Source organism: Erpetoichthys calabaricus, chromosome 8, assembly GCF_900747795.2.
Source record: "Erpetoichthys calabaricus chromosome 8, fErpCal1.3, whole genome shotgun sequence".
Lineage (NCBI taxonomy): Eukaryota > Metazoa > Chordata > Cladistia > Polypteriformes > Polypteridae > Erpetoichthys > Erpetoichthys calabaricus.
In genome coordinates this window covers 169,614,051-169,902,408 of record NC_041401.2, presented here as the reverse complement: position 1 = coordinate 169,902,408, position 288,358 = coordinate 169,614,051, and the positions used below count along the sequence as shown (strand labels likewise).

Here is a 288,358-nt window from a genome sequence, read left to right as displayed (position 1 = left end):
GGCCACTCAAGTTCCTTCATGTCTTTATGGACCTCACTTTGTCAACAGGGGCACAGTCATGCTGGCACAGAACATGAGTCTTCCACAAACTGTTGCCAGAAAGTTGGAAATGCACATTTGTCCAAGATGTCTTTGTATGCTGCAGCATTAACAGTACCCAAGGGGCCTCTCCCAAACCCTGATAAACAGCCCCAGACCAATCACTCCTCCACCAAACGTTACAGTAGTCACTACACAGTCGTGAATGAAGTGTTCATCAAATTCAGATTTGGCAATCAAACATCCAGATAGTGTAGTGCGATTCATCACACCAAAGAACACTTCTCCTCTGCTTCAGAGTCCAATGGTTTTTCACTTTACACCAGCCCAGCAGATGCCTGATTGTCTGCAGCCATGGACGCCCATTTCATGAAACACTTGATGCACAGTTCTTGGGCAGTCTGGAATTCTGTTGTGAGTGAGACCACAGAGGATGGGCGATTTTTACACTCTATGCACTTCAGCACTGAACGGCCCCCCCGCATTGTGAGTTTATGTTGCCTACCACTTCATAGCTGAGCTGTTGTTGCTCCTCAACTTCACACTCACAGCACTTACAGTTGGCAGGTTCAGATCTAGCAGAGCAGAAATTTCACATTCTGACCTGAAGGTCAGCGCCACATTTAAAGTCACTGAGCTCTTCAGTATGACCCAATGTCTGTCAATGGAGATTGCATGGTGTTGTGCTTGAATTTATGAACAATCAGAGACCTGAACTGAATAATTTGGAGGGTTGTCATATAGTGTAGAAGTCTTTTTTCTCCAAGTGTTAGTCATAAAACCATATTTAATTTGGACGATTTCCTCCCACATCCTGTTAGGTTGATTGGGTGCTCTTTAATGGTCAGGCATCCTCTTCAGAGCAAATTTTCTACCTTGCATAAAATTCTTTTTTGACCTGAGCCAAGCAAGTTCAGAAAATGGACGGATGGGTGCATATGCCTGTGAACAATCCTGCAAACGTGTAATAGAGGTAGCACCCAAACAAACGAACTGATTGAGCTCAAATTCAGATCTTTTTTTATTAGCTGAGCATTGCCAGGGGGTGATGTTTTTCTCTGATGGAATTTTCAGATTGTTTTCTTTTCCTCCCCCCCCCCCCCCCCCCCCCCCCCCCCCCCCACCACCACATCCCCATTAATAATTAATGTCTTAAAATAACATAACCGGCTTAATCCAGTTTAGGGTTGAATCAACTTGGCAGCACTGATTACAGGTCAAGCATCTTCTCTCTGAATGTGACCTCAGTGCAATTGCAACACTTTGGCCACTAGAGGGCGCCTCCCCAACCAATGTGAGTGATGTCATTGTTGTTTTACTCTTCTGTACGTTTAGCTTTTTGTCTGTCTTCACAGCCGAGTATTGGCAGGTTCTCTTAATATTAATCTGTCAGCCGAGTACTTCATCTCCTCCAGGCGACCAGTACAGTTTCCTAACTGTATATAACTGAAGCTGAAGCTCCAGCTCTGTTTTCTTTGCCCATGAGACAATGAGTGCAGAAAATAGCTCTGTAGGTTATCATCATTTTTTTTCTGGGTTTCCAGGTTGAAGAAGTGCCGACCAGTCTAGTAAACCTAGTTTTAGCAGAAGCAATGGAACTTTTATTTGCATTGAGAATTGGAATATTCAAACTTACTGAGTCAGTCTTTAACACACCTGTGTCCAATATCAGGCCCCTGTGTCCAATATCAGGCCCTGAACTAACCAAAACACTTTCAGTTTCCAACTTGTGGAAACTTTTCACTACCGGCATCAGTCTCCCTCATTAGGAAACCATTCAGCTTTCATCTCTCTTCTATAAACTTGCCTCTTCAGCTCTTCCCAAAGCTCTTCAGGTTGTCCATCAGCTGTCAGAAGACCACTGACTCTGCCCTTCATGTTCACGGCATGATCAAAAAGATCAGTATGGAGGTCACATTGGTGTTTGCCATTCTTCTTCTTCTTCTTGCTTTATATCCAGTGTCACATGTGTGCATCTTTGGATCTCCTCATGGGCTCTGTCAAGGTATTTAATGACCCACTGGACCACTTTGGCGGTGCTGCACCCGGCTCCACCCCTTGGAACAAAGTCACTGGACTCCTGGAAGGAGGGATCATTTTGCGAGAAGGAACTGCTGCTATTCGGACCTCTCAATGGCTGACTGTTAATCATTTTCTTTAGCCCAAAGTTAGGACAAAGCATTGCCAGGACGCGCATTATTTTCATATTTGCTTTCATATTAAACGGCTGGCACCTCAAATCATCCTGAGGTCTTCTGTCTTACTTGTTCCCGGGCACACCAGATATGAACAACTAGTGAAACATAAGGACATTCGGTCCTAAAATAAAGGTGGTTCATTCAGGTGGTTCACATCATGATCTCACTGGTGATGCAACATTCCTAAGTGTCTGTCTGTCGGCATGCATTACTCTCTTGTTCTCATTCAAGCATTCTTTATTCTAGATTTTGTCTTGCATGTCTATGAATCTTCATGTCTACCTGCTGCTCATTTGCTCTGCTCTGTGTTAAGTGCCTTTTGTGATGTGCTTGACACTCAGCAGATGTTGCTGCTCTTCTTTTTATTTCTACCTATTACAGAGCTTTCATCATGTTTAGTGATCAATAAACACAATACTTACACTTGATAATGAATTCCGAAACATGTATGCAGCATGTCCTGAATTAGTTTCAATAGATGGGCTTGCAGTAACTGTGTTTTTATTACAATGAACCTGAAAAGTTGTCACTTAATTGCCTTCTGCGATTTGCTTCAAGCTCAGCAGATGTCAAAAGGCTCCTTTTTCTTTCTGCTTTGCTTTCTCTGTAAGAAGCACATGACTGATGATCACTTTGCCGCTGTTGCTGACACTTTAAATGTTTTGGACTTCCAGAACATACCAGGTCATAAGCATTCAATTAAGACCCAGATCAAGATTCTAGCCCCAGTAGATTGAGCGTAATTGCATTAAAGATAGACAGACAATAGCATCCATATTAATAAAATGACAAGTGCCTGTTTGTCTGACCAGTCACTACTGTATATCTCTGTCAGACGGTGCATCAAACATAAGTGTAGTAATAAAATGCATTGCGCTTGTCATTCTATCATATGTCCATCCATCCATTATCCAACCCACTATATCCCAATGACAGGGTCATGGGGGTCCGCAGGAGCCAATCCCAGCCAATAAAGGGCACAAGGCAGGAAACAAACCCAGGGCTACCAGCCCACTGCAGATTCTAAAATATGTGGCATCACAAATATTTGTAGTAATAAAATGCATTACATTTGTCATTCCAACAGATGGTGCATCACAAACATTAACACTGCTTTAACAAATCCCATACGAAAATGGAATATAACAGAGACATGTGCATTACATCTGTCATTCCAATGGATGGCACATCACAAACATTTCAAGTAATTTGGTTAGGTTAGGTTAGACTTCATTATCCCACAGGGAAATTTATTTCCAGCAGGAAAGTACAAAAAAAAAGAATAGATTGTCAACACAGATCCAATAGATAAACAAAGACACAACATTTGTCAACCAATGTTATTGCATAAATGCATTTTATTACTACAGATGTTTGTGATGCACCATCTGTTGGAATGACAAACGCAGTGCATTTTATTACTACATGTATTACAAAATACATTCTATCAGATGGAGCACTGCAAACATTAACACTGGGTCTACGTCGATTAGTTAGACCGGTAGCACATGTTTTTTATATACAGTGAACCCTCGTTTATCACGGTTAATCCGTTCCAGACTCTACCGTGATAAATGAATTTTCGCGAAGTAGGATTCTTTATTTATAAATTGAATATTTTCGCAGTTAGAATATAGAAAACCTGTTTACGACCTTCTAAATACATTTTTTAACATTATTAGAGCTCTCTAGACATGAAATAACACCCTTTAGTCACCATTACACTCGTATTACCCAATATATTAGATAAAATAAGAGAAAATAAGACATATTAGACGTTACAATTATCATATTATTATTATTGTACTGTACATTTAATTACACACACACACACACACACACACACACACACACACAGTTATTACACACAACCACTAACCTATGAAGGCATGGCCTCAGTAGGAGAGTCTTCAGGTGGTGCAGTATCTTCATCAGGTGCGTCGTTGTCTTCTTCCACTGAATGAGTACTAGGAGTAGGCAGTGGGTGTCTGGGTGCGCGGCTGAAGAACATCTTGATAGGCAGTTTCTGGTGCTGTCTTTTCATATGCGTGAGGAGGCTTTTGTAGGGTATTGCCATCTTTGATCATATCCAAGAGTTTCACCTTGTCCTGGATGGTAAGTATCTTCCTCCGGCGCTTAATTTTATTGTCAGAAGGCGTAGAGAAAGCACGTTTAGGAGCCATGGTGGGGCTTAGATAAAAGTTCTCAGAAAGCGCATGCATAGTGATGTAAGCGTGTATGAGAAAAAAATCGCGATAGAGTGAAGCCGCGAAAGTCGAAGCGTGATATAGCGAGGGATCACTGTATATTGAAAAGTAAATGTCCTGCTCCACTTTCAGCACCTAGTCTTCTTTCAACAGAAATACTCAAATGTCTCCTCTTAAAAATATAAAATACAGTCAGTTTGACTGTCATGGTGAAAGTCTATAATATATTGACAACAAAAACAACAAATGCAAGTTATGACTGTGAAAGCTGCTCTATTATAGGGGTAAGGCAAATTAACTTTTGCAGATATCTCAATTCAAACTCTAAGATGTTTTAAAATGAATTTCATATATCTGTATGGTATAGATATGTCAAGGTGTCTTTAAATGTGTTTTCAGATATCCTAACTGCTCTGTAAGGTACCTTAAAATTAGTTGTCATGCCTTCTGAGATATCTTAAGTACATTTTGTAATATTTTACATTGAACATTTCGAGAGGGGGCACAGCAGTAGCGCTGCTGCCTCACAGTAAGGAGACCTAGGTTTGTGTCTTGGGTCCTCCTTGCATGGTGCTTGAATATTCTTCCCATGTCTGGATGGATTTTCTCCGGGTGATCCAGTTTCCTCCCACAGTCCAAAGCCATGAAGTTTAGGTGGACTGGCCCAAGTGTGTGGTTGATGTGTGTGTGTGTGTGTGTGTGTGTGTGTGTGTGTGTTTGTGTGTGTATTTTCAGCCTGCAATGGACTGGCGCCCCGTCCAGGGTTTGTTCCTGCCTTGCACCCTATACTGGCTTGGATAGGCTCCAGCATCCCCCTACAGCCCTGTTCAGGACTAACCGGGTTAGAAACTGACTGACTGACTGACTGACATTTTGAGATATTTTAAGTGACATTCAAGATATCTAAAAATATCTCCCTGTAAAGTCACGTGTGTTTTAGATGGGACTTCCTGTCTATTTTAATTTAATGGAAAGCACTTTATTAATTCCTGAAGTACAAATGTTAGCAAGATGAGAGCAAAGGGTTCAATGGAAAAGTTAAGACTTACATGGACCAAGGTCAAAACAAGACAGCCAGAAACCCTGAACGTCAAAACATAAAAAATCAAGAAAAGCTAGAAGGAAAAATAATCCAAAGCCCAACTCCTGAAGGCCTACAAATCATTTTCTTCTTTAGCTGAAGAACACCACAAAGTTTGTTGGTTGTTGTTTTTTAAATCCACAATCTTGAACACTGAATGCAGTGTGCTGCAATTGCCTGTTATGTGTTTGATTGTTATTTTTGAATTGATATTTTTGATATGTTTGTGGGAATTCTGTAATGTTTTGTAATTAGGTGTTGTCTGTTAATGTTCCATGTGCTTGGTGGGTGGAACCCCAGGAGGCGGGGCCACCCTGGCATCACTACACCTATTTAAGGCAGAGCGGAGAAGCCCCCGGAGTAGAAGAACATTGCATTTCTGGAGGATTCTTGAAAGTGCTGCTATTTTCACATATTTTTTGTTCCGATTCACTGGACTTGTTTTGCTTTAGTCACTGGGTTTTATTTGCGGATTGTGGATTTAGACTTGTTTGCACTTGGAACTCCTCTTGCTTAGTTTTGCTCTTTTGAGATTATTTTGTATTTTATTTTTTCTATTTTTGTTAATATATTTTTTATTTAAAAAGATTCTTTGCTCTTTTGTGCACAAGTCAGGGGTTTTTGGTCACTCTCCTCCTTTGGGGCCTACAAGACTGGAAGCCAGCAGTGTGGAGCTGCTGGATTTGGATTGAGTCTCCTCAGACAGACTAGTGAAGTATCTGACCATTTTTATGGTCCTTTTAGGATGTGTCAGACCATTTTCACCATGTTTGAGACTCCACATCATAACAGTCAGAAGATGATGTCACTATGATACAACTTGAGGAGATCATGTGGTAGCAATGGAGACCCCTGGGAAAAACCAAACTCTCAAAATTGCACTGAGCAAACTAAAAATATATAATGTGAACAAATGTCATTTACACCAAAATGAAACTTGAAGCACACAATAGGAACAGGATTGACTTCCAAAATTCCACAAAATCGAAAAATAAATGCTAATTTGAACAAAACATTCAAACTTATACATTCATTGCAGCTGCTGGTAAGTAAGGCAGAATCAAGCACGGGTCAAATGTGTACCAAAGGGAATCTCTCAGTCCACAAAAGGTTCATTTTAAAAATGTTCAGTGAAAATTCTAAGCAAACAATCCACACAAGAATAGAGATGAGTTGTTACACACTTAGAATAAAAGGCAAAAAAAAGGAAAAATGTTTCTTCTTGTTAAACTTCAATTGTTTCTATACTTAAGGATGAGTTCTTTCTCTATAATTCAGTTCACATTCAGTACGTTCTAAACATACGGCTCTGCACCTACAACTGAGCACATTAAGGCACACTTTGAAAGTGTGTGCCCTCCATACCTTATACACAGCAAGGCAAGTCACTAACTGAGACTAATCTATGGTCAGAGGGACAAGAAATAGTTAGAATATACCAAATCAATTCAGATTGTGGGGGTTATAAGGACCTCCCATATGCTATGCACTAATTTATAGGCAAACATTTAATATAACTAAGAAAACACTTCAATTCAGCTTAACATGACCTAAATAACTGCCAAGTGGCTCTTACATTCATAATGCTTAGATATCCTAAAATTAATTTTAGATATCCTGAATTGCAGAAAAAATATTTTAAGATGACATTTTAAAAAGTATTTGACATATCTAAAAGACGTATTTAGATTTTTCATTCTTTTCCCGAGTTTGAGATATGTTAATATGCATTTCAGCATTTTTATATTGTTTTAAGATATGTCAGATACACTTTAAAATGTCCTAAGCCAGGGCATTGTTTCAAGAAACCTGAAAATCAGGTACCATCCATCCCTCCATTATCAAACCCGCTATATCACTAACTACAGGGTCAAGGGGGTCTGCTGGAGCCAATCCCAGCCAACACAGGGCGCAAGGCAGGAAATAAGCCACGGGCAGGGTGCCAGAAGACAACACCACAACACCAAGCACACACCAGGGACAATTTAGGATCGCCAATGCACCTAACCTGCATGTCTTTGGACTGTGGGAGGAAACACGCGCAGACACGGGGAGAACATGCAAACTCCACACAGGGAGGACCCGGGAAGTGAACCCAGGTCTCCTTACTGCGAGGCAGCAGCCCCACCACTGTGGCACCATGCCGCCCTAAAATCAGGTACCTTGCAAACCCAATCAAACAGAATAACAGGTTTCAGCGGTGCTAATGCAATTAATGAAGGTTTCTCTAATAACCAATTAGCATTTAATTACTGTAGGATTAAATGAGGGGGGAGTTGATCGTTAGGGCACTGAATGGACGCCTGTTGAAAATGGGGGCTTGTAGCCATATGTGAATAATAAATTAAAAATTAGCTATTTAAAGCAGTAACCTTTAGCAACACTAGCCATGTCTTGGCTGTATTTTTAAATTAATCTAACAGTATCTTGATTATAGAAAGGTGTTAACTTCTATCAAAACATGAATATTTCTTGGAGTGTCCAGACTTTTGACCGGTGCAGAGAGACCAGTACAGAGAGAGAGAGAGCAACTGCAGTGTCAGGAGGCCTCACCCCCTAGGCTCAACACATAAAGGACAACAAATATAACAATTTAACTAAATAGATCTACATTAAAAATACTTCAATGCACAAACTACATATTTAAAAATAATAAAACATAAAAAGGGGAAGGCAAAAAACATATTTGGAATCACAAATATCAAATAAATGCACAAACAACAATACAATCAAGAAAAAAAAGAGAAGGACACTATGGCCAGGGATGAGACCCTGGCAGCACTTTAACAAATATTTCCATTCCCCATTTATGTTATTGCTAGTTGACTTCTTCTCATTGATTGCTCATATATTTTATTCACTGATCCTCTCCATATTTCTGTGATATTGGCAGCTGATTTCCTTTAATTAGTTCTTTACATCCTCACCATTCTGCCACAGACAGGGTTGACAGAATTCTTTTAAATAAGGCACCAGAAGAAGAGAAGTGAGTCAAGGGACAGGCAAAGATTTTCAACCGGCAAGTCAGATAAAGCTCATCATCGAGGCAAAAATCAAACCCCAAAATCAAAGTCGGATGAACATGGTGCTCAGATCATATTGCTATGAACACTAACTACAGACACACACGCTAATCTTCTTGTAAACTTGGATGAATAGGAAGTGCATGTCGTGACCTTTACACCTACAGGGTGATGATGTCACTGACTGAACACTTCCGGGTCGAGCACATAGCAACACAGCAACAACCACTCCACAAAATGGTGACATCCACCACAAACAAAATAGTGCAAATGCAAATAATGAAAAAAATAATTCAATTAGCTTAAATAAATCTTTTTTTTTTTAAATGAGCAATCTGAAATCCTCACATTCAAATACGTAATAAGAGAATCCAAAAGTTTATAAGAACGTGCTGGGAAATGACAAAAATGACCAAATCATAATACCCACTGTTTTCAGTTCCCGGTAGATCTCTTGATGCTAATAGATTTCATCTCACTAAATATTCATATTGGCACGGTTCCCCATTTCCAGTAAATCCCTTCCATAACTGTTATTATTAGTAGATTTGTTTTTATTAAGTATTCACATCACAACCATTTCCCATCCCTGAATGCTTTTATTTCCTATCTTTATAGAGATGCCAGTAGATTTCCTCTCACTAAATATGAACACTTCCACTATTTTCAATTTTCAGTCGGTTGTGTATATACACTTCTTCTTCTTCTTCTTTCAGCTGCTCCCGTTTGGGGTTGCCACAGCGGATCATCTTCTTCCATATCTTCCTGTCCTCGTCATCTTACTCTGTTACCCCCATCACCTGCATGTCCTCTCTCACCACATCCATAAACCTTCTGTTAGGCCTTCCTCTTTTCCTCTTCCCTGGCAGCTCTACCATTAACATCCTTCTCCCAATATACCCAGCAGCTCTCCTCTGCACGTGTCCAAACCAACGCAATCTCACCTCTCTGGCTTTGTCTCCCAACCGTCCAACTTGAGCTGACCCTCTAATGTCCTCATTTCTAATCCTGTCCATCCTTATCACACCCAGTGCAAATCTTTAACTCTGCTACCTGAGTGTATTTACTGTACACTCACTGAGCAAATTATTTGGAATACCTGTGCACCTCCATGAGTGTGAAGCGGCTGGGATGGGAATAAACACCTCCAAATCCGAGACCATGGTCCTCAGCTGGAAAAGGGTGGAGTGCCCTCTTAGGGTTGGTAGCGATATCCTGCCCCAAGTGGAGGAGTTCAAGTATCTCGGGGTCTTGTTCACGAGTGAGGGAAGAATGGAGCGTGAGATCGACAGGCGGATCGGTGCGGCATCCGCAGTAATGCAGGCTCTGCATCGGTCTGTCGTGGTGAAAAAGGAGCTGAGCCACAAGGCAAAGCTCTCAATTTACCAGTCGATCTATGTTCCTACCCTCACCTATGGTCATGAGCTATGGGTAGTGACTAAAAGAACAAGATTGCGAATACAAGCAGCTGAAATGAGTTTCCTCTGCAGGGTGTCTGGGCTTTCCCTTAAAGATAGGGTGAGAAGCTCAGTCATCCGGGAGGAGCTCAGAGTAGAGCCGCTGCTCCTCCGCATCGAGAGGAGTCAGATGAGGTGGCTCGGACATCTGATCAGGATGCCTCCTGGGCGCCTCCCTGGTGAGGTGTTCCGGACACGTCTAACCGGGAGGAGGCCTCGGGGAAGACCCAGGACACACTGGAGGGACTATGTCTCTCGGCTGGCCTGGGAGCGCCTTGGGATTCTCCCGGAAGAGCTAGAAGAAGTGGCCGGGGAGAGGGAAGTCTGGGCATCTCTGCTCAAGCTGCTGCCCCCGCGACCCGACCTTGGATAAGCGGAAGAGGATGGATGGATGCATGGATGGGTACCTGTGCACCTGCTTATCCATGCAGTTCTCTAATCAGCCAATCGTGTAGCAGCACAATGCATAAAATCCTGCAGATACAGGGCAGCAGCTTCAGTTGATGTTCACTTGGGGAAAAAATCTGATCTTAGTGATTTGTATTGTGTGGATGGAAACGTCATATTGAATAGAAATGTCAGAGGAGAATGGCCAATCTGATCTGAGTTGACAGAAAGGCTATAGTAAATCAGATAAGCACTCTGTACAACCGTGGTGAGAAGAAAAGCATCTCAGACTGCACCCCACACCAGACCTTAAGGCTTCAATAGCAGAAAACCACGTCAGATCCCATGCTTGTCTGCCAAGATCAGAAAACTGAGGCAGCTCTGGGCACAGGTTCATCAAAACTGGACAGCTGAAAACTGGAAAAAAACACAGCCTGGTCTGGTGGATCTCGATTTCTGCTGATGGCACACAAATGGCAGGGTCAAAATTTGACACCAACAGCCTAAATCCAAGCTCCCAACCTGCCTTGTGTCAACCGTCCAGGCTGGTGGTAGAGATGCAATAGTGTGGGGAATGTTTCCTTGGCACACTTTGGGCCTGTTAATGCAAATCAATCATCCCTTGAAGGGCACGACCTATCTGAGTACTGCTCCTGATCACATGCATCCCTCCACGATTTATCCACTTCTAATGGCAACTTCCAGCATGCCACAAAGCAAACGTTATCTCAAACTGGTTTCAAGAACATGACAGTGAGTTCATTGTTCTTAAGTGACCTTCTCAGTCGCCAGATCTCAATCTGCTAGAACACCTTTTGATGTGGTAGAACGGGAGATTCAAAGTATGAATGTCCAGCTGACAAGCCTGCAGAAATTGTGCAATGCCATCACGTCAACATGGACCAGAATCTCAAAGGAATGTTTCCAACACGCCATGAAGGCTGTTTTAAGAGCAGAAGGAGCAGAAATAGAAATAGAGGTCCTAAGAATTTGCTCATTGAGTGTATATTTATGAAATTGACAGTAGATCCCCTCTCACTAATTATGAATATCACCAGATATCCCAGTCACCACTAGATCCACTTCATTTGTCTTCCTTATTGCTAGTAGATGTCGCTTCATTAAACATGCACACTCAGTTCCTTCCATATATCGTTTTTATAAATAAATATCCACGTCCAGCCCTGTTTCCCATTCCCAGTCAATCCTCTTTCCAGGTTATTCCCAGTAGATCTCCCCTCACATATTATGAACATCTCCACTGTTTCCAATTCCCAGTCGATCGCCTCCATGTATTTATGTTATTGCCAGTTGACTTCCTCTCATGAATTATTCAGGACAGCACTATTTTCAGTTCTGGTGGATCCCCTCCATATTTTCTCTTGCTAACAGATTTCATCCCATGTAATTCTCTAAATTTCTGTCCATTCCCAGTACATTTCCTCTCCCTAATTGTTAACACCTCCATTGATCACCTCCATATATTGAGGTTACTGCCGGTTGCTTTCTTCTCATTAATTTGTCACGTCGGCACTGCTTCTCATTCCATCTCCTTATTTCTTTTATCGTTAGTAGAAGGCCTCAACGTTTGCGTCACTGCTTGTCATTTCCAGCAGCAGATCCTGTCTCAGCACTGCTTACCCTACCTCTATAAGCGCCCCCCCCCCCACATTATTTTGGGTCACCCTCTTAGCAGGTCTCTCATTCAGCTCATTTCCTCTTTCCCGTCTTGCTGTTCTCCTTCAGAGAGTCTGCAGATTTCACCCACCTCACCTCACTCACTTAATTCAGCACAAGGCAGTCGATTTTCGCACTCTCATTATCCCTCCTCGCTCAAATTATTTTCACATTTCTTTTCATAAGCTGGTCCCTGGCCCCCAATTAGCCTTCCCCCGGTGCTGTTTGAAGACATGATGATGGACAGTCAGTCTCTACAGCGCTGGATTCAAAGCCAAATGACGTTAACGGTGGCAATAATGAAGCCAACGAGGCATGTTTGTTACCCTTGGCCTCTCTTTCGTTCTGTACATCCTTCTGTTCTCTGTCCCAAAAGATGTCCTACTTCCATTTTTTTTTTTTTTGCAGTGGATCTCCTATCATTTCATATTTTAAACTACCCCCCCCCCCCCCCCCCCCCCCCCCACCACCAATATCCTCTGCTATGTCACTGACATGCTATCAGTTAACTTACTTGAGCCGATCTCCTGGCTGACACGCTTCACCCATTATAAAAAGCAATGCATTGGACACCGGGGTGGATTGGGGGGGCACCTTGCTGACCTGCAGCTTTCGCTTTTCTTTTCTTATCGTGGCTCATGCTTGATCGACTTATTTGAAAAGTACGTGTTGTAGAGACCGAGGGCTTGGCCAGCTTCGGGTTTCACTATCACTGTCTCTTTTTGTTCTGCTTCCTCAATGCTAAGGAGAAATGCGATCCTTGTTCCATCTTGACATGACCATGTACACCCCCCCACCTCCCTGCCCTCCCTAAATCTCCCACCCCACAAGTGTTTCAAACTCAGAGCTTTTCAGTTCATCTGATGAGGGCTCCCCTTAAAAGTATTAGGCAGTAGCTTTATAAACCTAACGGACAAAAATAGTAAGGGGGTCTTGGCTAGTCTGGGGATACCCATATGCTTTCCTTGCCAGCTCCTCATACGACAGCTACTGACCATGAACCCCTAATATGGACAGTTTGTATTACAGAAGCCTGTCTCTTATGTGACATCTCTTTTGTTTCTACTTGAAAAAATCTTTTCCCAACTGAAAAAGTTCAATAAGAAAAATGACACGTATGCCCATCTTTGAGCACCATCTACACATTCACCTACCATCTTGTCTGGGGCACCCAATGCTAATCTGGGTGCCCAATGACCTCTCCCTCTGACCTTTGGGTTTTGACCCAGACTGCATGGGCACATTAGCCACCCCTGCTGAATGTAACCCTTACCTTGTCCTGGCGAGGCCCTCGTATCAGGCTGCTCCTCTCGGTAGGGGCAGTGCTGCCCGGGGGTTCATCGATCTGCAAGCTCATCTTGGGACTTGTGGCCAGCCAGTCGTCTGTTTCTGCTTGCTCTGTGCTTCACTGCCCTCTCAGCCGCAGTCTTAGCTGGATGTAAATGTATCAGGTTGAAGGGGAGGGTGTATGGGTTAAGATAATCGCTTCTTCCCGCAGTGTCCGGCTCTTATGGCACTTTGTGAGGCTCCTCAACTGGACACACGTCTGGGTCTGATTATATATCAAGATCATGCTGGATATCCTTAGGAGGCTCCATATCAGATACATCTTGACTGATGTGATTGCCATGCTGCTTTTATTAGGACAGAGGAAAATAAGCACTGCAGTGAGGGGATGTTGCTCCTATTGTCACCAGTAGGGGGCTCCCCGAGCCCCAAACCACAAACCCAACAATGCCCAACACAGTTATGGGTTCAAATAATGGATCAAGCACTTTTTACAACCAACAATGACATTTTTTCCTCTCCTCTCGCCTCCAGTTGAGTGTTTCCTGACTTTAACTCCCCAAGGTAAGGCAGCAGGCTCCTTTTATACTGGCTTCTGGGGACCGGTCATGACTTGTGTGGTAGCAGTTGAGAACCAGGGTAGTCCTCCTCTGACAGCGCCCTCTTGGGGCACCCTGGGACCCCGACAGGATTGCAATTCCAGACTTCAGTTCCCCTTGAACCCCTGTGGGTGTCCAAGCTTGGACATCTCCAGTGAACCACTGCCACCTGACATATGGATAATGCAACTGCTCCTGGCTCCTGGCTTGTGCTCTTCCATCTTCAGGCACCTTCCATCTTGGCAAGAATTCATGCCATCGTCCAGCTGGGATGCCCATCTGTCTCTCGTGGCACTCACACCATCCTAATATGTTTTAGTAATGTACACCATAGTGACTAACTATTGGGACTAACTAAATATGAAAAGAAATAGCAGAGGGGTTAATGATGCTGGTTCACTTATCTACAGAAATCAACTGGTCAATCAACTTGCTAAAGAAATGAACTGGGAGACATCAGAGTCTCCCATGTCTCTTCTGGCAAACTCTGGCCAAAATTTTGGGCGTGTTTTTTTTTTTTTGTCACTTATCTACAGAAATGAACTGATCATTGGAGCTACAGGGACAATTCCTGGTGGGCTACCGTCTCTGTGGGTCAGGTGACAGAGAGACAAAATGAGAGAGACGTGTCATGATTGGCCCTCATGGCATTCTCATGGGGGCGGCATGGTGGCGCAGTGGTAGCGCTGCTGCCTCGCAGGTAGGAGACTGGGTCCTTCCAGTGTGGAGTTTGCATGTTCTCCCCGTGTCTGCGTGGGTTTCCTCCGGGTGCTCCGGTTCCCTCCCACAGTTCAAAGACGTGCCGGTTAGGTGTACAGTATTGGCGATTCTGAATTGGCCCTAGTGTGTCCTTTCCTTGGTGTGTGTGTGTGTGTGTGTATGTGTGTGTGTGTGCGTGTGTGTGTGCGTGTGTGTATGTGTGTGTGTGTGTGTGTCCTGCGGTGGGTTGGCGCCCTGCCCGGGATTGGTTCCTGCCTTACGCCCTATGTTGGCTGGGATTGGCTCCAGCAGACCCCCATGACCCTGTGTTCGGACTCAGCGGGTTGGAAAATGGATGGATGGATGGCATTCTCATGTCCACTATGTGATCTTAGTGACCCCCATCACCCTACCTAACTGCCTAACCGAAGCCAAGAAGAGAGAAGTACAAGACACAGTTGAGAAGAGAAGCGGAAAGTGGGCAGGGCTTGAAAATAAGAGGAAGAACAAAGTAAATCAGTCCAGTAGGGGGCAGCAGTGTGTATGAAAAGTAGCAATTTATGAGTGTGGGACTGCAGCGGGGTCAGAGTGTAGAAGTGGTCGGCACTTTACTGTGACCACTTAACAATGACACGTAATGACACTTGTCATCAATGACACGTAATCCAAGGCAGTTCAGCAAAGTGCTCAGATTATTAGATGTTTTAAATGGTTTATTTAGAGGCAGCCACAGAGGTGAAGGGTGAGTTGAAACTTTAGTACCAGGATGTTAACACCCAGTGTTATATTATAAGTAACAAACTCGTTTGATTTTATTTCCACTGCTTTAATGTACCCTGCAACTGAAACTGTTTCATGTTTTATTCTACAAGTATGAGAACTTTCCAACACGTTTGGAGTGGAGTTAACATTAGCTAGCAAGCAGTGACATCTGGACGCTGGCTCAGCCACTCCAGGATATTAGGATTGCTGTTTTGAAGCCATTCCTGTGTAAGGTTGGCTATATGGAGAAGATATGTTGTCTTGCAGGCACACAAATCTACTCCTCAGGTCGCAGGCTTTTGCAGACTGCATCAGGTCTCCATCTTGAATTTGCAAGCCTTCCAGGGCTGGTTGAAGAGAAGCATCCCCAACAGCAAAATGCTGCCACCACCATTCTTCTCAGAGGGGATGAAGTGTTTTTGATAATGTGCAGTATTCAAACGTGGTGTTTAATCCAATTGTCAGAGTGCTCAATTTTTCTTTCATCAGCTGACTTCAGAGTTCCCCGTGTCCGTTCTGGCCATCTCTAGCCAAAATATCATGTTTGGTTTTTTTTCTCTTTGCAGCTTTTCTACAGAAATGAACTAGCCATTGGAACAATTCCTGGTGGGCTATTGTCTCTGCTGGTCATGCTGTCAGGTGACAGAGAGACAGAAAGAGAGAGACTTGCCACGAGTGATCTCATGGTACCTTTATGTCCACTATGTGATCCTATTGACCCCCATCACCCTACCTATCTGCCTAACTGAAGCAAAGAAGAGAGAAGTGCGAGGCACAGTTGAGAAGAGAGACGGGGAAGTGGGTGGGGTTGAAAAATAAGAGGAAGAACAAAGTAAATCTCTCCAGTAGGGGGCAGCAGTGTGTAAGAAAAGTAGCAATTGAAACTCCAGACCACTGTTTACCATTTAATTAATTATTTGATTTCTAAACCAATTGGCTGTACCAGAGTCATAATAAAGGGGGTAAATACATATGTGATCAAATATTTTATGTTTTATATTTGTAATTAATTTAGATCACTTTGTAGAGATCTCTTTTCACTTTAGCATTAAAGAGTCTTTTTTGTGTTCATCATTCTCAAAAAAGCCAAATTAAAGCTCCTGTGATCCAATGTTGTATAAGAATAAATTGTGAAGACCCCTAAGGGGGTGCTATGTAAGTGTGTGTAACAGTGGGTCCTACAATGGGCTGGCACTCTGTTCAAGTTTGGTTCACTATGCTTCTCTTATAGGCTTCAGCCCCAATCCAGAACTAGACTAAGTGGGCATGAGAGAATGGTCTTTTAGCACCTAGCTGTTCAAACACTGGTGACCTGAGGAAGAAGGTGACAGACATCATTAAGTAACAACTCAGTGAGGAGTCGAGGTGATGAGAATAATGATGACGGTGAGCAGACTGAAATTTCAGGCATGGCGGTGATCACCCTTCATAAGAGGTCACATAGGTTGGGGTGGCACAGGAGGCTATGGTCAGTATGGTAAACATTAAGTTTGTGATGACGCATGTTAGGGGTCTGTGGCAGCGTGCAAGTTTTAGTTAAATAGAGTGTGCCCAGGCTGCAGGCAAGCATAGGTGCATGTGGTATCGTGAACAAGCAGGCCTGGGGTGTTAATGGAGAGACTGCATTCGGGTGCAGATCAGCCAGTTTTTCCAATAGTGCTCTGGGGTCTTCAATTAAACCATCTGTGCCCCAGGGAAGATAAAAAGGAGCCTGAATAGGTAGAACGGGGAGAACGAGAAAAGAAAACTGAAAGTACAAAGAACGAAAAAATCAAGAGTGCTAGCCAGCACGGTGGTGGGAAAGCAATGTCCCCATGAGGGAGTGAGGAGAACAGTGCTCAAGGGATGGATCATCCCCCACTGAGCATCATGAAGGAGCAGGGGACAACAAGGATCTGAGATATGCCATAAGAGTGTAAGGAAGACGGAGGTCTGGCTCTAAGTGTACTGACAAACAGTGAAGGAGAGCTGGAGAAAGAGCAACCATAGCTGCTTGCATCTCCGCCAACTGAGAAGACCCGAAGGGGTGAGCAGTGCAGATGAAGGAGAAAGACGGGCTGGGCTCCATCATCCAGTCCCATGGGTTATCTTATCAGTACTATGCGGATGATACACAGCCATACCTGTCGTTCCCTCCTGAGGACAACATGGTATCAGCTAGCGCCTCTGCTTATCCTACTGATGTCTCCACCTGGATGAAGGACCACCATCTACAGCCGAATCTGGTAAAAACTGAGCTTCTTGTGATCCCAGCCAGCCAGTCTGCTCGTCTTCCCATCTCTATACAGTTTGGATCACGTTGCTAATACCTGCCAATTCAGTATGCAGCCTTGGGGTGGTGAAGAGAAGAGAAGTTGCAAAATCAACTGGAATGTTCAAGCAAATTTAGAAAAAAAAACATCTAAATCCGTGAAGTAGTTCTCTCATGAAAAGGGAACAGACAGACAGACAGATGTTGGTCCTCACAGGTGGCGCAGTGGTAGTGCTGCTGCTTTCCAGTAAGGAGACTGTGGAAGATTGTGGGTTCGCTTCCCAGTTCCTCCCTGTGTGGATAGTGCTTTGAGTACTGAGAAAAGCGCTATATAAATGTAATGAATTATTATTTATATACACTGAGATGAACACTATATGTAATAAAAGTCACTTCACACCACCTCCTATTGTGTTATGTGTTCTCATTGCCCAGTCCTTCCTTGGTCGGGACTATCGATACCCCAGGTTCAACAGTGTGATGCCAGCTACAGCCAAACTGGACATAACATTGCGTAGTGTCCAGTGGGGTCAAAATGAGGACAGAAAAGCAGACAAGGGTACTGACTAAGAAGAAGGCTGAGAGCGTGAGTGACAAAAACAGTGAACAAAGATAACAAACCCCATGAAATCGAGGAAAAAAAGACTACAGTGATGGACAGAGTGCTGTATGAAAGATCCTGTGGTACATGTAATGGATGTGAACACATCCTGCAGGAACAGATAAACTTAACCCCCAGCAGGGGGCAGTGAGGTGCTGCTTTGTAGTCCGTCCTGAGTAGAAAAGCTAAGAGGAAGTGGCAGTCATACAGTAGACCAGCCCATCAGCATGCAGCTCAGACTCATCTAGGATTCAACCCTTAGCTAATGGCCTGTTGGGTCGATATGTACAAATTCCCTGACGACATGGAGGGCACATTCCATCCCAGAGTTCTGTTGTTTACAGTCTCAATGAAGATGTCCATGCTGTGAATTGGAGAGGATGTGTATAGATGTGTGTGTTTGAAAATGCCCCACGACAGACTAGTGCTTTCTCCAGGGCTGATTCCTGCCTTGTACCCCAAGTTACCCAGCAAAAACAGAGTGATCAGGAAAGAAGAAGACAAGTGAAGGAGGCCATTGAGAGACATGTGAGAACCCTGAAGGAGTTAAAAACTACAGTAAACAAAATTGTTGAGACTCTACTGACAAAAACAGTTACTTCACCAGTTGTAGCTTTATGAGAGAGTGGCCAAGAGAAAGGCACTGGTTTATAATAAACAGAGATGACATCTCAGATAGAGTTGGCCAGAAGGCTCATGAGGGACTCAGAAGTCAGCTGGATGAACATTCCTGTCCATCAGGCTAAATGCCACGTTTAAACATTGAATTATCCAAAACACACCGTCCCCACTGTGCAGCATGATGGTGGCAGAATCATGCTGGGGAGGGATGCAGGTCCTGGAAAGCTTATGAAGGGAAAATGAATGCAGGAAAATACACAGAAATCCTACAGGAAAATCTGATGCTGTCTGCTCCACATTTTGTCGTTGATTGGTCACTGGATTATATTTAGTTTTGACACGATTAAAACATCGGCTCAAATTGAGATGTAATACACACGGAGCTGCCGCTAACGGAAATGCAATACGTCTGCTTTGCTTTTAGTTATGACATGCAATCTATGGACACAAATTAAAATGCAATGCACTTTTGTATTGGTGTAGCTGCGTTTACCCAAAATTATTAAAATTCTGCAGCTCCAGCTTGTAAATGGGATTCGTCAAAAGCCTGACGCATCGAAATGATTCCACAGACAAAATATATTTGTTTTAAAAAGTTTTAGTTAAAATTCCAAGCAAAACAGTTCACACAAACAAGTTAAAACAATAATAAGAAACGTTCTTGTTTAAGAGAAATTCTGTTCAAAGCTTATAAATCATTTTATATTTCCAATTATTACAAATCTCTTTTAAATGTTTTTGAACCATTTAAGAATGATCAGAAAACTGTGTGCCTATCCCATTTCTGTGTTAAAAATGGGTCTTTTAAGTCCCTGTGCACTGGCACCTATTCTAAACAATAACTGACTCAATTATCACACTGCATCTTAGTTATAGCAAGAAAGTTCTATCTCATACTAACTTACAGGGGGGAGAAGACTGTAACGGTCGTCTGGAACATGTGTGCGTCACTGTCAGTTTGTACCTTTTCCCATTCCTGTTATTAGTGGAATGGCTTAATTTGTAAGGCCGGTCAATTGTACAGGGGGAGGGGACCACCTGGCTTGGAGGGCCAACAGATTGTACGGGGAGGAGCCAACAGACTGTATGGGGAGGAGCCAACGGTATGTAAATGGGTGGCGGGAAAAATGAGAGGAGAAGTGCAGAGCCAAGAGAGAAGTGGACAGCATCACAGGAAAAGGCAAGAGGGAAAGGATTGACATGGAAAATGTCAGGTGAACCCGGGGTTATTTCATGACGAATTAATTCTACTTTCTGGTGAAAGGTATTCGGGAGAGGATCTGACGGGCCAGCACAAGTAACTGTTAATCTGTACGTTTCCCGGAATAGGAGGTATGGTTGGCGCCTCATTCCCCACTGCAGACTGAGCTTGACATTCTGTACAAATAATATTTAAAGAACTACGAATACGTTATTTTTTTTTCTTCCTCACATTTCTGCATTAGTAGCTTATGTGTTTAAGTGTTTTGTGCCGTGATTTGTGTTGGGTGGGAAGCGCTGCAATGTGATATTATATATTTAGGGTTTTTTTTGTTACAGTAAGTGTGTGTATCCAATAATCATTTTTTACTTAACCCTGTTTTCACTGGTGTGTCTCTATACTTGGGGTGGTGTAGTAGGAAAGTAGTGTTGGTTACTCATGCCCCGGATTATTTATTTTCTTTTTCCTTTGCTGCTGCTCTAGGAGGGCAGCGCATATTATAATCATGCTGGTTCTAAGAGTGGTACAAGACTATTCCACTGTCTACGACTATGAAAGAAATTTATATTCTATTCAAATTAAGCAAACACTAATATGAGTTTAACTCAAAGCTTTAACTTTCTAAGATTGGCTCTTACAATTGCATTTCAATCTGACATGAAACTTGCATGTCATAGTGAAAAGCAATCAATCATTTGGTTGATATGTTTGTAATTATGATCCGATAAAACCACGTCAAAATAGAATGTCGCCCTTGCACAAGTATTCCACTTCAATGTAGTGAACACGTTGGATTGCATTTGGCATGAATATTCTCCCATACTTAAGATGTTGATTAGCACATACATGTAAGAATTTCACTCTATTCTGCATACGTTATAATGAGCCTAGTAACCTGAAAACCTGCAACAATGATCTGTGCCCTAAATGGTGCCCCTTTTGCTGAACTGTGTGATGCTGTCTTTGTGATGTTCTTTGCTGTGTCTATGCATAAAGCTGCTTGTGCCACCTCATTGCCTTTTGCTTTCTGGTTACCCCGTGGTTTTGTGTTAAGTATATCCATCTTAGTCTTTTTTGTGGTCAAGTGTGTTATATTTTAAATAATTAATTTATTTTATGGTATTTTTTGTGATATTGGGTTGGATTGGCAAGGCACAGCATGTGGTAAAGTGGTGAACCGGGCACATCACAGGGACCCTGTGATCAATCAAGGTTGCCACCACTTTATCTTGCCATCTCTAGTTCTGGTCACCATTATTGGCATCCATGACATTTAAGTACAAAACGTAGAATATCTCCTGGGCAAAAATCAGGAGTGGGCTCCTTTCGACTTTCTCGGATGATGAGATAGAGGAAAAGGTCATCAGAACCACTTCCAATTGTGCAATATTTCTCAAATATCATATCTCTTTGTTTCTCATCATAACTAATTGATAATAGATAGATAGATAGATAGATAGATAGATAGATAGATAGATAGATAGATAGATAGATAGATAGATAGATAGATAGATAGATAGATAGATAGATAGATAGATAGATAGATAGATAGATACTTTATTAATCCCAAAGGGAAATTCACATACTCCAGCAGCAGCATACTGATACAAAAAAAAAATAAAATTAAAGAGTAATAAAAATGCAGGTAAAAATAGACAATAACTTAATGTTAACGTTTACCCCCCCCCCCCCACGGGTGGAATTGAAGAGTCGCATAGTTTGGGGGAGAAACAATCTCCTCAGTCTGTCAGTGGAGCAAGACAGTGACAGCAGTCTGTAATATAGATACACAATCATTTATATCGATTTAAAATCAAACTTTATATTAAAATGATATTTTCACACTTAGCGAGGTCGAAAATGGTGATGGAATTTTTTCATGATTTACATATGCGTTATCTAGATTATGTGCAAAGTAAAAAGAGTTATAGTCACCTAAAAACAAGGAAAAAGTGTTAGTTTTATATAATATTTGTTGCATTAAATTGCTATAAGGGTGGCACTGTGGCACAGTGGTAGCGCTGCTGCCTCGCAGTAAGGAGACTTGGGTTTGTTTCCCGGGTCCTCCCTGCGTGGAGTTTGCATATTCTCCCCGTGTTTTTGTGAGTTTCCTCCGGGTGCTCCAGTTTCCTCCCACAGTCCAAAGACATGCAGGTTAGGTGCATTGGCGATGCTAAATTGTGCTTGGTGTGTGTGTGTGTCCCCTGCGGTGGGCTGGCACCCTGCCCGGGGTTTGTTCCTGCATTGTGCTGGCTGGGATTGGCTCCAGCAGACCCCCGTGACCCTGTGTTAGGATATAGCAGGTTGAATAATGGATGGATGGATGGATAAATTGATATAGGTAAAACTGCATTTAGTTACATTTAATTATGATAATAATGGTGGAAATAAAAAAAAAATCATAAAATTAAATGTATTACCAGGAACACGATGACCGGGACCAGGAATCGGGACGTAGCAGGTTATTGTTCCCATTACATCTTTACATTGTGAAGGACAGCCGGGTCCCATGCCCGGCAGGGACGCCCCTGCTGCATCTGTTCTGGGGGAGCCACCATGGGCAGCTCAATACCTCCCCCGGGACGCTTGGTGGCAGTCTCCCTGGCAGACAGTGATCCCCCAGCCTAGCGCATGGCTCCATGGGAGATGGAGTCCTCCACAGCCTGGTTGGGGGCTCGGATGGCCGCTAGGGGGGACTGGGTGGTCTCGTGGCCTGGAACCCCTATAGATTTTATTTTTTTCTCCAGCCGTCTGGAGTTTTTTTTTGTTTTTTCTGTCCACCCTGGCCATCAGACCTTACTCCTTTCTATGTTAACTAATGTTGTCTATTTTTAATTTTGTATTTGCCTTTTATTTTTCTTTTCTTCATTATGTAAAGCACTTTGAGCTACTTTTTGTATGAAAATGTGCTATATAAATAAATGTTGTTGTTGTTGTTGTTGCATGGAGTCTGCAGCCCGGCTGGTCGAATCTTCAGCCACACCCGGAAGGGTAATTAGGACCAGGTAATCAAACACCTGGAACGCTTCCGGGTGGGGTATAAAAAGGGCCAGCCACCACCACTCAGGAAGCCAGGGTCGGGAGGAGGAGGACTACGCTTGTGGAGGAGTGGTGGGAGAAGAGAAAGAATTGTTGGTGTGTGGAGAAGAGTGCTTGTGGGACTGTGTATTGCCTGTGGGTCATGGGGAAGACGAGCGCCCACGGGTGAAGAAGAAAATAAAAAGTCCTTTTGTTTTATACGTGCCTCTGTGTCCTTCTGTACCGGATCAGGTGCCTATATAGTGCCTTTTCTACAACATTTACATGGCATGTTGAATGTTTACAAGTTATTGTTAAAGTGATGATGTATAAATTAAAATAAAATGAATAATAGTTGTTGAAAGAATATACGTTATATTGAATACAGTTTTTAATATCATGTACACATTTATATTTCCATGAAACAAAAAATTTGGATGGTTGTTTAAATGAAATACCACTTCCAGTTGAGTAATTTTTCTCAAATTTCATATCTGTTTGCTTTTTATCATTATAAATATCTATACAAAATTTGAATCATCTATTTGTAATTATAACCATAGTTTACTTGAAAATTTGTGAAAGTTTTCATTTAAAGTACCACTACAGGTTGGCGGAATTGGCCCAAAAGCTGATAGGATTCCTAATTTTTGACATAAAGCAGGTGTACAAAATCTCATTGACTGAGGACAAAGCATTTTCGAGTTATCGTGTTTACACACACACAGGCACACAGACAGACATCATTTCCAAAATGGTATTTTTGGATTAAGGAAGGTCTAAAATGTCAAAATCTCAAGGTTGAATTTTTTCACGATTCCTATACTTTCTCTATACTATGTATACGAGAAAATAAAAATGAATCTAGTAAAACAGCTATGGTCTATAGACACCGTCACACACGTGCACACGGGAGATGGTTTATGGGCTCAAATAGTGGGATTTCTTGGTCGGACCAAGGGTTGGCACTGTCATCTGATCCTCTCTGCAGACCAAGCAAAGACTGTGCCTCTCAATGATGTCACCTCGGCCCACCCATTAATGACATCACTTCCGGCACCCTCTAATGACATCACCTCCAGTAATCAGAACTCACCTATTGAAGATATCACTTCCTGTTCTGGCCTCCCTGATCCCATCTCTTCTTGTTTCATCCATATACATATCTCACTCTGTTAGTTTAGTTCTGTTACGAACGCCGTTTCTTGTTTGTTCTGCAGTTTTTCAGTTTATGGGGTGGCCATCTCCAAATCTTTTTACATCTACTGACTCATCCTTTTTACAGCAAACGATGAAACAACAATTTTAATAAACAATAAGAGGAAAAAAATAGAAGAACTGAAAGATTACCAGGTCACTGGCATTGGCAGGCTTTAAATCACTGTGAAAAAAATGTTTGTAAAAAATTGGAAATTAGACTCACCTGCGATAAATTTTCAGTGCTCATATAACTTGAATTAGCCAATGAATGATGACTTTAATGCTTAAAAAGCCTTGTTTCTTTTTCACAATGGTGAAGAGAAAGGCGCTCAAACACAAGGCTGCTAAAGGGTATAAGATCATCTCCAAAGACCTTGGTGTCTTTGTTTCAATAGTGTGCAACATCATTAAGAAGTTTGCCAAGCATGGAACTGTCAAAAACTTCCCTGATTATAGAGAAAAGAGAAAAATTGATGACAAAAGTCTTTGAAGGTCGGTGTGAACTGTGGAAAAAAAAACACAGGGACATCTGGAAAAATCGATTGTCCGGAGAAGGAAAAGGTGAGCGCTACCATGAGTCCTGTGTCATTGTGCCAACAGTGAAGCATCCTGAGACAATCCATGTGTGGGGTTGCTTCTCAGCCACTCTCACTTCTGCCCAAGAACACGGTCATAAATAAAGAATGGCATCAAAACATCCTCCAAGAGCAACTTCTCCTAACAATTCAGGTGCAGTTTGGTGATGATCTGCATATTTTCCAGCATGATGGAGCACCATTTCACAAGGCAAAAGTGACAATGAAGTGACTCAGAGATCATAACATTGAAAGTTTGGACCCGTGGCAAGGAAACTCCTCAGATCTTGATCTGATTGAGAACCTGTGGTCAATCCTCAAAAAGCGGGTGGACAAGCAGAAGCCCACAAATTGTGACCAACACCAAGCACTAAAAAGGCAAGAATGGATCAGCATCAGCAGGGTTTGGCCCAGAAGCTGATATCCAGCATGCCAGAGCGAATTGCCGAAGTTATGATGAAGATGGGTCAACACTGTAAATATTGACTCTTCACATAAATTTGATATATTTGCCAATAAAAGCCTTTGAAACACATATTTTGTTTATAATTGTTCTTCAGTATACCATAGAAACATGTAAAGAAATAAATCTGAAAAGAGTGAAGCAGTAAAGTTTGCCAACACAACATCTGTGACCCTGACAAAACTTTTGGCCACTACTATACAGCGGTTGCCAGTCTGGCAGATTTAAATCCACCTCTATGTCTTGTGCCAGAGTGAGATCTGGACTTGTTTCTTCTCTGACTCTAAATGGGCATGGATGAATCACATGCGATGTGCTAAACAATTTGTACGCATAATAAAATAATAAAAAGAAGAAAGATCAAGCTTAACAAGTAGAGTGCAGCCTGATGATGAAGGTACAAGACTGCCAGTTCAGTCCCCACTTCAGACTCGCTTTGTTTCCTTTAGCAAGTTGCCTAGTCTGCCAGATGATTTGGTTGAACATTGCACATCTGATTTGTAAGTCACTTTGGACAAAGTGTCTACTAAATAAAGCGCCCAATAAAAAGTCATTGCTGGACACAACACAGTTATTATAGTAAGTGAACACTAAGGGAGGTTACCCTTGTTTTCTCTGGCACTGTAGCAAATGCAGTATATCATTTTTCTGGATTTATTTGCCAATTGCTTTTGATCATACCCAGCTGGTGGAGAATGTCAGGATGAGAATTGTGTTGCTTTGTTTAGTTAAATGCTGCCAGTTTGGTTCCTGGATCAAGGCTTTGGTGCCAGTCTGATTCCTCCTTGACTCCCTGATGTGTGCAGCGGGTGTGCATGCACTGGGGAGCAAATGTGCTGTTTTGCTCTCCTGCGTCGCTGGATGTCAAGCAAGCCAGGAGACTGATTTGGCCATGAATCTTTGATAAAGCGTGACATTAATAATTCATCCTGTATTGTATCAGGACAAAACACAGTGTAAACATCCATCCAGCCGAGAGTTATTCAAGACGAAGGGATGCAGAGAACAGATGAGCAGCTCCTGGCCTCCCAGATCACATAGCAGAATGTCATTTGCCAGTCCAGGCCTTGGAGCTGGTGCAAGACTGGGCCACTCACTGGGGGCTGGGTAGCAGGGGGCTACTTATCAGAATTACTAATGAGAAGTTGAATAATAAAATGAATAATAAATCCAGAGAGACATGGGGTTACGGTAATCTGTCTAAATGGCTCATCTGGGAAGCAAAGATGCCATTGCGTCGCACAGAGGGAGAAGAGCCGAGTACAATGCATGAAGTGTGGCGGGATGATGATGATCAATTAGTCGGTTTTCATGTTGCATGGTAGAGTTTGTATTCCCCTGGGTAGTGGATGGAGGGATCTTTGACAGCAGAGGTGGCCCAGACATTCATGCTTTTGCTTTACAGTGTCTAGGGTCCAGGTTTGAGTGCTTTAGTCCTTTCATAATCTGAGTTGAGTTTTCATGTTCTTCTCATGGCCACATGTTTTTATCTGGGTACTGTTGTTCATCCCACACATTCAAAAGATGTGCTGGCCAGGTTATTTGGCAACTCTAAAAATGGCTCATTGGGAGTGAGTTTGGTGTAAAGTTAATTCATGTGTCCAAATCCTCAGCAGGATAATTGTACTCTGATGTTGTTCTGGGTATGTTTCCACATTTTATTATCATAAAAATTAATTGAATTAATAACTTCTGTTTTTTTTGTGTGTGTAATCACCTTGATCCTGTCAAACTGATCATCACGTGATGTTTCACATTCAAGTATGCTTCCTAGCTGCTGAGTACCAGTGGATGATGTATCAGATGCATGGGCTTGTCTGTTATTACTTTCTCGTATACAAAGTATAGGGAAAGTATTGTAATCGTCCAAAAATTTAATTTTGAGATTTTGATGAATCTCGACCTTTTAGACCTCCCTGAGTCTGATTTACTTTCTTGTACAGAAAGTATTGTAATCGTCCAAAAATTTGACTTCGAGATTTTGATGAATCTCGACGTTTTAGACCTCCCCGAGTCCATTTTACTTTCTCATAGGGAAAGTATTGTAATCGTCCAAAAATTTGATTTTGAGATTTTGATGAATCTCAACATTTTAGACCTCCCCGAGTCCAAAAATACCATTTTTGGAATTACGTCTTATGTGTGTGTGTGTGTGTGTGTGTGTGTGTGTAAACACGATAACTTCAGTACGCTTTCACTTACAGTGCATCCAGAAAGTATTCACAGCGCATCACTTTTTCCACCTTTTATTATGTTACAGCCTTATTCCAAAATGGATTAAATTCATTTTTTTTCCTTAGAATTCTACACACAACACCCCATAATGACAACATGAAAAAAGTTTACTTGAGGTTTTTGCAAATTTATTAAAAATAAAAAACTGAGAAATCACATGTACATAAGTATTCACAGCCTTTGCTCAATACTTTGTCGATGCACCTTTGGCAGCAATTACAGCCTCAAGTCTTGTTGAATATGATGCCACAAGCTTGGCACACCTATCCTTGGCCAGTTTCGCCCATTCCTCTTTGCAGCACCTCTCAAGCTCCATCAGGTTGGATGGGAAGCGTCGGTGCACAGCCATTTTAAGAACTCTCCAGAGATGTTCAATCATATTCAAGTCTGGGCTCTGGCTGGGCCACTCAAGGACATTCACAGAGTTGTCCTGAAGCCACTCCTTTGATATCTTGGCTGTGTGCTTAGGGTCGTTGCCCTGCTGAAAGATGAACCGTCACCCCAGTCTGAGGTCAAGAGCGCTCTGGAGCAGGTTTTCACCCAAGATGTCTCTGTACATTACTGCAGTCATCTTTCCCTTTATCCTGACTAGTCCCCCAGTTCCTGCCGCTGAAAAACATCCCCACAGCATGATGCTGCCACCACTATACTTCACTGTAGGGATGGTGCCAGGTTTCCTCCAAACGTGACACCTGGCATTCACACCAAAGAGTTCAATCTTTGTCTCGTCAGACCAGAGAATTTTCTTTCTCATGGTCTGAGAGTCCTTCAGGTGCCTTTTGGCAAACTCCAGGTGGGCTGCCATGTGCCTTTTACTAAGGAGTGGCTTCCGTCTGGCCACTCTACCATACGGGCCTGATTGGTGGATTGCTGCAGAGATGGTTGTCCTTCTGGAAGGTTCTCCTGTCTCCACAGAGGACCTCTGGAGCTCTGACAGAGTGACCATCGAGTTCTTGGACACCTCCCTGACTAAGGCCCTTCTCCCCCGATCGCTCAGTTTAGATGGCCAGCCAGCTCTAGGAAGAGTCCTGGTGGTTTCGAACTTCTTCCACTTATGGATGATGGAGGCCATTGTGCTCATTGGGACCTTCAAAGCAGCAGAAATTTTTCTGTAACCTTCCCCAGATATGTGCCTCGAGACAATCCTGTCTCGGAGGTCTACAGACAATTCTTTTGACTTCATGCTTGGTTTGTGCTCTGACATGAACTGTCAACTGTGGGACCTTATATAGACAGGTGTGTGCCTTTCCAAATCATGTCCAATCAATTGAATTTACCACAGGTGGACTCCAATTAAGCTGCAGAAACATCTGAAGGATGATCAGGGGAAACAGGATGCACCTGAGCTCAATTTCGAGTTTCACGGCAAAGGCTGTGAATACTTATGTACATGTGCTTTCTCAATTTTTTTATTTTTAATAAATTTGCAAAAACCTCAAGTAAACTTTTTTCACGTTGTCATTATGGGGTGTTGTGTGTAGAATTCTGAGGAAAACAATGAATTTAATCCATTTTGGAATAAGGCTGTAACATAACAAAATGTGGAAAAAGTGATGCGCTGTTAAAAATTTTCCGGATGCACTGTAGGTCAACCAAATTTTGCATTCAAGCATTAGGTACAAAACATAGATTTCTATGAACTTTTGGGTTATTTCCATTAACTGGAAGTGGTACTTTTATCTTTTATTCAAGCAGCTGCAGAGTCCGATTTATTCCACTTCACTTTTATAATAACTGTTCAATATAAATTTGATTGAGTGCACCCATCATGATAATAACGTCCTGCACTGCAGCCTGGCAACCACATAAAACACACAAAATGGTAGTGCCCATATCCAAAACAAAATGGCATCTCAGGAGGACGTATTCTGTTTTAAATGTTATTATAAGCACATTCAAGACAAAAATAAATGTAACAACTAAATTCTTTGACATCCAAAACCAACAAAATGATGTGTTCATAATTATTGAAGGTCAAGAAAAGAACTATAAAAATCGGGAGTGGTCTCCCATAGACTTTCTCGTATACTCAGATATGTGGATGGATATTTGAGGAATAAACTACAAGACAATGATTATATTTTTATATTACATACATTAAAGAACCATCAACAACAAATCAATCAAATTAATAATATATTGAACAGTTACTATAAAAGTAAAGTTGAATAAATCGGACTCTGCGGCTGCATGAATAAAAGGTAAAGTACCACTTCCGGTTAATGGAAAATAGTCCAAAAGTTGATAGAAATCTACATTTTGTACCTGATACTTGCATGCAAAATTTGTTTGACCTAAGTGAAAGCGTACTCAGGTTATCATGTTTACACACACACACACACACACACACACACACACACAGACATAATTCCAAAAATTGTATTTATGGATTCAAGGAGATCTAAAACGTTGAGATTCATCAAAATCTGGAAATGGAATTTTTGAAGGATTCCAATGGTTTCCCTATACTTCATATATGAGAAAGTCAGGGAGGTCTAACATGTTGAGATTCATCAAAAACTCGACATCGAATTTTTGGATGATTACAATAATCTCTCTATACTTCATATACGAGAAAGTAAAAATGAAAAACAAAAGCCAAGTCACCTTTGTCGTTTGGGAAAGAACTTTTTTAATTACAGTCTCATGCTGCCTTTTAGGCTCTGATTTTTAATATCACATTTTGATTTCTGGTTTTATTTATTTATTTATTTACTTAGCACTTTAAAAGCAACATCAAGGCTGACCAAAGTGCTGTACAATAAAAACAAAAAAAAAACAAATAAAAACAATATTAGGTATCTAATAGTTTTCCCACACAAACTGAACAGAATAGGAGAGGATGACACATTAATAAATGGTGTTGTCTTTATTAATCTAACAAACAACCCAGAAATTCTGCGGAATGCTGCACAACAACACAATTCTCATCACTCCTGCTCACAATTGAAGATAATGAGATAAATGATTTGTGCGTGTTTTATACCCTACAGATAAAAAGCAAAAGACCACATAATGAACTGTGACGTGTCCCTGTCACCTGCTATGATCTGTCACATCCTAACTCACACCAGCTACCCATTCACTCCTGTCTAAATATGAAGCACTGCTAAGCCCTTCAGCAGAGCCAGGGCATATGAAATTTTCCAAAGTAAGAGCTGTAGTTGAGCAGCATCTCGGTCAAGAACACTTTAGGGATTTTTTAGTGGTTTTTAATCCTTTAATCACCATATATAATTTCTTGTATTAGGAATTTGTCATTTTTCACATACCCCAACTTATTTGCCAGTGACACACACAGAGTTTTTAGGGGTCAGAGCGCAGGATCAGCTATTTGTTCAGCATCCTGGAGCAATGGCAGGTTAAGGGCCTTCCTCAAGGGCCCAACAGAGTAACATTCCTTCTGTCACTGCCGGGATTCGAACCGGCAATCAGCCCAAAAATGTAAGAGCAGGCAAGATATAGACAGGTAGAAAGCAAAGAAGACCACCTCACACCTTACCCCTCTCTTGCCCATACTAACACTATAAAGCATTTGTGTTGCAGTGTGGTGGGCAGCTCATTAGACCTAACATTAGATACATGACCACCATAAACGAAATGTAAAAAATAGTAGCCTTTTATTAGCTGATGAAACTGTCCCTTTAGGTTAGCGGGATGCTTTACTAATTCTGTTTAAAAGAAGCAGGGGATGGAAAGACAACCATTTTGAAGGGTAGACCACACCAGTCATCGCTATAGGAGAGACCACTGCACTGCAAGTGGATCATAGCAAGAGCAAGTGGGGGCTGGGTATCAAATTTATGGCAGCAATTACAGTCACGTCAAGGCGTTTCTAGCTGATAAAGGGGTAGTGGCAGCAGAAAGACATTTTTGGATGTCAATGTGCTCATAAAGTGTGATGGATCTCTAGCCTCGGGGCCCCTTAAAGCACTTTGTATCCCCCCCCCATTGTAATGGGATATCATTAAAAGCCAAGTGAAAAGGGACATTCTGTTAAAAACAGACACCTCGCATCCATACCCTCAGTGGCCACATAAATCAGCCAGCAGAGCAGGGCAGGCTGCTGTAAGATAGGTGTGATGGTCAGCCCTGGGGATGCAGACAATGAGCAATGACCATTAACAGCCATACTGCCTTGAAGTCACAAATATGGGGTACCTACAGTAATCCCTTAACTGGTATTGTTTAAAAATCAAAGCCAACAGACTTCCTCAGAGTTCCAAAAATATGTGAGTGAGTGCAGAATGCTTGACTTTGGCCACCTATACATGCCATGAGGACATTATGTTAAAAACTGACAAGTAGTGGTGTGCATGAATGGTGCTCACAAGTAACAATGCTGAAGACCATGTGAGCAGAAATGAAGAATTGCCTAACTTCTAATAGTGACTGGCACCAAGTCTTAAAGGTTTATTTGTTTGCCACTGCAAATGCCATACCTGTCCTGAATGGTACCTCAAGATGCCCTTGAAGTTACCCTTCAATTCAATTCAATTCAAATTGTATCTACACTTTTGCCAAAAATTTGGGACACCCCTTCAGATCATTGAATTCAGGTGTTCCAATCACGTCCATGGCCATAGGTACAGTATGTAAAATCAAGCACCTAGGCATGCAGACTGCTTCTACTAACATTTGTGAGCTCTCAGTGAATTCAAACATGGTACCGTGATTGGATGCCAACTGTGCATTCGTGAAATTTCCTCGCTACTAAATATTTCTCAGTCAACTGTTAGTCGTATTATAACAAAATGGAAGCAATTGGGAACATCAGTAACTCAACCATGAAGTGGTAGCCCATGTGAAATCACAGAGCGGGGACAGCAAATGGTGAGGTGCACAGTGTGCTGAAGTCACCAACTTTCTGCAGAGTCAATAGCTACAGACCTTCAAAAGCTCAAGAACAATGCGTCGAGAGCTTCATGGAATGGGTTTCCATGGCCGAGCAGCTGCATCCAAGCCTTACATCATCAAGTGCGATGCAAAGTATCGGATGCAGTGGTGTAAAGCACACCGCCACTAGACTCCAGAGCAGTGGAGACGTGTCTTCTGGAGGGACCAATCATGCAATCCGATGGATGAGTCTGAAATTTCTCATCAATTTCTCAATTTCACAAATCTTATTGAAGAATAAGTGCGCCATATTTCAATAAAATCGGTCCACTGTGAGCTAAGTTATGCTATGCAGACAGGCACACATGGCAATCTCAGCAGATGTGAATGCACCTAAAAAAAGGATCTTATGGTTAATTTAAAGTTTGTGTAGCTGAGCCAGCCAAAGCAGCCATTCCAGTCTTTAGGAAATAATGTAGACATCTTGTACAGCCTTGACTTTGGAGACCAGCATTTGAAACTTCAGTCATGTGACACCAATCTTAAGCTGGGGTAGCATTAGGTGACTTTGGGATTGTTCACAAACACAGGCCACGTACAGTTTAAGTAAGTTTAAATTGAGAATTGTAAGGACTCGGTCATTAGGTAAGAGGTTTGTGGTCAAGGTGTGGAGGCAGAAGAAAGACACACTTCCTTGGAAGATTTACAAGAGGTCAGACACCTGGCAGATACTCGAAGGGTACAGCTGGCGGCAGGGAACTCAGCAATTTATGATTTACTGCTCAACTTAAGAAGTCGCTAGTTTGAAAGGGGCTAAACAGATATGAACTGGATGAGGTGTGTAGAAGGAGGTCAATGTGATGCCGCAAGCAAATCGGCTGGCGGGGCGAGGAAATAAATTTGTACCTGGCTGCTGAGGTGTCACCCATTGCACGGCTGCGCTCGGGTCCTAATTTGGGATCCTGAGGTGGTTTGTCATGTGGTGGGTGTGGCAACATGCTGTATCAGTGCAGGCTCCTAAACTCTCTCTAACTCTGGTATGGTTTAAAGGAGAGACTGAGAACAGCTGAGGATTGGGTGCTGTTCCATCCCCCATACACTAGTGGGCTGTGGAACTTGTATGGTAGCCCAGTCAGGACACCCACAGGGGTGCTTGGTTGCACCTCTGTTGGGATACCTGGGTATCAATAGAGGGTGCTTTCAGGGGAGGACCCCCCCTACTTTATCTAAGTGCTTCCTCGAAAAGACAGCGTGACACCAGAAGCATTCCTGGTCCGAATTAATAGGAGTCTGCTGCCTCACATTGGAGAGTCAGACAACACCCAACGAAGGTAGAAAACGAGGAAGAATTGCTTTAATTGGTCTTGTTATTATGGCTGATGGCTGGACAGGATTGTGAAGAGTTACTTTGTAAGAATAAATGTCTTATTTATTTGTAAAAACGTGTTGCATTACTGTGTCTTGGGTTTGGGGTTCAGTGGCGCCCACTTGTGGTTACAGGTGTTAGTCCTTCAAAAATAGTGGGTCCCATAATTCATATCCATATTATCCATATTACTAACCGAGAATGCTAAACCGGATGATGGACGCAGGCACATCCGGCAATGGGCCGTAGCTGCAAAAAGACGTACTGCGCAGGCGCAAAAAGAGTCCGCAAGAGTCGGCTGAGGAGCCGAGAAAGGCGGACAAAAGAGGGCGAGAGAGGCGGATGAGGAGAAAGGCGGACAAAAGAGGGCGAGAGAGGCGGATGAGGGGCCGCGAGAGGCGGACAAGACCACAGAAAACAGAAGTGAGCACATACAAAAAGGAGTCACAGAAATGAGGCGCAACAAGCACCTAAAAAAGGAAAAGGCACATAAAAAAGTAGTCAAACGCGGGGAAAGCACGAAACACATTGCACACGAAACTAAACACACCAAAAAAAAAGAACAGACAAGCGCACAACAGCAAAGCACAACCACCCCCCCCCCCCCACCCCCCCCACCCTACAGGCACGGGACGGGACAGGACGGGACACACACCAAGAGGGGGATTCAACAAGCCCATGGAAGACAAAAAAAAAGAACACAAAACCGCCCCACAGACCCTACAAGCAAGGGACGGGACACACACAAAGAGGGGGATTCAAACAAGACACAGGAACACAAAAAGAAAGAAAACGCTCGCGCAACAACAATCCCCCCCACACATCCATAAGAAGTGACACCCAAAGCCACATATTCTAAAGTGAACGTCGACACCTTCACACTAGGCAGCATAGGTGGATGTCCTTTCAATAAAGCACTATTAACCGTTCAACTGCAGAAAAGGATACATATTAACAGTGAGTGCGATCCTCCTTATTACTTATCCATATTTCGCATGCTAAGAAAGAAACAAGTCATGAATACACGGTCACGGGTACAAAACAATTCGGAAAGGATAACGGGAACAAACACACGAACACGAAAGAAACAAGAAAATAGACGGCGGCGCATAAAGCGCGCTTAAAAATGTCTCGGATCAAAAAACGCAAAGCACAAGTGACACCGTTACAGAGACGTGCCCAAATGGACAGACACAATGAACGTTGACGCATTCAGCGCGCGTGTCAAAGTGCTGCATTGAAAGAAGCACGATTTCAAACCGAAAGAGCTCGCGTATCACACATACAAAAAAGGGAGCGAAGAGACAGAATAAATGAACGGAGACGTGAACAACGCGCAAATGAACTGACAGAAAAAAAAAAAAGCAAGACGCGAAAAGCACCAAGCTCAAATGACCGACATACAAAAACGGACAAGGCTCGATACAAACAATGCACGGCGTAGACTGAAACGGACTTTGCGCAAAGCGGAGGCGAATAAAAAAAAAGAAAAAAATAGCACGTCACAAATAATGGACATGCAACAAAAAGGCAATCAAACGCAAAAAGCGAAACATGCCTGTCGCGAACATCAACGCCACACACCTGTTAAACGCTTACGCAAAATGACTGAAAACGCCTTCAATAAGGAATCCACTATTGAGGAAAATTCATTGGGATTAATGAATGTCATTTGCAATCATTGTCATTCACTTAACTTCACAGAAGAAACAACTGGCAATACAAGTAATGAATTTACACGTTGTTGTCAAAAAGGTCACATTAGACTACCTCCTTTACATTCATATCCTGAATATCTAAAGAAGCTTCTAACTAACGATGTGCCTGAAAGTAAAAACTTTATGAACTGCATTAGATCCTACAATAGTTCATTTGCTTTTCCATCAACCGGAGTACATATCAGGCCACCAAAAGGCAATGGCCCATACTGCTTTCGCATATGTGGACAAATATTGCATCGCATTGGAACAGTGCACCCTGAAACAAATCAACAACGCAAATATGCACAAATCTACATCCTAGATCCAGATGAGGCAATCTATCAACGCATGAACCTTCCTGAAAACAAACAATGCACAGAGCTTATAATGAGAAATGTCTCTCATGTCATAAACAATCACCCATTAGCTAAGTCTATAAAAATGCTACATGAAGTTTAAAAGGAGGCAAATACAAAAGCAAATGCAGAAGGTATAGCGGCAACTACATTTGCTTTGGTCTTGATAAAGGACAAAGAACAAGATCCAAGACGATACAATCTGCCCGTCGTTAATGAAGTGGCAATTGTCTTTCAAAGTAAACATGGTGAGCCTCCATTTCACAGAGATATTGTTCTACATTTACGTCCTGATGAAAACAACACACCTACATTCCAACGCATAGACATTTGCTTTCCGCTTCTTGATACTTTATTTGATATTTCTATGCGCATCATCCAAAGCTGCACACTATTCTATATCTAATTCATACATCTCACTCTTTGTCATGTCCCAACGCCAGGGGTTGGCGAGCGAAGCGAGCAGGGGGCGGAGCCCCCTAGTAACAGAATAAATGCAATGTTTATGTCAAGCATTCTAGTGATGAAAACTGCTTTAAAATGTTTGACTGATTGCATAGGAGGCCCCAAGCATGTGCAAATGGCTGATAATGAGAGATTCTGTCATTCTGTTTGCAGAGTGTAAACATTCCTATAGATTTGTACCCTAACTTTCAAACAATGTGCTTAGGTGATGCTGCTCACCTTTTAATGTGATATAATGGACTAAGATTAGTTAATGTATTAAGTGAGCACAAATGAAAGGATTGAATTAGAGGCCCCTTTAGAATTAAACAATTGCTTTTCAGAGATCACAAGCATTCCAGTAACTCTTTTATAATGAATATGTTAAGTGTTTTGCATAATGTCATTAATTCCAAAGGCGCTATATTAGAGGGGTCCCACAACCTGTAGGATATAAATATGATTTTCAGTTGTATTGTACTCTTAATCTCATGGTGTTCATCCTGAAAGGGACAACCTAAAGACCAAGCTGGCGTAAAAACAGAAGCATTAGGACCAGGTGCCCACCAGACACTACAACAGGGCCTGTAACATGCAATCCAGTGATAGTGTAAAGATTTCTGGGGTGGTGTTCATCATAAAATGTGCCTTACAAAGGCTGTAGGACTGAGGCGATGGGGACTTCCCTCATTATCAGGGGATTTCTACAGTTTTGGTAGTACCATTGCTCTATAGCTCCAGGGTCCTAGGTATAAGTCCGTGTGAAGTTAACATGGTCTCCCCAGTTTTTGTGGGATTTTCTCTGGTTACTCCAGTTTTGTTCCCACATTTTAAGGGGAGAGACTTTAGCAATTGGCATCTTTAGTCAGTGCAGGTGCATGAGTGAGCATGTTCTGTGTTGGAGTGCCATCATGTCCTTGGAGCTGATGCTTTTGGAATAGACTGCAGTCCTTGGTAGCATTAATTGGCTATGTCATTGGATGGATATATAGGTACATTCTGGTAATTTTATTCACAATATAGAATATTATCTCTCTATTATAAAAGGAAATCTTGAGACAAGACTATTCCCAAGAGATTTTGTCAAGTCCAACCATTTACGGTTAACGGCCCACGCCCACAGTCCACTCACCTCTCATTTGTGTGAATGTTTTTGTCAGACACAGTTCCTGCGCTCCCAGCTCTTATAAATTTTTATGCTTTCCTCATTTAAAGTCAACATTGGCATGATACACATGCAGAGCAGGTTAGAGATTATGAAAGTACTAAAATTCGAAAGTCTCAAAAAACTGATAGTAAAGATCGCATTAGCGCTAACAAATGGAAATTATTACTCAGTGAAATAACGGAACATCGAAAAGAGATTGAATATATGGACATAGGTGATATGACAGAAGTATGTACAGCAGATATCGTTCAGCTTTAAAGTTTAAGTCAGAGACTTGTAGATCGTCTAATTCGTGATGCCATCAGGGAAAAGTAGTGTTTCTTCCCAATGAGGAGACATATCCACGAGAAATAAAAGATTTGTTGTTTGGTGAAAGTGAAATACACAAACACTATAGGCAAAATATCCGAATCTACAATAATCTGTTCGTGAACGCAACATTCAATGCTCAAAACGTAGATTTACACGATTCAGAACCATACACTATGAGAATCTGTGGTCCCTCAACAATTAAAGCTACTACAAGTTTAATTTCGAACAAAACACAATTTGGTGAGGTTTATATTTATGATCACGGAGAAGCAATGCAACAGAAACTTGAAAGAGTTAAACGATCGGATTTATTAGAAATTCTACAGCAATAATGGATACAAATTCATACGTCCAAAAGTATTGCTCTTTACACGAAATGTATCTGCAAAACACGGACAAAGAAGTTTTCTTGGATTTCTATAGGAATCCGAAACATCAGAGTCGCATTTATAATAAGCCAACATGTGATGAATTGTCAGCGATAATAGTTACGAAAGACGGAGATATCAAGGACAGAAGTTTAAAAAGTATCCATCCATCCATTATCCATCCATCCATTATCCAACCCGCTATATCCTAACTACAGTGTCACAGGGTTTCGCTGGACCCAATCCCAGCCAACACAGAGTGCAAGGTAGGAAACAAACCCTGGGCAGGGCGCCAGCCCACCGCAGATTTTAAAAAGTATTTGCGTGTTAATTTCAAAGTCAAACAGAATGAAAACTGAAGTACTTCTGGGCTGATTAAAGAACTGGGATTCTCCATCTGACCCAGAAGTGCTGGCAAGTCACGTGGGAAGAAGAACAGAAGCACTTCTTGGTCAACAACTATATAAAGGACTGCTTAAGACCCAGCAGGTGAGCCAGAGTCAGAAGGCAGAGGACAGAGCTTGCAGGAGAGGAGTGGAGGTGGCAGAAAAGAAAGAGAGAAGAAAAGAAAGGCCTAAGCTATATTGTGGGTTTGTGCATTGTGTGCTGGAAAAGGCAGCAAAGAAAATAAACATGTGTGTTTTTGGGACTTCTAAGTCTGTCTGTGTCGAGGCTGATCTTCCACAACACTTATATGCATTGCAGTGTTAATGGCAAGTGTTCAGAAGTGGGATTTTCCTGGTGATCCTAAAGGCCCCAAATTTGCCAGTTTTACGTATCTCAGAGTCTTTGGGTCTACTGTTTTTATTCATTTAAACATTTAAGTAATGATGCTCATTAAATGTGCTGAGCACAGATTCACCAATTGAATTTTCAAATAGAAATGAAGTGGGTTTGAAGGCTGCAGGAATTTTAATGTATGGCAATGTGGTTTGGAGGTGACGTTCAAACCGAAAGGAGAAAATTCAAAAATTGGATTGACTGAACTTGTCATTGAATGGACAATCTTGCTAACAATTCACTTTATAAGGTGCAATAATTTCACTGCCCTGGTGGAGTGCTTTAGGTTGATGTTTACCATGAAAGGCACTATATAAAGGCAGAGAGCTACATTAAATGGTGCTATCTTAATTTCTCTTGTGCTTACACGCATGAGTGTGTCTAGATCTAGCGCCAAGGATGGCAAGAAACTTAACTGTCTGAGAAACTACAGAACAACTGTTTATTACAAATAAACCAACAGCCTCCCTCTTTACCTCCTACTACCACCAGTGATGAATAAGTCAAGAGACAGTTTAAGCAGGATGTTCTTGGCTCTCTGTGGCATCCCCAAAGTAGACATTTGATGTGATCATTTTCTGTAGCTGCGGAGGAAGCTTCACAGACGTACCAGCAGGAAAGTGACTTTATGGGCTGACCACCAAGGAGCTTCAAAGGAACTTCAAAGGCCAACTGACAGGAAGTTGGTAAAGGGCTGCACAAGCTGAGAACCCCTCCAGTCTGAAGGACAAGTTAACAGAATGAAAGCTGAGAGTCTAGAAGGTGGGGAATTCTTAACCTCACATATACGCTTTGTCCCAATTTATTCTCAAATCTGAGAAGCACTAACCTACAATGAAATGGGACACTACGTGGTGGAATGAGTCACAGCCGGGGGGGTCTTACTGTAGCTTCCAAGATGGATATACTCTGTGTCATGGTGCAGTGGCAGAATGGGTGCAACTAAATTTTAATCAATTGTTATCAGCTATCTACCAATTTTATTTGGTGCATTTGCATATAATGTGGAAACCACTTACTGCGATAGCCACGTCTGCCTGTCTGTCCACACAAAACAACATGGCTCCCAGTTTATTGACTTTGTTGACGTCTGGCTCACATATTCTTCTAAAAAATTTACTGCAACAATTCAATCTCCATTGAGAAATCTTGAATGCGCCATGCTAGGGAATCTACAAACTTGTCTGTCTTAAAACAGAGAAACATTCTATGCAACTATGAATTTGTTTACTGTTTTCAAATTACCTTCCAAAAAGTTACTTCAACTTGTATTTGTATGTTTTTAAATATTTTTTCTTTTACTCATTTGACATTCACTCCTGACGGCAATACAGTAAAACACCTGGAGTCATGTGCTCTGAAGCAAATACACCTCGGGGCAGGACACGTGATAGGGCGGGGTTAGATGGGGGCGGAGTTGAATGACTGTGTATTACCATATAAGAAAGGTGTGACATTAGATGTATATTTATTCATTCAATTTGCCAGTAATGATATTCTTCACTCATACAATACCTAAGTAATGCTATTATTTATTTATTCATCACTGTCAGTTACCGAACCAGAATTCAGTGGTAGGTCTCGTTATATGCTAACAGTTTGTTTTTGCATTTGTGCCATCCCATGATGATCCTAGCAAGGTCCTTGCTAGGGTCGTCCTCAATACGCTCCGTGATCAATTGCTCACCAACCAGTGACTGGAGCAGTCTGGTTTTACGCTTAAGAAGTCTACTATCAACAGCATCCTGGCACTCAGCAGAGTTTCTTTGCAGCCTTTGTCAATTTTCATAAAGCATTCGGTTTAGTTGATCAAGCCGCTCTGTGGGACATCATAGACTTTGCAGGATCCCCTCAAGGTTGCTGGATATCATGGTTGACCTGTACACTGGTACTGTGAGTGCTGTGCAGAGTGGAGGCTACTCTGTATTTTTCCCAGTTGATTCTAGGGTTTGTCAGGGGTGTGTTCTGCTCCTACTCTATTCAGTGCTTGCATAGACTGGAAATTGGGCAGGGTTGTGGGGTACAGCGGCTGTGGGGCATCTGTTGGTGAAGAAAGGTTCACTAATCTTGACTTTGGTAATAATGGTGTGATCTTCGTGGAGTGAATGGAGGCTCTGATCGGGGCTCTCGAGAAACTGAGTGAGGAGTGTCTGGGCTTGGGAGTGTCCTGGATAAAAACCAACATCCAGGTCTTTATTGACTTCTTGGGCACAACCATCAGTACTGTGTCTGTCTGCGGAGAGAGTGTCAACCTTGTCAATAGATTTACTTACCTCAGCAGTGACATTCATGTCTCTGGTGACTTTTCCTATGAAGTCAGTAGATGGATTGGGAGAGCATGGGGGGTCATGAGATCACTGAAAGAGGAGTGTGGCGCTCCTGATATCTGTACAAAACAACGAAGGTCCAAGTCTTTAGAATCCTGGTGCTTCCTGTCTTGCTATATTATTTGTGAGACAGGAACGCTACCCAGTGACCTGAGACCAACACTGGACTCTTTCAGTGCTGTGTCTCTTCAGAGAATCCTTGGGTACCACTGGTATGAATTTGTGTTGAATGAGCAGTTGCTCACTGAGTCCCGAATGAGGCACATTACCTGCATTGTAAGGAAGCGTCAGTTACGGCACTACAGCCATGTGGTGTGATTCCCAGAGGGTGATCTGGCTCACAGGATCTTCATCGTGGAGGACCCGAGTGGCTGGACACATGACTGCGGCAGATAGAGGGTCATTTCTGGAGGTTGGGACTGGACCACGTGTCTGAATGGGGGGTTGCCAACCAGGATCCCAAGCAGGTTTCGTCGTGTGGTGGGTGCAGCAACAAGCTGTACCAGTGCATGCTCCCCAACCTGACCTGACCTGACTGTCATCCCATGCTCATATCTGAAGCTACACAGCATCTTATGGGAACATCAGGGATAGCAGCTCACTCCTCCTGCTCCTTCTAATCAAAGCAGGTAGATGACATGATGTTCACATCCATAAAAGTAAAAAAATAAAAGCAACTTAACTTATGTAAAAATGTATGACAGATGTCTCACGGCACTTATGCTACAGTAACAGAATGCATAATCAGTATTTCCATTACACTTAAATTAACCACATGACTGCATTATCTAAAAATTTTAATGATTCAATTTTTCCCTGACACTAATTTATCAGCAAAGAGCCACAATGATCCTCTGTCTCTCATGTTCAGCCAGCAATTTTACTGTGAGACTTCAGCACAGATTTTAAATCCGTATCAGGTGCTTCTTTGAAAAAAATTTATATTAAAGAAGATTGAACTACAATTAGCCACAGACCCTCCACCACCAACAACTAACAAAAACTTTACATCACTTGAGTTGGAACTGCTGTCTATGAAAGCAATTTCAGCCACATGCTACTGTAAAATGGTATTAAGACATACTGTGTGTACAGTACATGTAATTACATTCTGTTACAACTGTTATTTTTGAATATGACTTGCTGTTACAAGAAAACATAATAAATAAAATATAAAATCCTTCAATGTAATGACAAGAAAAGTAAAGCATGCTCCAAACCAACTAACAAAGTCTCTGAATGCACCTGAATGTTACGCCACGTGCACATTTATTTACATTATTAATCAGCTAAATCGAGTTTTCACATTTGCATGGGACTGGAGCCTATCGTACCGAATGCAAAGCAACACCCAGCTCTAGATACAATGCCTGTTATTACATAATTATTTAAACTAATAATGACAAAACTCTGCGGTGGGTTGGCACCCTGCCCAGGATTGTTTCCTGCCTTGTGCCCTGTGTTGGCTGGGATTGGCTCCAGCAGACCCCCGTGACCCTGTGTTCGGATTCAGCGGGTTGGAAAATGGATGGATGGATGACAAAACTGAAACACATATTTAAAAGGATTTTTTACATTTACATTTATTTGCTTACCAGATGCTTTAATCCAAAGCAACTTACAAACAAGGTCAACATTCTCAAGTAAGCATCAGTCTGTGTGACTATTTGGAAAAAAATGTGTTACAGGGCAAAGTTTACAAAATTGTTTACCATAAGTGAAGAGCTTCAAGAAGATTCCAATTCCTGTGTGTCTATGCTTGGAGTGTGTTCACCAAAGCTAAAATAATGCATGCTGGGCCGCAAAAGAAAATCTTTACTGTGTACTGTCAAACATGCCCATCTGAGGATCACCATCCAAGCTCTTCACAGGGCTGAGAGGGTGCACTGCCACTAACTGTCTTGTCATTTTCTTCCTCTGCAGTCTTGATAAATCTCTCCGTGAGGGCAACTGACCCTGACCCTTCGGCTCCTGGAGCTTCAAAGAGATGATGAAGGAAACATTATGGAGAAGACCTGACGAGAGGAGCTCCAAGTAAGAGGACACACTTGGCTATGAGGCACTTCCTTGCTATGGAGTGGTGGCTCTGAGGCTAGGGAGCTTCACCAGCAATCGAAAGTTGTCAGTTCAAAACCCATAAACCCCAGAAACGATTCCACTCTGTTGGGCCCTTCAGCAAGGCCCTTAACCTGCAATTGCTTCATCCTGGGCATGATGTGAACCTGCATCCAGCCCTGCGAGCAGGTCCTCCATCTTATAAGGAAAAACCCAGGGGTTGATGTCAGGATTGACACTCCAGCCACTGTGTAAAACCTCACACTGTTCCACTCCATTCAAACAGCATGGTGCTGAGGTGTCACCCATTGCATGGCTGTGCTCAGGTCCTAGTGTGCTGGGTGTGGCAACGTGCCGTATCAGTGCATACTCCCAACCTCCTCCTTCTCACTCCATTAAATGTTATTAATAAGTGGGGAGAGCCATGTTAGTGCCCCAAAATATTCTGGTTTCGTTGAGCCTTCCTTACTCGGGTGACCACAGTACTCATTGAAAAAGCCCACATTTATCAAATAAATGTTTGGTGGTTGGTTATGTCAGGAAGTGGGAACACAACTGAAGAAATGATACGGAATCAGGGATAAGGAGTACTTCAGATAAGCTGATTTGCGTTTTCTAACAACTAAAATAAAGTTATGTATTTTAATACATACTTGTTTACCATGGTGCCACAGAGCAACAATGTATTGCATATTGGTCGTACATGCAAATAAAATTTTCACTGTACTCTTTACAATATACCCTACTACTTCTATGAGTCTTTGAATAGGACTCTGCAATTTAAGGAACTGGGGGCTAAGTCAGGATGAGTAAAGATGTGAAATCAACAGGTAATACCAAATTAGGAGAGATAGCAATAACAAGGTGGACAGCCCCCGGCAAGCTTCGGACTGGACAGATTCTTGGAAAATAGTGCTTGAAAATTCAACACGTTAGCAAAGGGACATTAATTATACCTACAAGATGAGCCGTGCTGACCTGTAAAGGGTTTATGACACCACATTGTCATCCTCCAGGCAATTCAGAAGAAGTAGTTAAAAAGGCTCAATAAATTGTGAGGCTACATCGTAAAAACCTTTTGAATACAAGTCAATGGACGTCTGGCTCAGACTCTATAATATGCCAGTAAGACCACATCTGGAGTGCTGTTTGCAATCTATCTGCCATATTACAAAAAAGATTTAAGAGCAGCAGAGGCTTTGCAGCAAGGAGCAACTAAGTGCATCCCCAAACTGAAGGACACGTCTTACTGTGACAGGCTCAGGGGGTTAAACCTTGGTAGTTTTGTACAGAGAAGGAAATATGGGGTCCTAATCCAGGTCTTCAGGTTCCTCAAAATAGTCAGTAAAGTCAACCAAGCAGAATTAGATTAGATTAGACAAACTTTTCTAATTCACAGTGTAAATTTAGATACATACAGCAGCAGAAGCATAAAAAACAAAGATACAGACTTAAAGGAACAAGAACACAATCAATCAATACATACAGTAGATAAATTAAATGCATATTGTGCATATATTTTCAAATGAATTTAATGAGTTAACTGGAAAGAAGCATTGGATTGCCTGATAGCAATAGGCAGAAAAGACCCCCCGAGGCGCTTCCTAGCACCCCATGATGGAATGAGCTTGTGGCTAAAAGTGCTCCAGGAGGGGATAGAGGGGACTTTTCATGATGGCATCCAACTTTGCCACCATTCTCTTTTCCACATCAACTTCTAGTGCTTCCAGAGTAAGCCCTGTGATACAACTGTGAGGGAAGTTTCTTCTGGCATTATGTGTGTTTTGAACAGAAGGTTCTTCCCCAGGAGACTGTACTGTAGAACAGTACACTGGCCATTATGGACTGGTAGAACATTTCCAATAGCCGGTTTCATACATCAAAAGACTGGAGTCTCCTTAGGAAGTACAGTCAAATCTGGCCCTTCTTGAATGGAACCACTATCCAGATATGATCAAATTTGGGTCGTGGGGGCCAAAGTCTATCTCAGTACCATCATGTGCAAAGCAAGAACCAACCCTGGATGGGGCTCCTGCATAAAAGGAATTGTCAATGGACTTCTATCCATTGGAACTTCTCTACAGCAGGTAACCGCATGGCCTTTTTGGACTTATAAAAGAGGGCTGGGAGGAGGAGACATCCCTTTCCTGTAATATCTCTAAACTCTGAACCCTAGTAAAAGAGCAAATGGATACAAGTCTGGCTATACAACTGTAGCGCAAGCCAAATGAGTTCCATTTGGGGAACAGGGTCATGGTTCTGATACCAATTTCCTACTCTAAGCTACTTACATACTGGCAGGATCCACATGAAGTCCAGGAACAAAAAGGATTGGCAGGTTACCTGGTCTCCTAACCAAACAGACACCCATGAGAGCACATGTACCATGTTACTCTCCTTAAGTCATGCCACATGCCAAAGGGTGATATCCCTCTGTGGTCCTCAGAGAAGGTGCTCTTCACAGATGTTGGAAACCTTAACTAGAGGGAGACCCTTAGCCCATGGTGGAAAAGCAAGCTGGGTGAAGCCATCACCTCTGTCCTAGGAGTGGTGGATTCCAAACCAGGATGCACGGCACTAATCGCGCATGACGTCGTCATTGGGGGTTGCAGTTATATCGCCTTCTGGAGCCAAAGAAGGAAGCGGTGGAATTGGAGATAAACCATATCATAGAGCTGGGGGTCATCAAAGAAAGCCACAATCCCTGGTCTAGCGCTATTGTAATGATCCACAAATCCAAAGGAAGCTGGCACTTTTGCAATGACTTCTGTCAACTTAACTAGGTCTCCTGATTCAATGCCTACTTCATGCCGTGGGTGGATGACTTCATAGAGTGAGTGGGAAGCACCTGGTACTTGTGCACCCTCATCATAACAAAAGGCTACAGACAAATCCCCTGACTGACTCTGCAAAGGAAAAGACAATGTTTAGCACCTATAGTGGAGACAGGAACATCCTGCCCCTTGGGCTGCACAGGGCACAAGCGACTTTCCAGCATCTGCTGGACAGACTGCTCAGGCCCGGCAATGCCTCGAGTGCTGCCAACATTGATGACATGGTCATTTATTCCAGCACCTGAGAGGAGCACCTGAGAGGGACATCTGCAAAGCCAGTCTGAGGAAGAAATGCTACTTTGGATTGACCAAGACCCAATATTTGGGATATGTGGTAGGCAGACAGTGAGTCAAACCCCAGTGTTCCAAGGTTGCAGCCATTCGTGGCAACTCTCCCAGGCTCATAAGCTCTTAGGCTGGTCCGCCTGCCAATCGTCAAGCAGTTGTGGTGCTATAAATCAGGACGGCCGCCAGAGGTGGCATCTCACTTGAACCATGCCTTTGACAGTGAAGGAGTCCCTGTGCAATTCACTTAACCGCTTGTTAAAGACACAACTTTGGGTTACTGCAGCTGGCACTTTTGTTGTAACTTACTGCACCTCTTATTTTTTTTCTTTTGTTCATTATAAGAGGTTCACCCGGTTGGTGTCCCAACTCACACTTCATGGATTCACTTGGTCTGTTCGCTCAGTTACACTGTACAATTTTGACTATTTTAATTTTAGGTAATTGTGGGTTTCATTTAGTGTCAGTTGTTTCATGCTGCTGTTGAGACTGAATCTGTAATTGAGACCGCAGATTTGAAAATGGTGGATAAGCGATATTCTACATTTCCTCCTGAGGTGAATGAGCCAGAAAGACTATGGGATTATTAATTTATTCATTTGCCAAACCCACTTATTTCAAAACAGGAGTAACATCATATATAAGGCAGGAATTAACCCCCAACATCATGAAAATCCATCACAAGGCAGGCAGACACAAGCATCAACACTCTCAACAGTTCAGGGCCACCAATTACACTAAACTGCACATAGTTAAGATGTAATTGAAAACTGAGGTTCCCAGGAAAACCATTAACCCAGGAGAAGTGGATTTGTGAATTTCCCATTGGGATTAATAAAGTATCTATCTATCTATCTATCTATCTATCTATCTATCTATCTATCTATCTATCTATCTATCTATCTATCTATCTATCTATCTATCTATCTATCTATCTATCTATCTATCTATCTATCTATCTATCTATCTATCTATCTAAGTTGCTGCCCCACACTGAAAGTTGCTAGCACCTAAAAAAATTCTTTATGTTACGCAGATTATACAAGTTCTATGCACACCATACTTGTAGAGCTACAAGTCACTGAACAAACTGGAATCAGTAGCCGAAGTCATTGAGCTTACACAACACATTTCTAACTCAAGGACAGATGCCAATGCCATTCTTAATACGTAAATGACCCTAAGAGAGCCAAACCCATAGTTATCAGTGGACCTTGGGGAAATCATGTCTATCCAACCAATCTGGTAGGGCCATCCATTAACAATTTTTAAATGAGAAAAAAACACTGTTTTGCATAAAAGCAATGAATATACCTGGTAATTCAGAAAGAATTAAATAGGATTTTTTTTGATTGACAGGCACCCTTCTAGCAAGTATGATTACATTTCATACTCAAATTAGTTAGTTGGTGCCAGCATTACCTTAGGCAGGCCTTTTGCATATATCTAAAATCATTAAGATAGATCATTGAGAATTACAAAGCAGTATGAATATTAGAAAATGGCTGAAATCAAACACCCTTTAATTAGAGACAATGACTGAGAAGGACTCAGCCTCTTAATCTGATATTGTAGTTAAAAATGCCACATAGAAGGCATGGTGTTTTACATTGCTCATAATGTACTGTATTGTCTGCCTTGGCAATACTCTATTAAGTGTGTAGCATTTGATTATTCCTGTAATATCCATGGTCTGGACATGACAGAGACATGTTGCTTAGTTATCCATGGATTATAAGAAGGTGTTGAGGAACCTGAAGAAGAAGTGTGGGAAGGACAGCATGGTTAGGGAGGACTTTTCTGTAAGCACTTCTTGGCTGGTAAAATCTCTGGGCCTGGGTGAGTCTTGGGAAGGATCCTGGCATTGCATATGCTCACAGAGTTGAAGTAATTGGAGCAGATGGTGTTGTTACTTACTTCAGATAAGTGTTGTGAAGTGGACCCAACACGGTGAATGTGCAGGCACTGGACAAGGCAGCTGGGTTTGCATGTGTTGTGAAATCCTGACACAAACGAAGCACCAAAATGGAGCAGGTCTCCAACAACTCACAGAAAAGACCAGACCAACCCTGAAACAGATCTGGCCCCAGTCTAACCCTTACCCAAATGGCAGACTATCATACCCAGTATTGGGCAAAGGCTCCTGAATAATTAAAGTCTCAAAATGTTTACAAAAATGGAGAAAAGGAAAACTATAAAAAGCTCTGATCCAAATAAAACAAAGCTTATATTTTCATTTTTTTAAAAGAATTAAGAATATAACAAGTAAAAGCAAGGCAGCAACAAAAAAGGAAAAAAAAAATAGGTTTTGCCTAGACGCCAATCAGAAACAGTAACTTATGGTGAATGCAGAGGTCAAAAGCCAGATAATCCAAAAACAGAAGCATAAAAATCAAAAACCAGGAATCATCATCAAAATGACAATACCAAACAGCTTGGGTTTAAATACTCTGCGGGACAGCACCCCAGCTGCTTAATTAGGAGGCCCCACCTCTGTAGGCTCCACATACTGGCAGCAGGGCAGATAGCATAAAGCACTACATACATAACTGAAATGAATAAACACCATATCAATAAAAATCATGTCACTTAAATACAAAGACAAAACAGAACCAAAAATGGAATTAATAAAATAATCTGAAAAATACAATTAATATTAACGAAATAAGAAATAAACATTAGCCAAGGAAACAACCCCAGCTATACCATAACAGTGTAGAGCCACATGGAAGGAATGATTGAGACTCTACTTCAATAGCACCAGACTGAATAGCATGTCAGCATCACTCCCTTTCATTTATTTAAAATTCTTTTTAACAGAATCTTGGGAACCAAGCATGAAATTCATTCAGTTTTACATTCAGAATGAGTAGAATTACAAATGCCTGGCTTAAGATTAGGCTTGGGCAATGGGTATGCAAAAAGCGTACAACAAAACACAGTATCAGCCTCCCGGTGATCTACAACCCATCATTAAACCTAATCAAAGTAAAGGGTCAGAAACAGAGGAAGACTTAAACTGTGGTGCCTCAGCCTGAAGCCTAGAGAAGGAAGATTTGTGGAAATTGTGAGTAACTAAGACTCAAAGAACTCCTGCCTAGCTGCCTCCTGCAATGTTGAGAAGAAGACTAGAGATGTAAAAGGTCATATGCTTCTTGAGAGTCTCCTATTCCTTAATAAGAATGTCTCCAAAACTGTTAACTTTGTTGGAAAAATAGGAAAAATGGAAGCAATGCCATAGCGTTACAACACATGTTCACCTGGCACACACTGAAAAGCCAAGCAGATGGGTTGTTCCGAACTGTCCAAAATATGGTATGTCTTTTGTTGTAAATATTGTAGGATGTTCCAGTAAGGACAAAAGATGAACGTCCATTAATTGTTGACCCACTTACTCTGCCCATGGTTAGAATAAGGCAGGAACGAGCCCAGGATGGAATTGCAGTCCATAGTGGGACAAACTTGTACAAACACCTACACCCACACTCATATTACATCCACACTTCTATTTATTTCTAAAAACTGGGGTTTTAAATCTAAACAATCTCTGACCACACTAGTATTTTCACATCATTTACAAAAGTATGTCTGTCCACACTAGTATTTTCACATCATTTACAAAAGTATCTCTGTCCACACTAAAATAATCCGAAATGCATATGAAATTAAATGTTCACCTACACTGTACATATGCAGACTAACAGAAGAATCCTTGGAAATGCTGCAGAACATGGGATATACAGTATCTCAAAACTGTAGTGACTGGTAAATTATTTGCCTTCTGTGCATGAATGCAGCTGTCAAACTGCACAAATGCAATTTAGATACACACAGGTAAGCAGAACAACAAGCGCCATGAAAAGCAACTCATCTATGCCCACTATGGTGGAATATGGCTTTCTTCCATAAAGTGTGACCAATCAGGAAATGAGACGTGGTAACGAGAAGGATCCAGTCAGGGAAAGGCCACAAAATAAGCACAAACAAATCAGGGCATGATTAGATCCTCTGTATTCAAAAGTCTATGTTTTCACCTGTCAAATTGTAACGCCAAGCCGGCATTTTCAGAAGTATATGACTCTGGAGAGCTTTTTCAAAAGTCTTTTTATTTGGGGATTAAAAATGCTGGGGTAGTGTGGACGAAAGGTGAAAACGAAGACTAATGTCTGTGTTTGTAAATGGCATAGCCTCATTCACATGGGGCCATTTGAGAGTTGCCAATAAACCTATCATACATACAGTATCTTTGGAATGTGGGAGGCATACCAGAATATCTGTTGGGGAATCCACACAGACACAGGGAGAACATGCACAGGTGACATTCAAACAGGACATGGTGCCACCTAAAAGTGACCATTAAGAGTTAAAAGTAAAATCTTAGTAATGGGTTAATTAAACAAAACAATCACCAGAATTAGCGGACCAGATTATTTTGTAATGCGAGAGAACTTGCAACTAAATGTATGGCAGCTAAAGGAATTTCTACCTGCGTCAGTAATCTGCAGATGATTTATTTAAGAATGTGAAGCACAACTGGCATTTTTTCATAAAATCTAAAGATGGAGTATGATTTAACATTGCTATGTTTTCTATTTTTAAGAACTGGGACAGTTGGACCTGACTATAATATCCGTGGGGTATCTTGTGTACCTACCCTGGCTTTAAAGTTCTTTTTACGCCTATTTCATTTGGACCAGTTTTTTCGAACTCTGGTGTGATTTTCCTAAAAGCCCGGTCAATTTTACTAGTTGTGAACATACCAATCACATTCTGGTGTGGACCAAAACAACTGTACCAACATCCTTTGGAAAGGGAGGTCTTGGTGCTGTACCAGGCGATCCCCGGATCGGCTTAAATGAGGTATGAATGTGATCTGACACCACATGAAATATTGTGCATTATGGGTAAAATTATGCATGCTGTGGTAGTCAAGCTGTCTACTGTCGGTAGGGAATCTCACTCACAGCATAATGAGTTGAGGGTTAACATGGAGCATTAAAAACAATAAAAAGGCAACAATAAATATATACATTGGTACAATTTTAACATAATTTGCAAAAAACAAATCACACAATTAACCAATCATTCAGAAAAAGCCTAGTACAGTACCTGATTCTGGCTCACATGCGTGTGAGCAGTCAGAAGCTAAACAAAAGGAAAATAGAAAAGCTGTAAATTCACTTGTGATTGGGTCTAGTGAAATGCATACAGAGGTGGTAAGAAACGAATAGCAGTGCCCTTTGAACCCAACGATCAAACACCGTAATCTGATGTGCACAGGTGGGGCATGTTTCCAATGTGATCGCTTTTCAGGCGCGATATTGATAAAGATTCACACCAATTTTGGCATATGTAGTTACTGTTAGTCAAAGATACCATAATGAACATTATTAACAATTATTTACAGGAGTTAAGACAGTAGACATGTAAATTAAGTTGAGGTTACGTTAATATGGTGGCTGCTGCAGAGTAAGCACACAACGTCATACAGATAAATGAAATTCACCTGATAATTCTACTGTTATAAAGCTGAAGCACATCAGTGTAGCCTGCCTTCTTTTGTACACTTGGCTATTTGAAATGTGGGCTGTTCATACCACACATAGCAGTACATCATTTTCAAGTAGTTTTCCAGTTGTTTGATAGCTGTTTTGCTCATAGAGCTGTGGTTGGCAAATTAAGCAAATAATTGCAGACAATGTGGCAGTGAGCAAACACAATTGTATTCAGTCCTCCACGATAATTTTTCTCGGGAAGAAAAATGTTACTGCCCAATGAAAGAAATGTCCATGACACACTCATGCAGGGCCGTCTTAACATCATTATAGGCCCCCGGGCAAAGCAGTGCACTGAGGCCCCTACCTACACAACCACTCAGCAAGTCATAACATACATAGATTAGCATGGGACAACTATGCTCGTGACAACTGCCTAGCATGCCCATGCATTAAGATGGTCCTGCACCCATGGGATGTTAATGGATATGTGTAAGGCCACATCGCATCTGGAGACGTTTCCTGAGATTTTCAGTCTTCATTTACATAATCTTAACAAGTCAGAGGTAATTGGCAAGGCACTCTCCACGAAACAGTCATCTAATGTGGCATGCCCAGTGACTCAGTCCAGGTAGTCTGAGACTTGCACGGATGAAATCAAACAAGTTTGATTTTGTCTTCAGTCATGGGGTGGACTCTGTGTGCATGAGAGCTGGCAACCAATGAAGTTGGTTGGGAAGTACAATGCACATAATACAGCTATAAGGGATGCAAAACACTGGGGTTTTGGACCTTGCGAACAGAAGAGAAGCTTGTCTGTCTGATGTTTTATGTTTTACATACTACAACAGAATGGAAAAAAGAAAAAAAGGGCCAAGATTGCAGTTGAACTCACCATAACTGTTAAACCTTTGTACAGGACTAGCACCATCAGGCAGCATATTATTGGCAGTAAGAAAAAGGGACAACTAAGCCTGTGCTGGAAGGTTGGCATGCAGTCGCTAAATATGACACGGGAAGCAATTTTCAGTCATATAAGTTGACATGGAAGCAACTGCAGTTGACATACCCCACAACTAGAAGTCATGTAATGTGTTTGAGTTTGTTTGAAATTTGCTGTGTGAAATGCAACCAAACTAACTGGAAATTACAAGAAAGTAACAAATCATCCCCTGATTCGGAACAGAGCAAATGGACTATGAGTGCGAAAAAGCCTTAACAGGGGCCCTCCAAATAATAGTGTGAGTTTCTCCAAATATGGCCACAATATTATTGTTTCCTTTATCTTATTTCATCTGTGTGCTAAGTTACCTTTTCACAGCACTTTAAAACTCAAATAATGTCACAACACATATGTGTATCCATGCTCATTTTCCCCAAATCAAGCCAGTAAAACTATTTAGCATTTGAATAGTTGTACTAATTAGGTCTGGCAATGACTTTTACAGACTCAGGTCATACCACGCTAAAATGGATTCTCTGCATTACATTAGGCCTAATGGAAGCCAATTACGTACCCCTTTGCTTCATTTTCTATTCTCTAGTGTTTGACCGTGCTCTATGAATGAGAAAGACACATGTAGCACATAAAGAAACTCACAGTCTGATCCATGGCACCATGTCAAATGGCACAAACAGTAATAAGGGTTAGTCCTGTGGTTTCTTTGTTCATACCTGATGAAGATATTCTAGTAGCCCAGAAGAGTCAGAGAGCTAATGCATTCCGGTCATGATGAAGGGTCTGGAGAAGGTGCTGACAAAAGCTAATCTGACTCTCAGGGCAAATAGCCGCACCATAAAGTTAATAACATTGAAGGGGGGTGGGGGGCTTTTATGTACTGTATGGTCTGTTGGCCATTGTCAGCCTCTTCCTCATGCACAGCTGCATTCTTGCACAGCCTGCACACTAACTGGGAGTTTTTAGGAAATGTCGCTTTGAATTAAGGGAAGTGATATCAATCAGGGGGCTATTGACCCTCTTTGCCCATATGAGCATTGTGTACTAGCAGCTCTTCCAGTCAGCTGTTTGCATAAAAGCTGCAGGGTAACTCAATTACAGTATTTTGTCAGAGGAATGCACTGACTTGGGCAGCTTTTAACCCTCTCCCTCCCAGTTTATCACTGGGTTCCTCATTAGCTCTGCTTTGAGGAGAATTTTGCTGAGCAGCCAAGTTGGAATCCTACAAGACTGAGGAGGGGTTAGATCAAACTTGTCCCCTTCACTCCGGGGGCCTCCTCTTAAAAGCATCCAGCACTTCAAACAGCTATGCCAACAGTCGACGTTTCCTCCATAGTCCCCTGTAAGGACGTTACAGTCACCCCCTGCATGCGGCTAGGAGCCGAATCAATGCGATGCCATTCAAAAGTGGTCACTATGAATTTGTGCCAAGCCGCAGCTTAATTGGAAACAGGTTGAAAATGCTAAGGTGCTAGTGTTACTTTCTTTGGAGAAGGTGTGTCCGTTTTGGCCGAGCACAGAGACGGACAGTGTCTAACTTCCTCTTCGTCCTCTTTCTTGTTGCAAGGGTACGCACCGGGGCGGAAGCTGCCCGTCTGTCTCCTAAATATTAGCCACCCGAGGCCTGAGCCGCTTTACGTCAAATCTCCGGCAAGGGTTAAAACCCCTTCGCGTTGCCATGGAGACCGGCGCGAGCCTGCTGTACAACTGACCTAAGAGAGCGGAGCCACGGGGAGGAGGCGTAGCCCAGTTGGTTTGCCGCCTTATCATTGGTCGCTCTTGTGTCCCGTGACTGCTGCAGGAATGCTAATTCATGACAGCGCTGTTCTGCCTTCCGAGCCGCAGAAATGGTGTAGCGCATCCGGAAAGAGGTGAACAAGCGAAGCCTAGGAGGGAGTCGAGGCCTAGCAGAAGGTAGGCATCGCGTCCGGAGAGCTGGTAGTAGGCGAGTGTGGGTCATGCATCTGCTGCTGCGACACCAGCTTGAGGCGTAAAGGGTGTTTAGGTGAGAGACTGACGAATTCTTTGTGTGTCGCTGTTCGGATTTGTGTGTGTGTGTGTGTGTGTGTGTGTGTGTGTGTGTGTGTGTGTGTCTGTCTTTGTGTATCTGGGTGTCAAACTGTATTGTGAGTCTATTCGTATATCTCAAAGAGAATTCATCTGTGCACGTGTACATGCTCGAATGCACTTGCAGAGTATACGTCGGTGTAGTGGTGTGCATGTGTGTACTCGTGTGAAGCGGTGTCACTCAAGGTGTGCCATCTGGAGCCTTTGTGTGTTAGTGTGCCGCTTGACATGTGTCAGTTACTAGATGCTTTGGTAGGTGTGTGTATGTATGTCATTTCAGACGTGTACATGTACGAGCCTTTGTGTGTCTGCGTGCCATCTGGAATGTGTTTATATACGTGTGTGCCACCGAGGGGGAATGTATGTCCCTAAATGTGGTCAAGGCTACTGCTTGGCTGTTTCTGACAGGCATAGTAAGTTTTTTTTTTTTAATTCTCAATTTTGTATTGCTCTTTTCACAGAAAAGTGCGGTAGAAAGGAGTTGTCAAAGGCAGCACAGGTCACATCCTAAATGACATGACAATGATCCTGAATGTTTCCATGTGCACATCAGTGTATGTGCAGACTGTATGGCAGTATGTGTACTTATATGCATTGTAAATGATTTAACGTTCTTGGTTTGTGTTCCAGTATTGACAAAAGTGTACATCTTCATTAAGGTGTGAGTACACCTGGTTTAGTGTTATGTTAAGTGTACCTTGCTGTGGATTTTTGTGTCTACTGCAGTGTACCTACATGCATGAGCATGTGCCTGTGTAATTGTATTTGTCAGTATCTTTGTAAGGCAGGGTCAACTGGACTGAATCTGCTCAAAGACAAGTTTGTGTGATGGGTGTGTATTTTGTCTTTGTGTGTGTGTTTTATTTATTTACATGCATTTGTGTTAATTTGGAGTGTGTGGATATGCAAAGTCAGCTAGATTATATCTGTATGTTACTATGCAGATATTTACAGATATTTGTCTATGGGTTCATTTGTGCACATGTTCACATTTTATTATAGATTATGTAGCCTTTCACCTTCTGTAAAAAGTTAATAAAATAAAATAAATCGGGTAAAACTAGTACTGTGCGAATCAACATGTCGGCAAAATTCTGATATTTGCATGAATCGGATGGGACTAAAATTACAGAGGTCCTCCAGCATATTTACATGTTTTTTGTAGTAAAAATGTCTGTCCACTTCCCTGCAAACCTACCTGCTTTTCAGTTAGTTGAAAAACTAAAGTCATTTTCTACCATAGTTGCTTTCATAGTGTATAATAAGTTATGGAGAGCCTGTTTACCTTGGTCATTGGTCGGCTGTTGCACAGTAGTCTCAGCCTTCTAGGTGATGTGTTCTGACCCTGCTCACCTTTGTTCCATGATCACTGTAATGATTTACCCTGGCCAAGTAACCATGACTCTTAGAGGGACTCTTTGGTTGAAGTAGTGAGGTGAAGATGGTGGGTTCAAAGCCCATTATCTCTTGAGAGGATGTTGGGCAGAAGCCTCTAAGAAGCTTGAAGGTCTCTGTGCAGTATGTGTTTGAGAGAAGGTCTAGGTACTGGCTCCACGTAGCACCACCCATGGCTGGTCGTCGGTTCTTTAGCTTGGAAGCGCACATGAGGTCATTTGTCTCAGAACATAACTTATGGGTGTAACAGTGTCTTTCGGATACTTTTAAAAACTTCCAGGTTTACATTTGAACAATAGGACTTGGTAGTTTGTTCCAGATTTATGCAACCCTTTTTGTGGGGGGCCTCCTTCCTATGTTATTCCATCTTGAATTCACTGTTCTTTCATTTATACCAGTGATGTTAAGTAAAGGCGGTTGTTTCTTGCAGAGATTGTCAGATTGGCAATGCCTATTGTTTACTTCATTAGTGGTTTTTTGACAAATGGCATCTTGGTCTTGGAGACATTTTCTGCCAAATGTGAATAGGCTATCATTTGATTTCTGGGAGGGAATGGTGCAGACCAAATTTGATGTTTTGCTCTTTGGTCACTCAAACATGTGGACATACTGTAAGCTTGTGATCAGTCGGGCATTGTAACTGCATGGTATTCTGTGCCCCACTCCCAAATCACAATGTATTATTCATCATAAAGATTGAACTATGCATCCCACAACATTCCTGTACTGCCATGTTTGGAGAGAGGACACAAAGAATGAAAAGCTATTTTCCTGATGTGTAATGTGACTTTTGGAAAGTAAAAGGCCATTTTTAGAGAATGGGAGGAGAGAAAAGAAGGTGCACAGATAAAAAGAAATGAAAGAGTAAAAGGCCAGCTAAATGGCAAGCTGGGTTAAAGTGCCATTGTGCAAAGGGGTGTGATGTAGAGCTTGACAGCCTCTTGTGATGGCTTCGTTTAGGAATAATACACAGCGCTTTAATCCAACATTAGAGTGTGATTTGCATAAGGCTCTCCCTGCGGGGGTCTCTAAAGCCCCCCACCACCACCACCCACTGCTGCCAGCCCCCACCCATAAAACACAGCTAGGCTCACAAAGCTTTTTTCTGTCTGTCTACAAGCTAACAGACTTTCACAGTTCTCATTTTTAAGCTTTGTCGTGTGCATGCTTATTTTGTACAGAAGTGTGAAGGCAACTCTTTTTTTAGTTGCCAGTCAGCTTGGCTACTTGTGTATAAAGCTGGCAGCCCAAGATGTTGTCAAAGAAGACATTCTAACCTGCCAAGTGCTGCTGCCTTTTGTCATTTTCATTAAGAAAATAAAAACTGAAAGCCTTATTTTAACAAAAAAAAACAAAAAACATTTCTGCACCTTCTAACCCCACTTATTCAATGCAGGACTGTGGGGAGCTGGGGTCTGCCCTGAGAGTGCAAGGGAGGAACAAACTGGACAGAGCATCATTGTACACTAACATTTACTCATACAGGGGCAATTTAGGGTTACTAATCAGTCCAGCACACAAATGTTTGGGATGAAGGAGGAAAAAATGGAGTACCCAGAAAAAGACTATGCAAACATAGAGAGAACGTGTGAAATACCCAAAGGCAGTTATTTGACTGAAATACGAATTTAGGACTCATTCGCTTTGTGGCAGTAGTGCTAGCTACTGTGCCACCGTGATGCTTCTGTTTATACATCAAGGTATTTCATTGAACTCTTCACATTAGGATTATTAATCACTTCATTTGCTTTATGTAGTGACAGTGTGAGCGCCTGACACTTGTTTTTGCAGTAGGGATTGATATGAAAGTGACATAATCAGTAGTATTTCTATATAGTGCCTGACACATTCAGCACTTGAATTGCATCTAGTCAGATTTAATGAGTTTTGTAGCAGAGCCAGTTTGAATTTTAGATTTACTTTTCCCCGCAACCTCTATTGTAGATTGGGCTTTATTTTGAGTGGTACACCTCACTGTGAGCTCTTTCAAATTGGGATTTATTTGTTTATTCATCCTTTATATAGCTAGGATATTGGATTCTAAAATGGCATATGTGATGTTCACCTCTTCCACACCTTGTGATCCAGAGAAAAGCACTTTACCCATGTAACGGTGTGACTCTTAGCAGCACCAGACTATCAAAGAGATGGTTATTTATTTATTTATTTGGTGGAGATTCCAGGGACACACCCAGCATTGACCCGACCCGCACACACTCACAAGCAGAGACAAAAAAAGCAACCGGTAATACAACAATTAAAGAATATATTAAACACTAATAAATTAAATATAACTACATGCTAAATAATCCCACCCCAGTCCCTTTACAGCGATGTACAATAAACATGAAAACAAACCACAACAATAAACACTCACTATAAAGTCCATGGAAAACGGCAACTGATGAAATGCAATGATGGAGGCAGATAGTCCTACTGGTATTTCCTGATGAAATGAAGACAGGTGAATGGGATCAGGAGCACTCCTTTCTTCACAAGATGACAACAAATCCTCGGAAAGTCCTGGGGGTATTTTCCGTACGTCGCTTAAATCATCGGAGATCAGATGCCTCATCTTGGATGAGTTAATGCCAGTAAAACTCATCCGGGATAAGTCGGTTTTTCAAACGCAGCCGTGTAGTAGATTAGTCTAGCTGGATCTAATCATCCGAGATGAATGCGCACGCCCATGCTGATTGAAAAGCCCATATATATTGAGTCAAGAAAACATGATCAGCAAGTCTTTGATAGGCTGTAACAAAATGACGAAAGAACAGGTGTTTTTTTTTTTTCCACACAAGCGGAGCAAGACCTTTCATTCGAAGGACATGAAGAAGTTCAAGATTTAATATGCACAAGGGGTAACACTGCAAAAGCAGCCCAAACCAGAAAAGATGGCTGGCAAAAAGTGGCCGACAAATTAAATGCGTGTGCATTGTACTTACTGAAAACAGTGTTTCATTTCCTATGTGTCAGATTAATTATTATTTAATATGTCATAATTCCAGATCAAACGTGAGCACAAGGAGAACACGAGAACAGGTTAAAGTGAAGTACAAGAACATACTTCAAACTGGTAAATATTGGTATATAACTATTTAAAGAATTGATGACATAAAGAAAAATATATAATGTAAAGAACATTAATTTTAAAGCTAATAAGAAGGCAGACAAGCAAAAAACAGGTGGAGGTCCAGACCTAACCCCTGCAAAAGAGTTGGCTCTCCAGCAAAATGCCCATTGCCCTGTTTCTGAGGGCATTCCACGGGGAAGCTCCTCCTCAGAACCAGTGGCAGGATGCAGTGGTCACTTCATTTCAGGTAAAGGATGGTTATTGCATATATTTGTCCTCAATGTGTGCCATAGGTATGTTCCATATAGCCATCTTTTTTTGTTGGGTCAGTTGCAGGGAATGTCATATCCCTAGAACCTGTGTCTGACCAACAAGATATTGACAAAGGTCAAATATTTGATGAAGACACTGTGTCTGATTATTCATCAGGAGGAGAGGTACATTTTCCAAATAATGTTTGATCCAATCACATTTGGAAATCCTGGGTAATGAGAATGTTAGGCTGATTGTGAGATTCTTTATGGAACTGTGGGTGTTTTTACCTGTGTATTACCTACCTGCAATGGCATAAAACGCCTCTTTTGTCTGCACACGCAGGTGTCCAGGAAACACAATGAAAACCCGAAGGAAATCTTTCAGAGCCAAACGGACTTTACGAATTGCCTGGCAAACTGCACTTTTAGATAGATTTTCCGCATCGCCTACAGTATATAAAAAAAGTGCCGCTTGCAAAAACCCTCAAAACAATGCATACTGTCTGTGTGGTTGTGAGAGCCCGACTTCACCGAGTTTGACTTTGAATATAAGGTCCTAATAAATTTTTGAGGTACAATATTCCCCCTCGGCTAAAGCGGTATCTTTCGAAAAGAATTTCTTCCGGGAGCAATAAAGGATCTTGCCGATCACGCAAAACCCTCTCTATATGAAATTCTCGTCTTATAATTCGTGCACCAATATCAATTGGTCGCTCATTCATGAACGGCGAAGTCATGACTGAATGAATTCCATGCACGGACACTGATGAAGTGTGTGAGCTAATCCTTGTTTACATCGATGTAAGGAGGATTTGGATGTGTTGCTATGACAACACTTCCAGCAAGAGTTTCGAAAAAACCGACAGATCCAGGATCATGCCAAATCTTCAACAATTACATCCGACTAAACGAGTAATCCACGTATGAAAAATACCCCATGATGTGCAGGAAGACACCAGAGAGACCATAACCCAAAACAAAAGACGATCCAGGACAAAACAAGAATCCACAGGTATCAGAACGTAAGGTAGGCTAACAGGAAACTTAAAACATGAAACACAAAATACTTCTCCTCTTTTGGTATCGCTGGCCTCCTCGTACCCAACAGCCCCTGCATCCTCAGAATATGACCAATAACAGCCACTGCAGTTTCTAGCCCCAGTAGCACTGCTACTCCCAGCTGTGCCTCAACTGTAAAAATATATCTGTCAGCAGTTGTAATGTATCCTGATTTTGTAAGTAACCTTTGGTAATGTTGTAATGCAAATAGCATAACATTGTCCAATCTGCTAAGTCCACCTCATCATCACAGCAGTGGAGTCTATCCTGGCAGCAGTGGACACAAAGCAGAACCCTGTCAGCCAGATATAATGTATAAAGCTGGATGTGTGTGTGTGTTTGTCTGTTATGCAGATCCACACTGTTTAACCTACATTCACCAAATATTTGGACATTTATACAGAGGAGCACCTTAGTCTATGTTTCATTATGAAATTTATTTGGTGCCACCACCCAAGGCAGCATACAATAGTAATAGTCCAGGATGGTTGGCATGATAGCATATTGGTTAGCATGAGTGTGTCACAGAAACTCCTGCATGTCGGGTTTAAACCCCATGTCTGTTTGTCATTTGTGTTGAGCTTACATATTCTGCCTGTGCCTGTGTGGGCTGTATCATATCATATCATATCAAAGAGTTGTGTGTTATGTTAACTGGCACTTTTAAAGTGGCCCATTGTGGGTGTGCGTTTGGGTGGGCCCTGCAATGGGCTGATGTTCTGGCCAGAGATGGTGCCTGAAGATCCTGGGATAAACTTCAGCCGTCCATCACTCTGGTTTGAGTTAAATTGGTTTGAGAATATTATGTGAATAGCTTTGGATGGGTGGCCAGTATTTGGCTTTCTTTAGTAGCCTTTAGAGAAGCTCTAGTCTGGAGTCCCATTTAAAACTTATTACTGAATGTGATCTTTGTGAAATTTAGCTTTTTTTCTTGTGTTACATTCATTTTGTAAAGTAACACAAATAGGTATAAAATGTTGGCATCACATCATGCGACTTATAACTGAATGCCAGCTTTCCAACTGCTTCTAACTCACTGGCCAGCTATTCTTGTTTTTATTATTATTTACTGACAAATTCCTGTGTCCCTCAGTTGTTCTGACTTCACCATGGTTCAAATACAGTGATTGGTCAGTGCTGGTTGGTTTCCAGACATGTTGCCAGCTTTCCAGACTAGTATAATACATGAAACTTGGCATGTGATAGCTGTTTGCTTCATACCAGGAGTGGCACCTCATTACCGTTTCTAAAGAGAGGATCTGCGGGCAAACAGCATTTCAGTGAGAGATTGTTTTCAGCACATTTTTATTTTTAGCAGGAAAAGGAGGTCTGCATTGCTTATCACCTAAATTTGAATCCCAAGGAAGTCTCCCTCTCCCTGACACTGGGTGTAGCCAGCCAATTCATATTTCCAGCCACTTCTTATGTTAGGGGTTGTCTGTGAGAGCGTGTAAATGCCCTTGGTTGGAATGGTATATTCCATCTGTATAGAAGGTGGCACATTTATGGATACACACTGTATAAATGGCATCTTTCTTTCACTACTTGGATCAGGAAGTGTTCTGCTATTAGTTGGTGCAACATGTAATGTGTTTTATTTATTTATTTATTTTTTACTCTTTTCTTGTTTGCAATGCCCCCATATCATAGTGGAGCTCTATTATTTGATAAAGGTTTACCTCTTGTGTAGTTGAAGACAGCCTTATAATAAACTCAGGCCAGCCTTGGTAAACACCATATTTGTAGGTCACATTCTCGGCTGACTGCCTGATGAAGGCCAAAGTGAATTTCAGTCTTAATGCACACAGATTCTCATTGTCCACAATTGGGTGGTTCACTGGTGAACTACTGTCTACCATGTGTCCTGAGGGTAGTAAACACTGAAACACTTAAAAGCAGCTAAGTGCCCACAATGGATTTTTATTCCCACCCCTATCGTGTTTGCAAAGTGGCAGTTTATGTATAATTGGTATATTTTATTGTCTTTTCATTTAAGGTTGCATTTGAACCCACCCGAGAGGCTCCTTTTTTTTCCTTTTCAATTTGCCCCATCTCTTCTTAGACTCTTTGCATATGTATTATATTTTGTTCATACCTGCTGCCAGGCCCCCTCTCTAACAACCTCTTAGCACATGTTTGACTTGGAGACAGGAAGCTGCTTGAGCTGAAGAAAAAACATTGAGTCCTTAAAGGAATAGATAGACTGGTGTTTTTCCTGCATGGTTAATTAACATGGATCTTCTACCAGTTTTGGGAAACTGAACTGTATTCAACACATTTTGCTTGTGTATGCACATGGAAAACAATGTGTTTTGAAAAGAGTGAATTATTTTCATTGTACCTGTATAAGTATGTAGCCCCCCACAATTTTAAAGGCAGTCATGATTTACAGCTGAGCGAGTTAAGGAGATTTGTACTTGTGGCTGAGGACCATATGAAAACAATAGGGTAATAATAATGTTGTAGAAATTTCCAAAACCAGAACAGTAATAAATGTCTTGTTATAATCATTAGTATTTGCCAGGGTCTTGTAGATTTTCTGATTCATGGAGGGTCCTTTTAATTCTAATCTCAATTATTGCTTGATAGCCCAACAAACTACAAACATAAAGGCCCATATCCCAGGACTCACTCAAAGCTTTATATTGACTGAACAGGATAGCAGCAGTTTAAAGTAAGATGGAATTAGAAGATGGATCATAGTTTTAATAACTAGTCAAGGTCGTAACCAGGGAAAGACAGAAACCAAATAAGCAAAGGACTGGATATGACACAAAGTTATAAATTGAGAAATTTAGAAAGATTTTCAATAATGAAAGCACAAGATATAAATCATAAAATCAAAGAACAGAAAAGAACTGGTAACTCAAAATATCTTTAACAATAACTCTGCATGCTTTTTTTTTTTTCTTCTTCTTTTGATTGATCCACAAATTTTATAATCACAAAGTGTACAATGCTGACCTTGTTAAGCCATCCTGTTTATAGCGTCACACATCACATACTCCTGGTCATCAGGTGTAGCAACAGCCTGGCAACCCTGTGTCACATACATTTTCCCTGTGGAGCCATTTTTTTTTTTTTTCATTTATTATGGGTGCTGCCATTGTTTTCTGTATTTCATAAATAATGTTGCCAAATACCTCTTAAATCAGAAAAATGATGTGATTGTTAAAATATAAAATAAAGTTTATGTTGCATGATGTGGCAAATATGTTTGTTATGTACTGTAACTTTTACCAGTCTTAATGTGGAGACTGCAAACATACTTGAAATCCATGTCAACAATTTTAAATAGAACAGACTGAGTCAATGATTTTTTTCTTATTATATGTAATAGATGCCTATAGGCGTAAGATTTCAATTTCAGTGAAATTAAAAATTGAGTTATTGCAATATATTGCAGATACGAATCACAGTACTTTATATTGTGCAAAATAATCATAATATTGTTGTATTGTGAGTCATATTGTATTGTGGAAACCCTGGCAATTCCTATTCTAACTTTACACACTTATGCGTTTGTCTGTCCTTTCAGCCTCCCGTATTCGGAGGTTCATATGTTTCTCACTGCTGCGGTGGGAGGAAGTGTGATCTAATGACTACAGTGTTTGACTGTAAAGCCTAAGATTTCTACTTTTGTCCATGCTCCAGATGGAGAACATCTTAAACTGTACTGTACTAAAAAGACACTATTTGAAGCAAAGGCTGTTTGTTTCTTTCTACCTTTTCTCATGTTTATCACTTCATTACTGACAGATTCATTTCCAACATAACAAACCTGAAAGACATTTGTGTGGAAGCGAATGGTGGCTCCCTTCTCGCTCCCCGCTCCCCCCACCATTCTGTGCGACCACCCCCCATCTTGTCTGCAGTCTCTAAATTAGCAATCTCATTTCTAAATGTGCAGCTAGCTTTTTCTTTCATGCAAGTGTAATGATGTGTAACCCCCCCCCCCGCTTCACTAGCAGCTAATTTATATGCTAATGAGAGGATAACAATCAATGAATTTCAGGCTCCGCTGCCCCCAATCAATACGGAATCGGCCCGCCACACTAATGAAGCACGCTTACGGTGCGCAGCAGCAAATTGCTTTGCGAACAGCAAAAACTCTTTTGATTGGCTGTAGCCTCTCTCCGTGCCACCAGCAATCAGGGTGGCTCCCTTCAGACGTAGTCACGCTGCACCCGGCTGCAGTTTGCTGCTCCTGTAGTTAGGCAACTGAATTTTCATTTTTTATTAAATGTGAGAAATGAAAGTGAAACGGTAAATGATGTCTAAACTATGTATGCATTGTGTAGACAGGTTACACATTATAGTAAGGGTCTTGCCACTTTGTGTTTACCTACTAAATATGACCCATGTCACCTGCATCCTGAAAAATCCAAAGTTCCACCCGACATTAAGGGTATAGGTTACTTAACTGAAGCTTCATAGCTGTGTAGAACTATAGCGTTTTAGATGGCCATCTTCACCTTTGGTAGTGTCCCCAAATCCTTGACAGCACCCTCACTTGCAAGCTGCCTTATCTTGTCCCTTAGATCTAAACATTGTACCTATCATTTCTCTCCAGGTTTTTTGCCATTAATCCAAAGAACCCACTCTGGTTTGCAATCTCAAATCCCAGTAATAAACATTGTATCCACTTAACTACATTTGAATAGTAATGCTTATTGATCATGGTGAGGGTCTGAAATCTTTGTTTCAGATGGGCGTTGGAATTTCCTCCCAATGATAAACATTTGGTGTGGGGGGCTATCGTTTATAGGCTTGGTGGTGATTTCAGTGTAAAGGTTTATAAAGAATGATATGATCACCAGACTTCCTTAGTTATCTTACCATGTGCAAATATTACATTTATTCACCAACATTTTCTACTTAGTAAATGAAAAATAAATCCTGTCCAGTACTAAAAAAAAAAAAAACAAAAAACAAAATTAAAGCATTATACACATGCCACACATGAATCAGTGAATACAAAGGTTATTCTCTTTAAAGCTACTTCTGTAATAATGCATTTTTTCAAATCAATTTTATCAGAAAATCACTTTATCAGTTTCTTCAAATTTGCTATTCTGAAAGTTATGTTTGCATCAGTATATGGGGTGGGGGCATTAGCTGGTTAATAACGCTTACTGAAGTGTAGTCTATCTTATTTTATATATAATATAATAATATACTAGTCAACGCCCACCCAAGCATACGGCGGTATAAGAATAGGAATGGAAAACGGTGAGAAAGGAATTCAGAAATCAAGAAGAAATAAATACTTCTCGAAAGACGCAGTGTGCATGTAGAATTTCTGGCCAAGCAGGATTATATGTAAAAGTGATAAATAAATCAGGCCTTCCGAATTTACATACTATGGCCATGGCATCCTGATAGTTTTGTTGCATGTATCTTGGACTTCCTGGAAATGTGGATGGTAATATGATCATTTTGCCTACACGTACGTTGTTATTTTCAGCGTTTGCTTGCAATGCATCTGATAGTTCAACGTGCAGATCTTGTTGATGTAATCTGAGATAATTGAGACGTGCGCCCTCTGTTTTAACATGCGCATCTGCGACGTACTGTTGGAATAGTTTGCCGTTGGAGTGCAAAATACTAAATGTATTTCTCATTGCTAATCTCGACGTGTAAAATTGGCATTGAGTAAGCTTTATTTGCTTGGCGGTTCTTTTATCAGGAACATGTTGTAAATCTTTGTGCCAGCTAATGTCTCCATAAGGGAATAAAAGTGGGTAAACCACAGAATCGCAATTCATATTGAGCATGGAAATCTGTTTACAGGAGTTGCCTATGGGATAAATGCAAATGTTCCTTTCGGTAGGCGTTTCGCCATCTTCTCCGATGAAAATCTCTGCAACATTGGTGTGACATGTCGGGGCATTATATCATCGTAAATCCTGCCTAGGGTTTTCCTTGAAAACCATTCATACAGATGCTGTTGGAATGGACTGAGCGATTTCATGCATGTGTTTGTATGAATTAGCAAAGGGGTTGATGGTTCTGAGCATGGAATCTAGCTGGAGAAGTTCATTTTCGCTGCATACAGAGTTTGCTTAATTTTGTAAGCGTACTTCAGTAGCTTCTGCTGTGTCAAAAACATCTACCTCTCCAGGATATGGACAGTTATAAGTGTTAGCGTATAGTGGAGAGATTTGGTGATAAATTTGCCCGTGTATTTTAAAACAGCATGGTCCGTGGCCAGGTGGTTGAGTTATCTGTGCAGCCATGGAAGCAAACGCTAGAGAAGAGTTGTATTCTCGAATGTGTTCACGATAATTTTTAGTTTCTGATGTTTGCTGTGTAAGAAGCTGTTGTAAAAACATAGGTGGCTCCCGCAAAGGTGGTAAAGCTACTTCACCGTTGTGGCAGCACCTTGAGTACTTGTTGGATGTAATATGCTCAGCAGGCCAGTATAGTGCATGACATGGAAGATGACGAATAGGAATCGAGAAATGCCGCGTCGGCTGCAAGTGGGCGGGACCAGTTTTGAAGAGGAGCTGCAGGTAGCGTGGGGAAGGGTTTGGAAGAGGACGAATAGGAATTGAGAAATGCCGTGTTGGCTGCCTGTGGGCGGGACCGGTTTTGAAGTGGAAGCAGGACGAACCAGAAGAGAAATATACATGAGATATATATATATATATATAAGTCAATGTGTGCATGTATGTTCCAGTTCTCTGCGTGCAAGTGTGTGTGCCTGTCGGCCCGGAAGTGAGACGTAGAGTCAGAGTGAGGGTTCCAGCTCCGAGGATATGCAATCGAGGCCAGCACACCGGCCAAAGGAAACCTCCTAAGAAAGACAGTCACTTACCTGCTAATGCACAAATGATGCAAGCATGTCGGCAATACAAATCCTCCTAGCAGAGAGATGCCCAGAGTAGTTCTGACTTTTTCAATACTTTCTAGGATCCCATGCTTGGCTTACACAGTTAGTATATACCTTGCGAATGCCAGCATTCTTTATGTTTAAGCACCATTGCGCCCCTTTTGATTTTCAAATTAAATAGAGTTGGCCGGTCCGAGCGTCAACTGGATGAAAACATACATACAAGATGGCAAGACAAAGACATTAATGAGTCTTTATTGTTTGTTAATTTTTTTTTATAGTTGTTTTTTTTAGAACTATGTTTTTCTCAAACAATTTAAAAAAAAAAAAAAACACTTTCTTTTCCGGGCTGCACGGTGGTGCAGTGGTAGCGCTGCTGCCTCGCAGTAAGGAGATCTGGATTCACTTCCCGGGTCCTCCCTGCGTGGAGATCGCATGTTCTCCCCGTGTCTGTGTGGCGTTTCCTCCCACAGTCCAAAGACACAGTCCATTGGTGATCCTAAATTGTCCCTAGTGTGTGCTTGGTGTGTGGGTGTGCGTGTGTGTGCCCTGTGGTGGGCTGGCGCCCTGCCTGGTATTTGTTCCTGCCTAGCGCCCTGTGTTGGCTGGGATTGGCTCCAGCAGACACCCGTGACCCTGTGTTAGGATATAGCGGGTCGGATAATGACTGACTGACTGACTTTCCTTTCCTCCCGGGCAACGCTGGGTATTTCAGCTAGTATGTAATAAACAAGTGAAGTTAATTCAAATTTCAAATGTCAACACCCTCTTTTTCTTTTTTTTAATTTTCCCAACTTTAAGGCTACTGTTATGAATTTAAACTTGCCAACTGTATTTTTATTCATTATTTTAGAAGTACTGTCTAAATTGCTTTGTTCTGCTTTTAGTGTGCTGCACATAAGTGATCGTATTTTGCTGTTACTTATGCCTGTGTACTAAGCCAGAATTATCCTGACCGTACCATTCAGATGTGTTCTACCATGCTCTGAATCAGATAAAATGCGGGGGTCACATTTTAGTTGTTATACTAAAACTTCAAAAACCCAATGAATGACACAAATCCTTGTGTGACGCACACTTGCACTTCCTCATTCTTCCACATGTTTTATTATATAGTCTATCATTATAGACATTTGCCTCATTCTTGAAAGCAGCATGAACTGAGCCACACAAATGTCTTGCCAACATGGATATTGTTAAACTGTGACTAAATACGTTTGTTTTGAAATTAACATATGGAACTGCCCTTTTAGTCACTGATATAGTCAAGGCACAGGTACAGAAAAGCTGGTTAGACCATGGTTGGATGGACAACTAGAGTCGTGTTCATTACATTCAAAGCCTTCATTCCTTTATTAGGGCTCTGCATGGTGCTGTATTAAAAAAAGCTGTTTAATTCACTATCTTAGAAAACTCTCATTCAAATGCATGACACTACAAAGTTAAAATGATTGAAACTCACAGCTGACTGGACACATCATCACCCTCTCGATGCAAGCATGAAATGTGTTTTTTTTTATTTTTATTACTGCACTCCATAATGGGATAAAATTGTCAATAACAAAAACCTTTTGTTTGTTTTGCCTTGAAAGAGCAGCATGATTTATTCCATTTTATTAAGTTAAACCATGTGTGACCTTGGAATAATGGATTGATGCCCACACATTAATGACAAAATTCAAGCCCTGATGATGCTGGAGAATGGCAACATGTTGCATGTTGGTCACATATAGTATCACAGTGCTGTGTACACGTGACAATAAACTTGAACTTAATCCTGCATGTGATCATCATGGTAGCACAATGGATAATGCTGCCATCTTGTGGCTACATTAGAGTGGGGTGATATCCTGGCCCGCTCACTGCCTGTGTGGAGTTTGCACGCTCACCTTGTTCAGTATGTGTTTTTCTAAATGCTCAGGCTTTCCCAAATCCTAGTGGTACTTCATGATTGGGTGTGGTTGTCTTTTTGAGCATGCTCTGCAGTGGATTGATTTCTTATCCAAAACTGCTTCCTCCCTTTGAGCCCGATGCTGTCAGTATAGTTTCTTATATCTTGCAGCCTTTTAACTTGGAGAATATGTGCATGTAAGGCTTCCACATGTGTTACTGAGAGACACCACTACTCTTACCATTGCCAGACCCTGCACTGTCACTCCAGACTTGCCTTAACAGTAACTTAAAGACTATTCCACATTTTTCTGCCTCTGCGCTTTCCTTGACTAAGATTGACGGCAAGACATCCTGTAAGTGACTTCCTCCCTGTCAGGTTCCCTGGAGTCATTACAGCTGACACCATAACAACAATATTTTTGATAATCCATGAGAACACTGCTAAAACTTTAGCTTCAATAGACAGTTTGCTCCCCTCTTAACCCCTAAGACCCACTACACCACAGGTGATCCTCATTAATAGACTTTGGCACAGCGAACACCAACAGACTCCATTGTTATCACTTCTTAGGACACTATTGACTGTTTTCACTCATACTGCTCAGATACCTTAGACCTGCACTCACCTGACTTGAGGTTGGGAAGACAAGTTTTGAGGTGTAGTTGTAATACTTACTGATCATGGCGCTGGAGAGTGGTGAAGTGTTGCCATGGCCTCATTTAAAAACCTTATCTATACACAAAAGAAGCTTGAAATGTGCATACACAACTTCTAACACAAATGTCAGGATTTATAAAAGGAAACTTGATGGGGGAACAAGCGTACATCTTAAGCAACACTGACCTGTGCGCACACATCATTTTGCAGATACTGGGAAATGACCACACCTTTGATCAAGTACGGAAATGCAGCCAAACCAGTGCAATGATGACCCGTGCGCATATTAATTCATATCACCAAGCCGTTATTAGAATGTGATATATATTATACCTTAAAAATGATGAATATGATGTACCGGCTGTATTTTAGTTCCTTTTTAAGAGGGCCAAATACGTATTTGCACTGAAAAAACGTTTTTGGTGTTTTCTCAATTTATATTGGCTACTTGTTGTCACTTCTCGTGGGAACTGTCCGACAGGTCAAGAATATCCCAGCCAAGCTTCACTCCATCATACCTGCTGTGCTTGAAGCCATTAGTCAACTAGTGAGGCACATACATATAGCATAACATGTTTTTTCCAACATAAAAAGGCAATTTGCCGCAGTGTCCAGTTCTCCTAACATAATTGGAGCAATTGACTGCAATAAGGGCATCTAGCAAGAATGAATCTACTTTTGTTAACCATAAGTAGTTGTATTTAATTAATGCTCAAGTCATCTGTGATGACATGATATGGCTCACAAACATTGTGTCTTAGTTGTCCAACTCAGACCATGATTCATTTATTTTGAGGCAAAATATTTTTGGCCGATGTAATGGTACTGCACGTGTTGAATAGCTTCTGGGCAAGGTAGCTTGCTGAATCCTCAGTTTTCTCATATGGTCTGTACTATTCATTGTAACAGCAATCATGTGGCTACCCGCTCAGATGCTGGCACCTTATGCCTTTCCCAGACCCCCAGAGCACAGAAGAGAGACACTATAATGCTGTGTATGATCTTGCACTCTCAGTTGTGGAGCACAGCCAGATAATCTTGAGTGCAGATGATGGGGTCTCGATGCTTCAGGGGGCAGGCAGCTGTACCGGCCAATGAAGTTCTGCAGCATCAATTTGGCATATGTATGAGGTGGATTAGTATGCTCCATATATGGATGTTTCCTTGTGGAGTTTGAATTACATTCACATATGCATGTTTACAAGATGATTGTGATTTATAAATGGTGAATTGCATAGAAATGTGTGTACACCAGGTTTTATAAAACTTCATTTTTTTATTTTATTTATTTTTTTTGGCATATGCATTTTTTTCCTCACAAATCCCTTGAAGTCTGCTGCTGTTTTTACCTTCACCTGAAAGTGCAACTCATGTCCACTCTCATCTCCACTCACAGAATCTTCCCATTCTGTTTCAAATCCAAATCCAATTCAAATCCACGCTCTTTCTACTGTCAGGAGTACTTCTGCCAGTAGACTGCCTCACTTCAAATTAATGAAATACCACAGTTTAGTGCTCACCCTCACTATCAGAACATGTTTCCTCTGTCTTCTCAAAGCACCATCCCCTGTCTATCTTCTCTCTAATCCCCTCCAGGTGACTACCTGGGCCTGTCTGTGCCTCTTATCAGCAGGCCACATCAGCTTGTTTCAGTTGCTGTGGTTGTCTATCTGCAGGGAGAAATTATAGCTGAGGCTTTCTGTAGGACTCCCTTTTGATGCTATTCCATTGGCCCCCTCATCAAGAATACAAATCATTAAGTGGCATTTCTTATTGAGAAGCTGCTTGCCCACAGTCTGCCCCTCACCCACTAACATGTAACAATCAGCGCTGCTCTAGGGCAGGGGTGTCGGGAGGTTTATAGCCATCATTTCCTTTATAGGTGCCCTAAAGCTGCCAGGAGGTATGGGGGTAGCTGAGTTGGTGGGGGTGAAAAAGAAGTGTATTTTGGTAGTACTGTTAAGACAGGAGGCAGAAAGTGGGGGAAGGTGTGTTTTTTGGGGAGGGTGGTTAATTTGTGATAGGGTGAACAGCAGCTCCATGTTATTCCTTGTCCTATTGAGGACACGTGTACCCTTTAATTTGGAAGTGGCAAACAGGTATGTCTTTACTTGTTGTCCTCTGCCTCAGGTGGAGAAGCAGTGTGGTACACAGGATAAAGTTAATTGTAAAGCTAATCATAAGTTCACATTGGGTGACTGTATGTGGCAGTGCCCAGTTTTCTCTTATTTGCAGCAGTAGTAGTGTTGTATCTTGTTTCTGCCATAATGTGCCAGGCTACATTGGGCATATGTTAATTTTGAGGTTGAATCTGGCAAGGTATATTTATTTATTTTGGGGAGGGGGCAAGTGACCCCCCCTGAATATTATATTATTCACCAACGACACAGACCGCACTCTTCAGGTTGAATTCCCTAGAGGCTGCCGATGCTGCCCCTTTCTCATTTCCTTAATTTCCTGACCTCCTTGCATGAAGCGTGCCGCTGCCTGCCCAATCTGCATGAAGTATCTGCCAGGGGTGGGGGGGGTGCAGGGGGGTTGGGGGTGCCTTCGCACTGTATTGGCTGTCGCCTGGAAACCAGAGAATCCGCAGGAAAGCAGCCTGCGTACGGCTCCCGTGTCGGGACAGTATCTCAGTGCAATGGGCTGACTGGAGCGATGCGCTGTGGATAACAAAGGGAAGCATTTACATGGAGCTCGGTGTCGTGGAGGAACGGCTCTGAAAACTGGGGCTGGGGAAAAGAAAGGTAGGCCTTTCCTGTGCCCGCCTGAGAACATATATTTTGTGGGAAAATTGCTTCAATTTCATTTGCATGCCAGCCCTCACCCACTGTTTTATTTCTGCTCATTTTTTTTATTTTTTTTTATGAGATGTTAGGTACTGAAGTGGTGGAGCTGTCTGGTGCTGATCAGGAAGGACATTATAGCAAAGTTGCCCATTTATGCACATTCCAGAGTGCCATGTTGTGTGGTGCATGCCATGCCAAGGTGACCAATTTATTCAGCTACCACTCTGTTTTTTTTCATAAGGTTTGCTGTTGTGCGTAATCAAAATTCAATTAGAAAAGGTCACACATGAGTGTTATAATGAAAAAGGCGGCTACACTCTGGTCTACTGATAGCGAGAGCCTATTCTTGCAGTACTCAACCGCTGATGACATTAATTTGAAATCGGGGAGCATCCCACCTCCATCTTGAACATTTCTATTAAACAGGCACACTCTCGCCCCTCTCATCTGCTTTGGAGCATGGCATTTGTACTTGCAGCCTGCGGACAGCATTTAAGCTCTGTATTTATATTCTTTGAAGAGTGCCACCTTTCTCCTAACAGTGACCCCCTCTATTATTCAGCTGTGCTTAGAAAATTCACTTGGATCCAAGTGGCTCTATGATTTAGGTCAGTCTGTGTGTGTCTAAAGAATCCATACTCGATTCTGGAGCACATTCCATTTTTGTAGGATGCCTTAATGCACATTAAGCGATTCTGCTATGGCTTAGCTGTGACTTTAGGCTTGTCTGTGTATTCACTCCTACCATTCCATCTGCTGCCTACGGAGTGATTTTTGGTATCTAAGAGCTTATCTGTGTTTCCTCTGGAGGTATAAATATATCCTTCCTCTAGCTATTTTGGTGAATCTGGAGCTCAGATTTAAAATTTGCATCTATCTCTTGTCTGCAGTTTTCTGGCACGAAAGTGTGATACTGTTTAGGCACTTGGACTGTTGTGATGAACTTTCTGACAGACAATTGTATCGCAACTCGTCGTTGTCTGTGTGACCTTCTTCTTTGGATACCTGGCACTTTGATATTATGTGATTAATTACTATTAAATTCTGCTCTGTACTTGTAATATTTTTATTTTACTATTATACTGTATTGGGGATTACTTGTGTTTTGTTCTGTGTATTGTATTGTATTGACCCCTTTCTCTTTGACACCCACTGCATGCCCAACCGACCTGGAAAGCGGTCTCTCTTTGAACTGCCTTTCCCAAGGTTTCTTCCATTTCTTTTTCCTTACTAGGGTTTTTTTTTTCCCCGGGAGTTTTTCCCTTGTCTTCACAGAGAGTCAAGGCTGGGGGGCTGTCAAAAGGCAGGGCGTGTTAAAGCCCATTGCGGCACTTCTTGTGTGATTTTGGGCTATATAATAATCGACTATTGTATTGTATTGTAGGCACATCTGTGTCTGAGCATTTGTCCTTTTACTGATGTGTGTCACACCTCCGTTTGCAGTTGAGAGAGGAATTTGGCACACCCTGGCCATTTAATTACATTTACTGATACAAGGACTGGCTCTAAGGTTAAGAACTATTGTGTGAGTGGTCTGCCGACTATGCTGATTTCCAATCACCAGCTCTTGGTTAAGTGATCAGTGGGGTTCTTCTGCCCAACAGCAGCTCAGCATGTTTTTTTTACAATTGTTATTTAAAGGGAGACAAAGTCAGAGAGGCGAGATTGTGTTCGTTTGGAAATGTGAAGAGGAGAGATGCTGGGTATATTGGGAAAAGGATGCTAAGGATAGAGCTGTCGGGCAAGATTTAAAGAGCAAGGCCTAAGCGAAGGTTTATGGATGTGGTTAGAGAGGACATGCAGGTGATGGGGGTAACAGAAGATGCAGAGGACAGAAAGATATGGAAGAAGATGATCCGTTGTGGCGACCCCTAAAGGGAGCAGCCAAAAGAAGAAGAAGTTATTTAAAGCTATTAGTGATTGTCTTGTAGGGTGAATATTGATTGTTTTGTAAAGGACTCTGAAATTGAGCCGGCTGTGGAAGGCACTATATAAAATGAACAGGTTATGGTTGTGAAAGGCCTTATTTAAAATGGACATCAAACACGCTAAAATAATAATGACTGTGAAGGTCCTAACGTAAAATGAATGCAGTGCTGATCTCATTGACGCAATTGCCAAATCATACAGTATGTGTAAAAAATGGACTTTGATGTCATTGAAAAGACAATAATTCGGTTTCACTGTATAAAATGGACAGTGGGGTCTTTGAGAGGCACTATATAGAAAGGACATTGATTTCATTAACTTGGTAAAAACCGTGAAACAGAAAGTTATCTATTGATGTGATAATAATTGTGAAGGCATTACATTAAATTAACACTGACCTTCTTAAAAAGATAATCATTTTGAAAGGCACTATGTTAAATGAACATTCATCTCATTAGATAATAGTGCTTTTAATGACCATTACTATCAAATGAACATTCCTCTCATTGGGCAGTAGTTCTGAATGATGCTTTATTAACTGTACAATGTGTCTCACTGAAAGGCACTATATGAAATGAACATTGGCTTCATTGAAATTGTAATGATTATGAAAGCAACTATGTTAAAAATGATAGTATATCATTGGAAGTGTAATAACATTGAAAGGTGCTATATAAAAAGGATAGTCATTTTATTGAGAGGGTATTATCCATACAAGACCCTTTAATAAATGTACTTGCTTGGCTGACGCCTTTATCCAAGGCGACTCAGAACATTTGAGATACAGTTGGCTATATTTCTTTTGTTTTTCCAACTGGACCACATGCATGTGAAGTGACTTGCTCATCATCGCAGTGTGTCACTAGCAGGATTTGAACCCACAATCTCAGAGTTTGAAGTCCAAAGCTTTAACTACTTTAATCTCATTCAGATAGTAATAATTGTGAGGCACTCTAAATATTAGCACTGATACTTTGAGGTAGTGCTCATATCAAAAGGCACTATATTAAATGAAATGCTAATATTATTGATGGCACAATAGGAGGTTAAATTATATCTAAGAGGAGGTAATTATTTTGAAGGACGTTGTGTTAAATCATTTCATTGATATGGTATGGATTCTGAAAGCCGCTACATAAAAGTAACATTGATCTCATTGAGGAGGTAATAGTTTTGAAAGACGCCTTAATAAATGATTTTTGACTTTATTGAGTCATATAATAAAATGGACAATAACATCATTCAGGAGGTGAGAAGTTTTAAAGGCACTGTATAAAATGGACATTGTTTTTTTTTTTTTTAATGTGTGTATAATGAGTAGAAGGCACTATATAAACAGAAAATCTTTGTGACTTAGTTCTAAAAGGCACTTTATGAAAAAAATGTTTTTTATGTATATATAACCAACCATGCTTTATTTGAAATACCCAATATGTAGCTTAAAGGTGAATAGGTTAGAGAACATTACAACGACAGAGGTGAACGGGCATTCCAAAGATCATAATAAAGAAATTCTAGAATAATGAGAAAATATGCTTTTTGTTGTAATTGATAATGGTGAAGTTTTAGTGGAGGAGGGGTTTCATCATTTTGTAGCTAAGTTGGTTTCTGTAACTGATATGGAGTGAGTACTTCAGTTCTGTCTCAGGACCTGTATAGATGTCGAGTAGACTACATAATGCCAGGACTCATAAATCCTGGTTAGAAAAACAGTTTGCATTCTGGAGTGGCAAGAGAGTTCACATAAGGTCTTGACTGTTCTAGAGATTAAAGATTATCAGTGTCAAGATTTTGAACGGTGAAAGGTGCTTGTAAGCTGTGCTAATTTTCTGAACTATGTAACCTCTAGTGTTCTGCAGGGACCTTTCAAGTAGCTATGGGCACTTATCAGGTAAAGAGGATTCCTGCAGTTCTTGTACTAAGGCTACAGAGGAAAGTGTGAATGGAATGAAGAAAGCATATTAATCTACTTTGCCTTCTGCCTAAAAGCAGCAGGAGGTGTGGGGTGGGGGTATGTTACGCATCTGTACCACTAAAAATACATTTTGTAGAGCTGTAACTGCTAAGGGATGAGTGTTTTAAATTGTGCTGGGGCAACATAGACACACACAGGCAATTAAAGACACCAAAGTGTTGTTGGCACAGTGATGAGCTGCAGCTTGATCCATGGCTAGTCCATAATCACTTCACTCTTAAAATGGACTCCTTAGTCATAAATAAATTGATATCAAATAAATTGTCAGGTAGATAAGAGGTAGAGGGTATGTTGGCTTCAACCAAGTGGATGAAATGGCTGATTGTTAAAGAACCCTCAAGCAGAAGGCACTGTAAACTGGTGGTTAGCATGTATTGGGTTGCCTGGAATAACTGACCGATACTAGGGTACTAAGAAACAGCCACATGAACACGTGTCATTGAAGAGCAAACGGACTGGACTACTTCAAACTCCAAAACGCTGCACTCCACCTTGAGTAGCACGAGTGAATACATTAACACACACAAAAATACCAAAAGGTAGCACCTTGGATAGCAAAGTGTCACATGAGTTGAGTGCAGATCTCAGTGGACAGAAATGAAGCCCAGATGATCGGGATCTTGAAAGTAATTGATAAAGAAAACTGAGTCCAGGGTCTTAATGGGCAGAGTTGTCCAGGTGGTTATGGTGATAGAGGAGTGAGGAGGAGTCCTAATTTTAAGTGGACATGGGAGAGGCCAAACAGGTAAACCACTGGAGCAGATAGGATGCTGAAGGCAAAAACGCAAGAGTAGTGTGATGGCCTGAAAGCTCCCAAGCGCTTTTCCCATTTAGTTGGCTGTAATGCGCGTATTTTATCCGGATAATGGCATCCCCTGGGAGCTCATTCTGTGCGATTTTCAGCGATGCCGCTCGGCTGGGTAATTGAGCGACTGGGCCACGCCCCCAGACCTGTCGGCTTACGGATCGGAGAACAAAGCCGCTTTGACAGGGTGACCGGCTTGCCTGGCATTAGCCTATACCCGGCCTCATGCTTCTTTTTTTTCTTTTTTTAACTAAAACATGTTCGCTTTTTTTTTTCTTCTTCTTTTTATAGCTTGGAAAAACTAAAGCTGCCTGTTTTCTATCAATTCCATCTGTGATTGTTGAAATGGGAGTAACTGCCTCAGGCATGGGTGCGAGGGGAAAACCTCTGAAGCTTCCAAAATAAATATCAGTGTGAGATCTTATCTTATTGCATGTCCCATGCCATCCTACAGTGTTGCCTTTTATAGTGTCTTATTCTCGGCGATACTTCAGGGCCAGACTTGGAGATATCAGTAAGACAATCCTATTCCATTTATACCTTAATTAATTATCATTGCAGCTGGGATGGATGTGGCTTATCACTTCACCACAGTCTCCTGTGGCTCTCTTTGGTAGGATGGGGGTTTACAGTATGTATGTGTGTGTGCAAAGCATAAGTGTCTCTCCCACTCTAAAAATAATATGCAAGGAAGGAATTCCCAGTGGGGATTCAAGTGTTAAATTGCATCATTTAATAAAGAATGAACATTTCAGTGTGGTGACCCAGCACAAAGTGAAAAGAAGATCTTTACCCATGTCTCACTATCAGCGGTCTTGTGGGAACTGGTCAATCTCAGAAACCAGGAGGCCACACTGTGCTTTACATGTCTGGGGCTGGAACTGGACAACAATGAATGTAATAGGGCAGAAAGTGAAAGCAGACATGGTGGGTGAAGACTGGACTGGGTTTATTGGGTGTAACTATGACAGGCAATATATGTTAATAGTGATATTTGGTGATACTGATCAGCTGGACTATATAAAACACCTTATTAGTGTGCACTTCAGGTGTCTCCAAACCCAAATAATGCCAGTGAGATCAGAATTCCAAAATATGGTTATAGAAGTCAGGAAATGCAAAGTAGAGACAATACTGAGTAAGCAAGAGGAAACCATGAGTACCTTTTGTCGCTCAGCCTAGCTAAACTGAATCAGCCCTACCAAGTCACTGGGGTGGCTGCCAACTGACCTAACACAGCATCACCTAAAGAATCTTCTTAATACCACCAACTGTTTTGTTTCAACTCTGCCTTCTCTCTTCTTCTGCATGTCGAGCTGTTGCTTTGACTCGCCTCCCAACTCCAAGCTCAATAAACTGTGAAAAGGCGGCTTTATATCCTAGATTTGGGTCACTTCCAAGACTACTTCCGGGATCAGACATGCTGTTGAAGCCCTGGGGGCCATCCTTCAAAAGCTCCCTGTGCAGCAACTCGGATCCTGGAGGGCTGCAATGGTAACAGTTCCTCCCATTTTCTTAAATTAGTATCCAATGATTGCTTCTGATTGAGCATACCTCTTTGACCTTAATTTCAAATTACTTCTTTTTTAAGATTCAGAGCACTTAATTAAATTTTCCTCCCTCCAGGATTTGAGTTTAATACCCCTGCTGTAGACGCTCCTATTATTCTGGCCCTCACTATCATTTAAAGAAGCAGACTAAACTCCGAAAGATAGTCCTTCCCATGCATAACAGGGATCTGCATATGACAGAGAACCTCCTTGCTGCCATCTTTTGGACTTGAAAGTTATTAATAAATTGTCTGTTGTCTTCCACTGACAGTTTTTTCTGTGTTTGCTTTCCTGGAGTTACCACTTCAGAGACAACTGCTGGATCTTTGTGCAAGGATCTTTACACTTATTATCGGAGCGTTGTTTAGTCCATCCCCAGTTCTTCTGTTGCCCCTCCATCCCGCAGTCTTTCACCTGAATAAGAACTGAACTAAACAGTAAACCAATTTTTGATGGTAGTTGCTGCGAATGGGACCTTGTAAAATATTCAGAATACATGTGTCCACCCTGGCCCTTTCACAACCTATGTGGGATTTCTCCAGGTGCTCCATTTTCTTGTCCTGTCCCTAAAGCCATCCTGATTAGGTTGACTACTGACCGCATGTTGTGCTCGGTTCTGCCTAGATAGGCTCAGGTCTTCAGTCACGTTTAATTAAAATGAGAGGGATGAAGGATTGAAAGAAAAAGGAGCTTCATCTTGTGGTAAGGATATGATTCATTTTGCAATCAAAAGTTTATAGCCTATCATTTAAATGATCAAAGGTGAATATGTGAAAATCCATGTGTTTCTTTGCCTGCTTAAAGTACTTGTGTCTGAAATATGACCCTTGATGTATGGTCATTGGGGTCGTCCATCATTCAATGCAAACAGTTGATGTTTGTAGAATCATTTCTCTACAAGGCTTATTTTTGTCCATTAGGGATAGCTTGTTTACCTGTGAAATTTCGGCCTGATTGTGAAACATTTGTAGGTCACTCCATTCTGAACATTTTATTTGTATTGTTACTATGTATATACTCTTGTGCGGTGTTCTTAACTGGCTAAGTGATTAGTAAACAATGAAAGAAGAAAAAAAGAAACCAAGAACATTCTATTACCAAGGTTGCATTTCAAGAACATTCTACTTGTAACTAGGACTTTCTGTTTTAGCAACGTTTTCTTGACAGTCTCCGCAGAAACAAAGGAAAAGATGGTGCAAAGCCTGCAATGGCCGCCACTACCAGACATTCCTTGACATGTTAAGCTGACAAATGAATCTGAACAGCTGAAGTTGGAGGATCTGGTAACAGAAAGAACAACCTCCTTCTTTGATGTCTTGATGGAAAAGACAAAGAAAGGTCTCAGTCATTTCTCAAGAAACCAGAACAGATGATCCAGTCTTCAATGAATTTTGAGAACTGTGTGCACACATGGTGGTAGTGAACAACACAGCTGAAAGAGGTACAAGTCTCAATGAAAAGTACAGAGACATACTGACAATGGATGAGGAACAGAAACAGTTTATTCTTCAAGAGGCCGCAAACGTCAAAAATAGTTCTAATGTTGTACACCTCACCTATAAGTGTGAAACAGATGTCAGTTGTTCAGTTCGGATTTTTTTATTTTACAGGGTGTTTATACTTGAGTTAGTTTTCACTAAAGGTGCCTTTAAAATTTCAGCAAATTATTACAATTGTTTCCGTGTAGCTTTTTCTAATTGGAGCAAGTATAAATTCATTGACTTGCTCCTTGACACAGTGTAAGTACTGTAGATCTGAGGAAGGAACCTTTCATCGTTGGAGTTTAAAGTCCAAAGTTTAAGAGGTTAATCGGGTTAAATATATTTGTACAAGTCAATGTTATGTTTTTTTTTTTTTTTTTAATAGCTCCTGAATGTTGCCACTGTCACTGACAGTATCCCTTCCTTAAAAGAGACTTGGAGGCTCTGCTCATTAAACCAACTCATCCATTATTTAGGTTCAGAAAGAGTCTTTGGCTTAATTTTGTGGGTTGGGATTTAATGGAAAGGCTTTCCATTAGTCCTGGCGCCACCATGACTGTATTGAATCAGCAGTGAGACCCAAAGTATGATACTTTTTATTGCATACTGCTTACAGGGGGATAAGTTTAGCTAGGTATGTCATTTTTGAAATTTAGCATTTAGCTCTGTGACTGTTTTAGCACCACAACCTTTTGCCATGTTGGACTATGATACCCATTAAAGCATAAAACATGTACATACAGTTACTCTGTGTCCAGAAGGAAATGGGGGAAAAAAAAGTGCTGCACCACTGCATGATGTTTATCCTGCCAGTGCTACAGAAACAAAAAGTGGGCATTGGACAAGGAAGTGATAGCCACCTTAACAGGAAACTTTCCCAGGAGGTAAATTTGTCTTATTTCACAGTAACCATCCATTGGCATGTGGTAGTTCATGTATCTCCCGACATTCAGATACTTTATGCTCATGGGCTTCATATACTGGGAACATGAATAAGGCTTGCCTGGTACAGTATCTGCAGATGGGTGCTATCCTGGACTGAGAATTATCCTGTCTTTTTTCGGAAGTGTTATGCTGCAAGACAGAATATGTATTTGAACTGTATATTGACAACCTAGGGTAGCATAAGGCATGCTTACATGATTTGGAAGGTTTGAAACCTGGGATCCTACAGCAAAGAAGCTTTTTTTGAACATTGCAAGTCTTGGATTGAGGCAGAGCTGCTCAATTATTCAACCAAATGACATTTCTGAGAATTTCCAGGAATGAGATCTCTGGGGAGGTGATTATCGGAGTAAAATTCATATGTTACATTCATGTGATCGGGCAGAAGGGCTTGTTTGCTGCATGGAGCTGGTGGTGGGGCAGTTCTGGCTTATAGGTTTGACATGCGGAAGTGCATTAGAAATGCTTTGGTTGTCCCACTGAGTATAAGGCTTTTTGACTCTTAACATGTGTGTTCATTAACTGCTGCTGAATTGTATCCCATTTCCTTTTATGCCTACTTGGTGACAGCACATTGTCACTTTCTGGCAGCTGTTTACTGTGCACATTAGGAGCCTATCGGGAAAAGTCAAGTTGTTCAGCCAGTCATATCAGTACAAAGAAGCAGCTTGCCTAAATCTTCAACATGGCCTTCTGCAACACTTTCCCCTGAGTAGTCCTTCTATAAAGCTAAAATGCAAGCCAAGCTAAAGGCAGTGAAGCCTGTGCACACTTGCCTGGCCCAAGCAGACTGAACTGAATCACTTCATAAGATGCCTTCTCACTTATCTAAGGGATCCGTTTCTGTATTGACAGTAGTATTAGGAATTATCAGAGTTTAAGCTGGGGGTAAAAATGCATTCTGGAGGAGTAAACAATTATGTTACGCCCTAGTCTAAGGCTATATCCACAATAAAACTGCATTTTTAAATGAAAATCTCTGGCCACACTAACATTTTCATATTGCTTACAAAAGTATCCCTGTCCACACTAAAATAACTGAAATCTTGTATGACATAGACGGTCGCCTATACTGGGAATGTGTGCAGTAACATTATTGCTGTCAGCCACAAGATTAATCATAAAACTATAGTGACCGGTAAATGATTTGCCTTTTGTTCATGTATCCAGCCTTCATAATACACCAAAAACAATTTAGATGCATACAGGTAAACAACACACCAGGCGCCATACAAAGCAACTCCTCTATGTTCCTTATGTTAGAATATAGCTTTCTTCCATGAAGTTTGATCAGTCTGGGAGTAAGACGTTGTAGTGAGTAGGGTCTAATCGGGAGAGAGCCACAGAGCGTGATGATTAGAGTCTGTACATTTCAATCAGCTTCGTTTTCTGAAGTATATGGCTCTAGGTTGTGTTTATAAAAGCCTAATTTTTTTGGGCTTAACACTAGGGTAGTGTGGACGAAAAGTGAAAATGGAGAATAATGTGTGAAATAAATGACTGGACACACAACGAAGGTTTGGGGCAGCCACCTGTATAGTTTCCCTGGCAGCAAAAGGCTTTCAGTTCAGTATAATGTTAACAGATTCGATTCCAAAGTAGAACTGATTAAGTATGAAGGATGTGGGGTTTTTATAGTTGCTTCACAGGAAGTGATGTCCTCGGGGCTGGGACAGGCAGGATTTCTCGTATATGGTCTGCATAGAGAAAAGAGAGAGGTTTAGCGCAACCCGCTGCCCCCTGACCTGGTGCGGAATTGGTGTTTTCTGGTTCCTTTGGTTGACTCACTTGTGCACGTGTAAGATAAATGTTTGTATTTTAAAACAAAAACATAGTAGTGTGGTCATACCCTATAACATACCCTGTCCTTTATACTCTTTAAATGCTTTTTCTTTGTTTCGTTTTACCTACCTTAACCCCCAGAGCGGTGTTTTTTTTTTTTTTTCTTCCTTCACACATTGTGCTCCGACAGGTGGTTGTGTTCATGATGAAAGGTACTATATGCGGTAAAATTAAGGTGTTTTTAGAGCAAGCTCATTATGAAAAATTGCCTGCATAAAGTAAGGATTGATGAATATCCTGCAATCTGGGTGCTATCAGTGTGGGGTTTGCATATTCTCCTTCTGTCTGTATAGATTTTTCTGCAGGTACTCAAGTTTTTCTCCCACAACCTCAAATATGTGTGTGTAAGTTTAATTGCTGTTTCTAATTAGGTCCCAGTGAGTCCGTGCGTGCATTGGGCCTGCAATGGAATGGCGCCGTGTCTGCCTTTTTTTTTATTCTACTACTGACTTAGATGTGTTATGTGTTTTCTTTATAAAGACAGAGATGCCTTTTAAAATATGCCGTGAAAATAAAGATTGATTGAAATTATGAAACAGTCCTAGTTGTGCACGCTTTTGGTAGATATGATTGCATTGGATTGTTTCAGTAAGTGCTTTGTGACAGTGGTCACTTTAAGTAACTCAATATATATAACATTTTATTTGTAAATTCCTTTGTGAAAGCCACTTTGGAAAACTGATTACTTTGAAAGGTTCAATATAATATACAGATGATTGCAGTTGAAGGAGAGATATTTGTGATAATGTTCTTTGTTAAAGTTGTTATATAAAATTGATTGGTTGCATTGTAAAGTGTGCATGGAGTATTCATTATTCATCCATACTAGGCAAAATTTCTAACACCGAAAATACTATGTGATAGCAGTTATGTAAGGTACCATAATCCTTGATTTCTTATGCAGGTTAGGTGGATTGGCGATGCTAAATTGGCCCCAGTGTGTAGTTATGAGTGCCTGTGTGTGTTCACCATGTGATGGACCGGTGACTTGTCCTTGTGGTGTTCCTGCCTTTGCACCAGATGCTTGTTGGGATGGGATGCAGCTTCCCCCTTCTCTGGAGAAAGGACTTTGGAAGATGGATGGATGAAGAACATACACTAAATGAGGTTATATGCAATAAGTGATTTGTTTTTAAGGGACATTTCATCATAATCGTCACTTGAAAAATGCTCCTTTGTGAGACATATTTTTACGAGAGGCAAAAATATTGACACCATAAAGCTATATGTGATATTTGTGAAATAAAATGAAGGATGCATTTTTTATAAACACTTGCACACCTTTTAGTAGGTGCTGCCTAATAAGACATTAGTTTGTAAATTTTTCTGTGATGGTGTTCATTATTAAAGGTACTATGTACAATGCATTTTTTTGTAACATGTCCTTAGAGCATGATATAATGAAAGACAGAAATATCCATCCATCTATAAACCATTTATCAGTTTAGGGTCAAGGGGTGCACTGAGTGCAAGGCTGGACCCAACCCTGGATATGATGGCAGTCCATTGTAGAGCACAAGGCCTTACTTGTATGGGTTGAGTGTAGGACTCCAGTTTATTTAACCTGTTTGTGTTTGCGATGTGAAATAGGCAAAATTTACAGACTCCACAGAAGCAGAGACCAGAGCCTGTATTTATCAGGTACAGTGATCCCTCGCTATATCGCGCTTCGCCTTTCGCGGCTTCACTCTATCGCGGATTTTATATATAAGCATATTTAAATATATATCGCGGATTTTTTGCTGCTTCGCGGATTTCTGAGGACAATGGGTCTTTTAATTTCTGGTACATGCTTCCTCAGTTGGTTTGCCCAGTTGATTTCATACAAGGGAGGCTATTGGCAGATGGCTGAGAAGCTACCCAACTTACTTTTCTCTGTCTCTCTTGCGCTGACTTTCTCTGATCCTGACGTAGGGGGTGTGAGCAGGGGGGGCTGTTCGCACACCTAGACGATACGGACGCTCGTCTAAAAATGCTGAAAGATTATCTTCACGTTGCTACCTTCTGTGTGCAGCTGCTTCCTGAAGCGCCATGCTGCATGGTGCTTCGCATACTTAAAAGCTCAAAGGGCACGTATTGATTTTTCAGTTTGTTTTTCTCTCTCTCTCTCTCTCTCTCCCTGCTCCTGACGGAGGGGGTGTGAGCTGCCGCCTTCAACAGCTTTGTGCCTGCGGTGCTTCGCATACTTAAAAACAAACAGCCCTATTGATTTGTTTGCTTTCCTCTCTGTTTCCTTTGAAGAGGAAGATATGTTTGCATTCTTTTAATTGTGAGACAGAACTGTCATCTCTGTCTTGGAGCACAGTTTAAACTTTTGAAAAAGAGACAAATGTTTGTTTGCAGTGTTTGAATAACGTTCCTGTCTCTCTACAACCTCCTGTGTTTCTGCGCAAATCTGTGACCCAAGCATGACAATATAAAAATAACCATATAAACATATGGTTTCTACTTCGCGGATTTTCTTATTTCGCGGGTGGCTCTGGAACGCAACCCCCGCGATGGAGGAGGGATTACTGTATATCTGAATTACTCCTTGTACTCAAAGTCTGACTAGGGTAAGAATTTGTCTTATCCCAGAGTAGGACACAAGAAGTATCCATGAAGTGTCCTACACCCACTCCCGGCAAGAAGTAGGAGTTTGAGTTCATGTTTGAGTATGAATGACAGTTCAATTTATGGCACCATGGGCCACAAAATGTTTTGTAGTTGAAAATCCTAGTGACGGTTTGTAGTTTTTTTGACTCAAATGCTGGGGTTTCACCACAAAGATGATGAGGATTATAGTAATAATAGTATTCAAAGAAGAAAATAGACAATGCAGTAAAGGTAGGATATTGATCTAGACAGATAGATAGATACTTTATGAATCCCAAGGGGAAATTCACAAATAATAATCTAAAGCTGTCCATAATTGTTGGCACTTCTCAATAACATCAATAATAATGCTAAAACGAGCACTGAGATATAAAGACAGAGAAACATGCACCAAATGAGTGTTAAGCTTAATAACGGGCACGTTTACTTAAGAATGAATGATAAACAGCCATACTTTTAGAAGAATCACTATCCCACTGCTATGGCTGCAGGAACCATGTTGTAAAGTAACAGTAATACTGAAACTAGCCATGGCTATACCAGCACTGTTTCTGAGGTCACAATCACTCTTCTGTGTTCCCGATTGTCTTCCAGAGTTGCATGCAATGCATCTGTCCATGATCCTGTGTTATCTTGTGTGAGGCTCTATTTATTCACTGCCTTCTTGAACCTTCTCAGAATTGTAAAATGTAATGCAACCATTTCAGGGGTTCATGGAATGCAGGGCTTAGCGATTACTGTATATCACACAAGTACACTGTCAATCACCCATCCAGCCCCATCTATCTTCAGAGTACTGGACTGATTTTTACAATACAGTTTACATTTTTGACCACCTGTGTGTTGATAGTATTATATTTGCTTGCAATTCACATTTGTGTGTTCATCCATACTTGGGGCAATGATCATAATGTGTGTGTCCTTTTTGCAAGACTGCAACTTGTTACCTTATGTGGAGTGGTGGGGAAATCTATAAATCTGTGTATTATGTCACGTGTTATAAGGGCATTCAAAGGTTGGTGCAAAATTTAAGACATGGTTGCAAACCTGCCTTTTCAATATGAGCAAAAAAATAATGTTATCAACACTTTAGTTTTGCTTGACAGCACATTACTTCTTTGCATCGGTGACCATGTGACATACAAGTTTTGTTACGAATATTATTCCATCTCTGTCAGATTGGTATCTTTTAATGGGTCCATTGTTGTTCAGTGTTTTGAAAACATTTCCCCTTTTTCTGAATGTGCTTGCACATCCCTGCCTGATTGCAATCTTCTGGCAGCTCCTAGTGACTAAGGACAGTTCACAAACTCTCCTGGTGAAGTTAGGAGTAGTTTCTTAAATTAGGAAAATTGATAAAAAAAAAATGCTTTTAATTGCTGTTCCTAAGAGTAGGACCAAAGAGTAGGACCAATTTGCAACACTCTGAGGTTTTTAAACTAGTTATGACTGTTTTCATACTCTGAGATGCTTGATAAATATGAGCACAGGCCGGCTTTTGAAGCTAGAACTCTGGAGTAGTGAGGCAGTTGTGCTTGACTGCTATAATATTATGCCATCTAGACAAAAACTGTTTTGGTAGTCAAAGGCACTAAATATGATTGGTTTTCCAGCACTTCATAAAAAGTTAGAGACAATAGAGTTGTGCATGAAAGATAGGTGTGTGTGTGTGTGTGTGTGTGTGTGTGCGTGCGTGCGCGAGCATACTGTGTGTGTGTGTATATATATATAAAAATATATATATGTATGTACAGTAATCCCTCCTCCATCGCGGGGGTTGCGTTCCAGAGCCACCTGCGAAATAAGAAAATCCGCGAAGTAGAAACCATATGTTTATATGGTTATTTTTATATTGTCATGCTTGGGTCACAGATTTGCGCAGAAACACAGGAGGTTGTAGAGAGACAGGAACGTTATTCAAACACTGCAAACAAACATTTGTCTCTTTTTCAAAAGTTTAAACTGTGCTCCATGACAAGACAGAGATGACAGTTCTGTCTCACAATTAAAAGAATGCAAACATATCTTCCTCTTCAAAGGAGTGTGCGTCAGGAGCAGAGACTGTCATAAAGACAGAGAACGCAAACAAATCAATAGGGCTGTTTGGCTTTTAAGTATGCGAAGCACCACGGCACAAAGCTGTTGAAGGCGGCAGCTCACACCCCCTCCGTCAGGAGCAGGGAGAGAGAGAGAGAGAGAGAGAGAGACAGAGAAAAACAAACATGCAAAAATCAGTACGTGCCCTTCGAGCTTTTAAGTATGCGAAGCACCGTGCAGCATGTCGCTTCACTAAGCAGCTGCACAGAAGGTAGCAACGTGAAGATAATCTTTCAGCATTTTTAGACGAGCGTCCGTATTGTCTAGGTGTGCGAACAGCCCCCCTGCTCACACCCCCTATGTCAGGATCAGAGAAAGTGAGAGAGAAAGAGAAAAGTAAGTTGGGTAGCTTCTCAGCCATCTGCCAATAGCGTCCCTTGTATGAAATCAACTGGGCAAACCAACTGAGGAAGCATGTACCAGAAATTAAAAGACCCATTGTCCAGAGAAATCCGTGAACCAGCAAAAAATCCGCGATATACATTTAAATATTCTTACATATAAAATCCGCGATAGAGTGAAGCTGCGAATGGCGAAGCGCGATATAGCGAGGGATCACTGTATATATAATATATATATATATATATATATATATATAGATATATAGATATGTATATGTATGTATATAGATATGTATATGTATGTATATTTTTATATATACACACACACACTAGGGGGCTTTGCCCCCTGCTCGCTTCACTCAACCACTCCCCTGCCTGGGCTATGCGCTAACCACTTTGCGTCTCTGCCGCTTGTGTTGTGAAGAGGGGGGCTGAATGCACCCCAAGGAGATGCGATCGCTCCTCTGACACCCCCTCTTAAATGGTGATACAATGGGAAACAAATACAGTGTTTTTTTTTTTTTTTTTAAACCTCCTTTTTGCTCGATCAGCTGCTGGCTTGCTGCTGCCGTGCCGTGTGATCTGCATTTCACGTGGCGGACTTCTGTCATATCACTTTTGTCCATATATTCGATCTCTTTTCGCTTTTACCTTTTCATCAATATCGAATTGAATTTTAATTTTGTGTTTGGAATTACATCGTGACAACACAACGTATAACTGCCCGTTAGTGAATATCATTTCTTTCTCTCTACAAGAAATGTGTCTGACATAACCATGCAGGACTTTTCCAAATCTCTTTGCATAAGCTCTTGTCTCACGGGGCTTCCGACCCTGGCCGTGGTTACCTTTCATGTTGAACACTCTCCTTATGGATATATATATTGTCATGCTTGGGTCACAGATTTGCACAGAAATACAGGAGGTTGTAGAGACAGGAACTTTATTCAAACACTGCAAACAAACATGTCTCTTTTTCAAAAGTTTAAACATACTCCTTGACAAGACGGACATGACGGTTCCATCTCACAATTAAAAGAATGCAAACATATCTTCCCTCTTCAAAGGAGTGAACGTCAGGAGCAGGGAAGGACAGAGAGAGAGAAAGGCAAACAATCTAATCAAAAAACTGACAGGTGCTGTTTGTACTTTTAAGTCTGTGAAGTACAGTGCAATTTGCGCAATAGATCAGCCGCAGCAAGCAAGCAAGGGAGCAATGTGAAGGTAGTCTTTCAGCGTCTTTTTTTTTTTTTTTTTTTATTTTTAACCTGTAGGTCTCCCATGTACACAACGTATGTTTACAGTTTCAGTGTTCCACAGATACCTGTCGTCAAGACAGTCCCGTCTGACAATACAAAGGTCACTTCCCGAGTCCAATAATACTGAGATCTCGCGGCCCCCCAACTTTACCGAGACCATTAAGCCATCCTTTTTATCTGAAGAATAAGGAACACGGGAGCAACAAACCTTGGCGAGACCAATTTCAATCGATTGAGCAGGGGATAGGCGGCATTCCCTCGCCAAGTGGCCGGGTTGATCACACCGGAAGCATCTTTGTTCAGCTCCACTGCTGAAATACCCACGACGACGTCCACGGCCTCCTTCTTCCCCAGATATGGGTGCCACTTTAACAGCCGGATCCCCTGGAGGTCTTCCCGAAGAAGCGTGATTTTCAAGGTTAACAGCATGTTGAATCTCTAATCTCCGTTCAAAGCCACAAGCATTTCCTGGGTGATCTCTCGGAGGCTGCGGAACAGCATAAGGAGCAGCAAATCCACCACTTTTTCTCCAAGCAGTTTGAGAACCCTCCAAACGTTTGGCCATGATCATCAACGATTCAACATCATGACGAAGGAATTCATCTCTGAGAACTGCAGGGATCCCAGCCAGCAGTATATTCATGACAACCTTTTTCACATAATGCACTCCATCTCGCTTCACTCAAACCAGCAGTGAAGTTTATGAATCAAATCTTGAATTTGCGCATGAATGGGACCGTCCATGTTCAGTTGCCACTCATGAAGCACAAAACCTTCTGACAAAAAGCTTGTAGTTTTTCGTAAAACAACTTGCTGCTTCAAGAAATCTCACAATTAAAAGAATGCAAACATATCTTCCTCTTCAAAGGAGTGTGCGTCAGGAGGAGGAGGAGGAGGAGGAGGAGAAGAGAGAGAGTGTGTCAGAGAGTGTCAGTCAAAAATTGACTGGTGCTGTTTGGACTTAAGTATGCGAAGTACCGCACGGATCGTGCGATAGATCAGCCGCAAGTAAGCCCAGCAAGCAAAGGAGCAATGTGAAGGTAGTCTTTCAGCATCTTTTTTTTTTTTTTTTTTTTAAACTGTAGGGGTGCGATCAGCCCCCCAGCTCACAATATATAGCACAGTTGTAGTGTTACAGCACCCACAACCCCCCACGTACAACTTCACAACCCAGTCGTGGGTTCACATTAAAAGTGTTTATTTCATACAATACCTGCACAGGGTTTCAGTTTCCCTCCTTCTAGACCACACAACCTGCAGTAAGTTTCACCTTCTGCACCTATCATGCAGTCTCATCCACTTCCTGACTCTGATCACCCAGTTGACAGAGGTGGCCCCTTTTATGCTGGACCCAGAAATTCTTTTAGTATCAAGGAGGAAGTACTCCCGTGTCAGGTGGAAGCCTCCGAAAGTAGGGGCAGCTCTTTCCAGCCGCTCCCCCTGTTAGTGAACCCAGCAGGGCTGCCACACAGGACTACACTTCCCAATGTGTTCTGCAAATAGAGGAATGGGCATGATGGCCCAGGAATGCTGCCATCCAGTGTGTCAGAGGGGCATGTACTCAGGAGGCAGCCCAAATCCCATCTATCCAATGCACTGGCCTCCCTGTTAGGTAAGGGTATGGAGTTTATCCCAGCAGCACTGTACTATGTATATAATTGGGTTAGATTGCTTTGTTAAAAAGCAGCCATATTGATTTCACCTATGACAATGAAAGGAACTATACGAGAGTTTACAGAATTAATTTGTATTATATAATATTGATGATGGTGATAGTCTCTGCAAAATAACAATGCATTCAGTGAAGTTTTCAGAGTTATTGACAATTCAAGGTTTTATATATGAAAATTGTATTGGCTGGCCTATTCTCTATGTTAAGTATAAACACATCTGTGAAGTCAGCTGTTTGCTCCAGCTTGCTGAGACTGAGAAGATATGGCTCCTTCATCCAGTCCCAGCAAGCCTCACTCCTCAGGCCTGGAGTGAACCCAGCTGCATTGAACTTTCCCTTCATAAATCTCTCTTCCGTATCATATAGAGGAAAAACTGCACTAAGTAATCGGGGGCCCTTGAAATCTATTGTGCTGCCTGTTGGGGTGTATTGCAGACCCCTGCATCCTGTTTATCTTTTGTATTGCTTCCTGATTATGAACTTGAGTGGCAATGGACCTTTAGAAAGTGCCAAGTGTCCCCTTCAACAACGGAAAGAAAGGCGTGTTTCCTGAGGCTTGCGTCGGGAATGTCCGGCTACACATTCATCACCTGCCTGTCTGAATTCCATCCTTGAAATGACTCGCTTTATTTGCTAACAATTTGTCAGAAACCCGATGCCACTTCCTGAGGCCTTCCTGAAAGTTCTGGAAGGTGGCGGGGGTCAAGCGCACAGGTGCAGAGGTGAGATGTTAGGCCACAGAGAGCAGTGCTTGAAGCACGTCCTTTCATTATACGATGGGTGGAGGAGACTTCACAGCAGCTTTACTTTTTGTTCATATTAGATTCTGAGGGGTAGCTTTGAAGTGTCTGGAAAGGTCATGTAGCTTTAAAGGTTACCAGGCAAGCATATTAAAGGGGTTGGGGGATATGCAAAGCATGGTTTCCTCTGGCAATATGCAAATTCTGCTCTCATCACATTTGTATGTTGAATCTTCAAACTGATGTAGCAAAAGCAGCTGACAGTACCCGCATGTAAGATCTTGCCTGATGAATCCTGTGTATGAAAAGTTTAACTTTAGTATGGGAGTTTATTCAGCCCTCTTGGTGCTCTTTCTAACTGTACTTTCTTATTGCAAGGTCAAGAGGGTGTCCTGTCTGTGTTGCGGCCAGGAGCTCAGGCCGTGGGTGGAGTGTTGAAGATCCAACGGGAGGGCTGAAGTCATGGAAAATGAGCAGGCGACACCTGCCTCGAGTGCCAGCAGCACGACCACCAGCGCAAGCAGCACCACCACCACCACTAGCAGCAACAGCACCACTAGCAATGGGAGGCCACAGGTCCCACAGATATCCGTTTACAGTGGGATTCCTGATCGTCAGACAGTCCAGGTAAGTGCAAGCTATAGAGCTTGATGAAATTGTTTGTACTGTATTGATAGAGTGACAGTGTGCCAGTGTCAAGGACATCTTACTTGAAACCACAAACAATAGGTAGTGTAGACCCATCTCTAACTTGTCCTGAGATGCTGAGAATCACAGAAAAAAACTTGCGTAGTTATATCTCAGTACTGCCTTGAAATTGTGCTTAACTTGCTGTTAAAAAGGTTTTGTATAACATTCATGGATATTATAGATCTGCAACCCCCAAGTCCCCCATCCCTACACCTTGAGTAATTTAAATGAGGCATCACATTGGGAGGATTGCTTACGCTTGCATGAAATATAGTCATGAGTTTCTGGAGTATGGTTGGCTCAGACTCTACAAGCAGTCATGACTATATGGCACAGACACCACTGTATGCACCAGTGTATTGTCTGGGAAGGCAGCCTAACATTCTTGGATTTATTTGACATATTATTATTATTTGACATCTTACATCACTTGAACACACAGTTTAGAATCTTCCTGTTTGGCATGCTCTCTGACTTTGACTCCCACCATGCCAGCTCTGATCTTAGAACCATGCGCTTCCGGGTTAGTTATAGTAACGGCAGCCAGAGAGTATGCTTTCTGGTAGGTATACCTGACTAGTTTTGTTATAGAAGTTACTGATGAATTTCTGATTATAACCCAGTCATGGTCATAGCTTAATGAACTGAGCGGCAGCTGTCCCACTCAGTTGAGCCATGGGATTAAAAAGAGATTTGTGATTTTTTTTTTTTTTTTTTTTTTTGTGGAGTCCCAGCACTCTGATGCCAACTGTAACCTTATGTTTCTGTAAGGACATCAGAGATGAATCAGTACACACACATTAACTTCTTCAGGAGGATTCTCGTTTTTGGAGAATTGCCTAGTTATTGGTACGTAAGTTCAACATCCAGCTGTGTCATTCAGCCATATGGAATATATGGTTCATACATGCAAACCACAGGACATATGGTAAATATATAGTTTCTTTCTGTTGGACCTTGTGATGGTTATGTTTTTGTGTGTGTCCATAATTGTGTCCAGACACTGTATGTGGTGAACTATAATTCTGAGACAACAAAATCAGTACACATAAACACACCAAAAACTTTATTCGTATAATACTTAATACTGTACTTAATATGTTTCTTGTTTGCATATTTTTTTTTATATTAGAAGTTCAAATGTTTCGCTCCGGGGTGCATTGTGAATCATTGACTTGGATGGACCCAGCTTCTTTCTGACTTACAGCACAATGAATTAGCCAGTAGGGGGAAACACTGCCTGGTTGACAAGAAATTTGCTATTTTTAACTTTGTCTTGTGTGATCCCAGATGACAGATGCAACATCTGTAAATTCTAGGAAGAGAGGAAGACTGATTTTTAAAATGCAAAGTGTGAGCTAGTAAGCAGCAGGCTGAAAGAGTAAGAGCTGCCTTTCCTGAAACTTTGCTGCCCTCTGCTGGTCATTAATAGGATTGTGGGACCACTTTTCTGCAAACTGCATGAATGAGGGAAGCATGTTTTCATGCCCGACTTTAATAGAGACTTCCCTTCTGCTATACGCCTGTGGTGATACTCCTGACAGGTTTAAAAAGTGCTGTGAAATCTCAATTTTAGCGTCATCTTATTTAAGCTGAAGTGGATGTTGCTGATCCTTTAGCTACTGAATACATATTCATCTTTGAGACAGAGGTATGGAAGTCAGTTTATCATTTTTATTAAGTCACCATCAAAATCAGTCTTTACCCAGTCATCCTCTCACTTCACACTTTGCCGGAACCACCTAGCTCATCATATATTACCTCCACACTAAGCCTTTCTCTCCACTCACTATTCATCTTTGTCTCTCTCTTTGGCACTCTGTACATCTGCCTGATCATTTTCATCTTTATTATTTCCAGCCTTGTTTCATATTCGACCTTCATCAGCCATGTCTCAGGCCCATTTAATACTACTCGTCATGCAGTTCTCATAAACTTTCCTTTCAAAGTCGAGGGTTCTTTTAGAAACCATCATGATGAATTCACCTGGAATTTCTTCTGTGCACCTCTCAGTCTTGCTATTACAGCTTATGTGTGTACACCTTCATCTGTATTCATCAGCAGAACTTTCCTACCTTCTCATAAACAATTCCATTGTCAATATCTAATTTTACACTTCTTACATCAACTTTCTGTGCCCCTCTCACACCTATTCTACAAATTCACCACCTGAAGATTGCTCTTCACACCATAACATTGGTTTGTGCACCCTTTACTTCCTACAGCTCTGCTGCACATGTCGTATGGCCATGTACCCTCCTCTTCCATAACTCCTTCCTCTTCACCTCCAACTACCATATATGTCTTTTCTACCTTTATCTTTCCTGCATTTATCTGCAGCTGCTAAGTTTCAAACTAGTTTTCCCATTCGTTTTTTTCTTCTAAATCAATTTTGCTTCACTTTTTACCATCAACACATGATTGCCTACACACAAGAGCTCATTCTTTCTTTGGTCAACACCTCCTTCATTATCTTGAAAAGTCATGGACTCCAAACAGATCTCTGGTTCAGCCCCACCTACACCTCAAATCTTTCACTATATCCATCTCCAGTTCTGTTTGTGCTTCCTCCTAAATTGACATTACTGCAGATGTTGACTACTTATCCACACCAAAATTTCTTGGTGCCCACTGCATCATTTCATATGGCACACTGAAGTTTCTTTCCATTTCCCTGATGCTGTTCCTACTCTTACTTGACAACAAAAATCAAATATGTTGTTCCTTTGCCAGGCATGAAGCTGAACTGCGTTTTGCTAACTTTCAACTGATATGCAGTCGTGGCCAAAAGTTTTGAGAATGACACAAATACTGGTTTTCATAAAGTTTGCTACTTCAGTGTTTTTCGATCTTTTTGTCAGATGTTTCTATGGTATACTAAAGTATAATTACAAGCATTCCATAAGTTTCAAAGGCTTTTATTGACAATTACATTCAGTTTATGCAAATAGTCAATATTTGCAGTGCTGGCCCTTCTTTTTCAAGACCTCTACAATTCGCCCTGGCATGCTATAAATCAACTTATGGGCCAAATCCTGACTGATGGCAGCCCATAATCAATGCTAGGAGTTTGTCAGAATTTGTGGGTTTTTGTTTGTCCACCCGCCTCTTGAGGATTGATCACAAGGTCTCTATGGGATTAAGGTCTGGGGAGTTTCCTTCCCATGGACCTAAAATTTTGATGTTTTGTTCGCCGAGTCACTTAGTTATAATTTTTGCCTTATGGCCCGGTGTTCCATCATGCTGGAAAAGTTATTGTTGGTCACCAAACTGTTCTTGGATGGTTGGGAGAAGTTGCTCTTGGAGGATGCTTTGGTCCCATTCTTTATTTATGCCTATGTTCTTAGGCAAACTCCCTTGGCTAAGAAGCAACCCCACACATGAATGGTCTCGGGATGCTTTACTGTTGGCATGACACAGGAATGATGGTAGTGCTCACCTTTTCTTTTTTCTGGTTGACCCAAACAATCTGAAAGGGGATTCATCAGAGAAAATTACTTTATCCCAGTCCTCAGCAGTGCAATCCCTGTACCTTTTGCAGAATATCAGTCTGTCCCTGATGTTTTTCTTGGTGAGAAATGGCTTCTTTACTACCCTTCTTGACACCAGGCCATCCTCCAAAAGTCTTCACTTCACTGTGCAAGCAGATGTACTCACACCTGCCTGCTGCCATTCCTGAGCAAGCTCTGCACTGGTGGTGCCCCGATCCTGCAACTGAATCAACTTTAAGAGATGGTCCTGGTGCTTTCTGGACTTTATTGGGTGTCCTGAAGCCTTCTTCACAACAGCAGTGGAAATGTTTTTTTTGGGGGGTTAAGTTCATTTTCATGGCAAAGACGGACTTTGAAATTAATTGCAATTCATCTCATCACTCTTCGTAACATTCTGGAGTACATGTAAATTGCCATAATAAAAACTGAGGCAGCAAATTTGTGAAAATTAATATTTGTGTCATTCTCAAAACTTTTGGCCACAACTGTATGATTCTTGTCTCCATCACTCTTGCCTATATTATCCTCTTTAATAAAATCCCTGTGTGTGTCCATGTGTCCGTGTGTGTGTGTGTGCACGTGTGTCTTCTGGTGAAGTGCGCATGCGCGGGGCACTCTTTAATAAAGGACATCATTGCTGGGGAGAGTGCTGATTGGGTACTTGCGGCCGTGCACATAAAATCCATTGCTGGGGAGACGCCACACATACAATAATCAGCTGCACGCCAGCACAGATTAAAATACTTGCAGGGGAACTGCACAGTACTTGCTGGAGAGACACCACAGCCACGATTATCAGCTGCACGCCACACATTAGTTCCTGGGGAGACTCTGCTGTTTGCCCAATGTTGTGATAGAAAATTAAACGCATATTACGGACAAGGCGGAAGGACAGGGAAGGTCGGAATGAGTGGCAGAGTCACCGGCCTCTAGCAGATGCTTCAAAGGCCGCCTGACGCGTCACACAAGACAGAGAGGGCGGGACCAATAAAATATCGCACGGCCAATCCAATCGGATTTCGGTAAATGAGGTAACACCTAAAACATAAAGCACGAAAAATCCAGTCGGGTACTGAGACGCGAAGACCAACTTCCCCAAAGAGGTGGGATTAGTGTTTGTTGTGCAAGTGTTCACTCAGATTTGCGATTAAGAAGCTTGGCCCGGTAAAGTGTCAGTCGTTGAAGGGGTTTTCCTAAATATACGAATTTTCATGATATTACAATAGGATGACTTTTAAAAGTAGATTTATTTTCGCGCACATAAAATCCGTTGCTGGGGAGACGCCACACATACAATAATCAGTTGAACGCCAGCACAGATTAAAATACTGGCTGGGGAACTGCACAGTACTTTCTGGAGAGACGCCACAGCAAGCTAAAATAAAGAGAGGCAGGATAGGAGATCTTCAAACAGACATAACACATCAATCAACAGCCACAGAAGAGAGGATAAATGTAATATTAATTATACTTACTGTATTGTCATATATGTTTCTATTTTATTTTTATTATTATTTTACTTTAGGCTTCTTGCAAAAATATTTTTGACAAAAAAAATTAAGACTAGAAACAGAATGAGGTCAAGGTCCCTTGCCATTTAATATAGACTGTTCCCACAGACTGTTTTTCAGTCTTCACAAATTATCCCTTCACACACAACTGCATCGCGCAGATCTGTCAACCATTCAACAACAGGATCTTCACCTGCCTTCAACATTTCAAGCCTCACTCAGTTTAGACCCAGAGCTGTGGCTATCTTTATCATCATCATCATCTGTTGCACAAATCCTTCAGAAATGTACAACTAGGTCCTTCTGTTTTATCAGAATCAACATTATTACCCCATCCTTTCTCTTCTTTCAGTAATGTCTCCATGTACTCCTTCCATATATCCTTAATGCTAATATTATGAGTCACCATGTAACCTTCAGCATTTTTCAAGCAATTCAGTCCTACTCTACCTTATCTTTGTTTCTTTTGCTGTGTGCTCAGCAATACTGAAAATGTTTTCCTTTTTCTGTTCTTCTACAACTTACTTGCAAACTTCTGCTTCTTAGCCCCTTGTACTTTCTGTAGCATTTTGCTATTTAAATAACCTTAACGCTTTAATTGCTTGCATTTTTTTACTGGCACGGTTATGAAGATCATTTAATTTATCTGATGCAACTTCAAGCACAACCAATTAACTCTGGCAGCCGTTCATGCAGGCAGCTGACCAAGTGTGCTTTCTGCCACATGTGCGACTTTGGCGATGTAGACTGATGATCTGTTTAGCCATCAAGAGTGGCTATAAGACAAGTAAAATATAGAATATACAAAAGTTGAAAACCTCTCTGAAAGTAAATTTATAATGCTAAATTAATCAGTAGCTGAGGTTGCACAGAATGAGCCTATGTTTTGAGACCAGTTTGTAAATGCTTTTCAGATCTCAGAAGTGTATAAAGTGTGCTCTAATTTGAGTTCTCTCAATAAGAAGTGATCTTTCAAATTTATTTAAACAATAAGTGTACCAAACAAAGTCAGTCTACTGGAAGCCGAGTTGTTTAATGCAAAAAGACAGACGTGACGATGACAGTTCTCATTTTATGAAAATGGACCTAAGAAAAACATTATTTCATTGTTTGTTTTTCCCATCGTTGGGGTTTGCCACCTTAGTGTTCAGTGAACTGACAACAGGTGCAGGTCTCAAGTGACTGTAACAAAACAGTTTGCTCTGCCTATGGTTCATCTCGGTTTCCAAACTTCTTTAATTATGTAGGGAGGTGTTGTCAACCTTGGAGTACTATGGCCTGTACCCTGCCCATGTTTTGTACCTTTCATTAACCGGGATATTAGAGCAGACGTTTTTCAAGACTGACTGCTCTTCTAAATCCTAAACTAACTTAGTTACCTTTTACAACGCACCAGGGGGTTGATGACTAATAGTGAGCAATATACTAGATGATCCGGTTTACTGGATTAAATTCATCTTCTGGTATGTATTTTAAGAAAGCTGTTTTACCGGTATGTTCATAATTAGTGAAACACCTGCAAATGCATTTAAACATAAAACACGTAACATGCATGTGAAAGAAAATGCTTGTGTAAATGTATTGGTGTCTTAAAGGTAACGTCTTTGTGTATGGACTTGTATGAGAACCGTGTGTAATAAATGAGCCAAACTCTTTACTGGAAGTACTGTGTGGTTCAGTCTGATTGGTGAGTCAATGCAAATGGGAAGGGAGAACAGAGAGAAGCTGCATCTAGTGGTGTATGTGCTTGGAGGCAGCAATGGCAGCAAGACAGTAAAGTGAGTGAGTGAGTGAGAGAACTGACGTGTTCTTTTGTAGGTTTAAGAGAGGTGAACACCTGCAGTCAAATCTGTTTCAGTAGAAGATTGTTAACAAGCTTAAAAGGCGCATCAGTGTTAGTTACATTAATAATTATGATAATCGGTTTATTTGCTTAAAAAAATGCATTTCACTCTGAACAGTATATACAAATGCATTATACCAGTACCCAATGAAAAACAAAACTATTGCCAGTAATTTTTATTATAGATTTATTTTAACATACTCCTAGGATTATTATGATTGGTACATTCAAAAATAGCAAAAAGAGAAATGGCCTCCAAAAAGACCCACAAAACCAGGCCAGGGTCTTCCAAAACCTAAGCCCCGGCAGTTTAACCCCAGACTCTACAGGCAGTTTTTGACATGTCCAGGCCCAAAATAGAATCTGACTTCAGATGTTCAAAATGTACTTCAATGTCCCAAAAATATCAAAAATTCACTTCAAGGGAGATGAACTGTATAAACCTCTGGCTTGGAAAGATCAGGCTAATGAAGAATCATTATAATAATATTTATTTGAAATTGCACAAAATGGCAATAGGACAAAATTAGGGCATAAAAGGATTTGTCTAAATGGCAATGTAGAGGAAACGAATCCAAACGCATAATCTAAACAACACAAGCAAAATCCAGAAACCAGAGAAATTGATACTAAATGCACGCATAAAAGGTCAATGAGCCACTGAACCGTTTGCTACTCAGCCTTACAATATATAGGCTGGGGATGGTCCTTCAGCTGTGATGTCAGGGTGGCTCTACATTTTGGGGTTCCACCCACAAAACGCAAGGAATATAAAAGAACACAACAGGACAGTACATACAATTAAATAATTAAACAAAACAATCAAAGAAAAAACTGATTTTACATAAATAAAAAATACAAATCAAAACAGTAAACATAGATAAAAAAAAACAAGGCAAATAACATTTAAAAAATTATAAAACCATTTAATTAACAAAGAATAAACATGAAACATGTACAGCCTTGGCTTAACCATAACAAGGATAACTTCGATGTATTTGCTATACTCCTTACTGTTCTGCATCAACTCCCTCAACTTTAATAGTCTAACTAACACCAGGAAGAAACATCAGTGTGTATCCCCATCTTGTACTATTCCAAATCTTGCACTTGCAACTGTCTTTTCATTTCTTCAGTAGCCGCATTTTTTTGCAAATTTATTTCCATGGATGGTGTCCTGGAGGGCTCCAAAAAAGTAGAAATCTGAAGATAAAATACCTGCTCTCTAGGGAGAACTGTCCACCTAAATTTTGTTTAATAACTGCCCTTAAATGTTCATTACTGATCCCTTTTGCGCTGTAAGGAATTTAGTAATGGTGGATTATTTAAAAAGCATACCACATGACACCATTTTAAAGGCCAAATGTGCATACACTAGAAAAAGGATTATACTTTAGTACTACAGTAGAAAGCAGGACTTTGCAATTTATTCTGTGATTAATTTTAACATTTTAATTTTGCCTAAGGTATATGTAGGGTTGTACATTTTTTTGAATATTCCTCATATATAACCTATTTTATGGGTGATGTACAAGTGAAGTCTTTAGTGCTGCTGACTAAATGATCCAGAGTTCTGGGTTGGAATGCCATGCTTTGGCTGTGTGTATTGAGTTACAGTACATGTTCTTACCATGTCTATTTTGGTTTTTCTTTGCCGTTTTGTCCCACATCCCCAAGTAAGTTTGTGCTATGTTAATTGGTTAAGCTTAGGAGGACCCTAATGAGTTGGGGGTACTATCCAGAGGTGGTTTATGTCAGCCAACAAACCTGAACTAAGTTAGATGGGTTTGAGAATGTTCTGTAGTAACATAATCTATTTGGATTTGTGTGCATATATCTAAATTGGCCCTAGTGTGTGCTTGGTGTGTGGGTGTGTTTGTGTGTGTCCTGCGGTGTGTTGGCACCCTGCCCGGGATTGTTTCCTGCCTTGTGCCCTGTGTTGGCTGGGATTGGCTCCAGCAGACCCCCGTGACCCTGTGTTCAGATTCAACGGGTTGGAAAATGGATGGATGGATGGATATGCGGATAGGCCACTGTGTTAGGACCATGTCTCTAATATCAAACTTGCCCACCAGCGTGAAAGTATTTGGGAATGTACTTAAAAGGTGCCAGAAGTACAGCAGAATGCATCTAGTTCATACAGTTTCAAAAGTTCCGCATATTGAATCTACAGGTTTTACTATACTTATAAATATTCGTAAATTATCAGAAGGTAAATTTCTACTGTGAATACCATGTTCCATCTCATTTCGTACATATTTGATTGGATTGAGATCTGGTGAATGGGAAGGTCTCTGCATTTAGCTAAATCTAATGCCCTGTCCTAGAGCCAAACAGACTTTCCTGCCATTGTCATATGGGGCATTATACTGCTGAAAAGTCACAGTTGCAGATGGACACGCTGCTGCCACAAAGGGATTCACCTAATTTGTAGCGGCATTCGTACATCCTGTGGCATTAGAATTTTGCTTTACTCATATGGGGGTTTAAATGTGAGCATTAAAAAGATGCTGCTTGCCGTTACAGCACCACCACAATACATTTTCTCCACCTAACAGGGTGGATTCACGGACTTAAGGAATTTTCTCCTTATTGTAGTCCTCCCTTTAGTAAGAGCTAGAATTCATTAAACCAAAAAATTGTGTATTTTTTTTTTTCACCAACCTTATGTAGGCTCCTGGGGCTGCTGGCTGCTATGCAGCAACCAAACAAAAGTATGACCACTTGTGCATTCTGATATACCTCTTTCTATAACAGTGTTTGTACTGTGCTGTTAGGTGACCGGCTGTAACCCATCTGTAGCCTAAGCTGTAGCTCATCACTCTGCACATGCCATGTCCGTTTGCGTCAGCCTCTTTTCAGCAGTCTTGTTTTTGAGTGGTGACCCATTCTTGATAACAATTACAGCACTGTTATGTAAGAAAGCCCCTGGTGCATGCATGGTGTCCACTAATCTCTCTCTCTCTCTCTCTCTCTCTGAATTTCACACATACAAGTTTCACTGGTACCAATTTCAAATACCATTAGCTGCTTTCTATCATTAAGAAAGATAACTGAAAATGTTTTATATTATAAAATATATTCCATCCATTATCATACCTGTTCAGTTCAGTGTAGAAAGCACCAGAGTCTATCCCATTAACATTTGGCACAAGACTATCACAGTCCACATATCCACATGCTCTCCTATCATACCAGTTTGGATTAGCCAGTTAATCTCGTATTGCGGATGTGAGGGGAAAGTTGAAGTACCTGGAAAATATGCTAACTCTGTGTTAACAGTAATTGGGCCAAGATTTAAACCCAGGACTTTGAAGCGAACTATATTACTGTGCTGCCCCAAGTGTTAGAACGGTCATGTTGCTTTGACTTAATTTAGTTAATTGAATAACATCTTCAGCTGTCTGTGAAGTACAACACTGCCAAAGGACTGAGTGAGCTGAGATATAAGATTATAAAAGGAAGAGTGGAAGCTCACTTTTCCAGAATAGTCTTCGTCAGTGGGAACTTAAGAAGTAGGTTCAAGGCTCAAAAATTAAGTGCCTACTGCTGCCTCCTCATTTCTCAGTTTTTACCATAGGAAACAGGGAGTTGAAAGTCTCATGGGTTGCTTAGCAACAGAGCAACCTCATGGGAAAGCCTCTTATGAAAGACCCAGAGGAGACCAAGTGCCTCATTATTAAGAGTAATTTAGAAAACTATAGAGTATAGTGGCAAGATATAAACTAGAAATCACAAAGGCAGCAAGTGAGACATGGAGCTAAGATGTGGGCATGGCTTTAGAGCAGCTTCTCTTCAGGCAGACCTTTTAAAAACTAAAAGAAACAGTACAGGACAGAATACAAGCAGATAATGCAAGAAAGCAAAGTATAGTTTGATGATAAAGTGACACTACAGCAAAAAGTTGACTTTTGTGCAGATGACCGTCTTAAGCAAAAGCTTCATTGGCGTAGCCCAGCAGAAGATCCCTCCTTAGTTATACCAGCCTCTGGCACAGCATCAAATGTATGATCCTTAAAGTTCATAACCCCCCCAAATATTCATATGCAGATATAATTAGCTGCTTTTAATTATTTTTCTTTTGCTTATAAGGATATGCAAAAATCAGTTTTACATATAAAATTTGAACTTTTTTTTAACACACAATTGTGCTGTTTCCAATGAACTCTCAAGAACACAATATTAATTTGGACACCTTCCCTTTTATCATTGTAGATCAGTTTAAATACCTAGGGGTAAATATCACAATTCAATTTATAGCTCTTTTTCAACAAAACTTTGCTGTCTACATGAAAAGACCTAAACAAGATGGGCATAGATAGTCTACCCTCCATCTCACTTTAGCAGGGGGAATCAACACTATCAAGATAAATATCCTTCCCAAGCTTCTTTTTCTTTTTCAAAGCATCCCCATATACATTAACAAATATTTGTTAAGAAATTAGATTCAATCATAACCGGATATATTTGGATTTTGAAACATCTACGTATCCAAAGAGCGACCCTAAAACGACCTAAAGCAGAAGGTGGCATGGCACTACCTAACGTTCAATTTTATTACTGGGTGGCAAATGTACAAGCTGTAAAATCCTAAACATTGACACAAATTGATGAACACACACAAGCTTAGTCCGCAATAGAAATAAAATTCTGCAGTACTTTTTTACAGTCTTTGCTTTGTACCCCGGTAAATACAAGTTATCGTCACTATAGTAACAACCCAATTGTCCTTCATTCACTCAAAATTTTGAACCAATGTAGGAAGCAGTTCAAGATAGAGAAGCCACCTTTTTCCACTCTCTCAAACTTATACTGTTTTTAATGTTTGTAAAATATATGGGATTATTTTACTTAGAGAATTGTATATAGATAATGTCTTTGCATCCTATTAAAAATTACACTTCAAATTTTACTTCCCGCCAGCACAGTTTTTCCTTTACTTTCAAATTAGAAACTTAGCTAAACGTAATCTGCCCAGTTTTCCTCACCTCCCACCTATTTCTATTCCAGAAGAAATATTGATCAGTCTTGAAAACTCAGACAGCATTTCTATAATACATAAAAAACATTTTAAAATCCCACCCTTTCAAAGATCCAAGACTACATTGGGGAAATGATCCTTTACTTAACATTTTAGAAAAGGAGTGGAAGGCAGTCATGCACAGAATTCATTCTAGCTCCATATGCGCAAATCATACAATTATTCAAACTCGTTTAAAATTGTCCAAAATGTTTCCTGGTTAAGATTCAACCTGTGAATGTTGCAGTTTAACTCCATCCTCACTGGGCCACATGTTCTGGGTGTGCATGAAATTAACATTTTGGACAAAAATCTTTAAATGCCTGTCCAGACAGCCTTGGTGTCACAGTCGCTCGTAATCCATTAACAGCTGTGCCTGGTGGACTCACAGATGGTCTTAAAGTGGAGAAGGACAAACAAAAACTGTAATTGCCTTTACCTCACTACTAGCACGTAGACTTATCTTGGCCAACTGGAATAATCTTAGCCCATCTCTTTCAAGTCAGTTGGTAACTGATGTTATATACTATTTGAAATTGGAAAATAATCAAATTTTCACTTAATGGATCTGCTCAGGCGGCACAGTGGAGCAGTGGGTAGCGCTGCTGCCTCGCAGTTGGGAGACCAGGGGACCTGGGTTCGCTTCCTGGGTCCTCCCTGCGTGGAGTCTGCATGTTCTCCCCGTGTCTGCGTGGGTTTCCTCCGGGCGCTCCAGTTTCCTCCCACAGTCCAAAGACATGCAGGTTAGGTGGATTGGCGATTCTAAATTGGCCCTAGTGTGTGCTTGGTGTGTTTGTGTGTGTCCTGCGGTGGGTTGGCACCCTGCCCAGGATTGGTTCCTGCCTTGTGCCCTGTGTTGGCTGGGATTGACTCCAGCAGACCCCCCGTGACCCAGTGTTCAGATTCAGCGGGTTGGAAAATGGATGGATGGATCTGCTCAAAATGGTTTTAAAACCTGGCATGATCTAATCAATAACATTTTAGAATAAGCATTTTTATTGGGTGAAAATGATTCTCTTCCCTCTTTTCTACTCTTAAAAGTTGTACTATGGCTGTCGGCCTTCCTCTCTTTCTCTTGGGTGGGGTTTTTATTTAGCTTTGTTAAACTTAATTACATTGTATGGAATGTTACTTGCTTTTAATAAAATCAATTTAACATTTCAAGGGTCTGACAATTTTGTCAAAGCAAAGTGTGTGAGTAAGGACAGCATAATAGTGTGGTGGTTAGTGCTGCGAAGTCAAAGCATCAGGGACTTTGCTTTGAACACCAACCTGCTCACTATCTTTGTTAAGTTTGCAGTTTCTCCATATTTTAACATCTGGTATTTAGGATTTCTTCCTGATCCCAAAGACATGTATATTTGATTGACTGGTGACTTCATATTGCCTTGCAATGTACCTGTGTAGGTACTAAGTAATAGACTGGCACCCCACCCAGAGCTGCTTCCTGCTTTTCTCCTGATAGTGCTGAGATAGGCAGTGGTGCAACATCATCCTAAAATTTCATAAATAAGGTGACTACATAAAGGAATATATAACTAGCTATAAAACAGAAATGTATTAACTAATCCATAATATTGCTGCCATTAATGGCACACATGGTTTTTACACTTTCTATGCTGAATGTAGATCAAAGTAACTTAAAATAGCATTCTCAAATCTGCTGAATCCAATTCAAGGTTTCAGGTGGTGAGAGCCTGTGCTGGAATCACTAGGCACAAGGCAGTAAGCAGCCAAGGACAGTGCTTTAGTGCACCACATGGCATGCACATACATCCACACTCACACAGGACTAATTTAGAATCTCTAGTTAAACTAACCTTTTACATCTTTGTGGTTGGGGCAGAAAACTAGAATACCCAGAGAAAAACCCAAAGAGGATGTGCAACCTTCAAACAAATAGCAATCTGGGGCTTGATTCAAACCAAAATCACTTGATCTGTGACACAGGAGCCCAAATATAGCTTAAAGTACTTTAAAAAAGTACTATACAGTTTACCTTAATAAATATATAAAAACAGGTACTGTAATAATGAAAATAACACTGAAAGTATAATAATAATAATAATTAATGTAATTGATAAAATGTATAAAGTTAAGTTTTTACAGCCATTACTTATCATGTATAGTAAAAAAAATATCATACAATTCTTACCTTTATTATTCTACAATAGCTGTGGCCAAATGGCAATGGAGGAGTGAAAAAAGAAAATTACCTTAAGTCAAATACTGGAGAAAATAAACCTCACGGGTCACAATAGTGATCCAAGAATACAAAGGTTTGTTGACCTAGGCAAAATGGTCATCCAGCTCCTAGTGGGCATTCTATATTACATTATCCATTGTCTGTTGTGAAATCATGGAGATCTGATGCTGAAGGCTCTGTAGGTTTACTCCTACTGTCCAAAGACAGGAAGACCGGTGAATTGTCAGCACTAAATTGGTCCGTGTGTGTGTGTTCACCCTTCGATGGACTGGGGCCCTGTCAAGAGATTTGTTTCTAACTTCCATCCTGTGTTATCTGGGATAAGCTCCAGCCCCCAGCCCTGAGATAGTAGTATTGTCAAACTTGCTTGATCAGTTTCGGGGGCATGGCGTGTGGATCCCAACTTAGCTGCATTTGGCACAAGGCAGGAAATCAGAAGTGGATAGTGCACCACTTCATAGCATGGGTCCACTATTTCACTCAAGCACACTCCAAATCACATGGAGTCAATTTTAGAATCTCAAATCAAGTTCACAGTCAAATGTTTGATAATGTGGAAGGAAAACCAGAGTACCTGCAGAAACATCCACATACTTGGAGAGAATGGGCAAACTCCTCACAGACAGCCACAGGGGTTGAAGTTTGAACCTAGGATACTGGATCCTTGAAGTAACCTCACTTTTCCATCAAGATTCTGTTACCGTAGAACAAATTTACGTAAACAAGAAAATGAGGGGAGCTTATTGTTCCATTAACTTCAGCACCATGCCATTTTGAATTTGTGGAGCAGAGATTGTGGCACTTTGATCAATGTATAACCATGAATAACAGACATGTTTCCTTATGGCAGTGTTCTCTTCGGTATTTGGATTAGGTTGCATGCTGGTCAGGTTATTTCTTTCTGGAGTAGCCCACATTGTAGTGCTCTGCCAAGATGATCAATTAAATTACCCTGGCATAGTTTAGGAGTCCACTTCAGCTGGACTTCCTTTCTTATTTCAGCAAGGCATATCCTTTACAGGAGGACCTTCACTGCTCATATGCAGAGCGACTGTCAGTTTCATGGTGGTGATGCACAAAGTGTTCATTTGTGTTTTTGTTTTTTTTTTAATTTCTATTTTATTTAAAGCGATGCAGAGCAGAAATCAGTCTTGGTAGCAACCGTAGTCATCAGTTTAACCTCAGAAGTTTCAGCCTACAAATTATGACCGCTTTGCCTCAACAGTTGCTTGGGCTCTTCATTCCCTGTTCCTTACCAGCAAACCTGTCTCCTCATCAGTTGGTCAACAAAGATTATAGAGTTATGTCTGTCTGCCCTGCCTTATGACTCATGACCACTTAACTTCCAGCTAGTCTTCTCTGCTAATAAACTGTGGAAATTATAGTTATCTTTCACTTTAAGACCATTACCATGAGCTGCCTGTTCCTCTCATATTGAATCTGATCAAAGCCACAGTCTTGTTACAAAATATTCAGGTTTGAGATGTCATGAATCTTGTCATTTAGAAAATGATTGGTTTTATCCAAAACAGTCCTCTGGAAGAGAGGAGTATATTTTTTGAAATGGTCAGAGGACTTTGGAGTTAACATCAGAAGCTGAGGCATCTTTAATCCTGTTGTGGGTCACTTAATAGTGTGCCCATCAGAGGTACCCCAGCTACTCCTTGATTTGGCATCATAGTGGGCAATGCTGAGGAATGCTATCAGTGGATTTGGGTCAGATAATCGCTTCCCAAAATGCCCTGGAGGTTGCTTTTGCACCCCCACACTCCTGATGTCTTTGCATTCCTGAATGGGCTGAACTGAGTTACAGGCATCTAGTAAGCTGTCTTCAGCATGAAGCTTCTCCCTGCACTGTGTTCCTTTTGATGGACTTGAAGGTTTGTGACAGACAGAAAAGAAAAATAAGTGAGATTTTGTCTTCATATCGTTAAATGTCACAGATGTTACCAGCAGAGGATTGCAGACCATAGGGGAGTGGGTATGGGTGCACATAGTTTCACACACATGCACACAAGGTTATAGCATTCACCCTAGCCCACCCCCCCACCCCAGTTCTAGTGGGAGGAGGAGGAGGAGGAGCTGATTTCCAGTTCGATTTCAGCGATTGGCTCTCTATAATAAGGTCTGGAGCACAACTGTGGCCTCCTGCCTGCAAGCTGCACAGCATAGTAGTTGCACAAGCTCCCTGACTGGCTGGCCCCTGCTTTGTCTGAATTCTCCTTGTAGGTGTCTACTCTGCTGTGGTAGGTGCTTTTCTTTTGTTCTTATTTTATTTCCAGTGCATTGGGCAGTTAAATATTCATTTCAGATTGTCTCTTTGGTCAGCATTGGTGTTGCCACTATGGTTGTGATACTCAGCAATAAATGGCTTGATCTGTGCTATTTGAATATTTGAAGGGGGGGGGGGGGGGGGGGGTGCCTCTATTAGCTATCAGAATAAGGCTTAAATTCTGAGCTCACCTTGAGGGAGACAGCGTGGTGCACATTGCTTTGTAACTCTTGTTCTTACTTATCAGGGTAACTAGAGGAACAGCATGTCATGCACTGGCCACATGTGTTCGTTCATTCACTGGACACTAAGCTTTCTTGGGTGTACCTTGTTTACCTTATTGACTTATTAGGCTTGTTGTTGCAGGGATTTGTGGGTAATAGGGGATTATTGTTAAGGGTCTAAAACTTAGGGTGCAGCACTCCTAGAGCCTTACTATAGCAAGGGAATTTGTACAACTGACATATAGGAGTGGTTAGATAATATGATTCCTCATTTATGGTGTATTCATGCAGTTGAGGTTTTATGGGCACAGTTGCACTACTGTAAAAGTGCTGTTGAATACTGGGATCTTTCAGTGCTGGCCATGTGGATAGCGCTGTATAAATGTAATGAATTATTATTATTATTATTATCTGTGGGTGCTGGAGCTATATTAGTGGCCTTTAGGGCTCCTTAATTGGATGGTTTGCACATGCTGCATTTCAGAGTCAGCTGAATGATGGGTATTATGGTTCATTCCATTGAAATGGCTGCTGGCATGACAATGTTTATTAGACTGTAAATACATGGGTACTTTATTCAGCATTGGGAATTCTGTCATTAAAGGGGTACATGTTGTTCATTGTTGCTTCATTAATGGGCTCTTCCATGAGCACAGGGATTTTTCTGCAGCATTCAGTGTTTGGTAGTTGGACATACAGTAAAGGAGCATATTGGCACGTAAGCACTTGTAATTATTAAGGTACTTCTGTAAGGATATGTGCTGGGGGGCGGTGTTAATTAGTTTGGCACTGGGGATCAATATCCAGATTTGAAACCATTGTTGTTTTGAAACTTTGTGGTATGAGAATCTGTGTCGCCTCCAATTTGCTACACATTTTCACTCTTACTTTGCTATGGATGTCCTTGATTGTTATGAATTAGGATGTATCCCTTCTAGTGGTCCCATGAACAAGAAACTTCATAGTAGACTGATTAAAAATAGTACTGACAGGGGAGAGCCTCCATGACTTTTTTTATGGAAGGACAGAGCCTACAGGGTGGCATATCTGATTAATGACAAGAAGGATACAATATGATAAGTGGCATTGCTGCTTGGTATGGCTCTTGACAACTTGGCATGTGGGGTGTCTCTTCTATAGAGTAGGCAAGCCCAATGTCCGTACAACCCCCCCCACCCCAGTCTTTTCTGCTTACTCGGTCTCTTGTCTTGCTGCACTCCGAAATGAAACAAAGAAGTGATTTTGGTGCGCATGGCCGCCTCTGATTGATGAAGTCTGGGAAGCGGATGGGGGTTCCGGAGGCCCTGCAAGGACAAGTGGACGAGGGAATGTGCGTAACTGTCACATTGCAGTGATTGATGGCAGTTAGGTAATAGAGAGGGCTGACCCTGCGCCTGCTACTTATTTTACAATGGGTGCCGCAGCACGTGGGGGCGCCTTGCTGTGTCACACAGTCTGATGGATTGTCACACAAAATGGCGGGGGGTTGGGGGGGGGGGGTGTTGGGTCTGCTATTTTTCAATTAGTCACTCGTAGAGTTTTGAGACTGCTTGTGCTTTTTATGGTCATGCTGGCCTTTTAATTTAGGTGTAGATATTTAATGTCCTATTGGAACATGATTTTCATGCATTCCCTGACACAAATGATGCAGGTATGGAGACTTAATCTGATTAAATGGCACAGTTACCTGGAATATGTGCTGCTGACTTCTCAATTTAAGACACTGGTTTGTGAGAGAGCTCTGGAATTAATTTGTGTGGCCTTACCAAGAGGATGCAGGGCTGCCTTTCTGTGGAATTGGATCTCCATTACCATTGATAGGCTGGCATCTGGCATACAGCATGGTGAAGGAGCACCTCAGAAATTATTTTTAGTCATTAGTAGGGAAGATGGTTTTTTATCAACCGCTTTCAAAGCACTGATTCATCATGTAAGGCATCTAGCCTGACAGTGCTCACATTGTCAAAATATGGTAACATGGGAGTGATACTCACTATAAAAGTCTTTATATTAAATAAACTATTTCTTGCCTTTTCTAGAATTTTACTGTTTGACTAGGGGTATGTGACTAAGCAAATTTGCAGAAATCTGAAAGATGGAGTGTCATTTCTGTGTTAGATTCTTTGCTGTGCTGACGCTTGTTATATCTTGGTCATCTGTCTGTCTATTCACAGGTAATCCAGCAGGCTCTGCACCGTCAGCCCAACACAGCAGCACAGTACTTGCAACAGATGTATGCTGCACAGCAGCAGCACTTGATGCTCCAGACAGCAGCCCTGCAGCAGCAACACCTGAGCAGCGCCCAGCTGCAGAGTTTAGCGGCCGTACAACAGGTAATCCTTGCCATCAGGCTGGCACCCAGTTTTAAAATGCCTCTTAACACAGTGACTACAAGACTATGAAACAAGAAATACATGTAGCCAAATTGCTGCAATACAGTTTTGTTTCAGACCCTGTTTAGTAAGCAGTTGATGAGAGACAAGTTTGAATTATTATACTGAGCTTGATGTCTGAGCTGGGGCTGTGTGCAGCTGGCGAGTGTGGTGTTTAGGCAGTAAATGCTATATGCCGCCAAACATGTTTTAGCTTCACAGCTGGTTACTATGATTTATTCTTCAAAAATCGTGTCTTATAAAATGGTAAATTGATCAGCGGGTGATAAAAATTTTAAAACAAGTGAAGATGCTCTCAAGAATGTGATCTTGTGGTTAATCGCCATTCTTGGGCTTTATGGTCTAATTCTGAATGTGCCAATTGTGGTTCCTGATTCAGTTAATTTCTTTGCTGTTGTGAAAAGAGTTTTGCAAAAGAGCAAGAGACAAGGTCATCTACTGCATTTCTCCCTCATTGCGCAACCCCTCCTCAATAGTGCTGTTCTGTAGGACACATATAGAAAAAGATGAGATAATACACATTGTAGCAAGACTTCTGCAATTTTTATGGCACATCATTCTGTTTTAATCAATATTTATCACTGCTTTCTTTTTGACTCCTTTTATGAAATTCTGCAATATATCCCTACATGGCATGCTATACTAAACTTGGCCAGCTTTAACAATTTGTTGTGTTTTAATCTTTGTTGAAATCACTTTTATTAAATATTTGTTTCCCGTGAGGATGGCAAATTGGTTAGCACTACAGCTTCACTGCTTCAGGATGCTAGATTCATTCTTGGCCTTTTCATTATCTGTGTGCACTTTACATGATCTCACCTAGGCTCTGCATGAGTATGCTGGCTTCAACCCAAAGACATGCCATGTAACTCTTAATTATTGCTTTATGACAGATTGCAGATGTATTCGTGAATGGACTCTGTGACAGACTGGCACTGTGTCTAGATGTTGTTATTGCTGGAATAGTCAGTGGCACTCTATATTCCTCTAATAGAATAAGCAGGATTCAAAAATGCATGAATGTTTTTTTTTTTCTTAAAAAATGCTTACATGAAAAATTTTAAAATCTGCATAGAATACAAAGCTTTTTAGATCATGAGTGTTAAAAGTGAGGGAAGAGGATCCAAATCAACAGAAGGCATTGAGAATGTGAGAATACTGCTAAATGGGGAGAATCACTTAATATTTAACAAAAAAACTGGTGAGAGATTGCATGTCAATTTAGTTCTAGTCAGGCAGACAATCTTAATTGAACACATTCTGCACAGAAAACATCCAAGACGCTTAGCTGAGTGAAAGGTAAAAAGCAAGATAAACATATTGGAAGGACAATAAAGTAAAGGGGTTGTAGATAATTGAGAGAGAGAGAAGTGGTGGCATTTTAATACATTGGAGATGTAGTCCTGCTGAAGAGCTGAGAATCTTAAAATGGACATCATGTCTGTTAAGAGGTTTTTGACAATGCACTGCCCCACAGGAAAATGTCTGTTTTGTTGCAAAATGCAGTGGTGTCGTATTATTTAATATACATATGGGAGAACCTAACCCACCAGCATTTTTACAAAAGACTTTGCTTTAGTTGCAGGCTGTAGATTACTAAACACAGATTTGACTCCTGGGAACGTTTCCTACCAATCCAGTGTCTTTATTTTTTTTTCTCTTTGCTCTTTACTTCCTTTTCATACGTGTAGTTGGCTTACTACCAGCCATTGGATTTGAAACACTGCCTGCTTTTATCCTGTGTTTCTGGCTTCTGGACATTTTTTTATTTTTTTTTTATTTTACTGGTTGCATTTGCAACTGTTTATGATGGCTATGTAACTCAGTGCCAGTTTATTTATTTATTTTGTTTTAAATAGGCAGTGAGCAGACAGAACTCCACCCAGAATGGGACGGTGTCTCAGCAAGCAGGATCTTCTCAAACTACTGTAAGTAGAGCTATCAGACAGCACTCCTAGAGGCTGAAGTGAGTTGCCAGTGAACATTAGTGGTATGCCTAACCAAATATTGGCATGAGCCATCCTGGACAGATGACACGGAGTAATGTGTTTGTGTAGATGGCCATGCAGCTTTTGACCAACATGCATGCTGTCATCCTTCTGCTGACTGTTGGGCTGAGCTGCATATGTGCTTTCTAATTTCTGATTCTTTGTCTGCTTCTCTTTCAATGGGCCAGATCAACCTGGCTACCTCCCCTGCGGCAGCTCAACTCATCAGCCGGGCTCAGAGTGTCAACTCCGCTGCCTCCGGGATTGCACAGCAGGCAGTGCTTTTGGGCAATGCTTCAAGCCCAACGCTGACAGCCAGCCAGGCCCAGATGTACTTGAGGGCCCAGATGGTAAGTGCCTTCCTTCCCAGCAGACCCAGAGGCAGAGCTGAGAAGGGGTCACTAGTGTTTGCATTTTGGACCTTAAATGGTATTGTTGTCTTATACAGTTGAGATTTAGAATATGTATCCCAATATTCCCAGGGAAGGCCAAAAGGCCTGAGATAGAATATGTATAACTGGGTCCAAACACGTTCACATCGGCTCTAATTCTTTAGGGAGGACAAAAATGAGGAATGGATTTCCTAAAAAAAATATCTGAGCAGTTTGTTCAAGTAAATCAACTTACTGTGCATTTAACAAGTGAGTCAGATGTCTCATATTTTATTTAGAATCACCTTGTGGTGGGTTCTTATCTGCTCAACAAGCTTTACCAGTTTCTACACAATTTTGTATTATGGGTTGTCAGTGCTGTTTCATTCATTGAATATACATTTTTTGAATGAGGCAACATGGCCTCCTGTAACACGAGAGAGTGAAACTGTGCACGGCATAGTCACATTAATAGGGTTTACCTTTATGCTTTTTGTTTCCTTTAAATTTTAAATGTTTCTTAATCACTTCCTTACCAAGATGACGTGATTGCATAGTTGTTATCATTGATGCCTCACAGTTCTAGTAGACTGGATTCGAACACCAGCCTGGCATTCTGTGTGGGTCTGCATCTTTTCCCCATGTTTTGTGTTGGTGTTTCTTGGCTTCGTCTCACTTACCAAAGGCATGCAGCTTAGGTGAATTGGCAACTGTAAATTGTCCCTTTATTATTTAGTGTTGATGGGGGGGAACATGAGCACGCCCTGTGATGAACTAAAATCCATGATTGGCAGGGGCTCCCCATGTCTCTTATTTGGAATAAGCAGGTTCTAAGAAATAGATTATTCAGTAGCTTTCTTAGCTTGAAAACATCTTTGTACACAGAGAAATAAGTTTTTAGTTTGGGTTAGGGTGTTAAGCAGCATGCTGTTGGGCAGGGTTAATCTATTTACAGTGAAAGTCAGTTGACACGAGTATACATGCAAAATGGAATGCTGAAATCTCCACAAAGCAGCTTCAAATCATTCAGAAAATGCAAAACCCTACATACTTGTACAAGTCAATTACAATGTAAGTGCTCTTTTTTGACCATAATTTTAAAGTTAGGTGTGTAGTAATTGTTATACTCAAATAATTGTGCATAGCCATAGAAGACACCATATTAACATATTTGTGAAGCAGTTGGAGACTTTGAGTAATTACAGTTTGAACCCTAACCCAATAAGTTGTGCGTTTCCCCTCATTTAATAGAAGCTATGGAAACAATCAGGATAAAGTGGTCAGATTTCAAGCGTATCTTCTAATAGGCAGCATGGATTAACTTCAAAGGCACTACACTTTAAATCACAAGGATACTGGTTCAATTCTCACCCTCCACTCAAATCTGTGATTTTGAATGTTTCACCACCTGTATACATTCATTCAGATGTATGTATGAAACACCTTTGAGTGGAGTTCACTTTCCTGTTTCTGTGAACTAAAAAACCTAACATGTATGTTAGGTTAATTGGCCATTCTAAATAGCCTCCATTTGAGTGGGCCCAGTGACAAACTGGTGCCCTGGTTAGGGTTGGTTTGTATTTTGTGCTGTAATACTCTCCAAAAACATTTCTGACCTTTTTTTTTAAATGCACAACTTCGTTTATTTTTGTTGTATTTTGCTGGATAACTTTAATTAGAAAATGCTGTGTGAAGGTTTTGTTGTTCTTTCACTGTGTTAACCTGAGCCACTGGAATGGCATTAGTCTCAATTATATAGTAGAACAGATTAGTCTAAATTGAAAACATTGTTTTACTCTCACTCACAGGTGTAATTTTTTTTAAGATAAGTAAGTGATTAAGAAATTTTGTAATTTGGGTGAAGTACTTCTGTAAGACCCATGATATACGAATTCGTTGTCAACGTAAAGGTAGTTAGCCCCACTAAAGCTGGCCATTATTAGCACAAATAACCACTGGACGTTCTTAGGCCCACTTGCATAATAGTGAGGTGGTTAGTCAATTGGACATGGACTTGGCAATGTATGAAAACTGCAGCAATGGGATGCTGGTCCATATCATCATCACAGTTAGTCTGTGGTGGATCACAACTCTGAATTCACAACACTGGTCACATCATCTGATAGGATAGTCTGTTGCAGTAAGATTCCATGCTAATTCAGTAATTCATTAAGGTGAATTGAGTGTTATGTTCCTGAAACTATTCCAGAACTTCTTCAGCCCTTTGCCACAATATGCTAGCCTGTTGAAGGTAACAAAAAAAAAAAATTGTGAATAATGAACACTAGAGATGAGATCTGACATTTTTTAAAAATATAAACAAAGTAATTAGCAGTGCTTGCCAGACATCCTGGTGTAAGTTTAGGTCTATTAAACTGATAAAAATGGCCTCTTGTCAGCTTGGACCTCCTTTTGCATGCAGTACAGTACATTTTGTGTGTGGGTGTATGTGGGGTCTCTCTCTCTCTCTCTCTCTCTGCCTTCTATGCTAATTGCCAAGAGAAGAAAACATGAAGTCCACCAACTTTCACCTGTGAATGGTGTGTGGCAGAAGAAAGAGGAAGAAGAAGAATCTGGTTTGGGTGCTTCCAGGGTAATTCAACTGTCATATGAGAGCCAAAGGAAGTGAACTGCCATGGGATTAATTAGAATTCTTCATGAGTTGGAAGGGAATAGATTGTCAAAAAAATACACAAGCTTTTGTGTGTTTATATATATTGTAGTGCATTACATTGTTACTATCACATTTCTTTTACCAAAAAAAAAAAACAATTTTTACATAGCATCTTTCCATGTGAGCAATAAAACAAAATACATTTTTGTATAATGAAAACTGTCATACATTGATTTATAGAATTAGCCTCTACATAACACCCTTTCTAGTAAATTATAAGCACAGTCTGTTATATAGTGTTTCTTTTTTAGTCAAAGCTATTCAAAGATGTTTTACCAAAACAAGCTCATCCTTGTGCCCGCAGCAGCTAAAAAAGATTGTGACTCTGCACAACTATGTGCTATAACAGCAGACTATAAAAATGGTTGAAAGAAAAAACTATTTTATAATTATATAGTGCAGTTTTGTAATGATCACTGGATGAATTTTACAAAGTGGGTCACTAGTTTCATGAATACTAACCAACATTATTGATTAAATTTAATTTTTGTATAGCATATTTTATAGCCACCGTCTGCTCATTTTTCTGAAATGTCTTTTTTTCCACTACTGGGCCTTGGGGAGCCAGATCTGCTTGTTATGGGGTGCAAGGCAGGAGATAACCCTATAATGAGATGTGAGTGATGAAACAGAAGACCATGGGGGCAGTTTGCAAAGGGAGTTGAATCTGAGCCCAGGTTTATGCAGTTGTGAATCAGCAGTACTTACCATTGACTAGCCAGGACTCCCTCTTTATAGTGATGAGCTATTTTACAAGATCCGTATAATAAATACCCATGTCTGATGCCCCAAATTCTCAATTGTAGTACATATTGTGCTTTTACAGATGACTTTTAAGACATAATCAGTCTGTTTTAGATGCTACCTTTTTATGAGTGACATGATGTCACAAATTATTTTATACAGTACAATCAGTCTTCTTAGGGTTCCTTTCATAGTGAGCACCACATTGATTCATTATTAAAAAGGTCAGTATTTTTGATAAAACTAGATGCAACATGCTTTGCAAAGTTAGTCACTTATATAAGATGCCCACCTTGAATAAATTTTGGGTCAAGTGAAGTAATTAAAGCCAGTAAAACAAAGTACAGAAGGGTGAACCTACTATATGCTATTTACAGGGGTTTGGGAGTGTGTAATGTTGTTCCCCACCAGTTTTGCACTGTTGTAACATCTTTTTAGTGCCACAGTCCGTCAGTGGGTTGTGCTCTTTAGTGTGCCCGTTCAAGTGTGTCCTTTTTCATGTGGTTCATCAACACAGCCTGCTAGACCAGGTCAGAGTAATGAGATCTTAAACCAGATTCGCTTCCTCTTTCTCTTTCTTCTTGTACAATAATTTTTCCCTAACCTGGCTGTTTTGCAGTGTTTTGTGTGTGTGTGTTTTGTGGGGGGTGAAGGGGGGACAGGTTTGAGCAGCTCAACTGATGCTTTACAGAACAAAGAATCAGTTGATTGGCTCAAATTTGTCTGAAATACTAGAAGTAAAGGAAGTCTTTTATAATCCCTTGTTGGAGGTCTGGAAGCGTCTCAGAGGCCTGTTAAACCGTTATGGCTTGGTTCAGGATGTGCCAAGGTACTAAGTACAGGCCACCTTGGATTGACCTCTATGATAAGTGAGGTTCTGCGTTGCTTGTTTTTAAGTGAGCTGAAAGAGGGAGATGGTTTGGGAGTGGCCTCTGAATCAGACATGGTATTCCACTCCAATGGAGGCAGAATAACTTGCAACAAGAGCCAGAATCTGCCTGAATACCCTCTCCCTGTAAGTACAATGGCTTCGGGAGGAATCTTTCTGGCCTTCAAACATAGTGCCATCACACCTTCAAAAATGCAGCCTTGAACAGTGTGAGCAGTTTGCCATCACACTTTTGGGGTCTTCAGTTAATCTAAGGAATGAACTGAAGGTAACAGGAGGAACTCTGCTGATTAGGCAGATGTAGAGTTGAGCCATTGTTCCAGCTAGAAGCATTACTCCATTCTTGTTGGTTGTGGTTTCATCTTGTAGCTAACATAACATTGTCCAACTTATTTAACTCCAATTATGATTATGGAGAGAAATGGGCACAAGGCAAGAGCCAGCCCTAGACAGGACACTAGTTTATTGTAAAGTGCAGTTTACACACACCTAGCATTTCTGTAAAATATTTCTTCTATGAGTCTTGTCAAACTGCTCCATGTGGTTTCTTTTCTAAAGGCGTGATGGTTGGCAAGTGTTCTGAGAAGCACAGCCCGCTGAAGACCGACCTGCACTTTCTTCCTCCACCTTATTGTATCTCAGTATCACCTTGATTCCAGAGATAGCAGAAAAAAGTAAAAAGTTCTAACGAATTGCACTGTCAGAAAGACTCCACAATCAGCAGCAGGAGACAAAAGTGCAAGTCGGTCACAAGCTGCTGTCTACGCGTGAGGCTGGGGAAGCCTACTTAATTAATTTAGACATATCTGTGCCTGGACCAGATTGAGAGGGCAGGTAAAAAGGCAATGCGTTTTGATGTGATTTTCAGGCACAGCAAAGTAACCTTGTGCAAGTAGCTAGGAGCCTAGGCCGCGCTGTCCCTTTGTCCCCGCAGCTCATCTTTACCCCAGCTGCCACAGTCACTGCCGTCCAGCCAGAGGTCTCCACTCAGTCTGCAGGCCAGCAGTCAACAAACACACAAGTAAGTTCTGATGCTCTTCTTTTGCCTCCTTTGGACCTCCATCTGTAGAAAATAACATTCTTTGTGGGGTGGGGATGTAGTGACTATCAACAGAGACACAAAAGGATGTAGTAGCCATCACTGGAGGTGTATTCAGAGCTGTATAGGACACCTAAACTTCACATTCATATTAGACCAGACCCAGAAATGTCAACTATGGAGAATACCTAAAAGTAAGAAATCATCCTTTTACTTTGAGTTCAAAGCTACTTTATTGCATGTGCTACATACAGTACTGTAGATATTGTTTCACTGTGGTGTAAGAATTATAGTGTAAAGGGTTTAGCAGTCACTTAACTTGCTTGGCACCTCCTTGTTTTCTGTGTTTTATGTATAGTCTGTCCACTTCACTGTGTTTGCTTTAGGTCTTGACTTCAGAAGCCTTTGATGACTGAGAATGTCACTATTATTTTTGTGAAACCTTAACATAAAAGTTTTTTTTTTTTTAAGAAAATGTATTCAGTATTAGTGAAGATTTCTCTATGGCAATGATATAGTGAGCCCATGGACCACCAGTATCTAATCTGCCAGTGTTAACTGTCTCTCAAACTCACCTTTCTAAAGGCATACAAATAAGTGCTTTTTAAAAAGTGTTCGCTTCCAGTGTTGCTGCTTTTCTGCTTTGCTCCAGCAGAGGGTGTTCAGTTTTCATTTTAAGTCCCCAGCCTGTTTTTTCTGGAAAGAGATTTCCTATTCAGGTCAGCAGTACAAGTGAGAAGTATATCTTATGAAGTTGCTTTTCAATTTGAATTCATCCTGATCAAGTAAATATGATGGAAATTGTTGTACAGATGACGGGAGTGTACAGTGTATCTTTATAGAGCCTTCCAATCTGGCAAGGAGGACATGGATACTATAGATAAAGAGAAATCCAATAACACTTGAACATAACTCTTATGTATAGTATATGGTCTTTATAATCATTCCCTACCTTCATGATAATTGTAAACTGTTATTGATGCATTAACATAAGGGTTATGACTGCTGTCACAGTGTGCAAATCAAAATCATTTCCTTATTTTGGTGTTCATACTATTTACTTGCATTTCCTCACCAATGATTTGTATCTTCTGATTTAATATTAACAGATGTAATGATCTGTTAAGTAGGTTTTCATGTAACTATAAATTCTTATCTTCCCATCAGCATGAAAGAAAACAGTTTGGTAGGCTTGATGTGCTAAGAAGTAGGAGTTTGATTTTATTTTTTTATTTATCTTTAAATTCTTACATAGAAATAAGAAAAATTATTAACAGTTTATTGAGTGTTGAGTGATAAGTAATGTCTTTTTTGGAGCATCTCTGAAAAAGAGCATTTTGCAGGAACAAATAGATAACATTCTCAAATCCACTTAATACGATTCAGGGTTACATGGGAGCCCATAAACTTTCCTGGCAGTAGTGAATGAAGGACAGAAAGCAACCCTGGATACCAGTCCATTTTCAGTGCCCACCTGCACACACCCACAGTAGTAACAGTACTGATCACTAATTAACTTTCAGTGCATATCTTAGTGATGTGGGAGGAAAACAATACAGACACAAAAGAACCTTTAAACTCTGCTGTACCATTATTAAATATATAATTTTAAATGTAAGCAACAGATACAACAATGAGTTGATGTATTAGCAAAGGTCCTATTAGGCATCCTCTGTAACTATATTAGTACAATTTAATTGCGTTTATCATTCACTGCATTCTTAACTTGCTGTATGCGTGCACATATTATAACTTCTGTTTGCTGAAGTAAAATGGATTTGACTTTTACTAATCACTTTTTGGCTTTTTGCATGCTTTGAATGTATTATTATTAATGAAATCTACATATCTTCAACATACAATTTAATCACTTATATATGATTAAAATACATTGTTGCTAGCCTTATATTAATAATATTTAAATTGGATTTTAATACTAGTTTCATTATTATTGTTGCTGATTGTGTTTAGTTGTTTTTCAAATTCTTTAAATATTAGCAATATAGTTAAATATTAGTTGTGGTGTAGTAACTAAGGATTTAGACTACAAACTTTAGGGAGGGCACTTTGATGCCTGATAATGTAATAACAGTAATAATACAAAATACAGCAAACTTCCATCCATTCATCTGTTTTCTAACCTGCCAATAAAGACGAGAATTATGAGTATGTGGTGCTTCCCCTGGCAGATCTGGGTGCCAGTTTATCACAGGACACACAGGCGGAATGGTGGCTCTGAGGCTAAGGATCTGCGCTGGTATCCAGAAGGTTGCCGGTTCGAATCCCCGTCAATGCCAAAAAGAAATTCTACTCTGCTGGGCCCTTGAGCAAGGCCCTTAACCTTCAATTGCTCCAGGGGCCGCTGTACAATGGGTGACCCTGCGCTCTGACCCCAAGGGGTATTTGAAAACTAACAAATTCCTAATACAAGAAATTGTATAAGGCAAACTAAAGAACACCCACACAGACAAACTGAGAACATGCAAACTCCACACAGAGCCTAAACCCCAAATCAAACCCTTAAGATACTTAACTAGACACTAAAATGCTATAACTAATAATATTACTAAGTTACCATTAATATAATTAAACTAACTGGTACTAACATTGAATTAATTAGCATTTGCAAGCTGCTGGTATCTAACATTAGCATTTTTTAAAAATACGCTGGATAGGATGTAGTATGTCAGATATAATTTGCTTTAACTTTTCACCAGTTATGATATTCATTATTTAATGTTTATTTGAATTTGTTTTTTTTGCAATTATTATTAATGGCTACATAGAAGCAATTATGATTACTTTTATCTACTTTTATTAGTATAATGTAGTAAGCCTATAAAGATCAGCAGGTACAAGTATCCCAATCTACTGTAGCTACTGACCTTTTAGACACAGTGTCCAGTTTAATAAATGAGTCTTTACGGCTGTGTGTCTCTTTCTTTCAGGTTCAAAATCTGGCTGTCCGTAGTCAGCAAGGTACCTCTCCGTCTCAGACTCCACTCCAAAGCTTAGGACTCAAACCAGTGTCTAGTGGGCAACCTCCCCCCACCACCAGCAGCAAGATCCTTGGCCAAAGCAGCCAGACACTTGCAGCAAAAAGTAATACACCAGAATGCTCAGCAGAGGCCACAAAGAAAGGAGAGAGTCCACCCACCCTTGAAGCCCGAATGGTTAATGTGAGCCGGAATGTGACTCCTGTGACCAGCCACCCTCTTATCACCCCAGGTAGGTGAGCAGACAACATTTTGTCCCCTGGAGTCCCCATTATTCTAGAACATTTGGTAAAGATTTTTGCCTTTTGGCTTAACTATTATTCATAGGGATACTATGAGATGTGATGTACTATGTGATGTTGAAGCAGGAGGTGGAGATGGAGGTGGTGGGGACAGCCTGAGTCTTCTAAACCTACCTTAAGCAAAAGAGTTCCACAATACTATTCTGCTGCTTCTCCCATTTTCTGAGACTCTCCCTTTTGATTAGAAACACTTGTGTGTGTGGTTAAAATATTTTGCCTCAGTACTTGTGTGGGTGATAAAGATGTCTTTACTAATAAGTAACTTATGGAAAAATCTGTAGACCCCTGCTTTTCCCACGTCTTCTCCAGTCTATCTGCGCCCTTTTTGACATGTGTATATTTTGGTGAATTCTTCCCTTGGGCTAAGGTGGTGTGTAAATTATTTGTAATTTGAACCCTGAACTTGTTTGCACAGTGAACCTCCAGCACTGTGGCCAGGCACAGAGAATTTCTGGACTGTAATCTTGAGGTAGTATTTCTGTGCTGTGTGCAGTGGCAGAGTAAACTTGTGTACATCTGCATATGTGTGAAAGTATTTACACCCTTGCACATTTTCCACCATCTGCTGCATAAAATTGTAATATAGACTATATAAAAAGGTGTTTGTTTTAATCCTCTACGCATCATTCTCTACAGTTTAAATGTGAAAGGTGAAGTACACAAATCTGTCAAAAGTAATTATGAAATGGAGACACTTAAAAATTCTTAAGTCAATATAGCCTGCAGCCTACAAATATCCATTTGCAGCCGAACCTCCTTTGTACACCAGCATGTAAAGGAAAATAAACACTATTTGAACATGAGCGTTTCCAGCTATGAACCTTCTTGTAAACCCAATACCTAGTACAAAGCTGTTATTGAGAATATCATGAGAATGGCAAACACTATATAAAGGGAAAATAACAAACTGTAGATGTCACCTTTTGTATTTTTTGTCATATTTTTATAAAACTCGTCCAATGGCATTATAAACTTATAAAAAAATAAACTTCTTTTGCAACCATAATAGCCATGAGTCATTCTTGGTAAGTGTTTGCCAGCATTCATAGCAACTGTGCAATTTTTAAATTCTCTGGCAACACTCACAAGACTTCTGGACCTCAAAGAAAGGTGCCTCTTATGAAATGCAGAAGCCCAGGTCACTCTTCTGTGGATACTGTAGTGTCTTTCCTTTCCATCCAGTGTCGCCAAAGCTGGGTGCTTGACGGACTCAAAACCTATTAACTTGGCATAGGAAGGTCACACCTCCCAGATCTTTGGTCAGGTGTGACTTTCAGGTGGCCCATGAAATGCTCAGTGGTGTGCATCGCACAATCCCAAAGCCCACTAATGTGGCTAAGGAAGCCTGCATGTCCAAGTCTATGGTCATGAATGTCTTTCATTTGGCCTGTGAATTGTGTCTCGCAGTCGTGCGTCCATGTCGCAGCTTGTCATGCCTCCCTGCCTGTTGTGAAAAGTACCTGAAACCCCCACTATGCTTTATCTGTCAGTGGTGCGCATTTAAGCCTGTGGTTGCCATCAGGTGCATGCCTATATCGCTGCCTGCCACAAGGACCTGAAGCTGAAATTCATCACCTGCACATCCCATTCATGGGTCGTGTTGCACGTTATCACATCATAAGCCATCGATTGAGACAAAGATCAAGGGTGAAGGCCCAGGGACTTGAAAGTTTTTGCATGACAGACAGACAGACAACCCTTAGCATTGTATATATACAGTACTTGGATTCATCTTAGCAGAATAGCTCAAACCTTTTCACATTGGGTAGTGAGTGTGTATTTACTCTGCTCTTCAATTCTCCCTGCAGATTTTTCATTGATAGATAGATAGATAGAGAATGCGTGTTTGGACTTTGACTTAGTCTGTTGACTGTACTGCTCCTTATTTCTTTTGGTTTGTGCTTTGTTGAAAACTAACTTTGCATTTCAGTCCCAGATAGAGCAGACATGTACACAACATCTATCTGTACTTGACACTGTCTATCCCTCCCTTCACTTACACAAGTCTCCCTATCACTGCCGCTGTAAAACATCTGAAATCATAATGCTCCGACCCCCACACTTTACTGTAGAGTTGTTATTGCTTTGATTTAATGGTCTCCTCAGGACATGTGACTTTTCTACAGCAGTTCTTTCCTTCTTACCACTCTTCTTTCTGTCCTATATGTGTAAGATTATCTAAAAAATATTGAAACTAAATACTTTTTTCATTCTTATTCAGGTACATCTAAAGTATTTGTTTTTAAATAACAATGGGAGAATCTGACGGACACCCTGGAGATATTAAACCTTTCTTTGTGACAGGTTTCCTATCTGTACCCGTGAATATTGTAATCCAGGAGTTCTTTTGGCAGCATTAGGTTTTCACTTTGTTTCAAAGTCATACAAGAGACCCTGCTTGATTCTTCCCCAGGAGACTTCAGATCTGTAGATCTGCTGGGACTGGACAGAGATGATCTCTGTTTAACTCCTGTCTTGTTGTTGCATTTTTTGGCACCTGAGCTCATGTGATTTATGGATATCAAGACTGGCAGTGGGCAGTATACTGGTTTATCTGCTATACCACATACAATTATTCTTGCAGTATAGAATTCAAATAAAATGTTTTACCAGTAGGTATGCTAAAATTAGTTAAAACTTGCAAACTCATTTAAACATAAAACACATTCTATTTCAAAATGTGCAAATCTGTGCATGCAAAAGAAAACGAGAAATATAATTTTTATGTTAGTGAATTAGTGTCTTAATGCCTTTGTGTATGGACTTTAACATGGACTGGGTGTAATAAGTGAGCCTACGCCTTTAAGAATAGAGAGTGATGTGCAAATCAGCCTGATTGGTGAGTCAGTACGGAGTCCAGTCCCCCCATGGCTTCACATTAGATTAAGTGGAGTCCCAAACATAACAAAAGAGGAGTGAGGCCTCCTAAAAATATTTACAAAGGGCTTTACTGGCCTGGCCAGTCCTCCTTTGCCTACCTGGGAAGGATTTACCGCAGTGGGGCTTAATCACAACTCCAGTGGCCTGCCTCAAGCCCAAAAGGGATTTTAGTCTCGAAACAAAGCTTAAACCTTCCAAAAATATATCAAAAAGCCATACAAGTAAGAGGGTAATCATAAATCTTGACTTGTGAACAAGAGGGCATCAAATGAGCTTTATAAAAACAATTTAGAAACAGAGAAGGGATCTTACTCTATTGGGCCTTATCAAAAAAAAAAATACAAGGAAATGCTCAAAAGAGGAAAATGAGCATAAAGGAGTTTAACAAAGTCCCAAAATGAAATCCAGAAAACAGAACCTTTAAGACAGAGCAAGAAGAACCAACAACAAACAATACTTACAACTCTAGATGCTTGACTGCTGAATCCTGCTTCTGGCTCAAGTATACAGGGTAAAGCCAGAAGGAGGACTCAGCAGCTGTGACATCAGGGAGAGCCAACCACAAGGAACATACTTGCATTTAAAGATACAGTTCATCATTACATAAACACCTATGAAACCAATAAAAATAATTTTTGGACATGAAATATATTAACTCGTACATACTCACATAAATTCGATACATGACAGATGTCACATCTAAAGCCACTGACTTAAAAAAGAGGAGAAGACAGGAAACTTCTGTGTCTTGTGTGTGTGCGCTTGGCTGCAGTGTGAGTGAGTGAGAAAGAAGCAGCAATTTTATTGGTTCAAGCTGGAGAGGTGAATCCCTGCAATCAAATCCATTTCAATGGCAAGGTGCTAACACACATTTTGATGCTCACAATTAATCATTAATATATTTTTATTGCTAAAAGTACATATGTTTCAGTCTGAAAAGTACACATACATTATAGTGGACCTACCAAAGCCATCTGCATTCTTAATTTTAAAATTTCAGAAATTGCACTTTAATATCGATAGAGAAAAAAAGCTAATATGAAGTTAAACATCTTATAACATTCTTCACAGGGAATATCATCATATTGGCCTTTACAAATTAAACAAAAGTACAGTTTAAAATAAGAGATATAAAGCAAAATCATCTCTCTATATATAAAAGAAAATACTGTAATGGAAAGCAAATGCAAGGCTACGATACGTGATCATCTCGAAAGACATTTTAAAGACCTGCGAGACCAAGGAGACTTGCCACGGTGCGTCTCGCGGGGACCGTAAACATGAGACTTGGTGCCAAGAGATTGTCCCAGGGCCGTAGCAAAAAGGACAGCGGCTGTACAGGCTTTAAAAAGATCGAAGGGCAGCGCGACAGCAGCTAACCCTCCCCCACCCACCCCGAATGCGAGCAGCGTTATACATCCTGCAAGAAAGAATTCAACCACACCCGGGGTCAGAAATTAAAGACAGGTATTGCTTTTACAACGTAACGCGAGACCAGGCAGTAAGCCATCATTTAAAACAAGTCAACAGACCTCTAAGCTAGCAGTTGTTGGATTGCTTTTGGCAGGCAAGCATCATGTGCTCTGAGCTCTTAAAACAACGACATGTGACAGGCAGAAGAGGCAACTAGCAAGCAGCAAAAAGACAGCAAATGATCCAAAGGCATATCCTTAGCGTACGTTCAGCCGCAACACCCTTCACAACACGAGCAGCATTATACGTCTGGGAAGAAAGAGATGTAACCATGTGTGGGGCAGGAAATAAAGAAACAAGTATTGTTTTTACAAAAGTTTTTAAAGTAAAAGTGAAAATAATGCATATGTAACAATTCACAAGAAAATAACAATCTCTTTAAATTGTAGATTGCCTGCTTAAGGTAAAGTCATCCCCGATGAATGGGGACGTGGGAATGAGGGGTCCTTTCATTGGATTAGTGCTATTTCAGATGTGGAATAGCAAAATGGGAGAGGCAGCTTGATGAATGAGGTCTCCAGGACTTAAAACAAATCCAAATCATATTATGTGATATCATCTAATGTGAAATTCTACTCCATACTTCTAGAATTTTTATTTTTATGCTGTACTAGTTGATTACCCAGTGGCTTCGCTCCCTGAGTGCAAGGGGAAAAAAATAAAATGTAGTCTATAAGTTATTAAACAGTAAAACATTAACATTTAAGAAGTAAAGATATATTGAGCACAACTGGAGTGGTTTGGGGTAAACTACATTTTAACACTAGAATTACCAGAGCCTACGAAAAAACTCGTAGATCCGGCCCACCTTAAATCGCTTCTTAAAACCCTTCTCACCTCTCCACCAGCGTCTTTTGTCATCTAAATGTACTGATAAAGACAAGCTGCCAGCAGCCGGCTATTCCATCCCCCCAACGACTTAGAACGTAAACAAGCTTTTCCCAGCTCATGGCCTTGATTGATTATCTGGGAGTGAAGTGGAGTTTTAGAGTAGAAATAATAGATTGTTATTTGGAACACACACATTTCATATGTGTTGCATTTCTACAGCAATCTGTGTAAACACATTGTTAAAACAGAAACGTTTTATATATTCTAGTAGCAAATGACAAAATGTAGGCATAAACTATATAATGTATGAAGCCTGAAGTCCAAATATCAAAGAAACACTTTCACAAAAAGGTACAAAAAAAAAAGCCACCGCCAAAAAAAGCCGCCTTAGTGTGTGACATTGACACGCATTAGCTATCACTGCTTCCGTGGCGCAACAGTATCAGTCGCTGACTGGGAATCAGCAGGTCATGAGTTCGATCCTGCACAACTCCCTTTTGAGAAGTGTTCTTATTTTCACTATTTTAGAATAAAAAGATACATTTGATTTCAGTCTGTAACAGCCGGTGTAATTTATGATATTTGTAATGGTTAGCTTTATTTTTTTTTTAAATTCACTTTTCATTGTCTCAGTCGCGTTCATGATCCTTCCCTACCCCATCTGACACTGCTGTTTTCACATAAAGACACGCTATAGTTCTGCAGTGTATCACGATACATACGACCGCGTGTTTTTTCCCCCAATATTGCCAGTCCCCACGTGTTGCTGTATGCTGTTTCTTTTGTACTCCAGGACATGCAGAGGAAAGCGTAGTAAAGAGCAGTAACTTCAGCGCTATATGCAATCATCAGACACTCCCCATCTGATACTGCTGTTTTAACATAAAGACGCGCTAAAGCTCTGCAGTGTACTTGTGGCTGCATTGTCGTACCAATGCTTGCGAACTGAAGTGTCTGCATGCACTTTTCGTGGCATTACACGTGTATTTTTTGAGTATGCCCATGTAGCTCAAACACAGGAACATATGTTGATGTAAAAGTATAACAAAACAAGTGCAATTTTATTCAAGACTATAACCGAAGAAAAAAGAAAGCAAGTTACAGTAGGCGGTTGATATGACAGCTTGCGTGGTGGAATGCTAAGAACTGCTGATTTCCATTCCGTGCTATATAACTGTTAACATTTGAATCTGATGATTGCATATAGTGCTTTCTTATTCAGTGTGCGCAAGAACATGCAGGTGGCCAGTTGCTGAGTGCTACAACGCACATTTTAAAAAAAGAAAGAGACAAATGTATGTGACGTTTTGAAGAAATCATTTTATGACGCGAATAGTACCAATCAGAAAACATTGTCGAAGTAATGCAATATTATTTGAAAACGAACAGCGTCAGATCGGGTGTGAAGTTATACTGCCGCTGTTTGAGTCAGATCAGAAGCTGAATAAGCTGAAAAAGCTCCTGTTCTGACTCTAAGTAAAAAAGCATGAATTAATCAACAGAAATAACCGCGATTGACATTTTAAAGTTAACGATTTACAGTGCATACCAATTTATAAATTTAATGTCCGTTTGAGGGGAAAAAAAAACACTTTCTTCAAAGCTGAGAATCGAACTCACTTCTCTGTAGCAAGGTAGGGCAGCTGTGCTCCAAGTCAGCAAACCATAGCGTTAATCCACGGAAGCTGTTGTATCATCCTTGAACCTTTTGTGAAAGTGTTTATTTGATGTTTGGACTTCAGGCTTCACATATTCTATAGTTGATGCCTACATTTTGTAACATTTATTACTAAAATATGAAAAAGTTTCTGTTTTAGCAATGTGTTTACACAGATTACTGTAGAAACGGAACACGCATGAAATGCATGTATTCCAAATAGCGATCTATTATTTCCATTCTAAAACTCCAGGAGTTCAGTCACTCTCAGATAATCAAACAAGGCATGAGCTGGGAAAACTTAGTGAACGTTCTGCGACGGTGGGGGATGGAATAGCCGGCTGCTCCTCTTAATCGGCACATTTAGAAGACAAAAGAGAGGTGAGAACGGTTTTAAGGTGGGCCGGATCTACGAGTTTTTTCATAGACTCTGGTAATTCTAGTGTTAAAGGCGCTATAACACAACAGGTAAGTAGTACTAATGGCAGCTAAAATGTATTTGGATTATCTGTCGGTAGTAGATCCCTTGTGAAAGGTGCTACATGACCGCTGTGGTATAGAAATTACATTTTCTATGTGATCGTCCAAATTTCTGCCTGACAAACTTACACTATGTGCCTGTGATTTACTTCTTAAAATAATTAATCACAAAAGGAACCTTGAATGTTGCGGGGTTTTAGTGACCCAAACTCACCTTAAGGGACAGTAAGTAGTAGTACAGGGCAATTTACAAACAGAGTCCTGCTTCAATGGCGCCGATTACACTCATTCGCATAGATTTCCACTTTCCCAGGAGCCGACAGGGCACTTGAAGTGTCACAAATAGTGCGAGAAGAGAGTTCGCTGCCCGAAACTGCGAAGCTCTCGACTTGGCGGAGCAGCCCGACATTCCGAGCCTCCCAGCATCCACTTTGTTCTCACGCACATTGTTTACAGCTCGCCGCAGTTAAAAAGTAGAAAGACGCAAAGCTGTTTTCCTTATCTCTTCTACTATCAAGTACTGCCAACTAAAAAAAAGTTACAATGTGGCAGTTTCCGCGACAGCAACATGGACGAATAAATAAAACTGCTTTGTCAGAACGCGGCGGGCGGACAGGTCAGCGCTGTAGTCCAGACAGGAGGGCTAGGAGAGCACGACGCGGGGTGCAGTTATACGTGATTTCCGTTTCATATGTAATTTCCATATCGTGTGGTCATACGTAATTTCCGTTTCATACGTAATTTCCATATCGCATGTTCATATGTAATTTCCGTTTCATACGTAATTTCCATATCATGTGGTCATATGTAATTTCTGTTTCAAACTCGAAAACAATTTTATATATATAGATTGAGGATTTATTCTGTTCTATGTAATGTACTTTATTGTATTGACCCCCTTCTTTTTGACACCCACTGCACGCCCAACCTACCTCTCTCTTTGAACTGCCTTTCCCAAGGTTTCTTCCATTTTTTCCCTACAAGGGTTTTTTTTTTTTGGGAGTTTTTTCTGGTCTTCTTAGAGGGTCAAGGCTGGGGGGCTGTCAAAAGGCAGGGCCGGTTAAAGCCCATTGTGGCACTTCTTATGTGATTTTGGGCTATACAAAAAATAAATTTTATTATATATCCGGTAAACCAGACACGGGGGTTGGCGAGCGAAGCGAGCAGGGGGCAGAGCCCCCTAGTTTAATATATAATAAATTAACAACCAAACATCAAAGAGTATGCATAAGTATGAAAAAGTAAAGGCACACTATACACTGTTTGTTGTGCTGTCATGTGTGCTCAGAGGCTTGGTTGTGTTGTTGCACACTTTCTCACTATGCTGTAGAAACAAAGAGTAAAGCCACAGGCCTCTCCCAAAGGCTTTGTTACATCAGAGGACATCACTCTTATAGAGGTAGTCAGCTATTCTCTGCCAGGAGATAGAGTGACTGTCGTGATAGCTATCTTAGCAAGAACTCGCCCACTGCTTACACCTGCTCCCTTTCTTCTCCTGTTGGGACATCCCATGATGTGACTCTTTCACATGTTGTTTCTGTTCTCCTAATGGGTTTCACACTCCAGCCCTACTACCTCAACCTGAAAGTACATGAAACTGCATCCAACCCACCATTGTCCTGTCTGTCTAGTAAGCAAATAAATGAGGAATCATTCAGTCAGCCTGATGACAAAATGGGACAGACGATTTGGTAGTGCAGCCTGGCCTTGCAGGATATAGTTGGGGGTGGGACTAAGAAGTCTTTTCAGTATTTAGTGAACATTTTATTTAAGCTTCAGTCAATTTGTCTGCTGAATGGTGATATATTTGTATTTGCCCAAGGTCAGTGAGCTAAAAGCTGCAAAGACTTTGCCACAGCACACTGAACTGCTACATGTTATCATGAACATTAGACTACAGAGAAATGGCTGACAGAGGTAGACTAAGCCCAGATCCAGAGTTCAGCAGTAAGGGTTATGAGAGAAAGGGAGGCCATGGTGGCATAAAGAAATTAACATTGTTTTCTGTCGTCAGTGTGTTAATGCAGATGGCACGAAGAATGAGGCTCATGTTCCCACAAAGTGTCTTTGTTTTGTGGAAGTTAAGTATCTAAACAAAAGTTATCAGGGAAAGGTAAGCTAAAAAGGTAGGTCCTTGACACAGTTTGGGTTGTAAAAAGAGATGAGTTGTTTATGAACAAGAGCACTAGTGAACAGGTACTGTATTTTTTAGGCTAGATACAATGTTATGTAGAAAAAAAGTATGCAGTTATGAATACGAGTGTGTTGGCAGGTTTGATGAGAGATATGCTTCATATTATTTCCACTCCCAGAGGTAGAGAAGTCCCACGTGGCAGCAGCTAAATCTGGATGCACGCACTGCATGGGGGAATGGTTGCTGCTGTAATGGTTGATGATACTATATAGAGGAACCTTAGCAGTCAGCTTCTACGCCAGGTCCTAAGAAGCAAGTCATACCCCACTCTTTTCTTCCAGTGTAGTCAATTATCTTCAGATGTGTTTGTGTTAAGGAATAGATGAGAAAAATCAGTTTGGTAGGTTAGTACCACCTGCAGCTGAATTGTACACTTTGTGTGGCATGGGTTAGGATTAGTCCTCCATTCACAAAGGATTTCTTGTCATGCTTGCCGTCCTGGCATTTTCAGGTGATCAGAGTCTAATGGGTGTGTTTTGATAGCTAGTAACATTAAAAGGAGCACATACCACATTCATTTGTGCTACCACCCAAGTGTCACCCTTACAGCTTCAAACAGATTTGCACAACCTCCAATAAAATGCATGAAATGTAGAAATATAGTATGCCAAGCAGAGGATTAGCAAACTGGCAGACACCCTTTACACCCATAAACACTAAACAGTTTAGGCTACAATAAAGCCATTAGACTGTGGAAGAGGAAAATGGGAATGACTTACCCAGTAACACCTTTCAGCCAACGCCTAGTGTAAATGCTTAATGTACAAATGTGTACAGCCTGTGATAATAGAGAGCCATGAAATGCTAACCCTATAATGTAGAATCCCACCTCGGGTCTTATAATCAATCCTAAAATGAAGCATGATCACCTTGTCCATACCAGTAACCTTACAAGTTACTAACATACAAGTTAGTATGCTTTGGAGCAGTCAGTGCCACAAAGCTGCACTCACCTCAATTCACTCTATTAAGTTGTGGAGGAAAGCAAAAGAGAGTAGCTGAGCAGAGTCACGAGTGCTAAGATTTCTGTGGTTTTTACATTCTCACGCTGTTTAATGACGTCTTGTGGGATTGTTACACAAGATGCCAAGAGCTGGGGAACACTGCCATTTAGCAGGTCTTTGGAATTTTTTACATAGTATGTTGTGCAAGTTGTGGGTAAGAGACAAATAAGACATGTGTTGGTCGGGTCATTGACTTGACACAAAAATTATTCTACATTAGGAGGGTGTGAATCTATGTGCCTGCCAGCAAAAGCCTCATTTGAAAATGATGCTAAGGAATTGGGAATTTTCTGCTCTCCTGCTGACCTGAACATATCCTCTCACCATAAAATAAAAAAATTAACAGGTCTGTTCAGGTGTGCACTAGGATTGAAACCTCTGTTACTATTGGCTGACCAAAAGGTCCACAGTTTATGTGAAGTTGTAACGGCCGACCCCTTTTACCCAGCCGGCAGCTACACTTCCAAGACCTGTGGCTTGGATGATTTACTGAGAAATAATCTTACTATCAAGCCGTACTTCTTACCAATTAAACTTTTCCCCCACAATCGATGGTGAAAAGATAAGTACACAAAACAGGATGTAAAATTTAAACGGATTAAATGTATTAAGTAAAATAAGACATGCAAAAAATAGAAACATATATAAATATAAATATCCCTTCACCCCAGCAATAACAAGACACCACCAAATATATATATATATATACACACAACAAAAACCCTCCCTTGTCCCTGTAACAAATAAACACACAACACGAATAACAATGAATGATAAACTGAAAATGAATGAGAACGTGAGTCCGGTAATAAAGAAACTGTCCTGAAAGCGGATGACTGAATTAGTGATATTGCGTTGTTTGATTCTCCCCGGAAAAAATGGAACAGCCTCACCGTGAATCCTCGTGTGTGTGGTGGATGATTAAGTCCTACCCCGGGGTCTCTCGTGGTGAGGTCCTTGTAGTAAATCCGGCAGATGGAAAAACAAACTGGATGGCTAAGCGCGATATGGAAAAGAACAGGTACAGTGTGGTCGTGATGGTGAAAAAAAATCTCCTTCTCTCCTCTCTTCCTTCTCCTCCTGATGGCTTAAATAATCCTGTGACGGCTGTGATTGATTGATTGTAAACAGGTGTTTTCCAGGTTTGTGGCTGTGGTCTCCTTCCATCATCCGTCCCCTTTTACGGGGACGGCATTAACTGATGCACAAACAGTAAACGGGACAATGAAACGAGACGCACTCAGAACTGACATTTAAACACTATGTGGCCCCGCTACAAAGTCTAGGTTAAGTTTTATTTTAAACCTGTCACATTTTTAACAAATTAATTTGTTTTGTGAACCAATTCATTTGAATATAAGGTTGAACTGGGTCAGACCTTTTATTGGCAGAACTGCATGCAAAGTAGGAACCCAAATAAGGATGGGTTGCCAGTGTGTTAGATGGCAAACTTAGAGAGCCAATTTTGAATACCCTATAAAGTCTGCCTAAATGACCAGTCAAAAGATTTAGAACACCTCAGTTTTTCCCATTTTTCTTCAAATTTAATCAGTTGAAATGCAATCAATGACCTGGAATGGTGAAAAGGTAAGCAGTAAACTGCCGGAGGTTTAAATTTAAAGTTTAGATTAGCAAAAACTGAAAAAAGGAGATTTCAGAATATTACAAATGGGCATTCTGCTGGGAACAACTAATGGGTTACAACCGTTACAGCAATTAAAGTAAATTAAGCCTTGCAAGTTGAAGCAAACAATTTGCACAGGTCCCCCAACTTCAGTTAATTACTTAAAACCCCTCTGTCTGTCTTAAAGCAGAGATGGAACAGACTATGTTCTAAATCTTTTGACTGGTAGTGCACACATTTAAAAAAATTGAAAGATAACTGGAGAAAACCATCTTGATTGTTGAAAAACTCCACTTTCCATGGACAATGTCTTTGCTGAGATTTCAAAGCAAGACACAGGCAGCAGTTGTAATCACCATGATGTTGTACTCCCCACATAGTATAGGAAATAACAATAAAGTCTCTGCATATTGTTGCAGATTATTATCATCTAAACCTGCCATTTACTACTTGTTCCTTGAGGGGGGTGTAAGGCAAAAATGAACTATAGGTGGCAAGTTAGTTAACCATAGGGCACATAAATACTGACAAGTTCTTGTGCTATAGAGCAGAATTGCTAACGAATGTGGCACCATGCCACCTGTGGCAGTTTTCAATGCTGAGAAGAGTTAAATGACTAAGGCTGGTACTGCCACCCCACCCCAGTTTAGAAAAAAGGAAAATAGCGTTGTGTTTATTAGACTCCTGCTGGTATTCCATCATGTGGAAACACTTTTAAAAAAATAAACAGTCTCATTCTTATTAAGGGAAATTAGCCTGTTATTTTAGTTAAAGCTTTTTTTGTAGTAAGCACCAGTCCAAAATACTTAATCCAATCATTCAATTGTTTCCATATTTTGTAGGAGTGACTTGCTCAGGGTCAAACAAAGAGTATGTAACTGGGGTGATTGCTCCAGCATTCTCATTTAATGAGATGGGCATCAGGGCACATTGCTTTGTTTACAGGAGGGCTGGGTTTTGTCTAAATTACTTACAGAAAACTGTGTTCAAAAGTTATCTCTGGATGTCTGCTCTCAGTACCTAATGTATGGGAGTTGTTGCAAATATTTATAATAAATAAATAAACCAGCTGCTGTCCCTGTCCAGAATTTTTAAGTGGGGCCTTTTAGCATGGCTAAGGTAAAAACACATGGACTGCTCTACCTCTCCACCCCAGGGCATAAAAATATGATTTAAAATTATAAGTTAACATCTGTCCCACATCAGGTATTTAAAGCATATGTAGAAAGCGAGACTGAAAAAAGCAAAAAAAAAAAAAAGAAAAAAAAAAGCAAATTGTCTTCTGACACTTGCCCTCAATCCCCCAACTATGCGCATTCACATCTGGGATGGCACAAAAAGCAAACATTGCCTGGGGACAGAAAGGATCCTTCGTCTTGTACACAGAGGTCAACACATGCAGACTTTCTGACCATTCTTACTCCACCAGGAACAGCTTTGTTTGCCATCTTACAGAACTAAGCCGGAGCATCAGAGATTTGCATTGTCTAGGGAAAGGTGATAATTGGTGACCCACATGTAACTACTGATCATGTTCAGAACAATGTCCCAAAGGGTGCATCATAAGCTCTCTTGTTATGCTACAGGTGGAGCTTAATGATCCCTATGGAGTTATGTTTGTAATGGCCTTTTTCTTCTTCTTTATGTGCTTCATAGCGTACACCCAGATACAGCCTCACCAGCTGATCCAGCAACAGCAGCTTCAAAACCAGCAGAAGCAAATCCAGCAGCAGCAGCAGTTTGTGATACAACAGCAGCAGCAGCAACCACAGCAAATCCCACAGCGAACCCAAACAACGCTTCTGCATTCTGCCTCCATCCAGCCTCTAACTCAGGCCCAGCCAGTACAAGCCCTCACTATCCAAGCTCCTCAGGCCTCAACCCAGAGCCAGCAGTGCACTATCCCTGTGCTGCCCAAGCCACCTGTCCCACAATCTGCTGCACCCACCTCCCCAGTGGCCATCTTCCATTCTACACTAGGACCTCAAGCTCTCGTTCATAATGGACAAACCACCACTCTGAGCCAACCTTCTCAGCTAATGCAGCCGAGCCACCAACCAGTGCAAGTGGCAGCTGTCAACCTGCAGATCCAGCCAACTCCACTTGCGGTAAGAAATGATACAGAAATTTTTGCTCACAGGTAGTGTGTCTGGTGGGAAAAGGGACGGAGGAAATGTTGAGCTGCAATTGTTTTTTTTTTTTTTTGCCATTGTGTAATCTCTGCACTTGCCTCCGTAAAGAATAGAGTGTTGGTCATTACCTATGTGTTATTAAACAGCCTAAGGTGTTTCCTTATGGAATTACCAATTAATATAATACTACACTGTTGCAGATGTAGTGCATTACTCATTTGCTGTAGGTGGGTTCAGCTTGCGTGAACCACTGAACAGGTGCTTCCTTACTCTTATGAAGTAAAATAAACCATGAAGAACTCTGTCTTCTTCTAAGGGGTATTCTTCTGATTCGTGATTTCAATCGAGGCTATAGAAGGAGCTGTAGGTAGCGTGATGACAGGCTGCTGTAATTTTGTAAAGCAAACCAAAAATAACAAAATATGGGAGATTAACCAGGTGGAAGAACAGAAATGGTGGGGTATTTTGGCATGGGCGAATTTTACCCCCTTGTCCGCTGTCAGGGGGACCTCTGAAAGCAAGTTTGGGCCATATTTGGAAGTCTGTGCATGTGGGTGGAGATCTGACTGTCAGTTCTACTTAACTTAGTAAGTTCATATGGGTGTGTTTCATTTATTGCAATGTAGCCCCAAAGGCCATCAGAGGATGGAGAATCCAAGGAGAATGGGATGCCAAGAGAGGAGAAAGAGGGAGCTGACCAGCAACCAGTGTCTGAACCTGCAGAGCAGCACAAGTCCTTTCCAGGTAACTTTCAGACCGTTTGGTTGCCTCTTTTCACTGATGCTGGTACCCAGTGCCAATTGGTTGGATTAGTGAAGGATTAATTGTTGTTTTAGGCATCTTGTAGTATGTTTTGTTGCTTATGAAGAGCACAACATTGGGTTAGTCTTTGCTTGTCTTCTCCAAATAACATATTGTTCACCAAGGTTTCCGAGAGCAGTGGGAGTATGTTGTGGACTCCTACTCCCATGGTGAGAATGTGTATCGCTGTAAATATTGTTGTCTTAGCACTGTAAGATAAAAACTATTGGAAGTGCACAGAGGTGTTTGTTGACTGCATATGATCAAAAGCAAAATAAGCTTGTTTAAGTATTTTTTTTGTAGATTTTTGAAAAGTTTGCCAGAAATTGAAAGAGTAATATGAGTAAAATGCATACTGTTTCATGTCTGTTTGCCTCACTTGGCCAACCTTAAATACAAACTCCAATCTGCTTTCCAAATTATCAAGCAGATTAACCTCTGCCCACAGAACTGCATAAAAAGGTTTATCTGGTCTAATGTATTGCTTTATTGTCTTCTTCCACTCCCACAAGTCTGTGATGCATTCTTTACTGCTGTCAGGTCTGCTTATGTTGTCATCTGTTACACGTGGTAGTTCCCCTAGCTTGTCTTGAGGTACAATATTTCTTGGTGCGGTTGGTGTCTTATTGTGGAGATGAACTCCAGGATATTGTCAATTTGCATTACGTTTTTTTTTTTCCTCACTGCCTGAATCAAGTTTCAGGTGTCAGGTGCTTAGGGTTAGTGGATGACAAAAATTCCTCCTACCTCTTACAAGGACATTAATCAGGAGGATATTAATTTTGATATTGCTATATACAGTAGTATCAAAAAGTCTTATTATACCAGGGCAGGGTTGCTAAAGGCAAGATTCATTGGTTAGTTGGTATAAAAAGGAAGTCTATACTAAAAATATATCCCTCATCCCCAAAGATAGTACTTAAGTTGTCAATAGACTTTGCCCTGTTGTATTAGTAAGCAACAAATATTTTTCAAAACAATATTGCTTTTTCCACTGTGGACAAAGTAAAAGACACATGAAGAACAGAATTCATATACCCACAGCAGTCTCCCAATCCCATAGGCCATTTTTAGATTTATGTATTTTACAAATTGATAGCATTTGTGACAGAGATGTTCTTTCATTGTGGACAAGAAACATCTGCATAAAGTGAGAAACTCAAAATTAATGGAGAGGCAAACGTATTGTGTTGAGTCAGTCAAACTGAGAAAAGCCTCAAACACCATTGCATATTACTGGTAAAGTTAGTTGAAATATATATTTTTTAATATATATTTTTATGAAACTAATGAGGAAGTAATCTATTATGGTCTCACCTTATTATCAGTTTTGTTTCTTTACCAGCTATTGTAACAAAACATAGTCATAAGAGCAAAAGAAAATGGTTGAAGAAAACTGCACATTCGGCCCGAAACAGCTTGGCACAGTAACACGTTTCCTACATGTACAGTTTTCTGTGTGAAGAAATAATTTCAAAGTTTAGATGACATTCTCAAACCTGTTTAATCCAATTTAGGACTATAAGGGTTGGAAACTATCATCACAGTGAAAGGCATGGCCTAACCTGGACAAGGTGCCTATCCATTGCTGAGCCTACACAACATGCATGCACGCACGTACGCACAAACAAACTGGATCAGTCTAGAGTTAACCTAACATCCACATCTTTTGGGAAGTGAGAGGAAAGCTAGATTACCTGGAGAAAAACTCCTGTAGCACCTGGAAGCTGCCTTGCCTATTCTCATAATCCATTCAGATACTTCCAGTCTTGACTATCATTTGCTTAAGAGAAAAAGATTTGGGTTTTCAGACTTTCCCAAAACTTCATTTCATACAGTATGCTGAAAAGCTCTTCTCTGGACTTTTTCTAGTGCTGTTATCCCTATGCAATAAGAAGACTAGACATTTACTGAGTATTCCACGTTTCATAAATACATTGTAAAGGTAAAGCATGTTGCACTTCTGGTCAAAAGTTTTAAAACACCTTCAAATTTTATCAGTTGAAATACAAGGAATGACCTAAAATATGGGGAGGTAAGCAGTAAACTGACAGAGATTTCAATTTAAAGTTTAGGTTAGCATAGACAGAAAAAAATCAAATCTCAGAATATTGAGACACAAATGAGCCTTTTTCAGGTAACAACTAATAGGTTACAATCTACAAATGTTCTACAGCAGTTAAAGTAAATTAGGCCTTGCAAGTTGAAGCAAACAATTTGCACAGGTATCCCAACTTTTGTTGATTACTTAAAAACCCTCTGTCTGTCTTAAAGCAGAGTTGGAATATACTGTGTAACTATACCCTCTAAAGTACCACTTGGACAATTATTACATTGTAGAAAGTGATAATGGTAAGAAAACAACAATTAACAAATGTAATGAGACAGAACATTATTACCCTTTGAAGTATAGACCTTTCATTTAGAGAAATTGCAAAAAAAAAAAAAAGAAATCCAAGTGTCAGTGAGTACAGTGGTGTCCTACACAATCCAAAGGCAATTGGAAACTGGAAGAAACTCTGATAGGAAGAGATCTGGCCAACCCAAAGTCACAACCCAATCAGAAGACACGTTTCTGGGGGTCAGCAGCTTGCTTGATAGACACCTCGCAGCACAACAGCTTCAAGCACAGCTTAACAGTGCAGATTGAAAAAAGCAAGTCTCAGTTTCTACTGTGAAGAGGAGACTTTGTGCTGCAGGTTTGACAGGGAGAGTGAGAGTAAGAAAGCCATTCCTTAAAGGACAAAATACTGTAGGTCCTTGTAATACTGGCTGTGGACTATTGCAGACTGGAAGAAAGTCTTATGGGTCGATGAATCAATATTTGAAATCTTTGGTTCATCACATAAGGTGTTTGTATGCTGTCACGTTGGTGAAAGAATTGTTCCTCCATGTGTGACATGAAGGAGGAAATGTGATGGTCTGGGGTTCTTTTGCTGGAGACAGAATTGGTGACTTGCACAGAGTGACTGGCATTCTGAATCAAAAGGGAAACTTCAGTTTGGGTGTTATATCAGCAAAAGGTAGACGTTGATGAATCTACACACTTAATGATTGCTTGACTTATTTTTTTTATTTGCCATTGTTTATTTGTTCTATGCCTTTATTTCATGACACATTAAGACATTAAACTGCGCACATTTCCATAAAAACTGAAAAGGCTGACGTGTTCTAAAACTTTTGACCGGTAGTGTATATTTGACTTGAACACATGCTCTGTGGATATTGCATAAGTCAGCATCCTGTTTGCATTAATGTCTTCTCTGCGCTGTCAAGTAATGAACAGTTATAAATCTACTAGGAATTCCGATATGCAAGTTGGGATTCCAGGGAGAGGAGCCTACCTGGCAGCACTAGGTGCTGTGCAAGAGGCAAACAAAGACACAGCACCAGTCCATCCCAAGACAAATTTGCACTCACACCTGCATTCATACTGGTCCAATTTAGAGATGTCATTTAACCTGTATATGCATCTTTGGGGATGTGGGAGCAAAACTGGATTACCTAAGGAAACCTGCAGACTTGCCCAAACCTAGGAAAATGTACAAAATCCAAACAAATGGCCCTGGAATACAAATACAATACACGAAGCAGCACTGCTTATCACTGCCACAATGTCATCCCACCATGTATAGTGCTTTATAGGAATACAGTACAGGTAGTCCCCAGGTTACGGACACCCAACCTACAACATACGAACGGGGCTGCAGCTGGGACGCATGCACCTCAATAACTGCCGCTCCGTCATCTTCGGCTTGGGAACACTGCAAGTGGTGGCTGGACGGAGCATGGAGGGGGTCGATTTCGCTGCTCGCGCAGTGTAATGTCCATCAGGCGGCTCCCGGCGGCAAGCAGTTTCACTGCCCGCCCCCCGCTGCAAGTGGTGACCCTGTTGTGGCTGAACGGAGGCCATTGAGGGTGAACTTTAGCATTGTAGTGTGCCTCAGATGGTTGCGTGTTGAATGGGGGCGGTGGTGCGGCAGAACACTGCAGGCAGCATACTGTAGTGGAGGTGACTGTGATGTGGGCTGGTGATGAACCGCCCCTCGCTGCCCCCATTCATTCTCAATAGCAAGCCTGCTTGTGCTGTTACGCACATAGCAGGAAGTTGTCTCTTGTCAGTACAGGGTGGTCCAGCTCTAATTCTGCAGATCCAGATCGTCTGGATGACTTTGATTTATGCGGGGACAATTCCAGTTCAGCGAGAAGACGATTCTTTGTGTCGTCAGTTCACACACTTCTCGATGGTCCGGGATTTTTTGGGTGATTTTCTATATAATAAACTGAATAAGTTATAGCGTAATGAAAATTGCATAATTAGATCTGGACCACCCTATACATCAGACGTGTTGACGACTGGTGCCTAATCTGCTGTGATAGCGTGTACAGTGCTGTACAGAAGAGCTCATCTTAACTTTTTGTCTTCACCCTTCAAGAATGTCTCTGAAACACAAATCTGATGCAAGTGCTGGTGCTACAGTAAAGAAGAGAAAAACCATCACCATTTCCACCAGGGGGGGTAAACGTTAATATTTAACATTATACATAGTTATTGTCTGTTTTTTTCACCTGTATTATTATCATTCTTTAATTTAATATTATTTATTGTATCAGTATGCTGCTGCTGAAGAATGTGAATTTCCCATTGGGATTAATAAAGTATCTATCTATCTATCTATCTATCTATCTATCTATCTATCTATCTATCTATCTATCTATCTATCTATCTATCTATCTATCTATCTATCTATCTATCTATCTATCATTGAAAATAAAGTAGAAATAATAAAAAGGTCAAAAAGAGGTGAAACTCCATCATTCATTGACAGAGCACTTGGTTACAGTCGGTCAACAATAACATTTATTAAAGTAATGTACCTGTTCCGACTTACATACAAATTCATCTTAAGTACAAACATACAGTCCCTATCTCGTACGTAACCCGGGGACTGCCTGTATACATACTTACATGCATTCATCCACTACCTGCTCCAATTTAATCAGAAGGAGGGGGATGACCCTATCCTGAAGCAAGATTGGACTAAAGCCAGGATAAAGCACCAGTCCGTCATATGGTACACTCACAAGTGCACCCATTCTCATTCACATTGGGTCAGTTTAATTTCACCAGTCAACATAGCATTCACATTTTTAGGATGTCAGGGAAATACTACAGTAACTGTGGATAAAACTCATATAGATACAGGGTGAACCTGCAGACATCCTGGGGATGGAGACTCAAATCCTGGCCCAATTATAGACTCTTTGGAGTTGGCACATTCTTACAATTCCAAGCGGGTTTTCTTCAGTTTCTCCAACTGAACTGGTGACTCTAAATCGGCCAAGTACAGCTGAATATGGAATTTTTGCCCTGCAATGGTTTAGAGTCTAATCTAGTGCTGGTTCCCACCTTTCGTCCAATGCAGTACAGAAGAGGCAATACGGTATGTCCTATATTGCAATATGCAGGGAAACATGGAGCAAAGCAGGAGCTGAAGACAATCCCAATCACAAAGCACACTTTGCTTGTACCCATATGTTCATACAGGGCCTGTTTAGAATTGCCAGTTAACCTAACATGCATGCTTTATGGTGTATTAGCTAACCATGGTCCTCAGATGAAGCTACACAGAAAAAGAGAGAGAGGCAAACTTTGCAGTTTTCTGTATCAAACCAATTTTGCTCACTATACCCTGAATCCCTACCTGTTAAACTTTTGCTAGGCGTAGAAGCAAATGTTTTTCAAAAATCAAGGAGTATAATGTCACTGTAGGATTGCTATCAAATGTTTTGATTGCTTCCTTGTAATGTTCCTGTAAAATTAGTTAAAACCAGATCTCCCCTGTTGCAGCATGCACTGTTAGTTTCCACACTGGGATAAGTTAGCTACATCTCCCTCTCCCTCTTCTTTTACATTTGCTTGAAGTATTTTACAAAGTTCTAATGTTAAGCAAACTGGCTTGTAGTTTCCAAGGGTGCTGGCCAAGTCTCCTCCTTTTTTTTTATATATAACCATACATACTGTATATAAAGCTTAGTCTCCAGTCACTTTGAATTTCCCAGGTTCGTAATTACCTAAGAAGAAACATGTTCAAGATTGCTTAAGTATTCCTATAAAGCTCTGTCGTATGCTTATCTTACTGCTGATTTTTCATATCCTTAATCTTCCACATTTGTTGTGAGGAAATGAGAACTCTGGCAACAAAGTTTGCTTAGTCATTGTAAAAAGGTACACATTTTAATTTAAAATGTAAATGTAAATCCATCCATTTTCTGGCCTGCTTACCTGGTTTAGATTCACTAGGAACTGGCGCCTGTCTCACAACAATAGAGGAAATGTAGAAAACAGCCCTGAATAAAATGTTGAACATTGTAGATTATATTCATTCACACTGGCTCATTGTGCCTCATTAGCCTAACCTGCAAGTCTTTTGGATTTTTGAGGAAAGTTAGACAACCTGGAGAAAACTGATCACATACAGTACACAGAGAGAATGTATAAACTTTCCTCAGGCAGTGCTTTCATCTGGGATTGGGAACACTGACGCAGCAGTGCTAAACACTACCACAGTACTGTCCAGCATGGTGATTACTAAAACATGTATTGTAACTTATTTGTAAAATAACAAATACACTCATCATGATAAGATGGTGTCATATTTTTAAGTGAATCATCCATTCCGCCACCGTCCTAAACCTGTTTTCCTAAGCAGGGTCACACAATCAATGTCTAATTATTATTGGTTATATAACTTAACTGGACATTGAAGCCTCTCACCGCTTCACCTCCCATTGAGTCTCTATATAATGCTTTTTATCATCAAAGCAGCTCTGACTCATGGACATGATAAAATTGCTTCAGAGTATCAGTGTTGACTGTGATGATGATGATGCAGTGCTTTTATGCACAGAAGAGCACAAGCTATGCCTTTCATTGACCTACTCACAGAGCTTTGAGCCTTGGCCTGCACCCCCAGCTTCTGAACGGCTGCCAGACAGCTGACAAAAAAGGCTTCTCTGTTCTCATCTCCCTTCAAGCGGAAGGGTAAATCTGTCATCGTCCAGAGCCTATTGTCCTGTTCGTTCCCTGATAAGTCCATGACAGCATTGACTCAAATTAGTCAAATGGATTATGGGGCTTCTGCCGTTGATGTACCAGGAAAGGAAGCAAGGTGAATGCACTAGCTTTTGTGGACGGTGACTTTCTGCCTTTTAGGATGTATGGTAATCTGGTAGGCTCATTCATTTCTGCTTTAGTACTTGCAAAATGAGAATGTGTGCTCCTAAAATGTTTGCTTTGTATTTCCAAATACAGGTTATTGCAGGGGGGGGTGGTTGTGGAGTTGTTTCTTCCTGCCCCACCCTTTGGTTTTTCCACCAAACCCGTTTCTGCTCTCTAGGAATGCTGAACTAAGGCAGGAAGTGTTTGCTTACCTTGAAATTAATTTTAATTTTCAACGATTAACTAAAGAGCTGCAGAAATTTTACATCTTTCTCTCTGGTGCCAAAAGTACTTCTTTTATTTCTGCATTCTTTGATTTCCCGTACCTGTGAGATCTATAACCTTGTATTGCACAAGGCAGTGCTAGCAGAGATCCTGCTCAATCTTGAAAGACATTTTTTTTTTGCATGCACAGGATGATGCCAGCCTTCAGCTCTACTTGGTGTCCTGAAGCAAATGAGAGAATAACTGCTGACAGTTGTGAGCTGGCTGCTCCAGTTCCCCATGGTGACCCCACTAGACTTCTGCCAATTAAAATGAATTACATAAACAATGCACTGGCTGACCCCAGCTCCTTAATCCTCCTTTAATCCACATAAAGCCTCTTTTACCACATTTAGCTGCAGGGTCCCTAGAAGGTTTACTAGTTTACAATCTTGGCGCCCCGAGGTGAAAGCTTTAAAATATGGTAAATCCCCCTCTGCCACACAGTGCCTTTCTCTTACTTTTAATCAGCTCTTTGGTACTGTCCAATGAGATCTTTCGTCTCTAGTGTAGAAAAGACATGTAAAATCCTTTCTGCCGATGAGAAGTTTTTTAGATGTAAAACATTTTGTGACTTAAGCACTTATGACGTTGAAGCAGCATATTAGAACTCTTAGAAGAGTAAATTAAATGACTAAAGGGAACAAAAAAAAAGAAACATAGATTGGATAACCCTCAGGAACAAAAACTCTGAGAGATTACACTTTGTCATTTATAAATTAGTGCACCTTTGTTTAGAGTATTATGGCACTTGCCTAAGAATTAGAAAAATTAAGCACTGCCAATACCGTCATTTTCTTGATGTTACAAAAACTTTTGTAGTGGTATGGGGGAGGTAATTACATTTAGTTTTCTAATATATTCCTTTTATAGCAAAAATTTGCACTTCACCACTCAAACTGTTAATAATACCCATGTTGTATGTTTTCCCTCTTTATATATCCGTTATGTTGGGAAGTACTGTTCATCTATTTACTGAGTTTATTAATTCTAATAAAGAGTTAGCCAGGATCTATCCCAGTATCACTGAGAAGGAAGCAAGATTTGAACAAAAACAGGACAATTTCTCTAACATGCATCACTTTTGAATGGGAGGTGATACTGTTCATATATCTGGCTGTATTAAAAGCCAGAAACACTCTGTCATGTAAAAGATGGAGTTGGAAATTTCTGCAGTAAATACACCTGAGGTGCAGGACTCTCTAAGCTTCTTTTCAGTTATGTGTTTTTAAAGATGGTGTATTTTTGTTTCATGTTCAACAGTGAATAGTTCTTATTTTTATGTGTAAAAAGAAGAATAACAAGTTATCAGCAGAACTCACACTGCCTCTTGTTATGTTCACATTGTTATCCAATGCTTTATGTTTATCCATTTCAACTTGTCTATATTTTTTTGCTTGACTTAGTAATGCTCCATTCGATCTGCCACTTATCTAAACAGGACAATTTTCACTACGAAAGACTCGACTGGTGATTACTAAACTTTACACTAATTTAGTTGTAGTGGTACTTTATGCAAGGTATTATGGTGGTTGAGCTAGTGCACATCACTTTTTGCTGTGAACTTCCTGTAACAGGAGCAGTAAAGCAGACTTTACCAGAGAGAAAGGAAATTTGAATGTTAGACTTTACATTAAAGAAGGTGGAGTAATAAACTGAGAAAAACAAATTGTAGGTGTTGTCCTATGCAGTTAGACAAATGGCAAGAAAAGCTACTTTGATGAATTGAGACCTTTTAATTTTGTCCTTTAATTAAAACATACATTGCTTGTCTGAGTTTGGATAGTGAGCGAGCTTGTGTTAAGTATAGCAGATGACATTTTCAATTAGAATAAGGAAAGGTAAAGAAGAATTTGAAATTGCTGCTTAGTAAACAATAAGCTTGTTAGCTTAACAAAAAAATTTGTCTACAGTATTTTACTTGTAAACTTGGTAAGCATGTTAGCCTTTTATCTTCTTGATAAACATCTTATGAACATTGAATAGATTTTTGACTTTTTTTAAGTTTGTATTGTGTTTATTATTTGCTTGGGTGTGTCATACAGTATATACTGTGGAAAATAACGGGAGCCATACTGCTCCCTGAACCCGGACACAGACAGGCAGACCACACAAGTGAAAAAATAGCACACTTTTTATTCCTTTTTAGCACACAGTGCACAAATCACCAACAAATAAGCTCAGTTCCTTCTCTCTCTTTTCTTCTCTTTCTCTTCTCTGCCGCCTCCACTCCTCTCCCAGCAAGCATTGTCCTCGACGTCCAGACTCTGGCTCCTTGAACGATGTGAGGTGGCCTCTTTTATAGTGCACCCGGAAGTGCTCCAGGTACTCTCTGATCTTCATCTGGCAGCACTTCCGGGTGTGGTGGAAGTGTTGCAGTCCAGGGCTGCGGAACTGTCCAGGCTCCCCCTGACGGTGACCACGGGCCCCAGCAGGGTTGAGCTTCCAAGCTCCAAGCCCATGGCTCTGATGCAATCCAGGGGGGTTGCCCTTTCATGTTCCGGGGGAGGTATTGCTGTGGACATGTCCTCTACCCCGGTCCTTTCATCAGAAGGACATCCCGATATACAGTATATATATATGTTTTGGTAAAAAACAAGTATATAATTGAAATGGTAATCCATATTTATAATTACACCTCAAGAATTAGGAATGACTATCAGGTATACTGGAAAAACAAACCAAAAAAAACTATAACTATAGCAAATGTGTATTTTAACAGCAGAAATGCTGTAGTGAAATTAATAACTAAAAATGATTAAAACCTGTAAGTGCATATATGTTTACATTTAAGTACTGTTCAGCTGCTAGTATCAGTTCATTGAATCAATGTGTGAGAATGTATGTATATTTTTTCAGAGAAACTGCGAAAACTATATTTTTTAATTAAGCTTTAGGTAAGATAAGTAACATTACAGAAGAAATTAAACAACATGACAGCTTATAATTATGAGAAGCATTTTATTTTCTTTAATACCATATGTATTATGGATAAATATTTTCTCTATATATTGGATAATGTACGTATTGTAAGGGAACTTTATTTTAGTATTTGTATGGTCACTGAACAACAAGACTACAGAATTTAATTTTGTTAAAAAAAGAACAGGTAACGCTTGTGGTATATAGTTTGATTATACAAATACTAAAGTTAATACTTTAATATAGAACACAATGCCTCTGTGTGTCTAGTTATGCATAAGCACAATGTAAAAAGTTTTTCAAAGAGACAAAGAAGACAAAAAGTAATGGAATCGGCCAATCCAATAACATATCAGTGATTAGTACTGGCCCCGAAAAACATGATCGGGGAATCTCTAGACTGTTTAACCATCCCCTTTAAATTGTTTTAAAAATTACTTATGACCATTCCAGTTTACCAGATACACTATTGTTGGGCACATGGTGATGGAAATTAAGAATTGCTTCTACTAAAACAAGATAAAGCTCATGACAGCAAATTAATCTGCATGCATCAGAGTCAGGGACCCTTTGTCTTTAGTCAACTTTCTTGCTTTCTGTCTTTAATTACAGCCCACCTCTTGTCTGGGAATCATTGCCTTTTAAATACCTGATTGCTAAAGCATTAGCCATACTGAGGCTAATGTCACTTTTTCCACTAATGAGTGCAGCATTTTGTTGGAAATGGCGCAGAACCCCTTTGACCTCTGTAATGGATTAACCAGATTTCCAAAATGAAGGGATATATACTGTATACTGCACATCTACTTACAAGACAGTGATTTTAAAAAAATCTTCATTACAAGACTGTAGTGGCATCAAACTTGTTTTGTAATGGTTTTTATTTTTGTCACCTTTGAGTAACATGAAGCTATTGCCTTCAACATTTTCAGTTAGTTTGAGTCATTAATAAGCTTTTAAAATCATACAGATAATTTTCTTGGGTAAAATCACTTTCTACTGTAATCTCTGTTAATTATCATTTAACCCTATAAAATAAGGTTGAATTTAATCTCTAGGCTAAAAACACATTTCTGATTTATTTTTTACATCTGATTATTTGTCTGAAAGTCATACTTGCATTTGAGTGAGTTCCATATCCAATCACTGCATTTGTACATGCATACAGTTAGTGTTACAAATGTACAAAGTAATGGGGGTTTACACACATTACATGATTACTCCAGTGCACACCTATAGTGGTCTACATATATTCACATGTAAAAATGCACAAGGACAAAAGAGTGCATTTTCTTACCCTTTTCATTTTTCAGCAATACTGTATTATATGATCCCTTGAATCCCTTCTCAGCCATGCCAGTGGATGCTTCTTGGGTTTTATTTCTCTAACGTGTACACAGGCATCCTCTGAAATTGAAATGAAGCATGACATCTGACGGGTACTCCAGATTTCTGAATTTTGTTTATTTTTAGCAATACCCAAATACAAATGTGCAACTCATTTGCAATTCGAGAATCAAATTGAACTTATCTTTTTGCTACTTGAGGAGGAGAGAAAAAGAAATACACTCTTTGCCTAAGAAACTGGGTTTGAGTCGTATAAAATTGGCAGATAAACCACAGCTGTATTCCTTTTTCTTCTTGCATAACCAAGTCAAATATGACTAGATTTTTCTTTTTCGTTATTTTGAAATGGTGGGGCACCTAACGGCAGCTATTTGCTCTGCTGCCTAATAGCTTCAGAATCTCAAGATTTAATCCCAACCTGGGCAAAGCCATTGTAACCTAAATGTCTAAATTGTCCCCATCTGAGTGATCTGGTATCCCATCAATGGTCAGTTCTTAACTTGTACCCAGTGCTGTGAGGATACTCTGACTCTCTGTAACCCAGAAAAACTGTAAATGGTTTTGGGTAAGTAATTTTGAAATGCCTTGGTGTTTAACCTCTTGTTTACTAATGGTCAAAAAATGTAAGTTGTACTTTGAAATAGTTGCTCACTTCTGCCTGCACTCTGCTAATAGTTGCTTTCTGAATAAAAGTAAAAGAAGCATGCCTTAAAAAAAGTGAATTATAAAAATAAAAAATGTATATGTTACTTCAGCCTACTAAATGTAGAATGTATTCAGAAAAGTGTGACATTATCAAATGAAGTGTTTAATTAAAAGCAGTAACCCATACTGTTACTGAATTACTAAACATATAGTATTTGCTTGATTATTACCAAGCAGATAACCAAGATATTTCAAGAAAACTGTCATTCTTGTTAAAGGGAAATTAAAACCCTTTTGGGAATTTTTTGATTGACACAGTAAAAGGAACAAACAGTTAAACAAATGATTATTTAATTGAAATGGAAGTTCAATTTTAAAAATGAATTTGCTGGAATGAAAGCCTGTTGCCATTGCAGTCCTGTGGGGCCAGGACTGAGCACTCCTGGTTTAGTGAGATTGCAACATTGTTATTCTCTGTGTTACTCTAAAACCAAAAAAAGGAGCAAAACATATTGAAAAGCATTGCTGACTGACCGATGAGGACAATATTGATTATTGATGTTGCAGAGATAACCTTAAATAAGATGAGACAACTGTTCTATTGGGTATACTTTTTCAAAATATGCCACAAACAACATATGCAACACAGGCAGGTGTTTTTTTGCTATAATGATTTCTTTCAGACATCTGCATTGTGCAAGGGAGAGATTTCTGATTCTACTAGCTTTTGCTAGATGTCTATTTGGAGGTGTATCATATTTCTTACAATGAACATTTCCTTCTCAACACTTCTTTAGTGGACTTGAAGTGAGCAGAAGTGCTATACTGTATGCTAACAAATATATGTGTGATGGTTTATTAGTATTAAGGAAATGGCAAATTAATAATCCCAAACAGGGTATTATACAATTCTCATATCCTATCTTGCCAGAATCATACATAAAACAGGAAGCAACAGGAAACACCAACTCAACTCAAAAGATACCCACACTGGACCAAATTAGAGTCCCCAATTAACCAGCTATGCACATCTTTAAGTGGTGGGAGGAAACCAGCATTCTCATAGAAAAATACACACACCATACACCCTAAAGTCTTGATACTGAATTTGAATGTGCATTGTAGATCCATGAAGCAGCTGAATTAACCACTATGCCACCTAACTTGATAAAGATATGCATATTAAATAAAGCCAAGAGTGCCCAGGTAATCTGGACATCTGTATTAGACTAGCATTCACTAGGCAAGAAAATTAAATCAAATAAATTAGGATGAGGTCCATCAACTGCAAACTTTTATTTAATCAGGGCAAACTACAAACCATTTCAAGGACAAGTTTGCTGTAAATGTTTAACAGGAAGACTATGCTGCTAAAAGTACTGGCCAGAGTTTCTCTGCCATGCAATTAACTACAAACATTTTTAAACAAAGTACTGACAGATGGAACATATTAAAGATGTCCAAGAAAAAGAAAGTGAAATATATTTACCTGGAAAATCTGTTCAGCAAGGACATTTTTTTTATTACTTTAAAACAAGCCGACGCCCGCCGTAGCATATGGCGGTGTAAGAATAGGAACAGAAAACGGTGAGAAAGGAATTCAGAAATCAAGAAGAAATAAATACTTCTTGAAAGACACAGTGTGCATGTAGAATTTCCGGCCAAGCAGGATTACATGTGAAAGTGATAAATAAATCAGGTTTTCCGAATTTACATACTATGGCCATGGCATCCTAATAGTTTTGTTGCATGTATCTTGGACTTCCTGGAAATGTGGACAGTAATATGATCATTTTACCTACACGTATATTGTCATTTTCAGCGTTTGCTTGCAGTGCGTCTGATAGTTCCACGCGCAGATCTTGTTGACGTAATCTGAGATAGTTGAGACGTGCGCCTTCTGTTTTAACATACGCATCTACGATGTACTGTTGGAATAGTTTGCCGCTGGAGTGCAAAATACTAAATGTATTCCTCATTGCTAATCTGTACGTGCAAAATTGGCATTGAGTAAGCCTTATTCGCTTACCGGTTTTTATCGGGAACATGTTGTAAATCTTTGTGCCAGCCAATGTCTCCGTAAGGAAATAAAAGTGGGTAAACCATAGGATTGCAATTCATATTGAGCGTGGAAATCTGTTTACAGGAGTTGCCTATGGGATAGATGCAAATGTCCCTTTCGGCAGGCGTTTCGCCGTCTTCTCCAAGGAAAATCGCTGCAACATCGCTGTGACATGTTGGGGCATTGTATCGTCGTAAATCCTGCCTAGGGTTTTCCTTGAAAACCATTCGTTCAGATGCTGTTGGATTGGACTGAGCGATTTCATGCATGTGTTTGTATGATTTAGTGAAGGGGTTGATGGTTCTGAGCATGGAATCTAGCTGGAGAAGTACATTTTTGCTGCATGCAGAGTTTGCTTTATTTTTTAAGCGTACTTCAGTAGCTTGCGCTGTGTCAAAAACATACAACTGTCCGTATCCTGGAGAGGTAGAAGTGGTAGTGTATAGTGGAGAGATTTGGTGATAAATTTGCCCGTGTATTTTAAAACCGTATGGTCCGTGGCCAGGAGGTTGAGTTATCTGTGCAGCCATGGAAGCAAACGCTAGAGAAGAGTTGTATTCTTGAATATGTTCACGATCATTTTTAGTTTCTGATGTTTGCTGTGTAAGAAGCAGTTGTAAAGACACAGGTGGCTCCCGCAAAGGTGGTAAAGCTACTTTACCGTTGTGGCAGCACCTCAAGTACTTGCTGGATGTATTACACTCAGCAGGCCAGTATAGTGCATGACATGGAAGAGGACGAATAGGAATCGAAAAATGCCGTGTCAGCTGCGTGTGGGCGGGACTGGTTTTGAAGTGGAAGCAGGACGAACCAGAAGAGAAATATATATAAGAGATATCCTGTGTGGTGGTGCAGTGGTTAGTGTTTCTGTCTCACTTCCTAAGATCGTCCATCAATCCTCTTCCGCTTATCCAAGGTCGGGTCGCGGGGGCAGCAGCTTGAGCAAAGATGACCAGACTTCCCTCTCCCCGGCTACTTCTTCTAGCTCTTCTGGGAGAATCCCAAGGCGTTCCCAGGCCAGCCGAGAGACATAGTCCCTCCAGCGTGTCCTGGGTCTTCCCCGGGGCCTCCTCCCGGTTAGACGTGCCCGGAACACCTCACCAGGGAGGCGTCCAGGAGGTGAGCCACCTCATCTGACTCCTCTCGATGCGGAGGAGCAGCGGCTCTACTCTGAGCCCCTCCCGGATGACTGAGCTTCTCACCCTATCTTTAAGGGAAAGCCCAGACACCCTGCGGAGGAAACTCATTTTAGCTGCTTGTATTCGCAATCTCGTTCTTTCAGTCACTACCCATAGCTCATGACCATAGGTGAGGGTAGGAACATAGATCGACTGGTAAATTGAGAGCTTCGCCTTGCGGCTCAGCTCCTTTTTCACCACGACAGACCGATGCAGAGCCCGCCTTACTGCGGATGCCGCACCAATCTGCCTGTCGATCTCACGCTCCATTCTTCCCTCACTCGTGAACAAGACCCCGAGATACTTGAACTCCTCCACTTGGGGCAGGATCTCACTACCAACCCTGAGAGGGCACTCCACCCTTTTCCGGCTGAGGACCATGGTCTCGGATTTGGAGGTGCTGATTCCCATCCCAGCCGCTTCACACTCGGCCGCGAACTGATCCAGAGAGAGCTGAAGATCATGGCCTGATGAGGCAAACAGGACAACATCATCTGCAAAAAGCAGTGACCCAATCCTGAGTCCACCAAACTGGACCCGCTCAATGACCTGGCTGCGCCTAGAAATTCTGTCCATAAAAGTTATGAACAGAATCGGTGACAAAGGGCAGCCCTGGCGGAGTCCAACTCTCACTGGAAACGGGTTCGACTTACTGCTGGCAATGCGGACCAAGCTCTGGCACTGATCGTACAGGGACCGAACAGCCCTTATCAGGGGGTCCGGTACCCCCCACAGGATTCCCCGAGGGACATGGTCGAATGCCTTTTCCAAGTCCACAAAACACATGTAGACTGGTTGGGCAAACTCCCATGCACACTCCAGGACCCTGCTAAGGGTGTAGAGCTGGTCCACTGTTCCGCGACAAGGACGAAAACCACACTGTTCCTCCTGAATCTGAGGCTCAACTATCCGACGAACCCTCCTCTCCAGGACCCCCGAATAGACTTTTCCAGGGAGGCTGAGGAGTGTGATCCCTCTGTAGTTGGAACACACCCTCCGGTCCCCTTTCTTAAAGAGGGGGACCACCACCCCGGTCTGCCAATCCAGAGGCACTGTCCCTGATGTCCATGCGATGTTGAAGAGGCGTGTCAACAAAGACAGTCCTACAACATCCAGAGCCTTGAGGAACTCTGGGCGTATCTCATTCACCCCCGGGGCCCTGCCACCAAGGAGTTTTTTGACCACCTCGGTGACCTTAGTCCCAGAGATGGGGGAGCCCACCTCTGAGTCCCCAGGCTCTGCTTCCTCATTGGAAGGCATGTTAGAGGGATTGAGGAGGTCTTCGAAGTACTCCCCCCACCGACTCACAATGTCCCGAGTCGAGGTCAGCAGCGCACCATCCCCACCATATACAGTGTTGACACTGCACTGCTTCCCCTTCCTGAGACGCCAGATGGTGGACCAGAATCTCCTTGAAGCCGTCCGAAAGTCATTCTCCATGGCCTCCCCAAACTCCTCCCACGCCCGAGTTTTTGCCTCAGCAATCACCAAAGCCGCATTCCGCTTGGCCTGCCGGTACCTATCAGCTGCCTCCAGAGTCCCACAGGACAAAAGGGTCCTGTGGGACTCCTTCTTCAGCTTGACGGCATCCCTCACCGCCGGTGTCCACCAACGGGTTCGGGGATTGCCGCCACGACAGGCACCGACCACCTTACGGCCACAGCTCCGGTCAGCTGCCTCAACAATTGAGTCCGAATGAGCCATGTTCCGTGCCTCTATGTCCCCCATCTCCCTCGGGATGTGGTTGAAGTTCTGCCGGAGGTGGGAATTGAAGCTGCTTCTGACAGGGGGCTCTGCCAGACGTTCCCAGCAGACCCTCACAACACGTTTAGGCCTACCAGGCCTGACCGGCATCCTCCCCCACCATCAAAGCCAACTCACCACCAGGTGGTGATCAGTTGACAGCTCCGCCCCTCTCTTCACCCGAGTGTCCAAGACATGTGGCCGGAAGTCCGATGACACAACCACAAAGTCGATCATCGAACTGAGGCCTAGGTTGTCCTGGTGTCAAGTGCACATATGAACACCCCTATGCTTGAACATGGTGTTCGTTATGGACAATCCGTGACGAGCACAGAAGTCCAATAACAATACACTGCTCAGGTTCAGATCGGGGGGGACATTCCTCCTAATCACGCCCTTCCAGGTCTCACTGTCATTGCCCATGTGAGCATTGAAGTCTCCCAGCAGAACGAGGGAGTCCCCAGAAGGTATGCCCGCTAGCACCCCCTCCAGGGACTCCAAAAAAAGGTGGGTACTCCGAACTGCTGTTCGGTGCATACGCACAAACAACAGTTAGGACCCATCCCCCTACCCGAAGGCGGAGGGAGGCTACCCTCTCGTCCACCAGGGTAAACCCCAATGAAAAGGCTCCAAGTTGGGGGGCAATAAGTATACCCACACCCGCTCGGCGCCTCTCACCGGGGACAACTCCAGAATGGTAGAGAGTCCAGCCCCTCTTAAGGAGATTGGTTCCAGAGTCCAAGGTGTGCATTGAGGTGAGTCCGACTATATCTAGCCGGAACCTCTCAACCTTGCGCACTAGCTCAGGTTCCTTCCCCTTCAGAGAGGTGACATTCCACATCCCAAGAGCCAGCTTCTGTAGCCGAGGATCGGACCGCCAAGGTCCCTGCCTTCGGCCACCACCCAACTCACACTGCACCCGACCTCCTTGGCCCCTCCCATAGGTGGTGAGCCCATGGGAAGGGGGACCCACGTTGCCTCTTCGGGCTATGCCCGGCCGAGCCCCATGGGTGCAGGCCCGGCCACCAGGCGCTCGCCATCGAGCCCCACCTCCAGGCCTGGCACCAGAGGGGGGCCCCGGTGACCCGCGTCCGGACAAGGGAAAATGCCGTCCAAAGTTTTCATTCATCATAGGAGGTTTGTTTAACCACTCTTTGTCTCATCCCTCACCTAGGACCAGTTTGCCTTGGGTGGCCCTACCAGGGGCATAAAGCCCCGGACAACAGAGCTCCTAGGATCATTGGGACACGCAAACCCCTCCACCATGATAAGGTGGCGGTTAAAGGAGGGGCACTTCCTAAGTGCTTAATGTAAACGTTGACATGTTTTTTTATCAAATGTTCTGGTTTTATGCTACATCTATCAAAATGTGTCTTGGGTTTATGGACAACCGAAAGGCCAATCATTCCCTTAAACCGTGTGTTGTAGCCATAGCCTCCTTCTTGCTCCATGTGTATCTGTTGACCTTTCACAGACATGCAACTGAGACGAATTTCATTATATTCTAATGTACTCATTTTCATTACCTGTCACACATTTGGCTCATTAAGTTCAACACCCCAGTCTAAAACCTTTTACACTAGAATGATCACCCATATTTTTCAAGTTCTAAAATCCTGCGTTTTAACACATTGTAGTCGGTCAGATATTAGGAGCCATTTTTTTTGACAGCACTGCAGTTATGTTCACTGCTTTGCCTTTCCTAGTCTTTGGCTCCGTTTAGAGACCCTACTAATTGGCCCACCAGTTTTCTCACAACCAACATCTTTAATTCATTTACTGGCCTTATCCTTCAACCGTTCTATGTACTTCTTTCATGAGTTGTTGATCCCATTGTTATGAGTAGTGCTTTTCCCTTCGGCATTTTCACACCCACTGCATCCTGTTTTTCATTAGTCATCTGCTTTACAATCCAGAAGACATTAATTTTTCTGTCGTCATTTTGCAACTCACTTAAAGTCTCTTGCCTTTGGGGATAAAGTTTAGGCAAGCTGTGTAAGGAATTTGATCATTTACAGGATTAAGGCATAACTGATGACTGCATAGCATGAAGCAAAGCTGGAAAGGACATGGATGGAAATTACAATGTTAATAAGCTAAGTTTCAAGGGAAAGGAAGACAAATGCAAAATTTTGAAAAGTGAATTGCTTTAAAGTAGGGCGGCATAGTGGTAGCGCTGCTACCTCGGAAAAATTAAATCTGGGTTCACATTCCATGTGCTCCTGGGTGAAGTTAGCACGTTCGTCCTGTGTCTAAAGATTCTGAAGACCGCACATTCATCGGTAACACCTGTTAAAGCGAGATTTAGGACTGCAAGGGTGCAGAGGCCTACCCAGGAAGCATTGAACTTAAGACGGGAACCTACCCCGGACGGGACACGAACACATGTAGGCACACGCACACACTCAACAGGTCCTCAAAATATGCAGTAGTTAGTTGAAAGCAGACTTGTCAATCGCTTTAATGTGGAGGTCTGTGTCCGCGTCGTCAAAGCTTTATTTTAAGAAAAGCAGACCCTAGACAAGAACAGGCTGTCAAAGAGCATGCGCGTAAATGTGAAAGGATGTCCTTTTCGTAACAGACGCATTAAAAATAAAATAACTTAACAACATGCCGATACCAAGTGTTTCTGAAACCTTTGAAGCTTGGAAAGTAAAGTAGTTTGGTAAACATGCACGGCAGAAAAGAATTATCTTGTTCCGCCCTCAAAGCAGATTTATGCGCATGCTCTTTCGTGCGGCAATTGCGTCACTGTATGCCATTGGTTGCTCAGCGGGCCAATCGTGATGTCGCCGTGTTTCCTATTCAGTTCCTTCGTACAAAGAGGATTAGTGCTGGCGGTGAGGATCAAACGGGTGTGAACAAACGCTAAGTTTTGTGGTTTCATTGTGTGCTCGCTTTCTTTTTTCTGCGCTTACCAGTTTATTTTAGATGTGGTAATGGGTTTTCGTCCAGGTTTTCCCGTCCCGTTTTAGCAGCCTAACAGCTGAGTGCTGATTTCTTTCCAAGTCGCAACGGAACAAAGGCTTCTGCCGCGCAGCTCCGTAACGTCCCTGGATGTATGCGGCTCTGGGATTTACCTTCACTGCGAACGGCTGGGCCGCCGCCAACTACCTGCTTACCGCCCCCGGCGCCACAGCGGGTAAGTCCGACGACTTTTCGATGACTAACGGTCTGTGGAGTGAAAGTTGTGGCGCGCGTGCGTGCGTAGTTACAAACGAGTTGTATGCGTGTCTGTTTACGTGCGCTCGTGACTGAGGGGGCACACCGCAGGCTTGCTTTGCGGCGCGGTCTTCTGTCTGTCTGTCTGTGCTGTGGTTATGTGGAAGCGTCCGCTTTACTGTGTCCATTTAAACGCACTCCAGTATGGCCGCTTATGTTTACTTGGCTATTAGCTGTGCGCGGTGCTCCCAAGATCCTTTGTTAGACGCCGGTGTGCTCTGGCCTCATCTCACGTGTGCTAGTGTTGTATTGTTTTGTTTAAGGCCATGGATTTGAATGGCAGCGCCTCAGCAAGGCCAGCCCACTCGGCGACGCGCATGCAGCTGCCTGCTACATGCTGTCCGCAAGCCAGGTCGCAGGTGGTCACGGAAGGGAGTGCCTCCCATCCTCCCTCCATTAACTGAAATCCTTTCCATTCTTGTCTCGCCAGGAAAAGGCCCAGAAAGGGCGAATGGGAAGCTGGGTGTTGGCCCCGCTCCAAATATGACCTCAGGAAATGGGAACAATACGTCCACGGTCCCCGGGAGCACCCCACAGAACGGGGAGAGCAAGCCGCCCCAGGCCATCGTCAAACCTCAGATCCTCACGCATGTCATCGAGGGCTTCGTCATTCAGGAAGGAGCTGAGCCTTTTCCAGTGAGTGAATTCATGCAGACTCGAAGGCAGCTGTTTTGTTCACATGCGGCTTTGAAGCACTGACAATGCCTGTCATTTTTGGACTTTAATGTTCTGAACTGGGGGAGTGAACAGTGTGCAGCCTTCTAGTTTACCCATCTGCAACAGACTAAATACCTTTTTGTCATTTCTTAAAAACATAACTTAAAATCTAAAAGTTGTTCAAGTTTGTGTATTTATTCAAGGTGACAAGATCAAAACTCCAGAGACCAATTTTTATATTACATTTGTGACACTGCCAGCCCAGAGTGGTTGACATGCATAAAATGATTCAGTGGTATGGGCTAAACCAGCAACATTGTGGTTTAAAGTTAATAAAGTTAGTCACTACAAAACCATAATTTTGCCAATCATTCTGGCATCATGGTTTTGCTGTCCTTAAGTGTTGGTTTAAGTGAAGGTTTAAACATTTCTATAAGTTTGAAGAATGTTTCTTTTTATCCAAGTGGTTAACCCCCATATAGGATTGTTAATTACTAGCAGCCAATGTCTTTTTATATTAAACATCTTGATCTTAGCATAACATTAAGGGAAATGAGAATATACTTAAACTTTTCGGAAACTTTGACCTTCTCCTTTCAACTTTATCCTCCGAAGACTCTGTCTTGTGATCGTCAGTTTTTGTTCAAGCCTTCTGGTGGTCAAAAACAAAGTTATGCCTCAACACAAACACCATGCTTAATTATATTTTTCTTATTGGTGAGAGTGGACAGAATTTGTGTTGATCATTCCTTTACAGAGTTCCAAAAAGACATCAAATTTATGTTGAGTATTGGCTAATGTGAATGGAAAAGTATTAATTAGTTGGTGATGGTTGTTCACACCAGACATAAAAAATATGTCAAAGTAACAACTCCCATTATCATCTCCTTGTAAGTGTAGGAACAGATAAGGAGTTGAATTAACAAGTATAGTCTTCAACCTGCTGTTTTTTAGTTTCACTGCAGTGAAAAACCGTAGCAGTCCAGGGATCAGCTGCTAGACTTTGCTGCCTGATAGTATTTGTAGCATACTGTTTTATTTTAGCTAGATGTACATTTTTCCCATTGCAAGTCGCAATGGAAGTTTACTAAAATACAGTATGGGTTTATTTTTGTAAATTCACTTTCTAGGAAATAAATTATATTTTCAGTCTTACTAAATTTGTCTCTTGTGTTTGGAAATGCACAGTAAGGAGTTGGGTGTGGCAAATAGTATCAATAAAACAGGTGTTCCACATTTAAGGTGATGGTATGCATCCGTATATGATGTGTACAGTTATGTTGTGCAGTTGATCCAAGATAGGATTTTTTAGGGCTTTAAACAATGTTGTAATAAAGATATTTCATATTAAACTTGATAGAATAGTGCAGATAGAGAAAATGACTTTCATATCTTAGGGAACTGCTACAGCAATTAACAGCATAGTGGGGGGTTTTTTTTGTACTTCATTAACTGCATCACTGGCACGTTGGGCAATGTCTTCATTATTTTGGCATTTTTAATTTTGTGGTACCACTCTTAATTATTTAAAGCAGCAGAGTCTGCAGGTACAGTTTTAATATTTTGTAAAGCTGATACAGTTGTACATTTATTCACAGTCACATTTTACTGTGAAAAGTTCACTATGGGGATTACCACATTTTTGTTACATTTTCTACATCTCATTAAACCAGTGTTTTTTAATCCTATAGTTTATTTCATATAGGCAACCACAGTTGTAGTCGTCATATGCAGAGTTTTTCCTTTTTAAATGAAGGAAATTGCACGCAAATGCCATGCTTACAGTTTTCAACAAATGAATTGACTTTTCTTGCAGTAAGCAAAAGTAAGGAATGAAAGAGAAAGTGTTGTTTTATGTATATATATTTGTCATCCTAGGTGGGTCGTCCTGCACTGCTTATTGACAATTTGAAAAAGCAAAAGCTTCAGCAAGATTCTGACAAACCCTCAAACAATTCACCACACACTACTGACTTAGAAATGGAGAATGCATCACAACAAGGTAAATGAATGGAAGAAGTCTAAAGCCTTTAAAGTATTATCACAACAGACATACATTTGTAACATTTTATGGAGTTTTTTATTTTTGAAAATAGACTGGTAGCGATAATAGAGTAGCATTTAACTTTATTAGTCCCGTATAACAGATTGAAGGGTTAACTTTGTTTGCATGTTATAAATATTTCAGAAGTACCTCAATTTGATTTTTAATCCACAATTGTGACTCATTTTGACAGTTTTTTGACTTTGATTTCTGAGTAAAGTTGTTATCGGTAAAGTGCAGATTTAAAATCCTTTAGTTAGAGAAGTGGAAAAAAAAAAAAAAAAAATCTTGTGACTTACGGAATAAATCTGAGGATGTTGTATACTTTGTGGATTCTCTAGTCGGAGCTGCAGTGCCTATGTTGTATTCTGAATGAAACCCAGGTATTTTTCTGAAATTTTCATTTTATTTTAGCAGAGGTCAAAAATCCAGAAGAGGAGGAGGATGCACCAAAGCTGAAGTGTGAACTATGTGGTCGTGTTGATTTTGCTTATAAGTTCAAACGGTCCAAGAGGTTTTGTTCTATGGCTTGTGCAAAAAGGTAACGGCACATTTTCTCCTTGTTGGTGTCATGTTCTTCATAAGGAAGACTACATGTAGCAACCAGTAGTTTTAACATGTATTTAAATACTTCTGTGTGTTTCTAATTTAGTGCGCTAGTCTTATCTTTTTAGATATTGAGCCTGTTCCCCAGGTAATTTTGTTGAGAATTGTGAATATATATTTTAAACGTAATATCTTAGTGTTAGAATTTGTGTGGGAGTTTGTTAGGCATACACTAAATGAGTGCACTCATGATATGTACATCCTTCTCAGAAGTTCTAGCATTATACTGTATATCTGCATGCTAATGGAGAAGTTGTCCATGTAGCCGTGTTTTGCTTGAGTGACAGAAGAGTCTGTCCACCAAGGTGGATGTGGCAGGCTCACTTGTGTGACCTTTAGCTATTTGTGCTGTGTTGCCTAATTTTGCTTCATTACACAACAGTCTGTTGTATCCAGAATATAATTTCTACTGCAACACCTTTTATAAGTTACATATTTTGGATTCGTTAATGTTATGGCCACATCTGATATGTTATTCCTCTTGTTGGTATGTTGTCAGTCTTTTTTCAACATTATTTATCCCCTTTTCCTTGCAGCAATTACGGAATAAACGTGTTGCCCACCCTGCTTGATATTTAATTTCACGCACTATAAGCAATTAGCCCCAAATAATTAATGCTTTGCTTAGTTTTATAATAACTTTGATTAATACTGTATTATGATTATTTTTAAAGCACATTTTAAACAGCACCATAATGACGTACAAAGTAAAACAAAATTACAAACTGTGATAAAAAACACTAAATAAAATTATACAAACACACAGTGCAATTTGGTCTCCACACCCCGAAGCTTAAAAAGAACATAGTGACTTTCAAGCCATAGCAAAGCAAAAACACTATTCAGTGTCTTCAAAAGCCAGAGAAAAAAAGTTGTTCCTTTTTAAATGGGGTTCAAATGTCAGGATTGTCGAAGCAGGTCTGACAAATAAAGGTAACTCATTCCAGAGTTTAGGAGCAGCCACTGAAAACACTTGAGCGTGTTTTCTTATGATGAAAGATGTTGTCACTGATGAGAGAAATTGGGAAGATGGTCCACGTTCCTTGTAGGATGAATATTTGATAAGATATCTGAAATATACAGAGGAGCCAGATTATTTTAGTGCTTTAAAAACAAAAAGAAGCACTTAAAGCATTATTCTGAACCTGACAGGCAGCCACTGAAGAGAGGTCAAGGTAGGAGTAATATGTTTCCTCTTTTTGGGAATCTGTTAACATCCTGGCAACTGCATTTTGAACCAGCTGAAGATGAGATAAGGAACTGTGACTGACTCGAAGAAATAGAGAATTGCAGTAATCCAACCTATTGGAGACAAAATGTAAACAAAAACCGCCCCACCTTTACTTTGTACTCTTGCCAACCCAGTTCTGAAATGTATTAGGTCTGCTCTGATATGGACAGATGTTAGCATAAAAAAACTGATAAAAATTCTTTTACATTCCTACCTCAGACTTGTTGCCTGTTTGGTTCTGTCATTTTCTGTATTTACCTTTATATTTCAAAGCTGTCTTTTTTTTTTTTTCTCCTCACATCTTGTGGTGTAAAACAGAAGGAAATGTGGTCAACTGAAATAAGTTTAGTGCATAAGAAGATTACTAAATGCTAGTAGCATTCAAATATACGAATATTCTTTGTTTAGGTATAATGTGGGATGCACAAAACGAGTTGGTCTTTTCCATCCTGATAGAAGTAAAAATGCAACAAAGTCTGACAGTCCCAAACACAGGCGGCGAAGGTCTCGCAAGGGGAATCAACAGAGTTCGAACAAAGAGCCCAAAAAAACACAGGTAAATAGTAGAATCTTATGGCTGAGCATCAATCCCTTTTTATGCTGTATTGGTGATCAATTTGAAATTAATTTAAGATTGCAAGCCTTTTTTGGGAGTAGTTAAGAATATCTCCACCCTTGGTAGTCTATATATTTCTCATTATTTAAGAAGTAACATTAATGCTGTATGTTAAATTCCTTGCTTCAGTAATGTGTTTATCCAGTTAACCCATTGCTGATATCCAAGCAACTCATTAGTGGGCATGAAGTGATTTCTGTCTTAATTACTGATGCATTTTTTGTGATTGTGAAATGTTAAGGTACCTTTTGCATTTAGAATTTGTTGGTTGGTTTGTATTTTTTGAGATGCGAGTATTCTTGGAAGTGGATTCAGTTTTTACTTTTGATTTCATGTAATAAATGGAAAAATCTTTCATATTGTTACAAATTCAGGATGCACCAGTATAATATTGTTGGTGACCCAATTCCATATTTTACTATATATCCTCACTCAATGCAATGTTCTTCTGTGGCTTCCTGCAGTTTTTTACAGGCGTGTGTGTGTGTGTGTGTGTGTATAAAATATATGTTCCTTGCATACTTAAGGTTGTGATCCATTTCGGATCAAAAACTTTTTAAGAGGAAGCAAGCTTCCTACCACTGGTCAGAAGTAAATTAAGCCAAAGGAAGACTGTTCTGGATGAATGAAAGTGGGTTTAGGGAAATTTTGACTGTTAATCAATTATGGTACCATACAAAGAGAAAAAAGCACACAGCAAACCTATGCTATTGTTTTGTTGAAGAAGAAAAAACCCTGCAATATGTTTTCAATTTCACTTTAAAATCTGTTTTTAACCATAGTTCAAACTAGGATGGCAAAATCTTATTTTAATTTGTCCGTATTTACAGGAGATAATGCCCTGAAATTTGCAGAGCAACTTGAAGTTGGTCAGTTTGTGTTGGGTTTTTTTTTTTTTTTTTTTTTTTTTAATTTACACAATTGGGTCAAATTTAAATAATGTGCTCCTGATGTCTATGAAATAGTTTTCAGTGCAGACCTAACTAAAAGTATACATGAAGGATGGATTTTTTTTTTTTTTTTTTTTTTTTTGGTGTAATGCATTCTGTTTGGTTAATCCTTGATCTAAATGTTCTGTGTGTTTGGTTGAAACGGTCCTAGTGCTAGCTATGTAACTATTATGATGCACACCATCATTTTGGTTCAGATGTCTACCTATCTGTGTTTCAATTGAGAGCATTAGACATGAACATGTGCATCAAGACCTTTAATTTTAACTTCAACTTTCATTTTAAAACCATATTTAAGAAGACCAATGTTTGCCCTGAACTAGAATAAATGATTCTTTTAATGATTAAGTACATCCTTGTTCCTGTGTCCAGTTAATTGGCATTGCTCTTCCTTGTAGTATCTATTTAAATGAAAACAAGCCTCTTAGCGTCTAAATCTTCTTCTTTTTTTTTGTCCACCATTTCCCAAAATCACAGTATATATTTGTCTCTGAATTGGTGTATGTATGTGAAGCATTTTTCACAAAATGTTGGAGGGTGGTGTCTTTGTAATGCATCCACTTTGTTTTAAGAAAATACATTCTGCAATTTCAGAGGTTTACTTATAACAGGAAAAGAATATTTGGAAGTAATAAAATACATTTTTCCACTTTTTTTATGTAATGATGCATTCCTTTTCACTTGTTTGTTTGTAGCATGTTGGACTTTACATGTAGTATTATCACTTGTACAGAGTATAGTGAAATTCTTCCTTGCAAAAGGAATACAAGATTATATTGAAATACAGTGGAACCTCGGTTTGCGAGCATAATTCGTTCTAGAAACGTGCTCGCAGTCCAAAGCACTCATATATCAAAGTGAATTTCCCCATAAGAAATAATGGAAACTCGAATGATTCGTTCCACAAACCAAAACTATTCATGTAAAAATGATTAATACAAAATATAAAGCAAAAATACATAAAACAAATTAACCTGCACTTTACCTTTGAGCAGAATCATGGCTGGTGTGAGTGAGTTTCTAAACTCTTGTGGGACTCCACCCAACGGGACGAAAAGCAGAAGAGCGTTCCAAAGCAATAGCAGGCTCCCAGCGCTGTAGCAGTTCGCCGTAAAAGCGAATCCGAAAAGATCGCGGACATGCTATCTTTGCATGCTATGCCTGCAGTTGATTGGTGATACAAGGAACATTATAAATGCGCAGTGTCTGTGTATAGGAGAGTGGCAGATCTGTCTACAATAAATAACTGCACTGTTGTTGTTTCAAGCTGAATAAAGTTGGTGTCGCTAAAGTACTGAGAATCAGCTTCGTGTTTTGGGGTGCAAGACGGGGACTCACACGTCACCGCACGCACGCACACCCACAATGCTTTAGTAAACCGTATACGCTCGTACGGATGTTGACTATATGAGTGAGGCACGCCGACTCAGATGGAGAATAGGAGACGATTGCCCACAATTCCACAGCGAGAGAGAGAGAAGAACCATCATCTCAGTTGTGATCACATGATGCTCAGCAGACAAAGCGTATACATACTACTCGTATTGCAAGTCCTCGCTCGTTTATCAAGTCAAAATTTATTTAAAAATTTAGCTCGTCTTGCAAAACACTCGTAAACCAAGTTACTCGCAAACCGAGGTTCCACTGTACATAACTTCAGTGGTGGTACTTCCAGAGTGGTGTGTGTTTTTGTGTGTGTGATTTTTTATTTTTTTTTGGTTTGTTTTTTTTTTTGTTTATTATTTTCTTAAGTTCCCCTTTGGAATTAAGTCTTTCTGCTTGACCTTTTTCTGTTAAAATAACAACTGCAGCACTCATTTTAAAAATGTAATTAGTTATTGAAATATTGTGCAAATTCAGTCAAACTAGGCACATATTTGATTATATGGTATAACTGCAATTATCAAATCGGAATTTTCGTAAAAACGGTCATTTCCTGTTTTCTTTCCAGATACAGATCTACATGACCGCATCCAATAATTTTTCTTTAGTTTCTTTAAAACACAAAACTAAGCAAGTGTCTGAAACTGTTCAGCGTTATGAATAATTCTTCCATTTGCTATTAGAAATGGAAGCGTCACTAGCAAACTGAATACTGTATAGCTGAGTAGCTCTTATGTAGGGTGGGACAGCAACATTGAGATAGAGACTTGTGTTAATTGTTGTTTGTCTATAGCTGTGGGGCTTTCCCTCCTATCCCCAAAGGCATGCAGGTTAGGTGAACTGGCAATTCTAAATTAGTGAGTGTGGTAGTGTAGATGGATTTGGTGTATGCGAGTATGTATAAAACCTCTAAAATCCACAGCATAATAGTACCCTAATAAGAGCTAGTGTTTTTGATTTGTAACAGATACATTTTAAATCCTACACAGCACAACATAGCAGTTGAGCACTGTTGCTCAAGAGGTGTAAAGACATGCAGAGGTTGTATCCAGTAAGTTCATGGGCTCACACTTAAAGAAAACTAAACCTACAACACTGAATAATAAGATGATAATGTGCAGTGAATATACTTATAGTTTTCATTCAGCACAAGCACAAGTGTGCTTTTATTCAAGAATATAACCAAAGAAAAGGAAATCATTCAATTTACATGTTGCTGTCAATAAGTTAAAAAGCCAAGCCCAAATACCAATTGACAGAGAGCTGATGTGTCTGCTTGGCTTGTGTAGAGGTAAGAACTGCTGCATTGTAATTAAGAGTTTGCGGGCTAATAGTCCCGGTTCTCCCTCTTTTGTTTAGTGAGCTGCTATTATTACTACTATTCTATAATAAAAACTTACATTTGATTTGAGTCTGTAGCACCTGGTGTACATTTTTGCTACCTGTAAAAGTTAGTGGTACTTGTACATGGTACAACGAACTTGCCTCTTCCTCTCTGAGTTGATGGCATTTATCTCCATTCTTTTCAGAAAAGCAGCAATTATCACAGTTGGTGCTGTATTTGATGCCTGGTCAGAACTATTTGTTGTACCGGCAATCAAAGATATGATGCCCCATGAATGCTATAAGACTATCATGCGGCATTTGCTCATTGACAACAAAGACACCCTTGTAGAACATGTGAAAAACAACAGGTTTGCTGTGATCTTGGACCTCCGGCAATGTTTTTTGTTGAGAACTGTGTTTTGAGTTACATCCCAGGGCAACACATTACTTTGTTGAAGAGCTACTGTTTCCAACCAAGGTCTGTTGTCCTTTCTTGCAATACATCTTAACTAAGCCTGAAAAATCAGGCATAAAGTTTTTGATTGCTACAGATTTGGTGACAAAGTACATGTGCAATGCCACTCCTTATTTAGGAAAAAAATCCCAAGCCGTCTCACGGGAGAAAGACTTCCTGAGATTGTGGCCATAAATTTATGGAGCCGTTTCTGGCCATCTCTTTCACTGGCTAATAGACTGTTGAACTGCAACACAACTCTGCTTGGAACCATAAATAAAGACTTCCACCTGCAGTTAGTCACTTTAGTATGCAAGCAATTCTCCATGCTAGTGTTTAGACAAGGGGGCTCCGCCCACTGCTCGCTTCTCTCGCCTACCCCCGGCATTTTGAACCCGTGCCCGCCGGGCAGCCATAGGTTGCTTTTGTATTGGCCTCTCTTTCAACCTCAAGTAGGATTTTTATAGACTTCGCTAATGGGTGATTGTTTATGACCTTAGTGACGTTTCTCATTATAAGCTCCGTGCATTGTTTGTTTTCAGGAAGGTTCATTTGTTGATAGATTGCGTCATCTGGATCTAAGATGTATATTTCTGCAAATTTGTGTTTGTGCTTTGTTTCAGGGTGCACTGTTCCAATGCGATGTAATATTTGTCCACATACGCGAAAGCAGTATGGGCCATTGCCAGCTGGCGGCCTGATATTTACTCCGGTAGATGCAAAAGCAAATGAATCATTGTAGGATCTAATGCAGTTCATAAAGTTTTTACTTTCAGGTACATCGTTAGTTAGAAGCTTCTGTAGATATTTAGGATATTCATGTAAAGGAGGCAATCTAACTTGACCCTTTTGACAACAACGTGTAAAGTCATTAGTTGTATTGCCAGTTGTTTCTTCAGGGAAGTTAAGTGAACGACATTGATTGAAAATGACATTCATTAATTCCAATGAATTTTCATTAATAGTGGACTCATTATAGAACGAGTTGTCAGCCAATTGGCGGAATTGTTTAGCAGGTGTTTGTCGTTACTGTCTTTGACGTTTATCTTTTGCCTGTGGCGTTTGTGTGAACCCATGGTTGCTTCGCTTCCGCGGTTTGAGATGCGCGCTGCATGCGTCTACGTTCATTGTATCTGTCCATTTGGGCTCGTTTCTGTACCTGTGTTAGTCGAGCTTTTCGTTTTTGGAGCCGAGACAGTTTTTCTTCCGCGGTTTCAGAAGAGCGTTGTAGGCACCTACGTTTGTTTCTTTTTCATGTGGGCTCGTCTTTGTGGTCCCGTTACTCGAGCTGAATCGTTTTGCACCTGTGATCATGAATTCATGAATTGTCTGTTCTTTATCGTTAGTAATATGGGTAAGTAATAAGGATGATCGCACTTACTGTTAATAGGGAGAGTTTTCTGTGGTTGTATGGTTAATAGTGCATCACTGTAATGAGATTCAGCTATGCTGTATAGTTTGTACGTGTTCAGATGACGTATGTTTAATACGGAGCGTTCGTTTCTTCTTATTATTACCCATCGGGTGTTGCGCCTGTGCTATCTGTGGTTGTCCTGTTAATATTGCATCACTGTAATGTGATTCCAATATGTAGTGTAGTCCGGTTTCTCGTTGTTTATGTATGACGTCGGGTGTCCGCGTGCGGTTTTTTAGAAGTGTGTGGATTATGCTGTGTAGTGTACGTTGATTTCAGATGCGCGTTGTAGGCGAATGCTCCTATCGTAGTATCTGCCGTTTTCCATACCACAATTCGCTTTCCGTAATATCTCGGGGTTGATGTGTGACCCTTTGTGGACTCCGTAGTCTGTCACGTTTTACTCTGGTGTGGGGGGGTGACTTCTTTTTTTCCGTACCATCTCGGGCTTGATTTGTGAACCTTTGTGGACTCCGTAGTATGTCCCGTTTCACTGTGGGGCAGGGATAATGTGATTCAAATATGTTGTTTTGTCCCTATTTGTGGGGTTTCTGTATGATGTCGGGTGTTCGCTTGCGGTTGCTCTTTCGTTTTTGAGCAGTAATTTCGGGCTTGATGGGTGACCCTTTGTGGACTCCGTAGTCTGTCCCGTTTCACTCTGGGTCGTGGGTCTGACTCCTCTTTTTTTTGTGTGTGCTATGGGCTTTGTGTGGCGCCTGCGCACTATGTCTTTTGCGTCCACAGGCAGGTCCCCGCGTCCATATCCGGTTTACCATTCTCGTTTAGTAATATGGATGTGGCAGTGCCATGCTGACGGTGTATATGCCCATAAAGAAGTCCTGTCTGCATTTTCAGTTCCATGAACCATAACGTGGAGACTGGGCAAGATCAGGAAAAAAATGTTAAAATGACATAGCATTTTCAAATAATGGCGTTTTCATACATGGATGTGTGTGTGTGCATGTGTGAGAGATTGAGAGACAGATTTTGTCATTCAAGTGGTTACTGGAATATAAAACACTTTTGCAAAGGTATAACAAAAGAAAGTGTGCTTTTATTCAAGAATAAAGCTGAATAACAGAAAATTCAATTGACAACAAGATACCAAGGAGACATGATTTCACCAGCGTTTCAGTGTCTGCTTATATCCCTACAGCGGTATCTTTTACAGTTAGCAAAAATGTACACCTGATGTTATAATAAAAACATACATTGGATTTAAGTCTATAATAGTAGTAGTAATAATAGCTCACTACTCAAAATGGGGAAGTGCAAGGAGGACCTGGGATCGAACTTGCATCTTCTTGATTACAAGTCAACAAGTTTTAACTCTGCACCAGCGAAGCGGACATTTTGTGTCAATTTATATTTTGGCTTTGGTTTTTACACATTGACAGCAACATGTAAACTGAATAATTTTTTTTTTCTTATGTGTTCAACATTTCTTGCCTTGCATTTCCTGTCATCCTACATTTACACAGATCGTTGTAGACCTGGAACACACATGAAATGTATGTATTCCAAACAGTGATTTACCCTTTACAATTCCAGGCACTTCACAGCCATATAAGCAGACTTGAGCTGGGAGAACTTCAGCTGCGTCGGTGGGGGTATGGGATAGAAGGCTGCCTGCTGCCACTGCTCATTGACACATTTGCAAAACAAAGACGCTGATGAGGCGGTGCAAAGGAATTTAAGGTGGCCTGGGTTTATGACTTTTATTTGTAGGCTCCAGGGATTTTAGTGTTGACCCACCTACAACATGCAGTGGCATCACATAGAACAGCACACTAGTCATATTTAAAAGAGAAGTTATTTTTTTCACAATTGTGGTGTACAGTAATCCCTCCTCCATCGCGGGGGTTGCTTTCCAGAGCCACTCGCGAAATAAGAAAATCCGCGAAGTAGAAACCATATGTTTATATGGTTATTTTTATATTGTCATGCTTGGGTCACAGATTTGCGCAGAAACACAGGAGGTTGTAGAGAGACAGGAACGTTATTCAAACACTGCAAACAAACATTTGTCTCTTTTTCAAAAGTTTAAACTGTGCTCCATGACAAGACAGAGATGACAGTTCTGTCTCACAATTAAAAGAATGCAAACATATCTTCCTTTTCAAAGGAGTGCGTGTCAGGAGCACAGAATGTCACATAGATAGAGAAAACAATCTCTAGCAAACAAATCAATACGGCTGTTTGGCTTTTAAGTATGCGAAGCACCGTGGCACAAAGCTGTTGAAGGCGGCAGCTCACACCCCCTCCGTCAGGAGCAGACAGAGAGAGAGACGGTTTGTTTTTCAGTCAAAAATCAATACGTGCCCTTCGAGCTTTTAAGTATGCGAAGCACTGTGCAGCATGTCGTTTCAGGAAGCAGCTGCACAAAAGATAGCAACGTGAAGATAATCTTTCAGCATTTTTAGACGAGCGTCCATATCGTCTAGGTGTGCGAACAGCCCCCCTGCTCAATCCCCATACGTCAGGATCAGAGAAAGTCAGCGCAAGAGAGAGAGAAGAGTAAGCAATCTAGCTTCTCAGCCATCTGCCAATAGCGTCCCTTGTATGAAATCCAACTGGGCAAACCAACTGAGGAAGCATGTACCAGAAATTAAAAGACCCATTGTCCGCAGAAATCTGCGAACCAGCAAAAAATCAGCGATATATATTTAAATATGCTTACATATAAAATCTGCGATGGAGTGAAGCCGCGAAGCGCGATATAGCAAGGGATCACTGTACATTAATTTGCCTTGGGGAAATATGAGCATTTTTGTGAATTTAAGGTGGCCCGGGTTTACAACTTTTTTTTTCTTAGGCTTTAGGGATTCTAGTGTTAAAGGATGTGTTTGTATCACCGCATAAAATGAGAGGGCAGTAGATGCTAAGACATACCCATCTTGTTACTGAAGCGCAATGCATGTGGTATTATTGCTATTGTTGCTATTGCTATTATTGTCCACACTTCTTAAATTGCACAATGATATTCTGTACTAACCGTTTTTTTGTTGCATCATCTCTTTGGAGTGTTATTGATGTTTGTAGTCCTCATGATTTAAGTTCCTCTTGTGCTTTTCTGATAGCATTAGTGCTTACTAGTTTTACTCTAGTCTAAAGTTGACGAATGACAGAGAAAATAAGGAGAACTGAATTTGATTTAGCCTGGCTGGTAACTGAATAAACACATTTTTTTTTCTTCATTATGATAATTCAGTGTTTACATGCTTTTGGGAAAACAGGAAGTACAAGTTTCCCAGTGAGAAATTTCATGTGAACTTGCTTCGGAGTGGGAGCTCCCAGTGGGGCAATTAATAGAAAACTGGGCTTCCCGAACTTTCACTTCATTGAATTATATAAGAAAGCGGGTTAACAGGAAATGACATGTTTGTGGTCAAATTATCTTTAGAGTAATGTTGATTTATTTTTTATTAAATTGTTTGTTTTGTGGAGACTAATTAGCAAATCAGCAGCTGCCTTGCATTTCTCCTGATGGACCAACTAGAAATTCATGTAAACACACGAAGTGGGAAGGTAACATGTCACATGTGGAAACTCTGAAATTTCCATAACGCATGAACCCAACGTTATAATATAGCCAGAGGAGTAGTTTCTTGCTTAATCTCAGATTGATAATTCTTAGTTTATCTTAAGTGGGTAAAGTATTGAAAAGGCAACAATATAGCGTTCTTTTTAAGCAGACTTGGAACAATTACTGTAAAATATGGGCAATGTTTAAGAGCTGAAAAGTTATTTAAATTGTTGGTTTTACATTATATGCTATTAAATGACTAATCTCTAAACACAGTCTACGATTAATTCCTATACAGATTAATGAACATTTGTCAAATTCTAATGTCCTGATATCTTGCTTTTTTCCTGAACGTTCGTTGTTATTTTTTTTTCTTCTCAGCAGCCAAATCTGCCACTACAGACTTCAGGGAGCCTGGCTGCTCCCTCCCCTCTTCCTTCACACCCTAGCCGGGAGTCCAGTCAGGGCTCTGATATCTCTAGTTATGAGGAGCCACCATCCCCTCTGTCAGCTGCCAGTTCTGGACCTCTTCTCAGGCGACAAGGGGAACGAGTTTCTGATGCCCAGGAGAACAGTGCAAGGGAGCTGCCTCTGTTAACGCAACACTTCCTGCCTAGTGACCCAACCAAGTGGAATGTGGAGGATGTTTATGAGTTCATCCGCTCCTTGCCAGGTATGTAAAAAGTTTTAGTAAAGGTGGAAATCAACAGTAGAAAGAGGCCATTCCCAGAGGTTGGTCTTTATGCAGCAGATAAAGGCCAACACTGTATTTATAACCTGAGTAGGTGACAGTCCACTATCTATCTTTTGGGATTTTATAGTGATCTAGTAAAGCAGTTTGGATTATGGCTTATCTTTTATATGTTGTCAGTGCAATTCCCACAGAAAGTCATGAACATATATCTGGTAAACTGTTCTTGGCAAGAATCAGCAGATTTTATAAAAAGTGAAGAGGCCTGAAAGGCCATGGCATATAGATTGATAAGTCAAACGAATCATATTGGTTGCTTGAACTGTCCGTTAGGAGAGGGAATCACACATATTGATGTGGCAGAATATAATACACATACTCCGTGAGCTTTGTGCTATTGTGCACCTTGAGGCGTGGTGCAAACTAGTTCTAGCTTGGAGTTGCATGTGATTCATGTATTAGTAATGGTTATTCTGTGGCTTATATAACATATTTTTAAAACCCACATAATCCAGTCATGTCACAGAGCTCTGGAGCACAAGGCAAAATCCAGCCCTGGACAATCCCACTTCTGCACTTCGTCACATTGGGCCACTTTTTAGAATCGGCAGTTACCCTAACACACACCTCTTGGAAGAACCCTGGAGAAGCAAATATTCTTCACCCAGGCAGTGACTAGGCTCAGGATTTAAATGTAGAGAGCCACGTCAATTAGGCAGCATTAACTGATATACCATGTTGCTGTCCAGTATGCACACTCCTTTCTAAATACTTAATATGGTTGTTGCCATAATTATTAACCCTTTCTGTGGTTTTTTAGTTGTCTTGTTTTCTCATGTTTTCAAGCTGTCCCAGAGGTACACAGGTGGTTTTTGTATAAAAAAGGTGCTTGGGGAAAGTGCTAAGAGACAGATGAGCTATAATTCGGGAATGGACGTTCTGCCTGCTGTAGATGGACACAAATAAATATTAAAGTAGAACTACTGATATATGGGTTATTGTTTTGTGGGCTGCATTTACTTATGAAAATGACTTGTCTTTTGTACATCTGCTGTAGCATTTAAGTCGACAACTTGCTGACCTTGACTTATTGTGTTTGCATGCTTGGTGCTACTTTGTTTCACACCACGTCTTCCTAGTTTATTTGTATTTGGTAGAATCGCAAAGTAAGTAGCCTGCTCATCACAGAAAAAAGCAATTGCTTTTTTCTCTTTCTGGGTGAATGTAAAAAATTAAATAAATAATAGATACTGCCTCATCCAAATGTAATTTGGCCATTTCAGGCTGAGTTCGTTTTTAATTTTATATAATGAGAGGTCAGCATTGTGTCTCACCTCTACTAATTTAGAAGTGGTAAGTTGTCACTAAGATCTCCCACTTGAATTCTCTTGCTTGAAGTTTAAACTGCATTTACATATTTAAGAGAAACTACAACACTGTAGATCACGTGCAGCTACACCACTGAGCTTGGACATGAATTTGAGCACAATCCTGAAAAAATGTGTAGTGTTTTCAGGAAGCACAAAAATACTTGTTCAGAAACTATGGTGACCAACTCTTAACACTAAACATTATTGAACCATCACTGAAAAAAATCTTGTCACATAATCCACGTCTGGTCATCCAGAGGTATGCTTACATCATTAGTGCAACACTAATAACATGACGTTCGTTTTAATGGGTGTTTTTGATGTTTGCTGTTGACCAACCGTGATCACCCTAGACTTTATCAACGTTTATCTCCATTCTGCATGAATATTTTCTCTGCCATATTTGCAAACTGCGTGAGAAAATCTTTTTTTGCTTGGAGTATTCCTTTAATGTTGTCAGAGTGCTGATTTCAGGTAGGTTAGCTCGGTTAGACAAAAGAAAACATCAGAAGTATTTTTGTACAATTCTTGCCAATAAGGATACTAACCGTTAAAATTTACATCTGATATATCTGCTTCTAGGCTGCCAGGAGATTGCTGATGAGTTTCGTTCTCAGGAAATAGATGGTCAGGCACTGCTGCTGCTGAAGGAGGATCACCTTATGAGTGCCATGAACATCAAGCTGGGTCCTGCTCTCAAGATCTATGCTCGAATCAGTATGCTGAAGGACTCTTAACCCTTGTATGCAGCACAGGAAAGGGCCATAAGAAACTGACTTGGAAAATGACATTTCTACCAGACCAATTGTCTGCTGTCAATAGTTGGTTTACTCTACACGTTCCAGAAACATCCTAACCACTGCCATAAGATGACCAAGTAAAGGCCTGCCTGTTTTGCTCACGTGTTTATGCAGGTTTTTTTTTTTTTTATTTCTCTCCATCCCCTTTTTGAAGAAAATGGAAACGTCAACCAGTGTGAAAAGAACATTCAGTAAGACACTTGTCCCCACCTTCTGTTTGTTATGTGCTTTGTTAGTTTGAGTAGCCCATGCCTTTCATTGAAACACACTAGACAGCAGATCAGAATTTGACCTGAATCACCAGACGTGCTGCCCATGATCATGGTTGACGCTAGAGCAATAGCTGCTCAAATATCTGGAGGTGCTAATCTTGTCCCCATCAAACATGGTCCTAAATGTCTAAAATTCTAGGCATTGGGCATGTTCATACCAATATCTTCTTCCTCTTGTAAAAGTGGGAACATATGTTCTCTGTCGTGGTGCTTTCTAACACTAACGCTGTCATAGGCCCTGAGCAGAGGGATGAGAGAATAGCCATGTCAAGCTGGGCAGTGACCAGAAGCAAGACTTTGGTGCTTTTTTTTTTTTTTTTTTGCTTTTTTTTGGTTTAAAAATGTTTAAAATTTGTATTTATCAAAAGATCTTTTGTAATATAAAACTTTTTAACTTGTAAAATTAAAACAAGTTTCCAAGGGTGTGTGTGCTTTTCGTTTCTGTATTTTGCATTTGCAGTCAGTTGTTTAGTCTTTCCTGACCTTTGTGCTTCCTTGCTAGTCCTGGTCAAACGTTCTGAGATGGCAGTCATTGCTTTCTGATTAGCCAATAGAGAAGTCAGTGGTTTGACTGGAGTCAAATGCAGACAGGCCTAAAAGTGTTGGTACCCTTCCACTGAAAACTGTGTTGTTGAAACTGACAAAAATAATTGGCATGCACGGATTCATTCCAAAGAGAAGAAACTGTTTGATTTATGAAAAAAATAAACGTAAATTATTGAAACCCTTCAAGGTTAAGACAGAAGTACATTGTAATATCTCAAGCAGACGTTTATAATCGGTCACTTGGCATCTGTGAATGGAGTGCGGTGTCACTGTGTGCATAGTACTGAAGATGAACTGAAGGAGGCAATGGCCAGCCATGGTGAAGATAAGACTGTATCCAAAGAGCTTCGTGTTCTTCTGACCTTATAAGCTGATACCAAGAAGTTTAAGGTCTATGGGACCATAGCCAAACTGGATGTGTCCACAAGAGGAAAACTGATGCTAAATTATACAGAAGGAAAATTTGATTGGTGGGAATCAAAGAAAACGTCAAGATGGGTTCGGGCTGACCTCCAAGATCGCGGTATAACGGTTTCATATCACACCAATTGTCACTGTCAGAATGAAGGTGGGCTCCATGGTAGAAGGCCCTGCATATAAAATACCCGACACAAAAAGCCTGACTGGTGTTTGTTAAAATGCATGTTGTAGTCCATCTGGGAGAATGTCCTCTGGACAGATGAAACTACCGGTAAATTGTCTCCTTAGTAAGGTACAGCAGCTCTTTGTTCATAGAAGGCAAAACAATGCTTACAAAACAGAAGGAGGGTCCATGTTCTGAGGTTGCTGTGCTGCCTCAGGCACTGACTGCCTTGAACTTGTGCGGAAGATTATCATGGCATTTTGGAGCACACCATAATGTACAGCTTGGCTGCAGCCACAGGCCATGGGTCCTCCAGCTTCATAATGACCCAAAACATCCATCTTGGTGCATCCAAGAATGGCTGAAAAGGAAACACTAGAATGTTCTGAAGTTTCCTGATCTAAATCCAACTGAACATCCAGGGAAAGAATGGAATCTCCCATTTGCGATAAGGAGCCCAGGAAACCAGAGAGAACTGAAGAAGAGAACTAAGTAACCAGTTAAGGAATCTTCTCAAAACTACCAAAAGTGCTTCATTGCAGTTAGTTCTAAATAAGGGTCTACTAAAAATGTTTTATTTGAGGTCCCAGTAATTTTGTCCATTTATTTAATAATATGTTGGGTCATAAATCAAATTACAAGTGTCTACTCTGGAATATGGAACCGTGAATAGTAGATGCCAATTACTTTTGTCAGTTTCAACAAATTGTGATTCTTTGTTGTAATAGTGGAAGTGTACCAATGCTTTTAGCGGCATTTGCGTGCCTCAAGACTTTGGCAGAGGTGGGTAGAGCAGCCAAAAATTGTGCACAAGTAAGAGTAGCGTTACTTCAAAATAATAATTACTTAAGTAGAAGTAAAAAGTAGTCATCCAAAAAATTACTCGAGGAAAAAAGTATTTGGTGAAAAGACTACTCAAGTACTGAGTAACTGATCGTAATAAATTATTTTTTAGCAATGTTGTAATAAGACCGACAAAAATATAAAATAATGTGCAAATTCTGCTATTTCCAAATAATAAAATAAAAAAAGTAAAAATAAATAACATCTTTACAAAATAAAGATGCACAGATAACACAAAGTTCCATATCTGTTTTTCACAACAAAGCTTTTGAAGCCGATACTCAGAGTAGGTAACATGTATGTTTGAACAGTGCAAACTACTTAGTGACGAGATATACTGACTGTACACTGACAGTATCATACTGCATAGTCACTTGTCCTCCAAATAGCACAGCTGATAGAAAATTACACAACAAGGCAGCTTGTGCACAAACAAGAAGTCTCACTTTACCTTGACTGTCTGTGTCTGTGCATGTTTGGTTAAAACCAGCTTGTTGTTCACTCAGTGTAGTGATGGTTAAGCTTCAGCAGAAGTTGGCTCTCAATTTTCATGTACAAGTGGAACCTCGGTTTGCGAGTAACTTGGTTTACGAGTGTTTTGCAAGACGAGCTAAAATTTTTAATAAATTTTGACTTGATAAACGAGCGAGGTCTTGCAATACGCGTAGTCCGTATACGCTTTGTTTGCTGAGCGTCACGTGATCACAAACTGAGCTGATGGTGGTTCTTTCTCTCACTGCAGGATTTTGAGCAAGCGTCAGTCGGCGTGCCTCACTCATATAGTCAACATCCGTACAAGCATATACTGTTTACTACAGCATTGTGACCACGTGTGTGTGCTGTGACATGTGAGTCCCCATCTTGCACCCCAAAACACGAAGCTGAGTCTCAGTACTTTACTGACACCATCTTTATTCAGCTTGAAACCGGAGCAGCGCGGTTATTTATTGTAGCGGGAATCTGCCACTCTCCTATACACAGACCCAGCAGTCAAGCAAGGTCGTGGCCAAGTAATACTGTGCCCTGAGCATTTATAATGTTCCTTGTATCACCCATCAACGGCAGGTGCTTACAGCATGACCGCGATCTTTTCGGATTCGCTTTTACGGCAAATTGCTACAGTGCTGGGAGACTGCGATTGCTTTGGGACGCTCTTCCGTGTGTCGTCCCGTTGGGTGAAATCCCACAAGACTTTAGAAACTCACTCACAACAGCCGTGATTCTTTTCAAAGGTAAAGTGCAGGTTAATTTGTTTTATGTATTTTTACTTTATATTTTTTATTAATCATTTTTATATGAATAGTTTTGGGTTGTGGAACGAATCATCTGAGTTTCCATTATTTCTTATTGGGAAATTTGCTTTGATATACGAGTGCTTTGGATTGCGAGCACGTTTCCGGAACGAATTGTGCTTGCAAACCGAGGTTCCACTTGTATTCTTTCTTTCCCTGTCCACTGTCTGTGAGGAGTTTGTGGCCACTATGCCGCTACAGTTTGTGTGTGGTCCTGTGACTGAATGGCTACATCTGATCTGTGAAACAGAGCCATGTGATTATTGTTGCTAACATCTGATTGGTGAAACAGAGTCTTGTGATTATTGTTGCTACGTCTGATTGGTGAAACAGTCATGCAGTAGATCCACTGGCGGCTTCTCTCTGGCAAAAATATAGCATATCTAATGGAAAAAAAGTAACGATTCGAGTGTTGCCCAATGTAGCGGAGTAAGAGTAGTGTTTCTTCTTCACAAATGTACTCAAGAAAAAGTATGGTGCAGTAAAACTACTCTTAGGAGTACAATTTTTTTAAAAGTTACTCAAGTAAATGTAACAGAGTAAATGTAACTCGTTACTACCCACCTCTGGACTTCGGTAAATCTGTTGGTTTTGTGATCTCAGACTTGCATGTTTATTTCTAAAGAGGGCTCTGGACAGCAAAGAATTCCTCCTGCTTGACACAAGGTGTTTTGTTCTTAATGCGCAAGGTCCAGATGTTTCAATTCAAAGTTATTTCTTGACTGTGTATATTTATTTGCAGTGTAAAACTGCTCTAAAGTGGAAGTATTTTTTATACATTTTAATAATGTTTTGTTCTTGCAGTTTACAATGGGGATGAATGGTACCAGTGTCCAAACCTGGAAAAGAAAAAGGTTTAAACTAGCCAAATACGTCCATTTTTGAAGGCAAGTATGTTATCAGGTATTAATCCATGTCATAAGGTTGTGCAAATACTGTAACACAGTGTATCCATGGAATGAAAACTGTTTGTGAGATTCTGCCATTTTTGAAAGAAAACTGGCTCTGCAGTTCATCTGGCCGATTGTCTCTTCCCTCAGCAGGACTGTCCATTGCAGGAGTAGCTGACAAACACGCAGCCATGCACAGTCCCATTCATGCTAACCTGGAGTCTCCTGTTCAGATGATCTTTATGGCTTTGTATGTGTGTTAAGTCTGGGAGAACGTGCAAACTCCACACAGACACCGACCAGGCACACGAGTCAAACACATGACATTAGATCTGTGAAGCCACACCAGTAACGATTGTTCTACCTTGCTGCCCTACATAAGAGCTACTCATCTATACAGTATTCACTTTGGTAGTAAATAACATTTGCATTGTTAATATTGTACTGCTGTTCATCTATGCTCGCTTCACTTGCATCCGCAGTGAAATCACTCCCCTTAAAAATGTTTGGAACTGCAGTTGACTTTAATAATGGGCGACCAGGAACTCATTTACTTTTCCTCTTCGGCTGCATGTAGTCGTCTGTGGTGAAGTGAGAACTAAAACCTCTTAGGTCTTTCATTCGAGTGTTCACATCCATCCTAAGAGCTACAGGCAGTAACGGGAGTCTGACGGAAACTGTCAGCACTTTTAAGTTTCAGTGGATATGCACGTTTTTCATGAAAGACCAAATTGCCGTAAACCGTGTTGAACACGTTTGATTTTGTGCTGATCAACTTTCTAATTTAAGCCTAAACTCCAAAAAAAAAATGGTGGCTGGGAGCAGACAAGTAAGCAGGAAATGTATTCTTACCTCAAGAAAAATAGTTCCAACTAGCCGGAGCCCAAGAATAGGAACGGAAAACGGTGAGAAAGGAATTCAGAAATCAAGAAGAAATAAATACTTCTTGAAAGACGCAGTTGTGAATAGGTGTTTTGGTGGAGACGACAGATAATGAGTCGAAAGATCTACTCGTACTACAATATCAGGTCTGTGCTCTGGTCTTTGGCTATCCGACAAGCAGGATTACATGTGAAAGTGATAAATAAATCAGGCTTTCCGAATTTACGTACTATGGCCATGGCATCCTGATAGTTTTGTTGCATTTATCTCGGACTTCCTGGAAATGTGGACGGTAATCATTTTGCCACACGTATGTTGTTATTTTCAGCGTTTGCTTGCAGTGCGTCTGATAGTCCTTTGTATTGTTCCACACGCAGATCTTGTTGATGTAATCTTGAGATAGTTGAGACGTGCGCCCTCTGTTTTAACATACGCATCTACGACGTACTGTTGGAATAGTTTGCCACTGGAGTGCAAAATACTAAATGTATTTCTCATTAATAATCTGTACATGTAAAATTGACATTGAGTAAGCCTTATTCGCTTGGCGGTTCTTTTATCGGGAACATGTTGTAAATCTTTGTGCCAGCCAATGTCTCCATAAGGGAATAAAAGTGGGTAAACCATAGGATCGCAATTCATATTGAGCGTGGAAATCTGTGAATGTCTGCTGAGACTGCGTTGGTTTGGAAACGTTGCTTTGCAGATGTCGCATTGCAAGAGTTGTGAATGAGTTTTGTTGTGTTTAGTCAGACAATCCTGTGTAGTGAACTTCTTATTGCATTTCTGGCACCTTATATAGTTGTTGGGAAGAATGCCTTTTCTTGTGTTTAGCAAGTGAGGTTCGCGTTTGAAAAGTTTTGTTGCAGGAATCGCACTGGAAGAATGTGGGGAAGGGTTTGGAGGAGGACAAATAGGAATCGAGAAATGCTGTGTTGGCGGGACCGGTTTTGAAGTGGAAGCAGGACGAACCAGAAGAGAAATATATATAAGAGATTATCTGTGCTGGAATAACTATTTCTAGTTTTCTTTCATTAGCATGAGGATGCCTCATAAGTGTGGAAGGCATGTTTTCTGTAGTTAAACTGTTTGCTGCTTCAAAGCGGATGTATGAAGTTTTAAGGCTTTTTCATTCACCTACAGACCATGGTACCCTGCAGTACATATGTAAGCTCCAAGAACAAAGTATTTTTAAGATAAATTAAATAACTTCAATTTAGAACACAGTTCAATGTGGCAAATTAGTATTTAGCATGGCTGCGAATGAATAACTTTTGACTTCAAAAATCCCAAACTTTTCCTCTATGGCTCCTTTCAGTCAAGGCTGGCAGGTGGCGGGGACGATCCTCAAGTGTTTAAATGTTACAAAAGCCATTTTAGCAGGATTGCAATGTGATAACGCGGTGGACGACTGTAAAGAAGAAGAACGTGTACTGCAGGTGGAAGGTTGCAGGCCGGGCCTCAGATCTTTATCCGAGTGTCGTTTCGTTGATGCATTGTCATTCTTTTTGGTTGCATTCAGTGAAGTGAGAACTGCAGCTAAGTAAACGTCCCGTGTGCTTTTGTAGGCGTCAGTCTTGACTGCTTTAGCTGACTAAATCCTGAACAGACGTCCCTGAGCTTTTAAAATCGAGAGGGGGATATTTTAAGCAGTGCTAGTGTGAAAGGTGTTATGTTATTAATGACAGACTCGAGTTCTCCCCTGGCATTAAAGGGTAAGTCAAGTAGTCTTTAAGTCAAAAGTTATTTCTTCACAAACATGCTGTTGATGTATTTGTCACACAAAATTGTGTTCTAAAGTTAAATGCTTTCTATAAATTAAAAAAATATATATATCTGGCCCTCTCTGGCGCTTTACAATAGAGGGTACGGGGCACAGAGGAAAGTCTGATAAACGTACCTAATGTACCCTTTTTTTCAAGCCAAGACACCGGTTGAGTATTGATTCGCGCCTTCCGTGTTTCCAACGCATGTTTGTGACAACAAAAAGGAGCTGGAAATATTATTTGTATCACATATTCGTGGTACTATTTCTGTTCACTCGTGTGAATTCTCACATAAGGACAGAAGTAAAATTAAACCAAGCCAACCCCATGGCATGAAGCGTTTACTGTGATTTCGTCTTTCGAGAGGTGAAGACTAAGTACTGAGTTGTCACGCATAGCTGGTCTTCTTTCAAAATGGCTGCCTCTCATAATATTGGGGTGTTTTTATTCAAAAATGACACTATTAGACTATTTTACAAGGCTTGTGTAATCATAAGACTGATCAGTACACAACAACTGAAATGCACGTGTCTGGTAATTTTTTTAAGGTTTTCCTCTGTGCCCCACACCCTCCATTGTAAAGCACCAGTGTGGACCAAGATACAGTTAGGTCCATAAATATTTGGATAGAGACAACTTTTTTCTAATTTTGGTTCTGTACATCACCACAATGAATTTGAAATGAAACAACTCAGATGCAGTTGAAGTGCAGACTTTCAGCTTTAATTCAGTGTGGTGAACAAAACGATTACATAAAAATGTGAGGCAACTAAAGCATTTTTAACACAATCCCTTCATTTCAGGGGCTCACAAGTAATTTGTCTTTCTGTTTTCGCAGCTTAAGGGTGGCTTCTTTCACCTGAATGGAGAGCTCCTTTGACCGCATGTTGTCTGTTCACAGAAAAATCTTCCACATGCAAGCACCACACCTCAAATCAAGTCCAGGCCTTTTATCTGCTTAATTGATAATGACATAACGACGGACTTGACCACACCTGCCCATGAAATAGCCTTTCAGTCAATTGTCCAATTACTTTTGAGCCCCTGAAATGAAGGGATTGTGTTCAAAAAATGCTTTAGTTGCCTCACATTTTTATGTAATTGTTTTGTTCACCCCACTGAATTAAAGCTGAAAGTCTGCACTTCAAATGCATCTGAGTTGTTTCATTTAAAATTCATTGTGGTAACGTACAGCACCAAAATTAGAAAAAAGTTGTCTCTGTCCAAATATTTATGGACATAACTGTATGTTTTTTTTAAATTTATAGAAAGTGATTAACTTCAGAACACAATTTTGCATGGCCAACGCCTACAGTGTAGAATGTTTGTGAATAAACCACTTTGACCTGAAAAGTTCCAACCCTGTCCTTGAAAAAAGCCCATGATACTCCCAGCCCGGAGCCATTGACGCTGTAAAACAAAAGGTTACCATCGTTGCACTTCAGCACTGACCCTGGCTGGTGCCCCAGTTACAGAAATGTGGCAACAGTCAGAGTCGTCTGATTTGTACATTTGTAGTAAAAAATAATGTAAAGTCCGCGCTGGTGTTGAGAAACTGAAGGGCAATGCCTTAGCCTGCTGCCCTCCACGTCCAGATGAGCAGTGATATGGAGGGTCTCTGTGCCATTGTTCACACACTGCAGTCCATCTCTGCTGGCACATACAGCTGATGCAACTTATCAGTAACACTTGAAGAATGAGGCCAAAATGTCCATCTTCAGAACAACATTCTTTATTGTGGTACACTGTGCTCCCCTCGTCTGGCCAGCTCTTGCCCATTCTGTATCTTAGCTACCCATTTTATGTGTTCATTTGCTTCACTCTTCTAGTTTACTCTGCCCACACTGGCTAACTAAGAGTGGTCACTTAACTATTGCAAAACCAGCTACTGCATGTCTCCAGATAGTGGCAGTGTTTTGGGGGCTTGCACATCCATTTAGTAATTAGCTATACGTGTAAGGGTGACCATGGAGTGTGTTAATGTGATGTGTGGCTCTAAACACACCCACGGTAGCCTGGCCCACCAGTTTGTCCATTAGCCGCACAGGATTCTCCCCTAATCTTTCTTTACTGACCTTATGGAACAGCAGTCCCCGAGATTCCCAGAGGTTTCAGTTCTGGTTCCCCATCCCACACTCGTACTTGGCTTTGTTTTTATTATTCTCTAGCTTTTCTGTGCCAACATCTCTTTTCTGCTTGACCTTGGACCCAGAAGGACACCCCAACGTGCTACTCATCGCTAGGCCACCATTGAGGCACAGTCTCCAGTTACTTCAGAGCAACTTGGCTTTTCCTTTCGGGCCTTTTGCTGGTCAGAATCCATCCATATGGATGTTGCCTCTGCTCTTCTTGCGCTTGGTTTTGGATCCAGGAGGGGGCAACTCAAGGGACTCCAGGCGGTAGGGCCGAGGTGGCACGCCATCTGCTGTGGAGGTTGGAGAGATGCTGTTGCCACTTGAAGTCAGGTGGTGAAGTCCATTGTTGTGTAACGCTGTGGGGGGGGGGCAAAACAACAGTTACTGGTACCTTAAAGAAACCCTTAGAGGGCTCTGTCAGCCTTCATGGTTTTTTGACCACTGACAACTCGAGTGCATGTGTTCCAGTGAAAGGCTTCATTTTCAGTGGAAATTCTTAACAACAGGTCACGTCACATTGGGGAGCATGCACTGATATGGCGCATTGCTGGCAACCCCCAGGCAGACACATGGTCCCACCCTCTGGAAATGACCGTCTATCTGCTGCAGCCAGGTGTTACGTGAGTGTCCCTTTGGCCTGGTCCAGCCACTCGGGTCCTCGAGAGAATCGTGCTACATGGCCACAGTGTGGTAACTGACACTCCCTCACAATTCTGGTACTGTGCCTCATTCGGGACTCCGTGAGCAACCACTTGCTCAACATAAAGTCAAACCAGTGGCATCCAAGGATTCTCAGAAGAGACACAGTGCTGAAGAAGTCCAGTCTTCGTCTCAGGTCACTGGATAGCGTCCATTTCTCACAACTATATAGAAAAACAGAAAGCGCCAGGACTCTAAAGACTTGGACCTTTGTCCTTCTGCATAGATATCTGGAGCGTCACCCACCCATTTCCAGTGACCTCATGATCCCTCATGCTCTCCCAATCTGTCTACTGACTTCATAGGAAGAGTCACCAGAGCCATGAATGTCACTGCCAAGGTAAGTAAACTTCTCACCGCGGTTGACATTCTCTCTGCAGACAGACACTGCTGATAGTTGTACCCAAGAGGTCATTAAAGGCCTGGATCTTGGTTTTTATCAGGACACTCCCAAACCCAGACACTCAGACTCCTCACTCAGTCTCTCAGAGCCTCCATTGACCCCACGAAGATCACAGCATTGTCAGTAAAGTCAAGATCAGTGAATCTTCACCAACAGATGCCCCACAGCCGCTGGACCTCATGACCCTGCCTAACACCCAGTCCATGCAAGCACTGAACAGAGTAGGAGCAAAGAACACACCGCTGACGGACCCCAGAATCAACTGGGAACAACGCAGAGGTTCTGCCTCCACTCTGCACAGCACTCACAGTACCAGTGTACAGGCTGGCCATGATATCCAGCAACCTTGATGGAATCCCGCAAACTCTCAAGAGTGTCCCATAGGGCAACTCGATCAACAGAATCCTACGCTTTATGAAAATTGACAAAGACTGTAAAGAATCCCTGTAAGGAAACTTCCACAACAACTTGTACTCCAGAATCTTTAAAACTACAAATCACCAATAGTCTCATGGGTAAATCGATAATCTCATGAATACACTGATGAGCCAAAACCTTATGACCACCTGCCTAATATGCTGCTGCTCCTCCACATGCCACCAAAATGGCTCCACGAGGCAATGAAGTCTACAAGCTCTCTGGGGGTGCCTAGTGCTATCTGGCATGAGCAGATCCTCCAACTCCTGTTAGGTAAGTTGCATAAGATTTGTTGTTCCAATCCATCCCAAAGATGCTCAACTGGACTCAGACTGGGGAATACGGAGGCCAGGACAATGCTTTGAACTCTTCGTCATGTTCCTCAAACCATTTCTGAACAATCTGTGCAGTGTGACAGGGTGCATTATCCTGCTGAAAGACGGCACTTCCATTGGGGAATACCATTGTCGTAAAGAAGTGTACCTGGTCTGCAATGACATTTAAGTAGGTGGCACATGTCAAATTAACAAAGGTTCCCCAGCAGAGTGTTGCCCAAAATATCACATTCCCTCTACTGGCTTGTCTTCTTCCTATAGTGCCATCTCTTTCGCAGGTAAATGGCATACATGTACCAAGCTGTCCACAAGATGCAACAGAAAGTGGGATTTGTCGGACCAGATGATCTTTTTCCATCAAACCAAGGTCTAGTTCTGCCATGTACGTGACCATTGTAGGTGCGTTCGACAGTGAACAGGGTTTGATGTGCTGTGTTGTGACACATTAGTCCTATAATCATCAATAAAATGATCTGCGATTTGTCACAGTCTGGGTTTGGGTAATGTGTTAGGAACAAAAGGATGCCACATTGTTTGTTGGAAATGAAAATTATTAACCTACAGAGGGCTGAATTCAAAGACCCCCTGAAAATCAAAGTGAAAAAATGATGCAGCAGGCAAGTCCATTCTGACGAAATTTCAGTGCAGCAACTCCAAATCGTACTCCGTAGTTTGTATGTCCCCCACGTGCTTGTACGACTTCTCATACTCCTAATGAGACGACGGATGGTGTCCTGGGGGATCTCCTCCCAGATCTGAACCAGGGCATCGCTGAGCTCATGGATAGTCTGAGGTGCAACCTGGTGGCATTGGATGGACCGAAGCATAATGTCCCAGAGGTGTTCTATTGGATTGAGGTCAGGTGAGCGTGGGGGCCAGTCAATGGTATCAATTCTTTCATCCTTCAGGAACTGGCTGCATACTCTTGCCACATGAGGCCGGGCATTGTCCTGCACCAGGAGGAACCCAGGACCCACTGCACCAGCATAGGGTCTGACAATGGGTCCGAGGATTTCCTCCTGATACCTAATGGCAGTCAAGGTGCTGTTGTCTAGCCTGTAGAGGTCTGTGTGTCCCTCCATGGATATGCCTCCCCAGACCATCACTGACCCACCACCAAACCGGTCATGCTGAACGATGTTACAGGCAGCATAACGTTCTCCACGGCTTCTCCAGACCCTTTCACGTCTGTCACATGTGCTCAGGGTGAACCTGCTCTCATGTGAAAAGCACAGGGTGCCAGTGGTGGACCTGCCAATTCTGGTATTCTATGGCAAATGTCAATCGAGTTCCATGGTGCCAGGCAGTGAGCACAGGGCCCACTAGAGGAGGTCGTGCCCTCAGGCCACCCTCATGAAGTCTGTTTCTGATTGTTTGGTCAGAGACATTCACAGCAGTGGCCTGCCGGAGGTCATTTTGTAGGCTCTGGCAGTGCTCATCCTGTTCCTCCTTGCCCAAAGGAGCGGATACCGGTGGGTCCTGCTGATGGATTAAGGACCTTCTACTGCCCTGTCCAGCTCTCCTAGAGTAACTGCCTGTCTCCTGGAATCTTCTCCGTGCCCTTGAGACTGTGCTGGGAGACACAGCAAACCTTCTGGCAATGGCACATGCCATCCTGGAGAAGTTGGACTACCTGTGCCACCTCTGTAGGGTGCAGGTATTGCCTCATGCTACCAGTAATGACACTGACCACAGCCAAATGCAAAACAAGTGAAAAAATAGATGAAGAGGGAAAAATGTCAGTGGCCTCCACTTGTTAAACCATTCATTCCTCTTTTGGGGGTCGTCTCATTGTTGCCCCTTTAGTGCACCAGTTGTTAATTTCATTAACACCAAAGCAGCTGAAACTGATTAACAAGCCCCTCTGCTACTTAACTGACCAGATCAATAGCCCAGAAGTGTCATTGACTTGATTCCATACTCGGATTCAAAAGTGTGCCTTTATGTATTATATACTGCTCAAAAAATTAAAGTATCAGAAGTCAGAGCGTAGCAGGACAACTTACTGGCAAGAGTGAGGCTCTTCATGGGGTCAGAATTCAAAATCTGTGAGGCGCGTCGGGGGCGGAAGTAGTTGCTGGCGATGTTCTCGCTATCGCTGCGGTTCAGCATCTGCTTGTAGCGGTCTTCTTCCTGTCAAGAGGCATTAACATCACACTCCTGAACATATGAGGTCTGTCTATTAAATAACGAGACTGTGTTTCTATCTCAAACAAGACGAGGATGGATAGGATTAGAAATGAGGACATTAGAGGGTCAGCTCAAGTTGGACGGTTGGGAGACAAAGTCACAGAGGTGAGATTGCGTTGGTTTGGACATGTGCAGTGGAGAGATGCTGGGTATATTGGGAGAAGGATGCTAAGGATAGAGGTGCCAAGCAAGACGCAAAGAGGAAGGCCTAAGAGAAGGTTTATGGATGTGGTGAGAGAGGACATGCAGGTGATGGGTGTGACAGAACAAGATGATGAGGACGGAAAGATATGAAAGAAGATGATCCGCTGTGGCAACCCCTAACGAGAGCAGCCAAAAGAAGAAGAAACAAAACAGTGAGAACTTGTCATGCAGGTTTAAACCGGTCCAAACCTGCACGACAAAGGACAACACTCTCTGCTGTTTAGTTGATTGTCAGTCACCGTTTAATGCAGTTGTTTATCCCCTTGTGTGCTGGAATCATGCAAAGTTTAAAAGCTGAGCAATACGTCAATTTGAAATTTTTAATAAAATTGAACAAAGTACCAACAGAATCTTTTCAAATAATACTGAGGTTTACGGGGAAGACTGCATGTCTCATGTGCGTGTGTTTTTCCTAAATTGAAATCAGTGCTTAAAGGAACGTGTTTTGAGTCAATGGATGTAATAAAGAAGTAAAGAAGAAAACATCAGATGTCTTGAAACAAGCTGATCTGCTCCACACTATCGACTAGTGGAAACCAAGACTGCATCGGTGCGTAATTGGGAATGGAGAGAATATTGAACAACAACAACATTTATTTATATAGCACATTTTCATACAAAAAGTAGCTCAAAGTGCTATACATAATGAAGAAAATAAAAATAAAAGACAAAATAAGAAATTAAAATAAGACAACATTAGTTAACATAGAAAGGAGTAAGGTCCGATGGCCAGGGTGGACAGAAAAAACAAAAAAAAACTCCAGAAGGCTGGAGAAAAAAATAAAATCTGTAGGGGTTCCAGGCCACGAGACCACCCAGTCCCCTCTGGGCATTGAAGGGGACAAGCATTATAATTGTTATATTAATAAAAGTGAGTTATTGTGTTAGTCTCGTTATTTAATAGGCAGAACTCCTCGTATTCTCAGTACAGTAGGTGTGCTGGACGGGACTGAGCCCATCGTTAAAAAGCTAATGAATTACCTGAGACCCACTGGTGAGAAACCAAAGGACACTAGCGGGGGCCAGTTACAAGTTAGGGTCAAGTGTTGGTGTCACAAAGTCAAGTTTACAATGGCAAATCACTAAAGACATGAGCAGTAAAAGTTCTAAATGTCAAGACCACAAGGGCAGCAGGAACCTTTAATGGCACTAAGGGTCCATAAAATGAAAAGCAAAGTGACATCCTTGTTGAGGTCCAGGCCCGTTCCATTGAGATGGCACCAGGTATATTCCCACTAGTCCACAATATCACTTGTCTGGCTAAATTTCGCCTGGTGCCCACATGAGAGTAGCTGAGATCAGTCGTACTCACCACCAGGAGCTCCCCACTCTCTGCAGATGACGTTCGCCGTCCCGACTGCTTTCCCTGTGCCAGAGTTGAGACCGCTGTAACAATACAAAAAAAAGAAGGCCATTACACCTGAGGATGGTTGTCTAGGTTTGTTAACTCTCACCATCACATCTAAACAGGTACCCTTACCCGCTGGCAGAGTAGTCTTCTGCACCATAGCCTCTGGAAGCCTCCAGGTGGCACTCTCCTCGTCCCACACCGCCTCGCTGCGGATGCGATCAATGCTGCTGTAGTTGCAGTCGCGCCGGATGAGGGGCTGCACCCGCTCCAGAATCTGCTGTGAGAGCTGCACTTCCCGCTCCAACCGGCGGATAGTGGCCAAGTAGTCAATCCGCTCGAACTGGAACTCGGACTGCAGGTCAGAGATTTCGATCTGTGCTGCCTTCAGCTGTTGGGAAGAAACACAAGAGTGCTGTAGGGGCCATGAACTCCATCAGAGATAAAAATGACAAGATTGTCACCAAGGAGGAATCGCTCAGGGTCCCATCCCGTACATGTTCTACCTCAGTGGGGTCTTTTGAGTCAACAGCACGTATGTATTGGTCTAAGCCATCCTTTGCAGCTGGATTTCTCAACTTGGGCTGCAGTGAACTTGGTATCACATTACACCATGGCAGGCTTGCTCAACCTCACTGTGGACTTCCTACAAAGACTCGTACCTTCGTCTGGGTTGCCTCCAGCTGCCTGTTCTTGGCGTGCAACTCCCCTTGGATGGAGTCATAGACACTGAGCAGCACATCGTTGCCAGCCTCTGACTCCTCGGCTAACGCATCCAGCAGGTTCTGCTTACGCTTGTCGGCGAGGGTCTGCCGCTGTCGATGCCTCTGCTGTAGCTCCGTGTTGGAGGCCTGCTCGCCACCCACCACCTCCTGCTCCAGCATCTGCAGCCTGTGGACAGAAACAGACAGTGAGGGGGCTTTGGGTGGCATCTGCCTGCAATCTGCCCACAAAATGCCTTGTAAAGACTGGTACCTTTGCAGGACCTGCTGCTGTTCCGGGCCAATGTCCGCCACGTCCTTGTGACCACCCCTGATGTTCTGTCCCACATGCAGCTGCCAAAAGCAATGCAGTAATTATGTGGGTGCCCAGAGGCTCCTTGGCCCTACATTTCTGCTTCGCCCTAGTGACCTCCAGCAGGGATCAAGTTCTTTCTAGAAGGTGTTGCTGTTCAGGTTACTTACCTTTCCCAAGGTCTGCTCCACACCTGTTACTTCGGTGGGTGCTGCAGTGCCTGGACGGGGTGGCAGCTCCGGCTCAGGGGAAGACGAATCTAGAAATAGGAAAGCACGGTCATCACCCAGAAGGCTAAGCACTGCAGTGAATTTATGTCTTCAGGTGGAAATAACCTCCAGACCAAGGTTGAAGGCAAATGTCCACCAGGGAAGTGGACATCACAGACCAGGTGACCAGCATGACTCAGCCTACTCAAGTGGACACCAGCCTTTACCCATAACGTAGCACTCCTCCAGCTGGGACAACTTCTTCTCATAGGAACGCTGCAGGGAAGCCATCTCCTCCTGAAGCTTCACCTTGGACTCCTGCTCCGCCTCATACTCGGCCTGCATGCGAGACAACTTCTCTTCATACTCCTGTGGAAAAGAGCACATGCGAGGAAGCTTACTGTCCGCCTTGCTGCATCAATGTAGCTCTTACGACTACACCATTGGTCTGGGCATACAAGATGGGATAAGAAACCAAGGTTGGTGGAGGGGGTTTGCTAAAGTGTAGGATGCCACGGTCATCACAAAGCACTTTCGTCACGGAGGCAGCCTGTGTGAGAGCGGGCAGACATCCTGCTGCTCCCCAATCATAAGGATACCAAAGGCAGAAAGTAGAGATGTGCTATTTGGAAAGTTCAAAATATGTCCCGAGAGCAGCCACAGCTGTTTTTGGGCCTTATATTTCATACAGTGCCTTTTATGGAGTCTGTTTTCTGAATGTGACCAACGCTCACTCACACTGGGCCAGATTAGAGCTGCACCTTCACTGGAGTGGTGGCTCTTGAGGTATGACAGTGACCCTCCACGGGATATGGACTATGCCAAGGTCAGCTTGTGGAGCTGTGAAGAGTTTGTGCTACCTGTGGTGCCAATATCTACAGAACCGGAGGTCAAGGGGACGAGGCCAGAATGCAGAGGTTGTGCAAAATCTGTAAAAGGCTTCCCTCAGTAATCTAATTTGTTATTCAAACATTTTCTTCTTCAGCATTTTGTTTCCCAATTTTCCATCATACGCTCCATGTAATTTCTTAGGAAGAATTTCTTACTGCTTCTTGAAGTGCATGGAGTTGTTCTGTTTCCAGCTGAGGTGCTGCACCAATTGGCCCTGCAGTGTCCTCTCTACATATGGGGGGAGTATCAGCTAGCACAACCTGAACTTTACAGTCGAGTGATGGTCGTGTGAAGGCTAAAGCCCCTTATTCTTGGCATTGAGATCAGGACTACCTTTTCTTTTGTTAACTCCTACAATGGGTTTGGGTCAATTGTGAACCGTTTTTGTGAATTTATGGTATGATTACCAGAATTATTCTTCAAGGTTCTGTAATCTGTACTAATCCCCACTATTCTCTTTGGTCTTTTCCAGTTCTTCTGTGGTTGGTGATCTATGCCACCACAACCTGATCAAGGCACCATGCAGCCCCCTGACATGACAGAATGATGGTGGCTGTCTCAGCTGTCCACGAGACCAGCCTCATCAAGTCCTACTATATGAAGCCTGAAAACTAAGAGGTTTGATTTAAGAACATTTATGTTGGGTAGAATGCCCAATTGAGGGCTGGGTGGTGTTTTTAATCTTGGAGCCCCTGCAGATTTTGTTTTTTTTTTCTTTTTCCTGTCCATCTGGCCTTACCTTTTTCCTTTGTGACATATTCTTTAATATTATTGCCTAATCTTTTTTTGTTTTTCATTTCATATAACTATCTTTGCGTCATCTGAGCTACAGTGCTATATAAATAAATATTGTTGTTTTAAATTAGTAAACGCACCTTAAATTCTATCTGTTCAAGATAAACTGTTAAAAAACTTAAACGTAGCCATTATTTGTACAACTTCTAAAAATGTGTAGCTTGCTGTGTCTTTAGGGTCTCTTTTGACCCGCCACTGGCATCATTTGATTGACCACTTAATTTGGGGTAGTTTGTTTGTTCACAACTCTTAAAAACCACCTAAATATTTGGAATGTCTCACTCCACAGTCTTACCCCTCACTCCTCTTCCAAGGTCTCAGAGGTCCTCACTTATCACACACTAACCACTAGAAGCACACCTGCCCCACACCTTCTCCCACTGACCCTAAAATCTGTTGCTGTCTACTGTGTCCACCTATCGCTTGCATGGTTCCATCCTACCTCCTCCCTGCATGGCAGTGAAAGGCGTCCTGTAACTCAGACACCACCTATCAATTGTTTTCCGTTTTTTTTTGCCTCTTACCTGCCGTATGCATTCACGCTCTGCCTCCAGGTCCACAGACAGAGCCTCTTGAGGTGGTCCCGTTGGTGCCACTCCAATGGCCTGGCTGGGCAAAGCTGGAGAAAGAGTGGAAAAAAAAAATGACAAGTTAGACAAGTCAGTCACGATCACACAAAGGTAGGAGAGCAGGAAGGCCGCACTCACACGTCACTGTAGTATTACTGTATATCCACACCTGCGTGTCGCAGGGAGTCCACCTTACGGCAATAATGTGACATTTGTGCCCCCCCAGTGACATCACTGCAGAGGTGAGACTTTAAATAATGTAACACGTTGTATATTTTCTGTGTGGAGTGGAAGGAGCCATTGAAATCGATGTACAGAGCCCTCCACGATGTTTGGGGCAAAGACACGTTTTTTGTTGATTTGCTCCTCTGCTCCACATTTTAAAATTACAAAGCAAACAATTCAGACACCGTGAATAAAGTGTGCAAATTGCAGAGTTTCATTTAAGGGGATTTGCATACACTTTGGTCACAGGACAGTTTTTTCTACATGGTCCCCCACTTCAGGGCACTATAATGTTTGGGACACAGCAATGGCAGGTCTACTAAAGCTGTCATATTCAGGAGTTTGTCGCGGATCCCTGGCATGCAATGACTCCTTAAAGTCTGCGATTCACAGACATCACCAGGTGCTGAGGGTCTTCTCTGGTGCTCTGCCAAACCTCTAATGAAGCCATCTTCAGCTCTTGCTTGTTTCAGGAGCTTGTCCCCTTAAGGTTTCTCTTCAGAATATGGAAGGCCTGCTCAACTGGGTTTTAACCGGGTGACTGGCTTGACCATTCAAGAAATTTCCATTTTTTAGCTTTGTAAACCTCCTGTGTTACCTCAGCAGTAGGATGTAGGATGAAGCGCCGTTCAGTGAGTTTGGAGGCATTTCCTTGAACTTGAGCAGATCAGATGTTTCTCTGCACCTCAGAATTCATTGTGTCACTGCAATCAGCAATTCCATCATCAATGAGGAGAAGTGTACCAGGACCATACATGCCATACATGCAGCATACCGGCAGCCATACATGCCCATGTTCAACAGATGAGGTGGTCTCCTTTGAATCTTGGGCAGTTCCTTTTGGTCTCCACACTTTGCTCTTGCTGTCACTCTGATCAGGTTCATCTTTGTCTCGTCTGTTTTCCCAGAATTCTGCAGGCTCTTGTAAGTCCTTTTTCACAAACTGTAATCTGGCCATCCTGTTCTTGTGGCTAACTAGTGGTTTCCATCTTGCAGTGTGGCCTCTGTATTTCTGTTGTTGAAGTCTTCTGCTGATAGTCGTCTCTGACACACACACATCGGCACCATGAAGGCTGTCGGACAGGCGTTTCATTACCATTTTGAAGATTCTTCTGTAATCGCCAGTGGTGGTCTTCCTAGGCCTATCAGTCCCTTTGTGATTACTGAGCTCACCATTGTGTTCTTTCTTTTTAATGATATTCCAGACAGTTGATTTTGGTCATCCTAAGGTTATATCAATGTTTCTAATCGTTGTATTCTTGTTTTTTATCCCTATAATGGCTTCTTCAACTTTCATTAGCACAGCTCTTGCCCTCATGTTGAACAATGGCAACTACAGACTCCAAAGGGTACAAGCACACCAAAGTATCTTGTGAAGCAATGAAACCCACCTGAGGAATCACAAACACTTGAGACGCCAATTGTCCCAAACATTATGGTGTCCTGAAATGGGAGGACCGTGTAGAAAAAGTGCTGTCATTTATACACGGTGGGACTGAAATGTGTGCAAAATCCCTTACACAAAACTCTGCAATACACACTTTAATCACGATGTCTGAATTGTTTGATTTGTAATTTTAAACGGTGGAGCAGAGGAGCAAATCAACAATCAGCCACATTTGGTCCACAACACTTACCAGCAAGAGTGCCGTCTCCAAGCTGCCCTGACAGCAGCGCCCGCAGTTTCTTGATCTCCTCCTGGTACTCCCGCAGCAGAGCGTCTTTGGGGTCCTCATTGACGCGAGGCTTGTTCTGGATGCTCTTGGCACGGTTAGCATAGCGGAGTGTGCTCAGGCTCTCCTCATAGTTGTTGTCTGCTGGAGACAGGCAGCCCACCATTAAGGTGCGGGTGTTGCCACCCAGGGAATCCTGCAGGAGCCGGGTGAGCTTGGAGTCTCTGTAGGGCACATGGCGTGAGTGGCCATCCACCAGGGCGGAGATGACATTGCCCAAGGCTGACAGAGACAGGTTGATCTTAGTGGCCTCACGCAGCCGCTCCCCGGTGGCACCAGTCTTAGATTGGCGCTCACTGCCCGCCAGATCCACAAGGTTGAGTTTTCCTGCCCGCAAATGATCCTTTCCTGAGGGGTCTGCAAAAACAAAAATGGCAATAAAATAAAATAAAAGCCAAACAGCAACAGCAAGGGGGCTTGTAGGACGGGTCAAGTGCCAGGTTTCCCTCATTCTACATGATGATTGTGACGATGTGAACTTGACGAATTCATTTTACAGTTGAAGTCAGATGTTTGCACACTCAGGTTGAATTCTTTAAAACTCACTTCCTAACCCCTCCACACATTTCATACTAACAAACTACACATTTGGCACATCATTCGAGACGTCAACTTTGTGCAGGACAGAAGTCGTTTTTTCCCATCAGTGTTCACAGAGAGAGTATTCCACGTTTTACTGACTGGGTCACAAGTCCAGTGGCTCACAAGCTGACACACACTTTGTTAATATTTGGTAGCTTTGCATTTAAATCGTTTAACTTGACACAAATGTTTTGGGTCGCCTTCCACAAGCTTCTTACAGGAAGTTCCTCCAGACAGAACTGGCGTAACTGGGTCAGGTTATGAGACCTTCCTGCTCACACATGATTGAGGTCAGGGCTCTGTGATGGCCACTCTAGTACCTTGACCTGGTTGTCCTTAAGCCATTTTGCCACAACTTTGGAGGTCTGCTAGGGGGGTCACTGTCCATTTGGAAGACCCCTTTGCAACTGAGCTTCAGCTTCCTTGCTGAGCTGTGGAGATGTTGTTGCTGCAGCACATCTCCATTATTTTCCTTCCTCATGATGCCATCTGTTTTGTGAAGTGCACCAGTCCCTCCTGCAGCCCCCACAACATGATGCTCCCACCCCCATGCTTGACGTTCGGGATGGTGTTCTTTGGCTTGCAAGCGTCACCCATTTTCCTCCAAACATGATGATGGACATTATGGCCAAAGGGTTCAATCTTGAATTTATCAGACCAGAGGACATTTCTCCAGCAGGTCAGATATTTGTCCCCATGTGCCATTACAAACTGCAGTCTGGCTTTTTTATGGTGGCTTTTGGAGCTTCTTCCTTGCTGCGCAGCCTTTCATGTCATGTCGATATCAGAGTCGTTTTACTGTGGATATCGATACTTGTCTACCTGTGCCCACCAGCATCTTCATAGGATCCTAATGCTGTTGTTCTGGTATTGATTTCAACTTTTCATGTTAAAGTATGTTCTTCTCTCTGAGACAGAATGGGTCTCCTTCCTGAGTGGTATGACAGCTGGGTGGTCCCATGTTGTTTATACTTGTGTATTATTATTTGTACAGATGAATGTGGAACCTTCAGGAGTTTGGAAATTGTTCCCAAGGGTGAACCACATTTGTGAAGATCCACCATTTTTTTTATGATTTCTTTTAATTTTCCCATTATGTTCAGTAAAGAGGCAGTGAGTTTGATGGTCGGCCTTAACATCCATCCTCATGTTGACTCCAATTAGGCTAACTGGCTATCAGAAGCTAATTGTCTAACTGCCTAAAGGCTTGACATCATTTTCTGGAATTTTCCAAGCTGTTTAAGGGCGCAGTTAACAAAGTTCATGTAAACCTGTGACCCACTGGAAATGTGATAAAGTCAATAAAAAGAGAAATCCTCAGAGGTCTGTGTGCATAGTTGGAAAAATGTCTTTTATCCAACCCAAAGCTACCAAATATTAACAAAGTGTGTGTCAACTTGTGAGCCACTGGAATTGTGACCCAGTCAGTAAAACGTGAAATACTCTCTCTGTGAACATTACTGGAAAAAATGACTTGTGCCCTGCACAGAGTCCACGTCTCAAATAATGTGCCAAATGTATAGTTTGTTAGTATAAAATGTGTGAATGGTTTATGAAGTGAGTTTTAAAGAATTCACCCCGAGTGTCTGGACACATCTGACTTCAACTGTAACTACTTGCTGAACATGGCAGTTAGCGGACTAGCATATCTGACAAATGACTCGGTGAGGGAAAGCTTCCTGGCCGCAGCAGCAGCCCACAGAATCCTGCAAACGCCTTGACATGACAGCTTATGACACAACTGCTTACCCGTGCTGCAGATCTCCAGGTGGACTGTGAAAATTGAGTGTGATCGCGACGAGTCCTTGTTCATCAGGGTGTAGCCCACTGACCGATTCTTCCAGCCCTGCTCCATGATGACCTCGCACTCCCTCACGCTGTGGACGGTGTGAAGTGACAGCCCTCTCACATACACGCCCTGCTCCGGGTGCTCCTTCAGCTGAGGGAGACACAAGAAAGACGAGAATGACGAGTGCAGACTGACAGAGAGCTGGGCAGTGACACTCTGGGTGAAAAGCGAACGAGGGGTCAGATGGCAGGGGACTACCAGACACATATTGGGTCAAGATGAGGTTACTTGAAAAAATGGCACTTGGTTGAAAGCCCAGATGTAAAATCCCACCGCTGAAACAGCAGGCTCTCTGTGGTACACTTGTTATTGCAGCCCACTAGCTGAGGCTTTGCTTCCTCTTCGTGCAAGTGACCCTGGAGACAAATTCATTTGTGAGACCCCTTGGTGTTCCGTCCCAGCGAGGATCAGACCTACTGAGCCCAACTGTTGGACACAACAAGCTTGTCATATCCAACTCCTATCTGGTACTTTGCCTGCTGTCCTCCCAGCCCCTGGCAGCATCAGAAAGTAGTTTCGTTATCTCACTGGACAAGCACTGCACACTTGGATTTAAGAATTTTCTGCCGTTCTCCTCTGCAGATCCTGTCAAGGATGGAGGCCATCAGTAGACCACTTTTTTCAGGCCTCTCACTAGATCTTTGACTGGATTCAAGTCCGGGCCCTGACAGGACCACTCAAGGACATTCCTAAAGCTGTCCCTTGGCCACTCCTGTGTTGTCTTTGCTTTGTGCTTAAGGTCCTTGTCCTGTTGGACTTCCTTTGGCCCAATCTAAGGTCTGGGACACTCTGGAGCAGGTTTTCATTAAGAACAACTCCATATTTTGCCTTCTTCAGGTTTCCATCAGCCTTGACTAGTCTCCCAGTTCCCTGTCCCACAGCATGATGCTGCCACCACCATGCTTCAGCGTTGGAGTGGTATTGTACAGGGGATGAGCTGTGCCTGGATTCCTTCAGCCATGATGCTAATCTTGGCCTCATCAGTCCAGAGATCCTTGTGAGTCCTTTAGGTGCCTTTTGGGTAACTACAAGTGGGCTTCCATGTGTCTTTTACTGAAGAGAAGCTTCTGTCTGGCCATTCTACCATAAAGCACAGAGGGGTGGAGAGTTGCAGTGATGGTTGTCACTCTGGAATTTTCTCCCATCTCCACACAGGTTCTCTGGAGCTCAGCCAGAGTGACCAGCAGGTTCTTGGCCACTTCTTTTACCAGGGCCCTTCTCCCATGATTGCTCAGTTTGGTCAAGTGGTTGTTTCTATGAAGAGTCGTGGTGGTTCCAAACTTCTACCATTTAAGAGCTATGGAGGCCACTGTGCTCCTGGGTACCTGCAATGCTGCAGGAATGTTTTGTAGCCTTCTGCAGATCTGCGCCTCAGTTAAGCTCTGCTCGTGTCTCTAAGCTCTGAAGGCAGTCCCTTCAACCTCATGACTTGGCTTCTGCTCAACTGTGGACCTTCTACAGACAGGAGTGAGCCTTCATAATCGGTGCCATCAACTGGACGGACCACAGGTGGACTCCAAATAATCAGGCCCCTGAGCCAGGTTTCGAGTGTCACAGCAAAGGGTCCGAAAACTCTTGTCAATGAGATATTTTTCAGTTTCCTTTATTTTTAATAAATTTGCCAAAGGGTATTATATATACTGCATAATATTTGTCATGGTGTATAATTTTAACCAGTTTTTTTTTTTTATTGCAAACTAAAAATGAAAGACCATCATGACTAGCAATATTAATTTTTCCAAAAAGGCTAGAAACAGATATGGAGATGAATAAGAAAAATAAAATGAAAAAAAAAAAAAAACAGACAAGGCAGTTAATTAGCTGCTACAATCAAAATGACAGGAAAGCATTCAGTTAATCCAGAGTTCATGACAAGGCTTTAAAGACACTTCATTTTACTTCAGACTAGTAACTGTCAGATTGGATTACATGTATTTTGAGAGAGAAAATCACTCCAGCGAGTCAGAATACTGAGAAAGAACAGAAGTGGAAAGAATTCACTCAGAGGACAATTCCTGATGGTGGCCAGAAGGTGTCAGCAAAGCTCAACTGTTTGGATGAACAATGTGGAAAAGTGATAGGAGTAGCAGCAGGCGGATTGTCACAGCGCCCTGCAGCACAGCACAGAGGACAGCAAGAGTCCGACTGACATGCAACATGATAGACGAGAATGTGCAAAATACAGAATGAGAGATAGATATGAAAGGCACTATATAATAGATCGATAGATAGATAGACATGATAGGCACTATATAATAGATCGATAGATAGATAGACATGATAGGCACTATATAATAGATTAATAGATAGACATGATAGGCACTAAATAATAGATGTGAAAGGCACGATAGATAGATAAGGCACTATACAGTATGATAGATAGATAGATATGAAAGGCACTATATAATAGATAGACATGATAGGCACTATATAATAGATCGATAGATAGATAGACATGATAGGCACTATATAATAGATTGATAGATAGATATGATAGGTACTATATAATAGATGTGAAAGGCACGATAGATAGATAGATAGATAGATAGATAGATAGATAGATAGATAGATAGATAGATAGATAGATAGATAGATAGATAGATAGGAACTATATAATAGATGTGAAAGGCACTATAGATGGATAGATAAGGCACTATACAGTATGATAGATAGATTTGAAAGGCACTATATAATAGATCGATAGATAGATAGACATGATAGGCACTATATAATAGATAGATGTGAAAGGCACTATACAGTATGATAGATAGTTATGAAAGGCACTATATAATAGATCGATAGACATGATAGGCACTAATAGATAGATGTGAAAGGCACTATAGATAGATAGATAAGGCACTATACAGTATGATAGATAGATATGAAAGGCACTATATAATAGATTGATGGATAGATAGACATGATAGGCACTATATAATAGATCGATAGATAGATAGACGTGATAGGCACTATATAATAGATAGATGTGAAAGGCACTATATAATAGATAGATGTGAAAGGGACTATATGGTAGATAGATAGATAGGACAGCAAGAGTCCAACTGACATGCAATATGATAGACAAGAATGTGCAAAATACAGAATGAGAGATGGATGGATATGAAAGGCACTATATAATACAGAAAAATAGATAGATAGACATGAAAGGCACTATGTGATGGATAGATGGAGAGAGAGACAGACAAATGCTAGAAGCTGTAGACAAATAGTTGGTTGTATGGAATACAGTGACATTCTTACTTGTACGTCTTATGAACATGTGACTTGTCACTGCTCTCTGGCGCTATGATAATAATAAAGAATGCGTACACATAAGTGGGAAGTGCCAGCACATTCCTTGTCTCTGGCGACACATTCAGCGCGCTGGCACGTTTCTAGCTCACTTCACTGATGTGCACACATCACTTTATATTCCTTCTAATAGGCAGATAATTTTGTAGGTCATTATCTACTGGATTGGGTGCCACAGTGTTATGGTGGTTAGCACATCTTCCACGTGGATCCTGCCAGCACCCTGTGTTCAAGTCCCTCACCCTATCAATCTGCATCAATCATCTCACATGTAACAATAAAATGTATTACAGCTAATACTACAGGGCATCAAGTCAACATCAAACTTCAGCAGCATGAAAAACAAAAATTAATTATAATATTGATAATGATTTTACACACTGTACCACCCATCTATTGTTTCCATCTGTATTATTATTATTATTTACTGTTTTACCACAACAGCATTTTTCTGCAGCACTGCATTGTGACAGCCATTTTGTTTTTAGTTGTAGCTCCGATCGATGATCACAGAACTCTGCTCCGCACCATGTGTGACGTCACAACATCAAGTCAGGTTGGGGAGAATGCACTGGTACAGCGTGTTGTCGTACCCACCACACAACGAAACACCTCTGGATCCTGGTTGGCAACCCCCCCAGGGAGTCACACGGTCCAGTCCCAGCCTCCGTAAATGACCCTCTAGTAATGCCGTAACTGATGCTCCCTCACAATGTGCCTCATTCGGGACTCCGTGAGCAACCGCTCATTGGACACAAGTGGCTGCACGTGTTGTTTCATTTCTATTGTTTTTGTTAGTTAAAGGTTTTCACGAAGAATCCTGCAATCTAGTTGACTTACAGTATGTAGTTATGGCCAGGACCAGCTATTTTCTCTTTTTGACCTCTCATTTTAGTTTTGTTCACCTGCTTTTCTGACCGTTGTAGGCCCGGACCCTCGTTTATATTCTCAATTATATGTTTTACACTTCAAGGCTTTTCTTCTCCCAGTCTATTGTCACACATGTGCACAAGGGAGGTAACTACTGTAAAGGGCTCGGAAAAGGGTAATTCAACGTTGGACCAGGGGGTGGCAGCGTACATTAATCCTTTTTCACTTTCTCATGCAGACCACCTAAGGGACATTCCTGGGCCCCTCAACATCACATCCAGTTCCAGACACAATAACATCACTTCCAGTTTTGGACTCAGTGTCATCAATTTCTCCAAGCGACTATAAAACCGCCATCTTTGTGCCATTAAGACAGTTCTGTTTTGTACTCCCTTCTGTAAAGACATATTGTTGTTTTTTTTTTTGCCTTTAATTTGCCAGAATCTTCAAGAATACGGGGTGGCTACCCCAAACCTTTTCTCTGTGTTCTTCTTTTATCTACGCCATATTTAATTAGTCCACTTCTAAATGGATATTTTTCTTGCCACCTCAGGTCACAGTGGTCCTGCATCAAGGCCAGGCGCCATCACTCCTGCCCATCTAAGCAGGACCCAGCAGACTGAACGTATCACCACTCGGCCTTCTTTCACGATGGAATAACCGATAAATGTGAGTGTAGACATTAGACTGGCATTGAAGAGCCGTAACTCAATGAACTGCAATTGCAATGCCCACCCCGGGCACTTCATAACTCTGATCAACTTTGCTTCAATAGCATTTCAAAGATGCAGACAGCCAGGTGTGGAGGGGAAACTCCTAACAAGGTGAAGTCACCTGCTTTTGTCACATTAAGGTGACACTGATAGGAAGTGGAAAAGAGGGCATCAGCCCCACAGGCAAGGGACTTCAGGCAGCCCTCCACCCGCCCCACTGTGTACTACAGTTGCCAGGCTGTCTTGTTGGTACGGAAACGAATAATATGGTGAGCCCCTCACGTAACAAGCATGTTACAGGTTACTATGGAAACCATACCAGACAAAACAGCTCAACAATGCAGCATGGGCCTCAACATGAAAACTAAAGAATTGACAAGGACAAAGCAGGAATGGTGCCAGTAGCGAGCACTGCACAAAACCAGTAACAACTGGAAACTTCTTGCGGTCCACCAAAGAGTAGAATTAGCATCAGGGAGACATGAGGCCAACACAAAAGGTGTCAGATGGGGTTCATTGTGGCACACCAGACTGCTTCACATTTGGATTTAATTCCCATTTCTCTAATCTCGTGAATTTAGGGTGGTCAGTGGTGGATGGGCGGATGCCAGCAACCTACTGAGGGAGTCGATATAGTGAACAGCTACATAAATAAAGTTAAGAATGGCTGTTTGTATGTTCTGGCTCAACTGATGTTCATGAAATTCAGTATGTGTATTTGCAGCGGGTGCCACACGCACTGTTGGCCCTTTTGTTGGTTTACCCCTCCGTAACATATACCACAAAAATTGGGTTGCTGCGGGTTGCCCCATAATGGGGGTCTGCACCTTTAACGAGGAGATAGAGTGCAGAAGGGAATGATTACCTAAAGATGATTTAACCCAGAAAAGGACAAAGGGGCTCATCGGGCGGTGAAGCGAGGACCTACAACGTGTTGGCACAGAAAATCTGCAATGGGAGCCACCTGCTGGAAGACTGGATTTTTGTCTTTGGGATACAAGAGAGACGCGTCTCAGAAGATGAACTCTTTTGTATCTAATCTGGAGCAACCAGTTTGTTAACCGGTAGGGAAGAGTGTTATTATCAACGTCGGCTGGCTGTGTATTCTGTTGGGCTTCCGGCTTTTCCTTCGTCCCCATCCAATTAAAGGACAGCAAAAGCAGACTGTGGGAATTTTGGGAAACGGGTTATTTATAGCGATGGCATCTCACAACCTAATTTATTACCTTCTGACTTTGCGCCAGTATTGTAGTTGTTGTTTTTTTTATGTCCAAAGTATTTGTTTTGTCTATATGTAAATATACTTTTCCATTTCCCTTACTGCTTTTCATGGAGTGTTGATTTGGAATTTGTGGTGAGTGGGTTAAATAGGACGATAGGTGTTGGTCACGGGACCCCGAGAGACTTCTGTTAAGAATATTAAGTACTGCTGCTATCATGATAGTGGTGTTCTGATCTTGTGGCTGCACTGGGCTTAGTTAGCCTCCTGGCATAGCGGTCCATATTCATGTCGATCCCACTCAGAGGGTAGGCTATTGGGGACTGGGCCGGTTTCTTTGACAAGTCTTGCTTGGTGACATGTTATTTTCTTAAATTTTGAGTCCCAAATCAAGGATGCATGCAAGCAGATTATCATGAAAGTTTAAGGATACATTAATAATAATAATACATTTTATTTATACAAGGCGCCTGTCTGAGAACTCAAGGACACTGAACAAACAATAAATAAATAAAAGACACATTATAAACAACTTAAAACATCAGAAAATATAAAAAATAAAACCAAACAAAGCCACTGTAATCATAAAGAAAAAGCCATTTTAAACAGATGCGTTTTAAGTTTATATTTGAAGGATTAAAATGATTTGGTATTTCTAAGCTCGGTAGATAATGAATTCCAGAGCTTGGGAGCAGAACGGCTGAATTCTCTGCTCCCCGTGGTGGTTAGACGGGCGAGAGGGACGGTCAGATCTAAGGTTACGGGAGGGAATGGCAACATGGAGAAGGTTGGACAGATATGGAGGGGCGAGGTTATGAATGGCCTTAAATGTTAATAGCAAAATTTTAAAATCAATTTGAAACTTAATCAGGAGCCAATGAAGCTGCTGCAAGACCGGAGTAATATGGTGAATAGATGGGGTTCGAGTAATGATACGTGCTGCACTATTCTGGACTAACTGAAGTTTATGAAGAGATTTATTAGGGAGACCAAAGAGGAGTGAATTGCATTAGTCCAGCCGAGAAGTAGCAAGACTATGAACAAGAATGGCAGTGGTATGAGGAGTGAGGGAGGGGCGGATGCAATTAATATTACGTAGGTGGAAGTAAGCAGACCGGGTGATGATATGAATGTGAGATTGGAAAGATAGAGTACTGTCGAGGATGACAAGTGTAAACAAACCCCGGGGGGAATTCATTAAGTTGTGAGAAGTCTTGAGGTTGCTGCCAAGTCTCAGTTAAACAGAGAAAGTCAAACTTACAGTCAATAAGGAGATCCTGAATGAGATGCCCCTTGCTCGTGAGTGAGTAGATGTTCAGTAGACCAGACTGAGGTCTACATTAAGGGTAGAAGACCTCCTTACAAAACAGTGTACACATCACCTGACTACAGACCCCAGGGGCAAACTCATTGAGGGTACACCCTTACGGACCAACCCATTCACATTCTGCGGAATGAAACGCGTAATGTGGAAAAAGCTCATTACTGAGATGTCAACACAAGAACTGTTTGTCGAGAGGTTCATAGTACTAGGGTGTTGTACCGTGTTAGCCATTATGGATGTAGTGAGACGTCAAGGAAAATGACACCTTTTATTGGCTAACTAGAAAGATTACCATATGCAAGCTTTCAAGCCTACTTAGGCCCCTTCTTCTTCTTCTGATTCCATCTGGCCTGAAGAAGGGACCTGAGTTGACTCGAAAGCTTGCATATTTTAATGTTTTTAGTTAGCCAATAAAAGGGGTCATTTTGCTTACCTTTTCAGGAAGTTCATGAAATGGGTTTCCATGGCCAAGCTGCCACACAAAGACTAAGATCACAATGCCAAGCATCGCCTGGAGTGGCGTGATGCACGCTGCCATTGGAGTCTGGAGCAGTGAACCCCACTTCACCATCTGGGAGTGTGATTCAAGAGTCCAGGTTTGATGCCAGGAGACCACGGTCTGCCCAAATGTGTACTGCCAGCTGTAAAATTTGGTGAATTAAGAATAATAGTCTGGGGGTGTTTGTCAGGGTTTGGGCTAGGCCCCCTAATTTCAATAATATGATAGCATACACTGACATTCGAGGATTATCTGCCAATGTGTTTGTGACAATAGGTCAAGGAAGGCCCTTTCCTGTTTCAGCATGACGATGCCAACATACACAATATAGAAGTAGCTTGCTGCGACTGGTGCAGAACAATCTGAATGGCCTGCTCAGAGACCCCATCGAAGATCTTCATGGACAACTGTGAGCCAGGCCTAATCATCAAACATCAGAGCCCACTGACTTCACTAGCACTCTTGTGGCTGAATGGATGTGAACACCTGCAGCCATGTCACATAAATCTAGATGAACGTCTTCCCAGAGGAGTGATGGGGGGGGGGGCAACTCACACACACGTTAATGCCCCTGCTTTTAAAATGAGATGTTCAACAAGCACATACGGTTGTGATGATGCACAGGTGCCCACATACTTCTGGTCATGTTGTGTATGTTGGGCTAAACGGTCTGTTCTCGTGTTCTTAAGACGGTAGAAATGGCATCTGGGATTGAAGGGAAGATGCAACCAGTGGCAAGGGAGAAACGCCCATATGAACGTGCGAGTTCATCTTCCAGGATCAAGCATCAATTTTTGAAACTTTGAAAAAGCAAATATTTATTAAAAAATGCAATGAAAGCAAAGACTGATGCACACATGCTCTAGATAGACCCGCTAAAGGTACTTCAGGTGCATTATGAAACTGACCTGTAGGGAGACAAGACTGATGACCACATAGACGTCTGCTCTCCTTACCTCCAGCTTCTGTTTGGTGTCCTGTCCCAGCAGGTCTCGGATCTCTTCATTGTAGATCTCCAGGTAGGATGCTCTCACCAGAAACTTGGTGTTCTCAGCACACTAATTGATGATAAGAAACTTTAGTTAGATGAGAGACGATGGACGCCGTTCTGCTCAGACACAAATACAACCGCATCCTGTCAGCTTTTTTCCACCTCCAGCCCGGTTGACTGAAAGCTGCAAGCCTGATGAGCTCTGCTCAAGGACTTAGACCATGGAAACTCTAACTTGGGGGTCCAAACAGGATATCATGAAGGGATGAGGCTGAAGTGTAAAGATTTATTCTTTTTATATGCTACTTTAACAGAGCAAGATGCAGAAGACAAGATGATATGGAAGAAGATGATCCGTTGTGGCAACCCCTAACAGGAGCAGCCAAAAGAAGAATATGTTACTTACCCAGTGTAGCTGGTAGTGATGGCCAAGAAAACTGTCAACCTCATGTTTTCATGCAGAACGAGAGATTACAAAGTTTCTGATATTTTAGCCACTTAAGGTGACCAATGATGGACAACGGCAAACAATATGAAAAAGTCTCCTGTTGGTCATGTCTAATAATTCACATGTCAAGACATGGAGTCATGGAGATGTATCTTTAATAAAATATTGTTAAAAAAATGTGCTTGTGAGCAAAAATAGAAATGGCTCAGACGCGAAAGGGCATTGCCACTACTACAAACTACATGTGGTAAATAACATATAAAAAAATATCAATTTTTGGGTATTCATTTAATGTTCATGGTAGACTGTGAATTGAATGAATTGGACGAAATGTACACCATTACTGGCACGTCTTTGTGCCACACACTTTAGAAATTCCATCCACAGCAATGGTGAATCCCAGTTCATATCAGACCCACCGATCCACCATTTTATCTGTCATCTATCTGTGCATCAGCTTTCTCCATCAATCCAGTTGTGCAAATTCCCCGTTTTCTTCATGCTTACTGCTAGCAGGACAGACCCCAACTTCAGAAGTTAACCCAAGAACAGCCGCAGTGTGCTACACCTCAATAACATTTTGCATCCATTCTTTTAGCTCCACTTCTACACTCTTTATGTGAGGCCCAAGTGCCAACTGGATGCCAGTTACTGGGTCCTCCATCTTTAAAACTTCTGTTTCTTAGGTTTAGTTCAGGGCTTACAACCTGACACCAGCAACAATGGAAGGTCCCTGTGGGGTCGCTGAAAGAAAGTTCACAAAAGTAGACAGACATCTCAGAAACTACTGAGTCAAAAAAACAACTAAGCAGTCAAAATCAGGACTGGCACACAAAAAGCTAAAGAACAAGACATGACCAGAGTGAGGAGAATGAAGCAAGGAGATGGAAGACACCAGAAAAGATCAGGTGGTCAGGGTCCAAGGCGCAAAAGAGTGCCTTGAATTTCTGTCACCAGAGAGAAGGGGCATAGCCAAGGATGGAAAAGGAGCAGAGCTGGACAATTGATCAGGTTTTCATCAATATCCTTCAGCAATGTCAGCCTTTTGAGGAACGACAGTGGAAAGTAGCTGTCTAGCTTTTCAAAGGTGGTCTCAGTGACATAAAATCGAATAGCACTGCTCTCCAGAGTGTTCATTATCTGTGGCAGCAGAGGCAGTGGTCTATGCATTTAAAGAACGCACAGCCAGACATGCTCTAAATAGCCAGAGGGGGCAAACAAAACACGCAGGAAAACAAAAGTTCAAAACATCTGAATGCTCACGATACCTTGTTTGGCTACATTTGACATCACCGACACTACATAATCGTGGCTTTCTAATTGACTAATGGCATTTTGGTACTTAAATATGTTTTATTTTGTCAGACTGGAGATCTCATGTTGTTCCCCAGAGTCCAAGATATCTGCAATATTGAGGCATCAAAAATTGTTGGTGAGGTCTTCTGTAATTTGCTTAATGCTCAGCAGATGTTGCTGATCTTCTTTTTCTTTCTGCCATTATGGTGGTTATCCCTTGGCTTCTTGATCACATTGTCATGAACATGCAACGACACTGCACTTTGCCATCCTTTAGGGCCAGCAGGTTGCAGCCAACTAAAATGTGATATTCAGGATTACTTGTTGCTTGTCTGTACATTTCAGCATCTTGTCTTCTTATTCTTTGTTGTTCTTTGTCACTTAATCACCTTCTGCAATGTGCTCAATGCTAAGCTGATGTTGCTCCTGTACCATTGATTTCTGCCATCAATCACTTTGCCAGAAACCACATGACCACAAGTCATGGCCACCAGGTTGCCGCTACTGAAAAAGTTTTGAATTTCCAGGTCAAAACCTTTGGATTAAGACCAAGATCAAGGTTCTAGCCTGAGTAGTCCATGAGTAATTGCTGTATTATATTATACTAGCCATGGTACCTGTCACAGACAGGTAATGGAATAATTAAAAAATATAAAAATTATTTGCTATCTCTTGCCTGACGTGTACCTTCAGTGTCTTTCCTTGGCATTCACATGTGTGCAAACATTTTTTCACCGGTGCTCCCTGTCTTCAGTGAGTTCCTGTAAAGCCCTCATCTCATTCTTTCATTACTTGCAAGGCACCTTTCTCACCTCCTGTCTGGGGTTATACTTACAGTCTTTGACGACGACTGTCTCAACGTGGTTCATATGCCTTTAGTCCTCCATATGCGTCTCACACTCGCAACTCCTCTTTCGTTGTGTCACCAAAGTAAAACTGACCAATCACACCAAAGCCAAACTGACCAATCAGATCACTCTGAGAAACACACAGACCTTAACCAAAGTAAAACTGACCGATCAGATTGCTCTGAGAAACACACAGACTTTAACCAAAGTAAAACTGACCAATCAGATCGCTCTGAGAAACACTCAAATTTATCATTTTATATTATATAAGTAATGAATTTATTAAGTTAACAGGTTAATTTATTATTTTTCATTAGATTAAAATATTAATAAAGTTTGAGTTTGATTCAGAGCAATGGCTAACCTGACAAACAAGAAATCTGATATATCGACATAACTCCACTTAATATAAGGTAGTATTTCTGTAATAATAAACTAATCTGCTAATGTAAGATTACAGTCTAAGTAGTCAGCTTCTAAACCTTGTAGCGTTGTATCATGTCATGTCACCCTTTGCTCCTACCACCTTATAACCTTTATATTGTCACACTCGGTCATATGGGAGACGCTTTAAAGGTTGAAATTGTGTCTTTTCTCCGCCGGACCAGGGGTTGGCACTGTCACCTAATGCTCTCTCCTTTTGTCCCTCTGCAGTCCAAGTGAAGACTATACCTCCCAGAAGCACCACCTCTGATCCACCCACTGATGACATCACCTCCGGCACCCTCTAGTGACGTCCTATCCGGTCCCCAGAACCCACCTTCTATAGACGCTTCTATCTATCTATCTATCTATCTATCTATCTATCTATCTATCTATCTATCTATCTATCTATCATTATACAGTGCCTCTCCTATCTATCTATCTATCTTTAAATTGATATTTCCACTTCCTTTTCTGGCCTCCTTGACTCCACCTCTCCCTGCTTCATCAATATTTCTACGACAGAACTCTGCTGTTAGTCAGTTCCATTTTGAACTTTGCCTTTATAAAGATGTGTTTTCTTTATTTGCTGACTTTTTTCAGTATACAGGGCAGCCATCCCCAAACCTTTTCCTGCCACTTATTTATTCTTTATTACAATACCGATGATAAAACAGTAGCTTTTACTTCTGGTTTCCAAAATGAAACCGATGACTTGTCCTTTTTTTCTTAGTTCTAAGTAGTTTGTTGAATAAGTCACTGGCAGCACAACCAGCAGTTGATATAATAAATAAATCATTATTGAATAGTTCTGTACCTGATTCATACGAAGTAGCCATTCTATTAAAATGAAGTGAGACTGACAGTCCAATGTTCTGCAGAATTACACATCAACTTCTATTACCTTCCTAAACTTTTATAGAAAATGGTCTAAACTCGACAGTCTTAAGTAGATATTTCAATGTGGTGTTCCCCTTAGTTCCCCTCACACTGCTTCGGCGCATGTTGTACTGTAATCGCCTCCAAAGCAAAACACATCACTATTAATATTCCTTGAGACTCAAGTGCCACTTTTCCGACTACTGATCACAGAGGTCCTCTGCTCGAGACTAAACAGGTTTAATTCTCTCAGTCCGTCACAGTACAACATGTCATCAAATCCTGGGATGCCCCTCATTGCTCTCTGCACAGCTTCAAGTGCTGCTATGTCTGTTTTGTAGAGTGGTGACCAGAACTGCACACAGCCCTCCAGATGTGGTCTCACTAATGCATGATATAGTCTGAGGCTATCGTCACTTGATTTATATTCAACAGTTTTCAAATGGTTTACCATCCCATTGTCCCTTTGGAAGACCCCTTTGCGACTGAGCTTCACCTTCCTTGCTGAGCTCTCGAGATGTTGTTGCTGCAGCACATGTCCATCATTTTCCTTCCTGATGATGCCATCTGCTTTGTGAAGTGCACCAGTCACTCTTGAAGCCCCCACAACATGATGCTCCCACCCCCATGCTTGACATTTGGAATGGTGTTCTTTGGCTTGCAAATCTTGGCTTCATCAGGCCAGAGGACATTTCTCTAGAAGGTCAGATCTTTGTCCCCAAGTGCCATTACAAACTGCACTCCAGCCTTTTTTTTATGTGGCTTTGGAGCAGTGGCTTCTTCCTTACTGAGCAGCCTTTCACGTCATGTCGATATCAGAATCGTTTTACACTGGATATTGATACTTGTCTACTTGTGCCCACCAGCAACTTCACACTGCCCTTTGCTGTTGTTCTGGTATTGATTTACACTTTTCATGCCAAACTACGTTCTTCTCTCTGAGACAGAATGCGTCTCCTTCTTGAACAGTATGACAGCTGGGTGGTCCCATGGTGTTTATACTTGTGTATTATTATTTGTACAGATGAACGTGGAACCTTCAAGAGTTTGGAAATTGTTCCTAAGGATGAACCAGATTTGTGGAGGTCCACCATGGTTTCTTTTCATTTTCCCATTATGTTCAGCAAAGAGGAAGCAAGTTTGATGGTCAGCCTTAACATCCATCCTCATGTTGACTCCAATTAGGGTAATCGGCTATCAGAAGCTAATTGTCTAACTGCCTAAAGACATCGTTTTCTGGAATTTTCCAAGCTGTTTTAAGGCACAGTTAGCAAAGTGCATGTAAACCTGTGACCCACTGGAAATGTGATAAAGTTAATAAAAAGTGTAATAATTGGATTAGAGAGATGGATGGATGTCCACCAAATATGTAATATAACATCACATTCTCAGCTTTATTCCATTTTAGTGTTGTGATGTAAGGCAGAACTTACTGTGAATGACACAGGCACACTTAGAAAACTGGAGTATCTGAAGGAAGATGGACACCGACACTGGCAGAACATGCAAACTCTGCACAGACAACGATTACAAGCAGGATTGGAAACCAACAGGCCAGGTCCATGAGGCCGCAGGACCACCATGGCACTCCCGACGACACTATAATTATACCAAGGCAGCACCAACTAATGCACCGCTGTGTCTAACAGTGACAATAATTATTCATCAATTAACAATTCCACTTAATCCAGTGTTGGGCCATGGAGATCCAGAGTCTGGTATCTTTGGTCACAGGACAGGAACCATCACGGAGCCCACTCACGCTGGACCACTTTAGACTCCCTAATTATGATAACCCACATCTCACATGGCACAGGGAGATCATGCAAGCTGCACACAGAAAGCACCCAGGAATGCATTGGAACTCTGGAGCTGCAGGGCAACCACCCTACCCACTGTGCCAATGTAAAGTGTATTTTAAAATAGCCAATTTAGGAAAAGCATAAACTTGCAGTCACATTTCAGACGACTTCACAATAAACAGAAGCTGATGCCATCACAAGGCCAGCTGGTACAATTAATAATTAATGGCTAACACTTTTGTCCTGTGCAACACAGCAGGAAAATGAAAGGTCAGGCATGAATCAAATGTAAAGGTTAAGTGAGTGCAAGAAAATGGAGCATAACGACTAAAAAAAACAAACACTTTAGAAATATAAACTGGGACTTTTTCACCTCAAAGCCCACAATGTCAGATGAGGCTTTATTACGTCATGAGAAAAACGGAGCAGAATTGCAAGCTGCTTTTTAATCCGTTACAATATGGTGGGCTTCAAGTATCCAGACACAATAAAACAAAAACCTCCAGGAAAGTGTACACTGAAAAGACCCCCTGGACCAACCAAGCAGAACCTTATGTGGAGGAAGGAGGAGGAGGAGTACCTGAATGCTCTCGAAGATGTGTTCAAACGCTCGGGGGATGACACCTCGCTGGCTGGAGGGAGACGGGATGCCCTGCATGGTGAAGGATTTGCCACTGCCAGTCTGCCCGTAGGCAAAGATGGTCCCATTGTAACCCTGAGTAACACCCTGCAAAGTTACAAAGTACAAAATTAAAGTTACGCTCATGCTTGAGGCTCCCTGTGCAGTTTTTGATTTCTAGAAGAAGAACGCGAAGGAAATCAAGGACAGAACTAGGAGCTGGGGTGCCACAGAGGAGAGGTGAGGATGTCACACCTCGAGAAGCCACCGTTTAGGACCCTAGCACAGGGCTGCTCCAACTGTTTGCCTTTTAAGCCAAAGCAAAGAACTTCATGGCCCCCTTCTTCTCCCAATATATTAAACTTAAAGGAAATGAAAAATAGAGTTAAAATTTTTTAGTCGGGGGGCAATCAGTCTTTGGTACTCTGACTTTTGGACATCTGAGCAGCGCCATAAGAAAAGGGGGACACTACTAGGAGAGGACATTAAAGAGTAGCTGGTGCCAGTCTTGTAGGAACTCAGGGCCCTCACATCCCTCAGGACTTGCAGCTCCTACAAATTTCAAATTCCCTCCAAATCCACTAACAGCGTGTTTGGGGTACCTCCAGATGGTCTTAAAGTGGAGAAGAACAAACAAATTGTGATCGCCTTTACTTCACTTTTGACACGTAGACTTATCGTGCTCAACTGGAAGAATCCTAACTCACCTCTCATAGGTCAGTGGGTAACTGATGTCTTATATTATTTGAAATTGGAAAAAATCAAATTCTCACTTAGAGGATCTGTACAGTACTTTTCAAAACGTGGCAGGATATAATCAATAATATTTTAGAATAAGCTCTTAAAGTACTGAGGAAGTAGATTCTCTCCCCTCTTTTTATACTCTATTTATTTCTATTCATTTATTAATGTATCTATTTACTTATTTTTACTAGCTTAACGTTTTACTCTGTTGGCCTAGCCCTCTTTCTCATGGGTGGAGGTTGATTTGTTTCAAACCAAGTCTTGTAAAACTTGACTTATTTGTATGGAATGATATTTGATTTTAATAAAATTGTCCATCCATTATGCAACCTGCTATATCCTAACTACAGAGTCACGGGGGGTCTGCTGGAGCCAATCCCAGCCAACACAGGGCGCAAGGCATGAAACAAAACCCGGGCAGGGTGCTAGACCACCGCAGGGCGCACACACACACACACACACACACAGTACACACTAGGGACAATTTAGGATTGCAAATGCACCTAACCTGCATGTCTTTGGACTGTGGGAGGAAACCCACGCAGACACGGGGAGAACATGCAAACTCCATGCAGGGAGGACCCGGGAAGCAAACCAAGGTCTCCATACTGTGAGGCAGCAGCGCTACCCACCGTGCCACCCTAATAAAATCAATAAAATAAAAACATTTCAAATGAAAAAGCTTATGGGCGGCATGGTGGCGCAGTGGTAGCACTGCTGCTTTGCAGTAAGAAGACCTGGGTTGGCTTCCCGGGTCCTCCCTGCATGGAGTTTGCATGTTCTCCCCGTGTCTGCATGGGTTTCCTCCGGGTACTCCGGTTTCCTCCCACAGTCCAAAGACATGCTGGTTAGGTGAATTGGTGATTCTAAATTGTCCCTAGTGTGTGCTTGGTGTGTGTGTGCCCTGTGGTGTTCTGGCGCCCTGCCTGGGATTTGTTCCTGCCTTATGCACTGTGCAGGCTGGGATTGGCTCCAGTAGACCCCCGTGACCCTGTGTTATGATATAGCAGTTTGGACAATGACTGACTGACTGACTGACTGACTGACTGACTGAAAAAGCTTACACTATCGGTCAAAAGTTTTAGAACACCTCAGTTTTAACAGTTGGTCTTCAAATGTAATCAGCTGAAATGCAATGAATGGCCTGAAATGGTGAAAAGGTGAGTAGTAAACTGCCAGAGGTTTAAATTTAAAGTTAAGGTTAGCAAAAACTAAAAAGTAAAGGAAATTCCAGAATATTACAGATGGACCCTCAACAGGGAACACCTAACAAGTGGCACCCTACAGATGTTCTGCAGCAATTTAAGAAAATGAAGCCTTTCAAGTTGAAGTAAACAATTTGCACAGGTGTCCCAACTTCTGTTGATTACTTTAAAACCCCTCTGTCTGTCTTAAAGCAGAGTTGGAATATACTGTGTAACTATACCCTCTGAGGTGACAATAAGTTGTAAATTCTAGTGATAACGGCAAGAAAACAGCAATTAACAACTGGAATGAGACAGAGCATTATTACCCTTCGAAGTGTAGATCTTTCATTTAGATAGATAGATAGATAGATAGATAGATAGATAGATAGATAGATAGATAGATAGATAGATAGATAGATAGATAGATAGATAGATAGATAGATAGATAGATAGATAGATATGAAAGGCACTATAGATAGATAGATAGATAGATAGATAGATAGATAGATAGATAGATAGATAGATAGATAGATATGAAAGGCACTATAGATAGATAGATAGATAGATAGATAGATAGATAAATAGATAGATAGATAGATAGATAGATAGATAGATAGATAGATAGATAGATAGATAGATATGAAAGGCACTATAGATAGATAGATAGATAGATAGATAGATAGATAGATAGATAGATAGATAGATATGAAAGGCACTATAGATAGATAGATAGATAGATAGATAGATAGATAGATAGATAGATAGATAGATAGATAGATAGATATGAAAGGCACTATATGATAGATAGATAGATAGATAGATAGATAGATAGATAGATAGATAGATAGGATACTTTATTTATATAATAATATTTTTTATATAAATAATTTAGAGAAATTACATAAAAACATCCAAGTGTCAGTGAGTACAGTGGTGTCCTACACAATCCAAAGGCAATTGGAAGCTGTAAGAAACTCTGATAGGAGGAGATCTGGCCAACCCAAAGTCACAAGCCAATCAGAAGACACGTTTCTGGGGGTCAGCAGCTTGCTTGATAGACACCTCGCAGCACAACAGCTTCAAGCACAGCTTAACAGTGCAGGTCAAGTAAAGCAAGTCTCAGTTTCGACTGCGAAGAGAAGACTTTGTGCTGCAGGTTTGACAGGGAGAGTGAGAGTAAGAAAGCCATTCCTTAAAGGACAAAATAGGGCCTTGAAATACCGGCTGTGGACTACTGCAGACTGGAAGAAAGTTTTATGGGTCGATGAATCAATATTTGAACTCTTCAGTTCACCACATTGGGTGTTTGTATGCTGTTGAGTTGGCGTAATGATGGCTCCTCAGTGTGTGACACCAACTGTCAAACATGGAGGAGGAAGTGGGATAGTCTGGGGGTCTTTGGCTGGAGGCCGAGTTGGTGACTGGCATTCTGAATCAAAAGGGGTTACCACAGCATTCTGCAGCGCCACCTTCTGGTTTTGTATCTAGTAGGTCAGGGGTTTATCCTACAGCAAGACAATGACCCACAACATACCTCCAGGCTGTATCAGAACTACGCTGGAAGAAAAGAACAAGAAGGCACACTTCAAAACATGGACGGGCCAGCACAGTCTCCTAACTTAAAGCCCACTGAGTTAGTTTGGGATGAACTGGACAGAAGGCTGAAAGGAAAGCAACTACAAGTGCAGCACATTTGTGGGAACAGTGTTGGCATGATCTCTCTGACCAATATTTGAATTCCCTTATAGAAAGCATGCCACGTGTGTTCCGGGCTGTTATATCAGCAAAAGGTGGCTACTTTGAATAAAATACAATGTGAATAAAACTGAATGATTTTTTTTTTATTTGCCATTGTTTATTTGTTCTATGCCTTGATTTCATGATACATTAAGACATTAAACTGTATGCATTTCCATAAAAATTGAAGTGTTCCAAAATTTCTAACCAATAGTGTAAACCAGGGCCCACCTGTTGGGGTCCTGAGGCCCCTTAGTTTGAGAAGCACTGCTCTAGTGCATGGCTATCCATCAGTCCATCCATCCGTCCATTATCCAACCTGCTATATCCTAACTACAGGGTCACAGGGGTCTGCTGGAGCCAATCCCAGCCAACACAGGGCACAAGGCAGGAAAAAAACCCAGGGCACACACACACACACACACACACAGCACACACTAGGGACAATTTAGAATCACCAATGCACCTAACCTGCATGTCTATGGACTGTGGGAGGAAACCGGAGCACCAGGAGGAAACCCACACAGGCACGGGGAGAACATGCAAACTCCACGCAGGGAGGACTCGGGAAGTGAACCCAGGTCTCCTAACTGCGAGGCAGCAGCACTACCCACTGCACCACAGTGTCACCCATCCATCAGTCCACCCTTCCAATAAAGTCAATTCAAACTGGGCAATGGTAACATAACTAAAAGATGATGTTGCCTCAAGACCCCATGAAATTAAGAGATAGGGTGTCCTGTGAAGCCCACAACAACCTAATATCATCCAGCAGAATTAAAAAGGTGGTTATGGGGACAGGGATGGGACTTCACCACAGGGCAACTTTACTGAAACTAACTCACCTCCACCAGGGGGTATGCGACCTCGTTGTACATCTGCTCCGTCTGGTCCTCCACGAAGTAGGTGCCATCAAAAGTGAACTGCTTGGGAGGCTCCCCACTCGCGCCAGGTTTCTGAATGAAGCACTGGCATCTGGCGCTGTCCATACTGACCACGATCTTACAGTTCAGGGACTTCTCCCGCTCATTGAGCGGGCGACACCGGACGATAACCTTCACCGACTCAGACCCCATTCTGCGGTCCTTCAAGACGCGTCCCGCCAACAGTTCCTTGCTAGACCGTCAGGCACTGGAGCAGCTATAGAGTGTGACGGCTGGATTTATTACTTTACATCACGTCTTGCTTTGTGTTGAATTTTCAAAAGTGACCACTTGAATGTTAATAAGACTGATGGCAATTATAAGAGAGACCAAGGCGCTGCTTTGAAGAGGACTCTGTGTAACTTTTCCCTGCCGGCTGAGCAGAACCATGAGCGGTACTCCGTTACGACTTGACCCACAGACCTGTCAGTGTCGGGCTTGTCGGACGTCGTGTACTTGTTTGTAGTTTAAAGCCTTAAAAGTGCTGTTAAAATAAACGCGCTAGCCACTTTGCCTTAGGAGCTTTAACAGCTATCACACACAGCGCGTGCCACCTTGTCGCGTGCGCCCAGCCGGCAAGTCTCCGTGTGTCAACACGATAGCATTTTCTGCTTTACGACCGCCGCACAAACTCCCGGTCTTTCAGAGCATTTCCCAATCACGAAGGCCCGGCCTCCTCCTTTCATCGCCCGCCACCGCTGATGTCCGTCAATATTGCGATTTTTGATGCCGCTCGGCGCTCCCTTCTGCTTGGCGTTCTCCGTTACCAAGCAACCGCAAACTTGAAAGGCGACGTCATCAAGTCGAAGCAGCAGGGAGCGTGTCCAAAATATACTCAGCTTTTATAAACGAAAAAAAAGGCGCCGTGTGTCAAACCACGTAGTAGTTTTTTAAAAAATGAATTCTTTTTGCTTATGAAATATGAAAGTACAGAAATGCAATAATACAAAAATACAACAAAAGATTTAAACGTCCTTACAAATATATAATATAAATATATACAGTACAAAAAAAAAGAAAAAAGGGGTAAGGGGAAAGAAAAGAGTTCTCTTCATTTAATTTAAAATCACCGATAATGTTCAGATTTGTTTCCTGATTTCTTTTTCAGATAATTTCATGATTTGTAGTACAATGTACATTCTTTTATAAAAAACCGCTAATAAAGATTTAATTTGGATGTATTTAGATAGATAGATAGATAGATAGATAGATAGATAGATAGATAGATAGATAGATAGATAGATAGATAGATAGATAGATAGATAGATAGATATGAAAGGCACTATATAATAGATAGATAGATAGATAGATAGATAGATAGATAGATAGATAGATAGATAGATAGATATGAAAGGCACTATACAGTATAATAGATAGATAGATAGATAGATAGATAGATAGATAGATAGATAGATAGATAGATAGATAGATAGATAGATAGATAGATATGAAAGGCACTATACAGTATAATAGATAGATAGATAGATAGATAGATAGATAGATAGATAGATAGATAGATAGATAGATAGATAGATAGATATGAAAGGCACTATACAGTATAATAGATAGATAGATAGATAGATAGATAGATAGATAGATAGATAGATAGATAGATAGATAGATAGATATGAAAGGCACTATATAATAGATAGATAGATAGATAGATAGATAGATAGATAGATAGATAGATAGATAGATATGAAAGGCACTATACAGTATAATAGATAGATAGATAGATAGATAGATAGATAGATAGATAGATAGATAGATAGATAGATAGATATGAAAGGCACTATATAATAGATAGATAGATAGATAGATAGATAGATAGATAGATAGATAGATAGATAGATAGATAGATAGATATGAAAGGCACTATATAATAGATAGATAGATAGATAGATAGATAGATAGATAGATAGATAGATAGATAGATAGATAGATAGATAGATAGATAGATAGATAGATAGATATGAAAGGCACTATATAATAGATAGATAGATAGATAGATAGATAGATAGATAGATAGATAGATAGATAGATAGATAGATAGATAGATAGATAGATAGATAGATATGAAAGGCACTATATAATAGATAGATAGATAGATAGATAGATAGATAGATAGATAGATAGATAGATAGATAGATAGATAGATAGATAGATAGATAGATATGAAAGACACTATAAGATAAATAGATAGAAAAATAGATAGATAGATAGATAGATAGATAGATAGATAGATAGATAGATAGATAGATAGATAGATAGAACTTGATTTCTCCCCATAGGGGAATATGGCTTTTTACAGAAGATCAATATATAAAAAAATCTATAAATAAACACTAAAATGACTAAAAAGAAAGAAAATATCTGACTGGACTGTCCCAGCCCCGGTGAGGTATTATGCAGATGTATTGCCATTGTTATAAAAGAGCCCCCTTAGCGTTTCTTGACACACTTCTGCTGAATAATTCATTGGCTGGGAGTCCTCGGTGTCCATGTGGCAGAGAGAGGATGTGCAGCTTTGTTCATAATGGCACTCAGTTTTGTTTTAATTCTCTCCTTCGCTGCGACCTCCAGGAGGTCCAGAGTGTGTCCCATAACTGTGCCTGCTCTTTTAAACTGCTTGTTAATTTGGTAGGCCTTTTATGAAGTGATGTTACCAGCCCAGCACACCACAGTGCAGAAAATCCCACCGGCCATCACAGAGTTGTAGAAGATGTGAAGGATGTCACTTCCCACAGTAAAGGAACGCAGTCTCCTACGGAAGAACAGCCTGCTCTGCCCTTTCTTATAGTTCCTCTGTGTTCTGAGACCAGTCCAATCTGTCATTAATGTGGACCTCCAAGTACATGTAGGAGTGGACCGCATCTACATCCACTCCTTGAGCAGTGACCGGATGAAGAGATTCTTTGGTGTAGAATAACCAGTTCCTTCGTCTTTCTGATGTTAACTTGCAGACAATTCTCTTTGCACTAAGAAACAAACTTCTCCACCGGACTCCTCTCCTATGTCTCACTCCCTTATCAATACATCCCATGAGCACAGAGTCATCTGAGAATATCTGCAGGTGACGTGACCTGGTGTTATATTTATAGTCTGAGGTGTACAGAGTGAAGAGAAAAGGATACGGGACTGTCCTTGTGGTGGTCCAGTGATGTCCGCTCCAGTGTTGCTCACACAGTCCTTGAATCTCACAACCTACGGTCTGCCTGACAGATAGTTCTTTATTCAGAACACCACAGGCGCATCCACCTGCATATCTCTGAGTTTAGCCCTTAACAGGGATGGCTGAATTGAATTGAAGGAGCTGGAAAAATTCAAAAACATAATCCTCACAGTGGTGCCAGCTTTGCCCAGGTGAGAATGAGCCTTGTGGAGCAGAGAGATAATTACATCCTCCACTGCAATATTTGTCTGATAGGCAAATTGCAGTGGGTCGAGGTGATCTACCACAAGAGGACCCATATAGTCCAGGACCAGCCCCTCAAATGTCTTCATGATATGAGACGTAGGTGCCACTGGTCTGTAGTCAGGAGGTGAAGGGGCACCTGCTTTCTTTGAAACTGAAGCCTTAGGGACAGACTGAACAGGTGACAGAGAACACCACAAAGTTGGTCAGCACAGGTCTTAAGAACTTGAGGGCTTACTTCCTCTGGTCCTGCAGCTCTTCCTGTGTGTAGCTTCCTCAGTTGTTTCCTCACTTGGTCTTTAGTTATGGACAGATGCCACTGATGGTCAGAAGAGGACTTGTCACTTGCTATTCCAATTGATGTGGTAGGAGTTGTTGATGTAGTAGGGATGGTGTGGGGAGACTGGTCATTGGGAGAAGGTGGCAGTGGGACAGAAAAGTTGTGAAAAAATTGGTTCAGGGCATTAGCTTTGTCCACTTCCCCTTCTAGCCTTGAATTGCTTAAATCCCGTCATTACACCCAGTCCACTCCAGACATCCTTCATATTGTTCTGAGTGAGTTGGTTTTCTATGTAAGCTTTGTAAGTTTCCTTTCCTTCTCTCAGCTTTTTCTTCACCACCCGTTGTGTGTTCTTCAGAGCCTCTTTGCCACCGGCTTTGAATGCTCTCCTCTTCTCATTCTGGATATTTTAGCTCCTTAGTAATCCAGGGCATGATGTTTGGAAAGCAATGCACTGTCTTGGAGGGAAGCACAGTGTCAACACAGAAGTTCATACAGTACAGTCGGTGACGCAGTCCCTCAATGTCCTCCACATCATTTTCAGTTTGGAAGCAGTCATTCAGAGCCATGTCAGCCTTAAGGCTCTACTTCCTCACTATTCTGGTGGTAACAGGTTGCCATCTAATAGCAGCCTTGTAGAGGAGAGGAAAAATGAATCAGACTGCGGTGACATCTGCCCAAAGGTGCCAGAGGTTTACACTTAAATGCATCTTTAACATTTGAAAAGAGCAGGTCAGGCTTGGTGCTTCCTCTAGTGGAACATGACACAAACAAAGTGAAGTTTGTCATTGTTCCTACCAAAGTCACATGGATGAAGTCACCACATATGATTACATTTACATTTATGAATAAAAAATGTCCCTAAAATAAGCAGGGCACTCAACAAACACTGAATCATCTTATCTTCCATCAGAATCCCAAAGTTCATATCATTTCTGGTAAATTAGGAAAGAGTGGCAATTCATGGATGTAACAAACCAAACAAATCATTCCAAAATGTATTACTATAAGGTGTCAAGCATGAGTACTTAGGAGTTATCTTTAAGGCTCTGAGAAGTTAAGCAGTTCCATCTTGACCCAAGAGGGTGGCACGACATTAATGAATTGTTCTTCTCTGTCCACCAAGAATGGCGTTTATGGGTGGCAAGTGGGGCGACCGTGCCTAAGGGCGCTCCGCTTTTGAGGTCCGAGTGTCCCATTCGAGCAGATTTGTCAAGTTATATTCTCCAGTATATATTTGAGATGCTTCTAAGAGGAACCATTTTAAATCCCCCTTCAATGTCAAATTCCGTTCATGTAGGTCTTTAAAAACATTCCATAGTCCGAATATTAATGCACAAAAACATCGCTAATGATAACCGCCTGACATGACATCAACGTGAGTTATGACTACGACATCCTACATATATGCGTGCACACTGGGTACATTTTCTAGAAGAGGCCCTGCTAATTTCTGCATGACACCGCATCACATTTCGCACTGTTGTGGTATTGTCATGAATTATGATTTGCATCTTTTTAATTGATTATATTGTTATATTTTCATAAAGTTTGCATGTTATCTTGCAAACATTTAGCTGAATACTGTAATGAGAAAATCTGGAGTATGTTAACATTATTTTTATTAAATTCGCGTGCAAGTTTCTACAGTCCACACATACCAGTAACAGCGTTTGACATAACCGGCACCATGTGGGATTGGTCAGCCTTAGGCACTGCACACCCCTAAGACCACCTCTGCTGTCCACATTTCCATTTCCTCCTCCAAGTTTTGCCCCTTCCAGAGCCTTCAAATATAAGCACTCCGACAACCAGCAGAGGACGTTCATTATGAAGCAGCTCCAAGAAACGGGACACAAAGCCCGGCCAGCTCCTCCTGATCTCTATGGAGTGGGAATGAGGCCTTTTTTAAATGAGTCCTGTTTAACTGGTGAGCCACAATCCTCTCTCCTTTTGTATTGTGGACTTATGATGATATTCCCTGTCAAATCTTGTGGTTGGTGCTCCAAGAGTACAGACAGTGCTCTTCTTGTGATCCTTGTATTTGTGTAGAGAACCCTGATGGTTCATTGGAGGGGTTTGATTCTGCTGAAGATCTCCTCTCTTGTTCAAGATTTTTGTGGAACAGCTGAGCTTTGGAGAGTATCTAAGAATTGCGTGTCTGCTGTCGTCTTTACCTCATCAGACGTTAATCTTAATGTGCCTGTCAGAACACTTCACTTCCTAGTGTGATGCATTTGAGGTGAGAATTAGCCCCTCAAAATCTGACATCCTAGTCCTCTCTTGGAAAATAATGACTTGTTCCTTGAAGTTAAGGGATTAGCAGTCATTCCAGACAGAGCAGTTCAGACCCCTTGTAGCCTCATTCCGAAGTGAGGGTTGAAGTGACCGTGAGCTTGACCAATAAATCAGCACAGTCTTATGGACATGGTCCTGGACTGTGGAGATAGTCAGGTCAGGTAAAGTGGGGAAGCAGGCACTGGTACAGCACGTTGCTGCATCCACAACATGACAAAACAGCTCGGGATCCTGGGACTGCCGTTTGTGTGTGGGGGGCGATGCCTCAGCACCACACCAGTTCTGATCCCCAACAAGCTTGACCCTATTGGCTCTCCGACGGTTTTGTCTCTTTCGGGGATGGGGCACCTGAGGGCTTTCCCCCATCTCCTTCATAATGCGAGCAGAGCTACTCCCACGGAGAGCAGAAAGGAGTCCTGTCTGTCGTCTCAGAGCTGTTTGAAGTTTTTTCCATGGTGGCCGGAGTGCCAATTCTTCCACCAACCCTCATGATTTCCTCCAACTTGCAGGACCAAATGTGATTTAACGTCAGCTACGCTGTGAGTATAAGTTGCCAAAATGAGGTTCAGGCAAAAGGCAAGCATGGGGTGAGGAGTTTGGAAATGCAGGAGGACCTGCTAGTACTACTGCTTCTTCTCCTCATTAATAAGGTTAGGCGGTGAGGTTTGGATACCCCTACAGAAGTTCTACCAGTTATGGACTACTGAAGGAGACCAAAGGTAGACCAGGGATAACATCTCTCAACTCTCCTGGGATCACCTTGATGTTCTTCATGGGCTGCTGAAAGAAGTTTCTTGGGATACTGAGGCCTGGTCAGCACACCTTAGTATGTTGTTACTGCCAAGAAAGGTGGAGCAAGAATGATGATGATGAAGAAGAACTCAGTAGAGCTTTATATAACACCCTTCAAGAGTGAAGGGAATGTTGTAAGTACAGCAGGAAGATGAAGCAGTTCACGCCGCAGTCATTTGAGAGGTGTAGTGCTAAAGAGAAAGAGAATCATGGAGCTCAGACTCCTTAACCACAGGACTAAACTACTAGCCAAACAGACATTCCATGGCTTTCTCTTTCATGGATTTTAAAATTCTACATATTTAGAAGTGCCTAAGGCTGAAAGATTCACGGATCTTGACTTTGCTGACGATGCTGTGATCTTCACGAAGTCAATGGAGGCTCTGATTGGGGCTCTCTAGAGACTGAGTGAGGAGTCTGAGTGTCTGGGCTTGCGAGTGTCCTGGATAAAAACCAAAGATCCAGGCCTTTAATGACCTCTTGGGCACAGCCATCAGCAGTATATCTGTCTGCGGAGAGAGCGTCGACCTTGTCGAGAGGTTTACTTACCTTGGCAGTGACATTCATGTCTCTGGTGACTCTTGTTAAGAAGTCAGTAGATGGATTGGGGTGTGTGGTGCTCCTGTTAAATATACAAAAGGATGAAGGTCCAAGTCTTTAGAGTCCTGGTGCTTTCTGTTTTGCTATATGGTTGTGAGATATGGATGCTATCCAGTGACCTGAGATGAACACTGGACCCCTTCAGTACTGTTTCTCTTTGGAGAATCCTTGGGTACCATTGGACTGACTTTGTGTTGCTCACGGCGTCCTGAATGAGGCACATTACCTGCATTGTGAGGGAGCGTCAGTTACGGCACTACGGCCATGTGACGCAATTCCCCGAGAGTGATTCGGCTCGTAAGATCTTCACTGTTGAGGACCCAAGTGGCTGAACCAGGCCAAGAGGACGCCAATGCAACACCTGGCTGCAGCTGATAGAGGGTCATTTCTGAAGGGTGGGACTGGACCGCATGCCTGCCTGGGGGGATGCCGACCAGGATCCTGAGCTGTTTCGTCATGCTCCCCAACCTGACCTGACCTGACCTGACCTGACCTAAGGCTATGGCCAAAATACGAGAATTCAGCATTATTGTCCATTAGGTATCACACCAAAATGTCAGCTAAGTTGTTTATACTGCTATGGTACCCTCACTCGTGTGGCATGTAAAAACTGTTATCAGTCATTGAACCGTCAAAAAGTGTAAGTAGACTCAATGAGCTAACTGGGCTCAGAATAAAGAACAACATTCATTCAGTGGATTCATAAGAAGCAGCTCAGATGGGTGCACAGCCTCCATTTGGATGTCTTCCCCCACAGACCTATAAAACACAATGAATCAAGGGGGCACACTCCATACCACTGATACCCTTTATTAAAGATGATAATTTGACCATTACCAGTCTGCTAGTGTTATCAAAAAGCTTCTCTTCCAGTCATATAGCGTCACTTCAGATAAAATAAATTGATGAAGAAATGAGGAGCGGTGGGCATCTTAATGCAGGGACGGTAAACTCTCTGGGTGAGGGAAGTGCTGGCCAGTTTTTAACACAGAGGTGACATTTAAGACCACAAGTTGTTACCTTGAAAGGCCCAATACTGCCACGGTGAAATGCCACTTAGTCTATTAAACCCAAGCCCAAGCAGGGTGTGCAGCCTGGCAGCGCTCGCTCCAGTTCTTTGTCCATATCCTTTGTTGAACCATCTGGAACAGTTAAGGTTTCCTCCGATTCTCCACACTGGTCACTCTCTTCTGTGCTCAGTTGGCTGTGAGACCCCGACACGTAAATAAACTCCTCCGTCTGAAAGCAGTGATTGAGACGGCAGGCACTGAGGGAGCACAGCAAGTCTCCTTGGGAATCCATGTAGTACAGAATCAGCTCCTCCATACTTGTGAATTCATCCTGGATGTGCTATTATTCACGAGAGAAAGAGAAGAGAAGAGAAGAGAAGAGAAGAGAAGAGAAGAGAAGAGAAGAGAAGAGAAGAGAAGAGAAAAAAATTAGGAGGTTCAGTTACAGTTTGACAGCATACAATACATAAAAACAGATTCTGAAGACACCAGTCAAGCTCAGCATGGCCATCCAGCTCAAAGAGGCACTGGTAGTGATGTCAGGGCACATAAAGCTGGCACTTCATTGGGAGTGTAAAGAGACACTGGGGAAGAATTGGATAAGGTACAATGTTTTTCATATTCCTAACCAAGTTCCATGAAAAAGAATCCAATAATCCTGTTTGAACTTGTCATCTTTTTTATTTGCGGCTAGTCTGATTTTGCTCCTAAAACATGTCTGGATGATCACATAGAATGGACTAAAATAATAAAGCAGCTGGCTGAAATCATCTCTGGGGAATTTCCAATGGAGCCCCATGAAGTCACATCCAGTAGTTTAATGGCTGCTGCTCACAGAGTAAAGTGGAGCATACAGACAAGGAATCAGTCCAGACATCGGCAGGGACATGGGACATGAGGCTAACACGTCCATCTCTCAGTGTCATGTGTCACTCTTGTCACTTCACAGTGTTCTCCCACCCCATGGTAGCTGAAATGTAGCTAAATGATTTATCTTATTTTGAAATGTGACATCACCTATATGTGTATATATATATATTGTGGCATATATAGTGTGGCGTGTGGCTGGGGGTGGTACCCAGCCGGGACGCCCAGGAGGACCAGAGGTGGGATTACGCCTCCTCCAGACCACGAGGGGGCGACCGCCCTGGTGGCTTTAGGGACCACGGGAACTGAGCTTGGAAGCTCAACCCTATAGGGGCCCGTGGTCACCGCGAGGGGGCGCACTGATGCCTGAAGAGCTCTGGTCCTCAGCACTTCCACCACACTGGGGAGTGCCGGCGGAAGATTATCGGGAGGCACCTGGAGCACATCTGGGTGATTATAAAAGGGGACGCCTCCCTCCGTTCGTTGGCTTGAGTCAGGAGCAGAGAAGGAGTGAGCTCGGGAGGAGAGGAAAGGAGGCGGCCTGAAGAGAGGCAATATTGTGATAGAGGCCTGGACTTTGGGGGAGTTCTGGGGTTGTGTGGCACTTTATTTGTAAATAGAAAATATTAATAAACGTGTGTTGGGTGAACCATCGCTGTCCGCCTGTCTGTGTCCAGGCCATGTTACACAATATATACAGTGCATCCGGAAAGTATTCACAGCGCATCACTTTTTCCACATTTTCTTATGTTACAGCCTTATTCCAAAATGGATTAAATTCATTTTTTTCCTCAGAATTCTACACACAACACCCCATAATGACAACGTGAAAAAACTTTACTTGAGATTTTTGCAAATTTATGAAAAATTAAAAAACTGAGAAATCCCATGTCCATAAGTATTCACAGCCTTTGCTCAATACTTTGTCGATGCACCTTTGGCAGCAATTACAGCCTCAAGTCTTGTTGAATATGATGCCACAAGCCTGGCACACCTATCCTTGGCCAGTTTCGCCCATTCCTCTTTGCAGCACCTCTCAAGCTCCATCAGGTTGGATGGGAAGCGTCGGTGCACAGCCATTTTACGATCTCTCCAGAGATGTTCAATCGGATTCAAGTCTGGGCTCTGGCTGGGCCACTCAAGGACATTCACAGAGTTGTCCTGAAGCCACTCCTTTGATATCTTGGCTGTGTGCTTAGGGTTGTTGTCCTGCTGAAAGATGAACCGTCGCCCCAGTCTGAGGTCAAGAGCGCTCTGGAGCAGGTTTTCATCCAGGATGTCTCTGTACATTGCTGCAGTCATCTTTCCCTTTATCCTGACTAGTCTCCCAGTCTCTGCCGCTGAAAAACATCCCCACAGCATGATGCTGCCACCACCATGCTTCACTGTAGGGATGGTATTGGCCTGGTGATGAGCGGTGCCTGGTTTCCTCCAAACGTGATGCCTGGCATTCACACCAAAGAGTTCAATCTTTGTCTCATCAGACCAGAGAATTTTCTTTCTCATGGTCTGAGAGTCCTTCAGGTGCCTTTTGGCAAACTCCAGGTGGGCTGCCATGTGCCTTTTACTAAGGAGTGGCTTCTGTCTGGCCACTCTACCATACAGGCCTGTTAGGTGGATTGCTGCAGAGATGGTTATCCTTCTGGAAGGTTCTCCTCTCTCCACAGAGGACCTCTGGAGCTCTGACTGAGTGACCATTGGGTTCTTGGTCACCTCCCTGACTAAGGCCCTTCTCCCCCAATCGCTCAGTTTAGATGGCCGGCCAGCTCTAGGAAGAGTCCTAGTGGTTTCGAACTTCTTCCACTTACAGATGATGGAGGCCACTGTGCTCATTGGGACCTTCAAAGCAGCAGAAATTTTTCTGTAACCTTCCCAGATTTGTGCCTCGAGACAATCCTGTCTTGGAGGTCTACAGACAATTCCTTTGACTTCATGCTTGGTTTGTGCTCACATGAACTGTCAACTGTGGGGACCTTATATAGACAGGTGTGTGCCTTTCCAAATCATGTCCAGTCAACTGAATTTACCACAGGTGGACTCCAATTAAGCTGCAGAAACATCTCAAGGATGATCAGGGGAAACAGGATGCACCTGAGCTCAATTTTGAGCTTCAAGGCAAAGGCTGTGAATACTTATGTACATGTGCTTTCTCAATTTTTTTATTTTTAATAAATTTGCAAAAACCTCAAGTAAACTTTTTTCATGTTGTCATTATGGGGTGTAGTGTGTAGAATTCTGAGGAAAAAAATGAATTTAATCCACTTTGGAATAAGGCTGTAACATAACAAAATGTGGAAAAAGGGATGCGCTGTGAATACTTTCTGGATGCACTGTATATATATAAAAATCCAACGTCTGTCTGTCTGTCTATATCTATGTCTGTCCACTTTTCAAGAGAGAACTACTTCACAGATTTAGATCGGTGTTTTTCTATAATTTGCTTGAACATTCCGGTTCATTTTGTGACTTCTCTCATTGCGCTAAGTATCATAGTTCACTTGCTGCACCGATTTATTTGCACGAATCCAAGAGAGAGGCTGTGGGCTGGGGGGAGGGGGAGGCGGGACATCAGGAGTAGGGAGCCGGATGGGGCCCTCCTCACTCGCGTGTCAGCCTCCATTCAAGTCGCTCTCCCTCTCGCCACGTGTTGGAGCGCACCTTGCCTCCGCTTAGCTAGTGATACCTGTTTGTTCAGCAGACATTATCATCTAGAGATTGTTAAAGAGTAACATTTGACGTTTTTGAGAGAGAGAGATCACAGCTACTTGTGTTTTAGAGGGTACCTGCTCAATGGCAGAGATATCATGGCCATGTGCTCTTCTCCCCACGTGGGGGACGCTCTCCCACCAGAGCTGAACACGATCAGATACAGTGCCAACGTTTGATGTTGGGGCGTACCTACCTTCTGCTTGGCCAGAGATACCTTGCCAACTTTTAAAATTTTTGGCAAAGAGTTCACAGCTCCATTCTCGCCCCTGATAGCAAAACCAAAAAAAATATATATCAAGAGGCCCTCGGATTCAAAAGCTATCAATATAAATTGTTCTCAATACAAATTACATTTTTTAACATTTTTTTTATTGATTTTTAAAGTTTGTCCTGTTTCACTACTACTTGGGCAGAGCCGCAGGGGACAGCGAGTATATATATATATGTATAATAGAATGTCTGTCTTTCTGTCTTTCTGCAAGTTCCCTATATACCCTTGGACCGTTCTGGATCAAATTTTGCAGAGTTGCTCTCTATAACCATACAGACAACACAGACAATTTGACCCTGGGGGGTCCCAGTGTTTTTTTTCCCCCTTTGTGCTACAGTACAGTTTGCACACCAGTGCCACCTGATGGCTCAGAACAACTGAATCCAATAATCTCCAACTGCAGAGCCGCAGCGCCATACGTCAGCACAAGTCTGCCCCAGCAGTTAAATGGCAGAAGTTAAGGTTGGGGTTAGGGTGGTTAGCGTGTAATTTTGATGGGGAGATCCTCCCTCTAGTGGGCACTTTTGGAACTTTTTAGTGCTTTGAACTTGAACCATTCCTCATTGTAGCCTAGAGCTGGTGTCAGTCTGCGCCCTTCTTTTTATCCATGGCTCTTTTTAAGAGAACCGAGTGGAATTCAGTTGCTATGGAAGAAGATGATCTGTGGTGGCAACCCCTAACGGGAGCAGCTGAAAGAAGAAGAAGAAGTAGAAGAAGTAAAAGTAGAAGAAGAAGAAGAAGAAGAAGAAGAAGAAGAAGAAGAAGAAGAAGAAGAGGAATTCAGTTGCAACGATAGTCTGGGTTGAATAAAATAAGGATCACACGGTCTCTTTTTTTTAGCTTTCACATTACAGAAAAAACGGCCTTCCTGAAAAATATGGATAGTGTTTGTTGGTTTGCTTCCATATTTTTTGATTGTGTTTCTTTTGGTTTTGCAATCCAGGGCTTGCAATACATCAAATTAACCATACAAATGGACTTGACATTATTGTTATTCACTTTCATTTAAATTAGTCCAAAAAGATCTGGAAAAAAAACGGCAGTGCTGTAAAAACAAGTGGCACTGTTTCCTATCAGTCAGATTAGTTCAATTTACAATTTTTTAGAAATATTTAGAGTTCCCCAAACTGAAGTGGAGTTCAGCAGCTACACTAAACTTGGCTTGGTCAAGAATGAAAGTTTAAAGGCCCCAAGAAGAGAGTTAGAAGCCGCAGGTGTTGAGCTTTTAAAGGAGTATGAATGAAATGCCAGAGGAGATGCCTCCTGCCTTTGTCGACAACTTGACGACTTCGTTATTCTTTTGGCTAGACATAATTGAAGTGTAGCTATTGAAAATATTTTCTAATTAGTGTTTTAGTTTGAGCGAGCAGCTTACCTGTCATTTAGTCTTCCTTCACGTGTCTGGCTTGGGTGAGGATCATTTCACTGAGAGGTATTGTAGTTACACGGAGCGTGTAGACAACAGAACTAGTCTGACCTGTAGATCTGCGGAATTCAGCTTTGCCTGGTAAGCCACTAAACCCCCCCAACCTCCTTTCTTTTGTTTTCTATGACTCTTAGTGCTATAGACACTAATCACCTTGTTGCCTTGCCGCAAAATTCTCCTAACATTTGTGCCACCCAAGTGAACATGAGAAAGAAATTCAGCCAGCCAGTCAGTGTACTGCACGAGCTGATAGTTAGATGCATAACCTCAGACCACTGCATCTTGCACACCAAGATGTGTTCCTTGTGAATTTCCCATTGGGATTAATAAAGTATCTATCTATCTATCTATCTATCTATCTATCTATCTATCTATCTATCTATCTATCTATCTATCTATCTATCTATCTATCTATCTATCTATCTATCTATCTATCTATCTATCTATCTTAACACCTGGAACTCCAGCATGAAGAGTCTTTGGGTCACAAAAATGTCTGCCCTCCTGGTTTACTTCATTTGCACATGGAAGCGTACAGAATGTGGGTCAGTAAATGAGCCTTTAGTGTTGGGTATATGAAAACTGATCTTACCTTCAGCATGTATTTATTCCTGTCATTCTTCATTATCTCATAAGCCATTAGGCCAAAGGGGGTTCGGACGGAGAGGCCCCACAGCTCTGGGATGCTGCTTTTCATCCACAGGAAGAAGGAGCCCAAAGCGTCCTTGTGGAGGAGTGAAGTACATTGCTCCCTGTAACACAAGTATGAACACAAGACCCCACAAGTCATAAAGCAGCCTGGGCAGATTTACTGTACATGACAGATGATCCTCTTCTGTACACAGCAGCATAGCAGAGGAGGCAGAACAGCTTTTAATTATTAAACACTTATTACTACCATTACTAGACAAGAAGAACTGCATCCCCCTTGTTGTCACCTACAGCCCACATCTTGAAGCGCTATATTCTTGTAAAATATGTTCTTATAAAAGAACTTCAGCCAATACTAAATAATGATGACACCAGACAGATGTATTCCCAGAACCTCCCCTCACAGCATACAGACAACCACCAAACCTGCAGCAACTAATCGTCCAAAGTTCCCTGAGTGAACCAACACATAATGGTAGATCTCCCTGTCTACAGAAAAGATGTAAAACCTGTGCTCACATTTATAATTCAGATTGTGTAGTTCTACATGCCAAGAAAGAGCACCACAGATGCGATGTTTGCTCTGAGGGTGTTGATGGAGAAGTTTAGAGAAGGCCAGAAGGAGTTGCATTGCGTCTTTGTGGATCTGGAGAAAGCATATGACAGGGTGCCTCAAGAGGAGCTGTGGTGCTGTATGAAGAAGTCAGGAGTGGCAGAGAAGTATGTAAGAGTTGTACAGGATATGTACGAGGGAAGTGTGACCGTGGTGAGGTCTGCGGTAGAAGTGACGGATGGAGATTTAATGGGCACGACCAGCTGAGAGGAGACACAGGACTCGGTGGGAGGATTATATCTCCCAGATGGCCTGGGAACACCTTGGGATCCCACAGAATGAGTTGGCAAGTGCGGCTGGGGAAAGGGACGTGTAGGCCTCACTGCTAAGACTGTTGCCCCCGTGTCCTGGTCCTTGATGAGTGGTACATAAAGAATGAACACATGAATGAATATTTTTTAAGAAACAACCCACAAGCAGAGTTTATAACTGTAGGCAGTACTAGGGTGTTGTACCGTGTTAGCCATTATGAATGTAGAGAAAATTCAGCCTCGAAAGCTTGCATATTGTAATCTTTTTAGTTAGCCAGTAAAAGGTGTCATTTTCCTTGGAGTTTCTCTAACTGTAGGCAGAAATGCCCACTGAAAGTGTGGAGACCCTTGACATGTCATTTTAATCACTTCCTGACGGAAACTACCAATAGTTGATACTTAATGATGGGTGGGGGTTGATTTGATTTGAACTTAATTTTGTAAAATTTGACTTGCTTGTATGGAATGTTATTTGCTTTCAATAAATTCAATAAAATGTCTTAAAAAAAACAGTTGATGCTCAGTGGACTTGATTGGCCGTTATCAAAAACTGTTCATTGAACGGCTCAGTTTTGAAGTTTGAACCCCTAGCAGCTTAGTGGATTTGAATGCTGTAAAGAAGACAGCCGTTGAAATTGTCCAAGTACGGTTAGCATGGGTGCTTTTAGTTTATAAAACTACTACCATGCTACCTACTGAACACAGAGAATATCATCATTTTAAAAAATGACTGGTGCTGCCTCTCTCGAACGCCTTCCTGTAAAGCCTGCTTGGATGGACTATGTCATTATTTTCGAGGCGCCTTTCTCACCTCCTGTCCTCTTTTACGCTTTTCGTCTTTGAAGGCGACTCACTCAGCGTGTCCCTACAGTGTCTCCTCATGTGTCTCACACTCCCACTTACTCTTTCATTTACATCACCAAAACCAAGCTGACCAATCACACGAATGCCAAACTGACCAATCAGATTGTTCTGAGAGACTGGATGCTACCACACACACACACACACACACGGGGCCTCATTGTTTTATTATACAGCATATACATTTTGTCATTTGTAAAATATCGTTTTTTGTGTAGCACAGCAGTTTAACCGGGATCCTCAGAGAAGTACAGAAGTTAGCAGGCTATGGAGGACAGAAAACGTAAACCCTGTAGACAGGAATTTGGAGAAATCCTATTTTTTCATTTTTGAGGAGAGCGGAGTAAAAAATGAAACAGGAAAGTAAAGCAATGCTGCAGATTTGTAATGAGAGGTTGAATAACAAGAGCAGGTCCTCCTTCATTTCTGGTCCCCTAAGACTGACTGGCTCACTGGTGTGACGATCTGTGAGTACAGTCATGCCTGCCGATGAAGCCGAGATATGGTGGCAGCAATGTGCGGACAAAGGCTGGCTGAAGTTTAGTAGAGTGTGTAAGAGGCATTAAAATTCAGAGAATCGTGTACATGAGTTGTTCTAATTCTGGGAGTGACATCATAGTGGGGGGGGGGGGGGGTTATGGTGTTAACACGGAAAGTAGTTTTCAGAAATTGAATTTACAGAACTCTAAGTACGACGTGCGCAGCTTGTCAATATGCTTACAGCGTTTGCGTCCCCACACTGGGCACAGATTTTCCCACAAGTCCCTGCACTTTGACATCACACTGCTATTGTGCTGGAAATCATTCCTGCTATCACAGGAGGACTGTGGTGGCTGCAGGAGTCTCGCTGTGACGAATACACAGCAAAGCCATCAAGTCTATTACAAAATTGACGGCAAAACAGGACGATCTTAATTCGCTTTTTTTGAGTTGCTACCTTTTGTACAGAATTTTTGAAAACAAAAGAGCGTTGCACTCCTAAAAAGGTTATGAATCCCCTGATTTATGTGCCCGTGCACTACTGAGAATACTTGGCAGGGTGAGAGTGGAACACGTTGAGGATGCCTGACGTCAAGCGGCAAAGCCCAGTGACACGGTGTACTGTTCTCAGTGGTCTAATTGACGCAATGTCACCGCATTGCTGCTAGGAGGTAGCAAGCAGGGGACAAGATAAGAGCAGAGATTTTTCAGAGAATTTGCACAAGTGCTTGCAAAGTCTACTTTATTCACAGCTCACTTTGTCATCACCTGTGTATTTGGGAATTCTGGCAGGTCGCAGTTCACACAAAGATGATGTAATTGTTACTACTAAGGCTACGGTTCTGCAGGAGATCAAAAATGAGGTCAAACAAGACATTGTCTGGCATACAAGCAGATGAGCCCCCAGGTGTTTCATATTGTGCACGGCTGTCCAGTATAATCAGGTGAGTGGATGTGGCTGGTTTAATTCAGGTGGGTTTGACTGGTGTCTTCGAAGTGTCAGGAGCGTGAGATGTACAAACATCGATGAGAAATTCTGGTAAACGGACAAGATTATAAGAGTAGCTGTTCATATTAAGCGGTAAAGTAGAGATGGAGTTGAGGTTTTGTGTTGCTTATTATGTATTGTAGCATTGGAAGGATCTGACATCCCAGAATGCTCTGCTCTGCGGTGCTGCATTTTAATCTCTTTGGCATTAACCGTGAGCTCTCTAGGGGTTCAGAATCCATTGTGAAAATGGTTAAGCCCGAGTGTCTTTCAGGTTAAACTTGAATAACACTTGGGACTGTATTATGTTGCCATCTAATAGATAAAATAACATCATATAGCAAAAAAAAAATCATGAATATTTCTATGCTAGCTTATCAATATTCATGAGTGGGGTGGAGCTTTCAACCAAAACACATAATGGGGTGTAAATGAGAAGCTGTAAAGCCAGTTTTGAAACAGACTGAAAACTGAATCAAGCGATTGTTACGACAAAGCGTTGGTCACAAGTCATAAGACATTGACACGAATAGTGACGGCACTGTATGACCGAACTGTTGTGATATGCCTGGTGAATTCGATCCTGTGAAGTTTCTCCATGGTGCAGGTAGCTGCATGGCAAAAAGACAAAAGCAGAAGGACAAGAAAGACGTTAGCCCCTGTCACGCATGTGTGAGTAGGAGGACGTTGTATGGACCAAGCGAAGGTAAATCCATGCCAGGCCAGGAGGTGGCAGGATGCACTAAATGTTCTCCTGTTATCTCTGCAGACCAGCCACGGGAAAACCGGTCTGACTCAACATTGAAGACATCACTTCCGGTTTCCAGTGCCTAGGACGATGTCACTTCCAATTTCAGTGGCCAGGACGACATCACTTCCGGTTCCGGTGCCTAGGACGACGTCACTTCTGGTTCTGGCGCCTAGGATGATGTCACTTCCTGTGCCTAGGATGACATCACTTCCGGTTCTGGCGCCTAGGACGATGTCAGAAGAAGGTCATGTCCGGTTCCTCAATGTCACTTCTGGTCTTTCCATTTAAAACCTCCATCTTCTCAAACCTTAATCAGTTCACTTTTGGACTCCATCAAAGGCACTTCTGTCAGCTTTTCAAAACCCATTGCAGCCAGGGACAATACACGGGTGGCTGCCCCAAACCTTTATGAGTGTGTCGAGTCTGATCTTTTCACGCCCCCTACGTACTGTTCACAATGTGGCAACTGTCAATCATGTCAGGAGAAAAGTGGAAGTCCTTAAGCCTTGCATTGTGTGTGAGCCTACAATAACACAAGGGGCATTTCGATCATATGGATTAGGTACTGACATTCTACCCTATCATGTGCAAGCAATAGAAAATAGAAAAAAAATATTAGAACAAAAGCAAAGAAACTCACTTCTACTGTCCCATTACAAAGTCGGGCTGTGTGTTGGTCACACGAAGGATGTGTACTGAATGTGCGTCAGTACAGCAGTGGACGTTAGACACACCTTTCCTACAGTGAGATTTACCGTATATACTCGTGGATAAGTTCTCCTGCTGATAAGTCAGGGCTTGAATTTACCATATAATATCTGGTATTTTATAATGTTGGTCGTCCAAGAGATTATGATATGCTAACGCTCACCTGAGAGAGTAACCACGGAGCACACAGCCTTTTATTTCTATGTATTGTGCCTATGTGACCACGCGGTAATATCCACACTATTCCAAAGTAACTTTTGCAGTGATTTCTGTTTTGTGTATCTCACACCCTCATACACCTTTATCATAAGAGCATCCCTTATCTACGATGGAGCGTTCGATCAGAAGAAAATATGAAGCTGGTTTTAAATTTAAAGTCATTGAAGTGGTGAAAGAAATTGGTAACTGCGCTGCTGCAACAAAATTCGATGTGTCTGAGAAACTGATGTGAGATTGGAGGAGGCAAGAAGATGTAAAAGAAAACAAAATTTTAAGTGTCGCATTTTTGAACGGGCGTATAAGTCAGGGTCTGATTTTATGATTGTATTATTCGGGTTTCAAGACCCGACTTATACATGAGTATATACAGTATATGGAAAACTCATCAAAACCTTCAAAAGACTTTGTTGGACAGTTATCTTATCCAAAGATCTTGACCATACATTGTTCTCCTCTCTTGCTAAATGAATCTTAGCCTGAAGAGGCCTATTAATTTTTTTACATCTAAGATGTCTCACCTGAAGGTTTTCCAATGCTGCATCTGTCCTAGTGCCCATATAAACACAGGGAACTCCAGTTTTTGTACTACAACTTGCCTGAAGAAGGGGCCTGAGTTGCCTTGAAAGATTGTATATTGTAATCTGTGTCACATTTTTGAACGGGCGTATAAGTCAAGGTCTGATTTTCTGATTGATTTTTTGGGTTTTATACTCAAGTATATATGATACAGTGGTGTGAAAAACTATTTGCCCCCTTCCTGATTTCTTATTCTTTTGCATGTTTGTCACACAAAATGTTTCTGATCATCAAACACATTTAACCATTAGTCAAATATAACACAAGTAAACACAAAATGCAGTTTGTAAATGGTGGTTTTTATTATTTAGGGAGAAAAAAAAATCCAAACCTACATGGCCCTGTGTGAAAAAGTAATTGCCCCCTGAACCTAATAACTGGTTGGGCCACCCTTAGCAGCAATAACTGCAATCAAGCGTTTGCGATAACTTGCAATGAGTCTATTACAGCGCTCTGGAGGAATTTTGGCCCACTCATCTTTGCAAAATTGTTGTAATTCAGCTTTATTTGAGGGTTTTCTAGCATGAACCGCCTTTTTAAGGTCATGCCATAGCATCTCAATTGGATTCAGGTCAGGACTTTGACTAGGCCACTCCAAAGTCTTCATTTTGTTTTTCTTCAGCCATTCAGAGGTGGATTTGCTGGTGTGTTTTGGGTTATTGTCCTGTTGCAGCACCCAAGATCGCTTCAGCTTGAGTTGACGAACAGATGGCCGGACATTCTCCTTCAGGATTTTTTGGTAGACAGTAGAATTCATGGTTCCATCTATCACAGCAAGCCTTCCAGGTCCTGAAGCAGCAAAACAACCCCAGACCATCACACTACCACCACCATATTTTACTGTTGGTATGATGTTCTTTTTCTGAAATGCTGTGTTCCTTTTACGCCAGATGTAACGGGACATTTGCCTTCCAAAAAGTTCAACTTTTGTCTCATCAGTCCACAAGGTATTTTCCCAAAAGTCTTGGCAATCATTGAGATGTTTCTTAGCAAAATTGAGACGAGCCCTAATGTTCTTTTTGCTTAACAGTGGTTTGCATCTTGGACATCTGCCATGCAGGCCGTTTTTGCCCAGTCTATTTCTTATGGTGGAGTCGTGAACACTGACCTTAATTGAGGCAAGTGAGGCCTGCAGTTCTTTAGACGTTGTCCTGGGGTCTTTTGTGACCTCTCGGATGAGTCGTCTCTGCGCTCTTGGGGTAATTTTGGTCGGCCGGCCACTCCTGGGAAGGTTCACCACTGTTCCATGTTTTTGCCATTTGTGGATAATGGCTCTCACTGTGGTTCGCTGGAGTCCCAAAGCTTTAGAAATGGCTTTATAACCTTTACCAGACTGATTGAGATCTATTACTTCTGTTCTCATTTGTTCCTGAAGTTCTTTGGATCTTGGCATGATGTCTAGCTTTTGAGGTGCTTTTGGTCTACTTCTCTGTGTCAGGCAGCTCCTATTTAAGTGATTTCTTGATTGAAACAGGTGTGGCAGTAATCAGGCCTGGGGGTGGCTACGGAAATTGAACTCAGGTGTGATACACCACAGTTAGGTTATTTTTTAACAAGGGGGCAATTACTTTTTCACATAGGGCCATGTAGGTTTGGATTTTTTTTCTCCCTAAATAATAAAAACCATCATTTAAAAACTGCATTTTGTGTTTACTTGTGTTATATGTGACTAATGGTTAAATGTGTTTGATGATCAGAAACATTTTGTGTGACAAACATGCAAAAGAATAAGAAATCAGGACGGGGGCAAATAGTTTTTCACACCACTGTACATGCTTCTGTTACACAAAATAACATTTTCTCTTGCTGAAAAAGAACTCTACATTCTTAGCTTGTTTTTACAGGAGTAAACATAACGGCAAGGAGGCTACAACTAAACTTTTCATTATAATTTTTGATGTTCAGTACAAACTGCTTGTATTGCCTGTTTCATGATTTGTTTCTTAATGAAAGTGTTCCACTGCCTGGGGTTTGTTTCCTGCCTTGCGCCCTGTGTTGGCTGGGATTTGCTCCAGCAAACCCCCATGGCCCTGTAGTTAGGTTGGATAATGGATGGTTGGATGAAAGTGTTCCATTGACTTTTGGGAGGAATTGGGTTTGCGTTCCATCGCTGACTGATGTGACCTTCTCTGGTTTAAGAGGCAGGCTTGTTTGGGGACGGACTGGCAGCTCTGGGTCTAAGGATCTGGACTGGTATGTGGAAGGTTACCGGTTCAAATCCTGTTACTGCCAGAAAGGATCCTACTCTGCTGGGCCCTTCAACGAGCCCCTTTAACCTGAAAATTGCTCCAGGAGTGCTGTACAATGGCTAACCCTGTACTCTGACCCCCAGACGTCACGTGAAAAGACAATTTCACTTACAGTGTACCAAAAAACTAGTTGTAGTGATTGTGTATGGATTGTTACCGAGTAAAGGAAGAGGAATAAATGTGTTTAGGTTGATGATTGAGTAGGTCTGTTTGTCACCAAACTGTTCTTCCATTACTGACAGCCACATACACAGGGTTTGGACATGAGATAAGTGGTAGACATCAGTAGTACTGATTCACCAAAGAATAAAATGAATAAAAAAGTCAAAAAACAAGCAAACATTCAGCTTCTTGAGTAGATTGCAGAGTTTTCTGTCACAAATCCAAAAGCTTGGACCCTGTTGATAGCACATCACCATCTTAATATCATCGACACAAGTACTTCGACTGAGTAAAGCGTCTGAATACTTGTCATATTTCAGTTTTTTTATTTTGTAAAAAATTTTTAAAAATTCCTTAAGTCCTGTATTCACTTTGTCCGTGTGTGATATTCAGTGGTGTTTGATGAGAGAGAAAAAAAAATGAATGAAAAGATTTTAGAACAAAACTGCAACAACCCAAACCGCCTGTGTGTTCCAATAAAGCAGCAGTGGTTAATCCCATCGGGATTAATAAAGTATCTATCTATCTATCTATCTATCTATCTATCTATCTATCTATCTATCTATCTATCTATCTATCTATCTATCTATCTATCTATCTATCTATCTATCTATCTATCTATCTGGTGTTTGGCGCCCTCTTCAGATTACTAGTGGAATAAGAGATTGAAAGGAATGCTCCACTCACAAATGAGATTTATGTTTAAATGTTACAGCACAATGGTAGCGCTGCTGACCCACAGTAAAAAGACCAGGGATCACATCCTGGGTCCTCCCCACGTGGAGTTTGCGTGTTCTCCCCTTGTCTGTGTGGGTTTCCCTCTGGAGCTTCAGTTTCCTTCCGCAGTCCAAACACGTGCAGGTTAGGTGGATTGTAGTGGTGGGTTTGTGTATGTTATAATGTGTTACTGACCCTCACCTATTCTGTTTCTCTTCTCGGTACTCAAATGTGGCACTTGGTGCCACGGCCCACCTGCCAAGTTGTTTTGCCTGCCTAAGGTAAAGTCATCCCTGATGGAGGATCGCAGGAATCGTCGGGTAGAGGGGTCCTTTCATTGGATTGGCTGGCCCAGCGCTGTTTCAGCTGTGGAATGGCCAAATGAGGGAGGCAGCTTGATGGCTGAGGTCTCCAGGACTCTGAACAAATCCAAATCCTATTTAGTGATATCATCTACTGTTAAATTCTGCTCTGTACTTGTAAAATTTTTATTTTTATACTGTATTGAGGATTTGTTCTGTTCTGTGTATTGTACTGTATTGTATTGACCCCCTTCTTTTTGAAACCCACTGCACACCCAACCAACTTGGAAAGGGGTCTCTCTTTGAACTGCCTTTCCCAAGGTTTCTTCCATTTTTTTCTTACAATGGTTTTTTTGGGGAGTTTTTCCTTGTCTTCTTAGAGAGTCAAGGCTGGGGGGCTGTTAAGAGGTTAAAGCCCATTGTGGTACTTCTTGAGTGATTTTGGGCTATACAAAAATAAATTGTATTGTATTGTATGTGTGTTTGTATGCGTGTTCACGCTGCGATGGACTGGCGCCCTGTCCAGGGTTTGTTCCTGCCTTGTGCCCTGTTCTAGCTGGGACAGGCTCCAGCAAACCCACACAAGAGAAGATACTGGAGCATCAAAGCCAGATCTGCCAGGATGCAGGAGAGGTTTTACCCCCAAGCTGTTAGACTCCTTAACACCAGGCTGCCCCCTGAGACCTTCCACACGGCCTCAACCAGCTCTTAAAACAGAACTTTTATACATGTGAGCCACTGTCCTGCAAAGACGAGTGTGCAGGTAGAGAAGAACTGAAAATCTCATACTGACCTTTAAGTATTTTGACACTCTTGTTATCCTTCTCCTGTGAAACATTCTGACCTGTCATTGTTTACACATCTTAAACAACTATTAACATACACTGATCATTTCTGTATTATCTATATCTATTATTTATTATTTATTTATTATATTACATATCTCACACATCAATATTGCTGCTGCTTCTTTGTCTTGTCTTTGCACAATGTCTTGTCTTGTTTGTGTTTTAATTTTAAATTTAAATTTTAATTCTATTTTTAATTTATTATTTGCATGTCATGTTGTTACACTGTGGACCCTGAGCTTCGCAATTTCGTCTATCTGTATACTTGTATATGGCTGAGATGACAATAAAGTTCACTTTAACTTTGCTTTGACATGACCCTGATCTGGATTACGTGGGTTTGACAATAATAATAATAATAATAATTCTTTACATTTATATAGCACTTTTTTCACTACTCAAAGTGCTTTTAATAGAGAGTGGGGAGCCACTTCAACCACCACCAATGTGCAGCATCCACCTGGAAGATGTGACGGCAGCCATTTTTGCACCAGTACTCTCATCTCACCACACATTAGCTATTAGGTGGTGACGTGGTGAGAGAGAGAGAGCCAATTAGAGACAGGGGATGATTATGACATAACATATTCAAATTCAGTAGTTCCTCATTAACTATTAACAAGAAAGATGTCATTCCCATAATGCCGTGTGTTTAAATTAATGATGGGTTTCTTCACCAACGAATGAGGAGCAGAGGCGGGTCTTCAATTCTAATGCACAGCATTGTGGGAATGACATCTTCCTTGTTGACATTTAATGTGGAGCTTTCATGAAGTAACTGTTAATAACCTTTTAGCAGAAAATGCACACATTAGGACCATACAAATAGTTATCGGATATGTGGATTATGCAACACGAGATTTCTTTTTTCCCATGGACATTTTTCACATCGTTTGACACTGTTTGCTGTTGATCTCCTATCAATACCTTCGAGTTGAGAGATTAAATTTTTTTCTCGGCTACCACTACAAACTATATGGCGTAAGTAGCATTTGAAACAAATATCATTTTTGGGTGAAGTATTTGTTTAAGTCAGGGGTCCTCAATCAAAGTCCTGGAGGGCTTCAGTGGCTGCTGGCTTTCATTCCAGTCAGTTTCCCAGTTAGATCTCATCCCTTGCTGATAATGAAACTTGGTGTTTAACTCTATGACTTGTTAGTCCTTTCATTCGTCAAAGACACATTACATTACATTGTAGATCAGAGGTCCTCAATTACAGTCCTGGAGGGCCGCAGTAGCTGCAGGTTTCCACTTCAACCAATTTTTTAATTACAGCCCATTTATTTACTACTAAAGCAATACATTTTGGGGCTTAATTTGACTTCTCTTGCCCGTCACCATTCAGAACCCTTAATTGCCTATTTTAGTTTTAGCAGCTGCATTTAAAATTTGAATTGTTGCCTGTTTTGTTAATCAGACTTTAGTTGATAATAAAATGTAGATAACCAATAAACCAGCAGCTCTCCAGCCAACATGCTTCCTTTTAAAGTATTAAAAGTGTCTGTGTTAAAAAAAAATGTTTAGAAATAAATGAGAGGGGAATTGGAAGGAACGTTAAGTTTAATTCAGTTCTAGTCCACAAAACACCTGGATAATATTCTCAGGTAAAGAAACTCTACAGCGCAATTAATTACAATTTCCCTTGGATGAATGAAAGCGCTAACAAGGCATACAGTTAAATGCTAAGTTTCATTATCAGCAAGGACTGAGTTCCAGTTAGGAAACCAGTGGGAAAGAAAACCTGCAGCCACTGCAGCCCTCCAGGACGGTGATTGAGGACCCCTGGTTTAAGAGAATGGCATCTGAAGTGGGGGCAGACCCATGTAACATTGCACGACTGGTTGCTTCCACAAACATCACACTCTAGCAAGCAACCTAACCAGCAAGTTTAAAACCCATAAGTCATCAGTGCGTACCTGGTGAGGCCTTTAAAAGACCACGTGCACCGGGCCAGGTTGCCTTCTGCCTCCAAAACGTGTAGCGGTTTCTCGTTCTGCGAATCCATACTCTTCCAACTTCGACAAACTGAAGTAAATAGAAATTAAGTTTCAGGGCACCTGCAGCATACTGAAGGCCAACTTATCTTAATTTGACCCATAGAGACCCATACTCATCCATTGGGCTATGCTGGTCATACGGCCACTTGGTGGTCCACTACAGTGAGTACTTTTCAAAACAAACATAGCATAGGCATTTTAAACCAATTCATGGTCACGGTGGGCTAGAGCCAGTCCTGGCATCATAGAGCTCAAGGTTGGCACCAACCCTTGACACCAGGGGTTCCCAAACTCGGTCTTGGGGACCCACTGTGGCTGCAGGATTTTGTTCCAACCAGATTTACAATTGGTGATAATAATTGATTACAACTGGTCTTGTTTAATTAGCTGGTCTTTTATACTCTTCTCTTATTCTGCATTCAGAAAAACACAACAGTATACTTTTTACATTTATAAGACACTAGCCATCTCCCTCGGCTTCGCCCGCTTATTAGTGAAACAGGACAGTGAGGAGGGCCCAGCCCGGCTCCCCACTCCTGACGTCACTCCTCCCCTCAGCCCCCAGCCTCTGTCTCGGATTAGTGTGAATATATCGCTCTCTGCAAGCGAACTATGATTCTTAGCGGAATGAGAGAAGTCACAAAATCAACTGCAATGTTCAACCAAATTGTTGAAAAAACCCGATCTAAATCTGTTAAGTCATTCTGTTGTTCGCTAACTAAGCGGAGTTAAGGTTATTCCCCGAGGCAGACGAGTGAGTGAGGAGGGCCCTGTAGCCGATGAGTCTCTCTCGGATTTGTGTTAATAAATCGGTACCACAAGTGAACTCTGATACTTAGCGTGATGAGAAAGTCGCAAAATCAACCGGAATGTTCAAGCAAATTACATAAAAAAACCTAAATCCGTTAAGTCCTTCTCTTGTGAAAAGCGGACAGACGTACAAACGGGTCTAAAAAGCTATATGACCACAAAATTTTTAAAACCATTTCTTAGTGAGCACCTATGGGCCAAGGGTAACCTACATTCCAAATTTCAAGTCCCAAGTCCTCATGGTTCGAGAGATTACGTTATGAGTGAGTCGGTGGTATTTGGCTTTCGTATATATAGATTTTAAAATATTTTTCTTTTTTCTAAAGCTATCAATGCTTAACTCTCTTTTGTTGTCTTCCTATTATTTTCCCCTTTTCCTGTTTGTTCCCTTCATTTAACCCTAATAATGACAATTAACAACCAGCATAGCAGACACCCAGGATGATGAAAGCAGCAGCGACTTCAGCGTCAGACTTGCTAATTAGTAAATAATCAATTAAATAAACCAAACACCTGGAAAAGCAGAATGAAAATTAGGTTGAAAATGCTGTTTCATAACTTGAATAAAATGATATATTCCCCATGTAACTGCTTATTACATTTTAATAAAAATTAAGGTTAGGGTTAGGGTTAGGGTTACTAAACTTAGTTTGTAATTTCTACATTGACTCCAAAACACAGAAACTGAGAAATAATGATTCACTTAATTAGGCTAAGAGTCCAATGAATAGCAGAAGTAGGTTGGAACAAAAACCTACAGCCACAGTGGGTCCCCAGGATCGAGTTTGGGAACCACTGCTCCAAAGGAATGGTGCGCCTTCCAGCATTGGCCCCTAACGCGCAGACCAAGAGAAAGGCACGGTCAACCATTGTAATCATAATTAGATAATAATACTGACCCTTCTCCTGCAAGGAGCGGTGTGTTTGAGAGTCGTAGGTGAAAGACCGGTAAGCGCCAGAGCGGAGCACCTTACTTCTTATCGCTTTCTTCCTCATAAGGTTTGAGCAGCCGATGGCGTTGTCTTCAATGTCATTCGCCTTATCGTCTTTCTACAATTTAAAAATGAGAGAAATCAATATGTGCCAAACAGTCTACAAGCAAAAGAAAAAAGATATTTCCAGGGAAACGGCGGTCAAGAGCGTACACTGGTGTGCGGACCACTCGAAAATTCAAGGGTTGTATTGAACCTCATGGACGTAACAGATTTACCATTCAATAAGGACCTGCACATGAAGTGACCGTACGTCATTCAAATCTGCGTGCTTGGTCGAAATTTACCTTCACTCCAGTAAATTGAAGATCCCCTCAAGGCTGAGCTCTGTTCCTGCACACTGCCCTCTTCTGGTCGCCACTGCTATTTCCACAATTAACTCAAATCGAATGTCTTTTTGTTTCCTTCTGTTCACACAGCGAAAAGGGAAAGGGAAACCACAATGGTGTTCTGTCCTTGAAGTGCTCTACTCATCGCCTGACACTACTAGTGACTATGAAGAGATTGTTATGGACATCTTTCTGTTATTAATTATGCTATGATGCATATTGTTTTGCTTATTTTTTTTTTATTTTGTGTGATTACCGTATATATACTCACATATAAGTCGGGTCTTGAAACCCAAAAAATCGATCATAAAATCAGACCCCGACTCATACGTCCGTTCAGAAATACGACACTTAATTTTTTTTAACATCTTCTTGCCTCTTCCAATCTCACACCAGTTTCTCAGACACATTGAATTTTGTTGCAGCAGCGCAGTTACTAATTTCTTTTGCCACTTCAACGACTTTTAATTTAAAACCAGCTTCATATTTTCTTCTGATCGAACGCTCCATCGTAGATAAGGGATGCCCTTACGATAAAGGTGTATGAGGGTGTGAGATTACAAAAAACACAAATCAGTGCAAACGTCGCTTCGGAATAGTTTGGGTATTACCGTGTGGTCAAGTAGGCACAATACATAGAAAAGAAAGGCCGTGTGCTCCGTGGTTACTCTCTCAGGTAGGTGTTAGCATATCATAATCTCTTGGACCAACAGCGTGAGTTTTCCACATTCGACTTGTACAACTGACATTATAAAATACCGGAAATTATACGGTAAAATCAGCCCTGACTTATCCGCGGGAGAACTTAAATGCGAGTATATACGGTATTATGTATTCTTTCTGTTAAGCCAAGGGGGGCACTTGGAACTGCTTGCTATTTAAGAGCAAGTCACCCCTGTAATGGCTGCTTTGGAATTATATTTATTTCCTGTTTTTTGGCTTTCTTTTTCGCATTTTGTGATTGGGTTCTCCAGTTATTGACTTCTGGCTTTCATATAAAAGTAGGGTTGCCAGATTAGAAAATTAGAAATACGGGACACTCTTAAAATCTCTCTCTATATTACTATATATATAAATATATACATGCCTCCTACACACCCAGACCAATATATTATATAAAAGTACAGACATAAGTTAAAAACATAAAGCGAGGATTTTAATAAGTAAAATCATTTGAAAATTATTTAATACAAGCTAAAAAAATTCTGTAAAAGTGAAATCATTTGAAAATATTTATTTAATACAGACAACAGAGAAATATTATTATTATTTATTGCAGGCAGTTAGTTAAAAAGTGGGCCATGGCAAGTAGTAACAACACACTTTACTGACAGTCACTGTATGTTACAATGCTGACCCAGAACTGCACAGCAGCGCGGCAGGAGAACAAAACGGTAAGAGTGTCGCTGTCCTCGGCCAAGCATAGCAACTGAACAAGTTGCAAACAGGCAGCCAACACTCGTTTCCTCATAACATTTGGGTTATTTTCATCAAGAGAATCTGAGAAAAGAAATGTATAATTACTTATAAAGTTACAACTAAATACCGTAAGAAGGTAGTAAAAATATATTTTTATTACGAAATTTGAAAATTAACTAAATATGGGACATTTGGGTGTCCCTGAAAGGTCAGTACGGGACAGGGGGACAAAATTATCAAATATGGGACATGTCCTGTATATAAGGGACGTCTGGCAACCCTACATAAAAGTTCTGTTTTCTGGATTTCATTTTAAATTTAAATGAAAGGCAAACCTTTTTGGTTCCCTGTATTCTAAATTGTGTACATTTTGAATTCTCAGTAATGTTTTAAATATTAAAGAAACCTTGTTTTATTTTTGTGGACCTGAGGTTTTTACAGATTTTTCTGGTCTCCCGTGGGGTCTTCTTTAACTATCGGCCTGTTGCCCTACTATTGGGCCTAAGCCTGCAACTTGAGTTTGGGGCTAGGCTGCTTAGGGAGAGGCTTACATGTTTTGCTCAAACCCATGTTTCACTGCATGTCTGACTTTTGTTTTTGAGGCCTTTCACCATTTTTGAACCAGTCAAATCATTCCACTAACTCCTTAAATAAGCAGGGCTCACACAGAGACAGAAACAATAACAATTTATTTTTTGTATAGCGAAAAATCACACAAGGAGGGCCACAATGGGCTTTAAGGCCTTATTTTTTGACAGCATTGCCTCCCTAAAAAGACAAGAAAAAACTCCTGGGAAAAAAACCTGTAGGGAAAAAAATTTTAAAAATATTGGGAAAGGCAATTCAGAGAGAGACCCCCTTTCCAGGTAAGTTGGGTGGGCAGTGGGTGTCATGGGAGTTAGCGTCTATCATAAACACATTGGGTGCAAGACAGGAACCATCCCTGGATGGTGCTGCAATTAACATGGATAACTTTAGAATATACGGTAGGAGATAAACATGGAGAATGTGCAGTCTCCACGGAGACCATGACGGGACCCGGGGTCTTCTGAAGCTGTGAGGCAGCAGCACTAGCCGATGTGCCATCACGCCGCCATTTTACAAATATGAGGAGCACTGTGAGCCTATTAGTACAAAATGTTTCAGTAATATACTGAGATGAATACGTTTATCCCATGTAAAACTCAAGTGTTTAAGGCTCATTGACTTCTGCTGTATGAACACTTTAAAAAAGCATCTTCATAATTAACACAATCCAAGACAATCTTCGATTTTCCAACTAGTTGATATTTTTATTTTACCTTATGTTTAATGTTACTGCTTTCCAATGTGAACCAACATACCATTTGTTCAGGGAAAAGCTCTCCTTGGGTGGGTGCCCTTCGGAAGGACACTAAGGCGTTGACATTAAGGGAGACCCCCTCACTGAGGAGTGTTGAAGATGGAGGAAACTTCACGACAGCTGACGCATTCCCTGGCTGCTCAATGTGTTCAGGGTGGCTGTCCATGTAGGCCAGTTGGAACATGCGGCTCAGCAGCAGATTTAAAATAGTGGCCTGTGGGAAGACAGACAGCAGATTAAAATCCGTTAATCAACCGATTCTGGCCATTCATAAAAATAAAACCATCCTGTCATTCCCAGAAAAGCCAAAAGTGTGAAGTTCATGGGATCAGTGGTAACAACCTGACACTGGTGAGCATTCTTGAAAGACTCATGAGGACAGACAGATAGATAAAACAGTCAGAGAGAAAGGCATGATAGATAGATAGATAGATAGATAGATAGATAGATAGATAGATAGATAGATAGATAGATAGATAGATAGATAGATAGATAGATAGATAGATAGATAGATAGATAGATAGATAGATAGAAAGGCACTATAGATAGATAGATAGATAGATAGATAGATAGATAGATAGATAGATAGATAGATAGATAGATAGATAGATAGATAGATAGATAGATAGATAGATATGAAAGACACTATATGATAGATAGATAGATAGATAGATAGATAGATAGATAGATAGATAGATAGATAGATAGATAGATAGATAGATAGATAGATAGATAGATAGATAGATAGATAGATGTGAAAGGCACTATATAACAGATAGATAGATAGATAGATAGATAGATAGATAGATAGATAGATAGATAGATAGATTGATAGATATGAAAGACACTATATGATAGATAGATAGATAGATAGATAGATAGATAGATAGATAGATAGATAGATAGATAGATAGATAGATGTGAAAGGCACTATATAACAGATAGATAGATAGATAGATAGATAGATAGATAGATAGATAGATAGATAGATAGATAGATAGATAGATAGATAGATAGATAGATAGATAGATAGATAGATGTGAAAGGCACTATATAACAAATAGATAGATAGATAGATAGATAGATAGATAGATAGATAGATAGATAGATAGATAGATAGATAGATAGATAGATAGATAGATAGATAGATAGATAGATAGATAGATAGATAGATAGAGTGAAAGGTGGCCACGGCCATTACCCAGGTGGGATGCCAGCTGGATGGAAGGAACGGAGAAGAGAGCTTCCATAAGGCACTACTTTCCCCGTGCGGCTATGGCACCACGGATTCCTGCAGGGCATGCTGGGAGTTTGAGTTTGGCACAGCCCAGTTGGGTATCCAAGGTGCCATTGCAACCCAGGGGGGCTACCAAGCAGCAGTTCAGGGGAGATAGCGCCCTTCCCCTTGTCCTTCCTTTAAGGAGGTGTCCCGGCTGGGTAAAGACTCCGGCCTTCCCTCACAATAGATAGATAGACAGACAGACAGACAGACATCTGCCTATGGCACATAACACTAATATTACATTAATTTTCACAGCTTACCATGATATATTATGCTACTACATTTTTTGTTACTAACACTATACGTATAATTACAGGCCCATGGCTCATTTCTTCAGTCCCGCTAATACAAGGACTCTTGCTTACTAAGGGACTTTTAGATCAGAGAATTGAGAGTGCAGATTTACAAGTTGAACTCCAAAAGGACCACCACAGACTGAATGCCACTATTGGATGAAGGAACAGTTGTGACACGTTGCCTGCAGCAAAAAGACAAGCGACCACGTTTGCTGTACCTCTGATGGCTGGCCGCTCACAAACAGGTGACAGTAGAGCTCGTTGCGCGGGCAGCCTGGATTGTAGGCGACAAAGGCAAACTGACGGTCCGATGGACGGCAGGTAGTAAAGGAAATTCTTCTGAGACAATGGGCCATCAGCAAGGTCTGCAACAAGATGGTGAGAGATGACTATCAACATTTTCAGTTTAGGGACTCCCTCCTACCTTAAATTTACTCCATATGTCTGTGACACTATTGATAAAAACATTTTTTTTTCCCCAAAGAGAACACGAGTCTAACATGTGTGACACCAGTAGTGTTGATGCAGCAAAAGAGACAGGCAGGCCATTTTTGCCTCCTCCTGATAAGCCTATTTGGTCTCTTCAATGGCTGAGGTCTACCAGATGTCCTGAAGTCAGATTTATGTTTAGGGTTCGGACTCCTTTTCATGGAGAAGGACTGACTCCAGTGGACATTCCTTGTCTTTTCTCTAATTTCTGTTGCCTTTGCATACAACTCCTTGTTAACATAATGTGTGTCATGCATGTGCATAGGAGGATCACCTTCTGAGTTCATCAGAGGTATGTTAAACCACTCCTGGACAAGAGGGGGTGCTGTTGCCAACGGTATCCGCATCCACAGCACTAAGAAGATGGCCAATAAGGGTCAGTGACAAAGCCCCTTCCAGTCGAGGTCCTATAAAAACAAGAGGTCCCCAGAAGGGGGGAAATAATAATAATGGAGACTGCTATCAGTTAGCATATGAAGCTCCTATGAAGACAAACTGTGACATACGCTGATAAGAAGGCTGCAAGCCAAAGCACGGCGAAGGCCACAGGCCGATCAGCCTCTCTTCGTGAGAGATACGCACTTAGATGGTGTGTTCAACACTATAATTTCTATTTCATCATGCGGGTTGAGCTAATCGCACGTTGTAATCCAATTTGCCATCTTGCCACGGACCACTGCTGCAGTTCCAGTTAGTCAAGAGCACAAAAGGGAGAAAGTACGCCATTTCAAGCTTAAAGTAGCGCTCCCCCATAATGTGAACACAGTCAGTATCGCCATCTTCTTCTATCCACCATCTAACCCCTTCAGTGACGCAGTCCACTACTAGCAGCATGGCACTGATACTGATCATCGATCTCTAAACATTTTCTCTCCAGGCTTATCAAAGGATGGCATCCGTTACTGTCTGATGGGTTGCTGCCACTCAGGTTGTTAAGTGCTTGCAGACCACCGCCTTCCCACCCAACTTCTGAAGTCCTGACACAATAACATTCTGACTTTCAATGGGAGTTCAAAGAGTTGCTTGCTGGACCCCCAAGGTGTTGCACTGCTTTACCCATCCATTTCATTTAAAATCCCACCCTATTGTCACGTGTGCCACCTTGCATGTCTTAACGTTATACTCTCACCTGTTTGTCTTTGTCATAAATCTTCACTCCTTTGGTAGAAAACATCAGAATCACAGGGACTTTCATCTCGCAATCCTGAAAGGTACACAACCACAAGAAATGACTCAACAGAAGAACATTGGGAGTCATCATTCTCTTTTTGGATTCTCGACTGAAGTCCTCCGACACGGACGATACAGAAGCCTTTGAAAGACGATGATTCTTAATTATTCTGTTCCTTGGTGAACTCAGACTACTCTCGTTGTGATCCTGCTATGTCACCAAAGAAAACAAACGCATGGGATGAACAGCCATCAGCTCTGTGGTGGAGCTCAACTGAATGCAAATCAATGATTTATGCAACAGGTGGGCTCCATTACTCAATAGTGGACTAGCAAGTATCCAAAAGTGAGAAATGAAAAGGCTAAAAGACGCACCTCAAAGCACAATATTAATGAGGCATGATAAACAAATGAGATCCACATTATGGCTGATATTATAAAGGTTTCAGCTTGCAAGATAATAACTTAAAATGTATAGTTAAGCATGAAAATTAAAAGCAGCCTTTGACTGGGGGCCATGCAGGATTTTCAGACGTGAATAGTCTGGCACCCCTACTGCTTCATCATCTTCTGACGCTCCTGTTTCGTCCCCTGCAGCAGTACAGTTGCACATCTCCCCAGCTATGGAGGAATTGCTCGGACAAAATCAAATAAACAAATGCACAAAGAAATAAACGCATTGGGAAATGTGCAAATCAATAAATAATAAAATGGTATGTGAGAATCAATAATTAAATGTATCATGAAATATGTTTTTGGTTGCTTATTTACTTACGTATTTGCTAGCTGTGCTACTTGTCTAAGTAATCAATGCAGACCTCAGTGGTAACGTTTGCACAGCACCATTCGACACAGATGTCTCTGTTATATGCCATTTGGTATGGGATTTTTAAAAACAGTGTTAATGTTAGTGATGTGCCATCTGTTGGAATGAAAAATGCAATGCATATGTCTCTGTTATATGCTATTTGGTATGAGATTTGTAAATGTAGTAGTTAATGTTTGTGTTGTGCTATCAGTTGGAATGAAAAATGCAATGCATACGTCTCTGTTATATGCTACTTGGTATGGGATGTGTAAAAACAATAATAATGATTGTAATGCACCATCTGTTGGAATGACAAATGCAATACATTTTATTACTACATACATTTGTGTTTTGCTGCTTATTTCACGGAAAATGCCTTTGTTGTAATGATAAATTAATTTGGCAGTAATTAGATTTATTTAACATTAGTTCTACAGGAAATTGGCCAAGACCAAAATTAAAATTAGGGCTAATTAAATTGTTGATGTTGTTTAAATAATGAATACTGTTAATAATTACACATGTGTGTGACACGGTGGTGGAGTGATAGCGCTGCTGTCTCACAGGGAGTCACGTCCCTGGTGTTCCCTGCCTGGAGTTTGCATGTTTTCCTGCTGGGTTTCCACAGTGGGCTCCAGTTTCCTTCCAAAGACATGAAGGTTTGGGGATCTGATGATGATAAAATGACACTAGCGTATGTGTGTGCTTGTATTCACCTTGTGATGAGCTGATGCCCCATCCAAGGACTGTTTCTGCCTCGCGCCCGATACTTGCTGGAATGGGCCCATCCCTGGAATGATGGATGTAATCATTAAGCATCCTTTTCAGAGATATTGTGGCAAGGTGTCCTCAGAATTTAAAGGATGTTTCAGGCAATTCACAACACAGCGAAGCCGAACCTGTTCTCACACTCTATCTGTATCTCGCACTGCCACCTGGTGGAATCTTCCGGATTTATGTAATGTATGCGTGCAAATACTGTATAAACAGTACAAAACTTGCATAGTAGTAGCGACCATAGGCGCACACGTCGTGTCACGTGAAGTATAAACCCGGCCTAACATGAACCTCCATTAGAGCAGCTCATGTCTCCTGCTCCTTTAAATCAAAGCCGGTAAGTGACACGATGTTCATGTCTGGAGAACCACAGACACATGGAATAAGCTACCAAGTAGTGTGGTAGATAGTAGGACTTTAGGGATTTTCAGAATTAGGTGGATAGGACTGCCGAGCTTTGTTCGGCTGAATGGCCTGTTCTTGTCTGGATTGTTTAATGTTCTGAAAAAGTTATTTCACTTTGTGACTAAAAAAAAGTATTTTCCACATACTTTTAATAAAAAGGTAGCACTTTCCACACCTTCCCAGATTTGAGACCCTGGGAGTATGCAGGCCCCTGATGCCATAAAAGCTCACTGTCAAATTCTCATGTTAAGTTCTTATGTATAAATATTGGCCTCAATACACCAAAACATAGGACTTTCTGCATCCATCCATCCATCCATCCATCCATTATCCAACCCGCTATATCCTAACTACAGGGTCACGGGGGTCTGACGGAGCCAATCCCAGCCAACACAGGGTGCAAGGCAGGAAACAAACCCCGGGCAGGGCAACAGCCCACTGCAGGGAGGACTTTCTGCATGGTTCATAAAAAGCCTTAACTTCAATCTTTAGTAACTAATTGCCCATTTATGTGTCACAAGACTTTCACACACTTAGTTACTGTAGGCGGCTCGTCTCCTTACCGTCAGTGATTTCATCTGTTCATGGACCAGCCACGTTTTCTCATCCAAGCTGCAGTCTTCCACTTCAAAGGAGCCAACGTACTGCAATGGAGACATGACAGCACAAGAACATTACTCCAGTCGACTGATCCATGAAAAGCACTTCAAAGACATTCTCACATTGACGTGATCTGCCCAGCCAGGACTACTTCTGATTCAATGGTGCCGTCACCCTACCTCCATATCTGCTGCTGTTGCTTTCCTTTTAATGCATATCAAGTGACCTTCTCCTGTAGTTCATCTTGTTCCTTTGGCTTATGCTTATAAACCTTTTGTTGTGTTGTACTTTGCAAAGGGCCTCACATAAAACAAAAATGGATTCTATACAGTATCTGACATGGACCAGACTGGCCCAAATGAACGCAGAACTGCTGGAGAGGACATGCACTGAGTGGCCCGTTTATTAGGTACACCAGTCTAGTAGCGTGTTGCACTTTATTGGACCTTCATCTGTACATGCATTCTACAAGTCCTGGTCTTCATGAATTTGACTGCGTCAAGCAGCCCTTGCAAACCGTACAGCTGCACACTCCTGCTATGATCAGCACTTCCCACCCCGTCCTAAAGTTGGAATTGTCTACATGAGTTTGGGTAATCTGTAGCCATGAAAGGACTAAAGGATGTTCAGCTACGTCTTGCCAAGCACACGTCCTTCACTGGGCACTATTGACACTAATATGTGCCAGGAAAACATTCCTCACACCAACACACTGGCACACTAAACTAGATGGCTCCATGGGCTCACGTTGTTCAAATCAAATTCTTAGCCTTCCATCAGAATATTGCTAAAGGAACCTGATTCATCTGACCAAGAAACTTTTTTCCACTCCTCGGTGGCCCAGTTTTAATGCTTATGTGCCCACTGAAGACACAGTATGGTTTTTCACTGTTGTCAAGTCAAAAACCAATAAGTACTGCAAGCTGAGATGACATCACACCACAACACTACAAATGTTTGTGATGCGCCATCTGTTGGACTGACAAATGCAATGCCATTTAGCATATCTCTCTATTATATCAAAAAATCTTGGGTCGAGACGTGATTTTCTAGGAGACACTTTAACATCCTGCGAGACAAGGAGGACAGCTGCTGTACAGGCTTTTAAATGTTCGAAGCGCTGCGCGACATGCAGATCACGCGGCACGGCACAAGCAACAGCAGCAGGAAGCCAGATGATCGAGCACAGAGGAGGTAAAAAAATGTATTTGTTTCCCATTGTATCACCGCTTAAGAGGGGGCTTCGGAGGAGCGACCGCATCTCCTTAGCGTGCACCCCTCTTCACAATGCTAGTGGCAGAGACGAGAAGTGTTTGGCACAAAGTGAACGGGGGGGCTTGGGGAAGGGAATGGGCAAGCAAAGTGAGCAGGGGGCAAAGGCCCCTAGAGATCTATAAAAATCAGGAGTGGTCTCCCCTAGACTTTCTCATATACTCAGATATGGGGATGGATATTTGAGGAGTAAACTGCAAGACAGTTATTATATTTTTATACTATGTACATTTAAGAACAATCAACAACAAATGAAATCAAATTAATAATATATTGAACAATTATTATAAAAGAACAGTTGAATAAATCGGACTGGACTCTGCAGCCGCATGAATAAAAGGTAAAGTACCACTTCCGGTTAGCGGAAATCTGCGTTTTGTACCTAATACTTGTATACATTTGGTTGGCCTAAGTGAAAGCCTTCTCAAGTTATAGTGTCTACACACACACACACACGCACACACACACGCATACACACACACACACATAATTCCAAAAATGGTATTATCAGACTCAGGGAGGTCTAAAACGTCAAAATCTCGATATCAAATCTTTGGACGATTACAATACTTTCCCTAGACTTCATATACGATAAAGTAAAAAGCAGTGCTAATCTTTGTTATGTGCCATCTGTTGGAATGACAAATTCAATACATTTTATTTCTACAAATGCTTGTGATGCACCACCTGTTGGAATGATGGAGATATAGTAAGCAAATACACACAAACACCTCTTTTATTAAGGTGGACACTATTGTTGTGTCCCTTTCCTCTAAAACCCTCGTTTGCAGATTTTTACAGTTCAACTTTGACCACCTGCGGTTGGTTGGCACCCTGCCCGGGATTGGTTCCTGCCTTGCACCCTATGCTGGCTGGGATTGGCTCCAGCAGACTCCCGCGACCCTGTGTTCAGATTCAGCGGCTTGGAAAATGGATGGATGGAAGTTTGAACACTATTTATATCTTAAACTTCAAAAGTGCCTCTGCTGTTCCCTTTGTTCTCCTGACTCCCCTGGTACTTTCTTCACATGTTTCTGATTCTTCTCCTTGGTCAGATCTACCATCAGAGTGACTTGGGTGCACACTCAGGGGATTCTGCTTGCAAAGTGGGCTTTCGTATATCCAAGGCAAAAAAAATGCCTAATCCCAGTAAAAGTCCATGTTTTCACTGACAGGACAGGCACTCACAGCAATCCGCCGTCCAGCACACATTCTCACCCCACTTTGATCCTCATGATTATAAACCTATCCAATCAGACCTAAATAAAAAGATTTTAAAACACAAACGTGAGTTCTGGTTGGTTGATGGGGTGGGCAGATGTCTAATTGATTGTACATAATACATAAAACGCATCACAATGCCGGAACTTGCTGTCGCTCTGCCATGAGATGTGATAGTTCTTTCTTAACTTTAAAAGCAATCGAGGCAGGACAGTTTTGGATTCTTTCCTCCTTACACTTGTCAGTCAGTCGTTCTCCAACCTGCTATATCCTAACACAGGAGTCTACTAGAGCCAATGCCAGCCAGCACAGGGTGCAAGGCAGGAACAAATCCCGGGCAGGGTGCCAGCCCACCGCAGGGCACACACACATACACACACCAGGGACAATTTAGGATCACCAATGCACCTAACCTGCATGTCTTTGGACTGTGGGAGGAAACCCACGCAGACACGGAGGAGAACATGCAAACTCCACGCAGGGAGGACCCGGGTCTCCTAACTGTGAGGCAGCAGCGCTACCACAGCGCCACTGTACCGTCCCCTTACACTTGTCTTTGCTCCAAATCATCGCCCTTTGCCATTATCGCACAAGCTCACATTTCGGTATATTTTTAGTTACACACAAATGTCCTGCACTTGGCGCTCCTGGTGTAACTTTCAGTCTCCTGCAGCCCAGTGATGGTTTTAAAAATTAATACATGAGTATCAGTGGTAGTGCTGCTGCTTTGCTTCCTGGGTCTTCCCTGGGTGGAGAGCGCTTTGAATAGTGAGAAAAGTGCTATATAAATGTAAAGAATTATTATTATTATTATTATCAGTGGATAAACGTGAAAGTATCAGCGTGATGATACTAGATGTGTTGAATTCTCTTTTAACACCTAACAGGAACATAACAAATAGTTTTTATTTTGCAAGAAGCACAATGTTTTATCCCTTATCTGATAGGATGATGTCTGAATAACACTTCCTCCAGCTACAAAGACGCACTCTCTGGTGCCTCACACCTTCTCAGATGCTTGAACCTTCTCCATTTGAGATGCAGAGGCAGACAGAGATGGCAGAGTACGACATCATTGTCCGTCTCTGGTGTAGATAGCACAAATACAGTAGATGTTATCATTCTATTATATAGTGCTTTGTATTCTTAGCCTCAGCTCAGCTATTGACATAATCGCCCCTTGAGTGTACAGTTTAGAGATGAGGTCAGATTAACACAAGCACTGAAGATACGTGTGCATAACTCCAAACTGGACATCCGCCTCTGTGTCATGCTGCTAGCAGAGCACTAGTCCAGAGCTGGGGAGAACTCCACGTAGTTAGTCGTTGTTGTGAATCCGGCCATGCAAAAACAGCTAAAAGGAGTGCAGGCCTCAGAATTAAACACAAATAGTCAGAGCAGATCTCTAAAGAGGTCTGGGCAACCACGTCACAATCTAAAATGGCAAGATAGTGGTCAGGCTTTTAAATATCAAAAGCTCACAACATGTAAAAAAAAGAAAAACATGGTAAACTTGATATTGAAAGGATTTATTTTAAAGAATTCAAAAAGGAATCACAAAATGCAAGGAAGGAAAAGCAGCAAAAATAAGTCTTCCTAAAAATTCAAATATAAGCGCAAACAAATCCACAATCAGCAAACCAAAAACAGTACCTTAAAAATGAAAGCAGGGGGTCAAAAGCCAGGAAATCCACAACAACAAAATGCTCATGTGAGACACAGGCATCTAATAAAGCAAGCGGCCATACCATCTGTCTTTCAGAACGGATAATCCACGGGAAGCTAAGTATGTTTGGACCTGGCCACTACTTGGATGGCAGACCATCTTGTAAAATCTTGGTGTGCAGATGGAAGAGGTGTTGGTGAGGCCAGCAGGGAATGGGGGTGGGGTGGTGGGCTTACCCTGTGGTCTGTGTGCAGATCTCAATGTCCCAGTGCAGTGACAGGGACACTCTGCTGTACAAATGGCGCCGTCCTTCGGATGAGACCTAAAACTGAGGTCTTCACTCTCTGTGGTCTTAAAAGATCTTTGAGCATCTTTCAAAAAGGAAGGGTGCTTCCCATTGGCTAACTTTCCCTCTCATACACACCTTCATCACAAAATAGCTAATGTATGGTGAGTGTACAGGTGCAACAATGGCTGCCGTTGTGTCATCCCGGGTGGATGCTGCACATCAGTGGTGGTTGAAGTGGTTCTCCACCGTCTATGTAATGGAGTTTGAGTGTCTAGAAAAGTGCTATACAAATGCATCTATCTATCTATCTATCTATCTATCTATCTATCTATCTATCTATCTATCTATCTATCTATCTATCTATCTATCTATCTATCTATCTATCTATCTATCTATCTATTATATAAAACAAACCTGAGTGCTATTATAAACAATGTGTACATCCTCTCTCTGACACAATAACACTGAGGACTTTCAGACAATGAATTATTCAACAGATGTGTGTCAAGAAACGCTATCTATCTATCTATCTATCTATCTATCTATCTATCTATCTATCTATCTATCTATCTATCTATCTATCTATCTATCTATCTATCTATCTATCTATCTATCTATCTATCTATCTATCTATCTATCTATCTATCTATCTATCTATCTATCTATCTTGTCCTTCTCAGTGTTAACATTTGCAGTGAGTGCACCATCCACTGGAATGCAGTTTGTAATGCAAGTACTAATTTAATGCATTGCATTTGTCATTTTAATACATAGAGCATCTCAGACTCACACTTGGCTGCAAACCGCCCCAGTGTGTGTCTGAGTTCACAGGTCTAGTGAAGCCAGCAGGACCACATCATCTGTAAAACGTTGAGATGTGATCACGAGATCACCAAACTGGACACCCTCCACCCCTTGGCTTCCCCTAGAAATTGTTTCCATAAACATTATCAACAGAATTGATGATAAAGGGCATCCCTGTTGGACTTCCACACCCACCGAGAATGAGTCTGAATTACTGATGACAGTCCGAACCAAGCTTTCACTCCAACTGTACAAAAATCCCGTCAAATGTATTCATAATGATTGTTGTCCATCTATGATATAGTGCCTGCCCTATCTATCTATCTATCTATCTATCTATCTATCTATCTATCTATCTATCTATCTATCTATCTATCTATCTATCTATCTATCTATCTATCTATCTATCTATCTATCTATCTATCTATCTATCTATCTATCTATCTATCTAAAACAATGCCAAAGCTACTATATCATCAGCAGCCTCCTTGGGCTCCACATAAAAGAGACAGGGCAGATAACAAAAATACTATAAATAATATAATACATAAGAGCAAAATAATTAAAGACAAAACAAAAACATAATTAATAACATATGATTTTTTGGAAAACTACTCAAAGAACAAATAAACAAAGAACACCCCCGGCTGAAACGTAGCAGCTGTCAGCTCAGCCATCATCTTCATCATAAAGTAACGGCACTACATTTCAATAACATTACCTCCTTCCCATTTGAGACACATACAGCTTTATAGTGCGCCATCGACAGGTATTGTGTGTTATTTGACTAATTTACAAGCAGCAGAGACATAATGTAACCTAAAGCATTAGACAGGAGACCAGACAGTCATAGCTATGCTCTGCACATGGAGGAGAATCAATCCAAAGCACCAAAACTAAAATACACAATCGACCATAACATGGACAGAACTTGTAGATGACACACCCTGCGCGACTCAAGCATGAGACTCGGAGGGGATGTCCAGTAGCAACAGTAATTACTTTCTGGCCAGGTCTTTGTTCTTCCAGTTTGAGTTTTTTCCTAGTCAAGGCTTACACTTCTCTACATAGATGTTTCTTTCCACACCAGAGCTCTGCAGCATACTGCCAACTTCTTTTCCACAAAATGGCAGGAGCCTACATAGGGCTTCCTTGGTGTTGTTTATATGCAAAGTGCTCAAGGATTTTTGTGAGAACAGGAAAACAGGGAGATGATTAGGAAGTACAATGATGAGGTCAGGATTAACAGAGGTCTGAATACCAGGAGAGCCAAACACAAATAAGAAATGAAAACCAAAAAGAGCTAGACAAAATGGAAAATCAAATTCAGAAGAAGGTTGTCACCAGAACACAAATCCGACCACAAAGGTCTACTTGAAATAACTCTGACCACCGCTAATAAGAATAAGAGCATCTGCATTCACTGATGGATAAAGGCAAAGTGAACTCACAACCATAGTTATACTGTCACTCCTTGTGACATGATCAGCAAGATGGTTGCAGACTTGTAATCAGCTTTTTAATTTGAACACCAATCGTGAATCTAACTCCAAAAATGGATTTCTTGGGTACCAAAACCCCAAAACAAATTTAAACAAACAGCTCCATTCATTCTGATCACTGTAACGTCTTGTTCTTGAAGCATTCCAGATATTGATCTGCTTTCTTTACTTTCACATTACTGTGGCCACCTTTAAGGGTCGAAATGCTCCTTGACGTTTCACACATCTTTAATGGCTTGTGCTGCACAGCCTTAACTGGGACAGACTTAAACTGGAATTAAAAAAAATAAAATAGATAAAGGCAGTCCTCACTTAAATGGTGAGAATTAGGGGGCTGTAAGCCTTCAAGCCCCATCACTAAACTAGAAAGTTCAGGATGCACATATGTACACACGCCAAGGACCCTGAGAACACTGCAGGGCCAACAGAGCTGGCACCATGAGCCAAAAACAAGCTGCAGCACTCACCATGAAGACAATTTCACCTGCTAAAAATCAGGAGTGGTCTCCTCTAGACTTTCTCATATACTCATATATAGGGATGGATATTTGAGAAGTAAACCACAAGACAATGATTGTATTTTTATATACCATCAACAACAAATCAAATCAAATTAATGATGTATTGAACAATTATTATAAAAGTCCACCCATCCATCCATCCATTATACAACCCACTATATCCTAACTACAGAGTCACGGGGGTCTGCTGGAGCCAATCCCAGCCAACACAGGGCGCAAGGCAGGAAACAAAACCAGGGCAGGGCACACACACCCACACACCAAGCACACACTAGGGACAATTTAGGATCGCCAACGCACCTAACCTGCATGTCTTTGGACTGTGGAAGGAAACCGGAGTACCCGAAGGAAACCCACACAGACACGGGGAGAACATGCATACTCCACACAGGGAGGACCTGGGTCTCCTAACTGTGAGGCAGCAGCGCTACCCACTGCACCACCGTGCTGCCCTATTATTAAAGTAAAGTTGAATAAATCGGACTCTGCAGCTGCATGAATAAAAGGTAAAGTACCACTTCCGGTTAACGGAAATAGTCCAAAAATTGAAGGAAAGAAAGAGTCTGGTGCTGTGTTTAGTGCTGTGAACTGTGCAGTACTGGTAGGAAATGGTGGGAAACGGCAGAAGGCGTTTCCCACATGGAAAAAGAAAAAACATAAAAGTGTGTGTGCTGAGCTTGTGTCCTGCATCTGTCTGTGCCGGGTTTGGGTGGCACAAGCACCCCCACAGGGTGAACACGGCACAAATGTTATGAAGTATTACTTCACAGAGATGAGTTCAGGCACATGGAATAAGTTTTCAAGTAGTATAGTTGAACGTCGCATCTCGGAGAACTCCAGACTACATCATTAGAAGAAAAGGAGATGATGAGCAGTTCTGAGATCAGACTGTCCCTCCTATTCCAATTCCTATGGGATGTTACCAATATGTTGGACATTATTCCATACAGAACTACTTCAGTGCTAGAACACAAGACGTTTCACAAACAGGAGGAGACCTTTCAGTCCATCAGGCTCATTTGTTTAGCTAATAGCTATACCATCCCAAGATTTCATCCGGACAGTTCTTAAAGGCTCTCGGGGTTTTGGGTTTAAGCACATGATTCCCACAACTCTCTGGGTAAACACAAGCTTTCTGGTTTCAGTCTTAAAGCCCCTGAGCGCTTTCTGTAGGTCACTGTAAGCATCTGCTGCAGCATCTCAATGTGTTTTAGGATCGGACGTCACCCATTGCATTATGAAGATGTTTCTTCTCTTTTAGACATTATCTTGTATATTTGCTTGAGTATTTTGAATATATCTCTATCTATCTATCTATCTATCTATCTATCTATCTATCTATCTATCTATCTATCTATCTATCTATCTATCTATCTATCTATCTATCTATCTATCTATCTATCTATCTATCTATCTATCTATCTATCTATCTATCTATCTATCTACCTACTGCTAGCAAGGCTTCCATGTTCTAACGCAGCAAAGCAGGCCTCACCCATTGCCTACACTTCACCCCCACTGCCATACTTGAAGGCTGGTGTGAAGTTCTTATAAATAAAATTTTCAATTCTCACCTTACAGCTCCATCTTTGATTCGTCTATCAGAAGTACTGTATATTTTTCAGACATTTTGAGTATTATTCTTTAAAAAAGGAATGTGGTTTCACACTTGCTCTCCTTTCATTAAAGCTGTTCTTATCCTGTATTTACTTGAACTTTGACATATACCACTCATGTGAGAGGCCGCTTAATCACCTGATGTAAAATTGAGTCTTTTTAAGACTTAAATGAGTTTAGTCAGACATTCACGAGACAACATGGCTAGGACAGCTAAAGCCACATTAATTGATCTTCAGTTTTCTTCATTTGTTAGGTCATTTTTCATATTATAAAAATATATTATTATAAAATAGATAAATATTTTTGGAAAAGGTTTGGTAACCACTTGCAAACTGAAAAGCAGATGCATTATTTTAAGACTCCCACACCCTTAAAAGTAAAGGTGAGCAATGCCACAGAGCTTGGGTGTCAACTGCAGGCCTGGAGGGCCGCAGTGGCTGCAGGTTTTCATTCTTAGGACTCGTTTATACTTCACGCTCAGAACGCGTACATACACACGCATCATGGCTGCCCAGCGTTCATTTGACGCGTCCTCTGAGCTCGTCCTCAGAAATTAATGTGACGCGTGTGCAAGTTGCAATACCAGCAAAAAGTCGGGGGGCGCAGTGTGATAAAGTCATAATGTGACATCAGGGTCTCTATTTACTATCTACATGTGACAGACAGCCGCTTTGCAGATCCTCCGGGATCAATGTGCATGTGATGAAAGGTTCGATGTGGTGAACCAGAATGCCGACATACGATACATTTTAAAAGTCTCACATGCCATCTTCTGTGCCGTCATTTTTTTTGCACCTTCACAACAGCAGAATGTACGGCGCTGTATTCGAGCAATTGAGACAAAAATTAAGGACACAGTGAAAAGGTCTGTTTTGTGATTAAAGTGTAAATTTCGGCTTTAATCTCAAAATGTCCACTTTAATCTCATAGTTTATTTTATCATTAAGGCAGACCATCGTAAACGTCACCTTAAAACCGACCCAGTTGTTAATCGCTATCTGCTTCTGGGGCTTCCTCCTGACCTGACAGCAGCAATCGCCACACAGAACACATGGCATTTATGAGATTCCTGGTCTCTGCACATTTAGAATCCTTAGATTTCTACTTGATATCACTTTCATGATGAAATGCATTAAAGTATGTATGTTACATTTTACAGATAAGTCATTAACTTTATTTAAATAATGAATACTGTTAATAATTACACATGTGGGTGACACGGTAGCGTAGTGGTAGCGCTGCTGCCTCACAGGGAGTCACGTCCTTAGTGTTCCCTGCCTGGAGTTTGCATGTTTTCCTGGTGGGTTTCCACAGTGGGCTCCGGTTTCCTTCCAAAGACATGAAGGTTTGGGGATTTGGTGAAGCTACAATGACGCTAGTGTATGTGTGTGCTTGTGTTCAGCTTGTGATGAGCTGATGCCCCGTCCAGGGATTGTTTCTGTCTCGTGCCTGATGCTTGCTGGAATGGGTCCATCCCTGGATTGTCGGATGTAAACATTAAACATCCTTTTCAGAAATATTGTGGCAAGGTGCTCTCACAATTTAATGGATGTTTCAGGCAATTCACAACAGAGGGAAGCCGATCCTGTTCTCACCGTGATGATATCTCGCACTGCCACCTGGTGGAAGCTTCCAGATTAACGTAAAGTACGCGCGCAAGTATAAACAGTAAAACGCTTGCATAGCAGTAGTGACCACAGGCGCACACGTCATGTCACATGAAGTATAAACCCGGCCTAATCCGTGAGCAGGTTTCACTTCTAATTCACTTCTTTTCCCTTCATTTTAATAACCCTGTTTTTAAGGATTCAGTCTTCTGAATTGATTCTTTTCGTTAAATGACAGCCAAACAGAAATGAGACATGAAATGAGCTGACAGATGACCAGCATATTTGGGGCTTCAAACTCCAACCAGGTTCTTAATGAGAAGCTGATTCTTGCTGTTCGTTAAACCCATTATTTAATTCCACAGCTTGTTGCTGCTCTCATTCTGCCACGGCAGACATTTCCAAAACTGTTGATTTTCTGTTTTTTCTAAGAACATCATCAAAATGTTTGGGTGACCTGAGAGATCATCCTTACTGAGACCTTCACCTCTCTTTATTTCCACATATTGTGTGATGGGCACAGGTGAGCTGCTCGTGTGGCGGCTCGTTTTGTGTCTCATTGTTGTTTGGCTGCTAATTAAGGAAAAAACAAACAACTAAGGGGTCTAAGAGTCTGCCATCCATCCATCCCGCTGAATCTGAACACAGGGGTCTGCTGGAGCCAATCCCAGCCAACACAGGGCACAAGGCAGGAACCAATCCCGGGCAGGGTGCCAACCCACCGCAGGACACATACAAACACACCCACACACCAAGCACACACTAGGGCCAATTTAGAATTACCAATCCACCTAACCTGCATGTCTTTGGACTGTGGGAGGAAACCCACGCAGACACGGGGAGAACATGCAAACTCCAAGCAGGGAGGACCCGGGAAGCGAACCCAAGTCCCCAGGTCTCCCAACTGTGAGGCAGCAGCGCTACCCACTGTGCTACTGTGCCACCCCCTCTAAGAGTCTGAGTCAAGTTAATTAAAACTAAATCAAAAGAAGTTAATTAGCAGCCAAAACTGGTCACTAATTAAGAAGAAGGATAGAATGAAAACCAGCAGCCACTGCGGCCCTCCAGGACTAGAGTTTGACACCCCTGCCATAGAAAGAACCTTTTATCTGTAACAGGTTCCATAAATAATCATAAAGAGATGATAACGGATTTGTGAAGCACCAGTGGGTTCCTGATTTTCAAAGGACTGTTACTGCGTAGACCAACACATGATGTGTTCAGGTTTTCTTGATCTGCTAGTTCTCCAAATGTATAATAAAGATTCAATAATAATACAAATAATAATTCTTTACACTTATACAGTGCTTTTCTCACTGCTCAAAGCACTATACAGTGAGTGGGGAGCCACTTCAACAAGCACTAATGTGCAGCACCCACCTGGATGATGCGATGGCAGCCATATTTGTGCCACTACGTTCACCAGACATTAGCTGTTAGGTGGCGATGTGGTAAAAGAGAGAAACAATTAGAGAGGGGAGATGATTAGGGGGCCAGAATGACAAGGCAATTTCGCCAGGACATTGGGATTCACCCTGCTTTTTATACAGGATGCCCAGGGATCTTTTCTGATCACAGCAAGTCAGGACTTCAGTTTTACATCTCATCCAAAGGATGGCACCATATTTACATATTTAACGTTTATTGGGCTCCCAATTTAGACCTCAGGGTAGGTGCCCCCTGCTGTTCTCGCCAACACTTCTTCCAGCAGCATCCCAAGCTCTTCCTGATCGATCGCCCCTCCAAGTACTGGCCAGGCCTGAACATGCTTAGCTTCAGGTGGATGACCACTTCTGAAGTGCATGTGGCATGGCTGCTCATTTTAGGGACCTTTTCAAAACTGAAAGAACCAAATTCATACGCAAAGAACCCTCCCCAGAATGAAACGTTTCTTTGTCAAGCAATGGTTCAACCACACGGCCCAGTAAAGAGCCATTTTGAACCATTATGTTTAAGAGTGTACAGATTTCTTTTGATCTGGGCATGATGTGCCAACACAAATACAAATATTTAAGGTCAAAGTCACAAATGTCCTGATTTGTTGGCAAGTGGGATCGTTTCTTGATGTTTGTCTAATCACACCATCATATTTAGGTGGATCTAATTTTAAATTCTCTTTTAAATAAGACTTTACCACTAAGTGGGAACACACATTTTCAGAAGTAAATGCTGTACTTATATTTTGTAGAATGCAAAAAGAGATAAAACATATTTTTATATGCTGTCAAATGTGACCTGTTTCCTCTATTATTAGGTCTTGTTATAGATTAGGTAAAGGTCTAAACTGTACAGTCATAAAGGGGTCTCCACTTTTATCTCCTCTTATCTCAGAGCAGTGCCATAGGAGGACTGTTTTTGGTCCAATTAAAGACCCATCCACATGAAGGTTCCAGAAAGAACCCTTGATTTATTTAGATCAGTAGCAGGCTCCATAAATAAGCATGAATGTATGATGGCAGGTTTGTGAAAGGGATTGAAGACTTTAAAAGGACTCTTGCTACCTACAATAACACAGTCGAACTTCTGGCTTACTTGGTCTGCCATATCCTAAGCAGTAGCCTACTATACTTCAAAGATTTTTGATTTGTCCACATATTAGGAATCTTTTCAAAGCCCAAAGAACCAATTTCAAATGTAAATAAAGTCCTTCCCGCAATAAAATGGTTCTTTGTCAAGCAATGATTCTACCACACAACTCACTAAAGGGCCATTTTAGGACCACCGTGTTTATAGACTCACTGAGCTAATTGTTAGGAACACCTGTGCACCTGCCTAGCCATGCAATTATCTAAACAGCAAATCACGTGGAAGCAGCGCAATGCACTAAATCAAGGAGATACCAGTCAGGAGCTTCAGTTAATGTTGGCATCAAACACAAGAATGGAGGAAAAATGTGATCTCAGAGATTTCGACCGTGACATGATTGCTGGTGCCAGACAGGCCGGTTTGATTATTACTGCAACTGCTGATTTCCTGGGGACAACAGTCTCTCAAGTTTACTCAGGATGGTGTGAAAAACAACAAACATCCAGTGAGTGGCGTGTGGATGAGAGATGTCACAAGAGAATGACCAGATGGGCTACAGTAACTCAGAATACCACCCTGTACAAGTGTGGTGAGCAGAAAATCTTCTCAGATTGCATAACATGTTGAACCTTGAAGCAGAAGACCACATCAGGTTCCATGTCTGTTAGACAAGAACAGAAATCTGAGGCTGCAGTGGGCACAGGCTTACCAAAACTGGACAGCTGAAGACTGGAAAACCGTAGCCTGGTCTGATGAATCTCGATTTCTGCTGAAGCTAAGGTCAGAATTTGGCGCCGACAGCATGAGTCCCTGCACCCAACCTGCCTTGTGCTGTAGTGGTGTGCAGAATGTTTCCTTGGCACATTTTGGGCCTGTTAATACCAACCATCATCTCTTGACTGCTACAGCCTAATTGAGCTTTGTTGCTGACTATGTTTATTCAATGATGTGGAGATGTATGTGCATTTGATTGAAGTGCATGAAAGTTTGCTAAGAAATGGTGCTACTACTCAGAGTGTGTACTGACCCACTTTAAGCACTGTGTGCATCCATTCATGGCCACCATTTACTCTTTTTCTAATGTCTACTTCCAGCTTAATAATGCACCATGTCACAAAGCTAAAGTCGTCTCAAACTGGATTCATGAACGTGAAAGTGAGTTTGGTGTGCTTCAGTGGCCTTCCCAGTCATCGGATCTGAATCCAGTAGAACACTTTGTGGCAGAATGGGGGATTCACAACATGAACTTGTAGCTGACAAATCTGCAGAAACAGCGTGGTGCCCTCATATCAGCCTGAACAAGAATGTCAAAGGAAAGTTTCCAACATCTTGTGGATTCCATGCCTTGAAGAACTGAGGCTGAGCAAAAGAAGGCCCTATCCAGTATTAGTGTCCATCCATCCATTTTCCAACCCGCTGAATCCGAACACAGGGTCACGGGGTTCTGCTGGAGCCAATCCCAGCCAACACAGGGCACAAGGCAGGGAACCAATCCCGGGCAGGGTGCCAACCCACCGCAGAGTATTAGTGTAGCATTCCTAATAATTTGTTACATATAGTGCACCGCTTTTAGTATTTTGGTGCCCATTTTAGTCTGAGCTGCTGTATTCGTATGGACCCATAAATCACACTGACAAATTATTTTAAATACAGCAATAGCTATTAATCAAAATGTACAGCCATTGTGAGTCTCGGGAGAGAGGATAAAGTAAAATGAATAAATACACAGAAATTTACTGAATGAATAGTAATGTGAACAATGACATTTTAAGAAAATAATAAAGACAGGAATGTTTAATTAAGAAGTAATAAAAACTAAATTTGGGCAAAGATGAAACAGCAAATTCGGGAGACTGTTGATTGATGATACTGTACAATTTTTACATTTAGAATTTACTTTTCGTGAACAAAGACGGGATTTACCGAGGCCTGCGCAACCCTGAAGGAAGTGCCAACTTATCGAAGGGCACATCTTTAACATTACTTAAAAATACCAAACTACACGACTAGACTTATCCTGAAAGAATCAGAGAATGTGAAACTCACCTCTGGACCAAACCTGAGGTCATCGCAGGGCACATTCATGCTCGCACCTTAAACAGTACTAAAGAATACAATTTACGAAATCAAACATGTAATCAATGCAGCGAATGCACTAAAGTAACCAGGATACGAGGACCGTTAAAAGATTTTTTTAAAAGGCTGTAAGAAACTTCCGTAAAGTTCCCAGAATAAAAGTCAATGCACTCAAGGGACAAGCAGAGGTGACGGTCGGAGTGGCCCCCGGTCGATGTCCTCCCTCTTGCCACTCACCTGGGCGCTCCTGACCCGCGCCGCCGCGCCCCTCCACAAGCTCATTTCCACGGCGCCGCGGCCGCGCACGACCTCTGGCGCTCCGCTCGTCCGCTGAAGTGGCTCTGTGTGTGCGCGCGTGCGCGCGTCGCCTGGGATGCCTTCGGATGTTGCTATCTGCGCTTTGTCACTTCAAAATAAACCAAACAGCGTGGGAGTGCGGCAGCGGCTAAAGTTTCTCAGATGGCTATTTTTTAACATACAGCCAGACCACAATCAGTTCGCCATAGCTTAGCTGTCTCGCAGCGGGCCTGATAGTTTTCGTTTTGTTAAGCGAGACGAGCGGTGGCTGCTGCGGCAACGGTAATTGTTGAGGCTTGCTCGCCTTTCTTGTCTTTGCCAAGGGAGCCGCTAGTGCCTGTCCGATCCAGACTCCTCCTTAGTTTACACGAAATGAAAGCAATGAGTGCACAGGAGATGAATGCAAGTTGACACACGCAAGGAAGACGAGCACATCTGCAAACTTCCGCGGTAACAACAGCCCTGCAACAAACCAAGAGCATCCTGCGCGGGGGCTCGTCGATGTGCAGTCCATCCTCCCCGCAGGTACGTGTCGACTTTTACAAACCGGAATGTGTGACCAGACAGACTTTAAGGACAGAGCCTTACAACTGGGAGACGGCAAAGCAGCAGGAAGTCATGGTGTCACAAGGACAGAGGGAGCCTTACAGGTCGTTAAGGACTAAGCCGTACTTGTGGTGGAAGGTTCAGATTCAACAGTACTGGGATGAAGCCGACTGGAAGAACTAAAGCTTAACTGAGTAGAAATCAAACACATGAAAGCTTACCGTTTTGACTTTAAGGTCAATAAGTGGTGCGCATGAATGACCTCAGAAGGAACGGTAAATCCATCACAAGGAAAGCTTTGACCCTCTACACTGGAAACCAAAGGGGAAATTAAAGGAGTAAAGCTGTCCAGTCATCAAGGGGTAACCCCATCAGCTCTTTTTAGATGTGAGCTGCAACCCAACAACAGTGCAGTGCAGTAAGAAATTGCACCATATCTCAAATCTGTAGCCCTTTGACACTGTGACTTGCATCTCTAAAAGAATATCCCTTAGTGCCAGCATCTGCAGGAGAACAAGATTTAAATTCTACAGTAGTGATCTGCAACTCTGCTTCCTAGTATGAACCTAAGAAGCAAAATGTTTCCTTTCTAAATGATCACAGGCCACTGGCGCTGACCTCTGTAACAGTGAAGACATTTGAACTTCTGATTCGCAGACTTGTCACAAATTCTCTCCTTGATGCACTAAAGTTGAGGATGCATTGGACATGGCTGTCCTCCACCAAAAAGACGCAGTGGTGCTAGGTGGGCAGATGATGGGCAGTGTGGGTTTGGGAAAGTCCAATTAAATACCCCACTGGCCCAATGTGGGGAGGGCTGCTACAAGGGCCTCTTAACAAGGTTCCCTACTGGCCCAAAATGGGTTGATGGCAGGCAGGACAAGTTCAGTAGTAGTTAATTGGCACAGTGATGGTTTGGTAACGCTGGCCAATGCCACCTTTACCCCCTACTTTGTATTGCTGAGTGAGCAAAGCAGTGAATTTGTATTTTCAGTGGTAGTACAAATTACAATTTGAACAACCTTAAAAGTATAAAATTGTATATTGTTTATGTATTATTGATAATGTTCTTCATGTTCAAGGTTGGACTAGTACTAATAAATGCAAAGGCATAGTATCCATTGTAAATCTCCATAATTACACATAATTTAACTCATAAAAAACAACTACATTTTCAAGGAAAGGGCTAGTAAAGGGTGGTCCAGTGGTAGCACTGCTGCCTCACAATAAGGAGACCAGGGTTCACATCCTGGGGCCTCCCTGTGTGGCGTTTGCATGTTCTCCAGTGTCCATGTTGCTTTTCCTCCCAAAGTTCAAAATTATGCAGGTTAAGGGACTGGTGGTGCTAAATTGGCCCTATACTATGTATGAGTGTCTTCACCCTGTTGTGGGCTGGTGCCCTTTCTAGGGGAGGGACCTGCCCGTGCACATTGCTGCTGGGATAGGCTCTAGCTGCCCAGCAACAATACCCTGGATAAGTGGGTATACAAAATGGAAAGATAGACTGGTAAGGCATAAACTGTTTTCAGTTTCCAAATTTGGCTCCCTGTCTGTTTGCCCAGACTGGGTCAGTATTTTGGGGCCAATGTTGCTCCGATATGCATATCCCATTGACTACCTACATAAGACCAATATGTTTGCCCACACTGGGCTCTCACTGGCCCAGTGTCACTTTGTTTGCTGGCCCACTACATCTCACAGCATTTCAGCATCTCAGCTACTTATGCCAGAATCTTTGTGGATTTCAGTTCTGCATTTAACACAATCATACCAGAGCTTCTCCTTAGCAAACGTCTCAGTTTGAATGTGGACTATGCCACATGTCTCTGGATCTGTGCCTTTCTGAGGAGCAGTTGTCAGACAGTGAAGATGGACAAATATCAGCAAGAGACCCTGACCTTTGGTGCAATGGCCCCTCAGGGCTGTGTTCTGTCTCCTGTCCTTTTCTCTCAGTAGCCCTCTTGTAACCCATCTGTTAAACTGCTGAAGTTTGCTGATAACACCACCTTGATTGGCCTGATCACAGACAAGGATGTGGTGCCATATTGGAGGGAGGTGGATCAGCCGGCTAGATGGTGCACCCTCAACAATTTAACATGAATTCCTTGATATTACTAGAAATGATTGTGTATCTTAGGAGACACTCCTCAACTCCTACACCCCTACTTTTAAATGACGGCACTGCGAAAAGGCTGAAATCATTGCAGTATCTGGGCACAGCACTCACTCACATTCTGAACTGGGATGAAAACAGGACTGCTCATATCTAAAAAATGCTAAGGTGCAGATGCTTTTTTTAAGAATGTAACCCGTTCCAATCAGTGCTGGTCCAGTTTTCTAAAGCTGTCTTTGTATGCATCCTCACTTTCTCCATATCAGTCTGGTTTGGCGATGCATCGGCTCACCCAAAACTTATAATGCAGAATGTTATTTGGACAGCAGACTGAAACTGGACTCCATTGAGGTCCTGAATAGATAGATAGATAGATAGATAGATAGATAGATAGATAGATAGATAGATAGATAGATAGATAGATAGATAGATAGATAGATACTTTGTTAATCCCAAGGGGAAATTCACATATACATACAGTGCATCCGGAAAGTATTCACAGCTTATGTTACAGCCTTATTCCAAAATGGATTAAATTCATTTTTTTCCTCAGAATTCTACACACAACACCCCATAATGACAATGTGAAAAAAGTTTACTTGAGATTTTTGCAAATTTATTAAAAATAAAAAATTGAGAAAGCACGTGTACATAAGTATTCACAGCCTTTGCCATGAAGCTCAAAATTGAGCTCAGGTGCATCCTGTTTCCCCTGATCATCCTTGAGATGTTTCTGCAGCTTAATTGGAGTCCACCTGTGGTAAATTCAGTTGGTTGGACATGATTTGGAAAGGCACACACCTGTCTATATAAGGTCCCACAGTTGACAGTTCATGTCAGAGCACAAACCAAGCATGAAGTCAAAGGAATTGTCTGTAGACCTCTGAGACAGGATTGTCTCAAGACACAAATCTGGGGAAGGTTACAGAAAAATTTCTGCTGCTTTGAAGGTCCCAATGAGCACAGTGGCCTCCATCATCCGTAAGTGGAAGAAGTTCAAAACCACCAGGACTCTTCCTAGAGCTGGCCGGCCATCTAAACTGAGCGATCGGGGGAGAAGGGCCTTAGTTAGGGAGGTGACCAAGAACCCGATGTTCACTCTGTCAGAGCTCCAGAGGACCTCTGTGGAGAGAGGAGAACCTTCCAGAAGGACAACCATCTCTGCAGCAATGCACCAATCAGGCCTGTATTTTAGAGTGGCCAGACAGAAGCCACTACTTAGTAAAAGGCACATGGCAGCCCGCCTGGAGTTTGCCAAAAGGCACCTGAAGGACTCTCAGACCATGAGAAAGAAAATTCTCTGGTCTGATGAGACAAAGATTGAACTCTTTGGTGTGAATGACAGGCGTCACATTTGGGGGAAACCAGGCACCGCTCATCACCAGGCCAATACCATCCCTACAGTGAAGCATGGTGGTGGCAGCATCATGCTGTGGGAATGTTTTTCAGCGGCAGAGACTGGGAGACTAGTCAGGATAAAGGGAAAGATGACTGCAGCAATGTACAGAGACATCCTGGATGAAAACCTGCTCCAGAGCGCTCTTGACCTCAGACTGGGGCGACGGTTCATCTTTCAACAGGACAACGACCCTAAGCACACAGTCAAGATATCAAAGGAGTGGCTTCAGGACAACTCTGTGAATGTCCTTGAGTGGCCCAGCCAGAGCCCAGACTTGAATCCGATTGAACATCTCTGGAGAGATCTTAAAATGGCTGTGCACCGACGCTTCCCATCCAACCTGATGGAGCTTGAGAGGTGCTGCAAAGAGGAATGGGCGAAACTGGCCAAGGATAGGTGTGCCAAGCTTGTGGCATCATATTCAAAAAGACTTGAGGCTGTAATTGCTGCCAAAGGTGCATCGACAAAGTATTGAGCAAAGGCTGTGAATACTTATGTACATGGGATTTCTCAGTTTTTTTATTTTTAATAAATTTGCAAAAATCTCAAGTAAACTTTGTCATTATGGAATTTAATTTAATCCATTTTGGAATAAGGCTGTTACATAACAAAATGTGGAAAAAGTGATGCGCTGTGAATACTTTCCGGATGCAGTGTATATATATAAATTCATGTATACATCACGGGCCAGGAAATATAAGCAAAGACTACACCTACCTGGGCAGCCATCACTTTCAGTTATTACCATCGAGGAAATGTCACTCAAGACGAGAACTGCTGGACACAGAAACAGTTTCTATCGTACTGTAGTCACTCTGCCTAAACACAGTCTCTGATCCATTTCATTCTTTTCCTGCTTTCTGAACTCCTCTGTCCAATCTGAATTCTGTTTTATTATCTGTTTATTTTAGAAAGACTTACCCGATGTGTTATCTCATAGGATCATAAACTACCGGTTGTGTGTTGTCTGATATTGGGTCATGCTTAGTCGTGATTCACAATTGTAATCTTTGGGAAAGCTTGAGGAGTGTCTGGTGATGGGTCTCTGCAGGTAGCTCTGCTATGACCTCCACTGGTGATTCTACAAGGGGGACCCCGATTATTGCTGTTGGCGGTGATTCTTCATCTCCCGGGATGACTGTCAGTGGTGATTCTGTGTCTTAAAATCACAAGTAAGACAAAATTGGATCGCAAAAAACAAAAGTTTAAGGATCACTGTATCAGTGGGCAGGAGTGTATTTGGGATTTGTGCAGTATATTATTCACAGCTTCTGTGTTGTGATGGCATCATGTATTGTATGTTGTGTTCATTAATTGTATTTACTTTGTTATGTGTACGGATGGAACACCAAGGCCATAAAGTTCAAGTTCGAAAAAGTTTGAAAAAGTCACACTGACGCCATGGCCAGCAACCCAAAATGAGTCCTCTTTAAAGCTGTGAACTGCAGGTCCATCAAGAAGTAACCTTGGTTGATATAGAAGTGTCACAGCTGGGGTCTCAGGCCCACACCTCTTACACACAGCCCACTGCTGTGATCAGACAAGGAGCCAAACACCTATGATTTGTTGCCTCCTTAGAAGATGTGGCCGCCCTGCCATTGCGATCAGCAACTATGCATGAAGTATTCTTGACGGTTCTAACTTTGCAATGCAAGGCAAGGAAGTCCTCAAAGTGTGATCTCCTGCAGCCCGATGACAAGAAGCCCTGGTACTTTGATCTGCAATGCAAGGGAAGCTGTAAACTTTGATGTGCTATATTTAGAAAGGCCATCAGCTCCTGTGTCATACAATTCATGTTAACGTTCCTGGATGCACACTGATTGGTCCATGTAATGGCAACGCGGATCTTCCTTACTAAATGAGAATTTAGTAGGAGAACCAAACATTTTTTATAAAATCATGGCATGACATTTCTGGCATCCTTTTTCTGTTCTGAAACAGTAAACACAGCAGAATTTACGTATCCGGATGACTTGCATCAGCAGGAACATTTTAGCACAGTAGCTCGGTTTTAGTGTGTGCAATGCTGGTTGATGGGCAAGTGGGTGAGTAGAAGGAAAGTGGCAAAGAAGAACCTGGCCTCATCTCTTAAGAAGATCAAAAGACTGTCAGTTGGCATCAGAGTCACAGGCAAAAGGAGTTAAATTAAATATAGAATAAGAAAAGATGTGAATAGCAAGAGAAAAATGGACATGATTTTCAGTATGACCGATAGAGAGTAATAAGCAGACATGGCGATGGAGTTTAGAGTGATGAGTGAGTGCATGCTGAATGTTCAGAAATGTGGCCGTTGGGGGGCTGACATAAAGGCAGCGTCCTGCAGGCGGTGCGAAGGAAAAAGAAATGGCTGCATAGGACTAAGGCTTAAATAACTCCTGGGTTAACCGTATGTTTATAAAGGTAATGGTTAAAAAGGTTCTTCCAGTATTTTAGAAGTAAAAAGAACAGTCAAGGAAGATGTGGAGTCTATCAGGAACATTAAGAGCAAACTAAAATATACTGGAAGTGAATGATCTGATCTCACATTTTACTGAAGGTTGTATGTGAAGAGGTGAAGTTGTTAACCTCCAGGTAGTCACTGGGTCTGCTGAGGAGGTACTTAGAGATTATACAACTTGTAAAAAGAGCTGTGCTGCTTGGATGAAAAAGGCAGAAATAAAACAAATAGATTATTCTAGGGAGTATATACATTATACATATATATATAATGTGATGGACAGCCGAGACGTCCCTGAAATAAAAGAATGGAAAAAGGCAGCCTTTTCAGGACACTGCCTCCCCCGGGACGCTAGGTGGCAGCTCCCATGGACGGCAACAGTTCCCCGGATTCCCGCAAAGCATCATGGGACATGGAGTCCGTTTCCTCAGCCCTGTTTAGTGCTGTGGGTGCGGCCAGGGGGAGCTCACAAAGAACCTGGGGACTACTGCTGTTACAACAATCCGGAAGTACTGCGGAGTCACGAGGATGGAAGCCCGCAGTACTTCCAGGCTACTTGAGAAGGATGATGTGGCGTTTTACCTGGGAGAAATACTTCCGGGTAATGGACTATTTAAAGGACTGGTGAAGACCCAGCAAAGACAGCCGGAGTTGGGAGGTTGGATGACTAAGCTGCTGGGAGTGGAGGATTAATTATTGTATTTATTATTATTGAGTATTGGAGAATTGTGGAGTGTGTGGTGCTTTGTGCATTGTTTCTGAAGAAAAATATTAAAGAATTCTTCTTGTTGCTTTTAAACGTGTGTCCTGGACGTCTGTGTGGTGGGTTTAGTGGGGCAACAGCTCCTCTAGTGTCCACATATATATATATATATGCACACTTTTGAATCCGAGTACAGTAATCCCTCCTCCATCGCGGGGGTTGTGTTCCAGAGCCACCCGCGAAATAAGAAAATCCGCGAAGTAGAAACCATATGTTTATATGGTTATTTTTATATTGTCATGCTTGGGTCACAGATTTGCGCAGAAACACAGGAGGTTGTAGAGAGACAGGAACGTTATTCAAACACTGCAAACAAACATTTGTCTCTTTTTCAAAAGTTTAAACTGTGCTCCATGACAAGACAGAGATGACAGTTCTGTCTCACAATTAAAAGAATGCAAACATATCTTCCTCTTCAAAGGAGTGCGTGTCAGGAGCACAGAATGTCACATAGATAGAGAAAACAATCTCTAGCAAACAAATCAATAGGGCTGTTTGGCTTTTAAGTATGCGAAGCACAAAGCTGTTGAAGGCGGCAGCTCACACCCCCTCCGTCAGGAGCAGGGAGAGAGAGACAGAGACAGAGAGAGAGAGATAGAGAGAGAGACAGAGTTTGTTTTTCAGTCAAAAATCAATACGTGCCCTTCGAGCTTTTAAGTATGCGAAGCACTGTGCAGCATGTCGTTTCAGGAAGCAGCTGCACAAAAGATAGCAACGTGAAGATAATCTTTCAGCATTTTTAGATGAGCATCCGTATTGTCTAGGTGTGCGAACAGCCCCCCTGCTCAATCCCCCTACGTCAGGATCAGAGAAAGTCAGCGCAAGAGAGACAGAGAAAAGTAAGTTGGGTAGCTTCTCAGCCATCTGCCAATAGCATCCCTTGTATGAAATCAACTGGGCAAACCAACTGAGGAAGCATGTACCAGAAATTAAAAGACCCATTGTCCGCAGAAATCCGCGAACCAGCAAAAAATCCACGATATATATTTATATATGCTTACATATAAAATCCGCGATGGAGTGAAGCCGTGAAAGGCGAAGCACGATATAGCGAGGGATCACTGTATAGCATCAAGTGAATGACACTTCTGGGCTATTGATCTGGTCAGTTAAGAGGGGTTTGCTAATCAGTTTCAGCTGCTTTGGTGTTAATGAAATTATCAACAGGATCACTAGAGGGACAACAATGAGACGACCCCCAAAACAGGAATGGTTTAACAAGTGGAGGGTAATATTTACAGTATATATATATCCTCTTTAATAAAATCCCTGTGTGCGTCCATGTGTGTGTGTGTGTCTTCTGGTGAAGTCCGCATGCGCAGGGCACTCTTTAATAAAGGACATCATTGCTGGGGAGAGTGCTGATTGGGTACTCGTGGCCATGCACATAAAATCTGTTGCTGGGGAGTCGCCACACATACAAATAATCAGCTGCATGCCAGCACAGATTAAAATACTTGCAGGGGAACTGCACAGTACTTGCTGGGGAGATGCCACAACCACGATTATCAGCTGCACGCCACACATTACATCAGTTCCTGGGGAGACTCCGCTGATTGCCCACTGTTGTGACAGAAAATTAAACGCATATTATGGACAAGGCAGGGAAGGGTGGAATGAGTGGCAGAGTCACCGGCCTCTAGCAGATGCTTCAAAGGCCGCCTGACGCGTCACACAAGACAGAGAGGGTGGGACCAATAAAATATCTCATGGCCAATCCAATCGGATTTCAGTAAATGAGGTAACACCTAAAACATAAGGCACAAAAAATCCAATCAGGTACTGAGACGCGGAGACCAGCTTCCCCAAAGAGGTGGGATTAGTGTTTGTTGTTGTGCAAGTGTTCACTCTGAGGATGTCAGATTTGAGATTAAGAAGTTTGGCCCGGTAAAGTGTAAAGTGTCAGTCGTTGAAGGGGTTTTCCTAAATATACGAATTTTCATGATATTACAATAGGATGACTTTTAAAAGTACAGTTAGGTTCATAAATATTTGTACAGGGACAACTTTTTTCTAATTTTGGTTCTGTACATTACCACAATGAATTTTAAATGAAACAACTCAGATGCAGTTGAAGTGCAGACTTTCAGCTTTAATTCAGTAGGGTGAACAAAACGATTACATAAAAATGTGAGGCAACTAAAGCATTTTATTAACACAATCCCTTCATTTCAGGGGCTCAAAAGTAATTGGACAAATTAACTGGAAATAAAATGTTCATTTCTAATACAGTACTTGGTTGAAAACCCTTTGCTGGCAATGACAGCCTGAAGTCTTGAACTCATGGACATCACCAGATGTTGGGTTTCCTCCTTTTTAATGTTCTGCCAGGCCTTTACTGCAGCGGCTTTCAGTTGCTGTTTGTTTGTGGGCCTTTCTGTCTGAAGTTTAGTCTTCAACAAGTGAAATGCATGCTCAGTTGGGTTAAGATCAGGTGACTGACTTGGCCATTCAAGAATTTTCCACTTCTTTGCTTTAATAAACTCCTGGGTTGCTTTGGCTGTATGTTTTGGGTCATTGTCCATCTGTATCATGAAACGCCGCCCAATCAATTTGACTGCATTTAGCTGGATTTGAGCAGACAGTATGTCTATGAAACACCTCATAATTCATTTGGCTGCTTCTGTCCTGTGTCACATCATCAATAAACACTAGTGTCCCAGTGCCACTGGCAGCCATGCACGCCCAAGTCATCACACTGCCTCCACCGTGTTTTACAGATGATGTGGTATGCTTTGGATAATGAGCTGTTCCACGCCTTCTCCATACTTTTTTCTTGCCGTCATTCTGATAGAGGTTGATCTTGGTTTCATCTGTCCAAAGAATGTTTTTCCAGAAGTGTGCTGGCTTTTTTAGATGTTCTTTAGCAAAGTCCAATCTAGCCTTTCTATTCTTGAGGCTTATGAGTGGCTTGCACCTTGCAGTGCACCCTCTGTATTTACTTTCATGCAGTCTTCTCTTTATGGTAGACTTGGATATCGATACGCCTACCCCCTGGAGAGTGTTGTTCATTGGTTGGCTGTTGTGAAGGGGTTTCTCTTCACCATGGAAATGATTCTGTGATCATCCACCACTGTTGTCTTCTGTGGACGTCCAGGTCTTTTTGCGTTGCTGAGTTCACCAGTGCTTGCTTTCTTTCTCAGGATGTACCAAACTGTAGATTTTGCCACTCGTAATATTGTAGCAATTTCTCGGATGGGTTTTTTCCCGTTTCCGCAGCTTAAGGATGGCTTCTTTCACCTGCATGGAGAGCCCCTTTGACCGCATGTTGTCTGTTCACAGCAAAATCTTCCACATGCAAGCACCACACCTCAAATCAACTCCAGGCCTTTTATCTGCTTAATTGATAATGACATAACGACGGACTTGCCCACACCTGCCCATGAAATAGCCTTTGAGTCAATTGTCCAATTTCTTTTGCGCCCCTGAAATGAAGGGATTGTGTAAAAAAAATGCTTTAGTTGCCTCACATTTTTATGCAATCGTTTTGTTCACCCCACTGAATTAAAGCTGAAAGTCTGCACTTCAACTGCATCTGAGTTGTTTCATTTAAAATTCATTGTGGTAATGTACAGAACCAAAATTAGAAAAAAGTTGTCTCTGTCCAAATATTTATGGACCTAACTGTAACTTGACAAATCTGCTCGAATGGTACACACGGACCTCAAAAGCGGGGCCCCCGGGAGGATTACATCTCCTGGATGGCCTTAGGATCCCACTGTATGAGCTGGCAAGTGTGGTTGGGGAAAGCGACGTATGGGCCTCACAGCTATGACTGTTGAACCCACATCGCGGCTGCAGATAAGCTTTTGAAAATGAATGCTTTGAACTGAAGACAGATCAATGATCCCATCAAGATGAGTCTGTCATAATATTTACAGTTAGGTAGAAGTTTACACGTAGAGAACTTCTCAAAAGAACTCTTTGAAACTGTGAAAAGGATTACATTAAAATGAAAAGTAAAATCCACCCTCCCACCCATTCTCTAAGCCACTTTGTTTAGCTCAGTGTCAGGGTGAGCCACAGCTTTTTCCGGTAACATTGGGTACAAGCCAAAAGCCAGCCCTGGATGGAAAAAATGACAGCATTTCAAGATTTCTTTTTTACTCAGTGCCAGTTTGTGTGGGATAAAACTGTTTTGTTAGATAAATGAAGTTCAGTTTTTACTAACATCTGCAGTAAATGCACCGGGCCTGTGCTGAACGTTTACATGTTATCTGCTGGCTTATTCTTTATGAAGAGCCACTTCTTCTCGTATAGTGATGAGTTTCATGGATTGTCCTCAGGACATATTATTTTATTTGCTTTTTTTTTAATGGATTGCATTTTGTTCTTTAAATACAATACAAGTATACACTCAAAAGTTTGAGGTCACCCAGAAATCTTCATGTTTTTGATAGAAATAGATACTTCTTATTATCAAGATACCCAACACAGCCAAGGCATTAGTAGTGTGTATGATGGCTATCACTGCTTGAAATGACTGCTTTTTAAATGTATTATTCAAATATGGCTGCAAAAGTCCATTTCAGCAACAATTTCTTTAGTGTACTTTGTGGTTTGGTGACATTAGAGAATGGAGACTTGGTGCATGTTGATTGCCACGTGAAAGTGAGAATTTCACTGCATGTAAAACTGATTTTGATTGATTTGATTTTTGATGTGACATACAGACCCTGTAAATCTTGTGAACCACAAGATGGTGGTGCCAAAGAGCACCAAACCCGAGACACAATCACACAGACTCAAGTTCTGTTTAAACAATGGTTTATTTCCGCAAGTACCTTCCACAAAGGTTCCAGTAGTGCACTAAACACAAATCTCTTCACGTTGTCTCTTTTCTTTTCTCCTTTCTTGTCTTCCTTAATCCCAACTCCGACTCGCCTGGATGAGATCAAGCAGTCTCTTTTATCTTGGACCTAGGAGTACTTCCGGTGCTAGGGCATAGCCTGATGGAAGTACTTTAAGGTCAAACAGAAGTCCCATAAATCAGGGATGAGGAATCCCTGCAGTATCCCCTGGTGGTCCCCATGGAACCTGACAAGGCTGTTCTACGGGACTACAATATCCAGAGTGCCTTATGGGTATCCGCACAGGTAACATCGCACAAGGAAGCTGCTGCCTATTGTCTTGGGGGAGCCTGTAGTCCTTCTGGATCCTTCCATTATACTGGCCTTCAAGCTGGGTATTGTTCCTGGGTCCAACTCAGCAGGGATGCCAGTGTACCCACTGTCACGTTGGCATCTTCTGTTCTCTGAATAAGGCAGCACGTTCTTCTCCCTTTTTTATGTGGCATCATAGGGCTGGCCTCCCATCCAGTTAAGGAGCCATGTTCCATCATTGCTGGGATGCCCACCTATGTGAGCCATCCATCACAACCTATAAATCTTTCTCACTGCACTGTATATCTAGTCTGTGGTGGGCTGGCGCCCTGCCCGGGGTTTGTTCCTGCCTTGTGCCCTGTGTTTGGCTGGGATTGGCTCCAGCAGACCCCTGTGACCCTGTGTTAGGATATAGCGAGTTGGATAATGGATGGATGGATGGATGGCTGTATATCTAGTGAACTTTTCACATGCAATAACCCAACTGAACAGTAGATGGTACTGTTTCCAAAGGAAAATAACCAGAAACAATTTCAGAATTCCATGTCCTGGCCTGGCTCTGGAGGGCAGTAGTGGGGCTGAAGACTTTTGCTGCAGTTTCTTAATTTGAAGTCAATACCAGCTATTAAATTAACTTTTTAGATACTCTGACAACTATCCCCATTTTCAGAACCTACAGTTAAAATGCCACTTGTACTTTGAAATTCAGAAAGATGCAAATTGCTGCCTGATTCCTGAACTAGTATCTTCCGTTTCCTTAATTTTTTGTATTATTTTAGTAAATGTGCCCTTTAGCTGGTGCCCTGCCCGGGGTTTGTTTCCTGCCTTGTGCCCTGTGTTGGCTGGGATTGGCTCCAGCAGACCCCCTGACCTTGTAGTTAGGATATAGCGGGTTGGATAATGGTTGGATGGATATTTATTACATTAAAAAAATTGTTGTAATAGGTGATCATCAAATGCTAGCTTCACTGGACAGGTTTGTGTCTTTACAGTTTCCCCAGTAAACTATGTGTTCGTTCATTGATTACTATTATGTAGTTTATTAAGTTAGCATCACTTACATGATGTCCTTGAACCTTTGCTGCTTCCCCAATGACAGACCTGATAGATAGATAGATAGATAGATAGATAGATAGATAGATAGATAGATAGATAGATAGATAGATAGATAGATAGATAGATAGATAGATAGATAGATAGATAGATAGATATGAAAGGCATTATATGATAGATAGATAGATAGATAGATAGATAGATAGATAGATAGATAGATAGATAGATAGATAGATAGATAGATAGATAGATAGATAGATAGATAGATAGATAGATAGATAGATAGATACTTTATTAATCCCAAGGGGAAATTCACATACTCCAGCAGCAGTATACTGATAAAGAACAATATTAAATTAAAGAGTGACAAAAATACAGGTATACAGACAGACAATAACTTTGTATAATTTTAACGTTTACCCCCCGGGTGGAATTGAAGAGTTGCATAGTTTGGGGGAGGAACGATCTCCTCAGTCTGTCAGTGGAGCAGGACAGAACTACAGAGTGATGTCCCCAACTCCTTTTGTGATGAAGTGCTTTGAGAGACTTTGTGGTGGGACACATTAAACAAAATTTTCCACATATTCATATTCCTTAATCCCGACTCCAACTCGCCTGGATGAGTATCAAGCAGTCTCTTTTATCTTGGACCCAGGAGTACTTCCGGTGCTAGGGCATTTCATCACACAAGTCCACAGACGATGCCCTATCCCTTGCACTTCACACCCTTCTGTCACGAATGAGTAATAAAAACTACTGTAGTGACTTCCTATTACAGGTTCAGAAGGAAGACGCAGCAGGACAAAGATGTGATTGCAGAACAATGAAGGTAATTGAACACGAACTATTTACAATTACCTATAAACCTCTCACTGTAGTGGCCCTGAGAGACACCCTAATAGAAAACGTAGGTTTCCTACCAAGAATCCTCCTTCATTCATGCTTGTACCTCACACTTATGGTGTCTGATGTTAAGAGTGGTGTCCACAGGGGTCTGTGCTGGGGCCGCTGCTATTTTTAATATATAAAAACAATGTGGATAGAAATATAAGTAACAAGCTGGTTAGGTTTGTAGGTGATACCAAGATAGGTGGATTGGCTGATAACCTTGAATCCATTGAATCATTGCAGAGGGACTTGGACAGCATAAAGGATTGGGCAGATTTGTGGGAGATGAAATTTAATGTCAGCAAATGTAAAGTACTACACATATGAAGTAAACATGTTAGGTTTGAATACACAATGAGAGGTCTGGAAATCAAGAGTACCCCTTATGAGAAGAATTTACTGTAGGAGTCATTGTGCACTCTGTGTTAGTGTTCAGAAGCCATTAAGAAGGCTAACAGAATGTCAGGTCATTTAGCGCACAGATGTGTGAATTACAAGTCACAGGAATGTTCTGCTCAAACTTTATAATGCACTGGTGAGGCCTCATCTGGAGTACTGTGTGCAGTTTTGGTCTTCATATAAAAATGATGTAGCAGTGCTAGAAAAAGTCCAGATTAGAGCAACTAGGCTGATTCCAGGGCTACAGGGGATGAGAAAGATTAAAAAAGCTGAGCTTTTTCAGTTTAAGCAAAAGAAGACTCAGAGGAGACCTGACTCAAGTGTTTAAAATTATGAAGGGAGTCAGTCCAGTGGATCGACACCACTCACCAATGAAAATGAGTTCATCAAGAACACAGGGATACAGTTGGAAACTCATTAAGAGTAAATTTTGCACAAACATTGGGAAGTTTTTCTTCACACAGAGAAATGCAGACACATGGAATAAGCGACCAAGTAGTGTGGTAGACAGTAGGACTTCAGGGACTTTCAGAACTCGACTTATTTTAGAAGAATTAAGTGGATAGGATTTTTGAGCTTTGCTGGGCTGAATGGCCTGTTCTCATCTCGATTGTCCTAATGTACTGTACCACACTTTCCCATCATCCCCTAAACTGTCCAGAAACACCACCTCCATTTTCAGCTCCTCCATTCAAAGTACCACAACCTTTTTTTCTTTCTAGCGTTAATCATTTTCCTGACAGCAGTCCTTGCCAGATTTAACAGTCCATCAGCCACCAGGCTTCACCCCAGCCAGGATGCTACACTACAATTCCAAAGTCTTATGTAGAAGTTAAGGCAGAACGGGTTTCATCTGATATTACCAGACAGAGTGGAAAAAGCAGGAGAGGTCAGGAAATTTATTTGAATAAGTAATGGTAAAAAGCGAGTATGTCATAATCAAAATTAACATGGGTAATAATCCAGACATTGAGATACTGACCAAATTTGTCCTTGTTACTGCCTGGGGAGGGTCTCCAACTCCGGTCCTGGGGCCTCTTTTATTAAACTTTGTGTGATTTCAAGTGTGAGAATATATTGTGATGGACAGCCGGCAGCTCATCCAGGATGATAGATGGCGTCTTCCTTGCAGCCTAGAGGTTCCCCGGATTCCCGCAGGGCATCATGGAAGATGGAGTTTGGCTTCACAACCCTGCTGGGTTCCCTGGGGGCCACCGTGTGATGCTGCAGGGAGACGAGGGGATTTTTGTTTCCCGTATAGCCCGGAAATACTCCCAAGTCAAGGAACAGAAGTACCTCCGGGCTGAAGAAAAATGTAATTCTCCATCTGACCCAGAAGTGCTGACAAGTCACGTGAACAGAAGAGGAGAAGCACTTCCGGGTCAAGGACTATATAAAGGACTATGGGAGACCCAGCAAGCTGAGCCGGAGTTGGGAGGGAGTGTGACGGAGCTGCTGGGAGGAGAGGAGGAATATTATTGTATTTGTGATTATAGATTTATTGTTTATGGTAGTGGAGGTGCTTTGGAGTACTGTAAAGAAGAAAATGAAATTACTTCTTGGTGCTTTTAAACCAGTGTCTGCATCTGTTTGTTGGGTTTCATGGGGCAACAGCGCCCTCAAGCATCCACTTATTGACAATGTGTATGCTAAAAAACAGGAAAATGTGTACAGTAATCCCTCCTCCATCGCGGGGGTTGCGTTCCAGAGCCACCCGCGAAATAAGAAAATCCGCGAAGTAGAAACCATATGTTTATATGGTTATTTTTATATTGTCATGCTTGGGTCACAGATTTGCGCAGAAACACAGGAGGTTGTAGAGAGACAGGATCGTTATTCAAACACTGCAAACAAACATTTGTCTCTTTTTCAAAAGTTTAAACTGTGCTCCATGACAAGACAGAGATGACAGTTCCGTCTCAGAATTAAAAGAATGCAAACATATCTTCCTCTTCAAAGGAGTGTGTGTCAGGAGCAGTGACTGTCACAGAGATAGAGAGAAAAGCAAACAAATCAATAGGGCTGTTTGGCTTAAGTATGCGAAGCACCGCGGCACAAAGCTGTTGATGGCGGCAGCTCACACCCCCTCCGTCAGGAGCAGACAAAGAGAGAGAGAGAGAGAGAGAGAGAGAGAGACAGAGTTTGTTTTTCAAGCACAAATCAACACGTGCCCTTCGAGCTTTTAAGTATGCGAAGCACCGTGCAGCATGTCGTTTCAGGAAGCAGCTGCACAAAAGATAGCAACGTGAAGATAATCTTTCAGCATTTTTAGACGAGCGTCCGTATCGTCTAGGTGTGCGAACAGCCCCCCTGCTCAATCCCCCTACGTCAGGATCAGAGAAAGTCAGCGCAAGAGAAAGAGAAAAGTAAGCTGGGTAGCTTCTCAGCCATCTGCCAATAGCGTCCCTTGTATGAAATCAACTGGGCAAACCAACTGAGGAAGTATGTACCAGAAATTAAAAGACCCATTGTCCGCAGAAACCCGCGAAGCAGCGAAAAATCCGCGATATATATTTAAATATGCTTACATATAAAATCCGCGATGGAGTGAAGCCGCGAAAGGCGAAGCGCGATATAGCGAGGGATTACTGTACTGCAAAAAAAAATTTTTGCTTATTATAATACTTACATTTTTCTTGGGCTTCTGTAACTAAGCATTTCACTACAATTTGCATTGTCTATATAATTTTATGTGACATATAAAATTTGGATTTGAATTTGAATTAGACGAAGATTGAAGATGACATGAGATCCTAAGGGTAAGTCAATAATTATGTATAATGTTTTATTTGTGTTTTTTTTTTTGGTTTGGCTTTAAAGCTTTCCCCTGATATATGTTGTGATCACTAAGGGGCAGTGCAGCACCCCAAACCTCACACCCAGTCTCAACAGACACAAGTTCGGATATTAATAAAAGGTTTATTAATCATAATACCTTACAGAAAGACTCCAAAAGTGGCAAAAAACAAAACACAGTTCTTCTTCTCTCACTCTGCTTCACCACCACACCTCCCAGGCGACCTTCTTCCATCCTCCACACCCAGCTCCAACATATCTGGATGAGGCTGAGCGGCTCCTTTTATCTTGGACTTGAGAGTACTTCCAGTGCCAGGGCATAGCCTGATGGAAGTACTTCCAAGGTCAATCGGAAGTCTCATAACTCCCTGAAGCACCCTGTGGTGGTACCCACGGATCCCAGCAGGACTGCCCCACTGCACTGCAATGCCCAACATTCCCTGTGGGTGTCTCAATGGGTCCTGAAGCTCAGGGATGCTGCTGCCATCTAGTGGATTAGGGAAGCATATAGCTTTGAAATGGAGCCTTCTCCGATCTCTTTGTCACAGCCCATTAAGGGAATGAGACCAATCCCAGCCAGGATGCTAGCCCATATGTGCTGTCCTTTACACTGTAATCACAGTGTTAACGTCTCAGCCTGGACCAATCAGTTTCTAGGGGTAAACATGGCTGTT

The 288,358-nt window shown here is 41.6% G+C and overlaps 3 protein-coding genes across 10 annotated transcripts; 1 reads left to right on the top strand and 2 right to left on the bottom strand.

Moving 5' to 3' along the window:
- Positions 1 to 54,634: 54,634 nt before the first annotated feature.
- LOC114656269 (polyhomeotic-like protein 2) lies at positions 54,635 to 176,232 on the top strand. 7 transcript variants are annotated; one of them, XM_028807781.2, is made up of 15 exons: positions 54,635 to 54,779; positions 92,498 to 92,746; positions 111,551 to 111,709; positions 113,629 to 113,697; positions 113,946 to 114,107; positions 119,370 to 119,456; positions 122,423 to 122,702; positions 136,572 to 137,023; positions 137,674 to 137,791; positions 158,884 to 159,089; positions 160,989 to 161,112; positions 161,569 to 161,695; positions 163,400 to 163,547; positions 173,042 to 173,333; positions 175,304 to 176,232. In XM_028807781.2, the coding sequence occupies exons 2-15, from the start codon at positions 92,582 to 92,584 to the stop codon at positions 175,456 to 175,458; spliced, it is 2,544 nt and encodes an 847-aa protein (XP_028663614.1). In that variant the 5' UTR covers positions 54,635 to 54,779; positions 92,498 to 92,581; the 3' UTR covers positions 175,459 to 176,232. The 7 variants fall into 7 exon arrangements, with proteins under 7 accessions (XP_028663614.1, XP_028663612.1, XP_028663613.1 ...); XM_028807779.2 differs by having other exon boundaries at positions 119,304 to 119,456; positions 161,572 to 161,695; XM_028807780.2 differs by having other exon boundaries at positions 119,304 to 119,456; positions 173,045 to 173,333.
- A 7,622-nt stretch (positions 176,233 to 183,854) lies between these two features.
- On the bottom strand, positions 183,855 to 218,783 carry kif17 (kinesin family member 17). Its single transcript, XM_028807776.2, has 14 exons — positions 217,950 to 218,783; positions 213,398 to 213,544; positions 207,087 to 207,188; positions 198,094 to 198,283; positions 195,667 to 196,119; positions 193,760 to 193,854; positions 191,777 to 191,918; positions 191,511 to 191,599; positions 191,302 to 191,381; positions 190,989 to 191,217; positions 190,459 to 190,717; positions 190,291 to 190,364; positions 188,591 to 188,717; positions 183,855 to 185,086 (listed from the first exon to the last, which is right to left on the bottom strand). Exons 1-14 carry the CDS (start codon positions 218,178 to 218,180, stop codon positions 184,908 to 184,910), a joined length of 2,397 nt encoding a protein of 798 aa, XP_028663609.2. The 5' UTR covers positions 218,181 to 218,783; the 3' UTR covers positions 183,855 to 184,907.
- A 7,431-nt stretch (positions 218,784 to 226,214) lies between these two features.
- On the bottom strand, positions 226,215 to 270,775 carry sh2d5 (SH2 domain containing 5). 2 transcript variants are annotated; one of them, XM_028807774.2, is made up of 9 exons: positions 270,129 to 270,765; positions 254,751 to 254,831; positions 252,157 to 252,231; positions 250,757 to 250,903; positions 248,962 to 249,174; positions 245,778 to 245,928; positions 243,988 to 244,096; positions 232,288 to 232,447; positions 226,219 to 226,762 (listed from the first exon to the last, which is right to left on the bottom strand). In XM_028807774.2, exons 1-9 carry the CDS (start codon positions 270,171 to 270,173, stop codon positions 226,469 to 226,471), a joined length of 1,275 nt encoding a protein of 424 aa, XP_028663607.1. In that variant the 5' UTR covers positions 270,174 to 270,765; the 3' UTR covers positions 226,219 to 226,468. The 2 variants fall into 2 exon arrangements, with proteins under 2 accessions (XP_051787085.1, XP_028663607.1); XM_051931125.1 differs by lacking the exon at positions 250,757 to 250,903 and having other exon boundaries at positions 226,215 to 226,762; positions 270,129 to 270,775.
- Positions 270,776 to 288,358: the final 17,583 nt, after the last annotated feature.

Bases quoted from the DNA above. Each gene is read 5' to 3' on its own strand.
- LOC114656269 (XM_028807777.2), top strand. From the start codon at position 92,582: ATGGAAAATGAGCAGGCGACACCTGCCTCGAGTGCCAGCAGCACGACC. The intron at 122,703-136,571 runs GTAGGTGAGCAG...TGTGCTTCATAG, and splicing joins CCACCCTCTTATCACCCCAG to CGTACACCCAGATACAGCCT. The intron at 137,024-137,673 runs GTAAGAAATGAT...ATTGCAATGTAG, and splicing joins TCCAGCCAACTCCACTTGCG to CCCCAAAGGCCATCAGAGGA.
- sh2d5 (XM_028807774.2), bottom strand. From the start codon at position 270,173: ATGAGCTTGTGGAGGGGCGCGGCGGCGCGGGTCAGGAGCGCCCAG. The intron at 245,929-248,961 runs GTATGTTGGTTC...TTTAAATTGTAG, and splicing joins AGCTTTTCCCTGAACAAATG to AAAGACGATAAGGCGAATGA. The intron at 232,448-243,987 runs GTACGCACTGAT...CTTGTGTTACAG, and splicing joins TCTTTTAAAGGCCTCACCAG to GGAGCAATGTACTTCACTCC.
- kif17 (XM_028807776.2), bottom strand. From the start codon at position 218,180: ATGGGGTCTGAGTCGGTGAAGGTTATCGTCCGGTGTCGCCCGCTCAAT. The intron at 196,120-198,093 runs GTAAGCAGTTGT...TTGTTTTTGCAG, and splicing joins CCTGGAGATCTGCAGCACGG to ACCCCTCAGGAAAGGATCAT. The intron at 190,365-190,458 runs GTAAGGGTACCT...GTATTGTTACAG, and splicing joins GAAGACTACTCTGCCAGCGG to CGGTCTCAACTCTGGCACAG.